We start from the raw sequence: 266561 nt of genomic DNA on the forward strand, positions 1-266561 counted from the left end.
TGAGCAGAGAGGCGGGGCCGGGGCGCCTCAGAGCAGCTCCTGGGTAGTGAAGTCTGGCCTGGGGCCCCGGGGGAGAGGGCTCTGAGGGAGGGGCTCAGCCAAGCAGAGGGTGGGGCAGGGTGTGGGGAGGCTGTCCGGTCCGGGTTCCCCACTGCTGGCTGTTCTGGACCAGCAGGGTCTGTGGGTTTCTGGAGGAAGGCTGATGCCCTCAGCTCTCCCTTTTCATCTTGGGCTCCTTGTCTGTGGGGTCCTGCCCAGGCCTGGGAGGACAGAGCCTCCTCTCGTGGCCTGGGGTTGGGGGGAGAAGCTTCCCTTCCCAGGGAGAGGGGCCCGTGGTGGTCAAGTCTCGGTGTGGCCCAGAAGGCACCAGACACCCCCAGTTGCCCTCGACTGGGCTCTGCTGGACAGACTCAGCCCAGCGTGGCCTGTCCCAGCTGGGAGTCGGGGCTTCCGAGGCCTGGCCCAGAGAGGGACAGTCGGCCCACCAACTCCCACCGTGAAAGGCACAACCTGCCTCTGGGTCCAAGCTCCCTGTGGTTGCCCATCAGGTAGACACCCCGGAACCGAGCCCTCTGGACACCGTGATCCAGGGTGGGTCCACCAGCTGCTTTGGGGATATGCAGGTCAGACACCCCTGACCTGGCCAGGTGCACACCACAACAGGCAGCGCCGCCAGCAGAGAGCACCAGAGGCCTCCAAGGGTGGGGCCCAAGTTCGCTCGTGGCCAGGTGGCTGGGAGCCTGCGTGGTGCGGAGAGCTGCCCACTGTGCGTTCAGGGACCCCTCCGCTCCTGCACGGACCCCGTCCCAGCTGGCCATCTGCCCGGCCCTGCAGGCCCACGCCCTCTTCTGGGGCAACTCCCTCAGCTTGGGCTAAGCTCTCTAAGTCTAGTTTCCGTCTCTCTCCTGTGACTCATGCCCCTTCCCTCCCTGGAGGTTTGGCAGCCCTGCTCCCCACCACTCCCACTCGGGCCTTCCGGACAGACATCAGGCCTGGGAGAGCCCCAGGCACAGAGTGGGCAGGGCCCCCCTCTCAGCCCACAGCTCCCAGGAGCGTCCTCTGGGCCCTCTCGCAAGGGTGTGGAGGGGAGGGTGTCCTGGGCCCCCCACTTGGGTCAGGGCTGAGCAGCCTCACCGGGAAACCCCCCAGCCCGGCCTGGCCGCAGCCTGTCTGTGCTCAGGAGCTCTTCCAAAGGCGCAATCCCGGGGGGCTCCAGGACCCACAGTGACCCCACCCCACCTCCAGGAGACAGACACAGGGCTGCTGGGAGACTTAAGTGGTTTAATGATATGGATTCTGAGCCTCGGTCACCTTTCCTCGCTGGGGTGCGACCCGCAGAGTCCAGGGCTCCAAGACTCACCCCCAGCACACAGCACGCCAGGCAAGGCTGGCCTGAGACTTGCTCAGAAAAGGTTCCCTTCTGGCTCTGCGGAGGGGGAGCGGGCAGGGCTGGGGTGGGGGTGAGGGGTGCCCAAGGCCAGAACTCGGGTGAGTGGTGTTCAGTCCATCCTTGATCCTCCAGGTGGTGAAGGGAGAACGGCATGCACCCCACCCCAGTGGGGCCCGGAGTCCCCCAACCCACCCTGGGGGTGCCGTGTGCTGGGTGGGCGCTGAGGGCAATCTCTGGGGGCAAAGGGCACCAGTCCAACCAGCTCAGAGCCAAGGGCAGCTGGGTGGCTGAGGTCTGCTGCCCTGGTGGCCCGCAGCCGGCCACCCGGAGGTATGGGGATGCAGTGGCTGCAGGGGACCGTGGGGACAGGGGCAGGGCCTGAGTCACCTGCGCTGGGAGGAACCTCTGTGTGGACGGAGGCGGCCAGAGGAAAGGTCCCTGCCCCCTCCCAGGGTATGTATGTGGGTTCTGCGGCCTCAGGGAGAGCTGTGGGGAAGGGCAGGGCTGGGTCTGGGACCGGCACAACTCCGGCCTCAGCGGGCGGGCGGACGAGGGGCTGGCGCCACCTGGTGGCAAGTTTGGCTACGGTGGGCGTCGGGGCAGGTGGGGAGTGTGGGCCGGGGCACCGCTGAGCCGGAGGACAGGCCCCACGTGCCACGAGGCGGGCGAGCCGGTCCCCAGCCGGCACGACTCTCCGTCCGAGTCCACGGTCCGCAATACGTACACGTACAAAAATAATACTCCAGCCACGGGGGCGGGCCCTGCCGCGAGCCGTGGGCCCTGCCGCAGGCCTAGCTGTCTTCCTCCGCCCGCCTCTGGTTCTTGGAATGGAACTTGCTCATGAGCTCCTCCAGCTCCGACCCACCTTGCTGCTTCTGGGGGAGCCGGGGGACCCGCAGGTCAGTGTCCCGCCAGCCCCCCTTCCCGGGGCGCGCGGGGAGCGGAGGGCGGGGCGGCTCACCTCCAGGACGGCCTTCTGCACGGTGAGCTGGCTGTACACGCGGGCGCCCTCCTCCCCGCACACCTTCCGCAGCTCGTCCTTGTTGAGCGAGAAGAGCTGGGGCCCAGTCAGGATGCCGAGGTTCTCCACGATCCTGGGGGCGGGGGGCAGGGGGCGGGGCGGGGCGTGAGGGCGGGGCCCCGGCCGTGGGCGTGGCGGCCGCCGCGCCCGCCCCCTGCCCGCCCTGTGCGCCCTTCGCTCACCGGGCGCTGAAGGCCTTGGCTTCCAGCCAGGCGCGGACCTCGCTGGGGCCGGACTCGTAGGTGAGCGGCAGGTGCACCGGCTGGCTGCGCTCCACGCGGAAGTGCCGCGTCGGCTGTACCTTGATGTGGCTGATCTTCTTGATGAGCTCGTCGTTGACCTCGTCCATGTGCTGCATCAGCTCTGCGGGGCGCCAGGCGGCTCAGGCCTGCCCGCACGTACCCGCGTACCCGGGGCTCCCCTCCCCACCGCCTCCCCCGCTGGCTCTGGGCCCCCCGCCCGTAGGGTCTGGCGGCCCCATCCCTCACCGCCTTTGTTCCCGGCAAAGCCTGGGGGCAGCTTGTGGGTTGGGCTGGCAGGACCCCAGTATTTCATTCCCTGCAGGGTGAACAAGAGGGGGGGTGGGGGCGCCATTAGGTCAGCTTATCACCCCTCCCGGCACCCCTCCCCGCCCCTCCTCCCCCACCTCCCAGGACCTGCCCAGCCCCCCACCTTCCCAGACTCGGCCCGGAGCCAGGGAGCCCCCGCACCAGCCCCTATAGCCGAGGGGTCCAGGCTCCGGGCCCGGTCTTTCTCTGCCCCCACCCCCACAACAAACCCCCAGCCACCCGGCCTGACCCCGCAGCAGGATGGAGCAGACCTCCGCCTCACCTGCTCCAGGAGGGCGTCCTCTGGCCGGGCCTCGGCCAGGATGTTGCCGGGCACGTAGCCTGCCTGGCCGCTGCGATTTCGAAGCTTCCACCACTGGTGGTCGTCTTCCAGCACCTGTGGGCGCCGCATCTCCGCCATCACCCCTGACCCACAGCGCCCGCCCCCCACCCCCCGCCATAGGCACCAGTGCTGGGTGCTGGGACCACCGGTGTGAGCCCCTCTTTACTGATGGGCCAGAGAGAGTTCCGGAGTCCCCCCTGAGCCTGCTCCCCCCTCCCCATTCTACACACCTCCTCCAGGTGCCCCTGGCCCACCTGGCCTCCCACCCATCCATAGGGGCCACCCCCCTCCCCGTCCCTCCCAGCAGCATCTTAAGCCTCTAGCCTGGTTGTGGATATAGATCACCCCCCCCCCCAGCTGCTCCACTTTCTGTCCCCCAGTGGGTGGCCTGGATTCAGGACGGGCACAAAACTCAGAAAGTGCCTTGAGGGGGCTCCCGGGGTGGGCATGAATGACAAGCCCCTGCTGGATTGGGGGGTCCCCCACTCGGCACAGGGAGGGCCCACCCCACCCTTCAGCCTGAGCCCAGCCCAGCCCAGGGGCCCTTGGGCTCCCTCCGAGATCCCCAAGACAGGGAGGCCCCTCAGCCAGGCTGTGCTGGGGCGGGTGCCAGGCTGCGGACCCAGAGTGGAGCCCTGGGGTCAGGCGGACCCCTCCTCTGGACCGCCAGCCGCTCCCCGGCCCCCACTCACCTCCAGGACCTCGTCCTTGAGCACCGACAGCTCGTTCGCGTTGCGGGCTGTGAAGTCGTAGAGGACCTTGACGTACTTGGCCATGGCCGGTGCGGGTTCGTAGCCCCTGTGTGGAATGGGAGGGGCTGAGGCTCAGGGCTGGGCTGGGGTCTCTTCCTGGGCCTGGGGGAGCGCCGGGGGCAGCAGCTTCCCAGGTGAACGGCTGCGTCCTGTCCTGCGGCACAGCGGCTGCGGCTGTCAGCTGGGATGGAAACTGTGACAGCCCCGTTGCGTCTGGGGCCCCCTGCGTGGGGGGGCAGCGGAGGCGGATGGGATGCAAGGGTCTGTGGGCACAGCAAGGCCTGCCCTGCCCTAGCCCCTAGCCCTGGAGGCTTAGGGGTCTCCAGGCCCAGCCCCCCAGGGGATCTAGAGCCAGGCGTGTACCCGAGAAACGACAGGTCGTCCCTGGAAAGTGGCTGACCATGGGGGAGGGCCAGATGCTTTCAGAGCCGTAGTCCCTCCGGCACTGCAGACACGACGCAGGGCCGCCCGTGAGCTGCAGGGTCCCAGGGTGTCCCAGCCCTTGCACGGAGCAGGCCTGTGCCTGCCACCCGTGCTGGGCCATCCCTTCTGGTCAGTCTGGCCCCTGATCACGAGGGCACCCCTCATACAGGTGCAGGGCTCGGGACCCTGGGTAAGTGGGGGCTCTGGGGCTGGGGCAGCCCCTGGGGCCCCGGTGGGGGGCTGTGTCAGGATTGGCCAGGGTGGACCGGTCAGGGGCTGGAGCTAAAAGGATGAAAATGTTTCTTGAAGGTGGCCCTAGGCCAGGGACCAGGGCATCAGGCTGGTGGGGCAAAGGGAGGGGCACACTTATTCAAAACATGGATTCCAGCCCCCTCCCCTCCTGAGACTGAATCCTGGGGTCTGGTGAGTAATGAGCTCCCCAGGCAGGTCCTGGGCCAGGACTGAGAACAGAAAGTAGGAGGGGAGGGGAGGAAGGACGGGGACTCCCCCAGGCCCTGGGGCTGTAAGACATGGTCTGTGGAAATGTGTGCGGCCAGAGGGAGAGAGGCCGTTCCCACCCAGACCATCAGTCTCCTCCTCCGGCTCTGAGGCTGGGCCTAAATCAGCCCCAACAGGGCAACTGGGATCGTTGAGACCATTTAAGTTAAGTGGTTTAGTAAACTTCTAACCATGATTCTAAAGCATAAACGTGGAGAAACAAAAAGAGATGACGTATTAGGTACGTCATCTAAGCACTTTATGGGTGCTTTTGACATTTTCCCCTCAATTGTACACCACAAAGTTGAAAGGAAACCTGGCTCTAGTGTGGAAAGCATTACTTTGACCGTCGTTGAAAAAGGCATTTGCTGCCACCTGGTGGCAGTGTACCCATAGCAGAGCCTCCGTGATTTGAGGGGTGAGCGTCACACTCAGTCACTTTGAGCAGAGCTTACCTGTGAGCACGTGGGGAGCTGACTTGGGGGAGGACGTCTCCCTGGGGTGTGGGCTCAGATGTGAAGCTATGCTTTGGGGAGTTTCTGAAGGACGTGCGGCTCACTGGAGTTGGCTGTGGGGAAGCGGACACCGGGGCTTGGTGTGAAGCAGGGGCTGGGCCAGGAGGTCAGGGCGGTGAGGGCAGTGGGCGGAGGTGGAGTGCAAGCGGGGCTGCGGGCGCTCTGACCTCATCACCGGGGGCTGACGCCAGCCCCTCCACCTCCCAGGGGGCCTCCTGCAGCACGTCCAGGGGTGGCTCCCAGCCGCTCTGGAACTTGGGCACGTAGGGGGGCACCTGCGGCTCCCGAGGCCACTCGGAGCTGGGGTGGGAAGTCCTGGGGTGAGCTGTGCCCACCGACCAGAGCTGGCCCCACCCAGGACCCCCAGCCCACCCGCCAAGGGACCCATCCTGGTGTGCGCCCCGTGCCACCGCCCTACCGGGGTCGTGTCCAGGTCTCCCCCAGGGACTCCCACAGCGCCATCTCCTTGGGGACCAGGTGGCCGCGCAGGAAGCCCACAGTGTCTCGGGAGAGCAGGGGGCTGGAGACGGAGCGAGCAATGTCTGGGCCACCACAGGTGCTGACGATCTGGGGCACAGCGGGGCGTCAGAGGCCCCCCTCCCACCCTGCGCCTGCCTGCAACACCACTGGCCTGCCCACTGCGCCCACCACTCAGAGTGCCGACGCCGGCCCCAGCCCACTGCCCAAGGTGGGCACTTGCTTCCCACCGAGTCAGGGGCAAGCCCCCCAGGCCCGCGCTCCCCCGCCCCAGCCCCTGCCTCCCCCCAGCCCCAGGCACCAGATCCAGGGGCCCGAAGAGGAAGTGCACCAGCTCGGCTGCGCTAGGGTTCTGGATGTGCTTCTGAAGCTTGGCCTGTGGGCAGGGAGCAGGTCGACCTGTGGGGTGGCACCAGGGACAAGGCACCCCCCCCCCCCCCGGTATCAGCTCGGAGGGATGGGGTGGGCTGCTGTACTCACGAGCAGGTTGATGGCCAGCTTGGTCTTCCGGAAACAGTCAACAAACTCGGCCTCGGAGGGGGGCCGTGCTCGCAGCGTGAGGACACCCTCTGGACAGGGGGTTGGGGGGTAAGCCTGGCCGGCGCATCGCTGCCCTGGTGGGTCCGGCCTCAGTCTGATGTCGCCCACCCGCTGAGACTGGACCTTGCTCTGCTCAGTGGCCACTGTGCTCCCCACCTCCACTCCTGCGTCCACCCCGATGCCCCTCCCCTGTCCGGTGCCCCCCGCCCCCGCCCCCGCACCTGCCGGCGCCTTCTTCCCCTTCTTCTTTCCCTTCTTGCGCTGGTTCAGCTGCTTGAAAGCCTCAGCAGCCTTCTGTAGCCGAGCCACGAACCACTCGATGTCGTCCAGGGCGCAGTTGAGGATTTGCTGGGGTCAGAGCAGGGGCAGGGGTCAGCCTCCGGCGCCCCACCCGCTGCAGGGACACCCCCACCTGCTGCCTCTTGGCCCCTGGCCTGGGGGAGGGGGTGGGTGCTGGCTGGGGGTTGGCCCCAGGAGCCCGGAGTGGGTGGGAGGTCCTGCCGGCCCGAGACCCACCGTCTCCTTCTCGATCTTCTGAGCCAGCACGGCCCTCGGCTCCTCGTCCTGCGACTCCCAACGGCGAAAGCCTGGACGGGAGCAGAGCTGCTGCTGACTGAGCCCCCCCACCAACCCTGCTGCCGCCCCCCAGCCCATCCCCCTCGGCCCACCTGGGTCTCCGAGCGGCGTGGGCAGGCCCACTCGGTTCTTGGTGGAAGGCGAGTCCCTGCCGTGGCGCTGGAAGGGGATGGGGGCCGGGCCCTGGGACGGGGGCAGGACGGACTGCCGCTGCCGGATCTTCTCCTGGTGGCCCCTGAAGTGGGACGAAGGGCCGCTGAGCCTGGCCGCAGCCCCAGCCCCAGGCCCGGCCCCTCCCCCCGCCCCTCCTACCCCCCTACTTGAGGGTCTGTGGCCGCATCTTCTTCCCCAGGCGGCAGTCGGCCAGCGCGCTCTCGATGTCCTCATGCACCAGCTCCGCCTGGGGGGACGGGGTGTCAGGCTGGCTCTTCGGGGGGAATCTGCGCTCCCCGCCCCGCCCCCATCCCGCCCCTCACCTCCACCTCGTCGCAGTGGAAGAAGTGGATGTCGGGCTTGCTCTGGTCTGAGTCCTGGCACACAAGCAGCAGCACCGACGGGTAGCGTAGCTGGTTCAGCACGGTCTGGCTGTGCCGCACGGTCGGCAGTGGGAAGTTCTCCAGCTCCTCCTGGGGGACAGGCGGCTGGGACCGGGCTTGCCATGGTGCATGGCGAGAGTCCCAGACACGGATGAGGGCTCACGGCCGTGGGCACGGGGGAGACCCGAGGAGCGGATGCCGGGGACACGGGCTGACTGTGGGCGTGGCCTGTGGCATTCACGCCACGGATACGGCACGGAAAAGGAACGTAGCCTGGACACGGGCATGGACACGGACCCCACGGGGCAGCGTGCACACAACGGGCCCTGCCTCGGTACAGCCGGTGGAGAAGCTCTGGCGAGGTGGACATGTCCCTGTGTGACGTGGCTCCCCTGTACTCTCGGCCCTCGTCCTGCTCCCTCTCCCACAGAGGCCCAGTGTGTCTGGGTCACTGCCTGTGCCTGCCTTGCAGGATGGGCGAACGCCCTCCCTCCTGCTGCCACCATACCTGGGATTCCACGTCCAGCAGCCGCAGCGACTGGTCGTTGACCTGCAGCAGCATCTCCTGTGTCCAGATCTTCTCCTTGGAGCTCAGCTGCACCAGCTTCCGGATGGCATCTTCCACGGACGCAATGGCCTCACTCTTGTCCATGATGAACGTGGCCAAGTGCTGGGTGGGCAGGCAGGGGGTCACTCTGGGTGGAGCCCTCCTGGTGCTAAGAACCAGGGCCAAGGGGCTGCACCCTGGGGCTCTGAGGGGCTAGGGCCAACCTTGGGGGTCTGAGGGGGTCACAGCCAGCCCCGGGGGTCTGAGGGGCCATGGCCAACCTTGGGGGTCTGAGGGGACCACGGCCGACCCTGGGGGCCTGAGGGGGCCACGGCCAACCCTGGGGGGTACAAGGGGGCCACAGACAACCCTGGGGGTCTGAGGGGGCCACCGCCAACCCTGGGGGGGTCCGAGGGGGTCATAGTCAACCCTGGGGGTCTGATGGGGCCACAGCCAACCCTGGGGGGTCCGAGGGGGCCACAGCCAACCCTGGGGGTCTGAGGGGCCACAGCCAACCTTGGGGGTCTGAGGGGGCCACGGCCAACCCTGGGGGTCTGAGGGGGTCACAACTAATCCTGGGGGTCTGAGGGGAACATCCCTGCCCTGGGGGTCTGAAGAGACAAAGCCCCACCTTGGGGGGTCCTCTGCTCTCCTCGGGGGATGTCTGTGGGGGCAATGGATGTGCCCTGGCAAACCCCTTGGCAGCCCTGCACACACAGCCCCCAGCCCACCCACATCTGCCACTGGGCTCCGGGACCAGGCTCCCTGCCCCCTCAGCAGCCCTGGTGCAGGCTCACGACAGGGCCTTGGCATGTGCCACCTCTGCCCGAGTCCGGTCTCGCCCAGCTCGCTCTTCCTTCCGGACTGTGCTCGGACACGACCTCCCTGCCTGCCTGGCCACAGCCTCACCGTCAGCACGTCCCTGACCTGCCCTTGTGTTTATCATCATCCGACTTTATGCTGGACATGACATGCTTCTTTGTTTGCTTTCTGGCTGCTGTCTCCCCGCTGCCTGTGACAGTGCTGGGCCCCCAGCAGGCGCCCAGTGAATGTGACGGGAATGAATGAGCAGCCCATGGGGACTCTTGGCCCGCCCCGCTGCTCCCTCTCCAAGCCTGGCTCAGGCCCCTCCTCCTTCCAGGATCCCCCATGTGTCCTCGCTGACCTTTGCTGAATTCAGTAAACAATACTGGGACAGCTGGGTGAACACTCACAGAAACTCCAAGCAGTTAAGGCTTAACCACAGAACATGGAAGCGTGAAAGTGCTATAAGGAAATACTAGGTAATTTCTGATAATCTCAGGAAGGCCTGCTTCACTGGGGGACTTTGCTAAGCAAGGAAGAAAATCCAGATGCTCAGAAGACAAGACCGGGACTTCCCTGGTGGTCCAGTGGTTAAAACACTGAGCTTAAACTGCAGGGGGCGTGGGTTCGATCCCTGGTTAGGGAACTAGGATTCCACACGCCGCATGGTGGGGCCACGAAAAAAAAAAAAAGGGAATAAAAAGATAAGACCAATAAATCTGACTTAATAAAAAAAAAGTTTCTGCCTGAGAAAAAAATACCACATACAAAATATTTTAAAAACCACACAGATATAATGATAGATACAATGGAGGTGATGTAGGCTAATTTTCTTGATACAGGAAAAGGCCAACATGCATTACAATGATAGTTCTTACTTTGTTAAAGCCTCTATTTTGTTTAATTATTAAGGATACCAACGATAAATGAATAAAGAATGAAAGAATATGTAAACAAGTAAAAGATTAACAGCTCAATAGAAAAATTGACAAAAGGTATGAACAGAGAGTCTATAGGAAAATAAATATAAGTAACCTTTTAATATAGAAAATTATATGCAGGGGAATTCCCTCGTGGTCCAGGGGTTAGGACTCTGGGCTTTCATTGCCGAGGGCCCGGGTTCAATCCCTGGCTGGGGATCTAAGATCCCACAACTAAGATCCCACAGGCTGCACGGTGCGGCCAAAAAGTATATATATATATATATATATATATATATATATATATATATATATATACACACACACGTATATCTGCAGACTCATTCAATACAAGAATTGCAAATTGAAGCTGGAGACTATGACTTTAGGAATGAGTTTTCACCTATTCTGTGGCCCAGTACTAACAAGCCCTTGTGGGTTACACTGGCTGGTTAAAGACGTGGAGAAGGAGGAGCCCTTGCTCCGCACTCGCCTGGCTGCTCTGGGGAGGAGTTGATGACACTGGACCAGCCCACATGCTTCCCTCTTACAATCCCAAGGCAACCTGCACACGTGTAGAATGTGGCACGGGTACAAGGCTGCTCCCTGCACAACTCTTGGAGGCCAACCTACATGTCCATGGGCAGGTTAGAAAGAGACTGGGCAGAGGAATTCCCTGGTGGTCCAGTGGTTAAGAATCCGCCTTCCTATTCAGGGGACACAGGTTCGATCCCTGGTCAGGGAACTAAGATCCCACATGCTGAGAGCCCGAGCACCGCAACTAAGACCCGACGCAGCCAAATAAATAAATGAATAAAATGCTAAAAAAAAAAAGAAAGAGAGCGGGCAGGGGACTTCCCTGGTGATTCAGTGGATAAGACTCTGCGCTCCTAATGCAGGGGACCCAGGTTCGATCACTGTTTGGGGCACTAGATCCCACATGCATGCTGCAACTAAGAGTTAGCATGCTGCAACCATGAGCCTGCATGCTGCAACTAAAAGATCCCGCATGCCGCAACGAAGACCTGGCGCAGCCAAAATAAGTAAGTAAATAAATAGATAAATATTTAAAAAAAAAAAAAAAGGGACTTCCCTGGTGGTCCAGTGGTTGAGAATCCGCCTTCCAATGCAGGGGACGTGGGTTCCATCCCTGGTGGGGGAACTAAGATCCCACATGCCGCAGGCAACTAAGCCCACGTGCTCTAGAGTCTGCACGCCACATCAAGAGAGAAGCCCGTATGCAGCAACTAAGATCCAACGCAGCCATAAATAAATAAATAAATAAATATCTTAAAAAAGAAAAGAAAAGAAAGAGAGTGGGCAGAAACATGCAGTGACTATCAGGCAGCTGGTCTGTCTGCATGAGGCTCATTGTCAGCAAAATACTGCACAGCCAAACCATCCCAGCCATGCTGTCCATACATTCCAAATGACTGAAAACATACAGAGTGTATTCTCTGACCAGAATGGGATTAAATTAGAAATCAATAACAGAATGATAACTACAAAACCCTATTAATTGGAAATTAAGCAACACACTTCTAAATAAATCATGGGTCCATATTTGTAGAAATTAAACAGCACACTTTTAAACAACAAATGAGTGAAAGAGGAAATCACGAGGGAAATAAGGAAATACCTAGAGACAAATGAAAATAGAAACACAACATATCAAAACTTATGGGATGCAGCAAAAGCAGCACTACGGGGAAATTTATACCTATAAATGCTTACATGGTTAAATGCTTAAAAAGAAGAAAAATCTAAACAACGCATGGGTCAAAGAAGTCACAAGGAAATTTAGAAAATATTCTGAGTTGCAGTAACATGGGTGGACCTAGAGATGATCATACTAAGTGAAGTAAGTCAGACAGAGAAAGACAAATATCATATGATATCACTCATATGTGGAATCTAATTTTAAAAAATGCTACAAATGAACTTACTTACAAAACAGAAACAGACTCACAGATTTCGAAAATAAACTTATGGTTACCAAAGGGGAAAGGTGGGGAAGGGATAAATTAGGAGCTTGGGATTAACGTACACACACTACTATATATAAAATAGATAACCAACAAGGACCCACTGTGTAGCATAGGGAATTACATTCAATATCTTGTAATAACCTATAATGGAAAAGAATCTGAAAAAGAAGGAATACATGTATATGTATAATTGAATCACTTTGCTGTACATCTGAAACTAACACATTATAAATCAACTATACTCCAATAAAATATAATTTTAAAAAAGAAAATATTCTGAGCTGAACAATAATAAAAACAAGCACATTGAAACTTGTGGAAGATAGCTAAAGCAGTCCTTTGAGGAGCTTTATAGCTTTAAATGAATGTCAGAAAAGAAGAAAGACTTAATATCAATGGTCTGGGCATTCCTCTTAAGAAACTAGAAAATGACAATCAGATGAAACCCAGAGTAAGTGGAAAGAAGGAAAATAAGAGCAGAAACCAATGAACTAGTAAAATATACAAACAACAGAGAAAAATCAACAAAACCCAAGGTTGGTTCTGAAAAGATTGATGAAATTGATAAACCCTTAGCAAGACTGATCAAGAAAAAAATAGAGAAAACACAAATGATCAATAACCAGAAGGAACGAGGGGACATCACTACAGATCATACAGGTGTAAAAGTGAATTCATAATAAAAGAAAACTTCCCACAAAGGAAACCCTATATTCAGGGCCTCACAGGTGAATCCTAACAAATACTTAAGAGGGAAATCACAACAATCTTCCATAAACTCTTTCTGAAGACTAGAGGAGTAGGAACATTTCTCCACTCATTTTATAAGGCCAACATAACTCTGATACCCAAACCTGCCAAGGGCATTGCAGGAAAAGAAAATTATAGACCAATGTTCTAATAAATATTAATGAAAAAAAATCCTTAACAAAATAGTAGTAAATTAGTCTTGTCAATACATAAAAAGGATAATAAACCATTAGTAAATGAAGTTTATCCTAGAAATGCAAGGTTGGTTCAACATTTTTAAAAATCAGCATGATTCATTACATTAACAATAGTAAATACATTTCAATTGAGAAAGCATTTGATAAAATTCAACAACTTTCATGATAAAAGCTCTCAGCAAATAAAGAATGGAAAGGAACTTCCCCATTCTAGTAAAGGGTATCTACAAAAACATACAGCTTATAAAACGGGGAATTCTGAATACTTTCTTCTAAGATTGGACACAGGCAAGGATGTTCACTATCAGTACTCTTATTGAGCACTGTCCTGGTAGTTCTAGCCAGGGCAATAAAGCAAGAAAAACAAAGTGGCTAAAATTAAGAAATTAAGTACTGTATTTTCAGACAAAATGATTGCGTACATAAAAAAATCCAATGAATCTATAAGCAATTCCTGAAACAAGTAAATGAATTCAGCAAGGTCTCAGAATACTCAATCACTATACAAAAATTCAACTGTATAAAACAAATGCTGGGACATCCCTGGCGGCGCAGTGGTTAAGAATCCACTTGCCAATGCAGGGGACACGAGTTCGAGCCCTGGTCTGGGAAGATTCCACATGCCACGGAGCAACTAAGCCCGTGCGCCACAACTACTGAGCCAGTGCGCCACAACTATTGAAGCCCACACTTCTAGAGCCCGTGCTCCGCAACAAGAGAAGCCACCGCAATGAGAAGCCCGCGTACCTCAACGAAGACCCGACACAGCCAAATAAATAAATAAATAAACCCACAAGGCTTCGGTGCCCCCCCTCCCATTGCCACCACCTCTCACCCTCCCTCTTGGCCTCAGCTTCCTCATCTGGGAGGGGTCAGCAAACCTGCCCACATCCCCAGCCTTGCTGGCTGCTGGGCAGGCAGGAGACGTGGCCCCAGCCTGGGGTCCTTCCACAGGCTAGCTTGGACCAAAGTCTAGGAGAAGGGCTGGGAGGCCCCGCTGGCACAGGTGGCTCCTCACCAAGGAGGGCAAAGTCCCTCCCACAGAGAGGTGGCAGAGCTGCCCTTGGACGCTGAGCCTGCAGCAGTCATGAGCTGACCACACAAGACGGCCCCTGCCTGCCCAGGTTGGCAGGGAGGGCTGATCACCAACACAGCCCAATGCAAGAGCCCTAGGGACTCCCATGTCTCATTGCACCCACTGTATAGATGAGAAAACAGGCTCAGAAAGCAGTGACTCACCTGGCTTCTGTGGGCATGGAGGGCTCTAAGGGGAGGGACGTTCTTACCTTCCTGGTCCAGGCCCCCCACTTTCCTCATCTAGGGCTCCCCACTTCCTGGTCCAGGGCTCCTCACTTTCCTGGTCCAGGGCTCCTCACCTTCCTGGTCCAGGGCCCCCACCTTCCTGGTCCAGGGCCCTCACCTTCCTGGTCCAGGGCCCTCACCTTCCTGGTCCAGGCCCCCCACCTTCCTGGTCCAGGGCCCTCACCTTCCTGGTCCAGGCCCCCCACCTTCCTGGTCCAGGGCCCTCACCTTCCTGGTCCAGGCCCCCCACCTTCCTGGTCCAGGCCCCCCACCTTCCTGGTCCAGGGCCCTCACCTTCCTGGTCCAGGCCCCCCACCTTCCTGGTCCAGGCTCCCCACCTTCCTGGTCCAGGGCCCTCACCTTCCTGGTCCAGGCCCCTCACCTTCCTGGTCCAGGCCCCCCACCTTCCTGATCCTGGGTCCCCCTCCCTCCTCCCACTTCAGCCATTCCCAGCCCTGCTGTCCTGCAAGTTTGGACGATGACCAGGAACCAGGAACTTGGCCGGCTGCCAGGGGCAGGAAGGTCATTTTAAAAACATATTTCCTGAGTTCTAAGTGTGAATTAAAAGTGACCTAAAAGCAAAGGCCTCCGGAGCTGGCGGCTCGTCTAGAGTGCAGTTACCCATCTCGACTGTCCAGGCTTAGTGGGATTAGCCATCGAGGACGTCCCTGCAGGAGCTCAGAAAAGGGCATCTGCTCCACGTCCTCCCTCCTAATCTAGCTCACTGTTGTGAGGCCAGGGTGACAGCTTCCCTCCCACTGGGGCTTCCGGGGGCACCCAGAGCTGTCCTTGCCTTTCTGTGTTGCCCCTGGCATCCCTCTCCCCGATGTAGCTCCAGGGTTCCTGTGCCCCTCAGACCGGGAGCTCCCCAGGACCGGAGGGAGGCTCCCCACCGGGGGTGAGCCCAGAACAGGCCGCCTGCTGTGGGACCACTTCTCCCCGGGCCTCAGTTTCCCCACAGGCCCGGGGACCCCGGAGCACAGAGGACAGGAGTGCCCTGTGGGGTGAGGGGCTCACCTGGACGTGGTACTGGGAGGTCTCATGCATGATGACATTGGAGTTGGAGTACTTCTTCCTCTGCTCTGAATAAGGAGACACGGTCACTCACCCCTGAGGGCAGGACCCCAGGCGGGGCCGCAGGGAGGGCAGAGTGCAGGCGAGGAGGGCTGCTCTGTGGGCCCCTTGTGGCCGCCAGGAAGGACACAAGGGCACGGAATGGAGGGACCGCCCCTCCTGGCAGAACACGGAACTCCCTCGGTCCCCAGGAGGGACCCCCAGCTCAGAGTGGTGATGGCACAACTGTGTCTGGGGTCTGTCCTGGAGCAGATGCAGGAGGCTCAGCCTCCTTTCATGGAGGCCCCCTGCCCACCTTCCTGGGGAGGGGTCTGGTCCAGGGCTTCCCCCAACTCTAAGAGCTGCCAGCTACCATCTCCCTGCCTCTCCCTGCCCCTCCCTGGGGTTCCTTGCATTCCAGAGGCGGCACTGCATGGCTGGGGGAGGGTCAGAGCTGGGGGAGGTGGGGGCCGGCCAGGCCCCGCCCTCCCAGAGCAGACACCTGGCACTCAGTCCAGCAGGAGCCCCCGCCCCTGGAGGATCGGGTGGCGGAGAAGAGCACAGAGAATCAATATTGATGCTCCCTGAATTATTAGTAAGGCCTCTCCCCTTACTGGCTCACTGTGGGGAGGGCTATTCAGTGGCCAGAGTTTGGGGGAGGGACCTGAGCACCTGCTGGTTGATTAGGGTCCAGGGGCCTTCTCTGGGTGCCCAGGGCTGACCCGCGTCTCCCCGGGTGGGGGCCTGGCACAGCCCTGGGGAAGGGAGTAGGCGAGACCCTCCCAGCCGAGCTGGTCCCCGAGGCCTCTTGTCCTCAAACCTCACTCACCAAACAGGTCCTTGGCACTCATCTTGGCCACACCGTCAGACCGGCCCAGGCTGCCACTGCAAGGGAGGGGCTGGTGAGGGTGGGGCCCATGCCGCACCCCTCCCTGGGGACTACGGGTGGGTAGCGGGTGGTGGGTGCCTAGTGGGTGGGGGTGGGGGCTCACTTGGCAGCACCCGGGCAACAGCTCACGGACCCTGATTGGCTCATGGCGTCCTCGACGGTGGCTGGCGGTGAGAGGGCAGACCTCAGAGTGGCCTGGGTCCAGGGCTTAGTGCCTGGCCCACACCTAAGTGCACAGGGGAGCCAAGCTGACACCTTATCGTGACCTGGCCGGGGCCTTGCTACCCCAGCACAGGGCCTGGGTCTCCTCCCCATCCCTCCCTGGATGCAGGGCCTGGGGCCCCGATGGCCTGGGCAGATTCCCCAGGGTGCCTGGGCAGGCAGTCCTCAGGGAGCAGAGCCCTGCCTTCTGGACACACCAGGACCACCCCTGCTCCACATCCCACTTGGTGTTCACTGCAGCCCCATCTCTCCCTGGACCCTCGGTCCTCTACAGGGACCCCCAGGACGTGCCAGCAGAGGGGTCCCACCCCCAGAGGCTGTCTGGAGTGGGGCTGCGAGGAAGATGTCCTGGGGGCTCTGAAGGGGGGTCGGGGGAAGAGGCACCTTCCAAGCAGAGGGAACAGCATGTTTAAAGGCCCTGAGGCAGGTGGGAGCCAGACAAGGGAGAAAGGCAGCAAAAGATGAGGCTGGAGCCCAGGGCGAAGGGTAGGGGGCCTGGGGACCCAGAGCCCAGGGTGAAGTCCAGACGGAGCCCACCATCTGAGGGGTGAGCAGAGCCTGGTACCCCTGGGCCAGGCTGACATGTCCTGTGGGATTCTGTGCTCCGTGGGGACCTCTGGGTCCACACTGTGCCGCATCCGATGTCACCAGTGATGCCATCCATCTGCGGCTTCAGTGTTTAGGGGGCTGCAGGGTTGGGTCGCAAGCCAGGGGTGCTGGTATCCAGGGCAGGCAGTACCCGGTACCTGGTAGCTTGTACAAGCACCTGGTAGCTTGAGCAGGTACTACCTACAGGGAAGGCTCCCCGGAGGTGTGAGGGACCCGGGGGCGTCAGGCTACCCCCTCCCACATGCCACCGAGGGTCCGGGCTTGGCCGGATCCCTCTGTCCGTCTGTCCGTGGAGAGTGTCCGGAAGGCTCACGACCTCAGCGGGTGAGCCCGAGTTTGCTTAATGGGATTCCCGGCGGGCTGAGCCGAGGGTGCTGGGCACGTGCGTCCAGACACACGCGCACCTGGGCGAAACCCAGGCCTGTGAGCACACAGACACCTAGGTCGTGACATTCGGCCTCCCCTAGGGGGCGGGGTGGGGGGCCTCAGGGCCAGCCAGGGAGGTGGGTCCAGGCATCTGGGTTGGGGAGCAGCTGGGGGAGGGGCCGCTTACAGGCCGGCTCCAGCGGGGAGGAAGGGGGCTTCTTCAGCTGACTGGGGTGGGGATGACACTAGCCCTGAGGGCCCCAGGGCCCAGGCTGCACTTCGGTTTCACTGTGGCCATTTTCCGGGAGCAAAGGAAGGCCGAGTATGGTGCCTGGTCAGGCAGGGGAGGGGGAGGAGGCCCAGCAGGGCAGGGAGGGCAGAGGGACCAGCTCCAAGTTCAAATTCCAGCTCGCAGCTGAACGACCTTGGGGAGGAGTCAGCTTAAGGCCCAGGGAGCCAGGTGGGGCCCTGGGATGGGGGAGACGCTGGGGCTCTGGCTGTGCCCAGGTCTGGGCCCTGCGGGTTGGGGGAGGGAAAAGCCTGGGAAGCTGTAGGTGGGGAGCAGGGTGCCGAGCGTGCACTTGGGAGACAGAGGCAGGCAGAGAGCTGGGCGGCGCTGGACCCCTGACTGCACTGGGCAGGGCCAGGAGAGGCCCCGCCACAGGCCGTGGGGGAGGTGCAGAAGCGGCAGGAGAGGCGGCGCCAGCTGGGCTTGGCCTCCCAGCGCAGCTGGGGCTGACCACATCTGGGTGGGGCACAGATGGTCGGTGGCGCACTTCAGAAGCACCGGGAGCCCTGCTTACCCGCCTCCCCTGCCACCAGGACACCTGAGGCACAGGGGCTGCCCCAGGCCAGCCCAGCCCAGCCCAGCCCAGGTTGGAGGCACACAGGCCCCGGCAGCTCGGCCCCCAGCCTCCTCCCTGAAACTCCCACACCCCAACCTTAACCGAGAGCCTGACCCCGGCCTGATGCGTCCCTGGCCCTGCGTTCCCGCCTGCCTCGGACAAACAGGAAGCCGGCTAGCACGCCAAAGGAGCCCCCAGTCCGCCCCGGCAACAGTGGTGCAGATCCTTTGAGGGGCAGGGGCTGAGCCTCCTCAACACCGCTTCACTGGAGGAGGGGGTTCCCCCCACCGAGCCCCAGGGCTGGGAGGCGGCCGGCTGACTCAGAAGCCACTGGCTTACAAACATCGCCAGCGCACGGCGCCGCCCCAGGACCGGACGGGGCAGGCCAGGCCGCAGGAACCCGGCTGCGGCCACCAGCCCAAGGAAAGCCCGCGGGCCCGGCGCGGCCCCTCGCGCCCGATGCCCCATGCGCCCCGGCCCGGCCTGCAGACCCAGGCCAGAGCCCCGCGTCGCGCTGCCACCTGGGGAAACTGAGGCCCGGGCAGCCCGCCCTCCGTGCGCTCGGCTCCCCTGTGGCTCCAGGGCCAAAGCGGGTGCGGGCTCCAGGCGGGGCACTCACCTGCTCCTCTCGCGGCCCCGCGCCTGGCCACCCACTGGTCCTTTAGTACGCGCGTCCGTCCGCCCGTCTGTCGGAGCCTGGCTCCAGAGGAGAGAGGGACGCGCGGAGGAGCCGGGGCGGGGCGCTGGGAGGAACCTGAGCGGCAGGTTAGAGTCACCGTGTGCGGGCGGGCACTGGGCAGGGGCGGGGGTGGGACGCGGATGCCCCGCCCACCCCGCCCCCGCTCAGGACCCCGCCCCCACCGCGGCTCCCCGCGGACGGTCCCCACAGCCACCCGGGTCCCTCTGCGCAAACCCCACCCCTAAAGCGGGGGCGCTGGTGGACGGGTGGGCGGGGCCGGGAGCCCATCCCTCGCTGGGGTGCTCAGGGCGACAGCGCGCCCCGACGCTGCTCTGAGATCTTCCCGGGGCAAGCCCAGCTGCCTGCACCCCAGAGGGGTGGCGTGGAGCCCTGGGGAGGTCAGACCTGCCCCTGCCAGGTTCCCCCAGCCTCAGGTGCCCCAGGACCCGGGGCCGAGTCCCATCCTCTTCCACTGGGGCCCCTCTGGTCTGGAGGGAGCGCTAGGGCCAGGCTTTAGTCTGAGTGAGTCTCAAAGGTAGACCATGGGCCAGAGGCTCTGCAGCCCTGCTCCCTGAGATTGCCAGGTCCGGGGCGGGGGTACCTCCTCCACGATCTAGGAGCTCCTAAAGTCTCTTTCTTTGTGTCGCCCAGCCCAGTGTGGGCACCCCCTGAGGAGTGGGGTTATCCCATGGCCGGGGAGGGGGGGTGTCGGGACGCCTGTGGCCTACGCTGTCCTTGAGTGCCAGGGCAGCGTTGGTGCGAGGGCGCTCTGGGCAGTGACCCCCGCCTTAGGCCAGGCCCCAAGCTCTGCCCGCGGTTCTGTCTTTCCTCCTCCTGAACTGACCCCCAGGATGGCCGTGCCCACCAAACTGGGTGAAGAGGGCAGGCCGGGTGGTGGTGGGCACCCCCAGGCACCCCAAGGCTCCCGCTGTTGTCCTGGGGTGGGGGGAGCAGGAAAGGTGTGCCAGGACGCAGGGTCCCAGGTCCGTGGTCCTAGAAGGGCGCGCAGCTGGTGTTTGCCAGGAGCCCCAGCTAAGGAGACACAGTGTCCTGGAAGGCCAGCGGCATTGTCCCTCCCCACATCGCTAGGACCTTCCTGCCTGTCTGGGGTGTTACAGGTGAGCTCGCACAGGGGTGCAGGGAGTGGCCTTTGTCCTCCAGCCCCGCCCTGCCGCAGAGCCCTGGCGAGGCCTGGCTTCCTGGTTCTGTCTCCCCTCTGCTGACAACGTCAGCAGAGGAGACGGCATGCCAGCCCTTCCAGGAGGCTGAGCCTGAAAGGGCAAAACGTGGGAGGCACGCAGGGAGGGGAGCAGCTGAGGTGGGCACTCTCTGCTTCTGAAATCAACGTGATCGGCATCAGATCGGGAGCACTGACCCCCTCAAGAATGCAGTTGGGGGCCTGGAGTCCCAGGCTGCTTGGTGGCCACCTTGAGTGTGGTATGCCCCGTGGCCAAAGCAATGCGGATGTCAAGGGCCTGGCCCAGACTCTCGGGCAGGCTGTGAACGCGGAGGACACAGGTATCTTGCTGCCTGGGTCTGCAGGGGAGGGGCTGAGGTTCCCAAAGACAGCAGGTGCATCCATCGCGGCCTCCCTGAGCCCATGTGGGCGGGAGAGGGTGGAGCCCTGCGGAGCGCACAGAGGGTAAGCAGCAGGACGCCCCCACTGGCCTTCGGGGCTACAGGCGCACACTGGTCCTGAGCTAGAGGAGTTGGCTGAGCAGACAGCTCTCTGCTCCCACTGGCCCCCTAAGGGTAAGACCCGCGAGGCTGACACCACCAGTGCCCCTCGCTGAGGCCAGCCCCGTGGAGGCCCAGGCTGGGGGAGCGCAGCTCCGGGGCTGCTGCGTGGGGCCTGCAGCGGGCACGCGGCCTGTGCCCTGAGGGATGAAGGGAGAACCCTGGAGGAGACAGGTGGCTGCAGTCAGGAGCGGTTCAGAGAGGCAGAGAAGCTTCTTTATTCAAATACCGTGAAGAGAGAATATCCAGACGCTCAAACACAACATTACTCCAGACGTAGAGAACGTGAAATTGAGGCCAAGGGAAGGCACTAGAAAACATCGGCGCAGACTCCTTCCAGGAGCACTTGCGGAGGGGCTGGGGTCCCCTACTGGGGACTCTCCAGCTCTCCTCCCCGGCTCTGCGCTGGGGCTTCCAGGTCACCTTCGCCGTTCTCCAGAATCCCCCAGGGAAAGGTGTCACGGCTGAGAGGAAACCCCCAGCCCCGAGCTGCCTGGCCCTCGGCAGGCGCCTCCTGTGCGCGGCAGAGCGCACCACCTGCCCGGGGCTCGGCCCGCAGAGCAGGACCCCTGGTCCCGGTGCCGCCCCGAAGCTGCAGGGAGAGCAGAGACGGCCGATCCCGGCCTGAGAGGGAGATGCCATGGACACCGCGAGGGCACTGGCCCGGCTGCCTGCTTTCTGAAGGCCTCGTCCCCCTCTGCACCCCGGATGTCGGTGGCTGCTGAAGCCAGATCCCCGCCAGCCAGAGACGCCCCCGCGATTCCCCGCAGACCGGCCGGGACAGCCCCAACCCTGCTTCCGCCGCACCCAGGCCCTGCCCAGCGCCTCGTTCTGCCCTGGCTCCTGACCCCACCTCCGCCTCATAGACCCTCCACACCATCTGACCCTCTAACAAACACCGAGGCAGGTCAGCACGAAGATGTCCTTCCCGCTCAGCAACCGTCAGCGGGGGAGGTGACGGCTGGGGCACAGTCTGGCTCTGAGGAGGGTCTCCTGCCCAGGGCTGTCCCGCGGGCCGGGCACCGCCCACCTAGCTCTCGAAGGCGGTGATGGCCACGGCTTGCAGGACGGCCTCCAGGCCGTGGAGCGCCAGGAGCACGGCGCTGAGGGCTGAGTCGGCCCACAGCACCAGGGTCTGCCAGAGCAGGAAGTAGACGGACAGCAGGGCACCGCCCACCGTGAGGACCAGGCTGGCAGCCAGCGGTACCTCGGCTTCCATCAGGTTGCCCTTGGTGCCTGGAAAGCAGAACAGACGTGCTGGGTGAGCGCCGGGCTTTGGGACGCACGGGCCCGGGAGGGCCCCGGCATCTCGGCCGTGAGACCAGTGCCAGCTCTGACCACCACGTGATGCTTGAGGACTTGAGTGAAAGATCCCACTGCGACCACGGCAGGGGACTCTTCAAAGTGTCGGAAAGCAAACGCAAAAAGGGGCGTGTCTTCCTTAGTGAGGAAGAAAGCCAACCGAGGCTGTGATGTTCTACTCTTGGTCTTTGGGTCAGTTGTGTGGTTGGGAGAGGGAATTTGGTTTTCTAAAGACAATTCCAACTGCATTCTGACACCTTTTCCTAATTCCACATTGACTGAGAAGATTTTGTTTAAGATTTCCAAAAATAGTTCACTCTGGGCTAAGGTCATTGTGGAAAATTTCACGCATATTTACAAAAAACAAAGCAACTGCACGTTTTACAAACAAATGGGTCAGCATAGAAGACACTGATCTCCAGCTGTCCCGGCCACAGGTGCCCAGGGTGCCCCAGGAGCATGAGGGGCTTGCGGATGCCCAGCGACTCTAGTGCCGTTTGCCACCCTCCCATGGGCACGGGCTCGTCTGTGTTGTGGGCGTGCATGTGCAGGGGCCCGGGACGTGCCAGCTGTCCTATCAGCCATTCCAGAGGCAGGAGCGTTTCTCAGACGTGTCAGCGGAACACGCAGCGTGATCCCGTTCAGAAGAGATGTGCTCGTGTCCATGTGCCTGTGACTGGGAAAGGGGAGGCATGGGCCCTGATGGTGAGCTGTGGAGGGAGCGGGGGAGCTCTCTCGGGGCTCCTATACTGTATGAGCTTCAGGACGTGAGGGGAGTCGGCCGAGCAAGGTTCTGGCTGGGGGCCTCCAGGAGCCGGAGTGGGGAGGCTGGGGAGCCTTCCACCCTCCAGGCCCTGCTGCCCTGGTGGGGACCTGACAGAACTTTCCAGATCTTTCTCCTCCTGACCACTGAGGCCAACAGAAGGGGAGGAAGGAGGTGGGGGCGTTTTAGGGCCCCAGGGTTGATGACTGAGCTGGGTTCTAGCCTCAGTGCTGTTTGTTACCCAGCAGCTTGTGCACGATATGCTTCCAAACAGGGAGCACCCCCGCCAAGGACGTGGCCAACATTCTTCGTCTTGCGGACGAAGCTTCTGGATAAACAAATTAATACTTAATGACATTGTAAGGAGAGGCCTGCAAAACCATGGGTAAGCAGTTTCAATCAAAAGTGTCTCTAAGAACCACGTTACGAGATGACCAACGTGTAAAGGTTCACACGTAAAGCTAGCAACAATCTCAAGTACTATGTGCTTTTCAGTCAACTCACCGAAGTATAACCGAATTGCTTCCAGAATCCCCATCAGAAAGAGCAGAGTCAGGTCGAGGACCAGGTAACTGTGAGGACAAGTGAAAACCTGACCTGGAGAAAAACGGGTGACAAAGCTGAGCTCCTGTTACAGGACACAGGGTACCCACACCTTTGAGCTGCCTTTTCGCACGAGACTTACTTTTATACACGGCCAGCAGGAGCGTAGCTAGGAAATAAAGGGCATAGTACGGTCCACTCAGATAGAGCAGCATCTGAAGAGGGAGTGATGAGAGCTGGCCGGCGGTTAAGGACTCTCAGGCCCAGCAAATGGCCCTGCCCGAGGGCACCCACCTGGGGAGGGAGGACAGGAGGGGCTGCTCCGCCACCTGACCAGAGGCCCTGCAAACACGTGGGTCCAGCCCAGGCACCTGCGGGTGGCCACGGAGACCCGGCCGACGGCCCCCTGCCTGGCTTCCTTTGACACCCCTCCTGGTGTCACCACACCTGGCAGGGCTCCTGTGGGCTCCGGGGTGGGGCTGGGGCTTCCCCCCAGGGGACGTCCTAGCCTGGAGCAAGAGGACCGGGCACATCCTTGGTGACTGCAGGCAGGATGGCCTCGGCACCCCAGGCTTCCTCAGGTGGCATCACCCTGACCTAGGTCCCAGTTATAACATTGAGAGCAAAAAGTGACCTTTTTCACTTTCTTCAAAGAAAATGTCTTTCTCTCTTTTGGGGGGCAGTTAAGTACCCACTTGCAACTTTCCTGAGCTCTGAACACTTCGTATTTGTTTACGCTAAAACAAGTCTGTAAGTTTTCCAAGTGAGGGGTTTTCGTGTTCCTGCCCCCCTGGGCCCGGAGGGAGTCAGGCAGCCACCCCTCGGCGTGGGGCTGAGCAGGAGGCACCAGTGGAGGAGGTTATATCAACTCTCTCCACCTGTTAGTGGATGCCCTTCCCACTCAGGTGGAATGACTACTCAAAACTTATAGGGAAGCTGGGGCTGTGGGCTGGGGGCTTAAAGCAGTAAAAAGCAGGAGCCAAGAGCTGACTTCAGGTGCCTGGGAGGCCTGGGTCTTGGGCTGACGGAGGGCCACAGGGATGCAGCAGCAGGATACCACCGTGGAGGAAGCTCTCCCTGGAAGAGAAGGTACAGTCAGAGAGGCCCCAAGTCCTACCAGGATGCTCCAGAGGCCTGTTCTCCTGTTGCCACGGATTTATGGCCCGCAGCTAGGTTCCTTTCCAGCACCTCTGCACCCACTGTCCCTCCAGGGAGGATCTGACCATCTGCTTTTCTGAACCTGAGGCTGGGAGTCAGGGCGTACCCACAGGCGAAGCCCAGATCCACACCTGAGGCCAGATGCCAGGAGAGAAACCAGACACAGCTTTTCTCATCTCATATGTGCCACACGTACACAGATGAAAACGTTTTTTGATTCAGGTTACAAGTCTCTATCATTGATAATAGATGTTTGCTTTCCTCTGGAATTTTATTCATGGCCCCAAATATCCCTCCCCAAATAAGAATCTCCTAAGCCAGCAATCTAGTCTCTTTCCAACCCTCTCCCGCCACACAGCAGTGACACATTCTGCCCACGTCTTCAGATGACAGTGTATGGCGACGCGCCAATAACGACTCAGAATTTGCCAGCAGCGAGTAGGACGGTGCCCTCTCCTACTCCATTTCCTCCTTAGTCCCCAGGGGGCAAGAGAGAAACTCCCAGCCTGGGTGAGCCTTTGCTTCCTCGGCAGATTCGAGGTCCTCTGGGAGTCTCACTTGGGTGGGGGTCTTACGTGGGTCAGCACAGGACACGGGTGATGGAGAGGCAGCATGTGCCGAGCACGGATCATTAATAAACCTTCATCGCGATATGGGAAGGGTGCTCTCTAAACCCGACCCCTTCTTTTCCAGGCCCAAGCTAGACTAGGCTGCCTCGATACCTGTCATTATTTGGGTGGATTTCACGGTAATCAGGACGTTGCTCCCTTCTGACCCTTCTCTTGACAGTTCGCTTCAGAACTTCAGATCTATTTGCCAGTTGCCCATTGTTATGCTTGAGATGATGGGGCTCAGGGAAAAAATGCTGTTGAAAAACCTTCAGCGCCACAGGATTTAAATAATTGACATGAAGGGTAGCTACAATCAGATATGCTGTTCTAACGATTTCAGACCTACAGAAAGAGGCTCATTCTGACTAAAGATAACCATGGCTTTTTTTTTGTTTTTTTTTAAATAAATTTATTTATTTAGGCTGTGTTGGGTCTTTCTTGCTGTGCGCGGGCTTTCTCTAGTTGCGGTGAGCGGGTGCTACTCTTCATTGCGGTGCCCGGGCTTCTCACTGCGGTGGCTTCTCTTGTTGCGGAGCACGGGCTCTAGGAGCGCAGGCTTCAGTAGTTGTGGCACGCAGGCTCCGTAGTTGTGGCTCACAGGCTCTAGAATGTAGGCTCAGTAGTTGTGGCGCATGGGCTTAGTTGCTCCACGGCATGTGGGATCTTCCCGGACCAGGGCTCGAACCCGTGTCCCCCGCATTGGCAGGCGGATTCTTAACCACTGCGCCACCGGGGAAGTCCAACCGTGGCTTTTAGAACTTCGCATTTTTTGTTAATGATTCACTGTAATAACAATGTGGCCGTCAGAAGTTAAATGTGAAAGCAAAGAGAAAGAATGTTTTTCCTTGGGTGATATATACGAGGGGTGTGAAGCTGATCGCTCTGGTGTAAACGTACTTTTCCACCAAATGAAAACGCGCGAACCTCAGTACCCGTGGCCTTGCACAAAGGTCTGGCGCTTGGGAACCCCCGGTGCCGGGAAAGCTGTCTGAAGCTCAGACCACAGTCTGCTTCTTTGTCAGCTAGCTGCCCAGCCCACCGCTCCCGTCTAGTCCCAGCCTCTCCTCGCACGAGTAATTTCGGAACCTGACAGCTGAGATGTGGAAATTGGCCTTTTCCATCCGGCCGAGTGAGCTCCCCGGGCCGCCCCCGTACCTCGCTCTGGTTCCACGAGCTGTGCGGCGCGGGCTCTTACAGACCCAGCGGCCAGGACTTCGAATGGGCCGCCGACCGGCCGGCGCCCCGCCGCCCCGCGCAGGGTGCCACCGAGACAGGACGAGCCCGTGAGCCGGCAATGCCGGCGAGAATGCAAACCTTCGCTCCAGAAGCCGGTCCCACTGGGCCCACTCCAAACCGGGGTGTCCCCTTCCTGCCGGCTCCGGACGAGCCCGTCCCGCCCGCTGCCGGCCCGCTGGCCCCGCAGGGGTTCTCATCTGGGTCGGGGGGCGCCGAGCGTCCCCTCGGGGGAGCCGTGACCGCACCGCCGTGGCTCCACCGCCCCGCGCGTCCACGGGAAGCGGCGGAGCGGACTCGGGACGGGCTCTCCGGGCCAGGGTCTCACCTTGTGGACACATGAAGTCCACCGGTTAACGACCCCGGCGAGCTGCGCCCGCAGCTCGGCCTTCCCCACACCAGGAGGAACCGAACCAACCGAACCCCTCTCCCGGGGCGACCTCCGAGACGCCCCTAGGCCTCCGCGACACCACACCCGGCCCCTCACCTCGCCGCGAGGCCGCCATCTTTGCGCCCCGCCCCGCGCCCCGCCCCGCGCCCCGCCCCGCGCCCCGCGCCCCGCCCCGCGCCCCGCGCCCCGCCGCGATCCCGCCCGCCGCGATCCCGGCAGCCTCTCGGCGCCGGACGCAAACGGCGTCCCTTCGGCCATTTTCGCTTCTGCTCCCGAAGGGGCTCGACGGTGCCGCGTTTCGGGACTTGATTCCGAACCGTGGCCGAGGCCCGATTAGCCCGTCCGACAGCGCTCGGGCACTTTCGGACAGGAGGAGGCGGCGAGCCGAGGCTCGCTCGTGAGGATCCCTGCTCGGGAGCGTTCGGCTCCGCTCGGCTCCTCCTCGGGCGGGCTCGGCTCCCGCGGGCGGCGGGTGCAGGCGGAGCCTGCAGCGCAAGGTTCTCTAGGCCGGGTCGCGCTGCGTCGGAGGCCGGCGGAGTCGGCCTCACAGTACGGGACCCTGTTGTCTGGGGACCACGGCCGGCGCGGCCTTCTAGGCCCTGAGGAGGGCTAGCGCAGAGCCTCTCGGAAACCCTCGTGCTGCCTCGGACCAATTCGGACCGACTCGGCTCCGCACTTCGGACCACTTCGGCCCCCCCTCGTTTCCGGACTCCAGGCCTCGGCTCGGCTCGACTCGACAGGGCCTCTTCGTGCTGGTTCGGCCCCTGTTCGGGCAGCCCCGGCTCGGCCTGGCGGCCGGCTTCGGGCGGTCTCGGCTCAGCTCGGCTCGGTTCGGGTAGCCCTCCTCGGTCAAGCTCGGCCCGGCTCGGCCCGGCTCGGGCGGCCTCCTCGGGCAGCGCGCTTCGGGCTCCGTCCCGGCCTTCGGGCGGCCCCGGCCGGGGCCTTCGGGCGGGCTCGGCGGAGTCCGGATGGAGGACTCGGACTCGGCCGCCAAGCAGCTGGGCCTGGCCGAGGCGGCGGCGGTGGCGGCCGCGGCCGCTGTGGCGGCGGCGGCCGCGGCCGCGGCGGGAGGCGAGGCGGAGGAGCCGGTGCTCAGCAGGGACGAGGACTCGGAGGAGGACGGAGACTCGGAGGCGGAGCGTGAGACGCGGCGGGTGACGGCCGTGGCGGTGATGGCCGCCGAGCCCGGGCACATGGACATGGGCGCCGAGGCCCTGCCCGGCCCCGACGAGGCCGCCGCGGCCGCCGCCTTCGCAGGCAAGTGCCGCCCGCCCGCGGTTCCCGCGCACCTGTCCGCACCTGCCCCACACCTGCCCTACACCTGCCCTACACCTGCCCTGCGCGCCTGCCCCGCACACTCCCGCACGACCTGCCGGCACCTGCTCCGCGCGCACCTGCTCCTCACACTTGTCCTCCACGCGCACCTGCCCTGCCCACGCCTGGCTGACTGGCACACCCATCCTCCCCCAGCACATGCCTCGCACCTACCTCGTGTGCCGTGTGGTCCCTGCACACCTGCCCCATGGGAGCATCCTGGCCCTGCCCTGCCGCATACTTGCTCCCTGAATTCCTTTCCTTCCTTTCAGTGCTCTGCGCTACTTCCAGAACCTTCTCAGCACCTGCCTCTTGCCTTGCCTGTCCTCTCCTCCTCTGTCCTGGGTGCTGGTGACACAGGGGTCAGACATGGGTCCTGTCCTGGAGGAGCCCGGGGTTGGGTGCATCTGGTCACCCAGAATCCTGAGGGCCTGTTCAGGTGTGACCTTAGCCCTGGGGAGCAAGGCATCTCACTTAGCCTGGGAGGGCCCACAGCCCTTGGGGGCAGTGGCCCTGGAAGCCAGCACCGTGCTCCTCAGTCTCCCCTCTGGCCTGTCCGCGTGGCCCCCATTTCCTTTACGGATCTTCCCTTCTGCGGGCACCACCTGGGCTGCTGGCCCACGCTTTTGTTCTTGTCGCACAGAACATTCTCATTTTCAAGGTTCATGAGCCACGCCCCAAAGCGCCCTTTAGAGGTTATGTCTCCCCAGGGCACCGTCCCGAAGGAGGGAGAGACTTCCCTAAGCGTTGTTCCCTCCCACTTGGGGTCCCGTGTGGCCGGCAGATCTGGGCACTGGAACCCCTGGGGAGCATCCTAAGGCTCTTCTCCCCTAGGGAGTTTCATGGGTTTCAGAACTGGACAGCGGCCTCCCCACCCAGTGCTCGGTTTTTCCGGCCCTGGAGGAGCTGGGTGGGGCCTGCAGCCCATTCCCTCGCTGCCCCAGTGCCTGTGGTCTGTCCGGGATCCTCGCAAGAAGCAGGGAAAGAAGGCTTTGTGGACCTTAAAGGGTTCTATTTTCGTTGCTAAACTCTGGTTTAAAGTTGAGATTTTGGATGGTGAGGTTTTTCTTCAGGTTTGTGTTGTTTTTGCACGTGTTTTTCTGAATGCAGAAAGGGAATGTGATGCTATTCGTGGCAACATTGGAGATGCATATTGACATCAGGTGTTTCTTTCCTGCAGAGTTTTATCCTTGTGTTTTTCCAGTGTGTTAAAACTTGTTGGTTGTGAATTACCGAGGTCAGGTGATTCCTGGGTTTCTGTAACTCAGCAGGACACGTTGCCAGCTTGAGGCTGCCTCCCGAGCTACTGGCGAGCTCTTTAGACCTGAGCGTGTGTTCAGACCCCTCGGCCCCGGGCTCCCTGGGACACGGTGGAGGAGACAGATGGGGAGCAGGTGTTTTTAGAGCAGTTTAGTGAGCTCGGGCTGATGGAATGTGCAGGACTCTCGGTCAATTTGAGCACCTCCCCCAGGTCACAGGCGCTCTAGGCTTGGGACATTCCGGAAGGCAGCGCCACCCCTGGTGGCTGGGGGAGCATCAAGGGAGGGCTGTCCAGGGCAGCCCGTCAGGCGTGGGCCATGGGCAGTGGGGGGAGCACGGGGGCGGCGGGGCGCGGCAGCGCCCCCGTGTACAGACGCTGCTGGGAGGGGCCGGGCTTAGAGTTGGGGGGCGCGTGGGGTGGGCACAGGCAGGTCTGCCGCTTTTCAGGAGGAAGAGGTCCGTGGCAGGTGGAGGTGAAGGAAGGGGAGGGAGGGATAGACGTGAGCCTTTCTGCGCTGACCTGCAGGAGAGGGGCCAGGAGGATCCCCACCCGGAAGGGAGGGAACTCTAGGATTTTAGTGGCCTCTTTGGGGTATGGTTTTAACTAGAAGGGAGCGAGATGCCAGGGCAGAGCCGTGGCCGGCTCAGTGGGTGCGTGAGGGCGGGCGTGCCCTGTGGTCTTCACTGTGTGTGGCAGGCTCTGTGGGGAGGGAGAGGTGGCCTCTTGTCCTTGGAAGGACCAGGTCATTCAGACTGGTCTAGAAACGTTGGTCGGGCGTTTTCTGTACAGCGTGAGGCCTCCCACAGTAGTGCAGGTACCTGACCTGGATCCACCGTGGGCCGCCCCCCACCCCCGCCCTATCCCCGGTGGCCTCTGGCTGGGCCCTGAGTCAGGCTCCTGTGTTGCAGAGGTGACCACCGTGACAGTGGCCAACGTGGGCGCCTCGGCGGACAACGTCTTCACCACGTCGGTGGCAAACGCCGCCTCGCTCTCGGGCCACGTGCTGGTAAGCCACCACGGGAGCGCTTCCAGCCCCAAGAGGGGTGGCCCATCCCCCAGAGACCCTGAGCCTGCCCTGTGCCGACTGCCCACTGCCCGGGGAGGGGAGGGGAGGGGAGGGGAGATCGCACGGTTTCCTTTTAGCCTGGATCACACACCTGGGACGCTGTACACCTGAAAGCAAAGTGGTTGTTATTGAGATAGTGACGGACAGAAAACTCTTGCTCCTGAGTGTAAGGGCAGCAGGTTGGTGAAGGACTCAGGGGTGCAGATTTAAGAGTCTTGGTTTATTTCTTATGGCATCAGGATGCACACAAGCTGATAGCCAGGCAGTGACTTGGTGCCTCTAGCGGGTGTCCTGCCTGACAGCAGACTCTGTCACGTTCTCGTTTTCTAGGAGGGGCTGGAGCCAGAGGGTCAGGGAGTTAGGGGCGGCCCCGAGTCAGCGGGCTCTGAGGACAGGAAGACCCAGAAACTAGTGTGATCCTTCTGGAAACTGACAAGGAGAGGGGGTCTCAAGTATCTACATGTCCCACACGCCTTCATGAGAAAAATACTTTGTGGTTCTCGAATGAACACAAAGCATTGTTTTTCCGGTCGAGAGCTGTACGAATTCAGTGGTTCAGACGCAAGCAGTGTAGACGCCCTTACTGAGGCATCGACCCTGCAGGTCTGTGAGAGCAGGCCAGGCGTGTGCATGTGCACGCCGGGTGGGGGGCCCGCAGCCCCACGATAAACTTCTGCTCACCTCCCCTGGTTTGAAGGCCACGTTTTCAGATGTAAGAAAAGGTCTCTGTCTTAGTTTTATCCTCTCAGCGTGAAAGCATGAGAGTGTCCCAGGCCTTGGTGTGGACGGGGTGCGCCGGGGTCTCTAGTCTACTCCAGGGCTGTCTGGTCTGAGTGAGGCCGTGAGCGTGCGCCTGGGGGCAGTTGGGGTGGGCTCAGCGCCCGCAGGGGTAGGAAAGGGGCATCTGGCTGGCCCAGAGGAGGCAGGCGCAGTCGCGGCAGCACCCAGCCCCAGTGGAGAGGCGCGTAAGCAGCGTGGCTTGGGAGGCCCCGTGTCTGGGTGGGCTCGGGCAGGAGAAGGGGTCCTGCACTGGGCCTTGGCTGTGGTTATGAACTTGGCCTCTCGGAAACCCTCCCCTGAGGCCTGCAACCTCAGAGGCTGCCTAGGCAGACGGGAGGGCATTTCCTGTTCCAGGAACACATTTATCCCTTAACTTGGACAAGCCATGTGAGCATTCGCTCAGAGCCATGCAGACCTAGTGTCACCTCTTCTTGGCCTTGGCTCTGCATCTGAGAAGCTTGAGGCATGGTGGGCCCCCCGCTGGCGGTGTCAGCTGGAACCTCTCTGTAGGACCACATCCCAGTGTGCAGGTGTGCGGCAGCCGCTGTCACTTGAGACTACTGGTGTTCTTTCCTCCAGTCGGGCAGGACAGCCCTTCAGATCGGGGACAGTCTGAACACCGAGAAGGCCACGCTGATCGTCGTGCACACGGACGGGAGCATCGTGGAGACTGCCGGGCTGAAGGCACCCGCTGCCCCTCTCACCCCCGGTACTGCCCTCCTGCTCCAGGCCTCGGGGGCAAAACGCTCCGAGAGCTGGTGGAGTTTATCCTGGGGGTGAACTTTATCTTGTGGTGAATTTCAAATTTCAAATACTATTTAGTTTAAGTATAAAAAGTGGATTTTTTCAGGCAACAGAAGAGTTGCCCAGAGTTGCAGGGGGCGATGCTGCTGAGCTGGGGGAAGAACCTGTTAGAATCAAGCTGTTTGTTGTGCCTTTCTGTTATTCGGGGTGCGTTCAGGGGCTCTCATTTTCATGATGCTTTCTTTGCTCAAGGTCCTCAGTCTCCTCCGACTCCTCTGGCTCCCGGCCAAGAGAAAGGTGGAACTAAGTACAACTGGGACCCATCGGTGTACGACAGCGAGCTGCCTGTGCGCTGTCGGAACATCAGTGGCACCTTGTATAAGAGCAGGCTCGGCTCAGGTGGGCGCACGCGGGGTGGGCCCAGGTGGGCACAGGGTGGGCCCAGGTGGGCTCGCGTGGGGTGGGCCCAGGCTGCTGCTTATTTTGTTTCGAGGATCGTCTTCCTTTTGCATCCCCCACTGTAAGTTGGGGCCAAGGATGGCCGTAATGACGCATAAACTAGTGGAGCGAACGGGCAGGTTGAGGAATGGGGTGGGCCGTGTGGGGGCGGGGCTGGACCATGTTCCCTAAGGTCCCGGGTCGGCTGGGTGGCCCGTAGGCAGAAGGCTCTGCAAGTGGGCAGAGGTCGTGAGCGCCACGTGGGATGTGGCGGAGTGTGCGGTGGCCGTGGGCAGCAGGTCGGGGCTCAGGCATACGGTGGGAAGCGCTGCCTGCAGACGTGGGCTCGCCGTGGGGCACCGAGGGAGCGGCTGAGAGCCGGCAGGCCCGGGACGCCGAGGGGGAGTGGGCGGGAGGGGAGATGGGCCTGGCCCGGCGTCAGCGGGAACTACAGCGGGTGGCTTCGTCCTTTCAGGAGGCCGGGGGCGCTGCATTAAGCAGGGGGAGAACTGGTACAGCCCTACCGAGTTTGAAGCCATGGCAGGAAGGGCCAGCAGCAAAGACTGGAAGAGAAGCATCCGCTATGCGGGGCGGCCGCTGCAGTGCCTCATCCAGGTACCCAGGTGCCGCGCTTCCCCACCCTCCCTGCCCAGAGCCGCAAGCTGCAGGCCCGGCTCCTGGGGCGTCGGCCGCAGGGCTTTCCAGGGCTCACAAGCTGGAATCAGACAGATGGGATTCGAGTCCCCCGCTCACTTGCTGTGTGACCTGGGGCAAGTTACTTCACCTTTCCATCTGCTTCCTGATGTTCCAAATGGGATGTTGAGGGCGTTTGCTCCATACCTTGTTGTGAGGAGTGGATGAGGCAACGTAACAGCTTCCGTTTGAGTGCGTGTGACTTTTGTTTATTTATTAACAGGAGATAATCAAACGGAAGTTTAATAACACGTATACACGGGAGAGACCGAGGAAAACTGAGCAACTCTGCCCGTGACTTTTTTTTTTTTTTTTTAATTTATTTATCTATTTATTTTTGGCCGTGTTGGGTCTCCGTTTCTGTGCGAGGGCTTTCTCTAGTTGCGGCGAGCGGGGGCCGCTCTTCATCGCGGTGCGCGGGCCTCTCACTATCGTGGCCTCTCTTGCGGAGCACAGGCTCCAGACGCGCAGGCTCAGTAGTTGTGGCTCGCGGGCTTAGTTGCTCCACGGCATGTGGGATCTTCCCAGACCAGGGCTAGAACCCGTGTCCCCTGCATTGGCAGGCAGATTCTCAACCACTGCGCCACCAGGGAAGCCCTGCCTGTGACTTTTTAAAAGACACCTAACTTCTCTCTCCTTGAGTTCATCCATGAGAGGCGAGGGCTCCTCATTGCTGTTTCCGGTTTAGCTCTAGGACGTTGATAGAGAAGTCACGCCTACACTCCCTGGCAGGGGAGAGGTAGATGCTGCCACCAGCAGAGATGTGTACAAGAGAGAAGGTTCTGGAAATGGTGGGATTTTACCTTCACAGGGGGATCGGGGTGAAACTGGTTGAGATCTGGGGTTGTTGACTCACTTCAGAGCCGACTTTCTCACATGTCGCGGTACTTTTTAAACTTCAGGACGGGATCCTAAACCCTCATGCCGCCTCCTGCACCTGTGCCGCCTGCTGTGATGACATGACCCTGGTGAGTGGGCCCCTGCTCCCCTCAGCTCCTCTCAGGGCTGCTTCCAGCTTAGCTTCTCCCTCAAATTCTCGTTTTTGAACATTACTCTGATGAGTGAGGCCTCAAGTGGGCCCCGGGGCTGCTCAAAGAACGTTAAGGGAAACTTTCTTAAATAATGGAAAGCTCCTATAATGTCACCGTCTTTTTTTTTTATAAATCTATTCATTTATTTATTTTTGGCTGCGTTGGGTCTTTGTTGCTGCGCGCAGGCTTTCTCTAGTTGCGGCGAGCGGGGGCTACTCTTCATTGCGGTGTGCAAGCTTCTCATGGCGGTGGCTTCTCGTGTTGCGGAGCACGGGCTCTAGGTACGCAGGCTTCAGTAGTTGTGGCTCGTGGGCTCTAGAGCGCAGGCTCAGTAGTTGTGCCGCACGGGCTTAGTTGCTCCGCGGCATGTGGGATCTTCCCAGACCAGGGCTCGAACCCGTGTCCCCTGCATTGGCAGGCGGATTCTTTAACCACTGCGCCACCAGGGGAGTCCCTATAATGTCATTGTCTTAACCGCACTTTTTTTGTGTGTGGTGACAAGTATATATGTGCTGTTTTATGTTTTTCATTTTTAACGTCACGTCGTAAAAAGTACTACACTGAGCTGATTTATACAGAGAACTTTTAATGTCTTCGAAGTATTTTTTTATCCTAAATTCTTAACTGTTTAAAGAAAAGGGATATTTGCATTAGTTTTAACGTATGTTGCTGTATAGCTTTCAAAGTGTGATACTAATTTGTTATGTGTGAACTACCGGTTTTGTTTCAATGTTCCTGTTGTTGAATATTATTTTTAAATGTCTTAAAATTAACTAAGAAGCTGCATGATGAGATTTCTTTCTTTAATTTTGATTACTCACCTGGTTAATTAGCAGCAGCTATGGAAGTAAACTTAATTGGAGAGATGTTGTTGACTGGGAAAACCAAATATTCTAAAATTGTCTAGTTCGTGTGTAGATCACACATGAGTCTAGTAGAATGACCAGTAGGATATTTGTGTGAGAATAAAATACTTTTAAAGTTTGCTTGGGAAGACTGGTAGGTGACATCCTTGGAGATCTTTCAGGGGTAAGAGGAGCAGAGTGGGGGGTCAGCCCCATCGGGAAGCATGGAGTACCTGGTAGGGTTGTTTAGGGTCACTCCAAATGCCGAAATCCTCAGGTGTCACCTGACGGCACATGTATGGAACGTGTGTACTGAAGCTAGAAACTGCCAGCAAGAGAACTCCGAGAAGACGTGGACCTGCGGGCTGGAGGCCTTGATGCAGTGCAGATGTCCTTCTCCCCACACTGGTCTGTGGGTTTAACACGGGTCTCTTCAGAGCCCCGGCAGGACCTTGTAGACATCAACAAATTGATTCTAAGATTCGTATCGAAAGGCAGAGGAAAAGGGGTAGCAACACGGTTTTGAGGACGAAGACTGCAATGGGAGGAATCACAGCACTTGACTTTCAGACTTGCTGTATTGTTTCCGCAGTCAAGACCGTGTTTGGCGGGGGGGACCCATCGATCTAGGAGCAGACCCACCGTCCACACACGGACCTGCAGGTGTGGGGACAGTCAGACACTCACAGGCGTAGAAGTGACCCTTGACCTAAACACCCCACTTTATATACACACGAATTCATACAGCCAAATGTGTCCAAAACTAAACTACAATTTGTAGAAAAAAATCTTTGTGATCTAGGGTTAGACCAGGGATTTCTTAGACATGGAACCAAAGGCACAATCCATGAAATGAAAACTCATAGGTCAGACTTCATCAAATTGAAACATTGTGGCTTCTGCTTCAGGAGTGGTGCTGTGCAGGGCTCCAGGGACCCACTCCCCCCACCCCCCATAAGTCGATAAGTAACCCTAACTGGTGAAAATGATAAAAAGCAACCACTTAAGGTCTCTGGAGATCATCCTGGGGGCATACAACAAAAAAAGAAACATTTATCCAGGAAAATCTTGTGAGTCTGGCGTTTGAGTCAGGCCCTGCTCCCTCCCTGCATCCCTCCAGCTCAGCCTAGGGAAGCTCCATCGTCCTGGCCCCGCTTGCCCCTAGGGTGGAGGGCCACGCAGCCGAGGCCAGCCGAGAAGACCAAGCAGCTCGCGAGCAGGGCTGATGGCCTGAGTGCCGTTGCTGCCCTGCTCCAGGGCAGCCCGTGGGGAGGAGGCCGGCAGTGCCGGAGGGCAGCCAGCTAAACCTCGCACCGGGCCAGTGACCACAGGAGCCTCCTCAAAGGTTTGTCCTAAAAGCCACCCAGTACAGGAGCCTCATGTGACTGGATCTGACATTGCAGCAGTTTGCAAAGGGTAGAGCAGCCGGCTGAGTCCAACAGCCAGTGCGGCAGCTCGGTCACTGCCGCCTGGAGGCCAGCAGGGCCACACTGTGCTGAGAGAGACTTTGTCCAGGACTGCAGCCAGGAAGCCCTGGAGGGAGGGGGAGTCATCTGCACAGCCACTCAGTACAGCACCTAAAATGTCCAGTTTCAACAAAAATCGTGAGACATGTAAAGGGCCAGGGATGTGTGAACCACACAGAAGAAAAGCAGCAGGCGGCAGGCACTGCCCATCATGGGGGCAGCAGACGAGGCTTCCAAGCAGCCTCTGTGTCTTTGGGGCTGAAGGAAACACGTCAAAGGGTTGTCCGCACGGATCTCAGTCTGCGGGGGCTGGGCAGGAGGCCAGGGCACTTCAGGAGCAGGCGTTGACTTTCTCACAGTTGTGGAGGCAGGCAGCCCAGGTCAAGGTGCTGGTTGGTTCCTGGCGGGGCTCCTCCTGGCTTGTAGGCTCTCGCTTACACAGTTGCTCCTACAAGGGCACTAATCCCCGCGGGTCAGGGCCCTGCCCTCAAGACCCCCGCTGCCTCCTTACTCCATATACGGCCACCCTGATGGGCAGGGCCTCACAGGTGGTCCTGAGGACACAGTTCAGCCTAGAAGGTGACGGCAGCGTGTCATCGCGTGGAGGGAATCAGTAAAGGGGGGGCCACCGGGAGAGCCCGGGGGAGATTCTGGGGTTGGCGCGTAGGACGGAAGCTCACTCGCGGGTCCACAGCAGCTTTGAATGGGCAGCAGGAAGGGCCCGCGAGCCCGCAGGGGTCTTGGGCGTGAGCTGGGAGGCTCCCCTGACCTTCACGTTTTCCTGCTGTTTCTGTTCCTTCCAGGTTCTCTCCTCCCGCGTGTCGGGGCCTCGGGGTCTGCGGGGCGCCCCCTGCTCCCCACGGGCCCTCTCCCTTCTCCTTCCTTGGTCCCCACTTGCTTTCTGTCTTCCGGGAATTCCTAAAAATTTGGTGTTGATACCCCTCTCCTGTTTGAGGCGCTCTTACCCACACGTTCTCTCTGAAAGTCCCTTGTCTGTTACTTTAAGCCGTTTGGGGCCTAAAGGGAGCTAAGGGAGCTTCGCGCGGTTCCGGCTAATGGCCGCAGTCTGGGCACCTCTCCAGGCAGGTCGCCTCGGAGAACAGTCCCGGGTGGCCGGGTGGCGTTTCCACGCATCTCACTTTGCCTCCCCCCCCCCCACAGAGCGGGCCCGTCAGGCTCTTCGTCCCCTACAAGAGGCGCAAGAAGGAGAGCGAGCTGCCCGCCACGCCCGTCAAGAAGGACGCCCCCAAGAACATCACCCTGCTTCCCGCCGCAGCCGCCACCACCTGTGAGTCACGGTGAAGCAGCTGTCGTCGCGCGCCGTGCCCTTAGCGTGTCCCGCTCACGCGTGCGGCCGAGGGCTCTGGGTCAGAAGCAGGCGCGGCTCCCGCTCACGGGGGCTCCCTGGCCTCTTCGGCCCCGGCCTGCCCTCGGCGCGGGCTTCACTTCGCGACTGGAGGCCTGGGTCTCAGTCCGCGCGGCCCCCGGGCCCTCCCGGTCTCCCGCCCCGGGGCAGGCGCGGCGGGGGCACGTGTAGGGAGGGGCGGGGGGGGCGCCTGCTTCTGAGACCGCAAGGCGGTGGGGCGGCTGGTGGCGGACGGCCGCGGTGGCGGGAGAGGCCTGGGAGGCGCCCAGTCGCTAGGGGCTCTCAGCAGCCCGACGACTCCTGCGGGTGAGGCGCCCCGTGTCCTTGGTGCCGGTCGGCAGGAGGAGACGGAGCCCCCAGAATGCTGGGGACACCGCTGCGTTTTGTCTTCAGCTTTGACGAAAATCTTTTTCGTAATTCAAACTACAAAGTCCTTCTTACGTTACTTTAAATTTCATTTCCTGCTTTCTGACGAGACAGTACGTCCAGGTGCTCAGGACACACAGCAGGGGTTGCGTCTGGTGGGGGTGGGCGTCTCTGGTCCCCCCCGCGCACCCCGCCCCGGCCCCGGGGTTTTCCTGCGTTGTGCCCGGTGGGCCCAGCACGCAGTGACAGCTCTCCTGCTTTCCCAGTCACCGTGACCCCCTCAGGACAGATCACTACCTCTGGCGCGCTGACCTTCGACCGGGCGTCCACCGTGGAGGCCACGGCGGTCATCTCGGAGAGTCCGGCCCAGGGCGACGTCTTCGCGGGAGCCACAGGCGAGTTGTCGCAGCGCCTGGCGACGCGGCCCCAGCGGGGTCACGGGCAGGAGCTGTGGGGACCCCCGCGGGCAGGGGCGGCGGGACCAGGACCTGAAAAGCTGAGGCTGCTCGCGGAGCCTAGACGGGCGCCGGGGGGCAGGAACGCCCCACGCGCACGCGTAATGCTCCGGTAGCCGCCTCAGGAAAGTGAAAGGGAACGGTGGGAACTGGCTTTCGTGCCGCGTTTTGTTTCACCCAGAACATCCCAGATACTGTCCCTCTGACAGCTCACGTCCTCCACTTCCGCGGCTCAGGAGCTGCCCTGCGGGACGTGCAGCACAGCTGGGTCTCACGCCACCGTGTCCCTCTCCCCTGACAGTACAAGAGGCAGGCGTGCAGCCCCCATGCAGGGTCGGCCACCCGGAGCCCCACTACCCAGGGTATCAGGACAGCTGTCAGATCGCACCGTTCCCGGAGGCCGCGTTGCCAACGTCTCATCCCAAAATAGGTCAGTGTGGAAGAATTCTCCGCGAGCGGCCGTCCTGCACAGATTCACCCTCTGAAAGGCTTCCTAGGTGAAGTGGGGTGTGGGGCTTCGGGCCTGTGTGTGTAAAGCAGGTTCCACTGGAAGCTGCCGCCCGTTTCTGTGTGGGGTGCGGCTGCTCACGTAGCGACCTGTGACCGGCAGAGCCTGAGATGCGGCCAGGCTCTGACCAGGACACCGTGCTTGGGGTCCGTCCCATGGGGACGCTCGTCCGGGCGGCCCCAGGTGAGAGGGTGTGTGCACGTCTGTGACTCGCCCCGCCTGAAGCTTAACGGGGACATCGCCCCGCGTGTGCATTTTGAGCGATTTGTCACTGACGGCACGTTTTGGACACATTTCTACGTCAGGACACTTCTTTACAGGGAGCATCGTTATCCCAGCTGGTGGACCTTTGTGTTTTTTACAGTTTCCGCCAGAGACAAGACAGCAAGATAGAAACTTGTCCCCGAGTTCTAGAAAACGCCCCTTCTCCTTCTCATTTGCTTGTCTCACGCTCTCTCCTCTTGCTGTGACACCCCTCCCACCCTTAAAGCTCGCCTCCGTTCTGCCTCTTCCCCACACCTTGCCTCAGACCCTGGCCCCAGGCCCGGTGAGCCTCCTGGCTGGGCTGCGGCCCTCCTGACTGCGGGGTCTGGGCGGGGCCTGGATGGGGAGTGTCCGCCCCATGTGGTCGGCTGTGCCCTGAGCAGGGCTGCGAGGCCTGGGCTACCTGTCCCCCGTCTGCTTACTTGTTTGTTTGCTTGTTTCAGCGTGGACACGTGGCTTCCTGTTTCATTCAGGGCGTTGCAACCTGTTACTGGGATGATTTGTATTGGGATGGTCCCTGATTTGGCTGGCGGGGGCCCCGAGAGCGGCTGCTGCGTCCTCTGTCCACCCTGTCACGCTGCCCGTTTCCTTATGTCCGGCTCCAGGGCCCTGCCCTTGCGGGGGCGGGGGGCAGGGTTCACAGCAAGGTCTGGCCATGGCCGAGGGGGGCAGGCGTCGCTTGTCCGGCTCCCGAGCGCTGACCGTGTGTCTCCTGCAGCCCGTGTCCAGTGGCCTCTCGCTGGGGGCTGGAAACGGGCCTTGGAGGGGCTTTTACACCAAGGACTTGGCCGACGCTACAGTCAGGGGTTCTCCTCTGGGAGGATGTTAGACATTCAGCAGCACAGCCTGGGTGTCTCTGCCCCCAGGCCCCCCGGGACAGGGGTGGGGAGCCTTTGCGCGTCCGGGTGTGCGAGTCTCCACTTCCCGTCCAGAACAGCGTCCCTTTGAGGTTCCTTCCTGCCTCCATGACTTTCTTCTCCAGCTGAGGGGACCCTGTCTCCTGCATCCCTATCAGCCCCCCCGGGGACCACAGACATCCCCGAAGGCTTTCTGTGTGAGCAGAAACGAAACCAGGAGGTTTTAGTTCTTCCGTCTGCTTTACTTTTTGTGGGATGTAACAGCCCCCGCCCCCACACTGGCTCTGCACAAGCTCCGTGGTCGCCTCACCTGCAGCTGTTGTGTCGTCCATGGACGGGCGGCTTGAAGGGGGGGCCGTGGGTGTGATCTGTTCGCCACCCTACTTTCCCACATTCGATGGGCGTGCGGAGGCACCTCGAAGCCAGGAGATGGGTTAAGTTCTTGTTGTGTTTTGCTTTCCACACGCTAGTGTTGACATCCTTGCCTGCCCTGGCGGTGCCGCCCTCCACCCCCACCAAAACCGTGTCTCCCGCTGTGGTCAGTGGGCTGGAGATGTCGGAACAGCGGAGCTGGCTGTACCTGGAGGAGATGGTCAATTCCTTGCTCAGCACCGCGCAGCAGCTGAAGACGTTGTTTGAACAGGCCAAGCAGGCCAGCTCCTACCGAGAGGCCGCCGCGGCCCAGGCCAGAGTCCAGGCGGATGCAGAGCGGAAAGAGGTACCATTTGCACAGCGGGTCTGTGGCTGCCACCTGCAGAGCCCGCCCACCTTCCTGGGCAGGGGGACCCGGAGGCCCACATACAAGTGAAGCTTCTCTGATACACAAGTGGCCACCGTTACCTGTCGGGTGTTTTTGTCCCTCACACACACCAGCCGTCGTTTTTGAGTGCCCGCCTGTTGTAGATGTCACTCACCCTGTCAGGCCGTCCTCCTCCCGGGGAAACGGGTCTCGTGTGTTATCAAATCTGGAGGAGCGTCCTCGGCTGTGTCTTTGGGGCAGAGGTCGGAGCAGGTGTGTGTCTTGCGGTCACCAGCCCCTCCAGGCACCCAGCTCTGTGCCCGCATCTTGGCCCCGCGGGGACTGGCTTCTCAGCCCCAGAGGCGCCGTCACGGGTATTTCGCTGCCGACGAGGCCCCCGTGGTTCAGGAAGCCTTGCGCCCAGAGCACTTCCTGCAGCACAGGGTCCCTCAGCCCTGTGGCGCCTTTTGGGATGCAGTCTTCCAGGTGACGCGGGGCAGGTGCCCAAGCCGAGAGGAGGTGTGTGTCCTCACTGCCCAGGGCTCATGTGGGGCCGGAGGAGGGCGGGCGGGGCTGCTCGGTGCCCAGAGCCCTCTTGGGGGCGGCTGGAGGCTGGAGGACGGACAGTGACATGTCTTCAGTGTCACTCTGGTTTGTAGGTGAGTCGAATTGGTTTATTTCCACCCAATCTATATAAGAAAAAGAATTTCAGTTAGTACTACTTTTTATAGGTAAGGGGAAAGAAGAGCTTTTCAGGTGCAATTTTCCTTTTTTTTCTTTTTTCTTTTTTGGCCGCGCCACCCGGCTTGCTGGATCTTAAGTAGGGGGGCTTTCATCGCCAAGAGGCAGTGGATTGAGAGTCTACGTGCATCTTTTATGGAGTTTCCTTTACTCTGCTGTGCCCCAGCCAGCCGCTCAGCACGGTCGCCTCTTCCTGCAGTTCACCGACCATCTTCATCATCGCTTCTTTAATACCTTGGCCGATCCTGACCTTCGGGTCAGCTCAGGATCTCCTTCTGTTCGCTCCTTTCCCCTTGACTGTGGAAGCTCTGTTCCTTCCTTCACATTCCAGTCATTTTGATTGTTTGTTGGACCTTTTGGGTTATTCATGGCAGAAGCTCTGAATTCTGTTGGATTCTTTCTCTTCCCCTGAAAAGTGCTGGACTTGGTTCTCAGAAGCAGCTGAGCTCCTGGCTGGTCTCCTGAACTTTGTTGTGTGAGGGTGGGGGTCTGTCTCGGTTACCTCCGCCCGTCACATCTCTAGTCCTGGTCTGGGCGGGGGTGGGGGGGGTGGGGGGGTGGGGGGATGGGGGTGGGCATTGCTGCCCCCTCACGTGCGGGAATGCAGGCCCTTCTGGGGGGAGGGGGGACACCAAGGTCTCTGCTCAGCGCCCGCCTTCTGGGCTGCTATTTCTGTTGGCTCAGCCCCGTGCTGGCTGCCTGGGGGCGGCAAGTGCCTGTGGCCATCTGTGGCCGCACACACCTGGTGGGCAGGGGAGGCCCTGAGGGAAAAGCTGCCCCACCTGCGGGGGGCCTTCCCCTCCCCCCTCCCCCCTCCCCCTCGGGATTGGATCCACCCCACCCCACCCCATTCCTGCCCCACCTGCGAGGACCTCCCCAACCCCAGGGTTGGATCCACCCCCCCCCCCATTCCTGCCCCACTTGCCTGGGCCTTTCTCCCCGCCCCTCCCCGGGGTTCAGTACCCACCCACCCCCATTCCTGCTTGCTTTAGTTGCTTTCAAGCCTTCAGGTCATTGTGTCTTGTGCCCCGTGGTGACTGTCTGGGAGGGTCAGCCCTACAGGCTGCTCTGGTCACCAGAACGGCAACTGTTCCTTCATTCTGTTTGGTTTTGGAGGCTGCACATGCGGAGCAAAAGTGGTCTCTTGCTGCTTGGCAACCAATTTTTTAAAAATTTAATTTCTGCATGTTTCATGTTTGTAAACATTTCACTAGTCCTGTTTTTAAAATACTTAATCGTATCTGGTTTTTGCAGTTACAACCAACGTCTTAATCACAAAATGCACTCATATGTTCACATGTTTCTGATCATATACTTTAGAAAAATCCCCAATATGCATAACGAAAGAGCATTTTTTTCTTCGTTGAAATATGGTTCGCGTACTGGGGAATTCACACCTTTAAGGTGCACAATCCAGTAGTTTGTTCACAAACTTGTACAGCCATCACCACCATCTGACCCCAGATCGTTTCCCCTCCCAAAGAAGCCCCGGACCCGCTGGCCGTCACTCCCCGCCAGCCCCAGGCCCCAGCTGCACCAGCCTGTTTTCTGTCTCTGTGGCTTTGCCGGTTCTGGATGTTTCTTGGAAACAGAATCACACAACATGTGGCCTTTTGTGTCGGCTTCTCTCGCCGAGCAGAGTGTCGTCAAGGCCCTTCGGCGCTGTCGCCTGGGCCAGAGCGTCCTTCCTTTTTATGGCTGAACATTAGTCGTCACACCACGTGTTTCTTCACTCGACCGCTGGTGGACATTTGGGTTGTTTCTACTTTTTGGCTGCTGTGAACAATGCCCTGAACATTTTTGCACAGCTGTTTGTGTGGACGTGTGTTGTCGCTTCTCTTGGGTGTGTCCCTGGGAGCGGAGCCGCTGGGTCCCACGGTGGCTCAAGGTTCACTCTCTGAGGAGCCGCCAGGCTGTTTGCCAGGGCGGCTGCCCGTCCTGCATCCACCACCGTGTGTGCCGTGTGCCGTGCCCACGGCCTCACCACCACCTGTCCCTGCTGAGCACGGCTGGGGGCGACCCTCACTTCCCCCGGGGGTTGGCGAGGATGCCCCCTTGCCGAGACTGTGGGAGTGGGGAGACCGCTGTGTCCCCCCGGTCAGGCCGGCTGGACGGCGGGCGGGCGGGCGGGCGGCTTGGGCCTGGCGTGGCGCCGACAGCACAGAAAGCTGAAACTCATCCCAGCAGGGAAGTGCAACGGGGAAACGGTTTAACTTTCAGTTTTACATTTTTCATTAATTTTTGTGGCCCTTTCTTTCACAGAATAAAATTACAAGTAAATTAGACACATCTCTTCCCCTCTGTGAAAATTCTCCAAAGACAGGTGGCATGAAAAAGACGGAGCGAGGCGTTTCCGCCTGGTCGGTCCCGAGGTTACTTTCAGGGCACCGTGTTGAGTCAGCAGCGTGGGTTTTGTTTTTCACGTAGGAAGAGCCCACAGTCACGGCCAGGCTCACCCCACATTTAAGGGTCCAGAAGCTGAATTCCTGTTGTGCAGAACTTCCCCCTCGACCCACCGTGGGACACGTGCTGACGTGCGTGTCCGTCGGGTCAGCCAGGAGCGTCTGCCGCAGCTGGATCGCTGAGGTCCCCACCGTGAAAGGTTGGGCTTTGCATTTCATTTGTAATTTTATGAGTTTTTAAGAAACACATACAACGTGAAATCCTTTTATCCTTAAGATCCTGTTTGGCGGAAGGATGCTCAGCCTTTAGTGAGGGGCTTGAGCCCACTTCCCCCGCCAAGGCATCCGACACGTTCCTGCATACTGAGCTTTGAAAATGGCTGGAGCTCTTACAGGCGTGTTTGTCCTCTCTCCGGAGCTATAGGTGTGACGTGTCCTCCAGTAGTTTTCCTGTAAGCTGATCACATGGCGGGGGGAAGCTGGGCATCCGTCCTGTCCGGGTACCACCGGTGGGTGGACGCCAGTGTCCTTGCGTGTGTGCTGGCGTCGCGAGGCTCCTCGGGTGACCTGGTTAAGTTGCGTGCAGACGTGGGGTGGCCACCTTGTGCACCCGGTGTGTTCACCCTTCGTAACGGGCGGTGTGTCTGATCCCTGTGGCCCCGTGATGACCGAAGCGCCTGGACGCTGGGTTCTTGGGAACCGGACTCCTCAGAGAGCCTGTTCCCCAGGATCCTCCGGGGGCTTCAGGGGGCTCGGGGGTGCTGAGAGGCCCTGACTTGAGTCACGTGTGAGTGAGGGGACGCAAAACGTGTCCCTGAAGCAGGTGATGGCAGCGAGAAGCGGCCGGCGGGGCCTGGGGGACGATGAGCCAGGAGGCCAGGTGGGGAGCACCGGTGGCTGTTGTGGAGAGGCTGCTGGACACCCTGACGTCGCCAGGGTGAGACAGAGCCCCCCAGCTGGATGGTCGGGGGAGGGCCGCCCTGGAGAACTCTTCTGGAGGATCCTGTCCACAGCATCCTCCTTAGAGCGCTGGGGCTTGGTGGGGAAGACCGGACGAGTGAGGCCTCGGGACCCCGAGGAGGAGGCTGGACCCTCCCTCCCCGGCTGCCTGTGAGGGCGCAGGTGCTCGCGGCCCAGGGAGGGAAGCAGGGCTGCCTGCTTGGACGTTTTATGTGGAATTTCTTGAAAAATCACGTTTTAACCCTGCTGAACTATTAAGGAGATTTTGCCAGTTTTAACCATGGGGCATTTGTGTTGTGTGTATATAGTTAGCTCAGCAGAGATTAAACAGGGCGGAAGACCAGACGCCCTTCCCGTCAAGGGCGCCGTGTCCAGCACAAGCCAGCCACGTGGCTGCAGGGAGCTGGGCCGCCTGCCACGGCCCCTGGCTGGGGGACCGCGTGGACTCTGGGCCCCATCACTCTGCTCTGGCCTGAGTTCATGTCTCCCGGCTCCTTCTCAGGCCTTCGATGATCTTCCCAACTTCCTTTTCAAGAGGGAATTATGGCCCAAAGAGTAGCAGCGGTGGGCGGTCTGGGCAGCGCCTCTGGCTGCACCGCAGACACTGTTCTCAGCGCCGGAAGAGAGCCGGTGCCCGCGGGTCGGTCCGGTGACACCTCTTCCAGGCTGCAGACGTGCCTCCTGGCCGTACCGGGGCGGGGGGGAGGTCTCTGGTTTCTCTCTTCTCATAAGCCCCCCGCCCCCCTCACAGACTCATCTCACCCCAGGGCCCCAGGGCCCAAGGCCCAGCATGTGCATTTGGGGCAGATCGGAGGTTTCCATCTGTGAAGTGATTTCCCCTTTTCCTCCCTTAGTCAGCCTGGGTGGGGGTCCCCCTCCTGGACAGGGGTGATCCAGGAATATTTCCAGAATTCTTCTCCGCGGGGGATCTGTCTCTTGTACGTTTGTTTGTACCTTCGTTTGTATCAAGATGGGCTCATGGCACTTGTGTTACTTGTTTTGCTCATCCGGTTTGGCTTTGGCGGCTGGAGCGCTCAGTCGGCTCCCGCGTCCCTGACCTGCCCCTCAGAGCACCTCCCTCCTTTCTGGTGCTAGAAGACACTCCAGGCCCATCTTGGGGGTTCCCCGCCCCAGCCCTGGAATCGGCCGTTTCTCCAGGGAGCCTGCTTCCTTTATTGGAGAACGAATGCTCTTAGGAACCAAGATCTGGGCGCTCTCGGCTGGCAGCAGGGAAGCAGTGGGTCCTGACCGGTGTGTGCAGACACAGCCCGAGGGCTGTGCCCGTCCGTCTCCGTCTGTACAGTAGCTGGCGTGTCTGACCCGGATCTCCTGCTCCCAGTTATCTTGGGTTAAGAAGTTATTCCCGAGGGGATGTGTTGGGAGCCCGGGGTCGGAAGTACTTGCCACACAGGAGCGGCTCCCGCCCCACGAGGCCTAGTCACGACCCAGGCTTTTGGTGCAGTTAAGAGGTATTTACTGAGTGGTTGCTGTCTTCCAAGACCTGTGCTGGCGCCGGAGCACCGACGTGGCAGGTCCAGGTGAGCGGGGCTCGCGCTTCCCTGAGGACTTCCGAGCCGAGAGGCAGGAGGGTCCGTGGGGCCCCCGAGCCTCACGGGCAGCCGCACCTCTGCTCCCACTACCTGTGAGACCTTTGCTCTCCCTGGAGGAATTGCTATGTGTGGTTACAGACTTCGTTTTTTTTCTGTAAGTATTTTGTTCTTTAAAGTAGAGACAGGGGACAGGCTAACTTAGTAGTACCCCAGCGTCCCCGTAACGCGCGTGTTTCCGGAAGCGAGTGAGGCGGGTGGCGGGGCTTCGGGGTGGAGCGTGTCAGTCGGCACCGGGCAGAGGAGGGAGCTGCAGTCCAGAACCGGAACCAAGAAGCGGTTCGCTGCTTTGCATGCACTCTCGGGAGTGGCGGTGGGGGGCGGCCAGCGGTGTTCTTACCGGCGTCTGGCGTGGCTCGTGGGTGTGCAGGTCACACACGCACCCGCCGGCCGGGAGCAGGGGCCCGGCCTGCAGTCAGTGCAGCCAGGTGCGCCGGGCAGCGCGGGCCACGGCTGCACGCACCAGCGCTAGTGGTGCCACTGGAGTCCCCCTGCCTGGCTGCTTAGAAGGAGCAGCTCCTTCACGTCTTGTGGGGAAGGCGCACGGAAGACCCATCTTACGGAGCCGCGTGGCTGGGCCGGGGGCGCCTGGGCTGTGGATGAGGGTCCGGCTGGGGGGCTGCAGGGCCTGACCGCTCAGGAGACGATCCTGACAACTGAGAATCCTGGCCTTCCTCAGTTTGCTTTCCTACACGTACTTGGTGGCAATGAAATCCCCTGGTATTTGGAGCAAGGTTGGCGCATCGGTGTGATCCGGAACCCTGCTTCCCGCTCAGCAGGTGCCCACCCCGCGTCTGGGCAGCGGGGGGCGGGGACGCGGGTCAATCTGTCCCCGCGACTGACGCCTGTGTCCTCTTGCAGCAGTTCTGTGTCAACTGCGGCCGGGAGGCCCTGAGCGAGTGCACCGGCTGCCACAAGGTCAACTACTGCTCTACCTTCTGCCAGCGCAAGGTAGGCCCCCCCGCATCGCCTGTGCGCTGTCCCTGGGCTCCGGCAAAGCCCCGAGGCAGCCACGCAGGCCGTGGCCACGGCCATGGAGGCCACTGCTCCCCCACGGCCTTGACCTTGTCACGGTCAGTGCTCCCCAGCCCTGGACGCCTCGTCATAGATCCGGAAAGTCAGCGCAACTGTCCATGTAGGCCTCTGATTCTAAGGAGATTAGAGAGTGTTCTGGAGTGGCAGTTGCTAGTTCAGGTTTTTATCACTTTTCTCACCCTTACTCAGAGTGAGGGGCCGAGCCGTTGACTGGGGCCTGTGGGGTTATCCTCTCCTCTTAGAAACTTTCCATGATTAAAAAAGGTAACTTGCCGGGTGGACAAATAGTAAAAAATCCCATCCCTGGTGCCTGTGACTTGGAGCTGCATCTGCGGACACAGCCTCTGCCGCGCGGGGGACCCTGTGCCTGGTGGCTTCCCAAAGCGCCCCGTCCTCAGATGTCCTCGGGTGGGAGGTGGGCAGGAATGACCCCCAAGACCAGGGTGTGTGGGACATGGCGTCTTCCTCCTCTGCGTCTCAGGGCTTCCCGGGGGGCTGCAGGGGTCAGCACAGCGCGGAAAGCGTGTCCAAGGGCTCCCAGCTATGCTCCTGAGCCCTGGCCCGTTCCCGGGGCGGGAGACTTGGGAAAGAGACCCGCAGGTCTGCTTTCCCTGGTGTCACCTATGGCTCGTGTGCTGAGGAGAAGGCCCGCATGCCTGCTGCGCTCGGGGACGCTGGGAGGAGCCCAGGCAGCCAGGGGGAGCCGGCGGGGTGGACGGGCTCCTGCTGGCTCGTGATCCGAGAGGGCGGCTGATCGGTGACTCTTCCCTGACTTTGAACCATCAGAGGAAGATTCGTGGGTTTATTTCTTGATGGAGTCGTTTTAGCCAGATAACATTTTGTCTGAATGCAAGCTGCAGTCTTGGAACCTCTCTCGGTGGATTGGGCAGTTATATTTCAGGTATAACCTTGTTGACAGAGACTCCATTTCTTCTGTTGATTGTGTTAGGTTTGTGCTCCTGTGACACGCTGCCCTGATAAAGGCATAGGCTTTGGTTTTATTGGGTTGGCCACAAAGTTCCTTCGGTTTTGAAGTAAAAAGAAAAGACGCATTTTTCATTTTTCCCAACAACTTTATTGAACAACGTATTCACCGTTTTGTTCCACTACCTTCTGCCGTTTTTCAGCCAACTCCATAATTCCATCTTCCTAAAATTTTTATCTTTTTGAGCAAAGAACTGTTCCAGGTGCCTTTTACAGTCTTCCAGGGAATTGAAATTTTTTCCATTAAGAGAATTTTGTAAAGACCGAAATCAATGGAAATCCGAAGGGGCAATGTGTGGTGAATACGGCGGATGAATCAGAACTTCCCAGCCAAGCTGTAACAGTTTTTGCCTGGTCATCAAAGAAACATGCCGTCTTGCGTTATCCTGATGGAAGATGATGCGTTTCCTGTTGACTCATTCCGGACACGCTTTTTGTCGCGTGCTGCTCTCAGTTGGTCTAATTGGGAGCAGTACTTGTTGGAATTAATCGTTTGGTTTTCTGGAAGGAGCTCATAATAGAGAACTCCCTTCCACTCCCACCCGATACACAACATCACCTTCTTTGGATGAAGACCTGCCTTTAGTGTGGTTGGTGGTGGTTCATTTCCCTTGCCCCACGATCTCTTCCGTTCCACGTTATCGTACAGTATCCACTTTTCATTGCGCCTCACAATTTGTTTTAAAAATGGAACGTTACCGTTACGTTTAAGTAGAGAATCGCGTGCAGAAATACAGTCAAGAAGGTTTTTTTCGCTTAACTTATGTGGAACCCAGACATCAAAGCGGTGAACAGAACCAAGCTGATGCAAATGATTTTCAAGGCTTGATATGGATATTTTGAGTATGTCGGCTATCTCCCGCGTGGTATAACATTGATTGTTCTCAATTAATGTCTCGATTTGATCGCTCTCAACTTCAACTGGTCTACCTGACCGCGGAGCACCGTCCAGCGAGAAATCTCCAGCACGAAACCTCGCAAAGCACTTTTCACACGTTCGACCAGTCACAGCACCGTCTCCATGCACCGCACAAGTCTTTTTTTTGGGGTTTCAGCTGCGTTTTTACCTTTCTTGAAATAGTAAAGCATAATATGCCGAAAATGTTGCTTTTTTTCTTCAATATTAAAATGGCTACACAAAAATTCACCAATTTTGATAACCTTTTTTTAAATGCATGCTGATATGACAGCTGTCACAATACAGTCTAACAAAATTGTTTTGAAGGAAGTTAAAGACAATTAAGCTCTACTAGAGCCACCTTACGGAAAAAAACAAACTCTTTGGCCAACCCAATATTTACAAAAATCAATGTACAGTGAAGTTCAAAAACCGTAGTTTTCACGTGGGATCCATCATGAACACTCGGTAGGACCTGAAAAAACTTAAGCCCTAGGCTCCTTGTAGTAAATGGTGGTGCCGACATTGCAGCTTCTGGGCCTGCCCACTGTGCTCCCCAGAATTCTGTGTGCTCCCCAAAGACCTGGAAAGGTAGTTAATGTTACTCACCTTCTTACAAGTTGGACAAGGGCCATGAATTGTTTTGGCTTTTACGTGCAGACTTTATGTTCTTTCCAAATCCCATGTGAGGTGTGTGTGTGTGTATGTTTTACATCTTCATCGAGGTAGAATTTACATACCATAAAATCCACTAATTTTAAGGGCACGATTCAGTGGGTTTTAGTAAGTTTGCATTTGTGCAAACATGACAATTCAGTTTTAGAACTTTCCATCACCCCCAAAAGCCCCCTCGGGCCCGCACCCCAGCCACTGGCAACCACGAATCTCTTTCTCTGTAGATTTGCCTCTTCTGGACATTTCACGTAGCAGGAGTCGTATAACATGTGGTCTCCCGCATCTGGCTTCCTCTGACCAGCGTGTTTCCAAGGTTCGTCCACGTGGAGGCTGAGTAGCATCCACGGTGTGGCTGGACCTCGTCTTGTCTTCCAGTCCTCAGCCAGCGGACATCTGAGTGGTTCCCGCCATGTGACTGTCGTGAACACTCACGAGCCAGCTCCAGGGTGGAGACAGCTTTTTGTTTGTCTTGGCTACCTGCGTACATGGATTTGCTGAGTCATATGGTAAACTTGTGTTTAACTTTAGTAAGAAACTTCCCAACTTTTCCGAGGTGACTGCACCCCCTCCAGCGGCAGGTCCACCCACGTCCACAGCGCTTGCTCTTGCTTTCTGGTCGTAGCCCTACCGGGTGTGAAGCGACATCAGTGCGTTTAGTCTGCATCTCCCTGATGTCTAAAGATGTTGAGCATCGTTGTGTGTGCTTATTGGGCGTTGTATATCTTTTGGGGGGAAATGTCTATTCAAATCTTTTGCCCGTTTTTAAATGGGATCGTTTCTCTTCTTATCGAGTGTGGAGATGTCTGTGTATATTCTGGATACAAGTCCTTTATCAGATACGTGATTTCCACGTATTTTCCCCCAGTCTGTGACTTGTCTCTTTATTTCTTAATAGTGTCATTTGAAGGGCAAAAGTTTTTTTAATTTTGATGAAGTCCAGTTTACTTTTTAAAAATGTTTATTATCTATTATTTTTTATATTTGGCTGTGCCATAAGGCTTATGGGATCTTAGTTCCCAACCGGGGATCAAACCCAGGCCCCCTGCAGTGGAAGCATGGAGTCCTAACCACTAAGGAAGTCCCAAGAAGTCCAGTTTATTAAAAAAACATTTTTAATGGAGATCACGCTCTTGGTGTCATATCTCAGAACTTTTGCCTGAGTCAAGGTTAGGAAAATCTCCTATTTTCCTCTAAAACATTTATAATTTTAGCTCTTTTTTTTTTTTTCTTCGGCCGCATAGCGTAGCTTGCAGGACCTCAGTTCACCAAGCAGGGATTGAACCTTGGCCACGGCAGTGAAAGCGCCGGATCCTAACCACTGGACCGCCAGGGAACTCCCTTTAAGCTCTTATTTTTAGATTTATGACCCATCTTGAGTTAGTTTTTATGTATGGTATGAAACACTGTGGACTTGAGCCCAGCACACATGAAGTTTTACATACTGTATAGACTTACAGAGTCAGGTAATCTAGTCAGGTAATTTACAAATTAAAAATGTATTCTTTTGAGTCTAAAAATAACAGGTGCTGGAGAGGGTGTGGAGAAAAGGGAACCCTCTTACACTGTTGGTGGGAATGTAAATTGGTGCAGCCACTATGGAGAGCAGTATGGAGGTTCCTTACTAAACTAAAAATAGAGTTGCCATTTGATCCAACAATCCCACTCCTGGGCATTTATCCAGAGAAAACTCTAATTCGAAAAGATACATGCACCCCAGTGTTCATAGCAGCACTGTTTACAATTGGCAAGACATGGAAGCAACCTAAATGTCCATCAACAGAGGAATGGATAAAGAAGATGTGGTACATACATACAATGGAATACTACTCGGCCATAAAAGAGAATGAAATAATGCCATTTGCAGCAACATGGATGGACCTAGAGATTAGCATTCTCAGTGAAGTAAGTCAGAAAGAGAAAGACAAATACCATATATCACTTATATGTGGAATCTAAAAATATGACACAAATGAAATTATTTACAAAACAGAAACAGACTCACAGACATAAAGAACAGACTTGTGGTTGCCAAGAGGGAGCGGGGTAGGGGAGGGATGGACTGGGATTAGCAGATGCAAACTATTATACGTAGGATGGATAAACAGCAAGCTCCTAATGTATAGCATGGGGAACTATATTCAATATCCTGTGATAAACCATGATGGAAAATGATGTGAAAAACAAAAAAATATATGTATATAACTGAATCACGTTGCTGTACAGCAGAAATTAACACAACACTGTAAATCAACTAAACTTCAATAAAAAATAAATTAAAAAAATTTATTCCTTTGATATACAGGCAGACCTCGTTTTATTGCACTTCTCAGATGTTGCGTTTTTACAAATTAAAGGTGTGCGGCAATCCTGCCTTGTCAGGTGATGGTTAGCGTTTTTAGGAATAGAGTGTCTTTGAATTAGGTTCGTACAGTCACACACTTAATAGACTACAGTGTAGTGTAAACGTGATCCGTATAAGCCCCAGGAAACCTGAAATCTTGTGTGCCTCGCTTTATTGCTACATTCGCTTTATTCTGGAACTGAACCCGCAATGTCTCCGAGGTATGCCTGTAATGATTTGAAATTTTACTTTTTTATTATAAAAATAAGGCAACACTTGTAGAAAATTTGGAAGACATAGGACAGCACGAAAATAGGCAGCTGGAACCCTGCCCTCCGGGGGTCACCGCTGGTCTCTGTTCTTCCGAGTGTGTGTGATGTTCATTCAAGTCTTGTCGTGGCTCACCAAACCCTAACCTCTCCATGCGTCTTGGGGTCCGTGTCTCCACTAACCACGCCCCGTCGGGCCCCCAGAGCGAGCCCTGCTCCAGGCCAAGTTCGGCTCCATTTCCCGCCCGTGAACAGGCGACGGCAGCTCCCGCCCTGACTGGGGGCGTTGGGGGGGCGGGTGGACGTCCTGCCCGACCGCCCTGGGGGCCACGGCCTCCCAGCCCCTCTGTGGACACGTGGCTGGCTCCCGCTCGGTGTTTTCACTTTTGCGATGATAAGTAACACGGTGGGCAGCAACATCAGAGACAAGTATTCCTCTGCAGGTGTGAGTGTCTTTGTTTAGGTCCCAGGGATGAAGCAGCAGGATCAGAGCGTGGACGTGACTCAAGGGTCATCCTGGGTATTTGCCTTTGGAGCGGGTCCCTAAACAGGAGGGTGGGCGAGGCTGGGAGCCCCCTGCCCCGGAGGGCTGGCCGCTCAGCACGTGCGGACCCACTCGCGGGCACGGCTTCTCACTCGGAACCGTAACGCGGCGTCTGTCCTTCCTTTCAGGACTGGAAGGACCACCAGCACGTGTGTGGCCGGTCGGCGGCCGTCACCGCGCAGGGGGACGACGTCCACGTCGCCGAGGCTGTGATCGAGAAGGTCACCGTGTGAGCGCCCGCGGGGCCTGTGTGGCCAGGAAGGACCCTCGAGGACGGGGGCGCTGAGGACAAGGAGGAACTTGCCGGCCAAGTTATGAGTGGACGTCGCGTGAGCGGCGCCCTTGGCGGTGCGCTCCTGCCGCCAAGCCCCGAAGCAGGGCGGGGGGTGCGGGCCTCTCCGGGGCGGCCGGTGGACGCGGCCTGGGCCCTCGATGCCTGCTCACGGTGCTTTTTTTATCCCTTGGATCATGAGCGTCCGGTCTTCCCTACGGGTGTGTCGTGTTCTGTAACACGCGTGTACATACATGTGTCTGTCAGTAAAGTTGGCGCCCCTGCCCCACGCGGACTGGTGACTCCAAGCTCCGACCTCCCCGAGGCCCGGGGGCCCGGTCGTGCAGTTCGGAAGCCGAGACCAGATGGGGCCCAGCCCGGCGGGACGGGAGGCCGGCACCTGCTGCCCAGGAGCTGGGGCGCCAGAGCTGCCAGCCGGGAAGGCCGAGCCACCGTCCAGTCTCGGGGACGGCTCGGCGTCCGGACGTGCCACCTTCCCTTTTGCACAGAGCGCGCCCGGGACCCCTGGGGACCCGCCCAGGGTGGCTCCTGCCTGCGCCCGGCTATGCTAGCCCAGCTCCCGCGGGCTGGGGGCCTCGTCCCTGCCCTTCCCGGCGCCCTGCCCAGCCTGTCTCCAAGCCTGGGTTCCAGGAAAGCCTGCGGTGCCCCGTCTTCTGTGCACTGAGAGGTGGACTTTGACCCCGACGCTCGCCTCACTGTTCCGTCTCGTTCACACCTCCGGCCCCGCACCTCCCGGCTCCTGCTTCCAGAAGGTTCTTCATAGCACACGGAGACTTGCCTTTTGGGCCACGGGCTCCCCGGTGAGCCGAGGGGGTGGCACCCACGCCCATCCCCCCGCGCCCAGCCTGGCTCCAGGTGGGGGAGGACCTGCCCCCCAGAAGCCCCTCTGCCTCCGTTCCATCGGCCTCTGCGGACTAAGCGGGTTTATTTGGGTTTTATTTGTTTTGTCGTCCCGCCTCTCCACCACCTTGGGGAAGTCCAGGCCCGGCCCCTGGGGTTTGCACAGCATGAAGGTGGTGGGAAGTGAGGACCGGGGATGGGGGCCACGTCGGCCTCAGCAGAAGGGGCTGCACCCCCAGAAGGAACCCCCCAAACCTGAAAAGGCTAAAATGGCGACTTAGGTGGGCAGCGCCCACAGGGAAAGGCTTCCAGGTCCCTCCCTGGCGTCCAGCTCCAGGCAGCGGCGTCCTTGTGAGCAGATTCGGCGGCCTCGGGACCAGGCCCTGCAGGGAAGCCATCCTGGGTGAGGGTTTCCTGGGATCGGGGGTGGCTTCTCCTCCCCTTCTCCTTAAAGTAGAAGCCTGGGGGCCGCACGTGTTGGGGGCAGTTTTCCAAAGTGTATCGTTTCTAAGCCTTTGAAGCTATCTCTGCATCACCCTGGACATCAGGAGGCTTCTGGAAATTGCCATCCAGGCGCCAAGGGTGCGTTGACACCCTCAGTTCTGTGTCAGCACTTCCGATGGCATCTTCTGCCAGACGCAGCCGCGGGGGCCAGGCCAAGGCTTCTGACAGTGTGCGGTGTGGCAGCCGTCCGGGTGCCGCCGGTCCTCTGAGCTGAGGCTGCGGTGACGCTTGGCATCAGTGGGCCTGGGACCCTCGAGGCACCTACTGAGCCCCCGGGTCAGCCAGGCTCTGTATATCTGCCCCTGTTCCCCCAGTGCCCACCTTGTCCCTGTGCCCACCTTGTCACTCCCCCGTGTCCACCTGTCCCCCCGTGCCCGCCTTGTCCCCCTCTTGGGGGACACAGGAGTCTGCCCACAGGGCCAGCGGGGACGGCGCAGGACACCAGCAGATCCCAGCCCATCTGCAGCCCCACCTCCGAGAGAGGTGCACTTACTGGCCTGGCCTGTCAGGGGCACGGTCACCCCATCCCTAGTATAGGAGATGAGAAGGGTACATGGATGGGGACGTGGCCTTGCTCCACACAGACCGCTGGGTTGGGTGGGCATGGCGGCTGGTGCCCATGGTTGGCAGGCAGGGGTGCTGCTAGTTGAGACCCTCTTGGCAGTGGCAGACACCAGCTCTGACCACCTGGAATGACCATGGAAGGCCCAGCAGGCGCATGTCGGGGCACATCAGAGATGGGTGGCAGGGCACAGGCATGGGGTGTGGACCTGAGGGACGAGCCAGGTGGCAGGGCCAGCGGCCGCAGTCAGGGGCCCTTTGCTCCGACCCTGACCCTGACCCTGCCGTCCTGATGGTCCCTTCAAGTCTGAGGTTCCCTTCAAGTCTGAGGTTCCCAGGAGGGACCACCAGCCCAGCTCTGAAGCAAGTGTCTTGCCCGGGTGAGGCTGTGCCATCTGGGGCTCCTCCCGGGAGGAGACACAGGGTATCCGCTGCAGCCATCCTCATGCTTCACAGGCAAGAAGGTGCTGGAAGCTGAAGCAGCCAACAGACCTGGGGTCCGGCCCTGGGCCCCCTCCCCCACTCCCATTTTGTGTTGGTCCCTGTGTGGTGCAGGGACACAGCACCCCATACTGGCCCCCAGTCCGTCAATACTCGGTTCCTCGAGGGCAAGTCTCTCCCAGGATGATAGGGGCAGGCTGGTCCTGGGGGGTGGTCAGGGGAGGCTTCTCAGAGGAGGCGGCAGCTGAGACTCTGAGCAGGAAACGGTGCTCACCCAGAGAGGGGAACAGGGCGGCCCCTCTCTCCACGGAATATTTTAGCACGCTGAGGTTGGGCCTGATGCCGTGGCCCTCACAGCCCATAGTTTCTCATGTTCAGAGGAGAACTTGGCACCCGGCAGTGGCCGGCTTGGTCACAGTTCCTGACAGGCGCGCTCGGCCACAGTACTGGGAACAGCGGGTGCCCATGGCGGGGGACGGGAGGGTCCAGGTGACGTCCACGTGGGGCCGTCTCGGGTTGGGGGGGGGCCACGCTGTGGGCGGGAGGGGGGTAGCCCCTCCCTGCTCTGCCCACTTGCTCCCAGCCAAGTGGGCAGAGGACGGCTGAGTGCCTTGTGGGCCTGCGCTGGCCCTCCCTGGAGGGAGGCTGCCCCCGTGAGCCCACCCAGCACCCAGGCCCCCTGTTCCTCCAGGCTTTGGGCATCTATCGGCAGGTTGGGAGCTGTGCTCTGACCTTGAGGCAGCTGCCAAAGCAGTGGCAGGGCAGCTCAGCTGCATTTTGCAGGGACAGTGGGTGGGGCCACCAGGACGAGGGGAGGAGGCTGCTGGCCTGGGAACAGCTGTCGGGTCGCGGTGGGTTGCAGCTGGCCGGGTGTGGGGGGGAAGGAACCTGTTAGGGGAGGGTGTGAGTCGGGGCAGTCTTCGCAGGCACCGGCTGCCCCTGTTCCTAAGGCTTCTGGGGCGGGGCGGAGCTGAACACACCTCCCTGCAGCCTCCCCGCCCACCCCAGGGGCAGAGCCAGGACCTGGCTTGGTGGGGTCTCTTCTCTGGGCTTCCTCCGAAGGAAGGAAGGGGTTAACTGGCCGGATGAGGGTCAGTGGAGGCCTGGGCTCCTCCTTGCCCCCTCCCCCGCCTCCAAGAGCCTTCCCAGCAGGTGTTGGGGAGCTGTTTAATTACTCCTACAAACCCCCAGGCGAGGCGGGGTGCTGACGAGGGGCTGCGGTGCCAGCGGTCTGCTCAGCAGCAGAGGCGCAGAGCCTTGCGGAAGACGGTCCGGAACTCGGCGTTGAAGATGGTGTAGATGACGGGGTTGAGGGCGCTGTTGACGTAGCCCAGCCAGGTGACCGCGCTCACCAGCCGCGGGGGCACGGCGCACGTGGGACACAGCGCTCGGGAGATGTGCACGACAAAGAAGGGCGTCCAGCACAGCAGAAAGGCCCCTGGGGGCGGGGTTGGGGCTGCCGTGAGCGGCTCCCTGCCACGCCCCCCGCCCCGGGTGCCGCCTCACACCCCGGGCGCTGCAGTCTTCCCCTCCGCCCAGGTCCCCCGGCCGGTACCCACCGACCACCACAGGCAGGACTCTCATAGCTTTGCGCTCCCGGCCCGTGATCTTGGCGCGTCTCCTCCTGCGGGCCCGCAGCGGGGGTTCGGCCGGCATGGCGTCCGAGGGCACGACGGCATCCGAGGCTGGGGTGGCGTCGGGGGGCACGGCGGCATCGGGGGCTGGGATGCCGTCGGGGGGCGGGGTGGCGTCGGGGGCCGGGATGCAGTCTGGGGCCGGGATGGCGTCCGGGGCCACGGCGGCATCGGGGGCCGGGATGCCGTCGGGGGGCGGGGTGGCGTCGGGGGCCGGGATGCAGTCTGGGGCCGGGATGGCGTCCGGGGGCACGGCGGCATCGGGGGCCGGGATGCCGTCGGGGGGCGGCGGGCCGGGGCCGCTGGGGCGGCGGGGCGCACGGCCGTGCAGCTTGGCGCGGCGGGCTGCCTCCCAGCGCCGAAGGCCCCGGAACGTGGCCCAGTAGAGCAGCAGCATGAGCGGGCAGGGCAGGAAGAAGGAGCACACGGACGAGTAGACCACGTAGTCGCGGTCCTCCAGGCGGCACACGGAGGGATCGCGGCTGCGCGCGTCGTTGAGGCCGCACAACACGGGTGCCGCCACCGCTGCCGACAGCAGCCACGTGGCGCCGATGAGCAGCAGCTGCCTGCCGCCGCGGCTTTGGCGGTTGTAGCGCAGCGGCACGGCCACCGCCACGAACCTGCGGGGAGCGTGGTGAGGGCGGCGGGGCCGGGGCGGCCCTACAGGGGACGGGGCGGCGGGGGCGGCCTACCTGTCCACGCTGATGGCGCACAAGTTGAAGATGGAGGCCGTGCACAGCATGACGTCCATGGCCATGAGCGTGTCGCAGAGGCCCGGGCTCAGCAGCCACACGCCGCCCTGGACCTGGGCGCAGGGAGGGGCCCCGTAGCAACAACAGACACAGGACGCTACCCTCCCCCAGCCGCCTGTCCAAGCTGTCTTTCTGACCCCCAATGGTCCCGGAGCGGAGGGGGCTGAATATGAGAGGGGAGGGGAGGGGAGTGAGCCGGAGGCAGCTGGGCAGTCCTGTCCGCCCCTCAAGCTGGGCGCCAAGAGATGCCCCCCCTTCCTTTCTCTTAGAGCTGAGAAAGGCCTGGGGGGGATCCTGGGGGGCATAGTCACCTGAGGACTGTGGTCTCTGATGCTGTGGGGCTCAGGGTACCGTGGGGCCCCTCCCTGCGCAGGTGGGGACCCTGCGACCCTAGGGTGTGAGCCCAGCACCCCTATCCCGCCCCCCCGCCCCCGCAGACAGCTAAGAGTTGGCGTCTGCGGAAACTCACTCTCTGGGCCTCTGGACGGGTCATTTCACTCCTGTCCCCTCACCCGTAAGAGAGGGCGAGGATGGCACCCACAGCATTGTTACAAAGTAAAGTCCCTGGCACCGTGCCCGGCGGTCCCACCAAGGGCAAAGGAGCAGACAGCCGCCCCCCTCTAAATCCCCTCCTGCTGATTTGGGGCGATTAGGAGCTTAAGAGCTGTCATTGTGACGTCTCGGGGGGAGCGGCAGGTCATGTCTGTCCTTGTCCTGCTAGCCTCTGCCCCAGCCCTGCCCAGACTCACTGTGTCCACCTTAGAAAAACCAAGCCTCCCCTCCCCCATAGCCCAGGACGCTGTGTCCCCAACTCAGCCCTAAGCAGCTTTTCTCTGCCCAAACTGCAGAGTGGACATGGCTGGCACCAAGGGGGACCGACCCAAGGGCCAGACCTGCTCTGGGGCCGGAGGCTCCTGGACCCAGGTTCTGGCAGGGGCTCTGGACCCCACCCCTGCACCTTCCCTTGGTTCCACTGTCAGGCCCGGGTGTCCCCTCGCTCCAGCTGTGCCCACTGCCCTGCAGCTCCTGGCAGCTGTCCCTCCTGCTGGGAGCCCAGTCGGTGCGTGAGTGAGGGTCTCCTGCCCTGGAGTGTGCTGGTGTGTGCACACCTGTGGTCCTGCCTGGCTATGGTGTAGCCTCGTGCAGTGGCGTGTGTGTCTCTGTGCCCCAGGGGGAGCCGGCATGGTGGTAAGCCTGAATCTGCCTGTCTGTCCAGCAGGCTCCCCTGGGGGAGTGGAACCCGGCTGAGGGGGCTGAGTGGGGGGCTGGACTGCCAAAGTCGCCTGTTTCTGGGGTCTCTGCTTGAAGGACAGAGGCATTTCTTGGGTAACAGACACCAAGACAGAAAGGGAGAAGAGGAGAGAGGGGCAGAAGAGGGAGGACGGACAGACAGCAAAGCGGGCAGCTGGACAGCGAGATGGGGGAGGGAAGTGAGGCTCGGAGGTGCTGGTGGCTCCGGTCGTCCTGGGACCAGGCGCGGCGCCCAGCTCGAGGCTCAGAGGCCAAGCGGCAGGGTCACGCTGGGTCCTCGGTGTGGCTCGGCACAGGGAACAGGGAGCAGGTGAGGGTGCGCGTGCGGTCGCGACGCGGGCTCACCTCGGAGTAGACGAAGAGAGGCAGCACGAGCAGGGCGAGCAGGAGGTCGGCGGCCGCCAGGCTCACGATGAAGTAGTTGGTGGGCGTCTGCAGGGCGCGCTCGGCCGCCACGCTCACGCACACGAGCGAGTTCCCTGCGAGCACCGCGCCGATGAGCAGCACGCCCCCCGCCAGCGCCGCCGCCGCCCCGGGGCCCCCCGCGCCGCCGCCCGTGCCGGGCCCGCGCCCAGCCAGCAGCCCGTCCGCGTCCGCGGCGCTGCGGTTCCCCATGGCGCACGGCCCCGCGCGCCCCGGCGGGCGCTCCGCACCGCGGACAGTGCCCAGGTCGGGAGCCGGAGCCCCGCCCCTCCGGCCCGCCCAGCCTGGTCTTAGTCCCGCCCTGTCCGCCCGGCTCGATGGACCCCGGGGCGCTCTAAGTTGCATCCAGTCTTTGCCCACCTTGGACTTCTGCGCGCCGAGAGACGGGCAGGTGGACAAATGCAACGGCCCAAAGCGACCCGAATGAAGCGATGTGATTGGCACGGGCGGGCCCAGCATCGCTCTGCGCCTGGAAGGGTTGGGAGGCGACGCGCTGGTCTGAGCCCCGAGAAACCGACGGGAATGGAAGGTCGGCCCGACCATTCCTCGAGACTCGCGGTCGCCCATGCCAGCGCCATCCCGCCCGGCCCCAGAGAGCCCCCGCGTCCCTACATGGACCCAAGCTGGGCATCGCCTCCCCAGGGATCCTGCTGGAGGCCCTCGAGGCGGAGGTGGAGCCACTTCTCACTCCATCCGGTTCAAGCGTCTGGGGAGGACAACCTTTTCAGGCCACCAAGCCCAGCCTCCCCCCTGGGGCCCCCTGATGATCGGCGGTGCCAGCTCCATGCTCACCCTTCCACCCTCTACACCCCACCCGACCCAGCCTCTTGGGCCCCTTTGCGTCCCCCCGCAATGATTGCAGACCCCAACCAGGGGCCCTGCACTTCCCCCACCCAAAGCAGCCTCTCCACCAGTCTGGACCACACTCAGTCACTCTCCACCCACATCCACTGCCTGACACTTCACCTTCCCCCCAGCAGCTGAGTGGTCAACCTCAATTCCGGCTCCATCACCTCCGAGCCTGTGACCCTGAGCAAGCTGTGCACCCCTCTGAGCCTGGAAAATGAGCTCACCCCACAGAGCCTGAAAGGCCATAACAGGAGGAAAGGCCACGATAAGCCCACAGGGGGCTTAGCAGTCGCCAGAGTTCTGCGTGCTCTTCAGACATGTTTTACCTGAGTCGCTTCCTTCTTCACAGAGAAAAGCCCCAAATGAGAACCCTCTCAACCTGCACCCTCCACTCCTACAAACTCACTAGACCCCGGGCCTCCCTGGAGCACTGGGGGTGGTTCTCCCTCCCTCCCTGCCAAGGATGAGCCTGGGGCCCCATGTGCCCATCACCCTCCACCTGCCAACATAGGACTGTAGGAGCTTGAGGGGCTCTGGGTACAGGGTCCCAGACCCATGCAGGTAAGACTGCATTGTATCCATGGGACACAGAGTTGGCAGAGATGGCTGTGCATGACAGAGAGGTCAGCCCAGACCATCTCTCTCAGATTATAAAAGTGAACAGAAAGAACGTGCAAGGAAAATGTACAGTGAGAATTTTCATTATGGACTTACTGTGACCCGTAGCCTGGTCACTAACGGAGCCAAGAAGTGGGCTATGTAGCTGCATCACTCGGTGGGACCATCTAATGCACATCCTGGCCCCTCGTTTGCATCTGTGACTCCCTCCACCCTGGGAGGGCCAGAAAACTCAGGATGCACCCGAAGCGCAGAGGTGCTGCCAGGAATCAAGGATCCTGATTTCAAAGACATCAGGAGACACAGGGGCCAGCTTGATGGACTGGCAGTGTGTGTATTAAAGAGAAAACAAGGACTCTGAAGAGACAGATGTCATGATATACTCATAAGGGGCAAAATCACTTGAGGTCTGATAAAGGAAAGGTGTGTGCAGGACGTGGTGTAGATGGGCATCCAGGTCTGAGTTGCATTCAACACCTCCATCCCTTTCATGTGGATCAGTAAAGGGACAGTCAGGCTTCCTTACCTTCTGAAGCCTTGAGCAAGAGAACTCACAATACTAGTGACTAGGGCAGGAAGTTTCTTTTCTCACAAGACAAAAATCCAAGGCAGGGTTGGCTCTGTGATCTTGGGTTGGGTGCCAAGTGGTGAGTCCAGCCTAGCCTCCTATCTGCTTTGGGTCCCTCCTGGTCCTCAGACATCTGCCACCATTAAGAGTGAAAAGGTAGTCCAGACTGGGAAAGGATATAATATAGTTGCAATATAGATCTCTGATAAAGGATGCAGATCCAGAATATATAAAGAGCCCTGTCAAATCAACAAGAAAAGAAAGACAATCCCATTTTAACAAAGGTAAAAGTCTTGTACCCACATTACAAAAGAGGGTATCCTAATGGTCAATAAGCAAATAAGCACATGAGAAAGTGCTTAACGTCCTTAGCCATCGGGGACATGACAATAAAAATCACAACGAGGGAGTTCCCTGGCGGTCCAGTGGGTGAGACTCCACATTTCCACTGCAGGCGGCACGGGTTTGATCTCTGGTCAGGGAACTAAGATCCCACATGCCGTGCGGCACAGGCACCCCACCCCAAAAAATCACAAAGACATGTCATTGCACACTAAAATGGGGGGAAAATGTCAGATATGTAATTTGAAAATATTTCCTCCCAGACTGTAGCTTGTCTCTTCATTCTCCTAACAGTGTATTTGAGTTAGTTTTTTTTTATGTGTAAGGTATGAGCTGAGGTGATCGATTGATTGATTGATTGATTTTTCTTGCCTATGGATGTCCAGTTATCCCAGCACCACTTGTTGAAAATATTGTTTTCTCTCCATAGAATTGCCTTTGAACTTTTGTCCAAAAGCACTTGATCATATTTGTGTGGGGCTATTTCTTGACTCTCTATTCAGTTCCATTATCCAAATGTCTTTCCTTTCAACAATAGTACAGTCTTGATTATTGTGGCTTTATAGTAAGTCATAATATCAGGTAGTGTGCGTCCTCTAAATTTGTTCTTTCACAAAATTGTTTTGACTATTCTAGTTCCTTTGTATGTATGAATTTTAGAATCAGCTTGTCTATATCTACAAAAAAGTCCTGCTGGGAATTTGACTGGGGGAAATTGACATCTTAACAATATTGAGTCTTCCAATTCATGAATATAGTATATCTCTTCATTTATTTAGATATTCTTTGATTCCTTTCATCAGTATTTTGTACTTTTCAGCATACAGATCCTGCACATATTTTATAAGATTTGTACCTAAGTATTTTATGTTTTCTGGTACGATTGTAAATGGTACTTAAAAAATGTTTGGTTTCCAGTTGTTCATTGCCAATGAGCAGAAACAGAGTTTTGTATATTGACCTTGTATCTTTTGATGTTGCTAAACTCACTATTAGTTCAAGGATTTTTTTTTTTCCTTTGGTTTTCTTCAGGATTTCTACATAGATAATGATCTTGTTCATGAATAGAGACAATTTTATTTCTTCTTTTCTTATCTGGATGACTTTTCTTTCTTTTTCTTTCTTTCTTTCTTCTTCTTTCTTTCTTTCACTGTAGTTGATTTACAATACTGTGTTATTTTCAGGTTTACAGCAAAGTGATATATATATAATCATAGATTTAAATGTTAAACCTAAAACTATAAAAAATTTGGAAGGAAAGATGGGAGAAAATCTTTGTGACCAGGGATTAGGCAAAGAGTTTTAGACATGACACCAAAAGCATGGATCTACAAATGAAAAAATAGATAAACTGGACTTCACTAAAATTAAAAACTTTCAGTCATAGGATGGAAGAAAATATCACCAAATTGCATTTCTAGCAAATGACTTGTATACAAAATACATAAAGAACTTTCAAAACTCAACAGTAATGATACTACAGGAAAGAAAACTGCAGATAAGTATCCCTTATAAATATACATATAAAACTCTTCGACAAAATATGATTAAGCCAAATCCAGCAGCACTTTTTAAAGGATTATACACTATGACCAAATGGGGATTTATCCCAGGAATGCAAGGGTGATTCAACAGACAAAACTCAATCAATGTAATACATCACATTAATAGAATGGAGGAATAAATTTAATCATCTCAATTGATGCAGAAAAATGCATTTGATGAAATCCAACACACTTTCATGATAAAAAGATTCAATAAACTAGGAATAGAAAGAAATTTCCTCAACACAATCAAGGCCATATATGAAAAACACAAAACATCATACTCAGTGATGAGAGACTGAAACCTTTCCCTTGAGATCAGGAAAAAGACAAGGATACCCACCTTTGTTGCTTCTATTCAACATGTCCTGGAAGTTCTGGCCAGAGCAACCGGGCAAGAAAAAGAAATAAAAGTCACCCAAAATTGGAGAGAAAAAAGTAAAACTATTTCTATTTGCAGATAGCATGATCTTATGTATAGAAAATACTGAAGAAAAAAACAAAACCTGTTAAGAGCTAACAAACAAATTCAACGAAGTTTCAGGATATAAGACTGACATATAAATATCAGTTATATTTCTATATATTAGCAATGAACAATCCAAAAATGAAATTAAGAAAGTAATTCATTTGAAATAGCATCAAAAAGAATAAAATACTTAGTAAAAAATTTAACCAAGAAGGTGAAAGACTTGTACACTGAAAACCAGAAAACATTGCTGGAAGAGATTAAAGAAGGCATAAATAAGTCAATCTAATGTTCATGGATTGGAAGATTTAATACTGTTAAGATGCCTTTTCTCACCAAATGATCCCCAGATTCAATACGCTCCCAATTGAAACTCCAGTGACTTTTTTTTTAAGAAATGGAAAATCCAACCCTAAAATTCATATGGAATTGCAAGGAAACCCAAATAACCAAAACATTCTTGAAAAGGAAAAAAACAAAGTTGGCACAGTTGTTGATTCCAAAACTTGCTACAAAACTACAGGAATCAAAACAATATGGTACTGGTGTTAAGGACAGACATAAAGATCAATGGAATAGAATTGAGGGTTCAGATATAAACCCATACATCTGTGATCAATTGATTTTCTTTTTTAAAAATATTTATTTATTTATTTTTGGCTGCGTCGGGTCTTAGTTGCGGCACGCAGGATCTTTTGTTATGGCGCACAGGCTTCTCTCTAGTTGTGGCGTGTTGGTGTGATCAACTGATTTTTAACAGGGGTGTCAAGACTATTTAATGGGGAAAGAAGAGTTTCTTCAATACATGGCATTGGAACAACTGGACATCCACATGCAAAACAATGAAGTTCAATCCTTACCTCACATCATATACAAAAATTAACTCAAAATGAATCAAAGTCTAAAATATTTGATCTAAAACTATAAAATTGGGAATTTCCTGGTGGTCCAGTGGTTAGGACTCTGTGCTGTCACTGCCGGGGGCCTGGGCTCGATCCTGGTTGGGATCATAAGATCCCACAAGCTGCATGGTATGGTGGAAAAAAAAGAGTCTTACAAGAAAAATAATAAAAATTAAAATAAACCTATAAAACTCTTAGAAGAAAATATAGGGGCAAATCTTCATGACCTTGGATTTGCAATGGTTTCCAAAGAAGGTACACAAATGACCAAGAAGCACGTGAAAGATGGCCTACGTCACTCGTCATTGGGGAATCACGATTCAGAAGCACAATTTCATAGAATTCTAAAATTGATCTAACAATTTGATGAAGTTTTCATTAGTCTCCTAACAGTATCTTTTTGTAAACCTTGACAAGTAGATCCTAGAATTTATATGGAAATGCAGAGGGTCAAAAATAGCTAAAACACTCTTGAAGAAAAACAAGGTGAACAGATTTGATCTGTCAGCTATGAAGACTTATAAAAGTACCGTAACTAAGATAGTGAAGTAATTGAGGCATTGTAGCTAAGACAGTATGAAGGATGACAATCAGGCTGATGGCCTATAACAGGGAGCGTGGACTTAGACCTAAGTGCACATAGATGGTTGGTTCACAATTACAATGACATTGAAGAGCAGTGGAGAAATATGGTCTTTCAGTAACTAATGCTGGACAACTGGACAGCCGCATAGAAAAAACGAAACTCAGTCACTACCTAACACCATGTGCAACATAAATTCCAGATCTATATCTGGAACATAAAATAATGATGCTTTGGGAAGTAATATATGGGGTTATCTCCCATATATTATGTTGTTATCTTAATTAAGCAGGAGACAAGAAATAGGAAAACACTGTAAGTTTCACCATATTACTATTAAGAATGTTGTCTCCCTGTGTTCACCAGCCCTAAACTATTTACAACCTTTTCTCAATCCTGGCCAGTTTCCTGCTTTGAAGGACCCTTCTTAGAGCAATTGCGCCCTTATCCCAAAGCCTGATAACGACACCCCTTGAGCCATTCTCAGACCATACTCTTTCTGGCTTGGGTTTGTTAACTCAGGTTCGTTTGATCAACGGGCTCCCTTGGCGATCTTTGTGGGGTCGTCGACAATTGACAGTCCTTAACCTTTTGAGATATATGCTGAAATCCTTACAGGTAAAATGATACAAGTTCTGAAATCTGCTCCAAAATTAATTTGAAAAAAATGGAGAAAATCAACAGGGATAGATAAGATTTATCATAAATTGTTGAAGCTGAGTAATGGTACATGGGCGTTTGTCTACTTTTGTATGTTTTTAATTCTCTATAATAAGAAAAGTTATTTTTCTTTTTCCGGTCCTTAAGAGGGGATGTTCATTAAGGCCACAGAAAGGCTGCACTCTATTACCGTGGGTCCCAGGCTGACACTGTGAAGGCATCCAGCCAAACGTAACTTGAGTCACACTGGAGTGTGCAGTTCTGTGGAAGGCGGGGAAGAGCAGAGTGGTCGTAGATTTGAGAGAAATAATTCTTTTCAATACCCTCCTACGACACTCCTAACGTAGAACTAAGAGTAGATACAATTAACTTAAACTTGACATTTAAATCGTGGTTAAAACAAACAAACAAAAAAAGAGTAGAGAATATTTTCTGTGCTTTAGTATTCAGAGAATAAAACTGTGTCACAGTGAGAGAAATTCTTCTGCTACGAAAATACTCCCTCCTATGTTCTACTGTGAAAAAATAAAGCTGCATATTCTTCCTCAGAACCCTGAATCCTGAAATTGGCCATTATTAGGATCCCACACACAGAGTGATGTCCGATTAGAGGCTTCAAATAGCTATTCGCATACGTTGACTGTTTTCTGTGCGTTTGTAACGAGGACCCAGCCAGGGTTGATGTCCTGGAAACCCCTGGGGCTCTCCCTGAAATCTGTGGGTTGAACGTGGCGTTTTGTCATGTAGCTTGTGTTGTGTGTTTCAAAGTAGGGTCCAAACCAGGCAAGGTGTGAGCGGACCCGTCCATTCCTGTTCCAGTTCCCATCAGGGTCCGGTCCTCGTTACCTGTCGCATTTCAGCATGAAACGCTGAGGCGGCCACACGTGGGTGTGGAGGACACAGGCCAGGACCGTCTCTGGAGAGATTCTGAGCAGCAGAGACAACTGGGGACAGCCATTCAGACGTGATGGAGGCAGCTAGTTACAAAATCCTCTGTGCCGTGCACATGCAGGACACAGCCCGCCTCTCCTTGCCTCGGCTCCACCCGGGTCTGTCCTTCTATGCTAGTGACTGCTGGGGACCTCGAGCAGGTGTGACTGAAGTCACTCAGGGCAGTGGATGTGACCACAAAGGGCAGCAGGAGGGAGTTCTTTGGGGTGATGGACTTGCTCTGTATCCTGATTATGGTGGTGGTTACACGGATCCGTACATGTGTTGAAATTCAATTTTTACAGCATGTTAATTTTTTAGAAGTCAATTTTACTGCATGCAAAAAATTTTTTTAATAGGAAGATCTTTCCTGTGAAGATCTGCCTGGTCACTTAAGTGTTTGAGGTGCTAAGACATCTGACTGGTTAAACGACTACTCAGAATTTTGAGTGTTCTCATGAATGTCATTAATTGGTCAATGTTGTTAAAGTTTAGGGGTTTTGGGGCTTCCCTGGTGGCGCAGTGGTTGAGAATCCGCCTGCCAATGCAGGGGACACGGGTTCGAGCCCTGGTCTGGGAAGATCCCACATGCCGCGGAGCAACTGGGTCGGTGAGCCACAACTACCGAGTCTGCGTGTCTGGAGCCTGTGCTCCGCAACAAGAGAGGCCACGACAGTGAGAGGCCCGCGCACCGCGATGAAGAGTGGCCCCCGCTCGCCACAACTAGAGAAAGCCCTCGCACAGAAACGAAGACCCAACACATCCAAAAATAAATAAATAAATAAATAAAAATTAAAAAAAAAAAAAAAAGTTTAGGGGTTTTAATTTGCCAAATTTGTGCAAGAAGAGGCCACAGCAGCTGTTGCAAATACATGTACAGAAAACAACGATATACCACTACACACGCCCTGGTGTGAATGCAAAATGGTGCAGCCACTTTGGAAGACAGTCTGCTGCTTTCCTATAAAGCAAACCATAATCTTACCATGGGATCCAGCAATCATGGTCCTTGGTGTTTACCCAAAGGAGCTGAAAACTTATGTCCACACAGAAACCTGCACACAGATGTTTACAACAGCTTTATTCATAATTGTCAAAACTTGGAAGCAACAAAGATGTCCTTTAATAGGTGAGTGGATAAATAAACTGTGGTCCATCGGACAATGAAATATTATTCAGCACTAAAAAGGAATGAGCCATCAGGCCATGACAAGGCATGGAGGAACCTTAAATGCATATAACTAAGTGAAAGGAGCCAATAGGAAAAGGCCACAGACTGTATGCTTCCAACCCTATGACATTCTGGAAAAGGTAAAACTGTGGAGACAGTGAAAAGATCAGGGGCTGATGAAGGAGGGGTGAACAGCTGGCGAGCAGGGGATTTTTAGGGCAGGGCCCTGGGTGGTACTATCTACAATAGCAGACTCGTGTCATCGTACATTTGTCAAAACCCACAGAATGTACAACACCAAGATGAACCATACTGTAAATCATGGGTTTAGTTAATAATAATGTACAATACTGGTTCATCAATTGTAACGAATGTCCCAAACTAATGCCTGGTGCTGGGGAGGCTGGGCACGTGCGTGTGTGAGCTCCTGTACTTTCAGCTCCATTCTTCCGTAACCCTAAAACTGCTCTAAAGAAAGTCTACTAATTATCTTTAAAATGCATGTAAAGTTTAACACAAGAACTACTGGTTTATAAGAAGTCCCCTTACTCGATTTGTAATTTATGTGTAAGGATATCATGGGTGCTGGTTGTAAAAGGCCGGAAGCAGGCTCAGGTCTCCCGCCTCCAAAAATGCACCCAAAGGCCAAGGCGCCCCAGGCCCGGGTCTTGCGCGGCATCAGCCCCGCCCCCCCGCCCCACCTGCCCGCCGCTCCCGCGACCCCCGCGCCCGGCGACTGGGAAAGGTCACTGCACGGGCCGACCCCCCGCAGGTCCCGCCCGCCGCCCCAGCGGGGGTCCCCTTGTCCCCGGGCGCCCAACCCCAGCGGGCCCGCCGAGGGGCGCCACCGCGGCGGTGGGGGCGGGCGGCCGGCCGGGGCGACAGCTGGGGGGGCGGCCCTGACCTTCCCGCGCGATCGATGGGGCGCGGCTCGGGCGGCGCGGAGCCGGGGCGGCGCTGACCCCCGCCCGCGCCGCTCCCGCTCCCGGGCGCCGCTATAAAGGGGCCGCGGCCCGACGGCCGCTCAGCCCCCGCCCGGCGCCCACCATGGCCACGCGGGCCCTGCTGCTGCTGCTGCTAATGCTGCTGCCGCCGCCGCCGCCGCTCCGGGGCTGCGCCGCGCGCCCCGCGCCCCCCAGGTGAGCCCGCGGCCCCGGGGCCCGCGCCCGCCCGCCCCCACCCCGCCCCGGCCCTGACCCCCCGCGGCCCCCTCTGCGTCCCCTCCGCAGGGCCCCGCGACACTCGGACGGAACTTTCACCAGCGAGCTCAGCCGCCTGCGGGAGAGCGCGCGGCTGCAGCGGCTGCTGCAGGGCCTGGTGGGGAAGCGCAGGTGAGGGGCGGCGGGATGGGGGGGGACCTGCCGGGGGGGCTCCGCAACTCCAGACTAATTCAGACTTGGGGTGGGGAGCAGCGAGCAGGACACAGAGAACAGCACAGCCTGGACCAACTCTGCGGAGGGCCACCTCTGCCTGCTGTGGTCGGACGCGCCCACCCTGCAGGCCTGGTGAGCACCAGCCCCATCCCCCCATCCCCCATTCCCTGCCCCATAGCCTCCCTCCCTGGGGCACCCTGGGTCCCGGGCACAACTGGACACAGCAATGGCCCAGGGGTCTGGGAGGGTGAAACTGTCAGCGCTGGTGACCAGAGAAGGCCCAGTTTCGCCAGGTGGGCAGTGGTCTCCAGCACCAAGCCCCCGACCCCTAACCTGGCTGTCTCTGCAGGATGCCCCTGAGGCCCCCCGAGGATCAGGCCTGGTCTCCCCAGATGCCTCTTGGACTGAGGGCTGGGGTCATGCTGTCAGAGCCGGCCATCCCTGCTGCTGAGGGGATGCAGATGAGGCCCTGAGGAAGAAGGAACCTCCCAAGGGGAGCCTGGACAGGGGAGGGGGTGGGAGGAGGGGGGGTTGCAGTTGGCACCAATAAAGGAGGAATTCAGACCCTGGCCCTGTGAGCCTGCTCTGTGCGCCGTCTGGGTACCATCGAGGAAGCCGCTGCAGGGCAGGGCTGCCAGAGGGAAGGAGAGACCCGTCCTCAGGATTCTAGGACCGTGGCCACGCCCAGCTGCCCTTTCAACCTGGGAAGCCAGCGGGGAGCCTCATCGTTCCGCTTCCTTATCTCCTGCCCCATCCACTGAGCTCCCTGCAAGCCGCCCAGCACCTCTGGCATCCACACAGCAAACATTCAGGGGCTCTGGGGGGGCTCAGATGTCTCCCAGCTCCTGCCCCGGGGGGCAGCGGTGAGGGGGCAAGGAGGCTCGGCCAAGCAGGAAGAGGCGACAGGCAGGACCCAGGAGGCCACTCCCCAGTGAAAGGACCTGAGCATGAGTCTCGGCTCCCGGTCCAGGCATGCAGTCTGGATGGGCGGCTTGACCTCCCGGGGCCTGTGGAGCAGGGCCGGTGATGACACCCTAAGTGCCAGGCTGCAGGAGGCCTTGTAGGACCACGGGCTCAGGGTTGCTCCGCGAAGGTGTTTCAGGCACCCACGGCCTGGGGCCTGGAGGTGCGAAGGGCTCCGCCCGACCCGGCACAGCAGCCCCTCCCCCACCCAGTGTCCTCTCCCAGCTGCTGGGCTTAGGGGGCTGAGGAAAGATGGAGGTGGGGCAGTTGGGGGCCTGCGCCATGGGCCCCTCACCAGGATGCCCCTCTGTCGGGACCCAGGGTCCCCCCCCACCAGCTGCCAGCTGCCCCGAAGCACTGCCATCCTTGTCACTGTGACCCCGCCCAGCCCCCTGGAAGAAGCCGGCTTGTTTCTGGGACAGGCAGGGGAGTCCCTAGGACACATATAGCCTTTCCCTTCCAGACCTAGAGGGTTAACTCGGGGAGAGGAGGTGGGCCCGGAGGGGAACACCTGTGGCCTGAACCTCCCGGACCGCCTTAGGAGCTGCGTCCACGAGGGTTCTGGCAGAGGGGCCCAGCAGAGGGGCATCCCGGGTTGGGGGGCAGGTACAGCAAACACAGAAGCCCACCCCAAGCCCCAGCCCCAGCCCGCCCAGGCCCTCGGTGCCCGCCCACCAGCTCTGGGTTCCTCTGTCTTGGGGTCTGTGGGTTGAGCCTGTCAGCCCCTGCATGTGGCCCGGTTCCAGCCGGGTAACCACCTGGTCTGCCCCTCCTGGCAGTCAGCGAGGCCTGGCCGGCGGCCGGCGGGAGCCCCCTTGGTGGAGGCCAGTCCTGTGGTTGGTCAGCGGCAGTGGTTGTAAAGGATCATAAAGTGGGGCGGCGCCTGGCAGGGGCGAAGGTCGCCCAGGCAGAGACTGCGCCAGCAACACAGCCGCTCAGAGGGTCCCAGACGCCAGCCGGGCTCGGACCCTCCCCCGGGGCCGCCTGCCTGCTGAGATGGGGGCTCGGGCCCTGCTGCTCCCTCTGCTTGTGGCCGCGGCCCAGGCCCAGGGTACTGGGGGCAGTGCGAGGGGGGCAGGGCGGCAGGCAGCGGGCTAGCCGGCACCAACCCTTCCTCTCCAACTTCCAGTCTGCTCTGTGAACAAGACCTTCTTCCAAGTCAAGGAGAACACGAGTCCCGGGCAGCTCCTCCTCGACATCTACGTCCCTGAGGGCCAGCAGGTGACCCTCGGACCCTCGTCCACCCGTTTCGCATTTCGGATCCAGGGGACTCAGCTGTTTCTCAATGTGACCCCGGACTACGAGGTGTGGATGGCGGGCCCAGGGCTGGCTGTGCCCATGGGGTCAGCGGGGGTGGCCGACCCTCCATGGGACCCAGGCGGCCACCCACACTCCTCCCCAGAGAAGGGCTCTCTGGGGATCTTTGGGTCTCAGTTTGCCCAGGGGGCCTCTCGGGCCCCCAGGCTTGGCTGAGGGCTGGCCCTGAGGGGGTGGGGCCCTCGGGGGACGAAGCTGCCTGGGCCCCGACGCGCTCTGGACTCAGCACGGATAACAGGGACCCTGGGCCAGCACCTGCTGCTCTCGCCCTCCCTCTCCTCACCTGTGGAATGGGGCGGGGGCTGGGCCAGCTGGCCAGATGATTCCCACACCGGCCCGCCCCCTCCCACACCTGCCTGCCCCCCGCAGGAGAACTCAAGGCTGGAAGCAGTCCTGGAGTGCAAGAGGGATGACACTGTGGTGAGTCCGCCCCCCAGACCCCCTCCCGGCACCCCCACGTCCCCACCCTCCCCGTGATGTCAGAGGGCTCCGGCTTGGACCTCTGTGCCCTGCTCTGCCTGGCCCACGGTCACTCCCTGGCGACCTCACCCAGTGGTGTGTTTCAAGTGTCACCTCTGTGCCAGCAACGCCCACACTTCCTCCAGCCCAGACTGTGCCTTGAGCCGCAGACTCACAAAGCCGGCCCCGGACGGACATCACACCCCACAGACACCCCCACCCCGAGATCCAAGGCCCCCCCAGAGGCACCTCGCCCTGCCAGCTCAGTCCTCACCTCCCCCTCCCCACACCGGTCCTCCAGCAAATCTGCCGGCTGACTGGGCCTCAGACACCAGCATCTTCCGGCTGGCCCATCTGTTCCCCTCTTGGCCCCGCCCACCCCAGTCCACTCTCCGAATGGCAGGAGAACGATCCTATCCGGTAAAGCAAGCAGCGGCCCCTGCCCTCCCAAATAAAGCGAATAAAGGCCCAGCGGCACGCCGTGCCCCCCAGCCCCCCACCCCGGCTGCTCCCTGTCACCTCCTCAGAGAGGCGCCCGCCTCCCTAGCCCCTCGCACCAGCCAGCTCCGTGGTCTCCCTGAGCCCCGTGGGTGCCCCCCGCCCGACGTCACAGCACACCACCCACAAATATCTCAGGAAGAGCCTCTAGCAGACAAGGCCACTTCTTCTTAACGCGGTAGTGTTGTCACGTCCGGAAAAGGCAGGGGCTCCTCAGCAGCGCAACATCCAACGTCCCCACCCCCAGCTCCAGAACAGTCTTTTACAGTTTCCGGCCAGCAAGGTCCACCCGATGCAGCTGGTTGATGTTTTTCTCACGTCTCTTTCAACATATGGGTGTCCTGATCTTCCGTGAGACTTAATGCTTGTAGAAATTCGATTGTTTTGCCGTTTTCCTCATTTGGGGTTTTGCTGGTCACGCCCCCAGTGCCTGCGTTATTTTTCTCCAGGGCATTCGCACCTTCTGTGCTTTTAAAAAATTACTTTCTGTTCCTTGTCTGTAACGCCTGAGCCCCAGGCAGAGAGCTGTCTTGGGAACTGCACCCCAGCGCCTACAATGAGCTCACGCCGCTGGGCTGGGGACCCTCCTCCCTCCCCCAGGTGACCCAGCTGAGGGTGTTCGTCTCAGTGCTGGATGCCAACGACAACCCGCCCAGGTTCCCCTTTGTAGTCAAGGTCCAAAGGGTGCCAGAGGTGAGTGGAAGGGAGCAGCGGTGCATGCCATCTGGGGCATCTGGCGCCCGGGATGGGGGCCAGAGGGCAGAGGGCTAGTGGCCGGGGGTCTCACCCTGTGGGTCACGGGCGTGGCCAGACCGACCCCCCTCCGTCCCCCAGGACGCTAAAGTGAATGCCGTCGTCATCCCCGAGACAGAGCTGAAGGCCCAGGACCTCGACAGAAATGACATCCTGTTCTACACCCTCCAGGAAGTGACCCCGGTCAGTGCCCCCAGCCCTTCCCTTTGGGCATCCCCACCTCTGTGCGTCCTCCCGGGGTCCCAGGCTGAGTCCCCCACCTCCCCAGGGTGCCAGCGGCTTCTTCTCTTTGGTGGGTGCGAACCGCCCAGAGCTGCGGCTGGACCGGTCACTGGACTTCGACAGGTTGCCGAACATGACCTTCCAGCTGCTGGTCCGGGTGAGCAGGCCACTCCCGCCCTCGTCCCGGACGCCCACGGCCCCACCCGAGCCGCTCCAGCCCCAGGCCCCCGGGCCTGACGGCAGGGCTGCGCTGTTGCAGGACACGCGAGAGGAGAACGTGGAGCCCAGCCACACGGCCACGGCCACCTTGGTCCTGGAGGTGCAGCCCGCCGACCTGCGGCCCCCCTGGTTCCTGCCCTGCACATACTCTGACGGTTTTGTCTGCATCCACGCCCAGTACCACGGGGCTGTGCCCACAGGCCACACACTGGTACAGGGGGCGCGGAGGAACAGGGCAGCATGAGCACGGGCCTGGCTGCCACGGGGCCAGAGTCGGTTGTGATTTTCAAGCAAATGTGAACGATGTTTCGTAAACCAATCTTGCCCCACCCCATGGTGACAAGTGGGACACAGGGCCTCTGAAATTCAAATGAGGAAACAGGATCCAGCTGTCCTCAGGGCAGAGCCAGCCAGGCCCCTGGGACCCAGTGAGGGACCCCAGGGACCGAGCTGGGTCCCTGACTGCCCCCTGGGGCTACTCCAGATCTCCTTGAGGGGAGCAGGAGGGGCTGAGTGGAGGCCACGGCTCCAGTTCCACGGCGTACCCTCCCCTCCCTGTTCCCGCAGTCAGGACCCCTCATCCTGCATCCTGGGCCCATCTACGCCGTGGACGGGGACCGGGGCATCAATCAACCCATCGTGTACAGCATCATCAGGGGTGAGTGGGCACCAGCCCCCAACTTCTCTCTCCATGCAACACCCTGCCCCCGTCCCCACATGGGCAGAACCAGCTGGGACCCTGGGACCTCAGGCCTCCAGAGGGGACTGCAGCCAAACCCTCCCGCCGTCTTCCCAGGAAACGAGAATGGCTCGTTCTCCATTGATGCCAACACAGGCAACCTCACCGTGACCAAGAGCATCCCCAGCCCCAAGACCTTCTTTCTGCTGGTCAAGGTGGGTGCCCGCACAGGGCCAGGTCTCCACGGGCCCTTCCTGGGCCCCTGGCTACAGGGCTCACCCTTCAAGGACCTGCTGGTCATGCTGCCTCTCCAACCCCCAGGGCGAGCAGGCAGATCGCGCCAGCTACTCGGTGACCCAGGTCACGGTGGAGGCCCGGGCCGCCAGTGGGAGCCCGCCCCGCTTCCCCCAGAGCCTGTACCGCGGCACTGTGGCGCTCGGCTCCGGGGTGGGCGTGGCCATCAGGGATGCAGCTGCCCCCTCCCAGCCTCTGAGGATCCGGGCCCAGGATCCTGAGTTCCCAGTAGGCACCGCCTGGTCCCTGGGTCTGCCCGGCCTCCTGCTGTGGGGGGGTTGGAGCAGTCTGGGGAGCAGCCTGGGCTCAGGACTCACTGGGGCCACGTCCAGGACCTCAACTCGGCCATCACGTATCGGATCACCAACGACTCTAACTTCACAATGGACGGGGAGGCCGTGCTGACTGGCGCTTCACCGGTGCAAGCCGGGGTCTTCTATGCAGAGGTGAGAGGCGGGCGGTATCTCCGAGGGCCAGGGGTCAAGCTGGAGCCCAGGAGGGACAAGCCCCCTTCCTGCCCAGGTTGAGGCCAAGAACACGGTGACCTCAGGCACAGCGACCACGGTCGTGGAGGTTCGAGTCTCAGAACAGGAACCCACCCCCGCAGGTGAGCCTCCCAGGGACCCCGGGTCGGCTCGGGGAGGGCTTCTTGCTAGGGGGAGTGGCGAGCCTGAGCCCTGGCCCTGGCCCCAGGCCCCCCCACGTCCCCAGAGACAGCAGGAACAACCAGAGCCTCGAGCGGCACCACGTCGGAAGCCCCCCGGCCCCCTGAGCCCTCTCAGGGGTCCTCCGCGACCAGCCCTGGGGGAGACAGCGGCCCACACCCCTCCTCAGGTACAACTCTGAGGCCGCAGGCCTCCTCGAAGCCTGGGGGTCTCCCCAGTGTGGGAACCAGCCCCTCCCCCCCATCAGCCTCACCCAGCGGGGGCTCAGTGACCAGACCCTCGAGCGGCACCACGTCGGAAGCCCCCCGGCCCCCTGAGCCCTCTCAGGGGTCCTCCACGACCAGCTCTGGGGGGGACAGCGGCCCACACCCCTCCTCAGGCACAACTCTGAGGCCGCAGTCCTCCTCGAAGCCTGGGGGTCTCCCCAGTGTGGGAACCAGCCCCTCCCCCCCATCAGCCTCACCCAGCGGAGGCTCAGCACAGACCTCGAAGCCAGGAACCTCTCTGCCAACGTCCCCTGGGCCCAGCAGCACCCTCCCACCCACAGGTAGCACAACCATTTACCCTACTTACCCTCATGCTCTCTGACTCAGGACTCTGGGCGGTCGCTGTGGGGTAGGGTCCACCCCAGGTCGGCCCAGCACGACCATGGGGACCACGAAACCCCAAGGAGGGTCTGTTCTGGTCTGGCGAAGAGACAGGTCCCGGGGGGCCCCAGGAGGTAAGCTAGGGAAGGTGTGTGGAGGGTGGGGCAGAGGCCAGACTTAGGATCCAGCGACCCCCCCAATTCCCAGGGCCATTCAGCCCACGGGCCCCGTGCTACCCTCAGCTCCCTGCCTGGCATGTTGGCCCCCTGCCTCCCACCTGGAACTGGCGGGCACTGACCCCCTCCCCGCTCCCAGCAGCCCGGCCTATCGGGGCTCCCTGGCGGGGGTCAGTGGTGCCCACTCCTGCAAACTTCACCTCCGGTGGCCAGGCCTAGCTTGCTCTTGGGGTGTCCCGAGCTTGCCCCGGGCTGGCCTGGGAGCGCTTGGGGTGAGACAGTGAGTGGGCAGTGGCGTTGCCAGCAGGGACGCCCGGGACCGGAGGAGGCAGCACGACAGTGGACGGCAGTCCACCTGTAAGCCGCGCTGAGGACCAGCACTTCTCGGTGGTGGACATGGCGGCGCTGGGCGGGGCGCTGGGCGCGCTGCTGCTTCTGGCGCTGATCGCCCTCACGGTGCTCGTCCACAAGCACTATGGCCACCGACTCAAGTGCTGCTGCGGCAAAGCGCTGGTGAGGCCTCGGGGTGGGGGAACGGACAGGAGAGGGAGCGCTGGAGAAGCAGAACAGGAGAGAGGGCGGGGAGCAGCAGAGGGACGGCGGGGCTGGTGGAGAAGCGGCAGGATGGAGAGAGAGGCCGCGCGGAGGCCAGGAGTCCCTCCGGGAGATGGAGGGCAGAGGGGAGGAGAGACGGGGCGTGCACACCGTAGTCCCAAGATGGGCAGGAGGGCAGAGAGAGGCAGAGCATCTAGCCGCCTGTCTCTGGGGGAACAGGGGTGGTCTGAGCCCAGGCCTGGTCTGGTTGACTGCTGGTTCCCGCCCGCCCCCCAGGAGCCCCAAGGCTTTGACAACCAGGTCTTCCTCAACAACCCCGACGAGGCCAACTGGGCGCCGGCTCCTAGCCCCTCATCCAGTCCCGCCCCGCCGGCTCCCCCAGAGCCTGCACCCCCAGAACCCAAGCCCCCCAGCCCGGAGACCCTCCGCCGAGTCCCCGAGTCCCCTGCGGTGGCCCTGGATGAGGACGGCCCGGCAGCTGTGAGGTCCATCCTGACCAAGGAGCGGCGGCCTGAGGGTGGCTACAAGGCGGTGTGGTTCGGCGAGGACATCGGGGCCGAGGCCGACGTGGTGGTCCTCAACACGCCTGCCTCGGAAGTGGACGGTGCTGGCGACGAGGGCAGCGAGGGCAGCGGCGACGAGGGCGCAGAGGCGGGCCTGCGCGGGGGTGCCCAGCACGCGCCTGGCTCCGACTCCATCTACCTCTAGTGTAGCCGCCCCTCCTCTCCCGGCGAGTCTGGATCACCAGAGTCGGCTTGGTCGCTCTCCCCCCACTCCATTGCACAGAATAAAGTGACATTTTCGGATCTGCGGGGACGCGTGGGGTCTGCCCCAAGGGGCTGCCAGTGGGGGTGGTCAGGACGTGGTCCATTCGCTCCCGCCCTGCACTGAGTCCTCCTCAGAGGGACCGCCGGGGGCGCCGTGGGGGCGGAGAGGGGTGGGCGGGGTCGTTCCCTGCCCAGAGCGCTGGGTGCTGTTTCCCGTAAACCACCTGCTGCGCCCGCGGGGCTTCCCAGGCTCGGTGCCAGCTGGTGGCCAGGAAGTTCCTCTCCTTGTCTAACCACGGCTGACCCAACACAGAGATTCTTCCCCTGGGGGAGACTGAGGAGCCACGTGGCCAGGAGCCACCCTCAAGGACACTCATTGGGGAGAGCATGGGCCCGGGGACCTTCCAGGGAGTCACACTCCTGCGTCTGTGGCCTACAGTGCGGGCAGTAAACACGCTGGGGCGCCTTCGGAGGCAGGTGGTCCAGGTGGCTGGTCTGTGACGGGCGGTGCGGGGTGGAGGGGGGAGGTTTGGCCCAGTGCGACAGTGGCCTGCAGGCCCTGGGCCCCAGGCAGCAGGTGGGGCCAGTGGGTGCACAGGACAGAGTCTGTGGACGCAACCCAGAGCCACGGAGTTGGGGACCGAGCCCCCTCCACTGGCTTCCTCAGGGGCAGCCCTCAGTCAGGACTTCAGCCCCGACCACCGCCACTGTCCCTTATGCATCACTGGCGTTTTTTCCTCACGAAAAGGCATTTCCGATTCCCTTCCAAATATTTTAATCTCGACAGTGTTTGAGTATTCTTGCCTGGACAACTGTCACTGGTAAGAATCCGAAGAGCACAGCTGCATCTCCTCCCACGCACCCCCCTCACCCGCTCGTCTGCTCAGGGACCTGCTGGGTTTTGTTTCTGACCCTGGGGTCCCCAGCTTATCCCACTGCTTCTCCCACCACGTTGGTTGCTGGCGCCCCAGCCCCTCGCAGCGCTGGGCGAGGGAGGGGAGCGGCTGGACCCCGCAGGGGCTGTGCCCTGCGGCAGCCAGGACCCCAGTGCCGCCCCCGCCCCCGCCCGCGGGAGCACGTGACTTCCCCGGCCCCGGCCCCGCCTCCGGCCCCCGCCACCATAAAAGCGCTTGCTCCGGAGCCCCAGCGGAGCCGACATTTCCCGGCCCGGCGGTGCCAGTAGCAGGTACTCGGGACTCCCAACCCACGCGGAGCGAGAAAGGCAGTGACGGCCGCGTCGGACCCCGGGTTTGCTCCGCGGAGCAGTGACCAGGAGGGGGCGGGCAGCGCGGGTGACGGCGCAGGGCACGGGTCCAGAACTGGGGGACCTGGAGGCGGGGGTCGCGGTGACGCGCGGGGCGGGGCGGGGCGGGTTAGGTTTCGTTTTCCCGCAGCGCGCGGTTTCGTTTTCCTACGGCCGTTCCCGTCGCGCCCCCGCAGGGCCCAGCCCGGACGCCGGCTCGACACCTGTGGCCCCTCGTGTGCCCGAGGCCCCGCCGCATCTGTAGCCACACCCATCGCCTCCTTGGCTAGGACTCACCTGGGCAACGCCTTGGCCAGAAGCCCTCAACTTCCATCTGTGACCCCAACACTTGGGACCCCAACACCCGGGACTACCTGCGGAGACTCACGCGGAACCCTCCTCTCACCTACGCCATCCCCCGACTGCCCCCGCGACCCCAGCCCTCGCCGCGGAGGGAGCGCCGCTCTCTCCACGCCCAGCCCTTGCCGAAGGAGCAATGGCCGTGGCTCCCGACGGGTGAGCCCGCCGCCCTGCCCGCTGCCGACCCCACGCCCCCGGCGGCCCGCGCGCGCCCTGACGCCCGGCTGCTCCGCCCGCAGGGGGACCCCGCGCGTGCTCTTCGGAGACTGGCTTCTGGGCGAGGTCAGCAGCGGCCGCTACGAGGGACTACGGTGGCTGGACGCGGCCCGAACGCGCTTCCGCGTGCCCTGGAAGCACTTCGCGCGGAAGGACCTGGGAGAGGCCGACTCGCGCATCTTCAAGGTGGGACCCCAGCCCCGCCCGGGGCGGGGGAGGGCCGGTCCAGGCCCAGGCCCGAGTGTCCGGGTCGCGTAATCCACTCAGTCTCTCTCCCCAGGCCTGGGCCGTGGCCCGCGGCAGGTGGCCTCTCCGCAGCAGCGGAGGTGCCCGGCCGACCGCCGAGAGTGCGCTCCGAGCTTCCTGGAAAACCAACTTCCGCTGCGCGCTGCGCTGTACGCGGCGCTTCGTGATGTTGCAAGACAACTCGGGGGACCCTACCGACCCTCATAAGGTGTACATGGTCACCCCCAAGCCGGCGTGCGGAGGTGAGGAGGCCACGGCAGGGCTGCCGGCAGGGAGACTTTGCTCTGTCCTGGGAGCAGCCGCTGGGTCGGATTTTCGGTTTTAGAAAACTGGCACGGGAGAGGCTGGTGCCAGATTGCTGGGGGATGGCGGGGCCGGGGTGAGGGCGTGTGGCGCGGCTAGGTGGGGGACTGGGGATCGCTGGGAGGAAGCTCATGGGCCTGTTGGGACCAGTGAAGGGGAAGTGCGGTTCAGCTTTGAGGAGCTGCCCAGGGATTCCCACCTAGGTGTCCCACTCCAGAGTCTCAGGTCCAGTGTTCCCCCCAACCCTAATTCTCCCTCAGAAAGCCCAGGCATTAGCCAGGGGGAGGACGAGGCCCTTGAAGATACCCCACCTACAAGGGTAAGGTCACTCTGCCCTCCTGGATCTCACCTTGGGGCTGCCCCCTCACTGGGGCTGGGGAGCTGCTTATTTATGCTGGGACTGTCCTCTCCTGCAGGATGGGCTTCGGGGGCCACACCTGGCAGCAGATGCTGGCGAGAGGCTGGGGCATGGGCTGGCCGGACTGAGCCCCGAGCCCTGTGCCCCGAGCCCAGCTGGAGATGCTGGGGACCTATTGCTGCAGGCTCTGCAGCAGAGCTGCCTGGAGGACCATCTGCTGAAAGCTGCGTGTGGGGTGGCGCCGATAGCCCCCGAGGCTCCTGGTGAGGGGCTGTTGGAGGGGGATGCTCTGCTCTGCAGGGTTCTGTGTGCCAAGGGGAGGGACAGGCAGGACAGCAGAGTCCCTGGAGAGAGAGGGCCCGGGGGAGGGGGGGGGGTGCCCAGCAGGGATGGTGCTGGCCAGAGGTGGGCCACCATCCCTGTTGGGTACAGCTGAGCCTCCTCAGGTCCAGAGCTCCCTGCTTGGGAGTTGTGTCTGCCACAGTGAATGTGGTGCCACAGCCCCAGGCCCAGGTAACAGGAGCTAGGGGACATGTGGAAGGAAAAGGGAGGAGCTGGCGGCTCCAGTGCCAGCTCAGGCCTGCCTTCCTCTCCAGACACAGGCCCACCTCCAGCCCCCTGGCAGCCCCGAGAGGCGGAGCCCTGCACCGCAGCCTCCCCCAGTGCCTGCACCCTGATGGCAGGGCCTCTGCACGTGGCTGGTCCCACCTGCTCACACCTCCGTCTGCACACACTGCCCAGCTTGGGGGCCCTGGACTTGACCATCACGTACAAGGGCCGAACAGTGCTGCAGGAGGTGGTGGGGCGCCCGAGCTGTGTGCTCCTGTACGGCCCCCCCGGTGTAGGTGGTGGGGCTTCAGAGCCCCAGCAAGTAGCCTTTCCTAGCCCCGCCGAGCTGCCTGACCAGAAGCAGCTCCACTACACAGAGAAGCTGCTGCAGCACGTGGCCCCCGGCCTGCAGCTGGAACTCCGGGGTCTCAGGCTGTGGGCCCGGCGCCTGGGCAAGTGCAAGGTCTATTGGGAGGTGGGAGGGCCCCTGGGCTCGGCCAGCCCCTCCACCCCCGCCCGCCTGCTGCCCCGGAACTGCGACACCCCCATCTTTGACTTGGGCACCTTCTTCCAAGGTCAGTGATGCACCTGCCCTGGGGCTGAGGGCCTCCCCGCCTCCCCCCACCGCCCCCCTCACCAAAGCCCTGTTTTGCAGAACTGGGGGAGTTTCAGGCCTGCCGGCGCCGGGGCTCCCCTCACTACACCATCTACCTGGGCTTTGGGCAGGACCTGTCAGTGGGGAGGCCCAAGGAGAAGAGCCTGGTCCTGGTGAAGGTGAGGTGGAGGGTCCCTGGGGTGGGGGGGGCGGGGAGGGAGGCTGCACACAGCCCTCCCCCCGCCTGACCGCGCCCTCCCCGCAGCTGGAGCCATGGCTGTGCCGGGCATACCTGGAGGGCGTGCAGCGCGAAGGCGCGTCCTCTCTGGACAGCGGCAGCCTCAGCCTCTGCCTGTCCAGCTCCAACAGCCTCTATGATGATCTGGAGCACTTCCTGGAGCACTTCCTGATGGAGGTGGAGCAGCCCGGCTAGGCTGGTCCCCCAACCCCTCCCGGTCTAATAAAAAGGTCCCAAGAACCAGTGCTGGTGTCCTGACCAGGGGCAGGCTTGGGAGGGGCACTGTGGATGCGAGGCTCACCCCACTTCACGGGAAGCCCGTGACCTGTGGGCCCAGGAAGGGAGCCCCCTGCCCCCCCCCCACCCGCCACGTAGGCCTCCTGTGCACCCCCACTCTCCTGACTTCACAGTGAAGAAACTCAGGCCACGCTTTAGAGCCAACAAACTCTGCTCCAAGAGCACAAGGGCCCCTCAGGACACATGTTCCCCCCTGCCCCCAGAGGGGGCAGCACCTGGGGCCCCTCCGCCGTGAACAGGGCTCCATCTGTGCTGCGCCCAAGGCCTGTCCCTGGCCTTCGAGACCCGCCAACACTGCTCTGCCTGGGAGGTGGTGGACCTAAGTGTAAACCCGAGTGATTACTTACAAAACACAAGGAGCAGACAAGGGAATCCTGGGACCAGATGGTTGCCTGTGGGAGAAGCACCACCCGCCCCGCCGTTTCTCATCACCAAAGGCTTCGCCTTTCAAGTACTGAGCCAATCAAGACATTTCTAAAGATAATCCATTTTTGATAAATTAGAACACAATGGGAACAGTGTGTCTCTATAATAATATACATATAAAAAAGTCCAGTTTTAAACTGTGAGCAAGACAAGTGCACAGACCACGTGCGATCACAGGAACCCCGAAAACGGGAGGGCGGGTGTGCCCGGAGTTTGCTGCTCCGGCTGCCCCAGCCAGAAGGGCCCCGGGCGGGCCTCAGCCCTCGGCACCCTGGGCAGGCGGCTCCTCACCGGCCTCGGCCCGCCGGTGTCTGCGCATGTGCCTGTACTTGTCCACGTAGGCCTTCACCAGGTTGCCCACCTTCACGGGGTTGATCTCCCCACTCTTGCTGTGGCAGATCTGGGGGAGGGGGGCACAGTTACCCGGACGTCCCTTCCCATCCACATGGTCAGGGATCGTGGGGATGGGGCCCTGGGGACCACACTGTGAGGGACAGCAGGCAGCCTGACGTGCGCCTGCCTGCTCTGCCCACCTCAAGGGCTGCTGAGGGTCCCACTGAGATCAGCTGGCATGTCCATCTCTCAGGGTCTCACTTCCTACCCGTGAGCTAGGTTAAACATCTTGTGTCATTTAGCCTCTTTAACTAAAGTCACGAGGACACAGTCGTAAGCCCCTCACAAACACCAGCATTTACACCCCCCAAGCATCAATGAGGCGTGGCTACAACTGGCCTGAAGCTGCGGCCAGGATGTGGCCGAGCGACCCCGGGGCCGGAGCCCCTCTCTCTGGGCTCACGGACCCCACGCCCACCTTCTGCACGGCCTTGCGCAGAATGTCCTTGTACTCGTCCTTTGTCACCTCCCTCTTCTGGTAGAAGGGCTTGATGGCCAGCTTCACCTCCTCCACGGCCCGCTCCTGCACGTGCAGCTTCTTCATGTACTAGGCGGGAGGACACTTGTGAGACCACTGGCCCCTGGCTTCCCACCCACCCGCCTGCACCAGTCCCTGGAGGAAGGAGGGGCGGGACTCACCTCCTCATTCTTGGCCTTCTCCGAGGCTGGCCTGGGAGCAGCTGTCCTCTCCTCGGAGCTGTTGGCAGCGGCAGTGGTCACGGTGGCAGCATGACCCGCCAGCTCTGAGGCTGCAGTCAGGACGGTGGGCACCGGGGCCGGGCTCTGGGCCACCCCGCAGCCCATCAGGGGCAGGCTCCCCTGCAAGAGGAACTGGACCGCGGGCTGGCTGACAGGTGCGTATGGTAGGACGCTCGAAGGCAGAGCCGGGGTGGGGGGCAGGTTCGGGCTCCGTACCTGGGCGAGAGCACAGCCCGCTCAGCCTCCGCAGAGCTCGGTGCCCCAGTGCCCCTGGCAACGCGCTCCCAACCCCCACTCCCGAACCACTAAGAGCCCCGGCAGAAAGGGGCTGGTGCATGAGGCCCGCAGCCCCAACCCGGCCCAGCTCTCGTGGCCTGAGCCCAAGGCCACAACCCTCCAGCCCAGGCGCCCACCTGAGAAGGGTCAGCATCAGGAAAGCCAGGCTCTGGAAGCACATAACCAGGGGGAGGGGGCTCAGAGAAGGGAGCCTGCTGGAACGCAGCCACGGGGCCCGCGTCCTCGGTTTCCCAGGGCTTCTGCGGCCTGTGAAGCGGCGTCCCTGAGGGCCAACACAGGGGGGTGGGTGCTCTGTGGCCACGCCAGAAGGCTGTTTCCTGGCTGGAAAATTCCAGAAAAGCATCCCAGCAGCAAGGACCACAGGTCAGGCCGTAGCCATCTCCCTGCATGACCAAGGAGGCCCGTGAGCCATCCAGGGAAAAGACTCCGTGGTGGTCGCTCTGAGCCATCCTTGTACCCCGCCCCGTTGCCCCACCCCGCCCAAGCGCCTACTCACGCAGGCCTCTGTCCTCAGCCGGGGCACCGCTCTCCACCTCCTGGAGGTCCCAGGTGACTCTCTTCACCAGCGCCTTAGCCCGCAGCAGGGGGTTCTGAGAGGGGCCCTCCTCCTTCCCCGCTGGCCCCCCACCCATGGCTTGGCCTCCCAGAGCGCAGGAAGCTGTGGCTGCCTCGGCCGCATCCTGCTGGAGCGAGTGCTTCTCTTGAGGGCACTCCATCCTGGGCAGGGGCTGCGCCACATCTTCACCGTGGATCCTAGACACCTCCCTGCGGATGATGGCCACGGCCAGGCCAGCGTCGTGCTGCTGGCCAGCCGGGGGCCCAGTGGGCCTGGGCAGGAGGCCTCGCTCTGGGGAGGAGTCCGTGCTCTCCGGGGAAGGCGGGGAGCTCATGTCATCAAGCTGCATGAAGATGGCTTCACTTGAAAAGTCCTCGAAGAGGTGCCCAGCCTCCACGGAGTCACCGTAATCCAGATCCTCGTGGGGGTACTCGGCTGGCACCTCCAGGACTGGGGGGACCTCTGCGGGTGGCTTGTTGGCCTCGGGCCCCTCCAGCAAGGCATCTGTTCCTGCCAAGGCCAGGGGCCTGGCCGGGGGCTCCCTGTCCAGCCTGGGCTCCCCCTGGGGAAGGGGTGCCGGAGAAGCGTCTTTCGGGGCCAACTTCCTCTCCGGGGAGCGGGGGCGGGGCCGTGGGCGCTTCTCGCGGGACCGAGGCCGCCGGTGCTCCCGGGGCCTGTGCTCAGGGCTGGGTGACCTGGACCTACGCCGCCTCCTCTCCCGGGAGCCTCGCCTGTCTCGGAGCCGCACGGCACTCTCCCTGTCGGGCCGCTCCCTCCTCTCCCGGGGGTGCCTGGGCCTCCGGGCTCTCTCCAGGCTGCTGGGGGGCGAGCACTCCCTCCCCCGAGACCGGGACCCCGATCTCTGCCTCTTCTTCCTCCTGCCCTCGCGATGCTCGTGGGAGGAGCTGCCCGGGCTGCCGGAGCGGGAGCGGGACCTCCGCCGGCCTCGGCCCCAGGAGCCCCTCCTCCTCTCCCTGCTCTTGTCCTTGGCCTTCCTCCGCTTGGTGCGCTCGCGGCTGCTGGAGCGGTCGCTGGAAGACCTCCGATCCCGGGCCTTGGGCTGGTGCCTCTTGGCCTGGCCCTCACCTGCTGGTGGCGACGCGGACCGCGAGCTCCTGTCCCCCGAGTGGGATGAGCGGGACCCCGAGCGGGCCCTCCGGTGCTCCCTGGTGGCGGCCCTCGGCCTCTGGGCTTTCTTCCCGCCGCGGGAGCTGGACCTGGAGCGGGAACGGGTGGGGGACCGCAGCTCCACGACCCTGTGGGTGGTCGCGGGCAGGGCATCCAGACTGGGTGGGGCGTCCGGCTCCACCGCAGTCACGCAAGTCACCGTCCGCCCCTCTGAGCCAAAGAAGGAGCTCCGGGGTGGTGGGTCCTCGTCCCCCCAGGGCTCCAGCGGGGACGGCCTCTGCGCCTGTGCCGCGGGCTCCTCCTCGCCCTGGAGCTCGAGCAGGCCGCAGGGCCCCTGGGGGGGCTCGGGCTCCTTCCCCATGCCGGTCTGCACTGTGTAGGAGGTGACGCAGCGCACGGGCGGCAGCGCTGGGGCCTTGGGGCTGTCGACGGAGATGGTGCGCGTGATCTCAGAGGGCAGGAGGCCGGAGCCTGGGTGCTCGGGGCTGCTGCTGGCCGAGCTGGAGTCAGAGCCCGTGGGGTTGAAGGGGTCATAGATCTCGCTCTTGAGCTGCTTTGTCTTCCTGACGGAAAAGAGGGGCGCCGGGCTCTCTCTTCTCTGCACCTTGCTGTCCACGGGCCGGAACGTGTTACAGAAGCCGGGGCTGAGGACTCTGCCGGAATGGGCTGTGTTCCCAGGAATGTTGATCCTGAAGCTCTCGAAGGTGGAGCCGACACCCTTACCCCGGGAGGGGCCCAGCGGGGCAGGGGGCTGGGGGCCGCCCCCCGAGCGCGTGCTGGGCTCCTGAGCACCCCTGCTGCTGGGCTCACCCTCCGCCCTGGTGCCACAGCCAGGCTGCCCGGGGCCCTCCCTGCCCGTCAGCCGGCTGATGCAGGAGCTGGGAATCTCGACTCTCTGCCCGCCGGCAGGGACCTCGCCCCCCCGCCTGTCGTCTCTCCTGATCTTTGGTATCCTGGGGAGCTCGGAGATGTCCTTCCTCCTGGGAGCTGGTCTTGGGGCCTGTCCCAGCACCGTGCTCTCGGAAGGTGAATTAGAGCTACCATTCGAGGTCTTCAATGCTGCAGACCTAAGAGGCGGAGGGTGCTTGCTGTCGCCGTTAAATCGGGGGCCGTCACTTTGTTTTAAGCTGGGTCTGCTCACGCCGGACAAGGTCTGAGCCTGGCCTGACTGAGGGGTCACCAAGGAGTCCAGTCTCACAGCTGCCCCCAACGTGAGTGCAGGGACATGGGCGGGGGTGGGTGGGGCCGGGGGTGTGCCCGGGGCGGCCCTGCCTGGACAGCTGGACCCCAAGTTCTCTGGCCCGCTTCCTGACTGAGTCCCTCTGGGCTGCAGGCAGGCCCCAGACCCGGCGCCTTCTGCCCCTCTGGACGGACCAACTGAGTTTCGCTGAAAAGAAACTGGCGCTAAAAGACAAAAGGCAAACAGCCATCAGTCCCCACCCCCGTCCTTAAAAAGCTCCACCTTTCTCAGAACGCCCTCCCAACGGTGCGCGGTTTCCACCCCCGCTGGCGCGGCGCTGGGCGCGGGGAGGGGCCCGAGGCTCGCACTGTCGCTGCCCACCAGCCCCTTGTGCTGCACACGCTGTCTTCACGCTGCCTGTGGATCAGAAGGGGCCTGAGCCCGTGGTGGACACATGAAAACAGGGTAGCACCCCACTCTACCACTGACCGCGCCCATGCAGCCTACCCTGCCCTCCACGGCCAGACCCCCCCAGGCCCGAATCCCGCTGGGGCCCAGATCCGTGGAGAGGGCTCCACGCTGGTTCCCAGGGCTGTGAGAACAGACGGCGGCTGCTGACAGCAAGGAGGGCCTGTGGGCTGCCTGGAAACTCCCCCAACAGATGTGTTATCAGAAAGCGATGGGACAGGCATCTTCAGTCCCTCAGCACCCTCACCCGCCACTCGGAAGCAAACCCTAGAGCCGCTGGGTCACACCACACGCGTCCCTGGAGGAACGCGTGTCCTAATCTCCAGGCGCGCAGAGGTGGGGATGGCGGGCCGTGCGCAGAGGCTCCTCACCTGCCCTCTTGGCGCTGAGGGAGCCATCGCGGTGGATGACGATGTCGGCGCCATTCATCATCAGGAAGCTCTGGCCCGACAGGATGCTCCCCAGCAGGTCAGGGCCGGGGTCCGCGTCCACTTCCGGCTGGGGCGCCATGGCGGGAGCGCTCCTCCTGCAGGGCAGACCCGGGGCAGGCCCAGCCGTCACGGCCCTCCCGCCCAGGCGCCTCCACACCCAGGCAGCAGGCAGGGGCCCCGAGGGGAGGGGTGAGACCCACCCGGCAGCTCCGACTAAAGGAAGATGGGGTGGGGGGGTGGAGTCGTCTGAGGCTTTGGCCCCGGCTCCACTCACTGACAGGAGCTCGTGAGCAACGCCGACTGGTTGAGTTGGTTAAGTCTTTCTTTTGGAGGGTCAAACAGAGAAAAGGCTTGGCTCCCTGCCCGGCCCCTCCCTGCTGTGGGCTCCGCAGCAGCGCGAGGCACACGGAGGCAGCCTCTGGGGCTGTCACCCCGTCCCCGCGCCCTTGGCTCGGGACTGGCTGCAGCACTTCCTCACCCAAGAGCCAGAGGACAGGCCACAGGAGAGGCCGTGGGTGCCGCGTGGCAGAGCGCCAGCCCAACACGGAGCCCGCGGCCCTTGCACGCCTGGGGCCCCACCCCGCACCACCGCCCCGCCGTCCTGTCCCCCAGGACACACCTGGAGAGCCCCACGGAGACAGGCCTGGCCACGGGCTGGTGCGACCGCAGGGCTGACCGGGACAGAATCCTCCTCTTGGCGCTCAGAGGGGAAGCAGGGCTCGCAGATGCCTCTTCACTGCTGGAGAAGGACACAGGCCAAAGGGCACGGGTGAGCCTGCACGTCAAGGCCCAGGGAGCCACCCCCCAACCTCTCAGCAGCGCGTGGCACAGGCGGGCTAAGCACTGCCCCCACGGCAGCCCTCGTGACTCAGCACTGAACCCAGGCCCCGGGCAGCGGTTTTCTGTCGGCAGCTGCCCGAGTCTCTGAGCGGGGACGGGGTGGGGGGCAGGCGTGCGAGTTAGATCTTTCTCCCAATTAGGGGACGCGTAGGTACAGAAGCCTGAGAACAACTCGGAAGCAGGAATTTCACAAATGCGAATTCTGAGGGTGAGCCAGGCCTCCACCAGGGGCAACATGCCCACGGGCCTAGGAAAAGAGTGAGCCCCCCCAACTCCCCCTTCTGCAGTCACCTGTCGAAGGGGTCCAGCTCATAGGGGTCTCCAAACAGGGAGAGAGAAGCTGCCCCGATGTCTGCACGCATCAGCCCCAGAGAGGGGTCTGCAGGCTTGTACACCGAGGGGATGCAGGCTCCATGGGCTGGCCTGCGGAGGCCCAGCGTCCGTGCGATGCGGGAACGAGCTGTGGCTTCATTCTGAACCCAGGGGACACAGGGAGAAACACTGATCCACAGGGCTGAAATCTACAGCCTCCATTCCAACTAGGAATCCGCAGCACCAAACAGTGGGCCGAGTGGCCACAACCCTGCAGCCTGAGGGTCACGTGTACTCATCACACGTGAGGACCCCGCCTGGGCCTCACCCCCACCCGGCTCACACCGGGTGCCGGCACCCCAGGGAGCAAGCGCCTTGATGGGTTGTAGCCCAGCCCCCTGCGCCCCCCGCGGTCCCAGGAGCCGCTCTGCGGGACCCAGAACACATCTCGTCTCAGCCCTATCTTCAATCCGTGCTGCAGAAACGTGCATATTTATCGGTGAACCTCTAAGTAATTAGAAGAAAAGGGTCCTTCTATGACTCCCACTATCTACCTACACACAGGATTGAAGCTCGCCCAGTGTGACCCCCCCATCCGACGCTACCTTTATCTTCTTCCCTTTTCTCTTCTTCACGCGACCCTGGCGTTTCCTGGACCTCGTCCCCGAGCTCCTGCTCTTCACAGACGATCTGGACAGGGTTTTCTTTCTTCCCGACACTTTCTTCCGTCTTCCTACAAAGAACACATTGATAGCACGCACTTCACTGTGCGCCCCACCCCAGGTGTCCCCCGCCAAGAGCCAGCGGATGACAACTGTCCATCCCGGCCTGGGGCCTTCCTCTTTTTATTTTTTTTGTTATAGGGTTTTACATACTTCGCCACAGAGGAGGGGAGGGGGAAGGCAGCGCAAAGCAAGGACAGAGCGAGTCTGAGCCTACTTTGATCTGTAGACCTGATTATTAGAACCAGCAGATTATTTTACACAATTATGAAACAAAATTAAATTAGAAAACACAAACCCTAATAATCAAAAGTAAAAGGAAATACTGGCTCCCAGCTCTGTATCCACTTGGTGGTCTCACCCTGGAGAAGCACTCTCCCAGAGGCTTGGAAACAGACGACCTCACGGTACGTGTCCAGTAAAACGTATCCTGAGGATTACATTGCAAAACCCGCAGCGTTCCGTCCCCCTCAGCCACCGTGGGGCGCTACAGGCTGACTGGGGACGAGCCATGGCAGCCACAGGGTGCCCTAGTTCTGTGATGCTCCAGCACCCCCGAACTCTCAGGAACCCCAGCACAGAAACAGCAGGTTCCGAGAAGACGTGTGCTGTTAAAGCACTTCTGCTACACTTGAATCTGTGACCTCGCGATGAAGCTAAAAGCCCTACCTGATCTCCACTGAAGGATGCTACAAGCAGCTCGGGGGTTCTGAGAACTGCTCAACAAAGGAAACAGACGGAGGCGCCAGCGAGCCCGTGCTGTCCACGGAAACTGCACTCCTGGAAGCAGCCCGTCAGGAGGAAGCCTCTCCTTCACCTCCTCCGTGACTTCATGGATCTGAGACCTGAGCCCCGGGGCTGCCTGACTGTGAACAGAGAGTCTGGCGGAGCTGCCCGCTGGGAGGACCCCCAACCCCACCCCAAGCAACCCTGCAAACACCCAACCAACCCAACGAAACGCCCACCTGCACCTGAGCCAGCCTCGGGGCTCCAGCCGCCCGGTCGGAGCAGGTGAGACCTGCCCACGAGGGATGCGCCGGGACAGGAGACCCTGCATCACCCCCAGTCAAGAGGACACAGAGACACTTAACAGGCAGCCACTAGCGCAACACAGATGTCCTTTGGCTCGAGATTCAAGTAAACTATTTTTTTTTAATTCCATCACAATTTGTGACACAATTAGAACTTTCAACACCCGCCAACTATCTCACCGTGCTACGGAATTATTGCTCATGTCCTTGGGTGTAACAACGACCTCGTGGTTAAATCAAAAGAAAGACTTCCTCTTCCAGAAACATACTGTGAGACACTTACAGGTAAAATGAGGATCTGCTTCAAAATTACAGAGGAGGAGGGGGGTGGAGAGAGACGAAGCAGCCCCGGCCAGGAGTTGCCAGGCCACGGCAAGACGGTCACGGGGTGCTGTTCCTGTCTCCCTGCGCTTCCACAGTGTGACTACGTCTGTAAAAAGTACGAAACATTGGGCTTCTCTGGTGGTGCAGTGGTTAAGAATCCGCCTGCCAATGCAGGGAACCCGGGTTCGAGCCCTGGTCTGGGAAGATCCCACATGCTGTGGAGCAACTAAGCCTGTGCGCCACAACTACTGAGCCTGCGCTCTAGAGCCCGCAAGCCACAACCACTGAAGCCCACACGCCACAACTACTGAAGCCCGCGCGCCTAGAGCCCGTGCTCCGCAACAAGAGAAGCCACCGCAACGAGAAGCCCGCGCACCGCAACAAGGAGTAACCTCTGCTCGCCACAACTAGAGAAAGCCCGTTCACAGCAACGAAGACCCAACGCAGCCAATAAATTAATTAAATAAATTAATTTTTTTAAAAAAGTGCGAAATATTCACAGCAAAGATGTAACAGCCAAACGTGGGGGCCACTCGGGACAAAGGGAGAAGTGAGCCCGTCTCTCCAGGAGCTGCAGCACCTCCGGCTCTTATCCTAGGACGGGTCTGTGAAATGCAAGGGAGCAACTGCTGGGACTGAGAAGTGAGACCCTGGACACGAGAGGAGATTCAGACGGAAAATACGAGAAGCAAAACCTCCCTCATCCTGAACTTCAAGGCAGTGATCAGCGTGACCTCGGGGTACAGCTCCTGGCTCCATCCACTACACGGGGATGCGAACCAGGACCGCCCACCGGCGGCCCTCGGGTGTCTTCTCTGTGCTCAGCTCTCCGGGGGCGAGGGCTCTCCGGGAACACACGTGCGCTCGGCACCCGGTGGGGCCACGCAGGGCAGCGGAACCTGACACACACACACGCCTGCTGGGGGTGGGGACGATGAGTGTGGGCAAGAACGCGGCGCAGCTACAACGTGCACGTTGCTGACGGGAGCGCAAGGGGTGCGTCACCTCCAACACACGTTCACTGGTTTGCGCCAACTGGTCTACTGCTCTCTACCGACCCAGAGCAGCGGAAACACCTGCCTGCAGGAAAGATACTCACAGCAGCTTTATTACAGAACCAACCCAAATGCCCGGCACAGGCAGGTGGACAAGCTGGGGTGGTCCGTGCCGTGGCATGTTTCTCACCAATGAACAGAAATTAACCCCAGACACCCACTACACAGGCCCCGAAATCACTCTGCTGAGCGACAAACCAGAGCACACACTCAAGACCTCACGAGTGAGAACCGAGGATGGCACGGCTAGCACCAACGACAGGACGGCAGGTGCCTGGAGGGGCTGCCTGGGGAGTGGGGGCACCGGCTGGAAGCCTCGTCGGTCTCACCGGGAACCATATGCCCAGAGTGGATGTGCTCATCACAGAAAACGTATGTCTCAATAATGCTGATTTTTAAAAGACCACAGATTGCAACCCACTGAATGAAACAGGAAACCACATCTACTGGTTTAAATGAATAGTCAAGGAGAAAAAGGAAAGCTCTTCTTTGGAGAATTCCAACCCATGAATATAAATCGAGCACAGACCCAGAAATCGCCGAGGATGTTAAACTGGGGTGAAAGCTTCTCCCCAGGCAGGGATGTCGACTACCAAAGAAAAATGGAACTGGGACAAAATTACCGAGACTAACACAGAAAAGGACTAGAAAACGTGAACAGCGTCAAAACCAGCGAAGACACTGAATTAATCATTTTAGCTGTTCCCACCCAGAAAAGCCAGGCATGGGGCTTCACCTGTGTGTTGCCCAATTTAGAGAAAACATCGCGAATCTTCCACAAGGTCCTTGGGGACTCTTCCCGATCAACTTCGGGGAGGCTGTGTCACCCCGATGCACATGCAGGGCGCTGCTGCATAAACAGCACCCCGGGGGGTTCAGAGGGAAGGACCAGACCCAGACCCCTGGGCCTGCAGGGTCTTCTGCGCGATGGTCTGCGGAAACCAGGCTACAGGGATGGTAGTGACCACAGGAAGCCAGAGCCCGAGCCAGGCCTACCTGCTTTCCTCCTCCGACGGGCAGGGGCTCGCGGCCCGGGGCGCTGGTACACGGCTGTGCTCAGCCCAGTGGCCACGGCTTCGATGGTCTCGTCCAGCAGAGGAGACATGAGGTACCTTGGGACGTGCTGCACAGCACGGGACGGCGCTGGTCAGGGGGGCCGGAGCCGCCTCAGACCCCTCGAGGGAGCCCCGAGGAGCCCCCTGAGCCCCCGGGAGGCTGGACGCCTCAGCTTGGCAGCAGCAGACATCAGGCAGGCTGCTGGGGGCTCCCCAAGGGCCCAGTGGGAAGTGGGGTCTGGGAAGGCCTCCCGAGGAGCAGGCCGGGCAAGGATGCAGAACAAGGAGGGCTCGCGGGCCTCAGAGTGGAGGCGGAGGTGCCAGGAGGGACTGTGGGCATCTGTGGTGGGTCCCGGGGCCACGTTCCCCACGAAGTCCTCTCAGCCCCTCTCAGTTCAGTACTATGGCCTTGGCAGGTGACAGCTGCAAGGCAGGGGACCCCCAGCAGCTTCCACGATGCACCCATGGGCCGGGCCACCGACCACTGGCTGGACCCGACTGCCCGGCACCCCCAGGGCCAGCTCTCCACTGCTGCCGCCGCCTCAGGCCCACTTGGCTTTGTTCCCTGCACGCGGCCAGGATGCGAGGCCACCAGCACCCACCTGGATCCTCCTGGCAGTGGAGATCCGGTTCCGGTTCACGGTCGCTCGGACCCTCTCGCTCTGCTGTGTCCTGGCAATGGCCCGGGTCCTCCCCGCGTGTGGCCGAAGCCGGCTGGTGGTGGGCACTACGTCGGCCAAGAGCAGGGAGACCTCCTCCTCGCTCACGGGACCCACGTCTTGGAAGAAAACACCCTGGGCTGACGTGCACTCTGCTGAGCCCTGGCCCTGGTAGGAGGGCTCCGGGAAACGGGGCACAGGGGGTGTCTCCCTGGAGCTTGGGCCCCTAGACCCCCATCAGCCAACCCCCCGTCTCCAGCCTGTGCCCCCCCAAGGAGTGCAACCGAAAGCCGCCCCTGCTGGAGAGCCGGACGCGATCTCCCCGGGACGAGGGGCCAGCCCCACAGGAAGGGTCTGGGCTGCTTGAGGGGGGGCAGCGCGTTACCAGCAGCAGGGACGGCCCCGGGGGCAGCACATTCCGGACAGAACCACTCGTCCACTGGCACCTCCTGGAGAGGGGGGTCCAAACACTCCATGTGGTACCTAGGAAATGAGACGGTGTCCCCAGCCTCACTGTCCCAACCAAGCGAGCCCTATGACAGGCCTCCCGACAACACACCCTGCTGTGGATCTCGTGGCCCCCAGTCCACATGTGGAAGCCCTAACCCCGCAATGCGACGGTACCTGGAGACGGCCTGTGGGGGTGACGAAGGTTAAGTGAGGTCATGAGGGCGGGGTCCTGACCAGGGACACAGCGCCCCCTCCCTGACACCGAGGGCACCGTGGGCTCCGCCAGGACTGACTTGGATGCCCCCACCCGAGGCCGCGGGGGAGGCCGCCTGCTCAGAAGCCTGCGCGCTTGGAGCTGCAGACACCTGTCTTCTCACTCTCCCACCGGCATTCTGGGTGGACGGACCCCCACCGCAGGTCTGGGCATCTCTACCCTCCAAGGGGACCCTGACGGCTGCCAAACTCTCCCCGGGGGACGTACCATCTGGAAGGACAGAGCTAAGAGAGCAGCAGCTGGACCCTGATGCCGGCGGGGTGGCAGCCACCATCCCTGGGAGGCCAGTCTCCGAGGAACTAACACCGTGCACGGCAGCGCCGCCCAACAGCATCTGCTTTTCAGTTGCTTCTAACTAGTCCTCAAGGGAAGCAGTTGGGGAGGAGCCACCGCTGGCATGGGCCGCCGCTGCTGGAACCCTCCAAACTCCATCCCAATGTCCCAGATGGCGCCGAGCCAGGTGGAAACCAGCGCCGAGCCCACACTGAACACCCGACCCCAGGCTGGACTCGGCTTCGAAGCCACGTGCCGCTCACAGCCCTGCCCTGCGTGAGGGTCCAAGACAGACCCACAGAGCGAAGCTTGCCCCGACCCCCTGGCTGGACCTCACCCGAGCGCCCCAGGGACGGACGGCGGGAGGCCGCTCCTCCTGGGACACGGCAGGCTGGCACCAAGGACCGGGGAGCGCCCAGAACCCCAACTAGGTTTCAGCCTGAGAAGATCCTCCAGGATATGGTCTCAGGAACAACATCCAAGAACTGAGTGGTAGCTTCTAACAGAGTGTCCCCAGGATCGAGCGTGGTTCAACCCTGTTCTCGCCACCAAGCCCCAGGGCCTGGGAGCGGAGGCTGGCGGGGGTGACAGGCACCCCGCGCGGCCAGTCGGCACCCACTAGTCCCTCCACGGAGGAGATGGCTGAGGGCTCAAACCCGGGAGAGCCCCATGATCGCCCAGCAGGACCGGCCTGCAGCGCTCACTTGGGCACAAGGATGACCTCCTCCCACCGGGAGAGCCACAGCCATGCGGCGGAGAGGTCCTCCCTCGAGAATAAATACCGCTACATAAAACACAAATCGGGGAACTCCCGGGCAGTCCAGTGGTTAGGACTTGGCGATTTCACTGCCAAGGTCCGGGTTCAATCCCTGGTCGGGGAACTAAGATCCCAAAAGCCACGGAGCACGGCCAAAAAAAAAAACCAAGCCAAAAACCCCCACAAATAATCTGTACCTTGCTTCATATAACAGTGAAAGAATCTGGCATATTCATGTATCTATAGACAGGCTCGTGATTTACTCATTTAAAAATGAGTAACAGGGCTTCCCTGGTGGCGCAGTGGTTAAGAATCCGCCTGCCAATGCAGGGGACATGGGTTCGAGCCCTGGTCCGGGAAGATCCCACATGCTGCGGAGCAACTAAGCCTGTGTGCCACAACTACTGAGCTCGCATGCCACAACTACTGAAGCCTGCGTGCCTAGAGCCCCTGCTCCGCAACAAGAGAAGCCACCACAATGAGAAGCCCGCACACTGCAACGAAGAGTAGCCCCCGCTCGCCGCAACTAGAGAAAACCCACACGCAGCAACGAAGACCCAACACAGCCAAAAATAAAAACAAATAAATTTATATTAAAAACAAATTTCAGTTGCATCTCCCATTATTAAAGAAAAATGAGTAACAGAGTGATCTTAGACTTGGAGACTTGTGACTTTAGTTGAAAGACTTAACTGTAAGAAAATTTAGCCAATGGCAAATATTAGCAGTGAGGATATTCAGAAGCATACGAATCACTATATTTTTTATCAGTTTTAATGTTTTAGATTTATCACAATTTTTATGTACTTGCTTTATCTATTAAATTCAAGCACATAAAAAAAAATAGGTTTATAAATATACTTTACAACAAAAAATATTTTTGATGAAGTTGCAAAAATCCCCAAGAGTCACCGTTAAAACTACTAAAATTGAAACAATTTTTTTTTTTGGCCACACCACGCGGCATGTGGGATCTTAGATCCCTGACTAGGGATTGAACCTGACCCCCTGCATTGCAAATGCGGAGTCTTAACCACTGGACCACCAGGGAACTCACTGAAACAGAACGTGATATAAAGAATTAACATAATCAAGGATTGTAGGCTCAGACAAGGCAATCCCAAGAAAGAACTGAGCTGGAGGTATCACCCTCCCTGACTTCAGACTATGCTACAAAGCTACCGTAATCGAAACAGTACAATACTGGCTCAAAAACAGACACACAGAACAATGAAACAGAAAAGAGAGCCCAGGAATAAACCTACACTTACATGGTCAATTAATCTACAACAAAGGAGGCAAGAGTAGACAATTGAAGAAAGACAGTCTCTCCAATAAATGGTGCTGGGAAAGCTGGACAGCTTCATGTAAAAGAATGAAATTAGGACACTTTCTCACACTACATACAAAAATAAACTCAAAATGGATTAAAGACCTAAACGTAAGACTGGAAACTTAAAACTCCTAAAAGAAAACACTACAGAACACTCTTTGACATAAATCACAGCAATATTTTTGGGGATCTGTCTCTCAAAACAAAGGAAATAAAAGCAAAAATAAACAAATGGGACCTAATTAAGCTTTAAATCTTAACTTTTGCACAGCAAAGGAAACACTGACAAAACAAAAAGACGACTTCCTGAACGGAAGAAAATATTTGCAAATGACATGACCAACAAGGGATTAATATCCAAAATACATAAACAGCTCACACAACTAAAAATATTCAAAAAAAGTGATTAAAACATGGGCAGAAGACAGCAGACATTTTTCCAAAGAAGACATACAGATGGCCAAAAGGCACATGAAGATGTTCAACATTGCTAATCATCAGAGAAATGCAAATCAAAACCACAATGAGACAACACGTCACACCTGTCTGAATGGCTCTCATCAAAAAGACCACAAATAACAAATGCTGGTGAGGATGTGGAGAAAATGGAGCTCTCTTGCACTGTTGGTGGGACTGTAAATTGGTGCAGCTGCCATGGAGAGCAGTATGGAGGTTCCTCAAGAAACTAAAAATAGAACTACCATATGATCCAGCACTTCCACTCCTGGGTACTTAAGAAAATGAAAACACTAGTTCAAAATGATACATGCACTCCAATGTTCACAGCAGCATTATTCACAAAAGCCAAGATATGGAAGTAACCCAAGTGCCCATGAACAGACAAATGGATAAAGAAGATGTGGTGTACACACACACACACCCTCAGCCATAAAAAAGACTGCAATTCTGCCATTTGCAAAAACATGAATGGACCTGGAAAGTGTTACGCTTAGTGAAATAAGTCAAAACAGAAAAACAAATACTCTATGTTCTCACTTATACGTGTAACGTAGAAATGAAACAAACCACCGTATATAACAAAACAGAAGCAGACTCACAGATATAGAGAACAAAGTAGTGATTAACAGTCAGGAGAGGGGAGTCGGGGAGCAAGACAGGGGTATGGGATTAAGAGATACAAGCTACTCTGTATATAATACGGTACAAGGATACACTGCACAGCACAGACAAGTAGAGCCAATATTTTATAATAACTTTAAATAGAGCACAACCGATAAAAATTTTGAATCACTGTGTTGTATACCTGAAACTAATATAACTCTATAAACCAACTATACCTCAATTACAATAAAAAATGCATGCTATGTTCCACTCAATTTTGTTATGAACCTAAAATTGCTCTAAAAAATAAAATCTATTTTTAAAAAAAAGAACTGTAGGCGCCATTTAAAAGCTTAAGGGGGGAACTCCCTGGCGGTCCAGTGGTTAGGACTTGGTGCTTTCACTGCTGAGGGCCTGGGTTCAATCCCTGGTCAGGGAACTAAGATCCCACAAGCCATGCAGCAAGGCAAAAAGGGAAAAAAAAAAAAAAAGGGATAAAAGCTTAAGGGAAAATCGAGGCTTTATGAGTGAAAGCTCCGACAGCCTCATCCAGGGCTCCCCAGCGTCCTCAAGGCCACTGGAAGGCACACAGGCTCGTCTGGCACAGGGAACCCAGGCCAAGAAAGCAAGGCTGGTGACGAGGGCCAGGCCAGGCCAAGGGGTGTGGCGGCCAGTACCAGGCCTCTCCTTCCCACCACGTGTGGGCTCTCAGGCAGCATCCAGCTGTCCCAGGCCCTTCCTTCTCAGGCCCCGAGCAGCCACCATCACTGGGGAAAAGGGTGCAGTCTGCGTGCGAGCAGCGTTCTGAATGCTGCCACCCCCGCAGCCCCGTGTCCCCACTCGGTCATGGAGTGTGACAGCAAGAGCCGTGAGCTGGACACACGGGTCTGCAGGACACCCAAGGCTCCGCTTCTGCCCTCCAGCCCCAGATCGACAACAGGCTAGAGGGGACCCGCTCAGACACGGCCAACTTCCGGGACTCCAAAGGGGCAAGGAGCACCAAGGTCAAGCAACCGTGTCACCGAACACGGATGCAGGTGGAGACCGGCGAGAAAGGAGGGAGGAACGCATTCTCAGCTGCGTGAGCCCCGAGGGCGGGGCTCGGAGGAAGGTGGGAGATGCTGCCAGGCCCAGGGAGGGTGACCTGCTGTCTCAGTGCAGGGAGGTGGCAGGTAGTGGGCCCCGGTGGGCAGCCCAGGCAGTGTCGGCACTGGGACAAGCGCAGGCCCCACAGGTGCCCGTCCTCCAGGGCTTGTGCTGCTCCAGGACAAGGAAAGGGCCTGACGAGAAGCAGGGGACCCAACGGTGTTGAGGAATGACAATGAAAGGGGCTCCACGGACACAGGGGTGGCTGGCAGCCGGGCTGGAAGCGCGTCCCGCTGTCCTGCCGTGTGAGGCTGCCCCGGCCCCTGGCCTCTCACAAAGGGTGGGTCCCGCTCGTGTCCGCCCCCGGCCCAGCCAGCCCACACCCCCATTTCTTGCCTCTCCCCCTCGTCCTGAGGTATTAGGTACATCTCTGCAAGCGGCCTCAGGATATCGTCTGGAAACAGGTGGAGAGTATAAACAGCGATGGGGGGGGGGGACGACGAAGCATGCGGAGCCCAGGACGCAGGGGTTCAGAGGACCCTCGGGGGGCAGGCGGCGCTGAGCACAAGCACAGCTGGGCAGGCCCCTCTAGCAGGTCAACAGGACCAGCTCTGAGCCGAGCTCAGGGCGCCCGACGGGAGGGGCTCACCCAGCGTCGCAGCCGTCGCAGAGCAGCAGACGGTCCTCCCGGTCGCTCCTGCCGCACACCCCACAGAAGGTCGGGTCTTCATCCTCGTCCTCCCCAAGCCTGGCGCTCTCCACTGGGATCTGGGGACAGGACAGCGTGCTCAGCACATGGCAAGCGGGACCCAAATCCCAGAGCCGTTTATATCACAGTTTGCAATGGACCCAAAGCAGATTCACACGGGCTCCATGGGCCCAGAGGTTCCGAATTAACACACACCAGTGACTTTTACGTTTTCTAACCATCTCAGGGTAGTTAGCCCTGAGAAAAAAAATGATTCAACAGAAAAAGTCTGACCCACGGAAGGGCCCCAGAGTGGAGTGACAGGCAAGACAGCCAAACATGAGGGCTACGCTGCACGGACCACGCGGGTGGAGAACAGGGAAGCGCCGGGCTCTCGTCCCTCGAGAACTGTCCCAGGACCAAGCAAAGACATAGAAACGTGACTGCCAACGAATGACACTCCAACATGTGCTGCCCCATGACGATCACAGCTATTCCTCATCGCTGCCGCCAGCCCGAGCCACCTCCGCAGGCTGCCTCGGTCTCCTGCCCATGAGTCCCACCGAGAAACAGCCTCTGCAGCTCACTTCCCCACGGGTGACACGCCTGAGCCACACTCTCTGCCTTTGTTCCTGCACCAGCCAGGGACTCGGGACCCTCCCGCGGCCTCCTGGACTCTGTGCTGGGTCTGAGCCGCTCTCGGATCTCCTCCAACTGGACCTGCTGGCATGTAAGTGGGCCCTCTGCCCACCTCCCCTTCCCACACAGGAGGCGCTCGGGGCCAAGGACTCAAGAGGCAGGCACTCAAGGAAACAGAGCTTGCCTGCGGGGAAACTGCCAGCGCTCCCCAGAGACCTCCGGGCAGAAGAGCAAAGCGCCCGGGGCAGGCCACAGGAGGCTCCACCAGCAGGACGGGACGGGAGCTGCCGACCCCGGCAAAGACTCCAGGAGAAGTCTGCTCACCCAGAGCCGGAGTCCTCGCACATCCCTGGCTCCGCAAATAAAAAAGCACATCTGCGGCTATAAGACTCGCTAAGAAGATGTAAGGCAAGTCTCTACAAGTCTTTCTTTTTCTTCTTTTTGGCCAAGCCGTGCGGCTTGCAGGAACTTCCCCGACCAGGGACTGAGCCCAGGCCATGGCAGTGAAAGCGAGGAAGCCTAACCACTAGGCCACCAGGGAACTCCCTCAACGAGTCTTTCTAATGCTGCTCCTCAACAGAAGACGATGTACGGAGGCCTCCCAGTCCCCAAACAGCAGGTGAGCAAAAGCACGCTTTTAAGAGCAAGGAAAACACCTTGTCCCCAGCCCTCATGCTCCTGCCGTGCGCCTTCCGAAGTCTGGTCCGAGAGAGCTGGCCCCCTCTCCCAGGTCTGGGGTCCACACCCTGACCTTCCCTGCCTGCTGTGGCTGCCGTGGCTCAAGAGGAGAGAAGCTCGGAGATGCAGAAAAGGCGTGTGGGAGTGGAGAGGAGGAAGTCTGGGAAACCGCTCCCATGCAGAGCCCAGGCTGGCCGGGCACACAGCACCACCTCCAAGCACCGGGTTTCACGTTCATGGCCGCAAACGGCCTTTTAGTCGATTTCTAAAACACACGTAACCAATACTTCAGGAAAGCAACTTGCCTTTTGAAGGCATGTTTTCCCATGAGATGGGGACCAATGTAATACACAAAAGGGGGCGCCTACACTTACCTTCTTCAAGATTTTACCGCCAAATTGAGCTCGAATACAAATACATTTGAATATAGTTCGATCAACTGGACAGGAAATGGCATTCTGTAAGAAAGAAAAATCATACTGCAACCTTATAGAATCACTTTCACTATTAATACCATCTGAAAATAATTTCATTTAGAAGTCAAGACATCCTTTTACATTAAAAATATAGTTTACAGAATGTCTGTGTAGGCTAGGCCCTGTGCTAGGCGGCTGGGGATACAGCGGTGAAGAAAACAGACAGAAATCAAATCCCTGCCATGTGGAGTGGCTCTCTTGGAGGGCCAGTCAGTGCTAAGAAGACAAGAGGAGGGCAAGGGGTGGGCGGGACAGCTGGGTTACTGGCCAGCAAGCAGGGGGCAGAGGAGAAGAGGCTGGGTGCTTGAGGCGATGCCGTTACTGTCACCCTCGCTGGGTAAGGGCAGGCGCGGTGCGGCGAGACCTGCCGCCTTCCCGGGGTCCGAGTTGGTGAGGGTGGGAATAGAAAAGCAGCAGGCAGGGCCGCTGGTCCTCGAGGACGGTGAAGGGCACGGGGCTGCGGGCCACGCGTCCTTGGACTCATTACTTCTTTGAGGTTTTTCACAAAGTTCAGAAGGCAGGGAGGGGGCAGTGCTTCCAAAGCTCACCCTGCAACACTGCACCACCTGGTGAACCCCATGTGCTTTCACTGCTGGCCACATGCCTCAGGCTTTCCTGGGTCTATGAGATGACCTCTCAGCACGTGAGCACCAGCCAACTCGGCCTGCGCAGGCTGTCCCTGGGCCACTCAGGATTTCTGGTCCCCGAGAGGCAATGGCCCATAAACAGCCCTCCTGATCCAGCGCTCCACGAGCATATCACCCCACAGTGAGCTTCACCGGGCACCCCAAGGGCCTAGAGCTCGAACGAAGCAGAGATCAAGCTCGGACGCCACCCGGGGCTCCAACTCCTGCTGTAGAGCAGAGACCCAGACCCTTGAGAGGCCGGCCACGGGCTGGGTCACACACACAGAGAGGCCAGCCCGAAGGGAGGAAGTACCCGAAGAGAAGCCACGCACCTTGGACCACTCCACGATGCAATCGAGGCAGAAGTAGTGGGCACAGTTCTCCGGTGTCCCCACAGCCTGGTCCCTGAAAGCATTAAGACAGATCGGGCAGCTCTCCGAATCATTGTCAGAGTTAAATGCACCGCTGGCTTCCAGTGCCCCCCGAGTAGCCGCTGCTGCCGCTAACGTGTCCACGTCATCGCCGTCTTCTTCGGAATCCTCGGAGCCTTGACAAAGAGGCAAGGTTACAAGTCCACAAACCAGAGTCCAGGAGGCATGCAGGCCGCAGCCACACTCGGGTGAGCAGTGTCCTGAATCCCACACACGAGGGACAGACCCGCTCCTGCAGCCCCACCAGGACAGATGTCACCGGGCATTTTAACCCGAAGCTGCTTCCAAGCTCGGGGGACACCAGCCCCACCCCCCCAACTTGGAGCCGAATCAGAACCCTCACGAGGCAGGCAGCCTCCAGGGGCCAGCCCGCCTCCCGGCTCAGCGCAGCGGCCTCCAGAGGGCGCCATGTGCCGCCAACACCCTTCTCAAAACAGTGTCAGTGAGCCACGGCCCTCAGGGAAGGCCTCTCCTACAGGTCTTTCATTTTTCTTGCTTCGGGGATTAGAGAGCATAAATTCCTAACCCAGCAAGCTGGCCACAACAGTCCTGACCAATTTCTGAAAGCTTCTGAGGCTCAGGTTAGGCCAGCAGAAAAGAAAGGAGACACTTTCAGTTCACCAAGGCAGATCAACATGTGCATTAATTTTCTCTCCCCGCTGAACTCCACTGAAATAACGCTACTTCACATGGACAGGAGAAGCAGGCTAGGGGTGTGGCAGGCAGGGTTCTTACACGCCCCCGAGACCCTGCTGTCGCAGGGCAAAGGGAAACTAGAACAAAACCAAATGAGCTCTTTAAAAGCACTTTTCTCTGGCTGGTTGTAGAACGTTGCGGCCTGTCCACTGAGGGGTGGCTCCCAGGAGCTGAGTGATGAGGGCCTCCCCTGGCAGCCGGCCAGAGACAGGACCGGAGCCCCATGCCCGCAGGGATCTGAAATCTGCCGACAAGCCGTGACCTTGGGGAGCACCCTGAGCCTCAGATGGGGACGGCAGCCCTGTGACCCCTTGATGTCAGTCGGGTGAGACCCAAGCAAAGGACCGGCCACCGGTGTCTGGACCACAGACCCATGGAACCACTGAGACACTGAGCACGCGGTCTCAGCGGCTGTATTCGTGACAAGCTGTTACAAACCAAGAGAAAACTAACAAAACTGGTGTCCGCCAAATCCTGGAGCGTGGCTGTGCTCAGCCTCCTGCCTGGCTGCGGGCAAGGGGGCAGCAGCGGGTGGAGGCTGCAGGGTCTGCTTCTTCCTCCGGGATTCCAGAAGGCTCAGGAACCGAAGGGAAGGCAGAGAGCGGGCCGTCTGAGGGCCACCTGACCCCTCTGCGGTGTCCCACCCACGGAGGACGCCTTTCAAGTGCCTGAGGGGCAGCGACCACCAACGGAGAGGCGGCTAAAGACACAGGCAGGTGCCAAGACCCTGGGCCACCCGCCTCCCCACCCCGTCTCAGGGGCTGCCGGACCAGGCCCCAACCAGACTAAGGACCAGGCGAAGGGAGGTGCAGACACGGGTGCCAGCCCGGCGTGGCAGCTGGCGGCACGGCACGCCTGGGAATCCAGCGCAGGTGAGGGCACAGCTCACACGAGGAGGGCAGGGCCACACTGGAAAGAGCTGGGAGTGAACCGAGATGAGGCCGAGCAGCGAGGGGCTGCGAGCTGAGCAGACCAGGACGCGTGTGCACCGCCTGGAGAGCGGGCTGAGGCAGCGGGTCAGAGTCCCAAGTCCTCATATTTCATCCTAAGACTTGAACAGATAACACGTATCTAAAGTTGAAAACTGAGCAAACAGCGACACAAGCAAGTGACTTTCAGGAAATCAACACTAGTGCAGGAAAAGCAAAAAGATAAGTAGAAAGAGCTGCCGAGGGAAGGGGGACGTGGCAGATACCAGGCCCGTAAGGATGCAAGTAAACTCCCTTTGAAGACACTACCTTTGAGACCTCTTAAGTTCTCACCAGCCACAGAGATACGCTCCTTGCCCGTGAGTTTCACAGACCAGCGCGGAAAACTAGGGGTGTCCGGTGGAGTTTTACTGCCCCTCAGCTATGGCCGTAGCCTCCAGGTGCCTGCCCGCCACCGGGCACCTCCTCACCACCCGCGGGCCTGCTGGGCACTGGGCTCTGCGCCAGCTGTCCCTGCACGGCACTCCCCACCAGCCCATGTCCCCCATTACCCGGCTAACCCTCCTGCCCTTCGGATCACAGCTTCGATGTGTCCTTCTGGAAGCTTCCCCTCACCAGCCCAGGCCCACAGGGGCCGAGGCCTCCCCATTCCCATGACGTCCCCGTAAACACACTCTTGGCATCTATCACCTGACCTAACTGTTCCTTTACACCGTTGTCTCTGCTGCTAGGCAGTTAGCTTGGGCAGAGAGACCCGGCTGGGCTCCCGCCCGCCCTCCAGCCTGCAGCCCCCGTCCTCTGGCCTCCAGTAGAGCCTCAAACCTCTGCTCGAGGGATGAAGTGACAAAGACCTGATGTCCTCTGCCTCCAGCCCGGTCAAGGCCACATGCCTGTGCCCAAGCCCCAAGCCCCAAGCCCATCTGCAGAAACAAGCGAAGAGCCACAACGTGACCTGCAAACTCAGCACAGAACTTCACGTGCCTGCACAGAAGTCAAAATCTAACTCTGGAAGAATATGTCACCAACACACGCGCGGTAGCAAACTCACATTGATGTGCTGTGTCAATGCTCTTCCTTCACAAGCACTGTCCCACACATGAGGGGTTACCTTTCTGGAACATTCTAATGTTCATAAACACAGGAGTCCAAGGACTGTAATAAAAAGACTAGGCAGATGCTTCAGGACCACACACGTCCTGAGTGGACGGCTGTTGTCAGAAGGAAAGCAGCCGTAAGCCAAGCTTCCAAAGCCCAGTGCCATGTGGGGACGGGGCCGAGCGCGCCTCCCTCTGAGGGGCTGGGACAGGGCAGTCCAGCCTGGGGACCCCGCAGGACACGTACCAGCCAGGGTGCCCGGGCAGGCCAGGGAAGGAGGTGCCGCGAGGCCCTCAGGCGGCACTATCTCCCCTTAAAGCAAAGCTCCCCGTGCAGGAGTTCAGAAGCACAAACATCAAGCAATGTAAACAGCCTGGGAATTTCTTAATAAAGTCATTCCGTGCATCTGCCAGTTCTCTCAGGGGCTCCATCAAGAGCGAGAGAAAGAGCCACAGGAGGCACCGCCATCCCGCCCAGGTGGTCCCTGGGGTCAGGTGGCTCCCTGGTCAGGTGGCCCTAGGTCCCGGCAAACCTCGGCTCATGCTACCCCTGCCCTGCAGCAGGGGCTGGGGGACCACTCTGCCCGCAGGTCCAGTCCGGCTGCGCTCTCCCTGGCAACGCCCTTCGCCCTGCTCCCTGTTCTCAGGCATTTTAACCTCCTGCCGCCACCAGGGAAGAGACCTATCCACTGTGCCATCAGCCCAACTACATCAAAGCGAGCCAGCTTCCCAGCTGAAGACGAGACCCGCTGCAGGGGACTGCCAGACAAGGTCGCCGTGCTAGGGAGTTTCACCCCCAGGGTTCACAGCCCCAGGTGGCCAGCGCGGTTAAGACAGCAACTTCAACAAGGCCATTTTATAACAGCAATCCCTGTCACGAGAGAGGCGACACGAGGGGCCGCTCGAACGTCAGCGTTCTCACCAGATCCGTCTTCCAGGTCACCCTCCTCGTCCTCGCCGTCACTGTGCTCACTGCACGTGTCGTCCTCAGAGCCCCCACTGTGGGCATCGCTGCTTTCTTCTAGATGGACAGGTAAACACAGGCCCGGGGGGCAGCGTCACGGCCGAGGCAGGTTGGAAGATGCACAGAGGTGTTCAGAGGACACCTGCCCCCAGGGCGCCCAGCGCTGCCCCCAGGGATGGGGGGGGTGGGGCCGCATGGGGACATGGGGAGGGAAAAGTAGCATCTTTTGCTCGATTTACATCTGTATTGATTGCACTAAAAATAAACACCAAACAACGTGCCGCTTGTGCACTTGAAGAGCAAAGCATGAACACTTGCTCCCCAGCTCCGTGTGGAGAGGCGGGAGGGCAGCTCACCAGCATCGCTGGTCAGGGCGGCAGGACGGAGTCTCCGGTGGCCATCGGGCCCCGGGCTTCGGTCCACAAGCTCGTCCAGGCTGTCGTCATCCATTGCTGGACATTGGAGTTCAGCTCTGAAAGAAACCAGGGTCAAGTAATTCCCCTCTGTCCCAAGCTTTACGTAAAGCTCCCTGCCGAGAGAGCGACGGTCACTCTCTACACGTCACGTCCTGGTGACACGTGTCCACCCGTAGCACAGGAGATACGATACGCTCAAAACTGTGCATACACACAAAAAAGACTGGCTCCTACCTACAGAGCCACGTTCAAAATCAGATCCCAATTTATAACGAACCTAATTGAGCCTCAGACTGGCCACCTTCTTGTTCAGTCAGGCACCTACCACACCTCAACACTCCCCAGGTACCCCGAGGCCAGGCTTGAAGGAAAAGGCTTATCACAAGCTGAGGCAAAGCAACGCTTTCAGTGGGGGATGGTCACCAGAAGGCCCCGCTGCCAAGCAGGGCCCTCTCCCTGCACTCCCCTGGCACCTCCCTCTCAGCCCTGCCTGGCCAGCCCAGGCTCCGCGCACCTGACTATGGCTGGGAGGCCACAGGTACCAGCTGAGGCTCCTCTGACCTCGCCCCAGTGCATCCACGGGGCACCGCCAAGTCACCTGACTGCCCAGGAGCAGCACGGGGCCACGAGGAGCAGAGGCCAGGTTCTGCCTCTTGGCTGCCATGTCCACCTGCTCTTGGGCTCCTGACCTCCAAGTGGGGATGCCTGTCCTGCCTACTCTGCAAGGCCACTGCCAGGGTAACACAGAAGATCTAGACCAATGACCTCACAGACACAGTGGGACACAACTACCCTCTCACACCAGGGCCTCTGACTTCGGTCTCCAAATAAGGGTTTTTTTCCCATCAGTGCTACTCACTTCCCAAGTGACCCCGAGAGGAAACACCTCAGTGACACACAGTGAGGAAACACCGCCCCCATCCAGGTGGCACAGTGTGCTTCCGACCAAGTCCAGTCTGCATGGTCAAAGGAAAGGGGTCACAGGAAAGACCGGAAGGCAGAGGGGCAAAGCAAGAACCAGAGGCAGGGGGTAAGGCTGACAGCAGCGTGCCCAGAAGCCAGGAAAGGCTCTCATTCCTGGATCCCACATGCAGGCTTCTCTCCCGTGGGTTGTGGGCCACACACTGTGTATTTCACATGCATCACAAAAACAAGTGGAGGGGCCGTCACTACCACCATTGTACAGATGCTCCCAAAGAATGATCCCCTGATGGGGCTGAAGCCAGGTTCAGACCCCGGAATGCCTCACTTCCCATACGAAGCCCAATTCTGGAACGATGTTTCCTAAAATAGTGAGGGCATGTTAATGTCATGAAACTGCCAACTGCCATATGATGCTTCTACCTGGAAGTAGTCAACTGAAATTTCTAACCCCCGAAAGCCACCACCTTTCTTCTACCTAACATCCTAAGATTAAGAAAATCAGCAACAGTCCTACTCAATTTAAGGGTCTGCACCCCACTTCCTGGTGAGTCAGCAACACAGCAGGGACCTTCCCTGTGCTGTACCCACGTCCTGACCACGTCTTCTGCTGGAGACGCACAGACCATCCGACGAGATGGTGCCGCTGTCCGTCCAAAGGGATGACACCTTTCCCCTGAGCATGATGGCTGCAGCCCATTGCAGGTAAGAAGACCTATTATTCTCTGGCTATAGCTGTCATTCTGGGACACCTGCTCTCATACTTACCCTGCCCCTACTGTGTGCAGCACGGGTCCTGCCCTGGAGAAGCACAGCCTATGAGAGAGGTAAATACTCACACCCAGGAACCTACCAGGGAAAAAAATCAGAAAATGTAACCCCCCAAGGAGACGACAGAGCACAGCCAGGGACAGTTCACACGCAAAAGGTCAAAAGCACAAACAAATAACCCCTGGCCTCTCCCTTGGTGACTGAGACCTAGCCCTGCCTGCCAGGGGCAGTGGCAGGGCCTGGCTCAGAGAGCTGTAAGAGGTCAGTGCGGCCTCGATGGGGTCTGGCTTGCCTGAGACACCAACTCCGGAATCAGGATGACTGACTCCCCGTGTCCCTGCACCTGTGGGGATCAGTCCCGAGAGCCCCGTGCTTCTCCATCACAGCTGCGAGGAGAACCTCCAGGCCTCCCGACAGCCCTCCCTTCCTTTATCATCACACACAGTAACTTCTGGCAGCACCCAAGGAAAAGAGCCGGCTAGCCTCTGAAGGTGCTTTCCAGAGCAAGCGCTGTGCGACCACAAAGGAAGAGACCACCGTTAGCAACCCCCGGCCCCCCTTCCTCTGTAAGGAACCCTGCACTCAGAACACTGGGCGAATGGGACCCTGGCTTAGCACCTACTGGCCCCACCGGCAGCCCCAGCTCAGACACGCCTGCCCAGACCCACCATCCCCACCTCTGCTCATATGTCCCAGACTAACGGCCAGGAAGCCTTTTCTGCAGGCAAGCCCACAGCCTCCCGGCCGCTGGCCACCTTCGGCAGCACCGGCAGGGCTCTGTGGAGCTCCTGCTCAGCCTTCAGATTTAAGGAAACTAGGGGAAACATTTAAACCACAAAGAGTATTTCCCTCTTTTCAAATTCAGGGACTCAAAGCACCTGCGATCCCAACCATCACTAAGGAACCAAAAGACCTCCCAGTGTGGTCACCGGCAGCTGTGCCAGGACCAGAACCTGACTGCCCATCGCCAGGCCCTGAGCAAGCCTGCCTGGTCCAACGTCTCACACGGGGCCAATTCTCAATTTTCATTCATCGCCTGCCACAGAGGCTACAAGACCTCGAAACTGTAAACTGCAACGAAGTCAAAAAGCTAGGGCCCAGCAAGGTCTTGGCAGGGTTGAGACAGACACCAAGAGTCCATGCTGGGAGGCTGCTAAGAGAACCAAAGCCAGGATGGCCCTGTCACGGCCTTGCCACCAGCCTGGTGCAAAAAAAGGAACCAGCTGTTGTCATTCTGACTCAACATTCTTCTCCTAGGAAAAAATACCGAGTGGTCCAGGGAGCGGGAAGGTGTGCTAAGTCCCAAGTCAAACCTCACTTCAGCCTCAGGTTCTGTCCAAGTGACCACTGGCCAAAATGTGGCTCACAGGCTGACTACCATCTTGCTGCTGCAGAAGCAAGATGAGTATATAAACGCGAAAGTTGACAAGAATGTAAAACAATCCTTGTTATTAAAAAAGAAAAAAAAAAAAGCATGGGCCAGGAATCAGGGCTAGGGTTAACACAGGGCCCTGGCTCCGCACCCAGGAGCTGTGTGACGTTGGCAAGTTACTTAACCTCTCTGGGCTCCAATCTATGTACGTAAAACAGGAAGGCCAATACCTAGTCCCGAGAGACTGCTGTGAAGACTACGTGAGTTAAAGAACGGGAAACCATCCCGTCAACCAAACGGGCCTGTCGAAACACAGGCGAAGCCAATGAAAGCAAAGCCGACCAGGAGCTGGAAACGAGTTAGCAAAAGGTCACACTTCGCTCTAGGAAGGCGCCCCCCCGGAAACCCGCCTGCAAGCCCGGGGCCTCCCAGCCTCTGCGCGAGGGCTCCCGCGCCCGCAGGCGGTCACCGCCGCCCGCCAGCCCGCGGCCAGTGCGGCGCAGGCCTCGCTCCGCTGGGCAGGCCGCAGACAAAGCGCGAGGCGCCCGGGTCGGCCCTCCGGCCGGGGCGCAACAGACACCAGGGAAGCTGCGGCCCAGCACGTACCCGGAACCTCGTGCCCCGCCGGCCGCTACCGGGCGCTCGCCGCCACTGCCGCAGCCGCCGCCCCAGCGAGAACCACGACTAGGCCCGAACGCCGCCGCCGCCGCCGCCACGGCCACCACCACAGCCACCACCGCCGCGCGCGCTCCTCGACCCGGAAGTGCATGGAGCCAGCTTCCGGGGTCCTCCCACCCCGCCCGTTGGCGGGAACCACTGGGACCAGGGAGGGGAAGAAAGGCCTGAGGTGGAAGAGAGAGCCGCTCCCTGAGCTTGGGGATCTCGCGGCTTTGGAAACACTGTTTAATGCGTTATCACCGTCCAAAGAGACAAGCTGCTTGGAAGAACTTGAGGTGTCTAAGTTCCCGCCTTTGGGCTGTTCTGGGACTGCCCCCCCGTCGGGGAGCTGGTACAGTCCGACCCTCCGCCCGTCGCCCAGGGCGTATGGGAGCGGAAGCCTGGCAACCTAGGGTCCCGCCCCCAGCCAGGGTCCCGCCCCGTGCGATGGCCCCGCCCCCAGCCCGGGTCCCGCTCGACGCGGCGCCCCCGCCCCGTCCCCGCACCACTCCCCTCCCATCCCTCAGACCCCAAGCGCGAGCTGCGGAGAGGCGGGCCGGGACGGCCTGGTGGCGCTCCAGGGACGAGCAGCTTTGTGCCGTCCGTTCACTCCGACCAAACACTGATGGACCCTCTGCGCGGGCTCCGCCAGGCGCTGGGCACAGCGAGGACGATTCCCCAGTCCCGTGTCCCATCTTGTCCAGACACAGTAAACAATGAACGCTGCGAATCACTGCGCCGCATGGTGTGTGAGAAGCTGATTCGTGCTCTGATAAAAAGAGCAGAGTCCGGGGCTCCGGAGGCAGGAGGACTGGCCAGTGGTAGTTAGCGGGTGAGGATGGACCCGGCCGAGACGTGATGGCGGAGGGAGCAGCCGTGGGGAGAGCTCGGAGAAGCTGCCGGGATCACAGAAGGGAGGCCCGCGAAGTGGGCCCGGGCGGAGAGCGGCACGGAAGGGTCCTGAGCAGGGTGACAGGCGCTGGCTGATAGGATCCCCCGGGCGGCAGCGGGTGAACAGACTGGAGCAGCGGGGGCGGGCCCGGGGGACCAGTGGGGAGGCCTCTTTGGCCAACCCCCCTTCAGGGACCACCGTGGTGCCGGCTGGGGTGGGGCAGCGCAGGTGCGGGAAGCGATCCGCTCCTGGTAGATTCTGAAGACAGAACCGAGGGGTGGGGGTTGTTGAGGAGTTGGATGTGAGATGCCAGGTAAAAGGGGAAACCAGGAAGGGTTCCTGGAAGCCAGGGGAAGAAGGCGCATCCAGGAGGACGCCTGTGTGGAGCGAGGTGGGAGTCACCGGTGACCCGGAGGATAGCAGCTCTGGGGGGCGGGGCAGCTGGAGGCGGTTTAACGAGAAGGCGAGAAGAGTGATGGCCGGCGAGCACCAAGCGGGAAACAAAAGTGGAGGCAGCTGGGAAGGAGCCCACCGAGAGAAGGTTGTTTTGTTTTTTCTGTTTACGAGGGGAGAAATAACCCGCGTGCTTACAGGCTCCAGAAAGGACTTTGCAGAAAGGAAGAATGGATGGTGCCAGAGAGGTGAGGGACTCTGGAGGGAATCTTCTCTGTGGGCGTGTGTGTGTGTGTGTGTGTGTGTGTGTGTGGCGCTGGCACAGCATAGTACCTCTTGGGTGTCACCCAGGCCAGGTACCCAAACCCGGACACTTTGGCTCTCAGCGTAAGTATGGATCTTGTGACCTCGGAAGAGTTTCTCAATCCCTCTGTGCCTAGTTGGCTATAAAGTAGTGATGTTGAGGGCTGGATGGGTGGGGTCCAGCATGGTAAACACCCTGCACCAGACACCTCCCCCTCCCTCTCAGCTTGGTCTCAGCAAGTGTCGGCCCTTCTGCACACACATGCCTACCTGCCAAAGACCACTAGATATGAGGACACCGCCCAGCAGAGGATCCCAAATCTGGGTGGGTGGGAGCACGCCACTAAAGCTCCTGGGAAGGAGTTGGACAAGCAGCTTGGAGCCCCCTTGGAGCGGGATCAGCCCCTCCCACCCTCATCTGCAGCTACTCTTGGGGCCTGCTGGAAGATTGTCATAATAAACACATGCAGGGCTTCCCTGGTGGCGCAGTGGTTAAGAATCCACCTGCTAATGCAGGGGACACGGGTTCGAGCCCTGGTCCGGGAAGATCCCAGATGCCGCGGAGCAACTAAGCCCATGCACCACAACTACTGAGCCCGCGTGCCACAACTACTGAAGCCTGCGCGCCTAGAGGCCATGCTCCACAACAAGAGAAGCCACCGCAATGAGAAGCCCACACACCGCAACGAAGAGTAACCCCCACTCGCCACAACTACAGAAAGCCCGCGCACAGCAACGAAGACCCAACGCAGCCAAAAACAAATAAATAAAAAAAAAGAGAGAGAGAGAAAAAAAAAAAACCTGTACCCTGCAGCCCTCACTGGGTCCTGGCTCATGCTGGCACACCCTGCTCCCGCCCCTTGCAGGCCCAGGCAGGCCCAGACACAGGATGCATGCTCCTCTCCTCGTGTGCACAGGAGGGTGGAGCTGGACAGGGAGCTCCCTTGGTTCTGTCCAGCCCAGGTCGGCCCTGTCCCCTGCCATCAGTCCTGCACAAACACACAGGGCCAGAGCCGGGGAAAGGAGACAGGCAGGGCTGTGATCCCTGACTTAGGAAGGCAGGTGTGCCAGTGTCCTAGGGCAGCCATAACAAATGACCACAGACTGGGGGGCTTAAAACCACAAATTTCTTCTCTCACAGTCCAGGAGGCCAGAAGTCCCAAATCTAGGTTGACAGCTGTGCTTTCTCTGAAATCTGTAGAGGGAATCCTTTGTTTCCGCTTCTGGTTTTTGGTGCTTCAGTCTTCCATGGCTTATGGCAGCATTACCCCAATCTCTGCCTCGGTCTTCGTATGGCCTTCCTCCCTGTGTGTCTGTACCTTTCTTAAAAGCACACTTGTCATTGGATTTAGGACCCACTCAGATAATCCAGGATGACCTCATCAAGCTGCAAAGACCCTTTTTCCAAGTAAGGTAACATTCACAGGGTCTAGGCATTTGGATATAACATATCTTTTTGAGGGACCACCATTCAGTACACTTCAGAGGGTGATAAAGGGTGCATTTGGAACCAGCAGGACTGAGGGGGCACTGCTGGAGGTTGTTCCAGCAGGGCAAGGCAGGAACTGGGAGTCACCCTGACTTCTGGCCTGTCCCTGTCCCCGAATCCCAGACTTCTCCCCTCCAAACCTCTGTCTGTCTGCCCGCCCCCAATCACGCCCAGTCCTGAAGGTGCAGGCCCTGCCCACAGGGGGCCACACCCAACACCCTGCACTTGAACTTCTATACTCAGGCTTCATGCTCCTGAGGTCCCAGGCAGGGTCAGATGCCTCCCTGGAGGCCCACACTTAGCCACCTGGGCAACAGTTTTGAAGGAAGACATGAAATGACCAAGATGGTGGGAAGGGTGCAGGAGGGGCCCACACTGGTTTTGTGGCAACTGGTGGGCTCCAGCCCAGGCTTATGTGGGCTCCGGGGAGGACAAGGAGTGGGGTAGTGCGTTGGGGGGCAGGAGGGCTGCAGGAGAGCAGCCGGGGTGGCTGATGCTGAGGAGGTACTGTCCCTGGGCCAAGTCGGGGCCAGAGGGGCCCTCTGTAGCTGCCTGGAGCCTGGAGAATGGAGTCCTCCAGGGAGGGCCAGGCTCTGAGGCAGGTGCCAGAGACTCTGGTTGACTTGAGGGAGGTGGGCAAACGGGGGAGTTCTTGCTTACTTTGGAGGGGACACAAAGGTCTTAAGAGGACCTTAACCCTAACCCTAACTCTCCAGACTGGATGGTGGAGAACAGAAGGGGCTCGGGCACCTCTCTGCCTGATTAGGGGTTCGGATGACCCATGATTCTGCCTCAGGGAGGCTGCGAGGGGAGTGTGAAGAGAAGGGGCCAGGGCCACGACTCCCCTGGCTGCCACCTTGGGGCTACACCAGGAGTGGATGACTCCAGGTCTGAAACGCTCCGTTCCCTTGGTTTCTACATTTTCAATGTCCGGACAGGACAGGGCAGAGGACGGGGGCAAGCTGCCGAGGGCCCTGCGCCCCGTGCCGTGGCCCCTCCGGACAGGAGTGACCAGGAGTCCCCAGGGCCGGCCCGCGGGCGTCGCGGGTCAAACCAGGCAGAAGCGGAGCCCCCTCAACGCCAGCCAAACCGCCCCGGAGTGCGTGCAGGAGACGCGAGCAGTAGGCGGTCGCGAGGGCGCGGGCCGGCTTACGTGTGCCAGAGCCCGGCGTTCCCGGGGAGGGGCGCGGCTTGCGCGGGCAGTAGGTGCTGAAGCGCCCGGGCTGTTCCACCGCCCGGGCCGGCGCGGGTAGCGCCTCGGGTCGTACCACCCGCCCCGGCCGGCGGGGGAGCCGCCCCGGGCGCCAGGCGGCGACGCGGCGCCCGCAGGCCCCGCCCGGCAGGTGGCGGCCCCGCCCAGAGGCCGACGTGCGGAGAGGAACGCGCCGGCCGCGCCCGCGAGGGGCCGCGCGACGGTGGGCGTGGCGTCCCGTCCCCGGCTCGCACACAGTGGCTGCGGCGCGGCAGGGCGGGCCCGGCTCGGCCGACCATTGGCTGCGGGACCTGTTCATTTGCATACGGGCCGGGCGCGGAGCGCGGAGCCGGCGGGGGCGCGAGGGGGCCGCGGCCGCCGCCGAAGTTGGGCAGAGAGCCGGCGACGGCCCCGTGCCGGGGTCGCAGGTGACGCGCGAGGGGTCCTAGGCCGGCGGGCGGGAGCTCGGACCGGGCAAGGGCAGCGGGATCGGACAGCCAAGTTGGAGGGGAGGGAAGGGTCGGGGGCGCGGGACGACCCCTCCGCCCGCACGGCGGTCCCTCCAGGCGCAGGGCAGCCACTGCCCACCGCACACTGCGCTGCTCCGGACCCACTGTGCGTGTGACAGCGGCTGATCTGTCTCTGGGCTGCGCGACCGCCCCGTCCCCTCTGTGACCCTGCGGGGCAGGGGACGGCCACATCGGGTCAGAGGGCGCGCGCCAAGGCGGGTGGTGGGCAAAGGCGCCCCATGGACTGGGTGTGCTTTTCTGCGCCCAGCAGTGGGCTGAGGGAAAACGGGGGACATTCAGGGAACTTCGCTGTCCTCCGCACGAGGGGGCTCAGGTTGGACCAGATGCCCTCTTGGAGGGAACTCTCTTTCCCTTGTGTGTCTCAGGGTGTCAGGATGTGCAGGGTTCTTGGGACCGCCTTCCCGATGTCGCCAAGCTTAAGGCAGTCCTGGGCAGGCACGGATGCCGGGGTTCGACCCTTGGACGTCGGGACAAGGACCTCCAGAACCAGCCTCTTGAGGGCTACCTCTGGGGACTTCCTTGAGGACAGTGGTGACAGATTTGACTTTTCTGTGCACTCTGCCACTTCAGCGAGGCTGCTAAGGGAGTCGGGGCTCTGAAGACCCTTTTGTGGTGCCCCCGACACACCCTCCCAGGGGCGGGGGCTCCTGGAGGCCCGCCTTTGCTGTTAGGGATTCTCGAGTTCACCGTGAAAATCCTGTGGTTGTGGAGCCGGCCCAGAGCAGCCTCTGGGCCTGCAGACGCCAGGAGGCCAGCAGCAGGCTCTGTCCCCTCTCCCAGGTGGTGGGGGCTGATGGCTGGAGCAGCCTGGTGGGGAGGGAGGCTTAGATGGGGCCTTGTGTGGACTCGGACTCCCCTTTGGAGGGACCCTGTCCTAACTGATGGTCGATGTGGTGTGCTGAGTGTCACACCCAGCAGGCTTGGCAGGGCCAGGTTCTCAGGTGGCAGGGAGGCTGTTGGTGGCTTTGGGGTTGAGAACCAGCAGAGCTGATTTGCTGCCACTGGGCAATGACTTACTGTGGGCAGCCGTCTGTGAACCCTGGTGTTCTCAGCCAGCCCTGGAGGGCCCTGCTGTGCGGGGCGGGGGGCAAGCAGGAACTCTGAGGCCAGTTGGGGCACCAGTGCCTTCCCCCCAACACAGTCTGGCCCTGCAGAGCGACAGTGAGGATGGCTGCCCGGTACTCACAGCAGGCAGGGTCCTGCCCTGCCATCCACTGGTTTGATGGGAGCTGGGCCTTTCCTCACCTCAGCACATTTCACATCATTGTTTTCAAAGTACAGTTTAAAACTCAAAAGTAAACTTTTCAGCAACTCAAGGATTTGCTTAGTGATCTGAAGCACTTCTGGCAACTTTCGGGGGGTGTGGAATTTTGTTCACCTGGAACAGCCTCAGAGGAAGGTTCTGCCTGAGGACCCTCTCTGAGCTGAAGAAGAGGGCTGTCAGCGTCCTCAGAGCCAGCCTCAGGCCAGGGGCGGGTCCCTGCCAGTGACTTCAGAAGGAACGGGTGTTCCTTGAAAACAGACACAGGAGACCAGGGGGCATAAGTCCGCCCAGTTCTGTGTCTGCCGCCCTTTGGGGAGTGGGGAAGCCCACGACACTGGGAAGGGCATGGGCTGGTCCTCCCCTTTCCCCTGTGTGTGTAGGGTGGTCCCTGGATGGCACCTGGTCTTGCCCCCTGCTGGCCTACGTGCTCAGCTTGGGAGATGACGCCGTGCTAAGGCTCAGGGCTGGTGCCCAGAGGTCCATCCAACCCTCTGGAGCACAGGTGGGGGCTACAGGTGAAGGGAGCAGGCCCCTCAGACAGTCCCCAGTCCTCCCACCCAGGGCAAGGCCTGACTAGCCCGTGCACTCCGGGCTGCACCCTGTGTGGCCTGTGCTTGGCCCTATCTGGAGTCACAGGTCAGGCAGGAGTGCGGACAGGTGAGGGGATGGGCTGGGGGCTCCACAGAGGAAGCCGGGGCCAGATCCCTTTCGCCACCAGCCCTGTGCAGCCACTCCCATCCCTGCTGCAGCTCAGGCAGGAAGTACCGGCTCCTGGTTACTCCCATAAGCCGTGCGCTTGGTGGTTTCCTTGCTCCTTGCACTCAGGACTTCACGTCCCCTACTGTCGGCCCCAAAGGAAGTGGGGCATGCCAGGCCCGGCTCAGGGGCCACCCCAGAAGAAGGCTGAGTCCATCCCAAAGTTGCCCGCCCCCAAACAAAGCACGAAGACCCCTGTGATCTAGGCTGTCCCGTCCCCTGTTCCTCAATACGCATGGCTGCACCCAAGCCTCAGAGCCCCCCAGGTTCTGACCGGCAGAGCTCTCCCATCCCAGCCACAGCTCTCGGAGCTGGGAGCCTGTGGCCCACGCCAGGACAAGGGCTGTGATTTGGACCTCGCCCTGCCCCAATTCCAAGGCTGCAGGCATGCAGCTGAGGCTTCATGCCCACCCGGGGAGCGGAGGTGGGCAGCACACCCTCCGGGGGCCAGCAAAGCTCCCTGGGCCTCGCAGACCCAGGAGTCCCCGCAAGCTCTCAGACTCAGGAAACCTGATGGACGGGTCTGGCGTGTCCTTGAGTCCTCATATCCAGGAGCCACCCCAGAGGGAGCAGCGCTTTCTGCTGCTGGTGGGGAGCAGGCCAGAGAGGGAAGCCAGGTGGGGGAGGGGCCCAGACAGAAACCCAGGTCAGTGCTGAGGCTGCTTCAGGCGCCCAGCACCACTCCAACCCCAGGCTCAGGTTGCCAAGGAGAGAACCCCCCCTCCCCGCACACCAACAGGGAAGGGCCACCCCCCCAGGGGGTGGGTGGACACAGCAGCCTGAAATGTGAGCCCCTGGGAGCTCCAGCTTTAGACCAACTGATGACTGGTCCCTGGGAAACCCCCATCTCAGGATCTTAGGCTGCTGCCAGCCCCAGGCAGCTCCGGGGACTACCCAGGGACCCCACAGACCCTGCCCAGTGCAGCCTCGGGACACGCTTAAGCCACATGAGGCAGTTTATTGAGGTTTTAGTGTCGGGGTAGGAAGGCAGCACACACACGTGTGTGCACGCACCTGCACACACATGGACGTGGGGAAGGATACCGCCCGCACGCAAGCACATACCTACAGGCTGAACACAGGGTGGTCCGTGCACCTCCTTTCCCCAGCACGGAGCTGTGGCCTTTGGGGCCTAGTGATTTCTGGGCTGGCCACGCCCCGTGCTTCTCCAGGGGTCCGGGCAGATTTGACAAGGACTAGAGCGACAGTCCTCAGCCTTCCCCTGCCCCCTGCAGCAGAAACCCTAGGGCTCCGAGGCGTCCCATCTCAGACCCAGGGTACCAGGGCTTCCCACTGCATGGTGGAAGGAGTCCTCTGTGATCCCGAGCTCGCCTTCTGTCGTCCAGGCTGGGCTGGCCTTGGCTGCCCTTGCTCGTGTCATCAGAGCCCAGGGCTGGGCTGGCACTGGACGTCCACTCTGGGGCGAGAGCTGCTACCTCCAGGAGTTCTGCCTCATGGGGGCGACTGTGGGGAAGGCATGGGCTGAGAGGGCTGCGGGGGCCACAAAAGGACCTCATCCCACCCAGAGTGGGGGAGACAGACATACTCTCTGGGCTCAGGCTGGACACTAGGGCTGGACTCTGGGGGGCTCCCGGGAGGGGCTCTTCTCTGGCCGGAGGCAGAAGATCCTGTGGGAAGAGCGGGTCAGCTTGGAGCTGGGCTGGGCCCCCCGCCGACCTGGCCACCCTCCAGAACCGCTCTGACCTGCGTGCCAGGGGGGGCCCCGTCCGGCCGTGGGGGTGGGGACAGTGCAGCCCCCGTCTGCTGGATGAACTGCTGCAGGTTACACTGACGCAGCTCCCGGTTCAGCTCTTCCAGCTCCTGGGCCTGGGCCTAGGGCACACGGGACCCTCAGAGGCGCACGGCCGTGGAGCTGCACGGCCTTGTGCTCTCCCTCGTCTGATCCTGAGACTGACACCCAAATCCACCCTGCGATGGGGGAACTGGCAGGGGTGCGGGGTCCAGCGGGCTCACCTGCAGGGCGTGCTCAGCAGCCTCCAGAGCCCTGCCCACCAGGGCAAGGCTGCCCTGCACCTCCACACTCTGCCGCTCCTGGGCGGCCAGGTCCTGGCGCAGGCGTTCTGCGACAGACGCTGTGGGCGAGGGGGGCCCAGGGGCCTCTGCGGCCAGAAGCAACTCGGCCTCCAGGGCGCGGGTCTGGGTGTCCAGGGCCTGCAGCCGAGCGGCATGCTCAGCCGTGGCCGCGCTCAGCGCCTGCAGGCGGGCCTGCCCCTCGCGCTCCCGGGCCTGCTCCCGCCGCAGCTCCTGCTCCCAGAAGGCCTCCTGGCCCAGCTCCGCTGCGTTCCTGCGCACCCTTCGCTCCAAGCCCTGCAGGTCTGCGCAGCAGCCCGGCACTGGTGCTATGGGACCCACAGGCTCGGGTGGCACAGGGCCGGGGGCCAGCCCAGGGAACCCCAGGCTGAAGGTCAGTGCTTTGCAGGGCTCACGGTCCAGTGCTGGTCGAGGCTTTGGGGGAAGGCTAGCTCGGATTGGGCAGCGCTCAGGGGGAGGGCAGCTGTCCGAGGAGGGCCTCCCAGCGAGGCTGGGTCCTGTCCGCCTCAGGACAAACTGGACATCGCTGGCAAACTGTCCACAGGTCGCCTGGGCACCCACTGGACACTCCTGGGGTAGCAGCTGCCGTTCCTTCTCTCTGAGACGCTGCACAAGCACAAAGCGGCCTGTCTGGCCTGGAGTAGGGGAGAGGGGTCAGTCAGCCCACATCCCTTACCCTCTGTCCACCTGGCTTGTGCAGTTGGGGGAAGGCAAGAGGGATCAGCAACAGCCCCACCCTCCTTGGGGCACCCCAGGTGCACCTGCTGGGCCCATCCGTGCTTCAGGGGACTCACCTATCGCTTGGGCCAGTGCGATGACCACTTCCTGACAGGTGGTCTGCTCTGAAACCCCACAGACCACACGCTGGATGCCATCCACCCACACCTTCAGCTCCATGGCCGCCAGCCCTGAGAGCATCCCTGTCCTGCAGGGAGGGTGAAGGCCACAGGGTCAGGCCCTGCCTGGCCCCAACACAGCCTGGCCTCGCTCTTCCTCCTTGAGGCCTGCCCCTCACCCCCTGAACTGGCTCAGGACTGCTGCCCCTCAGCGTCTGCTGCCCAGCCCCACCTGCAGGCCGCGCATTCCTGGGGTTGGGGTAGCAAAGACCACTGCCCCCCAAAGGGGGAACCAGTGTGCCCTCCCGCAGCGCTCGGAGGCTTCCCCACTTCCCAGCCTGCTCTCGCCCCGCCCCACTCCCGGAACAAGGCAAATCATTAACCAGACCCAGCCACCTGGCTCGGAGGGTACAGCCCCTCCCGCTGGGCGTCCGCGCGCAGACCTCGGCCCTCCGGACCCACCGCACCCGGCATGGGCGGCCCCTCCTCACTCCCGCCCGTCCCCGCGATCGCCGCGAGGCCGCTGTCCCCGCCCGGGGCGGGTGCAGGTGCGGCGCGGCCCCCACGCCGGCCCGGCTTGCGCCCCTCCGTCGGAGTCGCCGTCCGGGGCCGCGCCCTGCGCTCTGGAAGCTCCGGGGCCCGGCGCGGCTCACCTGGACGCTCGCCTACCTCCGGAATCCGGACGCGAACTGGCTGCTGCCAGGCGCCCGGCGCCGCCGCAACCTGCCGCCTACAGCGCCGCGGGAGCGCCCCGGCCCGCCACCCCATTGGCCCACGGCCGGCGCGCCCCGCCCCGCACACTTCCATTGGCTCCGCGGCGCGCACTGCCCGCCCCGTGCCGACACCCATTAGCCACCTACTCTGAGCCTCGCCTCTGGCCCTCCCCATTGGCTCCCCGCCCGCCCCGCCCCCGGCGGCGCCCAGGTGTGGGCGGGGCTCCGGGGAGCTGAGGGGCGGACAGAACCCGGGTCCACGCACGCCCCAAGTCGGAAAACAACACGGAAGCGCGTCCCAGACCGCGGTCGCAGGCGGCGCGTGGGGCAGGTGCCTGGCCGCGCTCCACGACTGACTTCCGCAGAAGCCGCCCAGTCTGATGAGTCTCCCGCCTAGGGAGGGGGCGCCGGCCTGGGACCCCGCGAGCCCGGCCTGCGCCCAGAGGAGCCGCGGGGCCAGAACCGCCCCTCCCCCGGCCTGATGGGCCCGCGTCGGAACGCACAGGGGTCGGGGGCTCTTAGCGGGAGGGAGTGGAGCTGGTTGGCCGCTGCTCCTCTCTGGCTGCTGCCAGGCTGACAATCCTGGTGGGTGAGGGGGCCGCCCAGAGGTTGCCTGGGACAAAGGCCCTGAACTCTTTGTCTGAGGTTCCTTCCCCCCACCCTTTCCTGCCCTCAGTGGGGCCCAATGCCTGCCCAAGCTGTGGACACGCTCCTGCACCAGGCCAGTCCTGCTCTCCTGCCAGGAGACCCCAAGCCAGCGCGGCAGCCAGGGCCCCTCGTAGCCTCAATGCTATCTGTGTGGCCCAGCAGCAAGGGCATCCAGAGCCTGTACTCGCCCAATCAGACTGGGCCATGGGCGGGGTGGGGGTGGGGGTGGGGGTGGGGGGGTCCTCCCTCCCGCCACAAGCCCTACCAAGAGCAAAAGCTGAAAGTCTGAATGAATGAATGGTGAAGGAATGAAGGTGGGGTGGGGGTGGGGCAACTACTGGAGGGCATGAGTCTTACGGGTCAGGTCTGGGGCCTCACTTTTGTCCAGGGGCGCGGGTGAGGGGACCATTGTCATTGTTATATAAGTGTCCCCAGGCCTCCCTGCAGTGGCTCAAGTGGTGGAGGTGGATGCGGGGAGGGGAAGGGGAGGCTTCTCTCTTGGTCAGGTAAATGGGCACCAGCCGCTATGGGCACAGAGGCCGTAGGAAGAACTCAGGAGGGGCTCCACTGCTGGTTAGAGCTCAGCAAGCCCCTCCGCCAGGTTCTCGGAGCTCTCACCTGCCTCCTTTCCCTCCTCCCCAGTCAGCTCAGGCCCCACTGAGGGCCACATTCTCACGAAGGCCGTCCTGTTGGCCTGTGGACACACTCACAGGGCAGCAATGCCCCCAATACCCACTGATCACCATGGTCAGGCTGGGGAGGGACGGTGGGAACCTGCCCCAGGGTCGGTTGGAGGTGTTGGGCTGAGCTGGGGACCATGGCAGGCCCTGCTGGTCACTCTGTGTCCCCTGGGCCTGCGGAGGTTAGCTGGGCAGTAGCTCAGCCTCTCACAGCTTCTCCTTCAGGCTGGACAAGGAGGGGGCCCAGGGTCCACTCAGGGCCCCGGTCTGGGGTCTCCCTGGAGGCTCCTGGTAACAAACGGCCCCTCCCCTTCTGGGTGCTGGTATCCATGGCAACACTGTAGAGCCTTTCTCTCCCCAGGCCTGCTTGGATTTCAGGCCTCAGGTGAGTGTTGGCAGGAGGGCCCTGGGTCTGAGGGGGACAGGGACATCACCGGCAAAGGACTAGCACCTTTGGGGACACTTGCACTAGGCTGGGGGGCAGAACTGCAGGTCCTGGAGGGCGAGGGTGACAGGGGGGAGATGACAGAGAATGTGTGAACACCCAAGTGACATGGTGCCAGGGGTGGGGGTGACCTGCTGCCCTGGCCTGGTCAGAAACACGCAGGTGTGGACACCCACGTGACTGGCAGTGTGCTGTCCTGTGGGGCAGACACACACACACACACCCCTTCTTGGAGAGTGACGCCCTGTGAACCAGTGGTGCCATCTTGGGGCTGCCATACACACGCACGTGCGCTGGTCATGTAAGGAGAGCCCTGCAGGGGTGCCCACACACGGGACCCAGGGCAGCCCTACCATCCCTCCTCTCAGCTCCCTCAACAACATCAAGAATGGCCCCTGAGTCTTGTCAGGAGGCTGAAGATGCCGAGGAAGAGGCTTTCCCATCCCTGGTGGACCGAGAACTGTTCAGTGGCCACGTGGGGCCTCCAGCCAGCACCTCTGCCGACCCTGGGGCTCCCGCGTGCCCTCAGGACACCAAGCCCAGCTCCACCAGGATGGTCTCCTCCGTCAGCCCGCAGTAAGGAGGGGAGCGGGGAGGTCAGCCGCTTGGACCAGGCCAGCCAGAGAGCAGGGCCTGATCAAGCGGCAGGAGCACTGGCCTTTCAGGTCTGCCCCGGAGTCCCTGGACCCCCGCACCCTGCGGCTGCTGTGGAGGCAGCGAGAACTGGAGATCCAGGCCCTGCGGTGGGCGATCGAGAACCACCGGGAGGCCCGACACTGCCGTATCCTGCAGGAAGTGGCTGGGCTTCCAGCCGAGAGGTCAGCGGCATACTGCTGGTCCCCCGCCAGCCCAGTCCCCGTCCCGACCCTAACTCCGAGTTTATGTCTGACTCCAAAGTCCACTGCCAAGACCGCAGCCCTGACCCTGGCCCTGACCTTTGCCTCTAGCCCCAGTCCTTACCTGGCCCTGATCCCCCACCCCAGCCCTGAAGAGGTTAATATACTGTAAAGCCACCCAGACCCTAATCCCCAACATGTCCGTGGTTGCTGAACCCAACCTAGACGCCACCTCCAGCCCAGACCTCTTCAGGGCCTGACCTGGCCTGGCCCAGTTGCACTCTGTGCCCTCAGGCCCCTAATGACAGTGAAGAGGAGCCCCTCCTTCTCTCCATGGCTGCCGACCCAGAGGTGGGGGCTGCTGAGATTGCCCTTTCCCCCAGGAGCTCGCGCAGTCGGAAGTTCTTGCAAAACCAGGTCCAAAGGCTGACTCTGGAGTTGGAAGGGCAGAAGGAACAGGCCCAGCTGGTGAGGGGCAGGTGGGGGCAGGGAGCGGGGTGCGGGACCCAAGCCGGGGTGAGGATGGGGGGCCAGGCAGGGGTGTCTGCAGAAGGCCCCGCCCACCTCTGGGCCCTCCCCGAGCAGGAGAAGGCACACCTGGAGGAGCGGCTGCTGCAGACCGGAAACACGCTGCGGCAGCTGGAGGCCGAGTTGCAGGCCTTCCAGAGGTCCTGCCTCCTGCAGCTGGCCCGCTCCTCCTGGGTGGGCCGCATGCTGCGGTCTTCCACGGGCAGTGTGGAGGTGAGCCTGGCCCCTGGGCCCCGGCCCCCACAAGCCCGCCCTCCTTGGTCTTCCCTCCGACAGCTAGCATGTCCCCTTGAGACTGGCGCTTCTGCTGGGGGTCCCTGGGCTGCCTGGGAGGCCTGCCCCCCTCAGGCTGCCTCTGGAACCAGGACCGAGGCCTGGGACAGGGAGGAGCTACAAGCCCTGTAGTCCCGCCACCTGATACTTAGCAAGTGTGTGCCTCAGGTACTGGGGAGGTCAGAGGGGAGAGTGACCTTGGGCAGAGAGGAGTGCTTCCCCCAGCCTGCTGCCCCTTTTGCAGGTGGTGACGGCAGAGACCCTGATGGACCCCAGTGACCTCTCTGAGAACGATCGGTCCCCCACTGCTGGGGAGGTAAGCGAGGCCCTCCAGGTGTGTTCTTGGCTCTGCGGTCCTGCGGGAGGGTCAGGTCATGTGCTTGTTGCCCCCTGGCCAGGGTTTCCGGCTGGAGGATGTGGACTGGAACAGCATCGCCCACCGGTACCCCAGCCTCTTCACCGACCTCGAGTCCAGCTCGGATCAAAAGTAACTGCGCTGGGTGGGGACTCCCTAGGGGTGACGGGAGGGGAGGGCTTGCCTTGGTTGGTATGGACCAAACTCCAAGTTCCACCCCTTAGTGTCCCTGGACAGGTCACTTAGAAGGGAAAGGGCTCTGGGGCCATCTCTGTCCAGCCATGAGCCCTTTGTCCAGGCTGGATCCCAGGGACTGGGGCCACAACTTGGTGTGCCCTGCCCTCCTTATGGAGGTTGGATGGGGGCAGGGCTGGGGTCCAGGAGCGGAAGCCACGGGCAGCGCGCAGATCTTGACCTGCAGGCACCCCCGGGCCCCGCCGCTCCCGGAGCTCCCACCGGCCACACAGCCTGACCAGTGGAACTCAGAGCCGTACTGCTGGCAGAGGGAGCATCGTCTCAAGAGCGTCGAGTGGAGCTCCCTGCCCCTGGCGGGCGCCAGCAGCTCCGGGGGCACCGACTCCGAGTCCAGCAGCTGCCTGCTGGCTGCACGCTATCACATGCAGAAAGTGACAGGGGACCCTCTCCAGGCGCCAGGCCACACTGCTGAGCAGACGGGGGCACAGGCGCAGAGCCTCAGCGGGGACAGTCGAGCAACATGGGAAGGTGGAGTGGGGCGGGTCTCCCCTGGTTTCTCCCCCCTCCCAGCCCCGCAGGACTGTGACCTCTGCCCAAAGTCCTAAAGGATGTCCCCCACCCTCTGGGCTTTCACAGTAGCCCAGTTGGAGGCAGCTGGGGCCTTTCCAGCCACATCCCTAGGGGTTAAGGTGGTCTTAGAGGACTGCTGCCACTGCCTTTGTGCTCTGGCTTGAATCCACTTCCCCCCACCCCCCAGCAAGTGCTGCCAGGCACTCCTCTGCTTCCCTCAGCCACCTGGGTCCAGCCACCTCTCCTGTCTGGGATCTGACCCTTGCCTGGTGCTGCTCCTCTCCCACGTGGAACCGCAGGGCGCTGTGGGCCAGGTCTGGCCTCACAGGAGATGTCCCCAGTGGACGCTGCATATTGGGGTTCCCCTCCTGGACAGGCCGCCTCTCCCTGGATCTCCGGAAAACCCACTCGGACAGGCAGGGCAGCAATGGCCAGGAGGCTGAGTCCTGTGCGGATCCCCACCCCCGGCATTCCGGGCGCTGTCCAAGGTGAGGAGGGGAGCCAGCCCCGAGCGCAGGGGCAGGAGCAGGTCTCCTAGCGGGACCACGGTGGGAGGGGCCCGAACGTCTCGGCACAGCGCCCCTGCCCGCGCTCCCGCCCCAGCCCCGCGGGCTCCTGCCTGAAGATCGTGGCGGTGAGCCGCCGCCGGAGGTTCGTGCGCATCCTCAACCAGTCGCTGGAGGAGACGGCCGACCTGGGTGGCTTCGTGCTGCAGCAGCTGGTGCGCGACTTCCCCGTGTGCATGTACCGCTTCCCGCCCAGCACGCTGCTGGAGCCAAGGCACCACATCACGGTGCGCCCTGCTCCCCGCGCCCCTCGCGGCCCCGCCCCGGCCCCGCCCCGCCGCCGGCCCCTCACCCCTCACCCGCCGCCGACGCCGTCCCCAGGTGTGGGGCGAGGCGCCCGGCAGCACCAAGCGGCAGCCACCCTCCTCCTTGGGCCAGGAGCCCGTCCACTTCCACTCCAGCCGGGGCTGCGTGACCCTCCTCCTGAACCCCCAAGGCGAGGTCAGTGCGGGTCCCAGCGGGGGTGGTGGGAAGGGCTGGCTTTGCGGGGTGGAGGTGACCACCGTGTCCCCCACGGCCCCGCAGGTCCTCAGCGAGCACCAGGCCGCGCACTGCGTGACCCCCGTGTGTAGCATCTTCTCCGACAACACCGACTTGTCCATCGACCGTTTCCCGCTCTCAGAGGCCCGGCCCGGTGCCGACCTCGCGGAGCAGCAGCCCCTGCCTCGACTCCCGCGCAAGGGTCGGGTGCAGGAGGCCCGGGCCGGGCGCCGGAGGCCGGGGTGGGGACCTCGGCTCCCTCAGTCCGTACCTCCTCCCCAGGCCCAGACTCGACAAAGACCCCAGACCCCCTGCTAGGACTGTCCCCCACCTCCCCAGGGCCCGCCCTTGCCAGGACCACCCTCCAGCTATTCAGGACTCCCCTCAGGTCCTCCACCTCCCCTGGCCCCGTCCCCTCCGGAACCACCCCTTCCCGCGGACAGGCTCTGTCTCTCACGACCCCCCTCACCGCCCTTCCCCCCAGGACGCGGGTCCAGTTGCCCCGCCTGAGCACCACCAGCAAGCTCCTCCGCCAGCGAGAGGTGCCAGCGCGGCCCGAGGGCGCCGCCGAGACCCACCCAGAGCTCCTGCCCGCCAGCCCCATCCCCATCCCCGGTGAGTGCGCAGCAGGGAGGGACGTGGAGGGAGGGGCGGACAGCGAGAAGGAGGCGGCCGGCCGACCCCACCCCCTCACTGTCCCGCGCAGAGGCAGGGCTGGGCCTCGAGGACTGCCACGCTAGGAAGGAACTCAAGGTCCGGGTGAGTGCTGGCGCGGGCGTCCGGGCAGCCCCCGCCCCCGCCCCCGCCCTGCGGCCTCTCAGGCTCCGCCCCCCCAGGTGCGCCGGAAGAGCGTGGACCGCGGCTGTCCGATGGTGGCGCTGTCGGTGCAGAGCACGGCCGAGAGCAGGTTCGGCTTCCGCTTCCTCAGCTGCCCGCCCATCACTGCGGACTCGCGCTGGCCGGTGTAGGGCCGGGCAGGGCGGCGGCACCGGCGCCTGTGCTCCCGCGTCCCCACGACTGTGGCTGCGGGGCGGGGCGGGGAGAAAGCGCCGGAGGCAGGCGGTGCCAGCTGCATAGTTTATTGAACCAACGCCGCCTACCAAGTAAACCGCATTTCTGTACACCTGACAGTCGAAAATGATTCGCGAAAATGATTCGCTTGGTTTCCGGGTATCCGGCCCCAAGAGGAGGGAGCTGGCCACCCCATCCCCGCGCGGGGAACCCCACAAGTCCACCAGGGATGGGAGGCGTGGTCGCACCCTGGTTGGCCTAGGGCAAGCGCCTCTGCTCGGGACCCGGCAGCCCAAGGGTGGCTCAGAGCCCGGGGGCAGCTGGAGGGCTGGCCAGGGGATGGACAGGGCCCAGCTCCAGCCTGGGCGCAGTCCGCTCTCTTCCAGGCCTGCTCCTCCTGGGAAGGCCAGGCCACACGGAAGAGGTGGGCAGCTGGGCCAGCGGGGGCGAGTTGGACCATCCTATCCTGGGCTCTCCCTCTTCCCACCCTTGGTGGTCCCAACTCCTAACTTCCCTCTACCAAGAGGGTCCTCTCCTGTACCGGGCTCACTTCCCACCCCCCAACACACCCGCCCAGGTGCTCTGGGTTCTGTGAGGCCAGAGTTCACACGGGGGCTCCCACGATCGCCCTGGGGCCCTTGCCTACTGCCCAGGCCAGCCTGGCAGTGGGTAGTGGTGTACACTAGGGGTGGGGTTGGGCTGGGGTCATGAGGTTCAGGTGCGGCATGCACCGGAGGCTGGGGGTCTGGCTGCTGGATCTGGTGCTGGCTTTGGGCCTGGACAGCCTTCGGCTCGAGGGCTGGGGCCTGAGGCCACCTCTAGGGCTCTCAGAGCAGTCACTGCAGCCAGCCCCTGACCCAGGCCAGGCCCCAGACTACCCAGGGCTCTGAGGCGACGCCCCCGGAACTGCAGATCTGTGGACCCCCAGGAGCTGCTGCCCCTGTCAGATGGCATGAGGGACTTGGGAGGAGAGGGGGTCAGGTTGTAGCCCAAGGTCCTGGAAGGCTCTGGAAAAGAAGGAAAGAGACAGCACGTCAGACAAGGGCCCCCAAGGAGTCACTTGGGGCGGTCACCATGGGCAGGGCTGCAGTGTCCACTGTGGCTCCTCCCCTTAGCCCTTCACCCCCCCCCAAGGCAGCACCCCACTGCCCCACTTCCTGTGCTCCCCAGGGAAGCTGTGGCCCCTCGGCCCTGTGACCTCTGACCTTTGCTTGAGCTGGACCCACCTCTGGGGAAATCTGGGCTCTGGCTTTGGGTCACTGGGTCCCGTCCCCCAGGGCATGCTCACAGGCTGGTGGCCCTGGGGCAGTTCCCAAATCTCCCCTATAGAGCGAGGCCCTGGCACCCACCTGAGGGCAGGCTGGGTGGGTGTGTCCGTGGTCACCCAGAGCCCACCCGGACCCGGACTGGAGTAGGAGGTCCTGGCACCCCTTTGTCCCTCACTGGCTGTCACCCCTCCAGCCACTCCTCCTGGCTGCCTGCCTGCTCCCCCTCCACCTTTCCACCCCTCCTGGCTGTCTCATGGCCCACCTTCCCCAGCCCCTCCCCACAGGCCGCAGCCGGCACAGGAAGTGCAGAGCTTTGACCTGCCCTGTCCCTGCTCCATCCTGGCTTCCTTGATGCGCACCCGTCCCCAATGCCACGCCACCCCGGAGGGTCATTGGGCCAATCTTGCAGCCTACACTCCTGTGGCCCCTGCTTACAACGCCCCCTCCCCAGGTTTGCCCACCCAGCTGTCCTGCCAGTCGGTTCAGACCCTTCCTCCAGGAAGCCTCCCTGGGGCCTGCTGGGTGAGGGGTCTCTCTGCCTCACAGGCCCTGCATTTGCTCCTCTCAGCCATGGTCACTCTGAAGCCAGTGTCCCTGAGGGAGGGCCTCGCCTGGCTTAATTCTGTGTCGCGAGCCCAGCATAGGCCCTGTCTGCAGAGGAAGGGCAGTCCCCCTCCCCACCTTGGTCTCCTGCCCATCTGGTGGCCTTGCTCCCTTTGCTGGCCTTGTGCCATGCTCCCCTCGGGACTTCTGGTGGGCCTGTCCTGCTTGTTGCTCCTGGCCCCTCATCGCCCCCACCCTGGGGCCACTTGCTCTTTCATTCAGGACCCCCTGGCCTGTGCTCACACTGCCCTTCTCCGGAGGGCCTTCGCTCTCTCTCTCATCCAGCCCTGGTGGCCACACGGTCCCATGGGCTCAGGGGAGGGGGACTTGGGGTTGGAACCCCTTGGTTGTGAGACCCCACCCCCAAGAGAGGACCTCCCTGTCCCACCCATCTCAGAGCCTGGCTGAGGAGGGGGCAGAGCCGGTCTGAGCCGGTGTGCGCGGTCACGCCGGTACCTGGGGCCAGGCTCGGGGGGCTGGGGCGAGTCTTGGGCCCAGCCTTGTCCTGCTCTTCTTCAGGGCCCCCCTGTGGGCCCCCAGGGGCGGCAGCCCCCTCCTCCCGGGACTCCAGGCACCTACTGGGGAGGGGACTGGGGTGCGGGGAAGGGGAGAGGCTGCAGCCCTGCCCCTCCTTTGGAGCCAATCCCAAATGAGTGTGACTCTGGGCTGGTCCCCCAGCCTTGGGCTCCCATGACCAGCCCCTCCAGCCACCCAGAGGACCAGCGACCACTCAGCCAAGGCAGGTCCCAGCCATAAGCCCCCGCCGGTCGGGACACACAGGGTGGCAGGGCCAGGGTGGGGGGCATGGAGCACCCACCGCAGGCGCAGCTCCCTCAAGGCCGGAAGCCCGGCCGAGGCCAGGAGGTGGCGGCTGTCTGCAGGGTCAGGCCCTGGGGCGGAGGCCCGGGTGGCCAGGTCTTCCGGCCCGGGAGGCGGCAGCCTCTCTGGGTGTGCCCCAGCCTGGGGAGGGAGGGGCTGGTTCAGGGGCACGGTCTTCGGGGGGGTGCTGGGGCAGGCGCGTCAGGCCGGGGCACGGCCTGCTGGGGGGAGCAGGCTGTACCTGGCACTGGTGCCGACGCTCCTGCAGGCCTTTGGTGGGGTTTCCACAGAGGACCCGGCCGGCACCTGAAGAAGAGGGTGCGGCTGGGCCTAGTTTGGGACTGAGGGGCTACAGGGCAGCTTCACGCCGAGGTGGGTCGCCTACCGTGGGTGAGGCTGCTGGCGTCGTCCTCTGGGGCTGGGCCCTGGGGAAGAAGGCCTTCAGGCAGGGGGCCCCCGGGGACCAGCAGGGAGCGGGGCCAGGGCCTGGGGGCCCTGCGCTGGGTCTCAGGTGAGCATAGCTCGGGGCTGAGTCTCCAAACGGGGGATCCGTGGGGACGACCTGCACAACAGTCAAAATCAGAGGTCATCACGGCCCACGCCAGCCGGCCACCCAGGAGCCCCCCAGCTGAAGCCTGTCCACGGAGCAGGGCCCCCCACCACCCAGCATCTGTGTGCCCGAGGCCCAGCGCCACCAGGGGGCAGGTTTGGCCCTCCTTTCCCCTTGAGGATGGTTGGGGAGGCCCCCACCAGGGTTGCTCACAGGGAGGGTGTCCTGGCCTGGGGGTGGGTGTGCAGGGCTCTGGGGACGGGGCAGGCGGGGGTGGGGTGGGGTGGGGTGGTGGTTCGAGGCTGAGAAGCGACACGAGGCAGCTCTCCGTCTCTGAGAGACTTGTGGGCGGGGCCAGGGGTGGGGGGGTGGAGCCCTCTCCTGGGGCAGCCCCAGCCCGAGGCCCCTGGACGGCTTCCGTCTGTACCCAGCCCGGGGAGCAGACTGTCCAGGACGCTGCCCTCCTTGATGGCCTCCTTCACCATGAGCCAGTCGTGGTCCAGCTTCCGGGAGGTCGGCAGGCGTGTGTGTGTGGCCGGCAACTCATCCAAGACCTGCAGCTGGGGGATGAGCTTCCTGACCTCTGCCCGGTAGTTGTAGCCCTGGGGCACCTGCGGTGGGGGTGGCAGGCCTGCGTCCGGTGGGCCCGTCAGGCCAGCATCGCCCTGTAGCCGCTGCCCCCAGACCTGCTGGGGGGCAGTGCAGGGGAGCTGGGGGTCGGGGATGCCATCTCTCTCTGCCCAGGCTGCCAGGCCAGCCAGGGTCACTCTGGGACAGCAGGGACTGCAGGGGCCCTGGGCTCTTACCCACGCATGATCTCACTCTCTGGGCTCACTGCCAGGGTCCAGGGGTGCCCTCTGGCCTGCGGAGCTGCCCTGAACTCAGAGCTCCGGCCCAGTGGGCAGCCGCTGTGCACGGGCACCATGAGTAGCTGGGCAGGCGTGTGAGCTCTGGGTGTTCACGGGCAGTGCGGGGGTGTGTGCAGCTGCGGGCGGTGTGCACAGGCCCCCGGCTTACGAGCAGCGCTGCAGGGGGTGGGGCTGCCTCTGAACGGGGCCTGCACGGGTGTGTGTATGTGAGCGTGTGTGCTTGTGTACACGACTCTTAAGTGGAGACTGTACAGAACACACGTGGTTCCCCATGGCGTGTGCACAGACCTCTTGGGGTGTACGCGTGGCCCTTCGGAGTCCGGTCCTGGCCCAGGAGGACGAGCTGGCAGCCGCCGGGCCTCCAGCAACATGGGAATGAGCTCCCAGTGAAGAAGCCCCCGGCAACAAGCGGGCGTGCCCTAGGCCTGTGCCCTAGGATACCCTGCGACCCGGCCGGCATTCAGGTGGGCAAAGCAGTGCCTGGGCCGAGAGGCTGGAGCTACAGAGCGCCTCCCCGCCCGGTGCCCACCTGGTGGGCGGGGCCGGGGCCGGGCCGCAGGCATAGCGGGTTGCCCTCCAGGGTGAGCGAGGCCAGCCGCGGGCACAGCTGCAGGTAGCACAGCTGCCCCGGGTCCTCCACGCAGTTGCTCTCCAGGTCCAGCACCTCCAGCTGCTCAAGCAGGCACAGCGGGCTCAGGTCCGAGACGTCGTTGTAGGAAAGGTAGAGTTCCTGGGGGGCACGAGGGGGCTCAGTCAGGGCCCCTGGGCCCCCTGCACTCCCCAGAGCGCCGCAGACCCACCTTCAGGGCTGGGAAGGAGCCGATGCCATCCAGGTCAGCCAGGCCGCAGCGAGCCAGCCACAGCACCTGCAGGCGGCCCAGGGAGGTGCCCAGGTCCCTGCAGAGGGTAGGGTTGGCTGGTCAGTGCTGTCCTGGGGCGGAGGGTCGTGTCTCGGTGGCCGTGAAGGCCCTGTGCCACGCCTCCTGCCCAGCCGCCACCCACATCTGGCTGTCTCCAGGGGCAGGGACAGTTGTGACTGGCTTGGGTGGCCTCCAGGCTGAGGAAGGGGCTCCAGAGCCCCCGGCCCCCTGTCTTCCCTCCTGGCTGCAGCCACCTGTCTTGGGCACCTTATCCAACCCCTGCAGGGTCCGGGCCTGGCCACGGGAGCTGCCCTCGTGCTAGACGGCCGCTGCCCGCTGCAGTGGGTGTGGGCGAGATGTCCCCTCCCCAGCGGGGTCAGCCGGGGTGTCCTCCCTCCTTCTTTCCCCCCGGCCTCTTTTGTGGATGATTTCCCTGTGTCACAGCCCCTCCCCTTGCCCCCACCTGGGACTTGTTTGTGCCACCCTCCCTTGGCGGCCGCTCCCCTGCCAGTGGGCAGGCCGGGGCTCTCCCATCTGCCCCCAACCTCAGTGGGCCCCACCTCTGCCCGCGGGGTCCTCTCAGCCTGGGTGACCCTCGTCTCCTGTCCGGGCACCGGCCCACTGTTGCACATCCTTTCCATCAGCTTCTGGGATGTTCCCTTTTGTATTTTCTCTCCTCGCGGTCTCTGCTCTCATATCTGGAGCTCAGCCTCTCACGTGTGGTCTCAGAAGGAGCTTGTTCTCATCCCTTCTCTCTCCCATTTCCATCTCTTTGCCTTTCCTCTGCTTTCTGGGAGATTCTCTTGTCTTCCAACAATGCTGGTAACATTTTTTGTCAGCCCTCATGCATTTAATTCCCAAGCGCCCTTCGTTGTTCTCTGATCTTATTTCATGGCATTCTGTTCTTGTTTTGAGGGTGCAAAGAAGCCACGTCTTCTTCTGTGTCTCTCAGAACATTCACTGAAGGTGCCTGGACGTTTTACTCCCCTCCTGGCATTGTCTGCTTCCTCTGGGGTCCTGTGGGTTTGTCCTGACTTTTCCCTTTCATGCTGGGGGTATTGCTATATTCCTAATTATACTATTAATAGCTTCTTGGGCATTCAGATTGGGAGTGAGGGTCTGAAATGCTGCCTGGAAGTGCTGACTCACTGGAGACGCTGAGGTGAGGGGCTTCCCTGCGGTGATGAGGTGGTGCACGTTGGTCCTTGCTGGCCGCCCTGCCCTCCCTGCCCCGGCTCCAGCAGCTCTGGTCTCCCCATGGTCCTGAATCGCACCTGCACTGTGGCACCCCGGGTCTTGGCATCTGCTCTTCCTCCTGCTTTGGGGGCTCTGCCTGCTCCCCTGGTCCACGTGAAGCCGCCTCCTCACCTCTGAGGTGTTCCTGGCCTGCCTCACCTTTCTGCATCGCTGGGGCCCATCTTCCGGTTCACAAATTCCCCTTCGGTTACGTCTCATCCACCGATTAACCTGTGTGTTGCGTTTTTTGTTTTTTTTTTTAAAAGGTTAGAGTTTATTTTGTTGCCTAGATTCTATTTTTTTTAAATTAATTAATTTATTTTTGGCTGTGTTGGGTCTTCGTTTCTGTGCGAGGGCTTTCTCTAGTTGCGGCAAGTTGGGGCCACTCTTCATCGCGGTGCGCGGGCCTCTCACTATTGCGGCCTCTCTTGTTGCGGAGCACAGGCTCCAGACGCGCAGGCTCAGTAGTTGTGGCTCACGGGCCTAGTTGCTCCGCGGCATGTGGGATCTTCCCAGACCAGGGCTCGAACCCGTGTCCCCTGCATTGACAGGCAGATTCTCAACCACTGCGCCACCAGGGAAGCCCTGTATGTTGCGTTTTTTAAGTTTTGGTCTGTTACCGTAATCTCCACCTTTAGTTACAGAGATTCCATGTTTCTCCCCCGTCTATTGCCTTCAATGCATTTTCCAATCATCTTTTAATTGGCTGAAATTTGCGTCTCATGATTCCTTCAAGAGGGGCTAATCAAACTATTTTCCTTAATCTCTTACTCATTCCAAAAATGTTGGCTGGGTATGAAATTCTTGATTCATACCGTCTTTCTGCTGGGCTGTGTAGACATCATTCTACTCTCTTCTGGCTTTGAGTGTTTCTATGGAGAAGTCTGAGGAAAACTTCCCTTTTTTTCTCTTCTTAAAGGAAGACTTGATCTCTTTCCTTGGCTGCCCCCAGTATGATCTGTGTCTTGAAGTCCAGGAACTTTATTAGGATATGTCTCAGGGTTGGCAATTCAGTTTCAGTTTTTTATTTCAATCTGTAGATGAAAGTTTTCTTTTATGTCTGACAAGTTTTCTTTATTCTTTAAACATCTGTTAGGTTCTACTGTTTCTCTTCACTTCTGCAAAGATTACAATTCTGCATATGCCAAGCCTCTGCTAGCTGCCCTCCAGGATTTTTTTATTTTTTATTTTATTTTTAAAATTAATTAATTAATTTATTTATTTTTGGCTGCATTGGGTCTTCGTTGCTGCGTGCGGGCTTTTCTCTAGTTGCGGTGAGCGGGGGCTTCTCTGTTGCGGTGCATGGGCTTCTCATTGCGGTGGTTTCTCTTGTTGTGGAGCACGGGTTTTAGGCGCATGAGCTTCAGTAGTTGCAGCATGTGGGCTCAGTAGTTGTGGCTCGCGGCTCTAGAGTGCAGGCTTAGTAGTTGTGGTGCACGGGCTTAGTTGCTCCGCGCCACGTGGGATCTTCCCGGACCAGGGCTCGAACCCGTGTCTCCTGCATTGGCAGGCGGATTCTTAACCACTGCACCACCAGAGAAGCCCTAGAAAGTTAGATCTTTAAATATATTTATCAAAAAACTGGAAGGAGTAGAATAATTAAGCTAAGCATTCAGCTCAAGGAGCCGGAAAAAGAACAACAGCAAATAACAAAAGAACACGAAGGAAAGATGTAATCAAGATTAGAATAGAACCAGTAATAACTAGAAAAACCATAGAGAAGATTAACAGAGCCCAGTGCTGATTCTTTAAAAACTTAATAGACAATCCTCTGGCAGGACTGATCAAGGATGAACAGAGGGACAATGCAAATAAATGTATGGAACTTAAAAAGAGGAATAATTATGGCTCTAGCAGCAATTTAAAACAACAAAAACCATTATGAACAAACTATATACCAACATTCTTGAAAACTAGACAAAGCTGGTGCCAAAAGAAAGAAAACTAGACTAATAACCACTAAAGAAATTAAACAGTGATTAACACCCCTCCCCCCACCCCCGCCAAGTCCCTGGATCTGGATCAGCTTTAAAAGTAAGATCTATCATGGAATAGACAATCTCTATCTTCCACAATAATTTCTTGTACAGGAAGTTTCAAAAAATTAAGCAGTTGAAGAGAACAATAAAAGGGAGGGCCCCGTCTGAGTCAGTCCTTGATTCCAGGACCAGAGAAGTACAAACTGGGGAATTAAAGCACTATCACTCATGAAGACTATGTGAAAATTGCAAAGCAAATATTATTTTAACGTTACAGTGATTTAAAAATAACTCATCAAGTAGTGTTACTGCAGGAATGTAAGGATGAACTACCATCACAAAATCTGTCAGTGGAATCCAGGGCATAAATAGACTAAAGGAGAAATATCATTTTATGATCATGTCAATAGATGCAGAGGAACCCAGACACATACCCGTTAAGATCGGGAACAAACCAAGGATGCCTGCTACTGTCATTGCCGCTGTCTAACATCGTACTGGCTGGTAGATCCTGGCCAAAGCAATAAGACAAGAAAAAGGAGCAGGAGGATTTGAGTGAAAGATAGCACTCGTAACTTGCTGATAACATCACCATCAATACAGAAACCCATCTGAATTAACAAATTATTTGAATTAATAGGAGAGTTTGGCAATAATGTTAAATACAAAACAAAGGTACACTATTGCCAGAGGTAATAGACCCATTTATAAAAATCAATTGTTTTATTGATTTAAAAAACCTATTCTAGGAAATCCAAAAAAGAGGGCATTTATGTATACATATAGCTGATTCACTTTGCTGTACAGTAGAAACTAACACAATATTGTAAAGCAACTATACTCCAATAAAAGTTAATAAAATAAAAATTTTAAAAATCTATTCTAAATCAGCATAGTGTTTCTCTAAATTTGCAACAATCAAACAGAATACAGCAGAATCAGGACCTCATCCATGATTATAAAAATACTATAAGTATGTGGGAATTAATTCAGTTCTGGTTTCAGGGAGCCCTGCCTTCAGAGGAGGCTGGTGTCCTGCCCTGTCCCAAGTGGCAGCGGGGTGCACAGGTGGGGGTCCTGGTTAGCCCACTCCAATCATAATTCCAATGCCTTGCTAGTGGTTAGTGTAAGAGAGTGTATACATGATACAGTTCTGGCCAAAGAAACACAGAAGAATGCTGGGAACCTTCTTGTTCTTACTGATGGACACAGGAGGGCACATTTCCTGTTATGGGATGAATTGCATCCTCCCCCCACCCCCAAATTCATATGTTGGAGTCCTAACCTCCAGGACCTCAGAATGTGACCTGATACGGAAACAGGGTCTCTGAAGATGTAATTGGTGGAGATGAGGTGGGCCCTAATCCAATATGACTGGTGTCCTTACAAAAAGGGGAAATTTGGATCTGGACACAGGGAGAAGAAGGCCACGTGAGCTGAAGGCAGAGACTGGGGTGATGAGTCTACAAGCCAAGGAACGTCAAAGGTGGCCAGCAAACCCCCAGGAGTGAGGAGTGAGCTGGGTTCTCCCTCTGCCTCAGAAGGAGATACACCTTGATCTTGACTCATGGCCTCCAGACCTGAGGGGGTCAGTTTCTGCTGTTCAAGACACCTGGTTCGTGGTGCTTTGTTCAGCAACCCTAGAAGACTAGCTACCACACTCCCTCAGCCCACCAACGTGGCTGCAGCAGCCCCAGGCATGGGGATGGGGGCCACATCCTGAGGGGCCACCGGCTGAGTGAGCCACCACTGGGCTCCTTGTGTGCCCTCAGAGACAGGGATTCTCACCTGTTCTGTTCCCTGACATATCCTCTGTGCTTAGAACAGGGTTTGGCCCGTGGTCCTTAGGCACTTAAGGGATAAACAATTTCTCACTGCTCAGGCCGGTTGGATGCAGGTTTCTGTAACTTGCAGCTGAAAGCGTTCTAACCTATAAACTTTACAGAAGAAGTTTAAAGACTCTATTAAAAACATTAAAGCACACATGAATGGAGAGCTATACCATATTCATGGATGTATATAACGTAAAAATTAACCCAAATGAGCATGTGACTTTTTAAAATTCCAAAACAAAACAAAACAAAATCCTGAACGATTAGGGTGTGTGAAACCCAGCAAACTGATCGTAAAACTCAAATGCAAGAATAAGTGTTTAGGAATAGCTAGGTCAGTTTGGAAAAAGGAAAACTAAGATGAGGGTAACATGTTACAGATTAACACAAAGCCGCGCCAATAAAGACTGTGACGATGGAGTGCTCCTCACTCCGCCAGCGTGTCTGCGTGGGCCTGGGGTAGACGATGCTGGGAAAATCGACTCACCAGGTGGTGCTAAACAGAACTGGGTCCCCATCTCATACCAGCAGTGGAAGCAACCTCGCAGATAAGTAGCATTAAAGACCCGAAAGTGAAAAGTGAGACCATAAGTGAATAGAAGAAAAAGTAGAATATCTCCAAGACCTTGGGGTGTGGACAAACCTCCTAAAAAACACCCACAACACCAGCCAGAACTGATGAACTGGAACAAATCAAAATGAGGGGTTTCTGCTTAAGTGAAAGCCACCATGGTCTGAGTTCACGGGAGGAGGAAGGGTGGAGAGTCTTCAGGGGACACACACACGATTAAGGTGTAGCGAGAACTGTCCCTTCAATCATTTTAATGATCTCCAAGTTAGTTGTTGAGTTTCAGAGATTGTTACTGTGGTTTCCCCACACAGTGGTCCTGGTGAAGGATGCTCTTGTCGGATGCTGGCTGGCCTGGAAATCAGCCCCATCTGTCCTCACGTCAGTGACACTTTCAGGGGCTGAATTCTCTCTCAGCTTCGGATGAAGTGACAGCCATCACATGAAAATTACTTTCCAGTCCTCATAACACTGCCTGAGCTTTTAATGTCTTGACTATCTCTGTCATCAGCTAAGCTGTAATACTACTTCACTGCACTGTCATATTGAATTAGTTTCCTTTTACAAATATTTGTTTACTATCACTCCGTGGAGATTTGCAAACAACATTTGGCCAGGTTTCAGGATTCGCTAACAGACAACTTAAAAATTCCTTACATTTTTCACTGTCGTTTTCAAGGAACAGAACACATGTTTTATATAAATCATGATTTAATTTTTTCTTGGAATTGATTTTTTTTTTGAAATCAAATATTTTGTTTTGTTACAAATGGTAACAAATATTTAATTTTATACCTTCCACTTCTCTTTGTAGTTTCCATCCTTTATTTCATGTTTTCTATATATTTTATTGTTCTTTGAGCTAATTTGTAAGCCTTAATAATGAAGGAGTAAATATGATTTTTTTTGTCTTTGTTAACTTAAAGTATTGACGTCGCTGTCAGAATATTGCTGAACCATGTATCAGTACTAAAGGCAATTCCGAGAGCCCGCTTTCCGGACCCTTCCTTGCAGGCCCAGGAGCCACGCAGGAGCCATGGAAGCTGGCATCTGCCTGCTTGTCCCTGCCCACAGGGGCCACGCGGCCTCTGATCTTCTTTGCTTCCACTTCTAGGATTTCAGGTGTTTTTCAAATTCTTTTTGATGTTTATTTGACAAACAGCAGTACAAATAGGAAAAATCGTGCAAGGCTGCTTAATGAATACCTTTATCATCTTCCCTGGAAATGACTGGATACTTACAGCCCATTTAAAACATCAGGAGAACTTTCTAGAATTGGGACTGGCCTCCCGCTGCCCCAGGACGGCTGTCTGGCCGCATAAAACCAGCAGGGTTGGGCTTCCCTTGTGGGGCAGTGGTTAGGAATCCGCCTGCCAATGCAGGGGACGCGGGTTCGAGCCCTGGTCCGGGAGAATCCCACATGCCGCAGAGCAACTAAGCCCGTGCGCCACAACTACTGAGCCTGCGCTCTAGAGCCTGCGAGCCACAGCTGCTGAGCCCGCGTGCCACAACTACTGAGGCCCACGCGCCTAGAGCCCATGCTCCGAAACACGAGAAGCCACCGCAATGAGAAGCCCGCGCACCGCAATGAAAAGTAGCCCCCACTCGCCACAACTAGAGAAAGCCCGCGCACAGCAACGAAGACCCAACACAGCCAAAATTAAATAAATAAATAAATTTATAAAAAAAAAAAGACCCAAAAAAAAATCCCAGCAGGGTTTTCCTGACACCCATTTTGTTCAAACACCCAATAAACTCTGATATTACTTCAGCTTTGTTCTTTCCAGCCCGACGAAGTAAGCAAAAACCTTAATCTGTCCTGAGTTTTGCATTTTGTCTTTTAAGCTATTAAGATGCTGCTGTGTTTCACGTGGGGCCTGAGGCCCGGCTGGTCAGCAGCGGCCGTGCTCCTCTGCTCGTCTCGCTGGGCTGATGGGGGCCGGCTCAACCCCCAGCTACGGCCCCACCAGCACGGGGACACAGCCCTGGGCTGTGGTGAAGGGTGTGGGGACGCCCCAAATCCAGAGGCTGGTTGGTGATGAGCCGCCCAGGCTCGCGGGTTGGGGGTCCTCTGCCAAAGGTCAGTGGGCGCCTTACGGGCACCACAGGGAGGTCCCTGGAGACCTCGTCAGCCACAAAACCTGGCGTGGCCAGCCCGACCCTGACTGCAGGCTCCGGGTGGCTGGCGTCACCCTCAGCGGGGCCTCCCGCTGACCAGGGGTGGGCGACGTGACCAGGGGTGGGCGTTAGGGCCGGGAGCCGGAGATAGTGGGATGCCCAGGACCCCACCCAGGCCGGCAGCACGCCCTCCCCTGTGACCACTGCGGGGGGTGGACACTCACCTCAGGGAGCCCAGGCAGCTGCCGTTCAGCTTCAGCTGGCTGAGGTTGGGCAGGTGCAGCCCTGTGGGGCCGCAGGAAGAGAGGTCAGCGCAGGCCCTGCCACCCTTTGCACCTTCAGAGGCGTCAGCGCCCCTCGGCCCCTGCTGCCCGACGGCTGCTCTGAGGCCCAGGGGCAGCCTTGGGGCCACATGCTGATGTCTGAGGCCCGGCTCGAATGACACAGGCCAGCAGGGGAGGGTGCAGGAGGCACCCCGTGGGGGCAGAGGCACACGGAAGGCCACGGGGCCACGGGACTCTGTGGGGAGGGGAGCCTGGCTGGCGCGGGTCTCGCCCACAGGCCGCCTCCCACGGGGAACTGTGTGCACGCCCAGACCACACACTGGGCTCCAGAGCACGGCCCCCCCAGCCAGTGTCCCGTGCTCTCAGGGCCCCGGGAGAGGGTTCTCAGTCCCTGGAGAGTGAGGTGCAGGGCAGGTCTGTGGGTGCAGTGGTCCAAAGACCAGAGCCTGGTGGGCAAGGCCCGAGCAGGCCGAGCCTTCAAGCACGGCCTGGCCGTGATGGTGGCGGGTGTGCATGGGGAGGGGCTCTCACCAAAGTTCCCCAGGCTGTTCTCGTGGGTGTTGACACACAGCTCCAGCACGCTCACCAGTCGGAGGTCATCCACCTGGGCCAGGGCCTGCTGCAGGGGTCGGTGGGGAGTCAGCCCTGAGAGCTGGACAGTAGTCACACACACCCCGCCCCGCCCCCCAGTGAAACTCCTGCTTTTGGCTGCAAGGCTGGAGCAGGTGGCAGGCATTTCCCTGCCTCATCCATGTTGACTGCGGCCACGATTGGCTCCAGCTGGACGATAAGTGTGATGTGACAGGAGTGGAGATTGTGATCCTGTGTGGCTAGAGAAGGGCGTGCCCTGAGGTGCGCTGGTGTCCTAACGAGACCCATGGAACAGATCCAGTGCAGCTCGGGGCCTGAAGCCCAGCTCTGCTCAGCACGGCCGAGCCCCAGCCTCCTTCAAACCCATGGACGGTACACTTGCACTGTAAGCTGTTGAGTTTGGTGGTTGTTTGTTACGTAGCATCACTATAGCAATAGCTGACTCATACAAAACTTGGGACTGAGGTGCAGCTCCAATAGTTACCATAACAAAGATGATGAAACGATGTGACACTGGATGGGAACTGGTGGGGGGCGGGTGACGTGAGTGTTACTGAAGCTGGAAAGATGGAGACCCAGGTCATGTGACAATGGAATTTTTGGTAAAAGGGTCTCCTGTAGTAACCTGGATGGCAGAAGACGCGCACAATGAACCTGTGACGGGGGTGGAGAGGTGCCAGGCAATTGTGGGCAGAGTAAGGTGGCCACAGTTCACTGCATTTGATGAGGTTTTACAGAAGGCAGAGTTCAGAGCTGGTGGAGAGAGCCCAGGGGTCCTGGAACTCGTGGCTTGGAAAATAAAATGGCTTCTCAGCTCAAACCAGTAAAAGAAAAAACGAAGAAGGGCTTGGAGTTAGGATGACTCAGTAAGACTCAGCCTCAGGGAGAAAGCAGTTGCCACATGCTGGCGACACGCAGGAGGGTCTGGGAGGACAGAGGCCTGAGACCCCCGGTTCCAGCGACCAAGGGAAATGCTTCAGCAGCCATGCTTTGGCACGGTGGGCACTGGACTCAAATACGTTAGGAAGCAAGGGTGGTCCTGGGGTGCTTGGGCCGCGCTCACGCAGGCAGGCTCTCTCCCCAGCCAGGAGCTGGGTGGGGGAGGGGGAGGTCCCAGGGTGGACGGAGTGGCTCTTATCAAGGCGTGTCCCCAGCACCCAGCCCATGCAGCAGCGGGGGCCGGCGGCCTGACCTGACGGGTCCACGCTGGACCAGGACCCTGGGTGCTGCGGGCGCCGCAGGCCTGGCTGGAGGGCGGACACACAGGGGCTGCTGGGGGGTGTGGGGAGGGGGCCGGCGGGAGTGTCCTGTCCACCTGCAGTGACCAGACCTCGTGGACCCTTCTCCGAGTTGGTCAGGAAAGTGCGTGGGGGCCTCAGGCAGCCAGGCTTCCTTCTGCTGAGTGTTGGTGGGTGCGTCACCCCAGGGTCTCCAAGGGTCCCTCACCTGGGTGCAAGTGTTTGTGCGGGCCGGAGGGGTGCTGCGGAGCGCCTGGCCCTTAGCGTGGCCAATGATGGGCGAGGCGCATGGCCAGCAAGGGAAGGGGTCCGGTCACCAGGAGGTGCAGGGCTGCTCTCTGGGGTCACTGGGCAGGAACCTGCAGTCGAGAGGGCTCTGCAGAACCTGCTGGGCCCCAGGGTGGGAGTGGGGGAGCGGCTGCCACCGCACCCCAGGTTTGGGAGAAAGGCTTCAACAACTGCGCCAGATGAGGTCAGTGGGACCCCAGGATGCCCCGCCCTGCAGTCGCCTGCGCCCTCCTCTGCCCGCGGTTCCCTAAGTCTGTGCGCCACACGTTTGGATGGGCTGTCACCCTGTTTCCCACAGGAAAGAGGGGCCTTCTCTCTGGTTCACGGAGGGGTCCCTGGAGCCCAGAGCACTGTAGGGGCTCAGCAAAGCTGTGGATGGGCCTGGCTCGGGCCCTTCTGCGGCCTGAATGCCTGGGGGACGTCTGTGTCACCAAGCACCTGGGGTCGGCCCAAGGGTAGAGCAGGCGCAGGGGCCCCAGCGGGCCGAGGGACTCTGTCAGCCACGCGGGCCCCTGTCAGCCACGCGGGCCCCTGCGGCCGAGCCCAGCCCCCCGGCACTCACCAGTCGGGCAGGTGACAGGTGCTCCTCCACCAGCCGCTCGCTGCGGCTGCCCCCTCGGCTGCCCGGGGCCTTGCTCTGGGGGCGGGGGTTGTGCTGGCTCTGCCAGCTCAGCTCCCGCACTCGGACACTGGCTCTGCTTGGCCAAGGCCCATGGGCTCTGTCCCAGGCCTGGTCCATTCACATCCAACCTGCTGGGTGTAGGCAGAGGGCAAAGCTGATCAGCCTCTGCCCTTCCTCTGATCCACAACCCAGCCGAGACCCTGTGCAGCCCTTGATGTATCCACGCACACAGCAAGCCCCCGGAGCCCACCTCTGGCCCGGAGAAGGCTGTCGTGGTGAAGCCCCAGCCTGCCCGGGGGCCTTGCCGTCTCCTCCCTCAGCCTGGGCTCACACCCCCGGCCTGGGCAGGCCGCCCTCCCTGTGTTTCTGCCCATGCTTCAGGGTCCATGCGGGGTGCCAGCTCCGGCCTACCCTCTGAGGCCCCATGTAGGCCAGGGAGCGGGGCTGCCTCCAGGTCCCGTTCACCCATTTGCTGCTGTAATCAGCAGCAAGCCTCTGCCTCAGGGCCTGTGCTGTGTGTCCTTCTCCACCTGATGGTCTCTGACCCTGGGGGGCTCAGGACCAGGGTCTCAGGCACTCCCCCCCACCCCTGTGCCCACTGAGACCCCCTCACCTGGAGGCAGATGCTTTTTCCCACCGTGGGTCAAACATCTGGGCAAGAGGGCAGCATGTGGCCCCAGGCAGCACCTGCGAGAGAGACAGTCAGGTTGGCCTCCTGGTCAGGTCACCATGCTCGAGGGACCTGGGACAGGCTGGGCCAAGGTCACAGGGCCCAGAAGCGAGCAGGTGCAGAGGTGTGGGGCTGTCAGCCTGGGGCCTGGCCCTTAGGTCCTTTCAACCATCCTGATGGGGCACCTGGCCCGGCTGACTGGGAAGACAGCCATATGGGTGACCGACGCTAGGGTCTCTCTGGGTCCATCCAATGCAAATGCTTGGTCTTCATTCAAATCCCCACTTACCTCCATCCCCAACTCCACCCTCTCCAAAAGGGGTCCCCGGCCTGTTGCTCTGGACCATCCCCTGTGGGCTGGCCTCCCAGGCACCCTGTCCCTCTTGGGTGTTACCCCCAGGCCCACAGGAGGTGGTCCACCTGCACCAGGCTCACCTGGCATTGCTCCTTAAAGACACAGATGCCTGTGCCTGGTCCCAGACCCTGGAATCATCTCTGAGGGTAGAGCCAGAAGTCTGTATGGAAATCCTGGCTTCTTCCCTCCACCTTGGATCAGGGCCTCGCCGACCTCCACCCCTGTGCTCCCTCCCGACCTTCTCGGACTTACTACCTGATAAGACCGACCCCCTTCTACAGCCCTCGGTTCAGCTGAGTGAGTGCCTTGCCTGAGACAGCGTGAGCTCTGTGTGGGCAGGACACTCACCTGCCATGTCCAGTGTGCAGAACAGGGGCTCAAGAATATCCCCCCCAAAATCAGTGAATGTGGCAGATGCAGCTTCTGGCCAGTGTTCTTGTCTATCACCTCCTGTGGATGGTCAAGATTCATCCTCCCCGGGGCGGGGGTGGTCAGCTAGCCTTTGACAGAGAGGGTGGGAGGGAGTGCTGGGCCTTGGGACAAGCTGCCCGGGCTCCACATGCCCTCGTCTGGAAAGTGACCACACACCAAGGACCCAAGGAGGTGAAGGCCATGCAGGGGAGCCTCAGGAAGAGCCTCATGGAATTTCTGGCCAGGATTTCTTTCCAAAAGTTCCACTACTGCCTGCCTTTCTCCAGCTGGTGAAAGGCCCTAAGCCTCAAAGGAGGACCCCAGCACCAGGCCCCCTAGGAAGACGCTGCCCCTGCCTACCCCAGGGCTGCCAGCCTTGGGCTCTGGGAAAGGGATAGGCTGGCCAGGCTGTGGCCTGGGACGCCAGTGGGACACCCTCTTCCCTCGGTGCTTGAGAACAGCTGACCTGAGGTCCTGCCCATGGCTAGGCCCAGAGTATGGGTCCAGATTAGCCAAAGGTCTTGGGGTCCAAGGAGCAGGGCCTGGGTTGGAGGCTGAGGTTCCCATTGAGACACTATCTCTTCTCATCTACTCACTGGCCTGGACCCGTCCACACTGTTCATGGCCCTGATCCCATCCTGCCCTGCCACTCTGTGAGCCCCCGAAGTTGGAAATGTGGTGGCTTTTCTCTCTCCACGGCCCAGACTAACACCAGCTCCTGGCCGGGCTCATCACCTCTCTGGGTCCCCTCCACCTGCTATCCCTTCTGAGGATAGGGCCTCTCCCCTCCTAGGTCCCTATCATGGAAACTCCCAGAGTGGGTCCCTAAGCAGGGCTTGGGGTCCCTCCTGTCCCGGTGACCGCGAGACCCTCAGCAGGGCCAGGGGTTGTGGGATGGGTCCCCAGGGGACCAGATCTGACAATTGGGGCATCACTGGGACCTCACTGTCTTTCTGCTCCATCCCCGGCCTCAGTTTCCCCCCCGACACGGGAGGAGACAGCGAGGCCTGCGGCCCCGGACCCAAAGGCGCTCTCGGCTCTCACCTGAGGGGTCGGCCCCGGTGCCCCAGCCCCGGGGGCTTGGTCCCGGGCGCCCTCCTTCGCCGGGCGCTCTCTTCGACTTGGGGTTGTTCTTCCGGCCGCGGGGTTGAGGGGCCTGGGCGCCAAGGCAACGGGGGCGGGGCCTCCGCTGAATCTGCAAATATTCATGAGCCGCGGGAATCTTCCGGCTCCACGAGGCCGAGTCACGCCCCTCAGCAACGGTTGCTAGGGCCGGCGGGAGGGCGGGCGGGGTGGCGGCCAACCAGGTTGGGGGGTTCGCGCGTGTCCCGCCCCGCACGCGCGGGAGCGCCCCTCGGGCTGGGAGGGAAGCTGGGGAGGTGAGACGCGGTCGAGACGGCGGGGCGCAGGCAGGCCAGGTGTCGGCTTCCGCAAAGGTGGTCTGGGGTGGAGACTCGCGCCCACCTTTCTCAGGTGGTAGGCGCCCGTGTCGGGTCGTCCCTGAGGCCAAGGCCCTGCGGGATTTAAAGGAAGCGACTTGGGAAAGGACCCTCTGAAGACGAGGGAAATGCAGACCTGGACTCCTGGAGGGGAGTCCAGAGTGTCCGCGCCGGCGAGAGGCGCCGTCACCCGTTTTCACTTATCCGCCTTTACTTCGCGTCTACGCGCGTCAGGCGCGAGCCGGGCTCCGTCGTGGCCGCGGCGCAGTGCGCGGGACGGCCAACCGGACACAGCCACGGCACGTGGGGTCGGCGCCGTGCCTGGGGCGGGGGCGGCCCCCCAGGGGCTTGCCGAGGTCAAGGCTTGCAGTGGGGTGAGCTCCTGGGCAACAGCAAGGAGCCGGCACGGGAGGGGGCCGAACGGCGCGGAAGGGGTAGGAATGGAAGGGGGTGCCGGCTGAGCAGAGGGGGAGGTTTGGCCTTACGTGTAATGCACCATTCTTTCTTATAAACAAGGAGAATGTGTTTATGCGTTACTTTGAAATTTTTTAAAATGTTAAATCATGTACTTCTGAGAGTCTCTAAAGGAGATACAATGTGCGCATTTATGCTTGGGGTGGGTGAGTCTTCAATTCAACCCCTTATGGCAACTTTTGGGTTGGATTTCCTGGGTACCGTTTGGGCCTCAGGGTGAGCTTCTGCAGGGCTGGGCTCCGGGCTTTGGGGAAGCTGGGTGGGCGGGTAGTCTGCAGGGCCTGCCGAAGTTGGGGGAAGCTGGAGATTAGGGAGCGCGGGACAGGGGCCCTCTGCGGAGCCCGGGGCGGGGCTGCGCACTACGTAAGTGAAAAACAAGAGCCCCCGCACTGGGTAAAAAGATTGAGCCGGACTCGCTGCTCCGCGGGCTCAGACGTCCCCGCCCAGCCGAGGCGCCCTGCGCCGCCTGGCCCTGGGCGCATGGCTGAGCCGCGCCCAAGGACCCCGCCGAACCTGCCAGGCGTCCTGGGAGCCGGGAGGAGCCCCTTCCGAAGCCACCTGCACCTGACCCTCGTCCCGGCAGCCCCTCCGCTTTTCCCCGGCCTCGGGTCCGGGGGAGTCTGCGGTGCTGACCCCGCGGGCTCCACCCTCCCTGAGGCTCCGCCCTCGGGCTGTCCCCTCCGCTCCGGAACCCCTACGGTGTGCTGCGCGGCACGGCGAAGGGACAGTCTAGGGGGGCGTGGGCGCAGCTGTGCGCGCCGTGAAGGTGCCCAGGGGCCCGGCGCTGGGCTCCAAGAGCGGCGCAGGGGCTCGAATCGGACATCGGCGACCCCGCCCCAGTCCACACCCGGCCGCGGATCCGCTTCGCCGCGGGGTCTCTATCTCCCCGCGAGTCCCGCCTGTTCCCGGGAGAGTCCGGGCAGTCTCCGGAGAAGTTGTCTCCCCCAGACCCCATCCCCAGCGGAGACAACCCCGCAGGCCGCAGCCCACGAGGCCCAGGCGGGCGGGAACCGCCCTCCGCGCAGCTCCCGGAAGCCCCGCCCGGCCGAGGCCTCTGACGGGCGGGCCTCTCGGCCAACCGGGGTGGGGCAGGGCGGGGCCCGGCGCGCGCGGCCAATGGCAGGCTGTGCCGGGCTGACGGACGGGCGCGGGGCGGGGCGTGCGCGGCCCGGTCGGGTGTCCGCCGCCCGCAGCCCGAACCGCACCCGCCGCGGACGGAGCCCATGCGCCGGGCGAGCCAAGTGCCCCGACCCCCGCCGCCGCCCCCGCCCCGGCCCCGGGGGCAGTCGTGCCAGTGAGCGGTGAGTGCGGCGGGGGCGGCGAGGGCCGGGCCGGGCGGGTGGCCTGCTGTCCTCGCAGGGCGCGCGGGGGCGCAGGTGAGCCGCGGGCGGCGGCGGGCGGGGCGCTGCGGCGGGGGTTGCGGGCGGCGGCTGGTCCGCTCTGCCTCACCCAGGCCAGCCCCTTCGGCTCCGTGTCCCGGGCCCTGTCTTCCGGGGCCCCACAAGTGCGCTGGGTGTCCCCGAGCGGAGGCCCGCCCGTGACCATGGCGCTAGGCGGGGTCTCCCACCCGCCAGAGACGCAAGGACTCCTGCGAAGAGCTCGGGCACCGGGCGGCCATCACATACACCAGACGAATCTGAGGTTTAGGAAGTCACTGTCCACTGTCCCCACAAGGGCATCCCTTCTTTAAGCATCACAAATTGGGGGCACCCCAGCTAGGGGCCTTGGCCCCAGGCCCTTTTCCTTTTTCATCTGTCTCCTTATTTCCACACCTCCTTTGGGTCTTTTCCTGTGATCAGCTTCTGCTTCCTGGAGCCCTGGCCCCCTGCCCGCCTCCTCACCTTCCTTATGCTCTCCAAAGTTCTTCTGGCAGTGGGACCCCGTGGGTTTCCCTTTATTTTTCCTTTATGTGGATTTTGTGTTTGGAGCATAGCCCGAACCTGCCAAGGCAGGGGTACTTTCTGTCTGCTCGTCATCCTGTGCCTGAAGCAGTACCTGGCATGCAGTAGCTGCTCAGTGAATACTTGTCAAATGCACCAGCATGCCCGGGGGTGGGGGGGCCTGGAGCCGGTTGTCGGCTGCCACCAGCCTGTCCGGGCACGCTGCTGTGCCCGCCACTGTGGCAAGGCCTGTTCTCATGGGGGCGCTGGTAACCTCAGCCCACGGCGCTTCCAGTTCAGGCTTCTTGCCTACCCAGCAGCTTCTAATTCGGGTGCATGCTTGGGAGACGCTGTCAGCTGTCAGCCCTGCCTCTGGGGGGCCGGCTCCCTGCTTCTCTCACACAGTCATTAAATGCAGCTGAAGGCAGGACCCCCCCTCCCACCTCTGGGCTGGAGGTGCCACAGGTGAGTGGCTGGGCCACCATTCTGGCTGCCGCCCCTGTTACCTGGATGTCTGGGCCCAGAGGGCAGGCCGGGCCTGGGCAGGCTGGCCCAGGGAGCTCAGCGGGCCTGCCCTGCGTGGTCTGGCTGTGCTGAGTGCCGCTTCCTTGGCAGGTGGGACAGGCGACCACTGCAGTGCCTTGTGCTGCGGTCCTTTGAGGAGCAATGACGGAGTATAAGCTCGTGGTGGTGGGCGCCGGAGGCGTGGGGAAGAGCGCCCTGACCATCCAGCTCATCCAGAACCACTTTGTGGATGAGTACGACCCCACCATAGAGGTGAGCTGGCCTGGCCCCTGTCCGCAGCCTGGCTTCTGACACGGGCTTGTCTTCTACCCACTCTGCAGGAGGGAGTCTCTTCGTCATAGGTCCTGGGGGGCACGAGAGGAGTGAGGGAGGGTCCCATCCCTGGAGGGCCGGCTGTCTCTAAGCAGTGTCCTCCCCAGGACTCCTACCGGAAGCAAGTGGTCATTGATGGGGAGACTTGCCTGCTGGACATCCTGGACACGGCGGGCCAGGAGGAGTACAGCGCCATGCGGGACCAGTACATGCGCACCGGGGAGGGCTTCCTTTGTGTGTTTGCCATCAACAACGCCAAGTCCTTCGAGGACATCCACCAGTACAGGTGAGCTGCCCGCCAGCCCTCAGGGGCCTCCTGTCCTCCCTCAGGGGCCACAGGCAGCCTGCCCGCCGGCTCACGCCTTCCCCCTTGCAGGGAGCAGATCAAACGGGTGAAGGACTCAGACGATGTGCCCATGGTGCTGGTGGGGAACAAGTGTGACCTGGCCGCGCGCACCGTGGAGTCTCGGCAGGCCCAGGACCTCGCCCGCAGCTACGGCATCCCCTACATCGAGACCTCGGCCAAGACGCGCCAGGTGAGCGGGCCCCCTGCCCCCGCAGCCAGCCAGGGCCCCGCCCCGCCCCGCCCGGGAGCCGCACTCACTGCCCCCTCTCCCTTGACGCAGGGCAGCCGCTCTGGCTCTGGCTCCAGCTCCGGGACCCTCTGGGACCCTCCGGGACCCCCGTGACCCAGCAGCCCCTCTCGCTGTAAGTCTCCCCGGATGGCAGGGCAGCGAGGGAGGCCAGGGCCGCCCGGGTCTGGGCCGACACAGCTCCCGGGGGAGGTGGAGGTCCCTGGAGAGAGCTGCCCTGAGCCAGACCGGAGCGGTGACCCTGGGGCCCCCACCCCTGTGCCCCCAGATTGCCCCACGGGTCCTGGTCGGCCCCAGCCCTCAGCGGGCCGTCGGGGAGCTGCTGAGGACAGGCCTCTCAACGGGGTGGCCCTGGGGCCAGAGGGGAGCAGGGTCCAGCTCCCCGTTTGCGGGGTGGGGTGGAGAAGGGGCTGGGCTTCTGCTCGAGGCCGAGGCAGCGGTCCCCCGCCTGAGCTAGCCTCCTCTCCCCAGGGCGTGGAGGATGCCTTCTACACGCTGGTGCGCGAGATCCGGCAGCACAAGGCGCGCAAGCTGAGCCCACCTGACGAGGGCGGCCCGGGCTGCCTGAGCTGCAGGTGCCTGCTCTCCTGACGGCGGCGTGGCGTGGGCTGTGGAGGTGCCGGATGAGACGCGGGCTAAGGGTGCAGGGAAGGAAGGGAGTGCCGCCAGAGCCTGGCCCGCCCAGGTCGGTGGACAGAGTGACCGCGGGCCTCCCGGGACGCTTTGCACAGACTGTCATGAACTGACGCCGGCGGCCCCCAGTTGTCACTCTCCTCCAGCCCCGTCCTGGCCCACTGGGCACAGGCTGAGTTGCAGTAAATTATTTCATGTCTTGACCCTGGCATTTGGCTGAGGCCGGGAGGCTGCGGTGCGAGTGGCCCCCCAGGAGGCATGCGGGAACCTCAGCTTCGTGCATCCGGCAGCTTCTCTGCCTCTGGGGGCCCCGGGTGCGTCCTCCGGAGACCTCTGGGTGCTGCGAGAGCCAGCCCGTCTACCACTTAGCACGTGAAACTTTATTCACCTTTAACCGGCAAGGGGGGAAACTGAGACCAAAGACTGTCCCTTCCCTGGTAGGGAGGCCTTCATGGGGAATGGCTGGGGGCCGGGGAGCTTCTTCGGACTCCGGGTGGGGTCGTATCTCCTGAGTTTTGGGGACCCTGGAAGGCAGTAACTGACTTTGGCAGAGGGAGGGACACAGCCTGTCGGGTCCAGCGGCGCCCTCTGCTCTGCCCCGTGGGGACCAGGTGGCTGCGTGGGGTCTGGCGTCTGGCTGGCCGTGCCCCCTATGTGTGTGAGGGTGGCCCGCTGGCCCCTGCCATCCCCTCGTTGGAGGTGGCCTGTTGCTCCCAGGGCCACCTCAGGTCACCAAAGCGGCCTGTGGGGCCCATCCAGGCCCCAGGTGGCCACATGCAGCTCCGAGAGGGCTCACCTTGCCTTGGGCAGAACTCTGGACTGGCCAGGGTGGCCCCTTTAGTCATCACCCCAACTGTCGGGGTGCTCACAGCACCCCTGCCTTCCCGGGTCCCAAATTCAGGCCAGGCCAGGCGCTTCTGGGTCAGGGCCTTGTGCCGTGTGAGGGGTCCTGTCCTCAGGGAAGGCCAGCGTGAAGCAGCAGGGCGTGTCGCTGGCTCCCCAGGGCCTCGGGGCCACTGTGCTCACAGTCACCTTGTTCTCTGGAGGCCCCTGAGCGTCCAGCTTCCTCGTGGACGCAGAGGTTGGGGGTTGTGGGGACGTGCGGGGCTTGCTCTTGGGGCACTGCCCTGGCTCCATCGTGGCCGTGCTGGTCACTGCCCCAGGAGGGGTGCTGGCTGGGTGCTGGGAGGGAATTCCATCACTGTGGCCGCAGCCGACCCTGAGGACTGTTCTGGGCTGGGGACCAGCAGGCCAGACTCGGAGCCTCCGGGGCCCCCAGCGGGAGGCCTGCGGCCGGGGCCCCCTCGTGCTGCGGCTCCTTGGCCTTCAGGATGGCCGGGCCGGGCGAGGGGCCGGGCTGCTCGTGCTGGGCAGGTGGGCCAGGGAGGGCCAGCCCGTCTTCTCCGGGGAGCGTCTTGATGCTGGGAGGGGTAAGGAGAGGCCTGGGGGCTGGGGCAGGTCGCTCCAGGCCCAGGGGCCTCGTGGGGAACTCTTCAGGTTTTGCTGGAAATGAACAGACCAGGCCAGCTTCTCGACCAGGCCGTTCGGCCTGCGCAGGATGGGCCCGTGGGACCCTGCATGGCTGCTCCGGCCCAACGCTGAGAACAGCTCTCCAGGCTGCTGACCCCTGGCTGTCCTGACGCCCAGCCCTGGCCTGCTCAGCCGCGTCTTAGAGCAGAAGAGCAGGTGGATGGGGGTGAGGAGGAAGGCCTGGGGCTCGCCCACCGCTCACTGCCCCGGAGGGTGACCCCGGAGGAGACAGCTGCCGAGTGCACCTGGGGGAAGCAGGTCCCGCTTCACCCCGCGTAGCTTGGCCATCGAGGCCTGCAGCTGCCTGAGCACCGCGCCGTCCTCCAGGGCCCAGGCCCGGGACCGCGTGTCCTGCACGAACTCCTGCAGGCCTTCCGGGGCAGCTTCAGGAGGCGCTCTGGGGGTGCGGATGCCATCAGGCCAGCGGGGGCCCCACCGGGAAGACTCAGCCCCCCACCCTGGGGTGCCTCCCGTGGGCGGCGGCTGTGTTCCGCTGGGCACCACACCTGGGGGTCTGCCGTGCCCGGGAGAGCCGTGGGCAGGGCCACCGCCAAGGGCGCGCTCCGGAGGGCGACCTCTGGGCCCCCGTGCTGGCCGGCCTGCCTCCTCTGCGGCCTGCACTCCACGCTCGGGAGCCTTGCGGACAGTGTACACCATGGCCGTCAGCATGTGCTCGCTCTCCAGGATGTAGGCATCCCAGAGCTTCAGGATGAGCGAAAAGGGGGTCTGTGGGGACAGCAGGCCCAGGAGGGGCAGCTTGAGCAGGGCACGGTGGTGGTCCCAGCACAGGGTAAGAACCCGCCACCGGCCACCGGCCTCCGGCCCCTGCAGTCCGCCTGGGCTGCATCAGACAAGCTCCTGCAGCTCCTCACCTGGCTGGGCTCGTCCCGGTGGGGTCGTGGCTCCTGGACTCAAGGTCCTGAGGGCCTGGCCAGCACGACCCCTAATCTGGGGGCAACAGAGCCTGTCCCACGCTCGGTGGGAACACCTCAGTGGAGCAGAACACTGGCTTGCCCACCCCCAGGCTGACCCAGCCTTCTGAAGGGAGCCAAAGCAGAAACGGCTGGGACTTCGAGATGCCCTGCGCCCACCAGGAGGGCTCTGGGCTGCCCCCCGGACGCCCCTCGGGAGGGTCATGGCATGTCTGGGGGGTGGGGCTCAGCCTCCCGGGCAGCCTTACCCGGTGGATGAAGCCCTGCAGGAACCACTGGACTGTGTCAGTCCCCAGGGACATCTGCTCCTCGTCCCGATGGAGGGCACAGGGGCTCAGGGCCTGCGTGCTGGGCCGGAAACCTCCCTATTTCAGAACGCCGTGCGGCCGCCCCCAGGGCCCAGGTGGCCCGAGCTCACCGCTGATCCGCCCCAGGAAAAGGAGAGTGAAGCCTGCAGGAGGCCAAGCCCCCGCGGTGGCCGTGGGACAGGGCCTCTGGGGGGGGGGCGGGGGGCGGGGGGCGACGCATCTACTCACCAGGTGTCGCTGCAGCTGGGGGAGGCTCTGCCTAGAATGTGCTCTTCGTGGGGCTGGAGTCTCAGCCGTTCTGGGAACCCCCGGGATGAAGAAGCCCGAGGAGCCCCCGGACCTCCACAAGTCAGAGCCGTGTCCAGCGAGGGTTGAGTACCGCAGGTGCCCCCGGCGGTGACCCCAGCGTGCGGGGCCCTCCTGAGCCCTGGCTGGACACGCTCTTCCCAGGCAGGACAGCCTGTGAGGCCGGGGCCGCCAGGGCAAAGGCCCTGCTCCCGGAGGCCCAGCTCGGCTGGCGCCCTGGGCTGAGGGGCGGGCAGGCGTCCGGCCCTGGCACTTGCCCTGGCCACAGTGGGGGGTGGGGGACCCGGTACAGAGGGGCAGGGAGTGCGGCCCACGGGGTGGGTGGCGGGGGTGGGCCTGGCCCTCTCCTAGGCTTGGCAGCCAGGCTGCGGGCACGGGAGGGGGTGTTGCTGCCGCTGGGGCTTCCTCTGGCCGTGGGCTCAGAGGGCGCTGGGGGGTGGCAGGTGTGAGGCAGAAGGACCAGCAGGGAAGGGAGAGTTGCCCGGACGAGGCCGGGACTGAGGGCTGTGGCTCTAGGACCCAGAGGGCAGCACGGGGAGCCAGTGCCCTTCGCTGATGGGGAGATGGACTGGGCCCAGGTCCCCGCCAGCCCACAGCCGGGGGAGCTCTGCAGGGAGACCCCTGGCCCTGAGGCACTCCCAGCTGTCCCCGGCGGTCACCTACCATGCATGGCGTGTTTCTTGTCATCAGCTGGACCAGCGCCCAGAAGGCGTCCTCCTCAGGAACATCAGCAGGATGGCCATGACCTGGTTCATGCCCTGGCAGTAGCCCACCTCTTGCAAGAGCCAGATGTGCATGGAGGACCCACCCGGAGGCCTCTTCTGCCCCCCTCCACACTACCACCTCAGCTCCTGGATGGGCTCCCGCCTGGCCGAGCCCACACTGCCGTGGAGGGGCCACCTGAGATGCCCTCTGGGCCGGAGAGCCCCTGAGCCAGCTCAGGCGCCAGCACCACAGCAGCCCCGTGCCTGAGGCTCTGGGCGCCGTCCTGGGTCCCCTTTCCCAGACGAGGCGAGGGGGGCGATGGGGCCCAGCACGGGCTGGAGGTCCTGCCGTGAGGGCAGGCTTGGGGGGCCTGACCTGGGAGAGCACAAGGCCAGGGGGCTGGCCCAAGACCCCACTGTGGGCAGCCCGTGGGGTCCTCTCAGCTGGTGGTCCTCGAGGGAGTGTTCTGGAAAGAGCCGGTGGAGCAGGAGCTGCCTCCCGGGGGCCCCACAAGAGCTTTGGTCCGTGGGAACCTTCATCCCTGCCAAGTTTCTGATTAATAGTACAGCATTTTCAGGATCAAAACTCAAGTTTCAGGGGTAAAGTCTACATGCAATGAAATATAAATATCCCAGGTATACAGTTTGACAAGTTTTTATTTTCTTTATTTTTTCAGTTTGCACACATGACAGTTCAGTCTCTGGGATGTACAGCCCCGTGGGTTTTCACACACGGGCGGGGCCGCCGCATCCACGCTGCAGCCTAAGCCCCCACCCCATTAGCCCCGGCAGCCGCTGATGCTCGCCCTCCCGGGGCTGTGCTTGTTCCAGAACGCCCTGTGAGAGGAAGCATATGTGGGTCTGGATTCCTTCACTTAGCAAAATATGTCTAAGGCTCATCCACGCTGCTGAGTCAATCAATAGCTTGTTCCTTTGTGTCCCTGAATCATAGTCCGTTTCATGGAATCCCACGGTTTATCCATTCCCTCAATGAAGATGATCTTGGTTGCTTCCAGTTTTTAATGATCACGAACAGAGCAGTGAATATTGCATGCAGGTTTTATGTGGGTTTAAGTTTTCAGTTCATTTGGGTAAATACCAAGGAGCATCATTGCTGATCACATGGTGAGAGTATATGTAGTTTTTTTTTTTTTTGGCTGCATTGGGTCTTCACTGCTGCAGCACGTGGGCCCTAGAGCACACAGGCTTCAGTAGTTGTGGCTCGCGGGCTCTAGAGCGCAGGCTCAGTAGTTGTGGCGCACGGGCTTAGTTGCTCCGCGGCATGTGGGATCTTCCCGGGCCAGGGATGGAACCGGTGTCCCCTGCATTGGCAGGTGGATTCTTAACAACTGCGCCACCAGGGAAGTCCCAGTATGTGTAGTTTTGTAAGAAACCGCCCAGCTGTCCCCCACAGTGGCTGCACCATTTGCATCCCCACCAGTGCTGGACGAGAGTTCCTGTTGCTCCACATCCTTGCCAGCACTTTGGTTCTTATTCTGCATGAGTCCTTTATTAGATATATGATTGGCAAATACCTTCTCCCACTCTGTAGCTTTTTCATTCCTTTAACAGTGTCTTTTGCAGAATGAAAGTTTTACATTTAGATACAGTTCATTCTCTCATAGGTGTCCTCTCTCTCATCTGACCGGCCTCTTTCCCAGTGTCCATGGCCTCACCCCATCCTGGCGTTCTGGTTTTCTAATGCCACAAGTGGGTTGCCCTGCAAACAAGCCAGAGGTTTAAGATGGAACCAGAAGTTGGGACACAGCCATGTTTACTCATTTGTGTATCCAACAGGCTGTGTTCTCAGACAACAGTGGCTGGGCCTGAAGTCTAAGATATTTACCATCTGGCGCATTACAGGAAACCTCCCTGATTTTGTGCCCAGGCCTGCAGATGGGCAGGGGTGGTGGGACGGCGGGGCCCACCAGGCTTATCCTCACACCCTGGGCTCCTGTCTGCGTGAGGCCTGCAGCCTGGTGGCTGTGGGGTGATGGAGGTTCTGAGGGCCAGCAGCGGCTGACTCGCCCTGGGCCCGGCCTCGGAGGTCAGCAGAGACACAGCCACACTCCGGGCCAAGGCAGGCATGGGGCCTCCCAGCTTCGGGCCCGTGGAGTCCCCCCGGTAGAGGCATCTCATCATGAGAGGAGTGTGGGAGGTCCAGGGCGACCACTTGGGCAGCACAGCCCACGCCTGCCTTGATGCTCCCAGCGCCATCTTGGCCAGACCCCTCTTCTCTCCAGGGTCAGGGCTCTGAAGAGCATCTCTTGGTCCAGAGTGAGCTTGATCTGTTGGCTATTCATGTGCGCCCCGAACCTGTCACGGCAGAACCTGCTCTCCTGCCCACCCACAAGGTCTCCCCGGCCGGCAGGGTTTTTGCCCCATACCCAGTTACCCAGATTGGAACAGGTTGTTCAGAAAGCAGTGAGGCGTTGGGAGACCCGATACTAGGGCTCCCATTAGGGCTGGATATTAGGGGATTACAGTAAATGCTTCAGGTGTAGCAACAGGGTGAAGGTCACGCATAAGAAAAGAATCCCTGTGTCGTCGTGTCCCGTCCCCCCCCGCCCCGCCCCAAGATCCCACTCGGCTTTGGGATCTTAGTTCCCCAACCAGGGATCAAACCCTGGTGCTCGGCAGTGAAAGTGCCGAGTCCTAACCACTGGACCGCCAGGGAGTTCCCAAGAATCCCTCTTTTTAAATTTATTTATTTATTTATTTATTTTTGGCTGTGTTGGGTCTTCGTTTCTGTGCGAGGGCTTTCTCTAGTTGGCGGCGAGCAGGTGCCACTCTTCATCGTGGTGCGCGGGCCTCTCACTATCGCGGCCTCTCTTGTTGCGGAGCACAGGCTCCAGACACGCAGGCTCAGTAGTTGTGGCTCATGGGCCTAGTTGCTCCGCGGCATGTGGGATCTTCCCAGACCAGGGCTTGAACCCGTGTCCCCTGCATTGGCAGGCAGATTCTCAACCACTGCGCCACCAGGGAAGCCCAAGAATCCCTGTTTTTAAAATGCATACTGAGAACCTAGGGACGGGGTGAGGCCAGACGTCTTGGGTTCTCTGTAAAACACCTGTGCTGGTCAAGTGTGTGGTGAACGCAGGAAACAGGACAGGACAGTGTCGCTAGTGTTGGACCTGGGTGATGGAATTTGGGGGTTCGTCACACTTTTAAAAAATAAATGATGGAAATTGTCTAAAAGAGCAGAAATATATAACTAAAAAACATCAAGATGGGGCGTCATTTCGACCCCGCCGACCCGCATTCGTTCCATCTGGGCTCGGGTCGAGCCTGGTCTCTGCTGCCTGGAGCCCCTCCCCTCCCGCGGGGCCCTCTGGGGCCTGTTGAGCCAGTCCAGACCGGTCCCCACTCTCCCCTCGCGCCCCCCGCCCCCGTGCCCCACACCGCCGCCCTCGCTCCTCACGTGCCCACTCGCGCCCCCTCGAGGCTCAGCCGGCACCGCCAGGCCGGGGGTCGGGCACCCGCCATCCCAGCTTCAGACCCAGGTCCACGGCCTCCCCCCGCGGGGCCCCGGGGACCCACTTGATGCCGTAGCGCTCCCGGAACATGATGTGGTTTCGGAAGGCACGGTTCCCATCCAGGTCGATCTGCTTTATGTCCTGGGAGTACAGACGGGCCTGCTGCTTCGGGCTCTGTGGGCGGGGCCAAGGGGCGGGGCGGGCGTCAGGCGGAACCTGGACCCACGGCCACCACCGCCGGACAGAGCGGGCGCTGCGAGGCCAGCGGGAACTGAGCTGTTTCTGCAGAAGCCTCATTGTGCGCGTTTCTGAAGCCAGGGCGGGTCACGAGTGACCCCTGTCAGGATGAAGGTGACCTGACGATTGCCTGTGCTCCTAGCCTGGCAGTCTGCTCCAACAGAAGATAATATCATCAGTGTGTCATCCAATCATCAAGTTCTTTATAATTTCTTAAATATAAAATGTGCAACACTCAATGAAAAGTAACCAGGCATTATCAGGAAATAAGATGTGATGAAAAAGAACGGGCAATAGGAACAAACCCAACAGAGGTGCAGATAACGGAGCTATTAGACAAGTACTTTAAACGAAATACACTTGGACTTCCCTGGTGGCGCAGTGGTTAAGAATCCTCCTGACAATGCAGGGGACACGGGTTCGAGCCCTGGTCTGGGAAGATTCCACATGCCGCGGAGCAACTAAGCCCATGCGCCAAAACTACTGAGCCTGCAAGCCACAACTACTGAGCCTGCAAGCCACAACTACTGAGGCTGCATGCCACAACTACTGAAGCTTGCGTGCCTAGAGCCTGTGCTCTGCAACGAGAAGCCACCTCAATGAAAAGTAGCCCTCGCTCGCCGCAACTAGAGAAAAGCCCGCACACAGCAACAAAGACCCAACGCAGCCAAAAATAAATAAATAAATAAATAAATTTATTAAAAAAAAAAAAAAAGAAATACACTTAATGTACTCAAGGAGCGAAAGGCAAGATTAACAGATGTGGGGAGGGGGAGACCTGGAAACAAAAACAAACAAATGAAAATTCTAAAAGAAATAAATAGAATAACTAAATTTAAGGACTCAATGGATAGTTTTGACAGCAGATCTAAAGATAAAGAGAGAATCGGTGAACCAGAAGGCAGGTCAAAAGAAATTATGTAGACCGAAACAGAGTCAAAGGATATAAAATCTAATAAAAAGAATAAGAGACATGTGGGTACAGTGGAAAGATCAAGCATATTTATTTATTTATTTTCAGCTGCATTGGGTCTTCGTTGCTGCGTGCGGGCTTTCTGTAGTTGCGGCGAGTGGGGGCTACTCTTCGTTGCGGTGCGCGGGCTTCTCATCGCGGTGGCTTCTCTTGTTGCGGAGCACGGGCTCTAGGTGCACGGGCTTCAGTAGTTGTGACATATGGGCTCAGTAGTTGTGGCTCGCGGGCTGCAGAGTGCAGGCTCAGTAGTTGTGGCGCATGGGCTTAGTTGCTCCGCCGCTTGTGGGATCTTCCCGGACCAGGGCTTGAACCCGTGTCCCCTTCATTGGCAGGCGGATTCTTAACCACTGTGCCACCAGGGAAATCCCAAGCATATTTTTTTAAAATAAATTTATTCATTTATTTATTTATTTATTTATTTATTTATTTTTGGCTGCATTGGGTCCTCGTTGCTGTAGGCGGGCTTTCTCTAGTTGTAGTGAGCGGAGACTACTCTTCGTTGCGGTGCGTGGGCTTCTCATCGTGGTGGCTTCTCTTGTTGTGGAGCACGGGCTCTAGGCGCGTGGGCTTCAGTAGTTGTGACATATGGGCTCAGTAGTTGTGGCTCGCGGGCTCTAGAGCGCAGGCTCAGTAGTTGTGGCGCACGGGCTTAGTTGCTCCGCAGCATGTGGGATCTTCCCAGACCAGGGCTTGAACCCGTGTCCCCTGCATTGGCAGGCGGATTCTTAACCACTGCGCCTCCAGGGAAACCCTCAAGCATATTTTTAATTGATTCTAGATGAAGAGCGGAGAGTGAGGCATCCAAAATATCTGAAGAAATAAGAGCTGAGACGTTCCCGAAACTGATGAAAGATATCAAGCTACAGATTCTAGAAGCACAGTGAGCAACAAAAAGGATAAATACAGGGAGAAACACATCCAAGCACAGTATAGTAAACCTGGTGACTGAGAATAAAGAGGAAAGCTTTAAAGTACCCAGGAAGACATGTCATCTTCAAAGGAGTGACAGTAAGAGTGACAGAAAGTATGGAAACCAGAAGACAATGGAATAACATCCCCAGAATGCTAACAGAAATAAATGCCAACCTACACATCTATACCCAGTGAAAATGTCCCTGAAAAATAAAGAATGCACAGAAAAATTTTCAGAGAAACAAAACCTGGCAGAATCTAGTTTCCTGGTTTCACCAGGAAACCCACATCAAATGAAATACTAGAAGGTGTTCTCCATGGAGAAAAAAAAAAAAGTGACCCCAGATAGAAGTTTGAAAATGCTAGGATTGAAGAGGGCCCGAGTTTGATCCCTGGTTGCAGAACTAAGATCCCGCAGCCACGCAGGAAAGAAAGAAAGAAAGGAAGGAAGGAAGGAAGAAAAGGACTCAACCAGGTGAATCAGGTAAGTTCAAAAATAACAAGAATGACATAACTTCCAGTGAATCCCAAAGGGCCCCCCACTGTGGCCAGCACATGTATGGTGGTAACCTGCACCCTCAACTTTGTGGAGTGTCTCAAAATTGACAAGTACGGGTGAGAAAATGAGGGGAAAGGCACTTCCAGACCTTCCTTCCCCTCCTCAGGAGTTTTACTCAGCTTTCAATTTTATGTCCTTTGCCTGGGCACCACTTGTTTCATTCAGTGTGTGGACACCTGGCCACACCCCTCACCAGCTCCAGTCCCCGCAGGTAACCCTCTCAGGCCTGGCCTTCCCCTCCCGAGTTTCCCTCCATCAGGGATTTCTGTTTGTTCTACTCAATGTTGAATCCTCAGCACCTAGAACACAGCCAGGCACACAGGAGTTAATAAATATTTACGAAGAAATGCATTTAGGTGAGGCACGAATTGTTAACATTCATTGACAATATTAGATGAATGTAACATCACCCACAGATTACAAACGTTGCCTTAATTAACAAAGTTGCCACTTTGTTCCGAAACCAACTGTCTATGTCTGACTCTCCAGCTCTAGTTGTCGGTGCTCGCAGAATCCCGACACCCAGACTTTGCTCCAAGTCAGAGAACCGACCCGCTGCCCGCCACGTTAATGTCACGGCCCGGGCCCTGCGAGGCCTCATCCTCACAGGGCCCGACTTTCGAAGCCCACCTACGGCACGCGCGGGTCCGCCCATCAGTTCCAGCCAGGCTGGAAGCGGTGAGGGCGCCTTGGGTACCACCGCCGGCCCCGCCCCACCCGCAGCCCCCGCCCCCTCTCCGCCAGCAGGCCCGCCCTAAACCCCGCCCCTGTCCGCCCGCCCACAGGCCCCACCCCTAGAGGCCCCGCCCCACCGCTGGTCCTGACACCGCCCCCCGGTCGGAAGTAGGCCGTCTCCCTCCCGGTCAACAGGCCAGGGACAGTTCGTTGTCGTGTCTAGGTCAGTCACTCCCTAGGTCCGTCAGCGGGTGGGCCAAACAGACGGCCGACCGGTCCGGGGTCAGTCCTTACCGGCGCCGGTCTTGGTCGGGCCGCGCGTGGACGCACGCCGGACGCCACTGAGGCCACGCAGCCCGGGGATACGCGCGCTCGCCAACGTGGGGCGAGGGGTCCTCTGGGCCGGGGGCACCTCCGCTCCGCGGGCCTGGGGGGCGGGTCCTGTCGGGGGCGGGTTCGGTGAGGCGGGGCCGCGCGGGCCGAGGCCGCGGCACCGCCCAGGGAACGTCGGCGCGCTCCGATGACGTCAGGGCGTCCGAGTTCGCCTCTGCGCGTGCGCGCCGCCGCCGGCCGTCCTCCCGGGGCACGCTGGGACTTCCGGCGCGGGGCGCTGGGTCTGCGCCTGCGTGATCTGCGTCTTGGTGGTCCGCCCTTTGGCGCCCAGCAATCTACATCAGCAAGGGCTGGCTCAGCCAGACTTTCCTTCTCAGATTGAGTAACCCCCGACCTTATTCCCCCAAAGAACCGATCCCCAGGAAGGACAGACAGCCCTGGCAGAGAGCACTCGCCCGGGTGGCGCCCACAGGGTGTTGGGCCTTGGGATGGCCATGTGTCCGCCCTGCAGTTCTGTCCCGTTAGGTCACCCGAGTGCCCCGGGGGAGCTGGGTGGGCAGCTCCTGTGGGAAAGAGAAAGACATAAGTGGGACAGCACCTCGGGGGCCGCGAGGTCGGGTTGTCACAAGGTCTGGCTGAGACAGTCTAAATGTCAGCTTGTGGAGGTTGGTTGAGTAGATTGAATACACTCGAACAGAGACACACAGTGTGCCCACTAAAAGTTAGCTTCCATACGTATCTATTCACGTACGTGTATATTCGTGTATACATTGTATACATATCTATTCTTAGGTGAGAAATATAGCAGCTCCCTAATGCATTAGTTTCTTACTGCTACTGTAGTGAGTTGCTACAGACTAGATATTTTACAATTCTGGAGGTCAGAAGTCAGAAATGGGCCTTAGGGGGTTAAAAATCAAGGTATCCACAGAATGGTTCCTTCCAGAGGCTCCAGGGGAGGATCTAGTTCTTGGCCTTTTCTAGCTTCTAGAGGCTGCCTGTCTCCATCTTCAAAGCGCAGCCACTCCAACCTCTGCTTCCATTGTCACTTTTCCTCTCTGATTTTGACCCTTTTGCCTCTCTTTTAAGGACCCTCAGGATTACATTGGGCCTATCCAAGTAATCAAGGACAGTACCCCCATCTCAAGATTCTTAACTTTGTCATATCTGCAGAGACCCCTTTGCCATCTATGGTAACTATTGACAGGTTTGGGGATTAGGATGTGACCATCTTCGGGGGCCATTATTCTGCCTACTATTGCTTATATCTCATTTTTATTTTTAAGACTGTATTGTGTGTACAGGAGGAGTAGGAGCAGATACACAGATGTCAGATCATTTGTCTCTGGAAGATGGGCATTCTTGGGCCTTTCATTTTTTTAATCTCTTCTGGTTTTTCTACAAAAAGCACATACTGCCCCTGTGGTAAAAACCACGTTAAAGTTGGTTGGCATGCCAGTGCACCCAGAGGCCTCTTTCTGCCCCCTGCCCTCTCCCTGCTCCATCCTCACCCACCCCAGCCTGCAGGAGCTTCTGCCAGAAACCCAGCACCACGCTCATTTTCCTGCATCAGGGTGGGAGAGAGCTGCTCACTGTCTTCACTTGTCAACTTGCACTTGCTCTGGGGGAGCTCATGGCGTGGGGCGGGGGTGGGTGTCTGTGCCTTGGGGGCCCAAACCTGCGAAGCCACTAGGCTCTCCAGGACCCCTGGCCCCACATTGGTGGCCCTGACCCCCTTACAAACTACACAAGCAAGGACTGGCCCCCACCGGATATTCTCCCCAAGTTGAGTAACCCTTCCTTTATTCCCACAACAAACCAACCCCCAGGCAACTCGTCAGCTCCCTGAGGCTCCTTTGTTAAATTTAGAGATCTTGGTTGGTTTCAATAACTGACCATCTGGGCCACATGTGCTTTTCTCTTCTCCTGCTGTAAATTCCCGCTCTGATGTTTTAAATTTACCAATAGTGAGCCTGTGAAACCCTAGGCCGCCAACCGTGACCCCAGTAAAAGCAGAACCCTAGCTGCCTGCCCCCAACCCCCCACCCCATCCCCACCTCGCTCTGTGGCCCCAGGTATGCCATGTGCATTCCAACACATGTGAGTAATAAACCTTTTTTTTTTCCCCCAAAGTTTCCTAATGGTCTTTGTTGAAGGCCACCTTGCAATCACAAGGGCAAGTCCAGCCACGACACTGGTTATGGCTAGGCCAAGAGGGGCGCAAAACAGGTGTGTTATGAAGCCTTTAACCATCTTCCTACTGGTAGACATTTAGATTGTTTCCAGGTTTGGACAGTTGCAAAATGCTGCAAAAAGACATTTTGACCATGTCTCCTAAGCTCATGCATGAATATTCCTCTTGATCGATACACAGAAATGCAGGGGTGTGTAGTGTTTTACATAAGCCAAATGCCACGCTTGTTACCCGAAAAACGTTTCGCCTTGTGGTGCGTGTTGAGTCAAAAGACACAGCCAAGCCAAAGATCCGGAGAAGGAAGGATTTATTACCTGCTGCAAATAAGGGGAACACTGGGGATCTTCTCCAAAGCAGTGTCTCCCCGCAGAGTCCAGGGTTTATTTGATTGAAGTCAGGAGGGTCAGAAAAGGTCATCTTCACCCCTTAGATTCAGGTAGGTCTGGTGGTTGCGGCTTCAGGCTAATCGTCACCATTGAAACAGAACCGGGAGTCTTTACAACTGGTACATTATTTTTGCTGTTGTTACTTCTCTTGTCTGATTACAGTCGTTTGTTTCTGCGTTCTTTTGTTCCCTTAAGACCATCAATTACTGAGACCTGTTCAAGGGCAAGCATTGTGGCCCACCTTAGATCACAAAACGGCTTAGGCCAAAAAATGGCCTCTCTTCTGTTAAGAAAGCCACGCCTGGTTCTCTCTCCCAGGAAACCTACCGTATCTGCTTACACACTGACGCATTTCATCACGGCCAGGACAGATAATTTCCATCTTTTCCTGTGTGGCAGCAAAAAGAAGTGTCTCAGATATTCGATTTCTGTACTTTGGGAAACTCCCACGTCCTGCCTGCTGGTGGGAGGGCGCAGAGGAAGCCCCGACGGCCTCTGTCTCCTTGGGGGTGGTCGGGGCTCCCTGCGCCTGCGGCCGCATGTCCGCCTGGCGCCCCCTCCCCGCAAGGTGGCCTGCCCCCGTTCTGGGTGACAAAGTGGAAAATCAAACAGGGACGTCAAGTTTTACGCCGGAGTTCAGCGGAAAGCGGCGAAGGTTTAACTGGGGGCGCAGGCTCGGCGCGCGTCTCAGAAAAAGACCCGGGGCCAAGCCGGGGAGGGATGGAGGGATGGAGGGATGGAGGGATGGAGGGATGGAGGGATGGAGGGATGGAGGGATGGAGGGATGGAGGGATGGAGGGATGGAGGGATGGAGGGATGGAGGGCGGGCCCCTCCCGGGCCCCTCCCGGGCCCCTCCCGGGGTCTAATGTTCTCCCGCCGGGGTTCGGTGGGCGATGGCGAGCTGGCGCGTGACCCTGGGCCCGCCCGGCCCGCACTCTCCAAGGCCCCGCCCCAGGACGTGACCCCACCCCCTGCCCGGGCGGAAGTCGCAGCTCGGTCCTCTGGTCTGCGGTGGAGGCCCCGGAGGTGAGGTTGGGGGTCCGGGGCAGAGCGGGAGCGGGCCGGGGAGGGGGGCGCGGCGACCCCGCGGTGTGTTTGGGGTTCCCCCAGCCGCTGACCGCGTGGCGGACGGTTCCTGGGCCCGAGAAAGCACGGGGGCCGGGGGCGCGGGGAGCCCTCTCCGCGCGGCATCTGAGCGGCCCGCCTCTCCATGGAGAGGCCCCGGCCCGACTCCGCGCTGACCTCCGACCCTCGACCCCCGGGCACATGCGGAGCCTCGGGCGGGCGTGGGGGGCGGCGGCGGCCCCGCGCGGACTCCGGCGCGCCCCTGCTCCCTGCCCCGCCCCGTGCCTCGCAGAGGTAACCAAGCTGCGCCGGGAGAGGAAGGCGGGCCGCGGGCGCCGCTCCAGGGAAGGCCCGGGCCGGACCCTGAGGCGAAGACGCACTTCCTGTCTTCCGGCACGGTCTTGCGCAGCGGCCTGTCCCCGCACTTGGAAGCGTTAATTAGGGGCCGTTGTTGAGATCCTGGACCCGCGACTTGGGGCCTGGGGAGCAGCCCAGCTGGTGGGGGTCCTGATTGCCAGGGAGGCCGTGGGCCGGACATGTGCTTGTTCCTGTCCGGATCAGGCACCCTGACTGGGGGCTTGTGAGGAAGGCTGTACACGCGGCGTCTTTGCGGGATGTTAACACTTTTTCATGGGTTCTCAAAGCGATCCGTGTTCTCTGGAGGCTAAGACGCCCACAGGCCAACCAAAGGGATACTCTGGGTCTAGTCAAGTCTGGGGGCTTGGGGGGCGCAGCTGCCGGGTATCAGTTTCCTACTCTGGAGAGGCGAGTTCCCTAATGTCACACTGCATTCAGGGAGGGAGCAGCCGGGGGAGCAGTGTTCGGGCTAGAGCTCCTCAGTGGCCCCTCCTCCTCATCCCTCTCCCGCGATGACTGAGGATTCTGAGTCAGGGTTTGGGTGGCCACACCCTGGGCTGGGGGGTGGGTGGCAGGTCTGGTTTTGCTCACGTGCTCTGGCCAGTGGGCTGGGCGGCCTCTCCCTGGGATGGTCCCTCCCTGTGATGGTACGTGAAGTGGCCAGTTACCCATGCCCTCGCCTCAGTTTCTTGGCAGGCCCCCTTGCTGGGACGTGCACACGTGAATCTGAATCTTACCTGATCATTGGCACCAGGGGCCTCCCAGGAAGAATGTAACTAGAGCCTTTGCCTGGGCTGGCCCTCCTTCCCGCTGTGGGCTCGAAGCCGAACCAGCCGGGGCCGAACCAGCCGGGGCCGGCAGGGGGCATGCCCTCTTCAGCAAGGCCGGGGCTGTGTCAGGCACGGACACAACACGAGTGAAGCATTGTTCTCAGGAATCTGGGGGTTTCGGGGAACCGGGAACCTCACATGGCTCTGAGTCATCCTGCCTCCAGAGACCTGGAAAGGCATGGCTTCCAGGCGCGGGTGTTTACTGAACTTTCTGTGGCTCTTGACTGAAAGCCCGCTCCCTGCCCCGCTCCCGGGCACCCCCCAGCTCATGGCTGCCGCTGGGTTCCTCTCCTGCTGGCTCCCCCTTCAGGGCCACAGTCGGCACCCGCCCGGGGCTCTGGTTCCTCATTTGTTCAGGCTCTGTGTGTGGCCCTGGTGAGGTTTCAGGGCCTGTGACCTCCCATCCCAGACCTGCTGGCCAGAGGCCTTCCTCTTTTCTCAGCCTGCTTGGTGAGCTGGCTTCTTTGTGGGCTGGTCCCTGGGCTGAGCCAGGGTCGGGCAGAGGACGTGCCCTCTCCAGAGTCCCAGCTCCCAGAAGGGGCTCATGGAAGCAGGCACCCCGGGTGGCCACCCATGAATGCACCATCCAGAGCGTAGGTCACTGGACCTGGGGTCCCCACCCCACCTGCTGTGTCCTGGCCAGGGCACTTGTGGCTGGCACCCCTCAGGAACTGTCAGCTGACCACCTGACAGGGCTGCTTCAGGGCAGTGAGGCCTCAGGTGCTGGCATCCTGGGCGGGTCTGGCTTTGTGGATGCCGGCCAGGTGGGGCTGTGCGCTGCCTTCCTGTTCGCGGAGGGGAGGAGGAGGCTGAGTTGGCAGGGGCAGTTACTGCAGCACGTCACAGATTGGGGCCCCTGCACTCCCCTGGCTGGGGTCTGCACACCGTCCGGGCCCACAGGCCACCCCCTCCCCACCTGTCCTTGCTGGCAAGGCAGAGGCAGGGCTTTGGGCGGTGAGCGCTGGTCTCCCCTTCCTCGGGCGGGAGGTGCCTGGGCGGCTGGGGGATGAGAGCAGCCTCTGTCCCCGCGGCCATGTCCCCCAGCTCTGCGGTCCGTGGCGGTCTTTGCCCGGGAGCCCTCTTCCATTTCTGCTCCTGGAGGCTGAGGTGGATAAAGGTGTTGAAGAAGGGAAACGAAGCAGGCGGGGAGGCTGTGGCTTCTCCTGGAGCGTCCCCTGGGGTCCTGTTTGGACGTCTTCCGTCCACTGGATCTCTGGCCTGTCAGACCTTGAGAGTTTGGCTGAAATCCTCTCCTTCTCCCCTGCCTGTGTCTAGGTGACACCTCGCCTCCCACCATGAAGCTCGACATCCAGTGTGAGCAGCTGAGTGACGCCCGCTGGACGGAGCTCCTGCCTCTGATCCAGCAGTACGAGGTGGTCAGGTGGGACCGGCCGCGCCTACGTCCCCGGGGCCACCACCCTGCAGGGGGTGAGGGGTGCTCCCAGGTCGCTTCACTTACAGAAGCGTGATGTAAATTTTGTATGATTTTCACGTGGCATAAAATGTGACTCTTTTTGTATTTTGTTCCAACCATTCGAATGTAAACCCATTCTGGCCCAGGCCTGGTGGGCAGAGCAGCCTGGCCCAGGGTCTCGTCCGCTCGTCCCCCTCCCCGGGCGTGCGGTCGCCACAGCCGGCTCGTGTGGGCACTGCCTGTCCTGAGCCCCTGCCGGGCAGCGGGCTGGGGATCCAAGTCCAGGCTGACTCCTGCTGTCGAGGCCCTCAAACCCGCAGGTTCCTCAGGGCTCACGAGCAAGAGATGAGTGCCTGCCTGCTTATCTTTTTTTTTTTTTGTATTTAAAAATATTTTATTTTTGAATAGGTAAGACATATGGCACAAAATTCAAAAAGACACAAAAGGGAATACAGTGAAAAGCCTCTCAGTCCTGTGCCCATCCACTCTGTTGCCCTCCGCACCAACTACCCTTGTTTCTAAGAATTTAGCCCACAGGTGTAATTCCGTAGATATAATGTGAAATAACATATGCACAAGAATGTTCATTACAGCATTATTTTTAATAGCAAAAGACAGAAAACAGTGGAAATGTCCACGAATAGGGGACTGATTAAATAAGTTATGATTTATCCGTTCAATGGAGAAGTACACAGTTATAAAATAGAATGAGACAGCCCTTTATGTGCAAGTATGTATGAAGTAAAAAAAGTGCAGAACAGCATGCCCAGGATGCCATTTGTGTTTCTAATACAAGGAAGTATGTGGTTATGCATGACATATCTTGGGAAGGGCGAACAGGAAGGTGAGGGGTGGGAGGAGGGGCAGTGGGAACGGCATTTAAGAAAGTGTGGTGCCCGAAGGGTGTACTGAGGAGCGGTGAGTCCTCTGAAACATGGCGTGTGAGGTGGAGTGGCAAGGATGAGGTTAGCAGATATCCAATTCTTTTCCCCCCGTTTTAGACAAATAGCAATAGCAGCGTAGGCTTCAACTTAGTTGTATAACCTTCCTTTTTCCCTTAATCTATTTCGGAAATCTTACCCAGGCATTTAGAGCCACTTTTTTTTTCTTATTAGGGCTCCATAGCAATTAATTGCTTCTAACCTTTTGCTGTTACAAACAATGCTATAATAAATAACCTCTTACATGTGTCATTTTACTTTTTTTTTTTAACATCTTCATTGGAGTATAATTGCTTTACAATGGTGTGTTAGTTTCTGCTTTATAACAAAGTGAATCAGTTATACATATACGTATGTCCCCATATCTCTTTCCTCTTGCGTCTCCCTCACTCCCACCCTCCCTATCCCACCCCTCTAGGTGCTCACAAAGCACCGAGCTGATCTCCCTGTGCTGTGCAGCTGCTTCCCACTAGCTAGCTATTTTACGTTTGGTAGTGTATATATGTCCATGCCACTCACTGTGTCCCAGCTTACCCTTCCCCCGCCCCGTATCCTCAAGTCCCTGCTTATCTTTCTTCTTTTGAACTTATTTGAAATAGTTTTATGGAGTAGTTTTATGGAAGGTTTACGGAAGAGTCACAAAGACGGTGCAGGGTTCCCTGTGCCCTGTCGCCTGGGGCGCTGGTCAAAGCGAAGAGCCCGACACAGCCGCCTTGACTCACGTCACCGGCTTTTCCGTGCGTGTCCTCTCCTGTTCCCGGGTCGTGCGGGACCCCTCTCGGCATCATCGCCACGTCTCCACGGCCCCTCCTGTCTGTGATGGTCCCTCCGTCCCTCCTTGTCCTTGGCCGCCTGACTCTGGGGTCCGCTCACTCGGGCTCAGGTGACAGTGCCTCTGACGCCTTCTCAGGGTTGAGTCACACGTTTTGGCCAGACAACACAGAAATGACATTGTGTCCTGCCCGGCGTATCGTATCGTGGGAGGTGGTGTCACAGCGGTGCCACGTGGTCACCCCTAATGGTCGCCGTGACCACCCGATGCAGGGTGCCTGCCGCCTCTCGGGGTGACACCCCTTCAGACTCTGCTCACGTCCTGTTTCTGCTCGGACTTTTGCCTGTTGATCTTCGCAGCTGTTGGTGGGTTTTGCCTGAAGTGTTCCTGGGTCTCTGCCTCACTGGGGTTTTTAATTTTTTCATTCCTTCCACATTTATCACTTGTCATTCTCTGAGGAAGAGCTGGCTTTCCTTCCACCTGTATTGACTCAATGGTTCACTTAATCGGTGGACGTGATCCTGGGTGTCAGGGTCTGGCACGTTCCACGCTGGCCTCTCCGAGCCTCTTCAGCCGGGCTCCGCCCTCGAGCTGCCGCCTCCAGGTTTGGTTTCTCTCCTGGGGGTGGACGGGCACTTGTGCCCGCTGACCGTGTCCCGGGGAAGATGCGGAGATACGCGTCCGTATAGGTGCCAGTATCTTAACAGTTTTCACGAGACGATCCACGCGTTTTCTTTCATTTTAAGATGCGTTGGTTGTGACCCACCTCGTCGAGTTCTTGGCCCAAGAACGGGTCACAACCTGCTGTGTGAAGTGACTGAGTGTCTGTCTGCAGGCTGGAAGACTGTGGCCTCACGGAGGTGCGGTGCAAGGACATCGGGTCCGCGCTCCGGGCCAACCCCTCCCTGACAGAGCTCAGCCTCCGCACCAATGAGCTGGGCGACGGCGGTGTGCACCTGGTGCTCCAGGGCCTGCAGAGCCCCACCTGCAAGATCCAGAAGCTCAGGTGAGCCGTGCCGGTCACTCCTGGGCTCTGGGCCCTGAGGCACACCTGAGCCCTCCCGCGGCCCCCGCCCCGCGTCCCCTCCTGCAAGGCCGGCTGCCTGGCCTCCCTGTGGGTGTGTGTGTGGTGGCGGCGGTTCTGTGTCCGCCTTGCTTGGGCTTCAGCAGACGGAGGGGTGGCTCGTCTTGCATGGGAGCGGCAGTCGGCTCGTGGGGCCCGCTGACGGCCACGTGTCTCCAGCCTCCAGAACTGCTGCCTGACGGAGGCCGGCTGCGGGGTCCTGCCTGGCGTGCTGCACTCCCTGCCCACCCTGCAGGAGCTGCACCTCAGCGACAACCCGCTGGGCGACGCCGGCCTGCAGCTGCTCTGCGAGGGGCTCCTGGACCCGCAATGCCACCTGGAGAAGCTGCAGTGAGTGTGCACCCCACCCGGGGCCCCGAGGTGCCCGCGCCCACCCGTCCCCTGGGTTTCGGCTGTCTGCCCTGGGCAAGCCCCCTCCCCAGCTCATCGGCTACAGGGAGCTTTGAGGAGGGGCTCTTCCCTGAGGCCGGGGCTGTGGCCTCTGAAAGCAGCTGGCAGCTGGCCTGCGACCCCGAGTGAGCACACAGATGGGGTCAGCCACAGAGGGAGGAAGCCGAGCCGGAAAGCCCCAGCTCGGGCCGGGTGTCTTTCTCCTGGGTCTCTGGGCACCCACCACCCGGGGAGATGGCCCCTCGGCCACTGCCGTGCTGTCACCGCCTGGCAGCCCTCCGGTCTCTGCAGGCCTCATGGCCGGGGTGGGAAAGGAGACCCAGACAGGTGCCCCCTGGGCCAGGCCGCGTTCCTGCGGCCGCGGGGCTGACTGCCCGCCCGCCCGCCCCCAGGCTGGAGTACTGCAACCTGACGGCCGCGGCCTGCGAGCCCCTGGCCGCGGTGCTCAGGGCCACACAGGACCTGACGGAGCTCGTGGTGAGCAACAACGACATGGGCGAGGCCGGCGTCCGGGCGCTGTGCCGGGGCCTGGCGGACTCCGCCTGCCAGCTGGAGACACTCAAGTAAGCTCCGGGCTGGGGCTGGGGGGCAGGGCGGGGGCTAGGGGGGCGCCCCAGCTCCCAGCGCCTCTCGTGCCCCCAGGCTGGAGAACTGCGGCCTCACGCCGGCCAACTGTAAGGACCTGTGTGGGATCGTGGCCTCCCAGGCCTCGCTGCATGAGCTGGACCTGGGCAGCAACCCGCTGGGCGACGCAGGCATCGCGGAGCTGTGCCCGGGGCTGCTGAGCCCCGGCTCCCAGCTCAAGACCCTGTGGTGAGTCGGCCTCCGGCCGGGCAGACAAAAACCTGGGGGCGGCAGGACGCGTTGGGAGCCTCTCTGTGCTGACGGGGGACTCACCTCCGCAGGCTCTGGGAGTGTGACATCACCGCCAGTGGCTGCAGAGACCTCTGCCGCGTCCTCCAGGCCAAGGAGACCCTGAAGGAGCTGAGTCTGGTGGGCAACAGTCTGGGTGACGAGAGCGCCCGGCTGCTGTGCGAGAGCCTGCTGCAGCCGGGCTGCCAGCTGGAGTCCCTGTGGTGAGGGGGCCGCGCAGAGGACCCTGGGTGGCCCGGGGGGGGGGGGTGGGGACGGCGCCGGGGGCTGGCGAGGTGCGGGTGCCCTCGGGGGGCGGGGGAGGGGGTGCCGAGGTGGAGCCACTGAAGAGGGGCAGAGACTCAGCGGGGGCTGGCGCTCAGATCCCCAGGGGCCTCCCGGGGCACCCCAGAGGCGTGGGCCGCGGTGGCCCCAGTTCCCGTCTGCCGCCCGCAGGGTGAAGTCCTGCAGCCTCACGGCCGCCTGCTGCCACCACTTCGGCTCGATGCTGACCCAGAACAAGCATCTCCGGGAACTGCAGCTGAGCAGCAACCAGCTGGGCGACTCGGGCGTCCAGGCACTGTGCCAGGCCCTGGGCCAGCCCGGCGGCACGCTGAGGGTGCTCTGGTGAGCCTGCTGGGGGGCGCCCCGTCCGCCTGGGCCGAGGGCGGGGACAGCTGAGACTCAGACCCGCCCCCCTCGCGCTCCACCATCTGGCGGCGGCCTGGGCCCTGGTCGCACGGCCACCTGGGGGCGCAGCCTCCGCCTGACCTCGGCCCTGCCCCCCGCCCAGGCTGGGGGACTGTGACGTCACGGACGGCGCCTGTGGAGGCCTGGCCTCGCTCCTGCTGACCAGCCGCAGCCTGCGCGAGCTGGACCTGAGCAACAACGGCCTGGGTGACCCCGGCGTCCTGCAGCTGCTGGGCAGCCTGGAGCAGTCCGACTGCGCCCTGGAGCAGCTGGTGTGAGTGGCCCTGGGGTGCGGGGGGCAGGCGAGGCACACGGGGTGGGGCTGGGGGCCGTGGCCGCTACCTCACCTCCTCCCTCCCTGCAGCCTGTACGACATCTACTGGACGGAGGCGGTGGAGGAGCGCCTGCGGGCCCTGGAGGGGAGCAAGCCCGGCCTACGGATCGTCTTCTGACGCCCCTCCCCGGACGGCCCTCCTCCCCCGAGGAGTCCTGGCTTTAACCGAGAGAAGAGCTTAAATCAGCTCATTTTTGGGAGAGCATTTTAGCCACTTTATTAAAACGCTTTTCTGGCAGGAGGGTCTTTGTCTGTCCTCTTGGTCCGGGCCTGGTGGCGGGTGTGCCCAGCGGGGCCCTCCGTGGGGGTCTGGTCTGAGCTCCCCAGGTGCTGGTGGGGTCCTGCTCCGTGCGGCCTCGGAAGCCACCCATCCTACAGGCCTTCACTGCCTCATGTCTGCGAGGACGGCGTCCCGCCTGCACTACGGGGCACCAGAACGTGGCCCCTGCCCTCGGGGCCTGGCTCACCTTGGCCAGCAGTGTCGGTCATTGGTTGGCAGCGTGCTCGGACCTCCTGTGTGCGCGCCGGAAACCCCAGCTGGGAGCTGCTCCCAGGGCCGGGCCGGGCCGAGCCTGCCGACGGCTGGCTCCCGAGCGCTCTCCTGGTGGAGGCCGGAGCCCTGTGGACATAAGGGCAGGGTCCACCCCGTCTAGCTGGCCTCGTCTGGCCGTGGGTGGACAGCGTAGGGGTGGCCTGCCCTGAGCAGCACATCAAAGGTGTAGACACTGGGCAGCTTTCAAAGGGTCTGGCGCCTGGGCAGTAGCTTCCTGCCATCACTACAAAGCCCTCAAGGTACCCAGGACCCTGGCTTTGTAACACCTTCCCCGGGAAGGGAGCAGGATCTGTGGAGAAGTGGGTGGACCCACCCAGGTCTGGGTGGGAGACGCTCCAGGGGAACCTGCACCCACCTTGGGCCAGAAACCGCTCCCGGGGGCCACGCCTGGGACTGGTGAGCAACGCGGGCCTCCAGTCCTGCAGGGAGAGCACAGGCCACAGGAGGGAGGTGGTCTGGGACCAGAGCGACTGTGAACCCCGCGACGCCGAGAACCCCGGGTGGAGGTGGGCGGACGGGACGCTTGGTGCCTTCGCACTGGTGGGACGGGCGTCGGCCCTAAACCCAGATCAAAGGTGACACTGGGACGGCAGCAGGTGGGGTGGGGCACACTGAGGAAGCCCACGGAAGGCAGAGGCTGAGAAACTCAGCTCAACGGCACAACGCAAGAGCAGCGGGTGGGGCGGGGGGGCACACGTCTGTCCTCACAACCGTCCTAGGTTTGAAATTCTCCCCAGAAATAGTTACGGGAAAATAAACTAAGCAAACGAGTCCACCGAGGCCCTGGCGCTCTGAGAAGCCCTGCCCTTGGGAAGGTCGGGAGTGTCGCCCTTGCCCGGAAATCAGGGCGCTTCCCTTCACCTGTGCGAGTGAAGCCTGAGGACGGTGCGCCATCACCCGTACCCCACCCAGAACTAGCTCCCTCAGGCCGGCCCGAGGGGCAGAGGCAGCAGGAGGCGCCCGGGAGGCCGGCGACCCTCGTGCCCACTGGTCGTCTGCCGGGACAGGCGTCCAGCCCGAGTGGCTCCCATCTGCCCTCTGGGCAGCACCCGAGGCAGCACAGGGTAGGGCGGGGGTGAGGGGTAGCGAGGAGCCGCGGAGCCGCAGGCCTGCACCGTGGCTTTTATTTGTTCTGTTTGCTCGTGGGGATGGCCTCAACCCTGGGCCACAGAGACCCTCCCTCACGACCCGCCCTCCTGACGGCGGGCACCAGGCCTGGTCGAGTCTCTGACTCGATGTGCGCGCAGCCCTGTCCACGCACCCCCCAGGTTGGAGGGTCAGATGGAGGCTCCCGAGGAAGTGGATCTGCCCTTTCCCAGCCACGTCAGGGCGTCCCTGGACGACTGTCCTTCACATGTGCCGCCAGAAGGTCGTGGGGGACCGGCGGGGCCCAGGGAGTGGAGAGGGGCACCGAGACGCTGCTGCCTGGGCCGGGCCGTCTGGGCACCAAGGCTCGGGGTGGCCAAGGCGGCGGGCTGACTGCGCAGAAGGGGGACCAGCCGGCCCAGGGCGAGCCCCAGAGCCTCAGGAGCACACGTGCGCACACACACGCACCCACACGTGTGCACACACCACACACACACGCGCCCCACCCCACTGTGCACGCGGGAGAAAAGGGAGATAGAACCTTGAGGGCTGAGGCCTGCTGGAAGGCTCCTGGCGGGAATCCCAGAGGGTGGAGGGCGCCAGGCCTGGGCTCTGCAGGCCCAGCCGCAGCGTCAGTGCGGTGCTGGCACCCCCTCCCTCTCGGCCTCCTCGGGCCCCGAGGGGTCGTCGGGCCCTGGTGGGCGCCCGTCCACGCTGCCGTCCGCCCTGCCCTGGTCGTCCCTGCCCTGCTGCTTCTGCCGCCGCGTCTCCTTGTACCTCAGGGTGATGTCCCTGGGGACAGCGGGGGCTGCGTCACCACCGGCCGGCCCACGGAGGTCCCTGGACGCTGCCCCGCAGGGGAGCTCAGAGCCTGGGGTGGGCAGGCAGGACCACCGGGGCCACGGCGCTCACCGCAGGAAGAAGCGCCAGACGGTCCAGGTGAGGGCGAGCACGGAGCCGAGCGTCCAGCACTGGGCGATGTAGAAGGGCAGGGACAGCGCGAGCGTGTGCGGGTCGTACTTCACCACGATGAGCAGCTCCGTGACGGTGATGGCCGCCACCAGCCAGGCCTGCTGGCCCAGCTTCTTGTGGAGCTTCCTGCAGAGGGAGGCGGGTGCAGGGGTGAGGCCCGAGAGCGCCCGCCCCCGCCCTCTCCGCAGCCCAGGCCCCGCCCTGGCCCTCACGGGTCGTCCATGAAGTCGTAGATCTCCCGCATGGCCACGCCGCCCACGTTGACGAAGAAGACTAGCCGCAGGAGGACCAGGTAGTGCTCGGGGGGCATCCACAGCACGAACTTCAGGTAGAAAGTGTTCAGCTCTGCCAACAGAAACTGGGGGCAGAGGAGGGTGGAGGGCGCCCGGGGCCGGGGGGGGGGCGGGGGGGAGGGGCGGGGCGTGCAGGAGGCCACAGGCCTTACCACCAGGATGATGCCGCACACGGCCAGCCAGCGGCGCAGGCTGGAGGCCGGCTTCCACTCGAAGCGGACCCAGCTGTAGGGCGTGAACTGGAAGACGATCCTCTTCATCTTGCCCCTGGAACCGCGGCCGTCAGCCCAGGGCAACGCCCGCGGGGCACACTCGCCCCCGGCCCGCGCTGCCCGCGCCGCCCCCCCCCCCCCGCCCCCCAGGTCTCTTCCTGGACTGTTTCTCTACTTCTTCACAGAGGGAGGCGGCTGGGAAGGGATGATCCCGAGAAGGGCCAGCAGGGAGGAAGAGGAGCTGGCTGGATGGGGACGGGCTGACGTCCCGGCCGCCACGAGGGCAGCACCCAGGGTCACATCCTGGGTGGAGTTTACAGAGGCGAGATCCTCGCCTGTAGCACCTTACGAAAGGACCTCGGGGGGCGGGGGGGGGGGCCCTGCAGGCCCCACACTGGGGTCAAGGCCTGCGCGGAGCAGGGCGGCTCTCCAGACGTACTTGTAGGTCGGAATGTTCCAGAGGCCCTGCCACTTGTATGTCTTCAGGGACAGCCACTCGAGGGTCTTCATGCCGCAGTAGATGCCCAGCCCGTTGCAGACGAGCACGTCCATGATCCACTGGGGGCGGGAGCCAGGCGGGAGGGAGGTGGGTGCCACGGAGCCCCAGGTCGAAAGGCCCTGGCTGAGGGGACCCCGTGCCGCCCGCTGCCCCCACGTGGTGGCCGGCCGGGACGCAGAGGGCGGCACTTACGTGGTCCCACCAGCACTCGCTGAAGTTGGGCAGCTGATGCTCCAGGCTGTATTCCAGGAACTCAAACATCACACTCACGATGGTGCACATCCACCAGTCACGGATCATCAGGGTCTGCGGGCCGCCAGGGCGTCAGCCCCCTGCGCGGGATCCCCCAAGGACAGCCCGCCCCTACCCCCACCCCACTGCCCTCCGGTGAGGCGCGGCGGCAGGGCAGCTGTGGCTCCGGCCGCCCCAAGTTAAGACTTTGAGGGTTTCCCTGGTGGCGCAGTGGTTAAGAATCCGCCTGCCAACGCAGGGGACACGGGTTCGAGCCCTGGTCCCGGAAGATCCCACATGCTGTGGAGCAACTAAGCCCGTGCGCCACAGCTACTGAGCCTGCGCTCTAGAGCCCGCTCGCCACAACTACTGAGCCCGCTCGCCACAACTACTGAAGCCTGCGCGCCTAGAGCCCGTGCTCCGCAACAAGAGAAGCCACCGCAACGAGAAGCCCGCGCACGCAACGAAGAGTAGCCCCCGCTCGCCACAACTAGAGAAAGCCCGCGTGCAGCAACGAAGACCCAACGCGGCCAAAAATAAATAAATAAAATAAATAAATTTATTTAAAAAAAAAAAAGACTTTGCGGCAACTTGCAGGTATGTCGACAACTCGTGTGTCCAGGCCTGAGGGTGCCCAGGGCTGGGTGGGATGGGGGCCGGGGGCCCCCCGTGGGTCTCTCCCTTTTGCTCTCCGGCGGCCACCGCAACGCCCAGGACACGCAAGGTCGGGTCAGGCCCCCCAGCTCGGCAGCCTGCCTGTCCTGCACCGCGGCCGCAACCCACTGCACGGCTGGAAAACGGCCCAGAGTTCAGGGCGGCTCCGAACCAGGTGCCCCGCCCAACGAGGAGGTGCCTACCTTCAGGTACCAGCCGATGAAGTGTGCGGGCACGAAGCCGTCCAGCTTGTCCTGTGGGGCACAGAGGCAGGCCTCGCGCTCGGTCCACCGTCGTGAGCTGGGAAGGGGCCCCGCCGCAGCCAGAGGCATCCCCGCGTGTGGGCGGCACGGCCCCTGGTACCCTCACCCCCTCCAGTCCAGAGTGACTCGGGTCCCAGAAACATCCACGCCTGGGGCAGCGCCGAGCTTCACGCGTGGGAGGTGGTGCGGCCCCGCCGGGAGGGGCCCCCACGTCACGAGGCCGGCCGTCCCCCTCCGGGCACCTACCCAGACGTTGTGGAAGGGGTCGGTCTTGTTGTCTGCATCATAGATGAGGCAGTTTCCCCCGTAGTCCCTCTCCGGCAGCGGGACCCCCAACCTGGGGTCGACGTACTTCAGAAACTGGCGGCCGTCCTGGACGGTCTGCAAGGGCGGCGGCATGTCAGTGGGGCGGGGTTTGGGGTGCGCAGACAGCACCCACCAACCGCGAGGGGAAGCACTGTCTCAGCATCGCCCCCACTTCGGGCCGGGCAGAGCGGGGCTGTCCCAAGTCCGAGGACGTCCTCACGCCCCCATGGGACCCCAGGACCATGCCACGTGGCGTCACAGGGGCACCTCCCGTGGGAGGGCGCTCCGATCACCAGTCTCCCCACCTCTCCTCCCTACGTCCGGTTCGGGGTCCAGACCCCACACCGAGGAACAGCGCTGTGGGACACGCTTCTTCACGCGGCGCCCGGACAGCCTCTCCCAGACGCCAACGTTGGCCAAACAGGCCTCCAGCTTCGGCACAAAGTGGGCTTTTGGGGGCGCACCCTGGCAGAAGAGGGCCCCCTCATTCCTCCCTCCAGGCCCCCGCTGGCCGCCAGCTGGGGCCTGTGGTCCACAGGAGGCACCCTGGGATACCCGTCATGAGGACCCTGTCCCCTCGCTCCTGCCCCGAGTACCAGCGAAAGGGCACAGCGGGGAAGAGGCTCCAGGCTGGGGCGACGAGACGCGGTCTGTGGTGTGTGTGGACAGATGACACTCAGACCTGCATCTTGTCACATGACTGAGGTGACACCACGAACAACTGAAACCCCACCACCACCACGTGTGCCCTGGTAACACAGGATCTGAGGGCCAGACAGCAGGGCAGCACCCGACACCGCTGTGTTCCTGAGTCAGGGTGGCCCCACGGGCTCTGCTCCGGAGCCAGGTCATTAGGGGCTCAGATCCCTGGACACTCAACCCTCAGAGAAGTGAAACACAGCACTGTGTCTCCGTCTCAGGGCATCTGAGGGCTGATGGGACCCAAGGAAGTCAGCTCCGGTCCCAGCTGAGAGCTTGTCACCCAAGCCCAGAGGGCCAGACCATGAACCTCCACTCCAGCAAAGGCCAGGGAAGCCGACTGACCCCTCGTGACACGGCTCTGGGAGAGGACAGCAGCCTGGGCAGGAGGGCCTCCCAGAACCAGCCATTTATAAATCTGCAGACTCACTAGTCAGGACCCACAGGGCTCTGCGCTGCTGGCCGAGAGAGCCCAGATCTTGGTTCCTAAGAGCATTTGTTCTCCAGTAAAGGAACCAGGCTCCCTGGAGAAATGGCAGATTCCAGGGCTGGGCAGGGAACCCCCAAGATGGGCCTGGAATGTCTTCTAGCACCAGAAAGGAGGGAGGTGCTCAGAAACCCAAAACAAAACACCAAGAACCCACCACGTACGTGGGGTATGGGAAAGCTCCCAGCAGCCAACTGGAACAATTTGAGCAACGAATCAAGTATTGAATTGTAACCCAAAGTATAACGTAGATACCTACCCACGAGTCTGCGCTGATTTAAGAAATGACCGGACACATTAGTGAGTCAGGGAGAAGCGACAAACCTCCCACACAGAAGGTTTCCCATCGGATTATGGAGCTGCTCTCCGGCCGCTGCGCAGGGGGACCTCCCTCCCGAGGGCGAGGCGTGGAGGGGACCCGACAGACACACCTCTGCCAGGGGGTCGGGGTCAGCACCGACGGTCAGAATCATGTGTCAAATCACGACAGAAACACCAGACAAACCCCCAGCAACCCTGATACCAAAATCAGAAAAAGACATGCCAGGCAAACTACAGAGAATGTCTCTTATGAATATGGATGCAACAATCCTCAACAGAATACTAGCAAAGTGAATCCAGCAGTATATACCAAAGGTCATACACCACGACCAAGTGGGCTTTATCCCAGGAATGCTAAGCTGGTTCAAAATGAGAAAATGAATCAACACAAAACATCATGTTAATAAAGGGAAAAAAACCACACGATCATCTCATTTGATGCAGAAAAAGCATCCAACCAACAAAATCTAATACCCTCTCATGAAAAAACACTCAGCAAATTAGGAAGAGCGGAACTTCCTCCATTGACAAGGGGCATCTGGTGAGGGCTGAGGGCTCCTCGCTAAGAAGTGGGGGACAGTGTGAGGCCAGAGATGGACGGACGGACAGACAGACACTCAGGCTGGAAAGGAAGAAGTGAACTCCCCCTATGCCTGCACAGAGACCCCCTCAGGAACCCCCCCGAACAGCAGCAGAGCCGTGGGGACGAATGAGCAGGCACAGAGGGCCCAGACCGACAGAGCAAGCAGGCTGCGTTTCCAGACGCCAGGGGCCAGCAGACCAACATGAAGTCAAGACGGCCCCACTCAGGACGGCATCAGGAAGAGCGAGACACTTAGGAATACATTTAACAAAGGAAGTGCAAGACACATACTCCGAAAACCACAAAACGTTGCTGAGAGAAATGAAAGACCCACGTAAGGGGAGGGTCCTGTGCTGCAGAGGAGGGGAAAATCTGAAAGAAAGTGTGGGTTTTAGTTAATAATGATTAATTGTAACAAATGCGTCATATTAGTGTAAGACGTTCATAACAGGAAAAACTGGGTGAAGAAACTCTCTGCACTAACTTCACAATCCTGTAAATCTGTCTTAAAATAAAGTTTATTTTAAATAAATAAAACAAAACATGAACCATTAAAAAAAATCAATCAGAACAAAAGCTGGTCTCCCAAAAAGATATACAAACACCCAACAAGCACATGAAACGATGTTCAGCATCACTAGCAATCAGGGAAATGCAAATCAAAACCACATGAGAGGACCTCCCTGGTGGTGCAGCAGTTAAGAATCCGCCTGCCAACGCAGGGGACACGGGTTCGAGCCCTGGTCCAGGAAGATCCCACATGCCGTGGAGTAACTAGGCCCGTGCACCACAACTACTGAGCCTGCGCTCTAGAGCCCGCGAGCCACAACTACTGAGCCCGTGTGTCACAACTACTGAGCCTGCGTGCCTACAGCCCGTGCTCCGCAGCAAGAGAAGCCGCCGCAATGAGAAGCCCGCGCACCGCAACTAAGAGTAGCCCCCGCTCGCCACAACCAGAGAAAGCCCGCTCGCAACAACAAAGACCCAACGCAGCCAAAAATAAATAAATAAATTTATTAAAAAAAAAAAAAAAAGAAAAACCACGAGATATTTTACCACTTCACCACCCCGCCCCCCCCAAAAAAGGAAAATAACAAGTGTTGGTGAGAATATGGAGAAATTGGAAGCCTGTGCACTGTTGGAGGGACTGTAAAATGAGTACAGCCGCTGTGGAGAATAGTCTGGCAGCTCCTCTAAAGGTTAAACAGAATTATTCAGCAATCCCACTTGTAGGCGTGTCCTCAAAGGAATGGAAAGCAGCGACTGGAACAGATACTCATACACCCACGTTCACAGTCACCAAAGGGTGGAGGCAACCCGAGTGTCCATCCATTTGAGTGGATACACAAAATGTGGTTTAAACACACAACGGAACATTACGCAGCCTTAAAAAGGAAGGAAACTGTGACACAGGCTACACAGGGTGAACCTTGAGGACATTACACTCAGTGAAATAATCCAGTCACTGGAGGACAAATGCTGTCTGATTCCACTCCCAGGAGGTCCCTGGAGGAGTCGGATCCATAGAGACAGAAAGTAGACGGTGGGGCCCGGGGTGGGGGAGGGGAGGGGAGTGAGTGTTCATGGGGACAGAGCGTCCGTTTGGGAGGACGGAACGTTCCGGGGATGATGGTGGGGAAGGTAACACGACCATGTGCATGTGCTTCGTGCCCTGCCCCGTGCACCTAGAAGTGGCTGAGACGGTAAATTTTATGTTACGTGTTTTTTACCGTAGTTAAAAAATACTTTTAATTAAATACACTGCAATAAAACCAAAACAACTGCACAGAATTCTACATACACACGTGTGTGTGCACACATGCGTGTAAAACTGAACTGTGACAAACTCTATGGAGTGCATTGATATCAATTTCCTGGTTTGATCCTGTCTTATATATACATACATACATATTTTTTAATTAAAGTATAGTTGACTTGCAATATTGTGTTAGTTTCAGGTACACATACTGTCCTACATTTGTGCAAAATATTGAGGACCTGGGTGAAGGAACACAGGACCTACCTGTACAATTTGTTCACAACTTCCTGTGAATCTACAATCATTCCAAAACAAAATGTAAAAAGAAATTCAACATGAATAAGCAATCTCAGTGTAAAATATAAAACCAGGTAGGTTTTAAAAGAAAGTATAGGAGAAAATCTTAATAAATTGGTGTTGGACAAAGAAGTCTTAGACATGACATCAAAAACACAAAAAGAAAAGACACAAGGACCGCCACTGTTAAAGAACGAAGGCCCAGCACATCCAGCAAAGGACCTTGTAACCAGGACTACATAAAAAGCTGTCATAACTCAACACTACAAAAACAAACCACTCGATTTTTAAAAAGGGCAAAAAATAAACACTTCACCGAGGAGGATGTGTGTTTCATGGCTCATAAATGCAGGAGAAGTTGGTCAACATCATCAGCCACTCTAGCAATGCAGTGAAATCCGTAAGACACTGGCTAAAATAAAAGATCCTGGTGATGGCCAGTACTGCCAAGGATGAGAGAGGGTGCTGGCGGGACACAGTTGCCCTGGGACTGAGACAGCTATAACCTATGACGCAGGAGTCCCCTCCTGAGTGTTCACCCTCAAGAAATGAAAGCTCAGGTCCACACAAGAGCCTGTACCTGAGGCTCAGAGCAGCTCCACGCACATGTGCCTCAAACCAGACACAACCCCAGTGACTGGACAGATGGCGGTCCCTCCACCAGGAGCCCCATCCACGATAAAGAGGACCGGCTGTAGGTGCGCACGGCTCGGGTGAGTTTCAGAGGCAGTGAAGGCCACGCTCTGCACAACTCCACTCACACGAGACTTTCCAAGAGACAAATGGCGGGGATGCAGGGACAGATGGTGGCTGCGAGGCCACTGCGAGGCCAGGGTCACAGAGGTGGCACCTAAGGGGGCCTGGGGCTCTGTGCCTAACTGTGGTGTCCACACAAACACAAACAGGTGTTACAGCTCCCAGCCCTGCACACCTACCCGAAATGCAAACCTTCCCACGTGATGATAAATCACTCAGCTATCGCTGACTGCTTTGAGATTGTGAATACTGAAGACCACCCTCAAAGGCGAGCTCGGTAAGTCCAGCAGAACAGGAGTATTAGTCAGACAGACGTTAGCGGCAACAAATCCTGATCCAAGATTTACTGAGGAGCTAAGTTTCCAACCTCCAACCCAACCCGCTTGCAGAACGTGTGCCAGAAGGGAGAAAAGCACACAAAGCCACAGCTGGTCACCCGCAGAACCAGAAACGAGGCCCATGGCGACTGGTCCCGGGCCCACTGCCCACACTCAGAGCGCCTGTGCTGCGGGGTCAGGTGTGCCCCCTGCGAGGGCTCAGCCCTGCTCAGATCTGGAGTGTCCGCCAGGCGTCCACGTCTGAACCCATCGTCCCCCGGCCACGCGGCAGCTGCGCCCAGAGGTCCAGGCCCGCTGAGAACGGAGACTCTGCCGCAGGCGATGGCTGGCGCCTTCCCACCCCTACAGCTCCTGCCCACTTCGGGTGGGGTCCAGCCTCCTACCAGAGCCCTGGGGGCCAATGTGCAGAGCGTTCTGTGCCACCTCCACTTTCACAGTTCACCCAACCAAGAGACCCGCTTACCTGGAAGAGTATAAAGATGAGAACCAGCTCGTAGACCACACTGACGCAGAGCCAAAACCTCCAGTAGGCTGTACAGACATGGAGAACACAGAGGCATCAGGGGGCGCCGCCCTGCGGCCCGCGGCCCCGCCCCACACAGCTCCCGCATGCGCGGCCTCTGCTCGGGGACCCTCAGGTCCCTGGTAGAGACTTCAGAAGCAAGATCTAACTCAGGGCTGAGCACAGTTTCCCTCTGACTGTTCTTCCTCCTTCTCTTCCGTTCCCGTCCCTAATCTTTCCCGCAGCACAGAAGGCCCGCAAACCACCAGACACGAGCAGTGACAGCAAACATCCTTGTCTTGTGTTTCCTAGGGATGCTTCTAACCTTCGTCATTAAGAAAGTTTGCAGGGTTTTGGTGGATACCTTTCGTCACATTAAGAGAACCTTTTAATTCCAGTATGCTGTGTTTCTATCATGAATGAGTACAAAACTTTATTCTTCTGCATTTACGAGGATCAATTTTTTTCTTTAGTGTTAATGTGATGAATGAAATTAACACATTTCCCAACATTAAACCATCTCTGAATTCCTGGGATGACGATTTGTTTCAGGAAACTGTCTTAAGTTTCAGTCAGCACTTTTGTCCCTCCGGTGACTACACGTGGCGGTTCTATATTACATACTTTAAAGTTGCTGACAGAGTTGATCTTAAATGTTCTCACCAAAAAAAAAAAAAAAAGTTGAGATTACATGAGATGACAGAGAGGTTAACTAACCATACTGGAGTACGCAATACACATATATCAAATCATCACACAGTACACCTTAAACTTATGTTACGTGTCAATCCTATCTCAATAAAGCTGGAAAAAAGAACGAACGTGTCCCTCAGAACCCCTTTCACTGGCCGGGACTCCTCTCTCTCACCATCTGCTATCCACACTCTCAAGTCCCTGGGGGATGAGATGACAGGAAGGGGAAGGTCTAGAATTGTCCTAAAAGCCAACGGTAACGTCTATCTTCCAAGAATCTTCAGAATCCTGTTTAATAAATGCCTAAGGGGACTTCCCTGGTGGCGCAGTGGTAAAGAATCTGCCTGCCAATGCAGGGGACATGGGTTCGATCCCTGGTCCGGAAAGATCCCACATGCCGCGGAGCAACTAAGCCCGTGCGCCACAACTACTGAGCCTGCGCTCTAGAGCCCGCGAGCCACAACTACTGAAGCCCGCCCGCCCCAGAGCCCACGCACCACAAATACTGAGCCCACGTGCTGCAACTACTGAAGCCCGCGGACCACAACTACTAAAGCCCGCGTGCCTAGAGCCCGTGCTCTGCAACGAGAAGCCCGCGCGCCGCAACGAAGAGTAGCCCCCGCTCGCCGCAACTAGAGAAAGCCCGTGCGCAGCAACGAAGACCCAACGCAGCTAAAAAACAAATAAATAAATAATAAATAAAATAATAAAATAAACAAATAATAAGATATCTGCTTCCCCTATGCTTATGCCTAAAGAAAAAAAAACCACCAGCCTACTTTTAAAAGCTAATTCACCTTGAATTAAAAAAAATAAGCCGTGCTCACAAACTGGAGACACAAGGTTTGGCCACGGCTATTCCACAGCTATTCCAGGTCATCTGTGACAGCGCCACGCGCTCTCCCGCCCCCGCTTCAGTGGGGACCCAGGGTACAGGCAGCCGGGCAGGTGAGAGGGAGGGGTGCGGGGCCTGCTGTGCCGGAAGAGCGTGAGAACTGTGCAGACGCCCGGCTCTGGGGCCGCCCAGCACCCTCAGGGCTTGGGCCTAGCCCACTTGCCGGGGGAAAACCGCCCCGGAGACTGACGAGAATCCAACCTCGCACGGGCAGGAAATACAAACGTGGTGAATTCTTGGGAAGGCGGGCTAACGTGTTCTGAGACAACGGACGTAAACAGCTGAGGTGACAGACTTATTCTTCGTGCCCTTGAAGATAGGAAAAACCTGGAAAATTCTCCCTGGTTCGAGGCTGCAGCAGCAGGTCGAGGGCTGTGGAGCAGGGACTTGGGGCGGCCGAGTGTGGCTGCCCGGCTGCGGGGACGGCCACCTCCTCCCATGAAGGCTGCACTGTCCCTCCCCCGGCCACCCCCACTCGGCTCAGAAAGGCAGCCAGCTCAGACTCCCCACCACGAGCACCCCGTAGAGCCCACCAGGACCCAGGCCTGCCCCCCCCAAGTGGCCAGCGGGCCCTCGTCCCTGCCCACGGCCAGGGTCCCCACACCCCAGCCCGGCCCCGGCTCTCCGCGAGCCACCCCAGAGGCTCCTGATAACAGGCTGCCCCGCTCCCAGACCCACGCTCGGAGCTCCTTCCTGAGCGTCCACTCCGGGCAGCTCAGCAGCACCTGCAACGTCCTCGTCTACTCCAGCTTCTGCAGGGAGCCGCGCACGAAGGCAAGGGGCCTCTTTAGTGGCAGCCCCAGCTGGAGCTGCAGCCAACTCGTTTCCAAATAAAGCAACGCCCCACACAGGTCGGCTGTCTGCTCCCCGAGTGGCTGCCTGAGCCAGGCCCAGAGGAGGGCGGGAGGCACGCGGAGACCCCAGGGCGCCTCCTCTGTGGCGTCCGTTCCTGCCAGCGTGCACACGTAACCTGATTTGAGAGGCTGAGGACTTGCTGCCAACTACCAGGTGAACAAGCCATCTGGACGGTGCTCCAGGGCAAGTCCCCACGTGAACTAAGCCAAGACTGGCAGGGAAACAGGGTGTGCGCACAGCAGGTAAACTAAGGAAAGGCAGAGCCGCGCTCAGAACGTCAACTCAGAAACCAGGGCGCTGCCCTCTGCAGCGGGGGAGCCGGCCTAACGCTCACACGGCGCAGAGCCGCAGAGGGAGCTTTCCGGAAGCTGAAGCCCCGGGATGACGCGGGCAGGGCCCCGTCCAGTGCCGGGTGCGCACGAGAACTTGGCTGCGCCCTCACCCACTGACAGCCTCTGGGGAGTTTCTGGCAGCTCCTGTTCTCCCTTCCAAGTCCGCCTGACGAGCACTGAACACACCTGGTTTCTCACTGTGATTCCGACACTTCAGCTCGCTTTTCCGTTGCTCCGGTTAAGAGACCACACCCTTCTGAGGCAAGACTGGACGGGCCCACACCAGTGGAGACGGTGGAGAAGGTCCTGCAGCCCCTCCCCAACCCCCAGTGGGGGCCGTGCCCTGCGCCTCAGGAAGCTCACGCTGCCCCGGGGGCGGGGACCACACAGGCTGCACCCAGCACCAACGTCCCCACCAGGCGTTGAGGGGGCCGAGCCCCCGGGGGCCTCGCTCACAACCCCCGGCTCGCTGGCCCCTGGGCAGATACGCCCCTTCTAGGGGGCAACTGGGTAGCACCCATCAGGAGCCCCAAATGTTCATGCCCTTCATCTGCTACCTCCCCTGGACCTTTGGTCCCATGGATAATCAGACAGGTACACAAAGGTGTACATGTGGAAATTCACTACAGCCTGGTTTATTGCCACGAAATTGGAAACCTCCAAGTATACAATCATATAGGACCGGTTGAGTAAACTGTAGTACATTCAAATGATGACTAAACAAGGAGCCATCAAAAATCCAGTTCTCAAATGAAAAATTAACAAGGATATGCACGTGTTAAGCCTGAGGTGAATACTGCATGATACAAAACCTCACATACAGCATGATGCCAACTTCTTGTTTTTACAGCTGTGTACGTATACACGTATACACACGCATTAAAACTTAACGGTGGTTATTTTCGTGAGTGGTTTTTATTTTTATTTAAATATACTTTTTGTATTTTCCAAATTTTCTACAATACACACCCTTACTGAGACAGAAACTCGTTACTAAATTGAGACCCTTCAGGAAAACTGACCACCCCTGCCCTGGAGCCGGCCCCTAGGGGAGGCTGGAGTCCGGACAGGCTGGGGCCCCTCCAGCTGTGAGGGGACGTCCCAGGGGTTGCCAGAAGGCCCCACGACTCTGGCGGGGGGGGGCTGCGGATGGCGCCCTGTGAGCCCCCCAACAGCGGCGGGGCACAACCACCGGCTCGAGGCTACGCCAAGCGCACTGCACGGCCCCGGGCGCCTCCGCCTGCAGGGAGACCCCCCTGACTAGCACAGAGAGGGCAGGGACGGGGGAGGAGCGGGGGCAGGGGAGGGTCCCCGGGGGGCTAGCGCCCAAAGAGGAGGGGCTTCGAGGTGGCAGTGAAGCCGGCCAGCCAGGAGGGGCCCGAGGGGGGACGGGACACTCACACGCAGCAGCACAGACACAGAGCGACCCTCAGAACAGCACAGCTGCGCGGACACACACGGAGAAAGAAATGGCAAGTTACCTGGATGAGGTCTGGAAAATGGCCCGTCTTTAGCTTGTGTGACTCCAAAACATAAGAAAACCAAAATACTGGCCACAATACCTCTGCAAATAAAGAACAAACAGCCCTCAGTGTGCGGAAGCGCCAAGCTCCGGGTCGGCTCCTCCCTGGCGGGAGGTGGGAGGGACCCCCGGGTGCCCACCATGGGGACGGCCCCGACCCCGGGTTGGGGCAGAGCCGAGGCTCGGCCGCAGAGAGGCTGGCGGCCCAGCACTGCCGCCCTGGCCCCAGAGGCAGCACCACCCCGGGGAGAAGGCCCTGCCACTGGGCTGGGTCATGTGTACCGTCAAGAGCCACGCCACTAAGACGTGTGGCACGTTAAAAACACACAAACAAAACCCCCCTAAAATTCCATACAGGATGATCCAGAGCTCACTAAAGCCCTAAGAAGGAAAGGTATTATTAGGATCAAATGGCTTCCCGCTCCAACAAGGCTGGGGCCCTGCTGGTAGCTCTTTCGTCCTGTGGGGCCACCGTACCCAGTCCCAGCAGGAACCCACCAGGAGACAGAGTGAAAGCCACACGGACGCACACGGCACCCCTGCCCACGACAGAGGAGCCAGGTGGGCCCAGCTCACCCCGCCCATGGGGGACTGTCACGCCACGAGGGTTCACAGTCTCGCGTTCGCAGGCCTGGCTGACTGCACGTGAAGCTGCTGTGCACAGACGCACTTCTCACGGGACGCCCGAGGCCGCTGTCCCCAGGAGCAGGTCTGAGCACGCAAAGCCCTGTCCCTGGCACTCAGCGGTGGGGTGGGGTGCAGGCGAGGCTGCCCTGGGGGCGACGGCCACCCTTCCAGGGTCTGGTGAAAGGGCCGCTAGATACCCTCCCGCCCCAAAGAGATGATGTGGGAAAATCTGTCGCCCAGAAAGACTTTGAGAGGAAAGCAAATAAATTACACTTTAAAATAATGTTTTAATTTTAGAACAGAAAAGTTACAAAGATAGTACAGAATTTCCCACACTCCGTGAGCGTGGGACAGCTGTCACAGTCAGTGAACCAACACTGATACAGTAACTGAAGTCCACAGTTTTTTCTTTCAGATTTCTTTACTTTCTACCTAAAGTCCTTTTCCTATTCCAGGACCCCATCCAGGGCCCCACATGACAGTCCTCAGGTCTCCTTAGGCTCCTCTGGCCTGTGACAGGTTCTCAGACTGGCCCTGTTTTGATGACCTGGACAGTTTTGAGGAACACTGGCCACGTATTTTGTGGAATGCCCCTTAATGAAGGCTGTCTTTTTTATTAGATCAGGGCTGTTTATGATTAGATCAGGGCTATAGGATTTTTGGAAGTGAGATCACAGATGTTAAGGACCACCTTCACCTCTTATCAAGGGTACACGCCATCGACACAATTCTGATTGTCGGTGCTGACCCTGAGCCCCTGGCAGAGGTGTGTCTGTCGGGTCCCCTCCACGCCTCGCCTTCGGGAGGGAGGCCCCCCCTGCACAGCTGGCAGGGAGCAGCTCCGCAACCTGATGGGTAACCTTCTGTGCAGGAGGTTTGTCTCTGCTCCCCGATTCACTAATGTGTTCGGTCATTTCTTACATCAGCCCAGATTTATGGGTACCTACGTTACACGCTGGGTTATAATTCAATACTTGATTGATTTCGTTGCTCAAATCGTTCCAGCTTTGGCCGCAAAGAGCTTTCATTTGGCTCCTGTACGGCTTTGACACGCCCCAGCTTTGTGGAGGTTTGTATTGTTGTTTCTGAGCACCTCCCTACTTTCTGGTGCTAGAAGATGCTCCAGGCCCATCTTGGGGGTTCCCTGTCCCAGCCCTGCAATTGGCCATTTGTCCAGGGAGCCTGGTTCCTTTACTGGAGAACGAATGCTCTTAGGAACCAAGATTTGGGGGCCCGTGTGCTCCTTGCCTCTGGGCCCTCTCGGCTGACAGAGCAACAAGATACGTGTGTGCCAACCTTCCATACACACACGTTACAAATATTCCTGTGTGTAACCACTTGTCTCTACATTAAACGAACGTGAGTTCTCACTGATGTCTCCAACCAGCATCTGTTATCCACGGATCATTCTCCCCTTGGTCGCCTGTAACCTCCCACTCCTCCGGGGTGAGACTCCCGGCCCCCACCATCCGTGTACTTTCCTGTTCAATCCCAGCGCACGTGTACAGCAAGGACACGGTTGTTAACCCATGCCCCATGGGAAACTTCACCACTAGAGCCCAGTGCTGTGTGCACGTCCCTTGCCTTCAGGCCTACAGACCCCACTCGTTTCCAAAGTGACTCAGGTCAGCACCTTTCGTATGTTCTCCTGTCACAGTCTGCAATCCTTCCTGGGGTCCTCTACCTCTTAAACGACTTTTTTTTTTTTTTTTTTAATTTATTTATTTTTGGCTGCGTTGGGTCTTCGTTGCTGCACGAACGCTTTCTCTAGTTGCGGCGAGCAGGGGCTACTCTTCATTGTGGTGCGCAGGCTTCTCATTGCGGTGGCTTCTCTTGCTGCAGGGCACGAGTTCTAGGCACGCGGGCTTCAGTAGTTGTGGCTCGCGGGCTCTAGAGCGCAGGCTCAGAAGTTGTGGCACACGGGCTTAGTTGTTCCGCGGCATGTGGGATCTTCCCGGACCAGGGCTCGAACCCGTGTCCCCTGCATTGGCAGGAGGATTCTTAACCACTGTACCACCAGGGAAGCCCCTAAATGATTTTTAAAATTTGCATACTTAGGCTTACTCTTTGTGTTGTTCAGTCCCATGGGTTTTGACAAACACACAGGGTCACGCATTCACCATTACAGTATCAACAGAACAGTTTCAAGACCCTAAAAAAATCTCACACTCCACCTATTCATTCTCCCCCTGCCCCGAGAAACCACTGATCTTTCTACCATCACATAGTTTTGCCTTTTCCAGAATGTCACAGCGTTGGACTCATACAGTATGTAGCCTTTTCAGGCTGGCTTCTTTCCCTCAACAATATTCATTTAAGCTTCGTCTCTGTCTCCATGGCTTGAAAGCTCATTTCTGTTTATTACCTAATGATATTCCATTGCATGAAGGTACCAGTTTGTTCACCCATTCACTCACTAAGGACATTTTGGTGGCTTCCAAGTTTTGGTGATTGTGAACAAAGCTGCTACAAATGTCCACGTTTTGCTGTGGACTTAAGTTTTCCGCTCCTCTGAGTAAATACCAAGGCGCACAGCTGCTGGATTATGTTTAGTTCTCTGAGAGAGTCTCCAACCGTCTTCCAAAGCGGCTGCCCCATTCACGTTCCTGCCGGCGACGGATAAGAGTTCCTGTTCCTCAGATCGTCGCCAGCGCCCGGTGTTGCCGTGTTTTCAACCCTGGCCACTCGAGCAGGTGTGTAGCAGCGTCTCCAAGCTGATGCATGGTGCTGAGCGTCCTTTCACGCACTTGTGTCCTCTTTGGTGTCCGTCCAGACCTTCTGCCCGGTTTGTGACTCTGCTGCTTGTTTTCCTACCGCTGAGCTTCAGGAGTTCTTTGCACAGTGAATACAGATACTTCATCAGATGTGTATTTGGCAAATATTTCCCACCAGCCTGTGGCTTGGCTTGTCTTTGTCTCAGCAGTGTATGTTGCAGAGCAGAAGTTTTTCATTTTAATCAAGTCCGACTTATCAGTTTTTTCTTCTGTAGATCATGCCTTTGGTGTTCTATCTAAAAAGTCACTGGGACTTCCCTGGCGGTCCAGTGGTTAAGACTCCACACTTCCACTGCAGGGAGTGCGGGTTCGATCCCTGGTCAGGGAACTAAGCTCCCACATGCCTCATGGCGAGGCCAAAAAAAAAAAAGGCATCATCAAACTCAAGGTCACCAGATTTTCTCTCATGTTTTCTTCAAGAAGTTTTATAGTTTTCTATTTTATATTTAGGTCTATAATCCATTTCAAATTCATTATTGTGAAAAGTGTAAGGTCTGTACCTAGGTTATTTTGTTGAAAATTCTCCTTTCTCCACTGACTTGCCTTTGCTCCTCTTTGTGTGGGGCTACTTCTGGGCTCTCTACTCGTCCAGCCTTCAGCCAGCACCACTGTCCTGACCACCACTGCACAGCTTTACGGTCAGGCCTGAAGCCAGGCAGCGGCAGTCCTCTGCCTCTGTTCTTCAGTACTGTGAATACGTTATATTTCTACACATTACAAGTATGCAAAATATGTTTATACTGTACATGTATTGATTTATTTACACATTTACACATGCATATGTGTTTATATACGTAAACATCCCAATGTCACCAACAGATAATGGATCAAGGAACTGTGGCGTGTCCACACGGTGGACCACCCCTTGCCAATGGACCAGGATGACAGCTGACAGACACGGCAACGTGGGCGTCACAAAACCATCATGCCGAGCGGGAGGGGCCAGACACAGGGCGCATGCTGGATGAGACTGTACAACAGGCAAGAAGGGCCTGTGGGGACAGATTGGTGGTGGCCTGTGGCCAGCAGTGCAGACTGACCGCGGCCCTCAGAGGAAACTCAGCGTGTACCTCCACCGAGTTGTGGCATGTAGATGAGCCGTACGTTTTAATTACGTGCATGTTATATTAAATGACACAACAATAAAGTTGGCCTAGGAAGAAAAATCTACTCCCTTAAAGTGACAGAACTTGTTAGATCCACAACGACACACAAGGTGAAACTGAAAGCTTTAGGGAAACAAACCAATTTCCTAGATTTTTAACAATGTAAATATTAATTTAAAAAAAAATAACCGTAACCTTTGGGAAGTATTTTACATATACAAAACCTTCCCCTGACAGCGTCAAAAGCTCTGACATAATAAAAATCAGCAGCCCCAGCGGCCTCCAGAGACCGGGGGGGACCTCATCACAGCCCAGGCAGACGTGCTGACGTGGGGGGCAGGCTGTGGGCCCCTCCGGGGTCCACGAGGGTGAGAGTGGACTCAGCAGAAATGAATGAACCCACACGCGCATGTGACTGTCCCTGGAAGAAGCCGCAGAGCCTCAGACAGGTGAGGGCGGGGCTCCAGGCGCCACCAGCAGCCGTACAGGGCCAGGAAGGCAGCTCCTCTGTGCCCCTGAAGTGGGCCGAGAGGGCCAGGGACGGTGGCTACGATGTCCTGTGTCCCCAGAGCACAGAACTTCAGGGCAGAGCAGTGCCTGGGGCCCTCGAATTCCCACCCACCTGCCCTCGCCCGGCCCCGCCTTCAATGAAATCACACAGGGGACCCCAGGGAGAGGACCCAGGTGTCCCTCTTGATGGCACCTTCTGGGCTCACTGTGCCAACCTCTCTCGGGCAGGAACAGCTCGGGAGAAAGGCCAGTGCAGGAAGAAGAGATGGGGAAGCACCCAACCGGGTCCACAGCTGCTGTCCCGGACGAGGCCAACAAGCCCCCTCGACGCTGGGGGTCTGAGCCCCTGGGCCCCCGGGCGCGGGGCAGGGCCCAGGGTAGCAGGCTTTGTGACTCGCCTGGCAGGCGTCTGGTGAGTGAAACCCCGCCCCTGCTTTGGGAGGCGTCCCGGGACACGCTCTCCCTTGTGACTAGTCTTGCCCTGTGACGTCATGTCATAACTGCTCATCTCCAGCCCAACTTCACAGCCACATGGGGACACCTCTTCAGTGTGACCAAGCTCTACTTTTTGGTCCTCCCTGCCTGGCTGTGCCCAGCAGACGCTGCAAACCCTCCATAACCACGTGCTGGCAAACAAATGCACAGGAAAGGCCAAGTTCCAGCTGGAAGCCCCCTCGAGGCAGACGTGGGGCTCCGTCTCCAGGTCCACGGGCCCGGCGTCCCCCTCACAGACCCACCCAGAGGGGCCCAAAGAGCAGCCCAGCTCCCTCCTCTGCTCTGGGCTCCGCGACCCCTGCTGCCAGGCCTGCGGTGTGATCACACGGGGCTGGGGAGGGCTGGGGAGCCCGGGCGGGAGGCCTGCGCCTTACAGGGGAGGGTGACACACACCTCCTGGTGTCCTGGACCCTGGCGTCTACACCACAGTCCAGGCGGAGGGTTAGACCCCAAGGGTGAAGGTGCACGAGCCCAGCCCACCACCCAAAGCTGACCAACGGTCTCCTGCCACCTCTGGGCTCTGGATGCCGCCCTCCCCCTCTGTCCCTGCCTGGCCTCCTCCAGCTGTCCCACCAGAGCAGGTGGGGCCTGGGCCCCAGGATCAGAACAGCAACGGGGGCTTCACGGTACCAGAGAGGGAGAGGTGAGTCCGTCCAGCGTAGAAAATGCACAGAAACGAGTTCTGAAACCAGCTAATCTTCCCCACGCACTTCTGAGACTGGCCCCAGAATCCATGGGGTTCAGGCAAAGGACACAAACCTACCAGCTAGTCTATTTCTGGAGATAATGATGGAAAGACAGTCTACCCACTTCCTGCCCTGCAGGACGAGATGGACCACCAGACTCCTAAAGCCAGTTTAAAACTTTCAAAAAGTCTTCTTATCAACAGAGTGTAGAAGAATGGTGCTAGCTGATGGGAACCACCCCTGGCCTCACAAAAAGCCCAGACACCCAAATCACGGTCACTGTGATACTGTGATTTATAGCAAGAAATACGTTATTTGGTCTTCATCTGTTTCTGGCCAGAGCTCCTAAAACCTCTGGTATTGCCCAAGTGCTGAGGGCTACAAAGGTATCTTTTGTTATGTTAATGAGGTGACTTTTGGAGCCCACCTCCGGATGAGAGCTGGTTGCAAGGGGAACCAACCAGATGATTGAAGGGCTGGAACTCTCCGTCCTACCCCCAGACCTCTGGGGAGGAACAAAGATTAAGTCATTCGCCAGTGGCCAGTGATTTAATCCATCACGCTGTGTGAGGAAGCCTCCCTAAACCCCAGAGGCACGGGGCTTCAGAGCCTCCAGGCTGGTGGCCCTGTGGCTGCTCTGCGTCCCACCCCCACACCTCGCCCTGTGCGTCTCTCCCATCTGGCTGTTCCTCCATCTTTCTATGATAAACCTTTGATCATAAGTAAGTAAAATGCTTCTCTGAGTTCTGTGAGCCGCCCTAGCAAATTAATTGCACCCAAGGAGGAGGCGGTGGGAACCTATGGTTTACAGCCCGTCAGGTGATGACCGCTCTTGTGACTGGGGTCTAAGTGGGGAGGGGATGCAGTCTGGCCGGACCGAGCCCGGGACCGTGAAGCCTGGCGCTGCCTGGGACGGTGTCAGAACTGAGCTGACCGTCAGGACACTCAGGTGGGGCCTGGGGTGCTGAGGGTGGGATGTGTGGGGAAGCCGCCCCATCGGAACTGACCTGAACCCCTTTAGACCCCTCCCTGGAGCCGCCGCAGCACCTTCCGGTTTCTCGCGCACATGCAGCGTGAGCAGCGGGTCCCAGGGGAGCCGTGCTGTCGGTCCCAGGGACGGGGACGGGCAGAGGAGGGGCGGAAAGTGCCACACAGCACCCAGAGACCCCGCCAGCCGCGTGGAGCGAGGCCGGGCCGGGCCGGTACCTCTTGGTGTTGTAGGCCGTGTCCCGCGGTGTCTCCTCCAGCAGCGTCACGTAGCCCAGCACGCAGGTGAGGATGAAGAGCACGCTCAGGGTGTGGGCCCGCCTGCAACGCAAAGAGCCCGCGTCGGTGCACGCAAAGCACGCACGGGACCGCGGCGCGACGTGCCGCCAGAGGAGCGAGCTCGGCCCTCGACCTCCAGCTCAAAATCCCCCGAGCGCCAGCTACGGCTGCGTGACTCCCAGACGGTCCCGTGCCGGCGCGGCGGCCCGTTCGGGCGGGGAGAGCGGACGGCGCGTTGGGTCGAGGCGTCCCGGGCAGGCGGCTCTGGTTCAGAGGGACCAGGCAGCCGGTAGAGTGGGCTCCGGGCACCGAGCAAGATCGCCCCGAGACCAACCTCGTGATTCATGCAGTGACCACGGCTGAGAGGTTCGCCGGGATGACAGCGGAGCGCTGGCGGCGGAGAGAGTGGCCCAGGGCCGGAGCGAGAAGGGCGCGGGGCCGGCCACGGCCGCCTGCCCAGAAGACCGGGCAGAGGGACGGCTGCCCGGTGGGGGTGAGACGTGGGCTTCCCCGCTTCCGCCTGCCCACCCTGGCTGGGCCTCCAGAGCCCCGGTGTGGGACAGGGGCGGCGCTCGGCAGGCAGCGGGCAGCCTCTCCTGGAACCAGGGCCCACGACAAGTCCAGCACCAGCCCGCACGCCGCCCAGTCACATACCCGCCCGGGCCCCTCTGCCCTGAACAACTGCCTGCAGAGGGGGCAGAGGCCCAGCTGCCGTGTCTGTGGAGAGACGATGCAGCCCTCCATTTCTAAACGAGGGCACCTCCAGCCTTGAAGGGCACCCTGAAGACGAGTGAACAAACACACGAAAAGCATCGAGCCCAGTACTGGCCTCCCGTCAAAACTCCGTGAAACACACAGTGAAGACACGAAAAAGCCAGCCACCAGCCGAGAGAAAACACTGATGACACATACACCCGACAAAGGCCTTTGTACCCAGAACACATAAAGAGCTCTTACAACTCAACGATAAAGACAATCTCCTGAAACACGAACAAAAGACTGAACACACACGTCAAAGAAAAAGATCAACAAATGGCCAGTACCACACGAAAAGATGTGCAGCATCACTGGGCGCCGTGGGAGCGGACATGCAGCATGGCAGGCAGCAGCGCCCGCCCCCTGGGACGGGACCACTGACGCACGAGTGCCTCCGAGGAAGGGTCCTCGCGAGGACGCGGAGCCACCAACACTCACACGTTCCAGGTGGGGCTGCAAAAGGGTGCAGCCGCTTTGAAAAAGCTTCCCAGTTTCTTACACAGTTAAACAGAGTCTACCACCCAAGCCAGCCATTCCTTCCAAGTGTTTATTTGAGAAAAATGAAAGCACGTGTCCATTCAAAGACTTGTATGTGGACGTTAACCCCATGCTGACAGCCAGGCATGAAAGCAACCTGCTGTCTGTTTCCACCGACAAGACTCACAAGAGGCGGCGACAGAGCATGGATGGCAGATTGGCGGGGGAGGTGCTAGGGCAGCAGCTTCCAAGATGATGGAATGTCCTGCATCCCGACCCCGGTGGTGGGCACCATGTGTAAGGCGCTGGAGTGTGGATACAGACCCTCAAGTGAGTATGTGTCATGGAAAGTAATCGTACCTTGATTCAAGTAATTTTCTAAAAAGCAAGAGTGGGGCTGCATGAGATTAGGCTGGCGCTAGAGACCTGGACCATAGCTAGACCCCATCCTGACGTCCGGCAGACCAGCCCTCTTCCCCATCCTGATTATTCTTGCATATTTACTCTCCCATCTTAACTTTGACATCAGTCTGACAGCTGCCACAAACAATTCTATTAGAATTCTAATTGGAACTGCACTGAATTTATAAATTAGCCCAGGAAGAATTGATGAGTAACGACTAGTTGAGAGTCCCCCATCCACAAGACAAGGAGTATCTCTCCATCTATTCAGGTGTTACGCCCTTCACTTAAATTTTATTTTCTTTGTGAAAACAAAAACAAAAACAGTCATGTTCAGATAAGTTAGCTCCAAGTAAAGAAAGCAGAGAGCACATTCTTTTGCCATATTTCACAATACTGGCATTTAAAACTGTTAGAAGTGAACAAAACTCTTATTTTAACTATTTTCATACAATTCAATATTAATATATTCACATTTGAGTCCTAGGCCATGAGGGAACTTCAGGAAAATCTCAGCCTTTCAGCTGAACTCTGTATAGTAAACATTTCAGTGCCCGAGAGATCTGCGGAATAATTACAGCACAGAGACTACATTATAAGGTCCTACTTTAGACCTTCACTCCTAAGGTTCTCTGGATGTGGTGACCCAGAAACTGATCCTCTGCTGGACATTAGCCAACACCTACACACAGAGGGACTCAGCTGCCTCTCCTGGGTCTAGGACATGGCCCACCCTTCCCGTCCCAGAGGGGACATCAGATTTTAGCAGGGAGAACAAGAGTCACTGAGAACCCACCAGGGACCGAGGGCATCTGGATTACGAGGGTGACAATGATAAGTCATGGGCCTCTCCGTCACCTTGGCCCCTGAGGCCGGTCAGAGCTGTAAACGGCAGTGTCAGGGTCACGCAGCTCGGTGGTGAGGGTCTGGGGTCTGAGCCCTGCTCAGGATGCCTCTAGCACACATGTATCACCTCATAAACCCTCGCCGTGAGGTGATGAGACCCAGGGCCAGTGGGCCTAAGTGACACAGACACTAAGCGGCGCAGAGCAGCTACCAGGTGCCAACAAACCCCAACCCTGTCTCCCCGAGTTGTCGTTCCAACACAGCAAGACACACAGAGGGCTGGGTATGGGGACAACGAAACGGGGTGGGGTGGGGTGCAGAATTAGGGAGGGCCTCACGCAGGACACCTGGGGACGCAGGTCCAGGCCAGCAACGCGAGAGCAAAGGGCTGAGGGGCCACCGTGGCTGGAGGAGGGGGTCCTGCCCTGGGAGGCCCGGACTCACGTCGGTGGAGCAGGAGCCGCTGCAGAGCCGAGAGCAGACGCGGCCGCCTCGCGACCCTCCAGGGCGGGCAGGAGATGCCGGGAGGGGCTGGTCTGGCTCTGCCCAGAAGGCGCAGCTGACACGCTGGACGGGATGTGGAGCCCAAGCCGGCCGAGCGTGACTGAGCAGAACCGCTCAGGGCCGGCGGGGTTCAGCTCCAGGCCTGTGTAGACGTGCCTGCTGGGCCGTGGGCGGAGCCACGGGACAGCACCCTCGGCAGGCAGGCAGGCAGGCAGGCAGGCCCGGTCCCCGCGGGGTCAGCGGCCTGCACCACGAGGGGCGGCACCGGACGGGCCCTGAGCTCCAGAATGCCCACTGCCTGCCCCAAGAGGCAGGGTCACGCCTACCCTGGTGAGCATTTTCAGAGGAAAAAAGGAAAAAACAGGAATAAAGTCAGAAATCAAGATGTTAGAATCGGTCCCAAAGGTCCTTGCTTTTCAGCCACCGCAGCATAGACTCCGCACCAGGCTTCTTTTCAGCTCAAACACCAAGTCTGAGCTCAGATTTCTCCTCAGAAACCATGGAGGCCAGAGGAAGTGGGACAAAATTTGTAAAGCAGTGAAAGAAAAGAAATGTTGAACCAGGATCCCATGTCCAGCGAAAACATCCTTGAGGAACGAAGATGAACTAAACATTCGCGGATGGAGGAAGAAGTAGAGAATCCGGTGCCGGCAGACCTGCTCTAAACGAATCACTCACCCCAGGAAGGTCTCCAGACAGAAGGGAAGTGAGACTAGAAGGAAACTAGGTGGCCAGGAAGGAAGACGGAGCCGCCGAGATGGGAAGGCTGGGCAGATCAGGTACTGTCCTCACGAACACTGTGTGACGGGCGCCACCAGAGCCCAAGGGGAGAGGCCAGACGGACTGAGATGGACTTGACGTGGCAAAGCGAGGATGCTGGGGCTGGAAAAGCTCTGCATGTTCACTGTGGCCACAGAGACGTGATAAAAACAACACGTCAGTGGCGCAGGACAGCAGGGAAGACTCCGTGTCCCTCTCGGATGCCAAAGCTGGGCAACGACCTCTTGCTCCTGGTTCCCGGTGCCCAGGAAGACAAATGCACCGTTTGGTTGAGTGACTAATAGATGACGTGGGGGATCCAGGCACAGGGAGAGATCGGCCGTAAATCCTGTGACTCCGGCCACTGGGCCAGGGTGAGGGCATGAAGACAGCAGGCTCCCTGCCACGGCGAGCGGAAAATACCCAGTTGTCAGCCCCTGTCTAGAGATGACCATACTCATATGCCGAGCGGGCAGGGAGGCAGCCTGCCAAACCAATCAGAGAAGGTATGAAGATGCAGCTGTGAGACTGAGTGCACAGCGGCGACTCGGCCAGGGAACGTCAAGACCAGAAGGCCTGTCCCAGGCCTGCGAGAGGCACCTGGGGCCACCGACCCTCCTGGCCTGCCGACCAGCAGGACCAAAAAGGCACCAGCTGGCAAGTCATGCTGCCCTGATGTGGGCGAAGCTGGCAAACCCCAACCCACACTGACTGAGGAACGTGGGGCGTCTAAGATCTGCCCCACAGATTCTCACAGCTACTGTGAGACGTGTTGCTGACAGCAGAGCCCGCGCTCACCAAACGCTCAATGTTGTAAGATGTGAGCATGCAGTGAGCATTTCCAAAATGTCACAACCATCCATCTTGTCCCTGACTCAAAGCGCGGTGACCCAACGGCGATTCACCTATCTTCCACCTACAGGTGGCTACATTCAGAAGCACCAGTCGGGGCACTGGGTCTCCAAGAGCGTCCAGAACAATTTTCAGAGAAATCGAGCTGCCGTATCTTTGCACTGTGTCTACTGTCCTGAACGTTTCCACCAGGTGTTCCCCAGTGAAGACAACCACGACTGGCAGAAGAGGTGGTGTCTGTGCCACCGGAGACCCCAGCGGTCCTCTTGCCCCTTCCCCGAGGTCCAGTTTGGGGCAGCCCAGCCTCGGGCTCCACGGCTGAATCCTAATTCCATACTCTGTGGCTGACAAGTAATAACAAAGAAACTCACAATCCTCATACATGGCCCCCAAGAAGCCCAAGCTCCTTTGGAAACGAAAACTGTAAAAACAAGGTTTTGAACATGCAAGAGTTCTTCCGAGTAATTTTGGAACATATAGTCGTTTCCACAAATACATACTTTTTAGTCTTTATGTTAATTTTTTGGTAACATCCATTAATAAAATTCCCTAAAACTCAAAATAAAGAGTTTTTAAAATCCCAGCACAGCACGTCAATGATGAGAGACTCAGAAGAAGGTAAGTGGCTGGGCCCTGCAAGTAAAACTAAGTCATTCTCGCCAGGTGAGCAACTGGTTACCTGCCTTGAGGAAACGTGAAGCTTCTTCCCCTGCAGAGGTGAGGGCAGAGGCCCGGGACGCAGCAACAACCCCACACACCTGCGGTGCGGAGGCTGCAGAAACCCGCCCAGGAGGCCCAGGAGGCCGGTACCCGGGAACTGGCAGCCCCGCGGCGCGCCCTCCTCGGAGCCTTCCTGGCTCCATCAGGCCTCCCCACAAGTGAGCGCAGCTACGGCAGGCCTTTCTGTGTCCCCGTGGGCAGGGACCCGCGGGCCGCTGCTCTGTGCTTCTAAAGAAGCCCGCACGTGCCCTCGTAACCCTCCGACTTCTGTGAGCACTGCCCAGCACCCCCTCGGCCAGCGTGCTGAGCCTTCTGAGGCTCCAGTCTTGTGCCAGAACCTAAGTTTCTTGTTTAGTTCTCTGTTGTATCCCCTAGAACAGCAACTGGCACCCCCAAAGTATGCACTGAATGAATGGGAAAGCAAAGCAAGCCCGGCACCACTCCAGAACCTCAGTCTCCCTCCTGTGGTCACCAGCCGGGCTGTCGGAGGACGGTGCCCTCTGTCCTGAAGTCTGAAGGGGCCCTGTCCCCCGAGCAGGAGACGCCTGGTCCACTCACAGAATGTCTCTAGCTCTGGGGCCACACCCCCGCCGAGGAGGGCACCCCACCCCTCTCCCCCTCCCCCTGGCTCCAGGCCACTGGAGCACAGTATCTCCCCAGAACAGGGCTGGGTGGTCACCCCCAGCAGCAGCTGCCCACACCCACAGGGAAGATCCCGACCTCGTCAGATGCAGGGATGCCTCCCCCACCACATCCGCTTCCCTGTCTCTCCCGAGTCAGATACAAGCAAGACACCAGTGGCCCCACGTGCACCTCCCCTGAGGTTTCCAGCTGTGTGGCACCTCGCCGACTGTCCAGTGGCTCCGTCAGGCTCTCCTCCTTTCCTGATCGCATCTTCTCTGCGGTCCCAGGCTCCCTCTCTGAGGAGCTGCTTCCACATGGCATCCTTGCTGTCTACACGTCTGTCTCTCCCATGAGCCCTCTTGGCACCAAAGCCACAAATGTCCCCCGGGCCTACCACGGGATACAACTTCAGGTGGCCGTGAAAGGAGCAGCATAGAACCACAGCCCTCCTCTCAAGAAGCACACTTTCTAGCGCATAGGGTTTGTGTCTCTAAGAAGCCAGGAAAGAGAAGCTCAGACTGGTGAAGGGTAGCCCAAGGTCACTGAGCCGTCAGGTGCACGAGCCACACCTGGGACCTGTTGGTCCAAGACTGCTTTCCTGGATCCTCAAACGCAAAAGTGCCCAACTCGGCCTAAAGCAACATCATGAACACTTCCAACTCTGCTCCTGGCGGCCCCTCCCTCCCTGACCCCCGCGAAGGTAGACTAGAGGACAGCCTGACCCCGAGGCTTGGCCGGAACCGAGCTGCACAGGGGTCAAAGGGCTGGCCTGGTGAGGGGCCACTAAAGAGAGGAAGAGCCTTCCTCCACACTCGTTCGCTCAGCTGCTGGCGCGGAGTAAGGTGTCGATATTACCGCCACGTGCCGGGGGAGGAGCCGATCATTTCACACGGCATCAGCACCGTCAGCGAAAGGGATCACGATGGAGGGCAGCGGGGGACTGCGGCCAGGGAGGGCAGGAAAAGCCTTTCTGAGGTGACTTCGGAGCCAAGTCCTCCCAGGATAGGGGGCAGGGGTCAGAGATGAGGGGCTGGACCACCGGGGAGGCCGGGTCGGGGTTGCAGCAGCAAGGGGCCGGTCCCGGGGTCCTGCGGGCACCCCCAACCCGCACGACGTGGCCACGCCCCTCGCGACCCCAGCCGGCACTGAAGCGAACCACCGTCCCTCACCAGAAGAAGGTGTTGGTGCCGTCGTCGTAGACCTCTGACTCGGTGCTGCGGCGGCCAGCGGCCGGCCCGCTCGCTCGGCCCGCGGCCGCGCCGTCCAGCGGCTCCTCCAGCGAGGCCTTGCCCACGGGCACAGGGGACCCCGGCCGCGGCCCCTCGGCGCCCTTGCGCTCACCCCTCCGCATGACGCCCCGACCCAGCAGCTCTGCCCCGCGCCTTGACCCCACGCACCAGAGTCCGCGAGACCGCGCGAAGAGCGCCGGGAAGGGGTCGCGGCGCTCGCTCCGCAGGGTCTCCGGAGAGTAGAGGCGGGGGGCGGCAAGAAAAGGGCGGGCGGTGCATTGTGGGACTTGTAGTCCGAGCGCCTGGGCGCGAGGCATACTGGGATTCGTAGTCCCCAATGTCGTGCGTTAGAAGCAGTGCTTGCTGGGAGGGATGCCGCCTGGTTGCTAGGTAACCGGCGCGGCAAAGTTGCGGGAAGAGCGGGGGTCTCCCTATACTGCTGGGGCGCCCGGGCTGCCCCAGACCCTCCTCCCCCGCGGTCTGCCCCGAGCTCCGCCCCAGACCCTCCTCCCCAGGCGGCCTGCCCCCCCCCTCCCCCGGTGCGCCACCAGCACTCCCCCTTTCCCAACACCCTGGGCCCAGGCGTGTTCTCCCCAGTCTCCATTGGGAGCTCCAGACTCTAGCCTGTAGAGTCCTCTTCATGGCCGGAGAGTAGGTCTTAAGTGTAGACATGCTGATCTTGGTTGACTCAAATTATTAATGTAGACAGAGCCCCCTGCAAAAACGTTTAGCTCTGACCCATTTGAAAAAGTCCGGCAGGACTTCCCTGGTGGCACAGTGGTTAAGAATCCGCCTGCCAATGCAGGGGACACGTGTTCAAGCCCTGGTCTGGGACGATCCCACATGCCGCAGAGCAACTAAGCCCATGTGCCACAACTACTGAGGCTGCGCTCTAGAGCCCGCGAGCTACAACTACTGAAGCCCGCGCGCCTAGAGCTTGTGCTCCGCAACAAGAGAAGCCACCACAAGGAGAATCCTGCTCACCGCAATGAAGAGTAGCCACCACTTGCCGCTACTAGAGAAAGCCTGCGCGCAGCAACGAAGACCCAACACAGCCAAAAATAAAAAATAAATAAATTTAAAAAAAAAAGTCCGGCAGCTGCTCAAAGGGTGAAACATAGTTACCATGTGACCCAGCAATTCGTATATACTCAAGAAATGAAAACATATGTCCATGCAGAACTGTACATGGATATTGTCACCTTTAATAATAAAATAGCCAGTTATTTCACCAGCAAAGGCAGACTTATTCAGGAATAGCAAAGGAATTGCAGCTCAGCATCTCTGAACCACGGTGGACCACTGGCAAATCCAGAGAACAAGGAGGGGCAACGTGCTATTATAGGGAAAAAAGGGAGCTGGGCGGGGCTGTGATAACCAGAGCCCATTGGAGGAGCTGGGGGTCCAAAGTAAGGAGGCTTCCCATGGGCTGGGCCACTGCAGTCTCTGATTGGCTGGGCTGCCGTGGGAGGAGAGAAGTTTCCTTCCTCCGGCTGGGTGGTCCGTAGAGATGCCTTCCTGTCGGAGGTGTAAGGGGAGGTCTTTTTCTGCTTGCATTACCAATGACAATAAATATACCATTCGTTTTGTTTAATTTTAGAACTGCAGCCCTCCAATTTAATCTTAAGAAAAACGAGTTTGGGGAGATCAAAAGTTTCCCATAATGGCCATTGTAATTCTGGATTACTTTGGCCCACTTAGTTAAGAAATAGTCATGTAGAGCGGTCCCTAGATTTTAAACATGAAACCAGCTGGAGTCCCCAAAGGAGACCTGCCCCCAGAGCATTTAGATGGCCAGGATCCCATTTCCCTAAGTTCTCCTGAATACCCCAAAAAGTTGCTAGAGTCCTAACCCAGATTCCAAAGGGAATAAAACAGAACTCTTAGATCCCAATTTGCTCAGTCCCCAAAAGAGAACCTTGCTACTGTGCACTTCAGAAAACAGCTGAGTACTCACCAAGGATGAAACCACACCCCTGAAAGGACAAAGCCTTCTGTCCTGAATAAAGTTGGAGAGCTCAAAACGCAAAAAGAGCAGAGCTCAGAATCCGAGAGGAGACTCACCAAACCAAAAGCTGGTGGCGACTCACAGAAGCAATAAGCACAAAGGGCTTGGTGCAATGCCTCAGTCAATTTCATTCCTTGGGGTTTGCCTCCAGACCCCACTACTGACACCACATGTGTCCACTTCAATAATATAAATAGCTAGTTATTTTACCAGCAAAAGTGAGTTTATTCAGGAATAGCAGAGAAATTGCAATTCGAGATACGTGAACCATGGTGGACCACAGGCAAATACAGAGAACAAGGAGAGGGAACTTGCTTTCATAGGGAAAAGGGGGATTGGAAGGGGCTTTGATAGAGTCCACTGGAGGAGCTGGGGGTCCAAAGTAAGGAGGCTTCCCATAGGTTGGGCCACTGCAGTCTCTGATTGGCTGCAATCAGAGTGAAGCAGAGAGAAGTTTTCTTCTTTCTGCTAGATAGTTAATAGAGATGCCTTCCTGTCAGAGGTGTAGGGGGACATCTCTTACTGTTTGGGGGTCATTGACAATGCATTGAGGGCATGAGAGCTTCCCCTACAGGCCTATCCCAACTCCAGCTTTAGCTGGTTTCTTTAATTAATTCCACAATGTTCATAGCAGCATAACTCATAATAACCAAAGGGGAAGCAACTTAATGTCCACCAACTGATGAATGCATGCAAAAAAATGTGATATATCCATACAATGGAAAATTATTCAACTGTAAAAAGGAATGAAGTTTTGACACATGCTACAACATGGGTTGTACATTATGCTTGAAAACTTTGTGCTAAGTGAAAGAAGTCAGTGACAAAAGACTATATACTATATGGTCCACTTATATGAGATGTCAGTAGGCCAGAATAGGCAAATCATGGACACAGAATAGTGGTCACCACAGGCTGGGAAGGGAATGTGGAGTGACTGCTCAAGGGTACTGGGTTTCTTTTCAGGGACATGAAAATATTCTAAAATCAACTGTGGTGATGGTTGCATGTATCTGTAAGTATACTAAAAACTACTGAACTGTTCACTCTAAATGCAGAGAGTTCCCAACAGCTTCACAAATGTTACCTGTTGTGATCTTTACACCCCAGGTTCTATTTTTATCTCTGGTTTAAAGAGGAGAAACTGAGGCACAGAAAGGTTGGTAACCCACTGGCCCAGCCTCTTCTTCCCCCTGGAGCCTCTCCCCTGAACCCCTGCACTCTGCAGAGACCCCTGCACCTGCAGCTTTGCTCCTCCCACTGCAAGACTTGGAGACAGGCCAGAGGGGGAGGGGCAGGGCATCTGCAAGGCCCACCACACTTTGTGGCCCAGGTGGCCAGGTGGCAGGTGTGAAAATTAGCAAAGGGAAACCTCATTTCAAATGGAGTCGGGAAACCCTGAAGGGGGAGCTCTCACTCACGTACCTTACTTTACATTCCTGGGCAGGAAGAAGCTTACTTTACTACCCAGCAGAAGGAAGGAAGTTTTTCTCCTTGCCCAGCAATAGCCAGCCAGAGAGAAGCTACCACCACTCAGCACATGAGAACCCATCACCACCCAGCACACGAGGACCCATCACCACCCTGCTCTTTTCTCCATGGACTTCCGGTTCAAAGCAGCCCCTCCCAATAAAGTAACAGTTCCTCTCCTTTGTTCTCCAGACTTGCCTGTGGTTGGCCATAGTCTGTGTTTCCTGAACAGCAGTTCCTCTGCCATTCCCAAATAAACTCATTTTGCTAGTGAAATAACTGGCTATTTCGTTTTAAGGTTGACACAGGTGTGAGGAGTTAGCAGAACAGCTTTGAGGACGTGGCCCGCTGCGGTTCTGAGCCTGCAGAACCATTGAGGGGCTGCCCCTGGGACCCCGTGTGGGGCGGGTGCAGAGGCCGTGACCTTCCTCAGCCATGGCGGTGACTGTGGGAAGCCCCAGCGCACTGGAGCAATTCAGGGGCTTTAACCGTGGCCGATTCTGGCCTTGCTCAGGGATTGCTGGTGTCCCGAGACCACACCTCAAAGAACCAGGTCAAAGGTTACATGGGAGTGGCCTGGTCTCAGATCCCAAGGTTTCCTTAGGCCTGCAGGACACGTTTATGGTGGTAAATGGTGAAAATATTGGCAGAAATGCTTTCCAAAAACATTCTTGCAAGGAAGGCAGAGAAAAAGTTGCGAATCTGTAAAAGAACCATGACTATTATTTTCGACTGGAGTGCTAAACCTGCAAAGGTGAAGGGTTGCATAGAACTCTGCCCGCCACTCGCACACCTGCCGCCTGGGAGTTTTCTCAGGGTTGATGGAAGGATTTGGGACAGCAGGGCTGTAAACTCAGCCAAGAACGGCTCTCTGCTCCCTGAGAAAGAAAACAGAGGGCTTCCCTGGTGGCGCAGTGGTTAAGACTCCGCGCTCCCAATGCAGGGGGCCCGGGTTGGATCCCTGGTCAGGGTACTAGGTCCCACATGCATGCCGCAACTAAGGAGTCCACAAGCCTCAACTAAGGAGCCTGCAAGGCGCAACTAAGGAGCATGCCTGCCGCAACCAAGACCCGGCGTAACCAAATAAAAATAAATGAATAAGTAAATAAATAAATGGCATTCACTATTTTTTTTAAAAAAGAAAGAAAACAGGAACTGCTGAAATTTAAGGCCCAGAGGCATTGGTGGGGAGCAGCAGGGAGTCAGAAGTGTTCCTGGGGTGAGGACATCAGGGGCCTGGGTCCCCACCCCAATACCATCCTGGTGTGACAGGCACGGGCCAGCTTCCCGCAGACCGGAGGAGCAGAGGCCCAACCTGGGGGAGGGGTCTCTCCTGCAGGGGCCTGAGGCCAGCGAGGTCTATGACCCAAGAGAGGCTCTGTCAGCCAGAGAAGCCAGAGGGGGGTGGGGTGCCTGGGACCAGCCTGGAGAGGACTCGGGAGACCCCAACTTCAGCCGCCCTGCCTGTGCTGCCTCCGAGGAGCATCCTCAGAAAGACCCCAGAGGGTCTTCGGCCACATCCAGGCCACTGGGGTTGGGAGGACAGATTCCCCCGGTGAGGATGAGCCTGGGGCACTCTTGGTAGACTTGTCATTCTGACCTCCTCCTGGGGGAGGCGCCCTAGAGACAGAGGGAATGGGGGGCCTGTGTCCTGCTGCACTTTGGCCCTCAGAGGGAGACGACAGCTGTGCAAGGTTCTCTGGAGGTGGAGGAGGAAGGAAAGGAGAGCAGGGTCCAGGGTTCACAGGGGAGGAGCCGGAGGCCCATGAGCACCTCGACTGGAGTTCTCCGCCCAAAACAGGGCAGGGTCAGCCTGCCAACAGCCGGGGTGGCCAGGCCACACTGCCTGAAGGGGTGCGGCTTCTTCACAAGATGTACTCAAAACCAAGGCAGAGAGTGAGGCTGAGTCTGAACAAAGTTCCTAATAATAGACTTTAATATGACAACAAAGTGCATTTAATAATATAAAGTTTATAAAAGTGATGTGTGTCAAAGAAAGCAAACTATAGGAAGAAAAGCACAATTCCACCATCTACATGCAAATATAAATATCAAATATAAAAACGACTCTCCTGGTATTTTAATGCATTTTAACTTAGTTGAGATAAAAAAATGTATATATGTTTACAATCTATGTTTTTTTCACTTAACAGTATATCATAAGCATTTTCCTATGCTGTCATAAACTCTTTGAAAGCATCATTTTTAATGGCTGCTTAATCAGCATATGAATATACCGTGTTTGCTCAGACATTTCCCTATTATTGATCATCTAGGTGGTTTATAATTTTTGCCTCAAAGGACATAGTAATACATATTTTCAATATTTTGGAGTTTTTCTTAGGATAGTTTAGAAAAAGTTAATTAATGGACCAAAGTATAAACAATTTTTAAGGCTTTAGATTCTTATTGCTGGACTGCTTTCCGAAAGGGCCGCACCCATTTCCTCTCCAGATAGGACTAGATGAGATCTGCCCGTTCCATCCTTCATTGAGAGTAGGGGAGCTTCCACTGTGGGGCGAGGCCGGGGCTCCTCTTCCTGCGCCCCCCTGCCCCCAGGCTGGAGATGCTATGCTGCCTTTGCCCAAGGGGCCACAGGTGCAGGCTCTTGCGCAGCAAGGCTGCTGGATATAATTTAGGTTCCCTCAGACCCTCGGAAGGTGGGAAAGAGAAGAAGCAGTGTTTCTGTGGCATTAAAATTGGGAACGTCAAATAAAGACATTGAAAAAGGGAGCAGCTGTGTAGACACTTGGGGGGAACTAGTGGACTCTTTTAACAGAATGAAAGTGTAAATGCACACTGTCCTGAGCAGGTTGAGCTGGAGACCGGGGGGAGATGGAGAGTCCAGGAGATGGCTGGTAATAGGGATCTTGAGTTTGGATTACTCGTGCTCAAAATCTCTTGCTACTCTGTTTCCTGAGCTCTAACACAGCATTTGAGGCCCTCTCACCTGTGGCAGAGGCTGCTGGGTGCCCCCAGGGTCCATCTACCTTCTCCCTTAGGAAAAATGATCATACTTCCCATGCTTCCTTGCAGTAAGGTGTGGCCAGGTGACTGGCCAGGTGACTAACCACATGCAGGATGGAATACCCCTCCTTCATCCTTTGCTCTTCCTGCTGTCTGGAATGTGGACGTGACGCCTGGAGCTTGAGCAGCCATTTTGAACCATGTGATGGGTCCGTGTGCTTTCGGTGACAGAGCAACAAGTTAATAACCAGGCGTCTGGTAGGACCGCCTCCAGACATCATTTATGGGAGAGAGAAGTAAGCAGGCTTGTTTAAGCTGCTACTGTTTGGGGTTTTCCGTCACACCAACCTCAGTGCATTTGTCCAGATTTGCTCCGTCAGAGTTGCACAGGTTTTGTGCTGCCAGTTCACTCTCTTGTCTTTGCCACTTCATAGTTCAGTCCCCGCTGCTGTCACAGCCTGCCATGGAGTCCTGCAAACAGAAATGTGGGCGGGGCCATGTTATCCCTGGGGGAACCTAGAGCAAACATGTCAACCATGGGTCTACACTGCAGGGTTGCCTGGCCTGCACAATGCTGTATCGTGACATCGTGGGTGCTCCCTGCCCCCCATGACATCGGGGTGCCCCCTGTGACACTATGGGTGCTCTGCCTGTCTTCCCTCCTGAGCTCCTGCCCTGTGTCCTCAGCTTCCCAGCAGCTGTCAGAGCCTGGATACCCCACCTTCCTATCCCACAGGACAGTCTCTCCCAGGCGGCCCAGAGCCTCCTCCAGCTGCTGCCCCCCTGGACCACAGGATGTGGTAGAGCTGCCCTCTCAGTCCTTCATTCTCCACCCAGCCCAGCCAGCCACCTGTCCTCAGGACCCCAAGGGCTCCCCCTCCCCCAGCTGGGGTCCACAGAGCAGGGGCTCAGGGAGCTGACTGTTTCTTGCTGGGGTCTGCCTCATCTTCAGTCCTCTGGGCCCCAGTTTCTTCTCTAAAGGAATCAACACTAGACTTGAAAGGGTCGGAGGTTGGGCGCTCTGGAAGGGCCTGGGGTCAGGAAGAGTGAAGGCGAGCAGGGAGCTGCGGTCATCGGTCATCGGAGAGGGCTCCCCTCCGCCTACCGGATGCCAGTCTAACCCCGCAGCGCAGGGGACACGCCCCTCTGCAGGTGAGGCCGAGAGCCTCAGGGCGGGGGCGGGGGCGGGGGCGCCGTCCCCAGGAAGGTGTCCCAGGCCCGGGGGACTGGGGGGAGGGGTGTGCCTTCTGGCCCGCGGGCCACTAGCTCCTCCCCGACGGCGCCGGGCGGCACAGGGACCTGAGGAGGAGGAAGAGGAGGGAGGAGAGGAGGGAGGAGAGGAGGGAGGGGAGGAGGGAGGGGAGGAGGGAGGGGTGAGTCCCGCACGGAAGTCGGGTAAGAGCGCTGGGCGGCTTCGCAGCCGCACTCGGGTTCCCACCGGCGCTGGGACTGCCGGTCGCTCCGACCCCTCCGAGCCCGGCGCCCAGCACCGCCACCGGCATGCGGGTGAGTCCGCTCCGAGGCCACGCCCACCCGGACGGGGTCCGAGCCGAGGCCCCTCCGGCCGGTCCTGCCCCTCACCTGGTGGGTGCCTGGGGCGGCCGCGGGTGGGATTCTGTCCAGCCCAGGCCGCGGGGAGGCTGGCCGGGCTGGGATTGGGGCGGGACAGAGGAGGGCGGCCCTTCGAGAGTGAAGGGCTTACACGGGGAGGGCAAGTCCACCCCCTGGGCCCCGAGCCGGGGTTCTTGGGTCCCTCCAGCCCGGCTCTCAGAGTGTGCGGGGAAGGCATATCCACCCCTGGACCCTGAGCCAGGAGGAAGACCCCAGACCTGCCGCTCTGCCCTGAGGGGAGGGGGCTGTGGTCTCTAGGGTGGGCTGACCTGGGGTTGGGGAGGCCCAGGGGGGCCAGCTGGGCCCTTGGCTCCCTGGGGGTTCTGCCTAGGCAGGGGTGGGAGCCCGCCGAGGGCTACTGGATTCTGATTCTAGGGGCAGAGCAGGAGGCTGTGGGGGCCCTGGGGAGGTAGGCGGGGGAACATCCTGGAAAGACTTTCTTTCTTCCCTCCGCCAGGGAAGAGGTCGGTCTCTGGGGCTGGGGCCAGCCCTTGGGCAGCTGGGGGGGAGACCCATGCTGAAGTGGAGAAGGAAACCAGCCGCCCACTCAGCCTCCTCAGGGCGCTCCCAGGTGCGGGCCAAGCAGGCGGCCTCTCACTCTGCCCCTGCCCTTCCAGAGCCAGCTCTGGAGCCCCGGCTGCTAAGGCTGGCATGTGGGCATACGCTGGCCTGACCGCGAGCTCCCCTGGCTGCCCCTTCCTCCCATGCCAGCCCTGTGCTGGGGTGGAAGGGAGGCGGGGCTGGCAAGGGTGGGTGGGGAGGAAGCCCCTGGTTTGATTGAGGAAGGAGAATCAACCCTTGGAAAAAGACTGAGGCACACAGCAGAGAACTCTGTGGCCCCAGCTGGATCTGAGCACACCCTTCCCCTGCTCCAGTCCCTTCCATGGCTCCCTGCTGCCCCCAGCTGAAGTCCAGGCTCCCCAGCTGCTGAGAGGCCCTCTGTGGTCTGGCTTCTGCTAACCCCCAGTCTCACCTCCCGGCAGCTCCCTTCTTGCCCTTTATGCTTCTGCAGAGCTGAAGTGCTGAGTACTGAGTCCCTGGGAGGTAGCACCGAGCCCCTGGACACCAGTTGCCCGCTGCCCCTCAGGGCCTGTCCACACCACAAGGGCAAGCTCCCCTGCCAAGTAGGCACCTGCTCTCTGGGCCCGTGTCCACTTACTTACACTATGCACTCCCCGTGAGGGCTGCACACAGAGCAAGCTGTGCCTGGGGGTGGATGACCGGACACATGAGACAGAGGGACGGCAGAAGGGAGGGGGGAGGCAGATGACAGGATTCAGAAGATGAGGAAGAGGAGGAAGCAGGGGCTTCCCCGGTGGCGTCCAGTGGCTAGGACTCCTCGCTTCCACTGCAGGGGGTGCGGGTTCGATCCCTGGTTGGGGAACTAAGATCCCACGTGCGAGGGGGCACGGCCAGGGGAAGGGGGCTGGGAGGGGAAGATGAGGAAGCAGAGCCAGCAGGTGGGGCATCCGCTGGGGGGGTGGGGTCGGAGGCAGTGGGGCAGGAGGGTGCAGAGGGCCGGCAGGGCTGTGGTGTGACCCTTGGCGTGAGACAGGCCGTGGAGAGTGAGGGAGGCCCACGTGTGCCGCATGCAGCTGGGGTGATGTCACACGGGTGCTCCCCGTAGCCTGTTGGGAGCTGGGTGGCAGTCGCATTCGCCCCTCCGGTGATCTGGAGGCTGGCCTGGGAAGGGACAGACAGGGGCAGCACTCGCCCAGCTCTGGCTCCCAAGGCTGCGAAGGTCTCCCGGGAGCTGCAGCGTCTTAAGAAGTTTCCTCTTGCGGAGCCAGCTGGTGAGCCCGCGGGGACTCCAGTCTGTACCAAGCCCTGGGTGCACGGCCTGCAGGGGTGGGGGCTGGAAGGCCGAAGGGAGGACCACAGAGAGCCGGGTGCCCAGAGCCTGCCCCCCGTCCAAGTGCAGGGACTCGCCGGGGGTCTGCACATGGCAGGGCTGGGGTCCCCGAGGCCAAGAGTGCCAGGGTAGCCCCTGTAGGAACCCTGCAGGAGCAGGGGAGTTGGAAGCAGGAGCCCTGGGGATTGGGAGCCTGATGGGCACACATGGCTTCCTGGAGGTGGGGTCTCATAGACAGGGACGCAGGGGCCCCAGACACCTCGCTTCGGGTGCGCCAAGCAGTCTGGTTGGCTGGAGGTGGAGGTGACTTCAGGTGAACCTGGTTCTCATCCGTGAAGGCCTCTTTCCCTGGAGGACAGGTGGACAGATGGACAGCCTGATGCTGGAGGCTGTGGCTGTGACCACGGCCCAGCGAGGCACCTTGCATGTAGCAGGTGGCCTGGGGGTGGGGCTGGTGAGCCCAGAGTGTACAGGAAGCTGATGCTCAGGACCTGGTCCCTTTGTGGCTGTGGGGTGTGGGGTGGCTAGACCAGGGCTGGGCAGGGGGGACCAGACCTGGCCGCTCCTGTGACTGCTCGCCCATTGCCCAGGGGGGACCAGGGCAACCCTGAGGGGGTGCATGTACCTTTGCCCTCGGTGGGGGGGTGTCTCCCTGTCTAGTAGCCCGAATCAATGGTGGGGGTCAGTGCCTGTAGGACACCTCTGGTCCAGATCACACACCATCCTCCAGGGAAGGTTGAGTTTCCCTTTTCCAAGAGGCTCTGGGTAATGTCCCAAAGCTGTGTGATGTCTCTGGGGAGGGAGGGGTGTCTGGGACCCCAGAGCTGCACCAAGTCCAGCAGCCTCATTTCTGGGGCCGCCTGGGGGCCAGTCTCCTGCTGCCGTCTTGGCGGGTCCCTCACAGGCAGTCTTCCCCAGGCTCCCTCCTGCTGCCTGGATCCCAAAGTCCCGCCAGTGTGGCTTCCCTGTGCCGTCCCTCCCCGCCCTGGGGTCCCGTCTTCCCGCTGCTTGTCCTGCCCATTCCTCAGCCTCAGGCCGGTGCTCACGTGAGGGAGTCTCTCCTTTCAGCCTTTGTGGGACTGTCCACCAGGGACCCTCGAAGGGTCCTCCTGCGGGAGGTTCCGGGCCTGGGGAGAGATGGGGCGAGCCCTCCTCTTGGGTCTGAAGTCAAGCACGTGAGGATCCGTTTCACTTACGAATTTGTCCAACATGACACTTAGCCCCTAAGGCGGGCAAGTCACAGAACCGGCTACTGGTGACACAAATGTCCCTGGTCCCCATCTACTTGAGACTTTCCTCTCTTCCCTGAGACAGAGGCTCCTCAGCCCAGGGCAACCCCCTCCCTGCAAATCTGTCTGAGAACTGAGAATGGCAGCTTTCTCCTCCGGCCCCAAGCCTGAGTACAGATCTGAGGGCTGAGGGTAGCGGGGGTTAGGAGGAGGCGGGGCTGCCAGAGGAAGGGTGACCACTCTCCAGGAAAGTGGGGGCAGTGGGCCTGGTGAGCCCTGCGACCGACAGCGGCAGAATCGCAGTGCCCAGCGTGGGGCTGCACCGTGGCATTGGGCCACGAAGACGATGTCTACACTAGCCCCGTCTCACTGTGACCTTAGCGTCTGATGCCCTAGAGCCTGCTGTTCTGTGGTTGCATTTGATGCATTTCTTTTTGATTGAGACAATCAAAAGCTTTTGTGATTGAGACAGAGGGGAGAGAGAGGGGGCAGACCCAGGCCTGGTCCTGGACCCAGCAGTTCCTGGTGTGTATGCGGGTGGGGGGTTGGAGTCGAGTTCCGGATTTATCAAAACAAAATAAAAAACAGGCACCTAGTAAATTGAATTTCACATAAACAACAATTTTTTTTTTTTTAGTATAAGTATGTCCCATGCAATAATTGGGACGTACTTATACTAAAAAGTATCTGTTGTTTTTCTGAAATTCAAATGTGACTGGGTGGCCTATATTTTAGCTGGCAGTCTTCAAGTGCAGCCTGGCTGGAGCAGTCCAGTGAGGCTTTCCTGAGGAGGCAGGAATGCAGCTGGGGAAGAGGAGGGGGAGCCAGTGGGGGGAGAAGCAGGGGCAAAGGCCCGGCAGTGGGCAGGACGGCGAAAACCCGGGTCGGGTGAGGTGCAGTGGGAGACTGAAGGCTTGTGAGCCGGTAGAGGGGCTGGGCCACCCTGGGGCGGTAGTGAGTGGGTGGTGTGCTGGCAGTGAGGGCCATGGTGGGGTGGGTAGCACCCAAACCATTCAGGGCAAGGCAGGTGCGCCAATGGACACAGGTCTCAGAGTGCTCCCCACACCCTTATCCCAGGGATGATGCAGGGTCCCTGTACCTCTGGGGTCCCTGTCACCGAGCACACAGGCTGGCCAGCCCTGTGCTGGGGCTACAGGGTGCTTCCTGCATGGCCTCAAGGCCCCCAAGGCTGGGGGATGTGGGATCTTGCCTGAGGTCACGCAGCCTTGGTACCCGCTGGGCTCTCGGCTCCAAAGCCAGCGTCTTCCCCCTCACGTCGGCCGCAGGGCTCCCCCTGCATGACCTGCGTTGACTGTCGGCCCTGGGCCCCCACCTCCTGCATCTCCCACCTGCTTCAGCCCAGTGGCTCTTCCAGAGAAGGGGCCCTGGGTCACTTTGTCTCAAGCCCTCAGAGCCTGCTGTTTGCTCACTGGGAGTAAATGAAGCCTAAAGACCCCCCTCCACTCCCCGCCCCCCGTCGCCAACCTGGATGCCAATCCCAGCACCCTCCACTCCACTTGTGCAGTTTTTACAGGTCTGTGAGTTTCCCTAAAGAGTCACAAAGACGGTGCAGTGTCCCCCGTGCCCCGTCGCCTGGGGCGCTGGTCAAAGCAAAGAGCCCGACACGGCCGCCTTGACTCACGTCACCGGCTTTTCCGTGTGTGTCCTCTCCTGTTCCCGGGTCATGCGGGACCACTCACGGCATCATCGCCACGTCTCCACGGCCCCTCCTGTCTGTGATGGTCCCTCGGTCCCTCCTTGTCCTTGGCCGCCTGACTCTGGGGTCCGCTCACTCGGGCTCAGGTGAAAGTGCCTCTGACGCCTTCTGCTGAGATGGGAGTAGGGGCTTTAGGGTGGGGATCACGTACTATCGCATCACATCCTGTCAGGGGGTCCCCGACATCTCAGTGACATCACCGTGACCTTGACCTTCATCACCTGGTGGGGGGCGTCTGCCAGGTTTCTCCTCTGTAGGGTGACTCTTTTTCCCTTTCACGCTTTCTTCATTAGTCACTGAGTCCAGCCCACCCTCAACAGGGAGGATTTTGCACCCCCCCCCCCCGGAGGCAGGAGCATAGAAGGATGTGTGAGGTTTGTTAATGCTGCCGCAACAGTTAACAAAGAATCGGGGAGACTCAGGGGCTCGGCACCATCCGCTTCCTCCTTAAGGTTCTGCCCGCTGGTTTTAGTGTCCGTCCGTCTGTCCAGGACGTGGCTGCAGCATTCCCTCCTGCACGGTTCTCACTGGACTTACTTTTAGGAAACTCAGTACCGTGTCACATTGGTCCCCAACGCCCTGCGTGCAGTGGCAGCCCTCATGCTCCTGTTGCGTGTGGTCATAGCACAGTGTTTTCATTGATCTGCCTACCGATGGGAATTTGGGTTATTTCCACAATTCTGATGTGAAATATGCTACTGTGAGCAGCCTTGTCTGTCTCCAAAGGTGGCCGGCGCGGGGTGTAGTGTCTGGGGTGGTCAACTGAGCTTCCCAAGTTCCCGCACCAGTGTGTGAGCCACAGCAACACGTGGGGATTCTGCTGAGTCACCCGGGCTTTTTTTTTTTTGACGTATAGTTGCTTTACAACATTATATTAGTTTCAGGTGATTTACAATATTATAGTACATTCAATATTTTTATAGATCACCCGGGCTTTTTTTTAAAATATTTATTTATTTATTATTTATTTTGGCTGTGCCGGGTCTTAGTTGCAGCAGATGGGATCTTCATTGCGGCATGTGGGATTTAGTTGCGGCATGCATGTGGCATCTAGTTCCTGGAGCAGGGATCGGACCCAGGCCCCCTGCACTGGGAGCGTGGAGTCTTAGCCACTGGACCACCAGGGAAGTCCCACCCAGGCTTTTTATTTTCTGGGGGGCTGCACCAAGCGGCATTTGGGATCTCAGTTCCCCGACCAGGGATTGAACCTGGGCCACGGCTGTGAAAGCACTGCATCCTAAACACTAGACAGCCAGGGAACTCCCACACCTGTGTTTTTAGAGCTGTCTGACTGTAAAATGTTTGCTACCAAATGGTGGAAGGTGGTGCCTCCTTGGTCACCTGGCCTGCGTTTTCCAGATGGTTCCCTAGCTCCATGTTTTCACCTTCTGAGTGCCCCTCTTCTGTGAAGTGCGCATGTGCATCTCTGGCCCATTTTAAATTGGGCTGTCTGCCTTTTCTTATGAATTCTGGGAGCTCTTTGTATATGTTTCCAAACAAACCTCTGCTGGCCATTTGTGCTGTAGCCTCAGTGCAGGCACTTAGCCCCACCCGGAACTACCCCCTTGGTGCCAGAGCACCCAGCCCAGGAGGTGCTTGTTTGCTGCAATGAGCCCCATCCTCTGTCTGCCCTTCACCCCCAGGGAGAAGAGAGCCTCCGGATCCTGGTGGGGACCGAAGGGGACAGCCTCCTGCTGATGGACATCAATACCACTGAGGTGAGTCTCTGCTCGAATCTCTGCTGGGCTTGGTCCCGCCTACTGCCCCATGCCCCGCACCTGGCCCGCCCTGGTCCGCAGCCCCAGTCCCCACACCTCCTTCTTCTAGACCGAGGCCTCTGAGCCGTGGGACTATGTCCTCGTGGCTGGTCGCTGCACCCAGAGAAGCCCCAGGCAGGTCCAGCGACAGCAGCAGTTCCTGGGAGAGCTCGAGAGGAAGGGCTTCTGCTACAAGGTGGGCGGGCTGAGGCCTCGCCTGGGCGCAGGCGTCACGGGGGACTGGGCGGATCCCGGGGAGGTGTCTGGGGAGGTGGGCTGAGGCCTCGTGCAGGACTTGGAGGGGATAGGCCATTGGCTTTGGATGAAGGGGGAGGGCCCCAATGTGGAGCAGAGGGTCCCATGCTGCCCAACACCCTCAGGCGAGGGAGGACCAGGAGAAGGTGTTCTTTGGGATCCGAGCTGACAACCGGGTCTTTGACCGGTACCGCAGACTTCTCATGGAGCCCGAGGCTACCGCCCCCAGAGGGGAGCTGGCCAGGCCAACTTCCATCCCAGCCACCACCAGGTGAGAGGCTGGCCCAGAGTGGGGCCAGGAGGACCCCTGCCCACCCACATGCCGGTCCAGACAGGCAGCAAGGCTCCCAGGAGTGGTCCCAGGGTGGAGGGCCCAGGGGGCAAGGGTCTGTGAGTCAGTTTCCATGTCTGTAATACGGGAAAATGACAGTTCTCACCTCTTGGAGTGTTTGAAGGTTACATGTGACTATGTCCCCCGGATGCAGAATAGAAACCAGCCTTAAAGGGTGGGCAGAATTTGGAGAGGCTGAGAGGATCCTCCCGGCTGTCCCTCCTAGGCTCTGAGGTCATCTCCTTGGATTCACGTCCTGACTTCTTTCCTCCAGACCAAATGGCCCTCCCTGGACATCTATCCCCTGCTTCCCAGGCACCCAACACCTCCTCTCTCTCTAAGCACCTGCTTGTCCCCACCCCGATCCTCTAGGCCTCCAAGCCAGCCCACCTGCCCTCCCCACAGCCCTCCTCCATCATCTTCCTGGCCCCAGCCCCGGCCCCCTGAACTCATCTGGGGCCCGATCAGGGAGACTAGCGAAGAACACTCCTGGAATTTGGATACGAGGCAGTGGAGGGGGGCTTCCTGTGAACACAGAAGGACTGGCTGGTCTTGGGAGGACACATGAATAGAGGCATCTTGATGGGGCCTGAGAGGAGCAGGCTGTGGGGAGTGCCCTGGGACACTCAGGGGGCCGTGTCTCAGGAGGATGTTCCAGAGGAGCAGGACTGTATAGTCAGATGCCCGAATGTGCCACTTCCTGGCTGTGTGGCCTTGACCAAATTACTCACCCTCTCTGAGCTTCAGTCACCCCATAGGCAAAATGGCTCACAGGGGTGCAAAGAGGATTCGTGCACATAAAGAGTGTGCTCTCGACGTGTGGGGGCTCCAGGTGGGACGGGTGATTGGAGGTGGGAGGTCTGGGAGCGACCTGGGAGAGACTATTGCAGGGCTGAGCATCAGGGCCCTGGGAAGAGAGAGACCACGCTGAGGGAGGCCCACCTTGGAACCATGGCACAGCTAGACCCTGGGAGGATTTAAGGAGGTGGGCTCCCAGATGAGTCCTGGATTCTGGGCTCTGGTCAGGTGGTGAGGGCAGGTGGTCTGGGGGCTCTGCTAGGACACAGAGGGGCCTGGGACCTGGCCAGATAAGGGCCATCCTGAGCCAGCTCTTGTGTTCCAGAATCCGAATTGTCAACTTTGTGCTGAACAGCAAGATGGCAGCTGGTGGTAAGGAGTGGATGGGCAGGTGGCCTGTGCAGCAGCGCACCAGGAGGGGCAGTCACACGGGGAGAACGGGACAGGGTCCTCCCTCACCCCTCACTCCCTTCTGACCTGAGAATCCCTGTGACCACCAGACACGCTCCAGGATTTGGTGAAGGATGGGGTCTTTGAGGCCGGGTTTCCCCTACACAAGGTGAGGGGTGGGCCGGCTGGGAGAGGACCTGAGGGCAGGACCTGGGGCAAGAAGCTCTCACTGTCTGTCGCCTGTGCTCAGGGGGAGGAAGACCTAAAGAAGAAATGGGCCCGGTGGAGAAACATGTTCCAGCAGCAGCCAATTGGTGACATCAGGTACTACTGCCCCCCCCCCCCCCCGCGGACACACCCGCGCCCCCGCAGGCAGGCTGCGCCCCCCGCGGTTACACCCACGCCTCCAGCAAACTGCTGTGCGGGCTCCCATTTAGACACACATTTAGATGCCCTCAGTACAGACGCTCCTTGCCCGCTCCCGCATGTGGCATGCCCCACCCCGGCGTTGGCGCTGGACGGTCACCCCTGGTGGGAGTGGCCCTGACGGGGCGGCTATGCCCCTAGGAACTACTTCGGCGAGAAGGTGGCCCTGTACTTCGCCTGGCTTGGCTGGTACACCTACATGCTGGTGCCCGCCGCGGTGGTGGGCCTCATCATCTTCCTGAGCGGGTTTGCCCATTTCGAAGCCAGCCAGATCAGGTGGGGCGGAGTCAGGCAAGGGACGGGACTGGGGGGGGGGGTCAGGGAAGGGGCGGGGTCAGGGAAGGGGCAGGACCGGGGTCGGGGAGGTCACGGAAGGGGCGGGGTTAGGGCGGGGTCGTGAAAGGGAGGGACTGAGGGTGGGGAGGAGTCAGGGAATGAGCGGGACTGGGGTGTGTAGGGTCATGGAGGGGGCGGGGTTGGGGCGGAGTCAGGGAAGGGGGTGGGACTGAGGGGCTGGGTGGAGTCAGAAAGGGGCGTGGCTGGGGTGGGGTCGTGGAGGGGCGGGGTCGTGAAAGGGCGGGACTGGGGTGTGGTGGGTCACGGAAGGGGCGGGACTGAGGTGTGTAGAGTCACGGAAGGGGCAGGGTTGGGGCGGGATCGTGGAGGGGGTGGGACAGGGTGGGTGGAGTCAGGGAAGGGGCGGGACTGGGGTGGGGTCATGGAGGGGCGGCGGGGTTGGGGCGGGGTCGTGAAGGGGCGGGACTGAGGGTGGGGCGGAGTCAGGGAAGGGGCGGCCTGGGGCGGGGTCCCCCAGGGGCCACAGGAGGGGCCACAGGAAAGCGCCGCCGACAACCCGGTCACTGCATCGCCAGCAGGGAGATCTGTGAGGCCCACGACGTCTACATGTGCCCTCGCGGTGACCACAACCCCAGGTACCAGCGGCTCTCAGAAACCTGCGCCTTCGCCAAGGTTTGCGCCTGGGGGGCACTGCGGCCGCTCGCCCGGTGGGAGGAGGGCCGAAGGGGTCCTCCCAGGGAAGGGAAGGCCGCCCCAGCCCCACGCGCCGCTCTCCCCAGCTCACCCACCTCTTCGACAACGAGGGCACCGTGCTGTTCGCCATGTTCATGGCGCTGTGGGGTGAGTCGCTGCGGCACCTGGGGGGCAGCCGAGCTCCACACGCAGCGGGGACACACCGTGAAGGCCTCTGCTTTCTCCCGGCTGCAGCCACCGTGTTCCTGGAGTTGTGGAAGCGGGAGCGAGCCCGTGTGGTCCTGCAGTGGGACCTGTACGGGTGGGACGAGGACCAGGTGAGGCTGAGCCAGGTGACCAGGTCCAGGGTCCACACGAGTCTGCTGTGTCTGAGGGGGTCCCCATGTAGGAGGCGCGGTTCCCGTGGGTGAGGGATCCCGTGTCTCAGGCGTGTCCGGTGCCGTCCACAGGAGGAAATGGTGCTGGGGCTCACTGCCTGCCCTGACTACCAGCCCCGGCTGCACCAGCACTCCTACATGCGGAGTACTGTCATCCTGCTGCTGTCTCTGTTGATGGTACTCCTGGGGCGCCCCTGGTGGGGCTGGAGAGCAGGTGGGGCAGCCCCCTGAGGCCTACCCATCCTGGCCTCCCCGACCCCCGCCAGATCTGCCTGATGATAGGCATGGCCCACGTCCTGGTGGTCTACCGCGTCCTGGCCGCTGCCCTTTTCAGCTCCGCCTTCCCCTTCCTGGGGGAGCAGGTGACCACGGCCGTGGTGGTGACCGGGGCCCTGGTTCACTATGTGAGCATCCTCGTCATGACCAAGGTAGGGGTCGGGGCAGGGCGAGGGTGCCGGTGGGGGTGAGGCTCTGCTGAGGTCCGAGGTGAGCCCTCCGTCTCCCCTCCCACAGATCAACAAATATGTGGCACTGAAGCTTTGTGACTTTGGTGAGAGGAGGGCCCCCCTGAGCCCCTCTCTGGCTACTGGAGGGAGGATTCAGGGTGGGGATCTTGGAGCCCTGGGGTGGGGGAAGGGGGCCCATGAGAGGGCAGGGGCTCGCACCTGGGAGACAGGTGGGGGTCGCAGGTGTCCCTGAGTTGTCAGGACAGGGACAGGCTGGGCGTGGGCTGTCATCGGGGTGAAGGATGGGGGAGGGACGGCCCCACATCTCATTCCAGAGAAGCCCAGGACCTTCTCAGAGCGAGAGAGCAAGTTCACCATCAAGTTCTTCACTCTGCAGTTCTTTGCTCACTTCTCCTCCCTTATCTACATCGCCTTCATCCTGGGCAGGTAAGGGGCACCTGCTCCGACATGCCTCCCTCTAACTCCTTTCTCCCCACCTTGAAAATGGAAATACCTATTCTTTTTCATTTTTAAAATAAATCATGCTCAGAACACGTGGAAACCCAGTATAGAAATATGTGAAGGAAGCCCACAGCGAACCCGCAACTGTCCAATCCTTGTCCTCAGAGATGACACTGTAACTGTTTGTTGGGTCTTCCCAAACTTTTTTACACATTTAAGTCCACACACACGCACCTATTGACATGCGCGATTTTGTTGTGTAAATAACTGTATCTGCCTTACCCTGAAAACGTATTATGGGCATTTTCCATGTCTGCATGGGTGGTGAGGCTTTGTTTTTAAAACCATACTATGAGCATTCTTTTGTGGGATGTCCTTGAATTTATTTAACCACTTCAGTTGGTGGACATTTGGGTTAATTCCAGTTTTGAGGTTTATAAATAAAGCTGCAGTGGGCATCCCATGTAACACACATGCACACACTTCCCCTCACCTTCCTAATTAATGAAATGAACATTTTTGGTTCAATCAACATATCTTTTCTTGTCTTTTCTGAAGAAAATAATTCCTCTCTGTGTTCTCTGTGTTTGTTCAAATGTTGTAAGTTACACACATACTGCCAATTAATCCCAAACTCTCTAGCAGAACTTCATTTATTTATTTATTTGCAAAATTTATTTATTCATTTATTTATTTATTTTTGGCTGCGTTGGGTCTTCAATGCTGCGTGCGGGCTTTCTCTAGTTGTGGCGAGTGGGGGCTACTCTTCGTTGAGGTGCGCGGGCTTCTCATTTCTCATTGCGGTGGCTTCTCTTGTTGCTGAGCACGGGCTCTAGGCGCGCGGGCTTCAGTAGTTCCGGCACACGGGCTCGCTAGTTGTGGCTCGCGGGCTCTAGAGCGCAAGCTCAGTAGTCGTGGCGCATGGGCTTAGTTGCTCCACGGCATGTGGGATCTTCCCGGACCAGGGCTCGAACCCACATCCCCGGCACTGGCAGGCCGATTTTTAACCACTGCGCCACCAGGGAAGTCCCTCTAGAAGAACTTTAGAAGAAACCAACTCCTGCCAGTATGTTCAAAGACATCATGAGGTCCTTGGAGATGCCCTCGTGGCATCTGTCCCCTTCTCTTGGGGCTGTGCTTGGCCCTTTCATCCTGGGAAGCCCCTTACTCTCTGCCATGTAGGATCCCAAGTTTTCCAGTGGCTTCCTGTGATAGGGTACATGGGAAATCATATGTGCTGAGTTTCCTCTTTATTGGGGGCCTGACTGAGCATCTACTGGGGAAAGAATTCTAAGTTGGATATGGTTTTCCTCAGACTTCCGGAGGATATTTTGGTTTCCGGCTTCCAGTGTTCTGTCCGCAAGTCTGGCGTTAATGTTCTTCCAACTCTCTGTTCGTCTTCTCACTGTCCCCCATCTTCTGAAATTTCTCAGCCGTGTGACTTGGTGGGTCTTTTTCATTCGACATGCTTCGGTAATTCACATCTCTCTCCTCCACACGCCAACTTTCCTCTCTCTGCTGGATGATTCCCACCGTCACACAAACATGCTGTCACAGTTCTTTCCGCAAGTCTTCTCACCGGCGTATCCGGTCTCTGGTTCTCCCGCCTCGCGCCTTTCCCTCCCCGGTACTCTCGCTGCCTCCTGGCGCTGACCTTTGCTCTCCCGCTGACCTCGGAACGTCGCCTGGCCCAGAGCCCTGGTCCCTCAGACTCCGCTCTTCCCTTGCTCCCCCTGCGTAGCCGGCGCCACCCAGGACGTGCCGCACATTGATTTGTTCACTGTCTCCCTCCGAAATGGCAGCTCCCCAGCGCGGAGAGTAGGGCGCTTGTCCTTTGCTGAATGCTCAGCTCCTGCAGCCGGCCAGGCAGAATCAATGCTGGTCAAATGGAAAGAGATTACCGGGTACTCACTGGGCCTGGAGCCTCAGGGCCTTCGGTTCTGAGAGATTTTCTCAAGTATCTGATAGCCTCCTGCTTCGGCTCCCTCTCCTCCCTTCTGAGGAATTCTTTTTGTTTGGAAATTGGACCTTCTGAATTGATCATCTACTTTTCTTCGCTTTTTTTCTCTCATTCTTGTTCCGGTTTCTTGGAGTTTTTCTCAGCTGTTTTCCAACCCTTGTACTGAGCAGTCCGCTTCTGCTTCTGTCTTAATTTCCGAGCACTCCTGTTGACATTTGCAGATTCTTCACAGCCTCCTCTTCATGTCACCTGGGCACCAGGGCTTTTCTTGTCTGAGGATGTGGCCTCTTTTTTCCCATTCTACTCTGGCATTTTTTCTGTTCCTTTCGAGTTTCTTCTATGCTCTTTCTTTGATTGGTCTCTGATTCTGGTGTTAGAGACCACCCCCCCTTAGATGTGTTTTGTTCTTGGCCACCTGTCTGTAATTGAGGAAGGCATGTGCCAGTGGCTTTGCTCTGGACCATGGGTCTCCTGTCGGGACCTCTTGCTGTGTCGGTTCCTGAAGGGGAATCCCTGGTCTCCTGCCTGGAGGCAGAAGGATGCCCGTCAGTATGCTGGGAGCCCAGCTGGGGAAGGGACAGTGTGGGGTCTCAGTGTCCATTGGCCCAACCCTGCGATCTGAATCTTTGGTTGTTCAACCCCCTAGAAATGTCTTTGTCTTCTTGTGTGTGTGTGTGTGTTGTGGGGGGGGATTAGGGGTTGGATAGGAGGCCCAGGGGTTCAGCCGGGCCTGCATCCCATCCAGTGGGTGCCCCCAAGCTACCAGAGGTGCCTAAGTCCTGAGGTGTTCCAGGCCCTTGGGCAGGGTTGCGTTGCTGTTCAGACGTCTGCCCTGCAGGCTTAGATCCAGCTTGATGTCTCGAGTGGGCTGCAGGCCTCTCCAGTTCCCTTCCATCTCCGAGGTGATGCCTGGCAGTGGGTGTGAGCAGCCAGCCATTTTATCTGGGAGTCGGCAGTGCACATATAAATTGAGAGACATTGCTAAAGCACCCTCCAAAAATGCTGTGCTGACTCACAAAGCCACACCTGTGTATGTGACTGCACACTCCATGCTGGTCTGATGAACAAAGACTTTTCATCCTTAAAGGTGCGTTATTAAAACCTATTAGTGAGAATCCAGCATCTTTCCAGATATTTTTTGGCCATTAAATTTCTTTTCCTATAAGTTGTTCATATCATCTGAGCATTTTTATAACATCAAGGTCAAGTGGATTCTCTTCTGACTCTATCAGTTTCTTAAAATCATGTCATATTTTACTTTGTTTCTTATTTGACCATTTCTTTGTTGTACAGCTCTTTATTTTTCCTGTTGTTTTTAATTGCCTTTTTTTCCCCCTTGCATGTCTTTATCTTGTCAAGGTTATCCAGCCTCTCCATGTCAAACTGTCTATTGCATGGAGTCTCTTTTCTCCCAGAGACCCTCTATTCTCCCCACACTGGGCTGGTGGCTGTCCGTGCCTCCTGCATACCTGTCTTCCTGGGACTTCAATCTGCTGCTTTCCTGGGTTAGGACCATCATTTCCTGGACTCCCAAGCCTCCTTCTTTCTTGATTTTTGCTTTCATTTATTCTCAGAAGGTATATCAGAGAGGTAAACTCTCTGAATTCATGTATGTCTAAAGGTGTCATGTTCTACTGTTGCACAAGATTGACATGGCTGGGTATAGAAATCTAACTTCAAAACAATTTTCCTTTCTAGAACTTTAAAGACATTGCTCCGTTGTCTTTGAACATGCAAAATGGATGATAAGAAGTGTGCAGAAAATCTGATTTTTGTTTCTTCCTAGTTGACCTAGAAGCTTTAGGATCTTCTCTTTAAACAGGGGAACAATCTAGGGTGGGTCTTTTCTTCATGCACTGTGCTGGGTAATTGCTGGCACCTGCCAGTGAAAAAACCCATGTCTTGCTTAGGCTCACTACATCTTCTTCTTTTTTTCCTTAGGTTTTTTTTTTTTTTTTTTAATTTTTATTGGAGTCTGGTTGCTTTACAATGTTGTGTCAGCCTCCACTGCACAACAGAATGAATCAGCCACACACAGACAGATACCCCTTCCCTTTTGGACTTCCCTCACATTTAGGTCACCACAGTGCATTAGGTAGAGTTCCCTGTGCTACACAGTATGTTCCCATCAGCTGTCTATTTTATACATAGTGTCAGTAATGTATATGTGTCAGTCCCAGTCTCCCAATTCCTCCCACCCCACCCCTTTCCCCCTTGGTATCCACACATTTGTTCTCTACGTCTGTGTCTCTGTTTCTGCTTTGCATATAAGATCATCTATACCATTTTTCTAGATTCCACATATATGCATTATTATATGATATTTTTCTCTTTCTGACTTACTTCACTCTGTATGCCACTCTCTAGGTCCATCCACGTCTCCACAAATGACCGCATTTCATTCCTTTTTATGGCTGAGTACTTTTCCATTGTATATATGTACCACATCTTCTTTATCTATTCCTCTGTTGATGGACATTTAGGTTGCTTCCGTGTCCTGGCTATTGTAAATAGTGCTGCTGTGAACATTGGGGTGCATGTGTCTTTTTGAATGATGGTTTTCTCTGGGTCTATGCCCAGGAATGGGATTGCTGGTTCAGGTGGTAGTTCTATTTTTAGTTTTTTGGGTTTTTTTTCCTTAGGTTTTTAAAAATATTTTTTTCCCCTCTGCTCTCTATGGAACGCCTGGTCCTCTTGGGTTTCTTATCTTTTTCTCTCATATATTCCATCTCTGTGTCTTTACATTCCATATCTGGAGAGATTTCCTTCACTTTGTCTTTTTGCCTTTTTAAAAAAAATGTTTATTTATTTATTTATTTGGCTGCACCAGGTCTTAGTTGTGGCACGTGGGATCTTTAGTTGCGGCATGTGAACTCTTAGTTGTGGCATGTGGGATCTAGTTCCCTGACCAGGGATCGAACCCAGGCCCCCTGCATTGGGAATGCGGAGTCTTAGCCACTGGACCACCAGGGAAGTCCCTGTTTTCTTTTTTTAAGTTTAACAGTTAAAGTCTTAATTTCCAAGAGGGTTTTTATTTTCTTTATCCTTTTTTTTTTTTTATAGTGTCCTTTTCTTGTTTCCATAGATACAGTACTTTCTTGAGGATATCAATGTTCTTTTTTCCCCTTAAGTTCTCATCTGTTTCCTCATTATCTCATTTCCTAAAGGGTCCATCTTCCTGCTCCTTTATCGTAGTCCTTCTCTTTTGTACAGCTGGTTTTCCTCGTGACTGAAGATTTGTAGCTGTCCGTTCATACTGAAGAACGAAGGACTGAGTTGGTTTTCCCTGGCAGGATGGGATATGTCTTTATAATAACTCACGTCTGCTGACATTCACCCATTCTATCCTAAGGGCCTCACATTCATCAGCTCTAATCTGCACAACAGCCCTATGGGGTAGGGACTCTCTAAACCCCATTTCACAGATGAGTAGACCGAGGCACAGAAAGGTTAAGAAACTAGCTCAGGGTCGTACAGTCAGCAGTTGGTGGGGCAGATAGAAGCCTGAGTCTGGCGCCTTCTGTGTACTGCCCCTGCATGTGGCATCCCTGGGAAAAGAAGGCAAAAGCCTATGCAGTCACTCGTGTTTCTCTGGAGGCAGTTTCTTTTTTGTCACGAAGGTTATCAGTGTGTCTCTTTATAGTTCCTGTTTTTCATGCCGTGCTCAAAAAGGCCTCCCCTCCTCAACATTAAAAACATGTTCAGCTGTGATTTCCCTTAGAAGCTTATGGTTTCAACATTTTAAACATTTAAATCTTTGATTCACAAGGAATTTGTTTTGCTGCAGGCGGCATAGGAGGGAAGACTGTTCTGTTGTTTTCCAAGTGACAGCCAGTTGTCCCCAAACCATTTGTTGACTGTTCCATCACCACCACCACCCTTCTGTCACACACCAAGTTCCATCATTCACTTGAATATTTTGGTGTTTCGTGGATTCTGATAATTTTAGTCTAGTACCTTGCTGTGTAATTATTACTGTTATGCTTTCCTGTCAGATAGGTCTAGCATTAATTTTCTCTTCTTTTTCACTTTTCCTTTTTTGTAGTTATTTACATGTTTATTCTTCTAGGTGAACTTTAAAATAATGTTTGCCAAACTCCATCAAAATTCTGTGGGATTTAGCTTAAGATTGCAGTGAAATTATACATTCTTTTAGGGAGAATTGACATAGATACTGTATTAATTTTCTATTGCTGACCACAACTTAGTGGCTTTAAACAACACACATTATATACAGTTCTCGAGGCCAAGAGTCCAAAATGGGTCTCACTGGGCTAAAATCAAGGGGTCAGCAGGGCTGTGTTCTGTCTGCAGGCCCTCGGGGAGAGTCCATACTCTTGCTTTTTTCAGCTTCTAGAGGTTGCCTGGCCCCCTTCCTCCTGTGTCTGCAAAGCCAGTGGTGTCAGGCTGAGTCCTTCTCATCCTGCCATCTCTCTGGCTCTCCCTCTTACTCATTTAAGGACTCTGGTGATTACAATGGGCACACCCAGATAATCCAGGATTATCTCATTTTAAGGTCAGCTGATTAGCAACCTTAATACCAGCTGCCATGTCAGATAGCATATTCACAGGTTCCAGGAAGTAGGATGTGGTATCTTTGGGGGCCTGTCATTCTGTCTGTCACAAAAATACAAGCCTAAGTTTTTCTATTGAAGAACAAGGTCTCTCTATTCCAGTCTTGTTTTAATGTTCTTTAGCTGTGTTATAGTTTTTTTCTTATGGGTCCCCCAGATTTCCTGTGAATTTCACTCTATTTTATAGTTTTTGCTGCTATCTGCGACAGATATTTCCTCCTGCTACATTTCTCAGTGGTTTTGTTGCACCTAGGAAAGCAAAAGGGAGTTGAGCTTGATATCAATTTTATATCCACTCTGAGCATTTTTCAGTAGATTTATCTGCCCAATCGTTCAGTTGATTTATTTTGGCTTCCCAGATATATCATCGTGTTTTCTACGACAAGTTTTTCCTTTGCAGAGTTACACTATTCTGGAATAGCAGCGGTCATGAACCGTAACAGGAGCGCTTGCAGGATTTCACCATTGAGCATGAGCCCAGCGTTTGGTTTAATATACCTTTTTAATCATGGAAATCAGGCGATTTAAGCACAAAGTAGCCCTGTGTGCACAGTTACCATGGGGAGAAACTGAGGCCCCTCCTCACGGCCTTTTCTGAGCCTGTGAACAGCTGAGAGGTCCCCTGCGGTTCTGCGCGCCCGCAGGCCTGTCTGGGTGCAAACGGTGCGTCCAGCACCCAGCCTCTGCTCACCTGCGGGGCGGGTCTCCTTCCTTCCCCTCCAGGCCCCACTGCTCCCCGACTCCCACTCCTGTCCTGCCCCCTCTCTCAGCCTCGCTGCCCTTCCCAGGATCAACGGTAACCCCGGGAAGTCCGTGCGCCTGGCAGGGCTGTGGAAGCTGGAGGAGGTCAGTCTGTCCGGAGGCCTTACTGCCCTCTTCCTGAACTGCCCCAACCCCCTGGTCAGCCCCAGGCCCCGTGCCTGACCTCCCGCCCTTGCCCCCGCAGTGCCATCTCAGCGGCTGCATGATGGACCTGTTCGTGCAGATGGCCATCATCATGGGTCTGAAACAAACGCTCAGCAACTGCATGGAGTACCTGGGCCCGTGAGGACCACCCTCCCTCCCGGGGCGCCACCCTCACCGCAGGACCCCACCTCCCAGAGCCAGCGGTCCCGAGGGGCCGTCAGCCCCCCTCCCCGTGCCCCACCCGGTCCTCCTTGCCCGCAGGTGGTTGGCCCACAAGTGTCGCTCGATGCGAGCCACGTCCCAGGACCCCGAGCTGAGGCACTGGCAGTGCAACTACTGCCTGAACCCGGTCGACACCTTCAGCCTGTTCGGGGAGTTCATGGAGATGAGTACGCGGGGCGGGGCCGGGGGCTGCTGGGCGGAGGGGCGGCGCCGCGCGGGGGCCCACGGTGACGACCCCCACCCCCAGTGATCCAGTACGGCTTCACCACCGTCTTCGTGGCCGCCTTCCCGCTCGCCCCGCTGCTGGCGCTCTTCAGCAACCTCGCGGAGATCCGCCTGGACGCCATCAAGATGGTCCGGCTGCAGCGGCGCCTGGTGCCCCGCAAGGCCAAGGACATCGGTCAGGGGCCCGACGGGGCGGCCGGAGGGCGGGCGCTCCAGCCAGGGGACGGGAGCGGCGAGGCGCGCTGGGGCCACGCCAGTCCCCTTGAAACCACCGCTCTAAGCCATGGGGGCAGGGCTCAGGCCCCAGGCCCCAGGAAGAGGCGGGGCTGGCAGGCACCTCGCTGGCCGCTCCGCCCCCAGGGGTCCCACTGAAGGGCCAGCAGCCGCCCTGCGGGGGCCGTGCACAACGGCTTGACTCTCAGGGAGCTGAGGGAGAGGGGTCCGGCAGCTGGGGGCAGGCACTGAGAGCCAGCGGCCTTAGTCACCTAGACTGGCCTTGCTGAGGTGCACAGGTGTCACGGATGCAGCGAGGAGATGCGGTGTTGGACACAGGCAGTGGGAGAGAGAAGTGTGAGGGAGGCCTGTCTTGGGACCAGGTTAAGGGGGTCTGCCCTGGGGAGGGGACCCAGGAGGTGGAGCAGGCCCGGGGGCAGCTCAAAGGTTCAGGCGTAAGATGGGGGGCGGAGACCTGAGCCCCTCCCTGTCCATGTCAAGAAGAGGGGTGCAGGAGAGCGGAGGCCGCTGTCTGTTGGCCTTGGCCCAGGTCTTCCTCATCAGGGACCTGGCCCTGCGGCTGCCACAAGCAGAGGCATGATGAGGCCCTTGACCATCCAGGCTCCCAGCTTCGGGGGATCAACAGAGGCGGGGGGGGGCGGGGAGACAGTGCAGGCCTCACCCCCTGCCGTGGCCCAGGGACCTGGCTGCAGGTGCTGCAGATAATCGGCGTGCTGGCGGTCATTGCCAACGGGATGGTCATCGCCTTCACATCTGAGTTCATCCCCCGAGTGGTGTACAAGTACCGCTATGGCCCGTGCCGACAGGGGGCCCACCCTGCAGTCGAGTAAGGGGACACCACCACACAGCCCCTGGGGGAGCCTCAAACTGTCCAGAGACCCCTGGGAAACTGGCCCAACTATGGCCCAGCCCCAGGGGACCGCAGGGAAGGGCTCGATGCTAACAGTATTGCCTGGGGTGGGCTGCCCTTCCACAGCAACTTGCAGACCCTGGGTGGACCCCGGGAGTGCTGACTGGGACCCCAGTAGGGGATTAACGTCCCAGAACCAGCTGTTTTCTGAGCAAGTGATACTGGAATGGCTCCCCTTCCAAAGGCAGACCCTTAGTGGTTTGCATGCTGTCCTCATCCAGTTCCTCCAGCCCTGCAGGGGGGTAGGTCTCCAGGGGTCTCCCCCAGGAAGGCTGGCAAGGAAGCCTCGGCCCCTGGCAAGGAAGACAGGTGGTGGCACCTGCAAGTCCCTTCAGCCTCCCCCAGGGGCCCCTCTCCCATGTACAGAGATGAAGGAGGGGGTCTGCACTGTGGCCCACCCTGATGGCCCCCACCAGGCAGGGGTCGGTTCCAAGCCAGCACCCCAGAAGCCTGAAGGGACCACACCAAACTCCTCTCCCCCTCCCCCCAGCTGCCTCACGGGCTACGTCAACCACAGCCTGTCCGTGTTCTACACCAAGGACTTCCAGAATCCTGTCGAAATAGAGGGCTCAGAGAATGTGACCGAGTGCAGGTTTGGACCCCCATCCCCTGTGAGCGCCCTCTGAACTCCTGACCCCTGACCTCAGGTGCTCCCCACCCCAGGTACCGGGACTATGGCGCCGCTCAGAACTCCAGCTTCACTGAGCAGTCCTGGTTCCTCCTGGCCATCCGCCTGGCCTTCCTCATCCTCTTCGAGGTGAGCCAACACTGGGGACAGGGCCCAGGGCGGGGCAGCTCTCTCCAGCCCTCCCTGGGGCCCTGCCCCCTAAAGTCCCTGCTCAGCGCATCCTGACCTCCCCACTCTGCCCCTCCTCCCAGCACGTGGCCTTATGCGTCAAGCTCATTGCTGCCTGGTTTGTGCCTGATGTGCCTCAGTCGGTGAAGAATGAAGTCCTGAAGAAGAAGCACCAGAGACTTGGGGAGGCGGGGCTGCCGGGGCCTGGGGTGGGGCCTGGCCCTGAGTCCCGAAGTACCAGAGACTCCGGCCCGAGAGCACAGACGTGGAGCGGGCCCACAGCCGGTCAAGAGGCCAAGACGCAGAGCTGCTGCCACCACCGCCCACCCCAGCCCTGGCTGTGTGTGTGGGGGGGCGGGCTTTAAGAAGACCCGCGTATATGTGGGGGTCCTGGGAGCCCCTGTATGTTTGGGGTGTCTGTGAGCTGCACATCTGCCCATGGTCTGTGAGGCCTGTTCCACCTGTGACGGCTCAGGCTTGGTACTGCCTGACTTGAACTCTGAGTGACCCCTGCCACCCAGAGAACTGGGGCGGGGGTGGGGGGGGAGGGGGTCTTCTCATGCCGTCTCGACAGGAAAACTGGCCCAGTTTCCTGCCCCACCCCACTGGCTCCCCTCAACCAGCAGAGTTTTCTCTAATAAAATAAAACTGCTTTGTGTTAATTTCTGGGCTTCTGGCCGATTACGTCTGCCCTCAGGGCTGGCTGGGAAACTGAGGCCGTGATGGGGAAAGGCCCGGAATGTGGTAGCCTCCGCCCTCCTCTGGTTTTCCGTGGGCTTCCAAGTGAGGGGTGCCTTACAGAGGTCTTACCCTCCCTGCACCTATAGGGTTTAGGAGCGGGAGTCAAGGCAGGCTTCCTAGAGGAAGACAAAGAGCTTGGGAGGAGGGGCAGAACAGCACCAGGTGCTCCTGGGGACGGTGGAATTTCCGAGGAGTTCCTGGGGCACCGAGACTCTCCGGGCTGGTCGGGCCGGTTTGGCCTCTGCCCCCAGGCGCGGCGGCCGCGGCTCCAGGGGGCCGAGCGCAGGACCGTCTTGAACACCAGCCTGAGGCTCGAAGCAGGACAGTTGGGTCCGCCCTCGCCCCGGCTGCTGGGCGGGGCTGCACCTGCCACCGTCGCTGGGGCTGTCGCCGCTGCGCACCTGGCCCAGGTGAGCCGCTCCACCCTCGCGGCCGCGCAAGCCCCGGGTCTTGGCAGCAGGTGAGTGGCGATCGCGGCTTCTACCTGCGGAGGTGAGCGGAGGTCGCCGGCTCCCGGGAGCCAGAACCGGGCCTGGAGCTTGGGGGGCCGAGGCGCCCTTTGCCCCGGGGAGCCTCTGGGCCGTGGCGGGTGCGGCTCCGCAGGAAGCGCCTCGGAGCCGAGCCCACTGCCCGCGTCGCCCGAGCTCACCCTCGTTCCGGCCCCTCCGGCCTTGCGGGGGCGAGGGCCGCTCTTCCCGCTCCGCCCGACTTGGCCCTCGGCCAGAAGAGGGAAGCGGAGCGCCCAGGCGCGGAGGGATCCCGCCTCCGCCCCAAAGTCGGAGCCCAGGCCCGAGGCCTCCCAGGGCGCCGGGGGCGGACGGAGAAACCTGCTGCAGCCGCCGCGCACCTGTGTCCGGGCGGAGCTACAGCCGTCCGCGCGCCCCGCCCTTCCGTGCGCGCCCCCGACCTGCCCGCCCCCGCGCCCCCCAAACGTGCGCGCCCTGCCCGGCTCACCCCACCCGGAGGGCGGGGGTACTAACGCCCCTCCGGAAAGGCGGAGCGCGGGTGTGGGGTGTGTGGCGGGCCCGGGGGTGCAGGAGGGGGCCTCTCGGCTCGCGGGGCCACAGCGCTTTGTGCAAGTTCTTTCCTTCGGGACAGACGTCCGGGGATGAAGCACGCGCCAGGCGCAGAGGGGCCGCCGGTCCCAGATGAGGGAGAGTCGCTCAGAGACGGGTGCTGAGCTGCAAATCAGACGGCTGGGCGCCTGGGGACAAGGCGCGGGCGCGCGCCCGGCGGCCAGGCCGACGCCGAGGCTCCGGGGAGGCGGGGGGCCCGCGTGAGGCCGCGGGGTGGGCGGGGCTAGGGCTTTCTAGGAACCGCGCGGGTGCGGCCGAGCGCGGTGGGCGGTGCGGGGGGCGGGCTCGGATTCGGAAGGGCTGTTCTCAGGAGTGCCTGAGGCGACGTGGGGTTTTCTGCTCACTTTGGGGAGTGGGCCTGGGGCACAAGGGAGGGTGAGGGTGGACGTTAGCAAAGGGGCGGGGCGCCCAGCAGCGGCTGCGAGGTGGTGGTGCGGGTGGGCTTGCAGAGCGGCAGGCAGTCTGGCGGGAGCTGTGAGAGGCAGCAAAGCAGCTGGGGACACCAGCGAGAACCGGCTCTTTGCCTCCCGCCTGGGCGCTCCCGGGCAGGTCACTGAGTGCTGGCGGCCACTAGCCTGTCCCTCAGGTGCATTTGCTGCTCACTTAGCCTCACGGCCCACTGGGGCACCTCGGAGGAGCTGCGGCTCGGTGGGGAAGCGGTGCAGTCAGGACTTCTTCCAGTTCTGTTGGACCCTGAGCCCAAGATGCACCATCGTCCAAGGGTGTTGGCGGCCACGGGGTGGGGGTGGGGGGGCGTTGAGCAGGGGGCTTGGACAGGGTCAGATTAAGGATGTAGGAAAGCTGATGCTGCAGTGAGGGTGCTCTGCCCCTGGGGGGTGAGGGCAGCGACAGGGACCACAGGGGACGCTGCCTGATTGCTGTGAGCAGCGCCATCAGCCACCAGTGCTGGGCCCCGAGTTCCAGGTCAGTCCGGGATGGGCGTGCGGGGCAGTCTGTCGTGAGCACAGGAGATGTCGGCTCTCCCCCACCTGGGCTCAGAGCTGGGAGCCTTGCGGAGGCCTCCTGTTTGCTTCCTTATCTAGAAGAGGGCGCTTAAGGTCCGTGTGATACCCCAGCCCCTGGTAACTGCTCACCATTTGGGGGCTACACCTGGGAGGTGGACAGGGAGGGGGCCAGAGAGCCCTGCTCAAGGGCCCGTTATTGGTGAGAGTTTCCACAGGAGCCCCACCCATCACCCTGGCAGGTCAGAGGTCAGAGATACATCGGGGCTGCTCACTGGGGCCAGGGGAGCTACGTGGAGACCCCCCCCTTCTCCTGGGTGTTGGGACCGTAGGGAGTGTCCGGGAAGCAGGCTGTACTGCCCAGCTCCTCATGCGTGTGCAGGACGGCCCTGACTGGGGGTCCGCTGGCCAGGACCCCCACATATCACCGTGGCCCCCAGCCCTTCTGCCACCTCCCCGCTCGCCCAGGCCTAGCCTTGGGAAGGGAAGGACGGTGCCGGTGCCGGTGCCGGGGTGGGCTGGGGCGGGCCCTAGAGGAAGGAGCCGCTTGACTCAGAGTTACAGGAAGAGTGGGGCAGGCGGGGCTGGCGGGGAGAACCACCAACTGCCCGCCAGCCCGCTGGGGAGGAGGGTGGGTGCCTGGGTGGGGTTTAGGTTGAGGAGAGGATGTGACTGCAAAGCCAGGAAGCTACGGGGAAAGTTCTTATTAAAACGCACAAACAAAAGCCAGGGCCTCGCCGTGCTTGGCGATGCGTCTGGGGCAGCCGTGGTGATTTGGACTGGGCCGGGGGCCCAGCCGAGCAAAGAGTTTGCTCCCAAGCACACGTGAATGACCTCAGTGACGGACATCCCCTCCTCAGGAGGAAAGCGCTGGAACCAGGTGACTTCGTGTCCTCGCTGCTCAGCGTGAGCCTGTGTTCTTGTCCTCGGACGCCTTTTCCGGCCTGAGCCCTGCCCTCGAAATCAGGCCTGGCTGAGGGGAGGCCAGCAAAGCACGCGGCTTGTGTTAGCACGTGTGTGCGTGGTGCGTGTGTGCCAGTGAGAGAGCGAGGGGTGATGGGAGGCTGAGGGTGGGTGTGAGGTGCGGGGTGCGGGGTGTGGGGTGTGCACAGATGCTCGTGGTTGTGTGCCAGGTGTGTGGACTGCCAGAGTGTCGGAGGTGTGGGGAGTGTGCACGTGTGCACGGGGACCAAGAGCTTAGTGCAGGCCTGTGTGGGGCGTGCAGGGGGCGGGTGTACACCACAGAGACCATACAGAGCACAGGGAGGGTTGCAGCGGAGGGTGTGCAGGGGGACACCTGTCACCTGGCCATGTGGTTTGGCCTGAATTTCCAGGAGGGTCTGAGGTTGCCCTTCCAGGGGTAGGAGGTCTTCCGAGGTTACAGAGGCCAAGGGGCCACTGCAGGAGTTGCCCTGGGACCCGCTGGGCTGGGGGAGGGGGTGTGAGCCGCCCAGCCTCCCATAGCCCTCAGTGGGCTTGTCCTCCTGCTTCAAGGGCCTTCCCAGGACTGCCCTCCACTCCAGAGGACTTCCGGAAGGACCCTCTGTACCAGGCCCCCGGGAACGAGCCTGATGCTCCACCGATTTCCGAGGAAATTCCAGCCCAGCCAAACCAGGGGCTTCCAGCTGATCACGGGTCCACATCGGGTCACCCGTGCCGAAGGAATGGGGGGCAGGCTAAGACTCGTCCCTGCAAAGCCTCAGGGGCCCCACGGGTGGGGGGAGGGCCTGAAGGAGCCGGGGCCCTGGTGTGTCCACTTAGCAGGGAGGAGGGGGAGGACTAGATGCCCAGTAAATACCCGCTGGGCGCCAGGGAGGAGATGCCCAAGGCCCGGCTGCCAAGGAGTCTTCCTCGAAGGCTCTGACACTGGGGCTTCACGCCCCGCCTTTCAGCCCAGGTCACTGGAGAGCTTTTTGGGTCAAGAGGCGTGTGGCTGCTGCCAGTCTGGCTGGGAGTGGTCCCGGACCCCGCGTAGGAGAAAAAGGTCACCTGTGGGCGGGTGGGGGCTTCCCCTGGAGAACTAGATGGGCAGTGTGGACGAAAGTGTCTGGGTCTGAAGATGACAAACGGGTGGCGGCGCCAGCACAGGACCCAGAAGGAGGGCTGCCCCGTGAGACCAGCCTGACCCCCCCGCTCGCCCCTCCTGCCTCGACACCTTGGCCCAGTGCAGCCTCCAGTGCTGGGTTCACGCGTGCGTGGTGCACCCAGGACGGCGTCCAGAACAAAACCCCATGGCTGGGAGTGAGGCTCGGTCAGGCAGCCCAGCACTCGAGAACCCCGAGCCCCCCAGAGCCTCGGTACAGGCTGAGTGCGGCTGTACTGCAGCCCCCCTGCCTGTACGTGGCAGCCCTGTCCCAGGCGACCTGGGAACGAGGCCAACTCCCGGGCTCACGAGGGGTGCCAGGAGTGCTGTCCCACCCTGGGCTGTCACGGTGTCCCTGGGGCAGATGACGTGCAGTCTAGGCTGTGCCTGGTGCTCTGCGGCCTCCACGCGGCAGCTGGGGCAGAGACAGTGCTTCGGTGGCCAGAGTTACACGTTAACTTATCCTGTTCTTGTTTAACTTGCTCCCGGGGATGGTGGCAGCCTCTGACCCGTCCCGGTGCCCTGACTGACTGGCCACAAGGACAGAGATTGAATCCTGCCCAGCCCTTGAGGGATCAGTCTGCTCGGCCAAGGAGCCCCGGGGAGCCGTGGGTGGCACCAGTGTCCAGCCTGCCTCGAGGAGGCCCCGGCCAGACCATGGCAGGTAGACGGTCAGAGAGGGATGGGCACGGGCTCCACTCCCACCTCCTGCCCCTCAGGCTGGCTCCACGCTGCAGTGTGGCCTGGCCTCTCTGCTTGGCCTCAAGCCAGGGGTACAAAGACCTCTGTTTGCCCCTCCCCTATGGCCCGGGGTCCTGACCCCATGGTTAGGATGGGCCCTCACCCTCTCCTGCCCAAGGCCTCTAGACCAGGCTCGTGGGGGTCAGTAAAGCCCAGGGATACTGGGAGTGGGCGCTGGTGGGGGGCCATGGGGGGCGGGCTGCTGGGAGACCACACTACCAAGATGATGGCGGTCTTCTATGCCTACCGGCTCTGGCTCATCACCCCAATTTAAAGATGAGAAAGTTCAGATCTTGGGGAGGTGAGAAGGCTTGCCTGTGGCCAGGAGTAGAGGGTCCTGCAACCCCCAGCTCCCATACCAGGTGGAAGGTGCTGACACGCAACCCCTGACTCCCCCACACCACCGGTGTCCAGCAGAGGGGCCGGGGCCTGGCATCAGAGCAGTGGGCGACAGGTGCACACAGGAAATGTGTGCTGGCTCACGTCCTGGGTAGACAGGCAGCTAGGCGGGCCCTGCTGAGCTGGGGGGCGGTGCTGGGTCAGCTCAGCCATGACTCCATGCTAACATCTTCTCTGAGGACTGGCGGCCACATCCAGGGCAGGCAGAACACAGAAGAACCAGCTGCTGCTGGGGTAAGACGTGCCAGATGCCAGGCCCTGTCCCCCAAGGGACTTGTGGACAGACATGGTGTGGTTACCAAGCAGCACATGCCACTGGCCACCTTGGTTTTTTTCCTGGCCCACAGACCATCTGTGGACAGTGGGAGGCTGGCATCGTGGGCAGAGCTAACCCACTGGGTCCTCTCTCTGCAGGACCCTGCGACAGGGCCCCTGACTTCCTCTCCCCATCTGGAAACCAGGTCCTGTGGCCTGCCCTGGGCAGTGTGGTCACTGTGAACTGCACGGCCTCGGTGGTGTCTGGGCCCCACTGCCCCTTGCCCTCGGTCCAGTGGCTGAAAGATGGGCTGCTGCTGGGCAATGGAAGCCACTATGACCTCCATGAGGACTCCTGGTAAGAGATGAGGGTGTCTGGGGTCAGGTGACCATGCTGGATATACCCACCCCCAGTGGCCTCTCTGACCTACACCCTGGTCTGTAATCACCTGGACATGGGCTGGGGAGTGACTGGCCAGACATGACATGGGCAGAGTGCCACTCTGGATGCACACTAAGAGTCAGTGACTGCAGGGACAGATGGCCCCTCTAGACACTCACCTTGTAGACCGCCCAGGGCCATGGGTGCCAGCAGAGTCCTACAGCCTGAATTACTCATTGACCGTTGGGCCAAGCCTAGGATCTGAGGACCCCCAGGACCCAGACCCAGGATTAGGGTGACTGTCCCAAAAGGGATCCACACCCCCTTCATGTTCTGGCCATTTCTCTTAGCTTATGGCCCAAGGACTGCCCAGGAGGCCCAAATCTGCAGCCTCTCTGGGTGAGTCCCGGACAAGTGGGGCTCTGGGGCATCCAGTGATGCTGTCGGGCCCCAGGTGAGGGGGTGGGGCCTGGTCTCCCCAGGGTCAAGGCCAACTGGTCAGAGGTGCTTGTGTCCAGTGTCCTGCGGATCAACCTGACCAGTACTGAGGACTTCAGGACCTTCACCTGCTCCGTCCAGAACACCAGCTCCTCTTCCTTCACTCTTGGGAGAGCTGGTGAGTGGGGTCCAGTGGGGTAGAAGCTAGGAGGGAGGCCTGGGGAGCCTTTAGGCTTGGAGGGTGCTGGGGCGGCTCAGTCAGTGGCTCTGTCCCCAGGCCTGGCTGGACATGTGGCCGCGGTGTTGGCCTCACTCCTGGTCCTGCTGGTCCTGCTCCTGGCAGCGCTGCTATACGTGAAGTGTCGACTCAGTGTACTGCTCTGGTACCAAGACACGTATGGGGAGGTGGAGATGAACGGTGCGTGGGGCGCGGATGGATGGGGAGGCGGAGTCAGCCACGGGGCCTCCCTAGGCTCAGCTCTGGGTGGGGGGGATTGGCTCTGGAGGTGGGGGCGAGGAGGCATCCGTCCCTGGAGGGCACTGGCGAGATCCCAGTCCAGGAAACGGGGGTGTCTGTGCGGCCCAGGAGGACACAGGGCCGGCAGAAGGGGGCCACGGTAGCCTGGTTCCAGGGCTCCACTCGGAATCCTGTGCTGAGGAGGGGTCTAAGCGGGGTCCGGGGCCGAGATCTGCTGGGTCTGCGTCTGGGGGGCTGGCCTGGCCCCTGGGGCACAAGGGGGTAGGTTTAGGGGGCCCCGAGGGTGGCAGGCCTAGCCCTGGAAAGCGGCCGCGCTGACCCGCCGCCGTCCGCAGACGGGAAGCTCTACGACGCCTACGTCTCCTACAGCGACAGCCCCGAGGACCGGAAGTTCGTGAACTTCATCCTGAAGCCGCAGCTGGAGCGGCGTCGGGGTTACAAGCTCTTTCTGGACGACCGCGACCTCCTGCCGCGCGCGGGTACCGCGGCGCCCCGCCCCTTTCCGCTCGGGCCCAGTCCCGATCCGGGGCGCAGGCCCCACCCCTGTTCCGGCCCAGACCCCGCCTTTCCAGGGCCACGCCCCTCAAGCCCGCCTCCTCCCCGTCCAGGCCCCAGCCCCATCTCTCCTCGGGCCCCGCCCCTGTTCCGGCCCAGATCCCGCCTTCCCAGGGCCACGCCCCCTCGGGTCCTCCTCAGGCCCAGGCTAGGGCCCCGCCCCTTCTAGGGCCCAGTCCGCACCGCCCACGCCGATGCCCGGGTTCCCGCAGAGCCGTCGGCCGACCTCCTGGTGAACCTGAGCCGCTGCCGGCGCCTCGTCGTGGTGTTGTCCGACGCCTTCCTCGGCCGGGCCTGGTGCAGTCACAGCTTCCGGTGGGTCCCGCGCGGGGCTGGGTGGGCCCCAACTGCGCCCCCCCCTGACGGTGCCGCCCTCGCAGGGAGGGCCTGTGCCGGCTGCTGGAGCTCACGCGCAGACCCATCTTCATCACTTTCGAGGGCCAGCGGCGCGACCCCGCACACCCTGCGCTCCGCCTGCTGCGCCAGCATCGCCACCTGGTGACCCTGCTGCTCTGGAGGCCCGGTTCCGTGGTGCGGAGGGGCAGGGGGCGGGGAGGGAGGGGGCTTGTGGATGGGAGCCCGTGGGTGGAGGCGCCATGGTCAGCCGCCCAGAGGAGTGGGCTCTTTGGGGCCAAGGGGACCAGGGTCTTTCCGTGTTGGCACCCCTCACCCCCCCTCAATTGTTCACGCCTGCTAACTGCCCCACCTTGGCCTCCAGACACCTTCCTCCGATTTTTGGAAAGAGCTACAGTTGGCGTTGCCACGGAAGGTGCAGTACAGAGCGATGGAGGGAGACCCCCAGACCCGGCTGCAGGATGACAAGGACCCCATGCTGATTGTGCGAGGCCGGGTCCCAGAGGGTCGGACCCTGGACCCGGAGCTGGACCCTGACCCTGAGGGGGACCTGGGTATGCCCACCGGCCCCACCCCTGACCCTGAGAAGCTCAGCCTGAGTTGGAGGGGGGCTGCATAAGGTGGAGCCCCAAAAAGGGTCCAGGCGGCAGGGCCTGCTCCCTGCAGCCCGTGGATGGGCTTAATTCCCGGCACCTCCCACTGCCTCTTTCCATGAAGGTGGTCGGGTCCGGGGCCTGACTGGGAACCTCCAGGACCTCAAATGCCACCATGCAGGAGGGGCAGCAGGGAGTGACCCTGGCAGAAGGCAGGCTGTGGGCAGCCCAGCCTCAGGCCTGGCGGTACCCCTCCCCAGGTGTACGAGGGCCTGTCTTTGGGGAGCCAGCAGCTCCACCGCATGCAAGTGGGGTCTCGCTTGGAGAGGGCCAAGGCAGCGAAGTGGATGTGTCGGACCTTGGCTCCCGAAACTACAGTGCCCGCACGGACTTCTATTGCCTGGTGGCGGAGGATGACGTGTAGCCCCTGCCCCCTGGAGCAGCACGATCACCAGGGACAGCTGGGGGCAGGGCTGCGGTGTTTTTTTCCCCACTCAGCAGGACCACGAGCCCTGTCTACCTGCAGCCCTGGGACCTCGGGGAAAGAGAGTGGGCCCAGCGACCCTCCTTGTGCCAGAAATAAAGTCCTTTGGAATCCTGCCCAGGTCTCGGCCTCTCCTCTCCTGGGGCAGGAAGGGGGTATGCAGTGCCCTGAGGAGAACACCGCCCCCCCTCACTTCCGTCTCGGGCACTCCGGGGCCCTGGATCCCTCCCTTTTCTCCATGGCCACCTGCTCACCACATCTGGGTGTCCACTCAAGCCCACCCTCTCCCCATCCTCCGTCCTGAGCCAGCTCAGGCACGTCTCTTGCGGTGGCCTCCTCGGGTCTCCCTGCGTGGGGCCGTGACTGTTCCCAGGCCCACTCTCATCCAGACAGTTCCTGGGGGCAGGCACCTCAGAGACTTCAGGTTCTGAGCTTTGCAGAAAAAGCCTGTTGTAAAAATATATCAGTGGGAACTTCACAACCAAAGGGCCTGGCTTGGTGAGCTGGAGAGAGGTCCCAGAACCTACTGGACCCCAAGCCTCAGACAGCATGAGTATCCCTGTCAGGGCACCTCCAGGCCCAGGAAGGCAGGGCGGGGAGAGGTGTTGGATGCGTCTGCCACGTGAGCACAGCCCGGCAGGGCAGCACCGAGGCCAGCGGGAGTCACAGCTGCCCCAGAGGTGTGACTGCCCCAGAGCTCTGCCCCAGAGCTCGTTCCTCGGCACACACGGTCCCCAGCTCTGCTGCTTCTGCGCCGCACTTGGCTTGAGGCTGCCTCTGCTGTCTGCCCCATCTCCTCCGTTCTCTCCGCCAGCTCTCCCGCTGCCGGACACGCCCTCCTCCCTGTCCTGGGTCCCCTGACCTGGAGAGGTCTGTGTATGGGCCCAGGGGGAAGTGTCCTAAGGGGCGGGCATGGTTGCGCTTGGGGACATTGCTGAGTCCTTGGGTCCGACCCCCAAGGCTGACCAACCAGAGAAGCATGAGGGCCCGTGGCTGCTGAGTTCACGGCCACCTTTATTCCCATTGCTGGCTGTCCCGAGGCGCTGCTGGGCCGCAGCCAGTGCCACCTCTGCCAGTGTGACCTGGCCACCACCCCACGCATCAGAGCAGCCTCAAGCCCTGCCCCACCCCCTGCCCTGCAGAAGCCGATTCCCCAGCCGCAAGCCCCTGTCCCCTCCCCCGTGGCCCAGGCCTTCAGGTTGCATGTGGACGGGGCTCCAGCGAGAGCCCCTGGGCCATCATCGACCCTGTCCTCCAGGCTGGCTGGCGAGCAGCCCTGAGCTGAGCCCTTCCCTCGGAGGTGGGTCACATCGCACGCTCCTTCAAGGAAGGCTTCGCCTACGGGCCCAGGAAGTCTTCCTTTCGGTAGCCCTTCTGCGGTGGAGAGGGGCCTGGGGTCAGGGCGCTGCTGCTCCACATCCCGTCCCCCCGGGTGTGCTGGGAGCGGGCCCCTGGTCTTATGGGTGCCCTGGGCCACATGGGTTTCCGTGTCCTTCCCTGCCGTCCTGGGCCCACGTCCCACACGCACAGCCCCGCCTGCCCTGGACCGCGGGAACATACCGCCCGGAAGTCTCGGTGGAGCTTGTTGTACTGCCACAGGTTGGCCAAGAGGCTGGCGGCTGCCCGGGAGGACTTCTCATTGTCAGGGCTGGGGGGGTAGGGGGCAGGGGTCAGTGGGGTGACAGGCTTGGCCAGAAGGCAGGGCAAGCTGGGGGGGAAGGGTGGGCACGGGGCTCGGGCCCTGACCTGTCCCGCTTATTCTTGATGAAGAACAGCTTGCGGAGCCCTTCGAAGTAGAGCAGGTCTCGGGCGGCCACGGGACTGGACACCACCAGGTTGTTGAGGACGGCTATGATGTTCACCAGCACGTCGGCCGGGGGCGAGTTTTCGCCCAGGCTGCCAGGCAGCTTCTCAATCAGGTGACTCACCACCTTGGTGGCTGCCAGGAGGTCGGGGCGGTCAGTCTCCGTTGCCCGCCCCCTGCCCCGCCCCCTTGGCACCGGCCATCCCCTGCTCCCCCAGGGAGCTGGTGCGCCTGTCTGCCCACCAGCTCTGGCTTCCCAGAAGCCGGCCAGAGGAGCAGTGCAGACGCGTCCCGGCGTGCGCCCAGCCCCGGGGAGGCAGAGCCCGGGCTTCGGGCGGCTGGACTCACACAGCTCGTCCTTGTTCCTGGCGTTCCGAGCCAGGTTTCGGATGAGGCCGGTCAGTGAGCGCAGCTGGTGGTGGTCAGCGGTCCGAACTCGGTCCAGCAGCGGGTTCAGGATGCGCTCCTGCTCCAGAGCCAGCCGGCTCAGCACGCCTGCCCACTGCCGGCGGGAAAGGGGCTGGTGAGAATGGGTGCTGGCGCCCCGTGGAGGCCCCGGGTCTGCTCCCTCCTGGCCCAACCCTCCCGGCACCTTCCTGAAACTCAGTGCAGCCCCGGGGGCCGGAGGTGGCCTCCTCCAGCCGCATCCTGCCTGCCTTCCTCTCTCGCTCTGAAGTTCTGGCCCCCCGATGCACCGTGAAGTCCGGGAGAGCAGGCTCCTATCCCCCGTCCACCCCTTGCGTCCCCAGTGCCTCGCGTCCCCAGCGCGTGGCCAGGTGTGGTCCCAGGCCACCTCACCCTGCGGTCGCCTGCGGTGATGTTCTGCAGTGCCCCGGCAGCCGCTTCCGTCGTGTGCCGGTTGAGCTCACAGCGCTGTAGCAGCCGGTTGTACAGCGCCACGACCTGGGGGCTCCACAGCCACTCCAGGCCTTTGGGGTCCTTAGACACCTCGGCGAAGGTGAGCGCGTCGGTCGTGAGGGGCAGCTGGGCAGGAGGGCGTGGAGGGTCAGCCGAGGTCACCCGGGATCCCTGCTTCCGCCCGCCCGCCTGCCCAGGCCCGCACCCACCTCTCGGAGCCGCCGGCTCTGTGGCGTGAAGCAGCCCACTGCCTCGCCTGGCGGCGCCCCTGCCGCATCCCGGCGGCCTCGGCCCTCCAGCCGCTGCAGGGCCGACGGTGGCATCTCGTCGTACAGGCGGTAGGACAGGTTCCTGAGCACGCACACGGCGTTCTCCACGCTCTGTGGACAGAGGGCGGACCTCGGTCAGAGCAGGCTGGAGCCCCGCGGGCCCCGGGGCACTGGCTGACCCTCACCTTGTCCTCGCACTTGCCCGCGTCCAGGGCGTGGTTGATATAGGTGACCAGGGAGTCCACCAGCCCGTGGCACTCACGCATCTTCTGGCGAGTGGCCTGGGAGGCCGAGCTGAGGTTCCTTTGGATGGAGGCAGATCAGAGACCCCCGTTGGGACCGCAGGCAGAGCCCACCCCACAGGGACCCACCCAAGGCTGAGGTCCTGAGCACCAATCCCCGCCTCCCCCGAGCTGGGCTCTGCCCCTCGGCACCTCCGTGTGCCTGCCCATCCCCCATCCACTTCTCAAAGTGTCCGGGGCTCCGGGGAGGTTATAAATATCAGACAAATCCCTGATTGAAAGAAATCTGAGCCTGGAGCCCCCAGTCTGTTGACATGTGGCCGGGGGCCACACCTGGCGGCCCGTTCCACTCTTGCGTCAGCGCCTCTGCCTCGCCGTCCACTTCTCCCAGCGCCAGCCCCCCCCGTGGCCCCGCCTTGTCATTCAGATCTCAGATCCTAACGCCCCTTCCCTGGGCCTCCCCTGCCTGCTGCCCGTCGCACCTGAGAAAGCCTGTGGCATTGTAGAAGATCTCCGCTTCGGAGGCGTTCTGCTGGGTGAGGGGCGTTCCCCCGGCCCCTGAGAAGGGGCTCAGCACCAGGTCTGTGAGCTGCTCCAGCGTGTCTCGGGCCAGGCGGTCCTTCAGGTGGTCACTGGAGGACAGGTTCCACAGGATCCCTGTGGCAGGCGGGCCAAGGCCGTGGTCAGGGACGGCCCTCCAGCCCCTCCGCCTCTCCCGGGGATGGCAGGGCGGAGGCCCCTAACCTCTCCCAGGGCCCCGCCTGGCACTTCGAGCCTCGCTGGGGAGAGCCCGAGTGTGACGTGTAGGGTCACGGGGCTGCAATGGCGCAGAGAGGAGGACGCTCGGGGACGCGGGGCCTGGGGCTGGAGTCCAGCTCCAGAGACGTGCCCCAGGGATGGCCGTGGGGACCGAGGGAAGGGCGGCAGAGCGGCGGGCGGGGAGCAGGGCCACCTGTGACGTTCTTGCGCAGCTCGTCGTCCTGCTCGCGCAGCGTCCGCAGCAGCTCGAAGATGCCGTTCTCCTCCACCAGGGCCAGCTTGTTGTCCGCGTTGTCGTAGACAAGGTTGCGCATGGCGCCCGTGGCGTGGCGCTGCACCTCCTGGTTGGCGTGGTTGAAGAGCTTCACCAGCCTAGCCACCGCCTGCAGGCTGCGGGCCTGTGGGCATAGCCACACGGGTGTTAGCATGGGTGCGCACGCTACATAGGTATGTGCAAACGTATGCAGGTGTATACGGATGTGTGAGTACATATGCAGGTGTATGGAGATGTGTGCAGGTGTGTGCAGAGGTGTGCAGAAACATGCAAATGTGTGCAAGTGTGTGCAGGTATGTGCAGGTATATAGAGACGTGTGCATACACATACAGGTGTATGGAGATGTACGCAGGTGTGTGCAGATGTGTGCAAATGTGTGCAGAAGCGTGCAGGTGTATAGAGATGTGTGCATACTCATGCAGGTGTATGGAGATGTGTGCAGAGGTGTGCAGATGCATGCAAATGTGTGCAAAGGTGTGCAGGTGTGTGCAGGTATATAGAGACGTGTGCATCCACATGCAGGTGTATGGAGATGTACGCAGGTGTGTGTAGGTGTATTCAGATTTGTGCAAGTCAGTCCCTCCTGCCCCTCCTCTGCTGAGGAGGCTCTGGGCAGGTGGGGTCTGCCCAGGCAGCTTGGGGATCAGTGAGGGGTGGTCAGGGACCAGAGGACAGTGAGTGAAGGGGGGCCCATGAGGGTGGTAAGCAGGGGCGGTCACCTGCTTCTTGGCTGCTGTGTCGCTGTAGCACTTGTGCTGAATGTAGGCTGCTCCCAGCACCTGCAGGTTGGGATCTGAGGCCATGAGGTACTTGACTGCCGAGGGCAGGTCAATGTCATCAAAGCTGCAGAGACAAGAGACGGGTCAGGCTGAGCCTGGGGACAGACCAGGGTCATGGCAGAAGCCCCCTCCCCGAGCCAGGCCCAGCTCACCCGCTGCTGAGCCTCTGCACAGTGCGGTGGCCACCGTAGCTGTCCAGCCCACGCATGTCCGGCAGGTGGCCCGAGTCGCCCAGGCTGAGGCTGAGGCTGCGCACAGGTGGCGCCTGGATCACGGGCTCCAGGACGCCCCCTGGCACTCCCCCAGCCCCCACACGGCTGCGGTGGCCGCTCTGGAACCGCTGCAGGGTCCGCATGGCGGGGGCACGGATGGTCCGGCTGGGCGGCCCCTCGGCAGCCTCCGGCCAGTCCAGGCCCCCAGCCCCGCCACAGCTGGAGCCGGCCTGGCGCTCAGAGGCAAAGGCCCTGTAGGTGGAGGTGGCCGCCGGCTGCAGCTGCTCCTCCGCCACTCTGTAGCATTCATCCGGGTCCCCGGCCCCCAGCCTGAGCGAGTGCAGGGACAAGGTGTCGTGATCCGCCCAGCTCCCCACCCTGCCACGCTCGTGGAAGGACATGGGCCGGGTGGGTGGGGGCGCGGCGGGCCGGGCACCCCTATACCCTGCGGCCCCAAGGGCACTGCCTCCGCTCTGGGCTGAGCTCAGCCTTCGACCGGAGCTCAGGTCCACGGCCGAGCGGGAGGACCAGGAGACAGGGTTGCAGGCGGGCCTGGCGATGGGCCGGAAGGTCTGTGGGGCAGGGAGGGGAGGGCAGTGAGGGGCGCTGGGCTTCCTGACGCTGGAGCCCCCAGAGCCCCCAGAACCTCCCTCACGGGGCTCCGGGCTGTCACTCACCGAGGTGTCCCTGCTCCGGCCCTGGGAGCGGGAGCTGAAACCGGCCTGCAAGGTGTGGTACTGAGCCCGGCACGCGCCTGTGGAAGGGACAGTGCAGCCTGGCTGGGCTGATGGCAAGGCACTGGCCTCCTGCCTCCCCTCCTGCCCTGAGCCCTGGTGGGGAGGTCAGTGGACTCTGGGGCAGGTGCCTTGGCTTCTGGTCCCTGCCGTTGCCTTGTCATCCCTCCCACAGCCCTCGTCCCTTCCAGCTGTGCCCCTCAGCGGGGGACGGATGTGCTCACGCTGCTGACCTCCCGGCTACCTGGGGAGTGTGCCAGGGCCTCCTTCCTCAGCTCCCCGATCCCTGCCAGGGCACAACGCCTGGCCACCCCCCCCAGGAAGCCACACTGACCTCCCAGGAGCCCATCCTGTGCTGTTGGACACACAGTCTCCCTGGACCAGTGCCCTGAGGCGCAGTCCCCTGACCCACCTGGCCGAGCCACACCCACCCGTAGCCACACACAAACCGGGGGCACCGGCGCCAGCCCGCCTGCATGGCGAGTGGACAGACGGGCAGGTGGATGGAGGGCGGAGGGTGGAGAGATGGGGGGAGGGCGGGTTGGACCATCGGAAGGATGGGTGGTTGGATGAACAGACTGACTGGTGTGTGAAGGGGTGTCTAAGCCGGGAGGATGGAGGGACGGGTGGATGCTGAAGAGACAACTGAATGAATGTGTGGATGACAGGTGGCGCGGTGTGGTTGATCGGGTGTATAGGAAGAGCTGAGAACGCCCGGAGAAGAGTTGGGCAAAGGTCAAACCAAGGCAGAGCAGTGGGAACGGACTGGGGTGGCATCACCTGGGCAATGCCAAGGGCGGGGTCTTTGGATGGGGAGGGTGTTCCTGGGGTGGGCTGCCTCTGCTAGAGTCCCTGCTGTGGCCACACCTGGAGGGGGAAGAGTCCCATCCCCCAAAGGCCAGGGTAGAGTGACTTGGCTGAAGGGATTCAGGGTGAGGGTGAAGGGAAGGGGGCGCCTGGGACCCTCCCCCAACCTCTGCCTCAGTTAGGTCTGGGGGGACTCCCCCACCCAGCATGCTCCCCAGACAGGCCCTGGTTAATGAGGCTTCTGGGCAGGGGCTATTAACCCTTTGATGCTAGTGAGGCTCAGCCTTGGGGGGATACGGCCCCGAGCCTGGGGGCCTTACCCCCACCCCCAAATTATAATCCTCTTTCCCCTAATTGCCAGGGTAGCCAGGGTGGTAATTAACCCCTCCCTGCTCCCTCGTCTACCCCATGACCCCTGGGCACCCAACTTGGCCACCAGCAAGGCTGAGGCCCGGGTAGGGGAGGACGCAGGAATCCAGGCAGCCCTGGCGGCCCCTGTGCTGGCTGACCCGCTTATCCCCCGACCAGCAGCTGGCGGCCAGTACTGGGAAGGGCTCTCTGGAGATCACGCGAGCCACTGTGAAGCGGGGTCTTGGCCCCTGACATCCTGGAGGCTCCTCTTACTATCTAACCTTGGTCCCTGTTGCTGCAGCCTGGCAAGGGAGGAAATGGCATTTCTAGAAGTGCCCTGAACTTGCTGCACACACTCATGCACACGCACACACACACGTACACCCGTGCACGTGCCCCATGCACGAACTGGGGTTCCTACACAGGGGGCTGCCTGGCCCTGAGGGGCATTCCCCCACCCGCTGCTCTCATGGAGAGTATCCGGGTCACCCCAGCAGGGCCCCCCCCCCGCAATTCCGCAGGGAGACCCTGGCCCAGACAGGCCGTGGCTCTCCTCCAGGAGTCCCAGACCCCGCCCCTCACCTTTCTGTCTGCTCATTCCCGTGGGGCATGGGGGGTGGACGCTAGAGTCTGGGCATCCGTGTCTCTGTGTTTGTGTCTCCAGAGGAGTGACGTGTGTGTCTGCGTGTCTCTGAGACCGTGTGTGAGCCCGTGGGATGTGGGACCGCACGCATGTGCGTTCCGGGTTTGCCGACAGAGACGGACCCGGCCGGCCACGTGCCACTTCTCCCGTGCCCCACCTGGGGGGGCGGGAGGCTCAGGGCCCAGTGGGCAGGTGAGGCCCAACCCGGCTCGCAGGGAGGACCCCCGGGGTCCCTGCCAGGAGGTGGAGGCCTCACCTCTGGCTTCTCCCACGCCTGGAGGGGTAGGGCGGTGACTCAAGGCGGGCCTGAGTGAGTCAGGGAGCTGAATCCGGAGTGGCCCCACCGCGGCCTCTGGCCCTCACACCACCATGCCCGCCGGGGCCACCTCCACCCGCCACCTACCGTGGGCACCCGGCCAGCGTCTGCCTACCTCTGGCCGCCTCGGCCACCCCGTCGGGCTGGGCCGGCCCGTTCTGCCAAGGCTGCTGACCCAGCTGCAGGAGGCGAGCGCGGACCTGCTCCTGGACGCGAGCTGCACGCAGCCTCTCGGCCTCCGGCCCTTCAGTGCCCCGGCGGTCCAGCTGCAGGTCCAAGGGCAGCGCCAGGGAGTACACACCCATCTCGGGCTGCAGGGCCGACAGCAGGAAGTTACCGTCCTGCATGGCGGCGGGCGCGGGCGCCGGGTCTGCCTGGCCTGGGCCCAGTCGCCACCTCCAGCCCGATTCGTCTCCGCTGTCTCTTCCGGCGCGGCCCTGTCCCCGAAGTCCCCTCCCCGCTGGCCTCGCCCAGGGCTGGCCCGGAGACTGCCGCCGCCCAGCCCTGAGCTCAGCTAGGGGCGGGGACACCTGGGCCAGGTGGGAGGGAGGGGCTACCGCCCGCTTAAGGTGGAATTTGGGCGGAAGAACAGGCCCTGCGCGTTCCCCCTCCTTCTGCCCATCCCAGGACAGGGCAGAAGGGGTCCGGGCCCTTCTTTGTTCCCAGCCTGTCCTTTGGGATAGGCCACAGCCGGTCCTTTGGGCTTACTGTTCTGAGCATTAGGGAAGGGCGGAGGGAGGCCAGCTCGGGGAGTCTGAGGGCGGGGGCTCCCCCTCCCTGGGGAGCTCGGGGCTCCAGGTCACTCCAAGGACCAGGCACCGCAGCAGTGAGGTTGGAGTGAGGCCTAGCAGGGGTCAAGTGTTAAGGGACAGAGTTGAGGATAAAAGGCTTGGAGTGGAGCTTTAGGGTGGAAGGGGGCTCTATGGGGCCCTCGTCCTGGTCCTTGGTGCCCAAGAGACCCCAGAAGCAAGAGGTGAGACGGGCCCACCCCAGGCTCATGACCCTCCAGACCTCCATCCTGCAGACTCCGGAAGTGCCCCCAGCCCCCCGCCTCTGCAGAGGCCTCCAAAGGGCTGGCTAGCCCTCCCGGGATCCCGCCCCCCCAGGCTGTGGAGGTGGGAGGCCTCTCCCAACCCATGAGTCAAGGCTCAGCTCAGCAGGGGCAGGCGGGGCTGCCCCAGGGGGTTGACTCAGAGGGGCCCTCCTGCCCTGGCTGGGGGCGCAGGATCTGGCGTGCACCGGGGAGAACCCGGGAGTGCAGGCGAGCAGGGACTTTGAGGGGTCGGAGTTGTGTGTGGGGGGGAGGCCCAGCAGTCAGAGGTGGGAGCGGGAGGGCCAGGCTTAGCAGCGCTCGGCCCAGGAAGGTCTCCCTGGAGCGCCACCGCCAGCGGGACCAGCAGGCTCCAAGGCCTCCCGTGCAGGCCTGGCTTGGATCCAGGACAGGCCCCTGGCGGACTGAGTTGGGGCTGAGCCCAGGGGGGCTGGAGGGGTGCGGGCTGAGTGGCCTCATGTACCTCCTGGGTTCCCCTGGAAAAGTCGCCCTGGGGCCACCCTCACAGGCCTTCCCTCCCATGGGAGGCCCTGACCCTGGGCCCTGGCCCCCTGAAGGCAGGGGACGTGAGCCCAGGTGGGAATGGTGGCTGGGGGCAGTGGCCTGGGGGCGAGGCGGGGTCGGGGTCAGAAGGCAGCCCTAGGGGTGAGGTCAGTGCTGGGGAGGGGACTGGGGGTGGGAGTCAGAGGTCAGCGTGGGGGGTGAGAGAAGGAGGGGAGGGTCCCCGGAAAGGACAAGGTGAACCCTGGGGTGGAGTCTCCCGGCTCAGGGGATGTGCACAGTGGGCGACCTACCCTGCTGGTGGTCCAGATACTGCCGGCCCCCGGGTTCATCCCAGAGGCCTCCGCTGCCGGCTGAGGAGTCCTGGGCTGCATCCCGGGCCCAGCACTGCCGTCGGGGCCTCAGTGTGGGACAGGACTGCCGGGGCACCGGGAGGGCGGGGTGGGAACGCCCGCACGCCCAGCGAGCTCATCAGACCGGTTGCTTCCCTGGGAGACGTGTTTTGTGTGGAAAAATCCCAGGATACAAGTTTGTACAGCGCTGAGTGCGCCTGGAGGCCCGCCCTTCACTCGAGTCCACCTGGGCTCCCCCTGGCAGGGCAGCAGGCCTCGAGGGGCAGACTGCAGGTGGGGTCCAGAGGCCCTGGGTGGTGGGACAGGGCCGCAGAGGGATGGAAGGGGCTTTGGTGGGGTCGGAGCCACGGGATGGAGAGGAGGTGCCAGGCAGACACCCCCTAGGTCCGGTTTTCCACAGCTTGCGGGGGCCTCAGGGCCAGTTCTCTGGGGCTTCCCCCTCCTCTTGGCAGGGAGGGCTGCGGGTGCCCCCAGGCTGTGCCGAGCCTCCCTGAGGACCTGTGGACCCCTCCACCTCCCCACCTCGGATCTCCTGCCTCTGTGGCCCAGGGTCCAGGGAAACCCTGGGGATCCCGGGCGAGATTTCTCTAACCACTGCAGGGCCTGAGGGACTGGCTGTGGCTTGAAACCTGTTCCACCCGAAGCTCAGAGGCCGGCCCAAGCCCTGCGACCAGCTTCTGCTCCGTCCTCCCTGAGCGCCCCCTCTTCCTGGAGCTGGTGTGTAGGGAGAGGGCACGAGGAGGAGGATTCTGTGCCGGCTTGAGGGTGAACTTCCTGGGGGAGGGGACTCTGTGGCAGATGGGGGAAGATTCACCCAGGGAGCTTAGAAAACAGGCGGTAGGTCCTGGGGGTCTGCGTTGGTGCACTTTCGGGTTTGAGATCCGGGGACCTGAGGGCCTGCAAGGGTGAGGGATGCTCTTACTTGGGAGGTGGGGGGATGGGGGAGCCTGGACTCTGCCCTGGGGCGTGGGAAGGAAGGGCTATGGGAGCCCAAGAGGGGCAGGTTAGCATTTACAACCCCGACAGCTTAGAGGTCGGGCTGGGGTATTTACTGGAGGAGGGGGACCCCAGGCAGTTGTTACAAAAGTCTCTGGAGGAGGGGTAGGGGATGGGGGGCGATATGGGGTGGTTTTCAGGGACGAGGGCCAGAGTAGGGGGCGGGTGGAAGGACGGACGCCCCCCTAGTGCTGGCTTTGGTGACCTGGGAGGCACTCACTGTGAAGGGGCTAGGGGCTGCCCGGTGTGTGAGGGCGGAGCTGGAGGAGGGGTACAGAGGGCGCCCCACCCCACCTCGGTGGGGAGTCTGGAGGGGAGCTATTAGGGGGCAGGAATGGAGAAGAAAAGCTTGAAGATGTAGACAGCAAAATAATATTCAAAACAAGATTCGGGAGCGCGCTGGAGCACAGAGAAGTTAGGTAGATCGCCCGGGGCCACAGAGCCTGCAGGGGTCGGGATGGATCAGCGCGAGGTGGCGCACCAGGCGTGAGGGCGCGGCGCGCCGGCGGGGGCCGGGGAGATGCGCGTCTTGCTGCTCGGGCTCCAGCCGTGCTTGTCCCGGCGCTTCCTGTCGGCAAACTCGCGAACCTTCCAACATCCCGAGGGCGGGGCTCCCGCCAAACCCAGCCCAGCCCAGCCCAGCCCAGCCCAGGGTTAGGGTTAGGGTTAGGGTTAGGGTCCCTCCTCCATGAAGCCTACCTGGACTTGCGCATCGGGCGCTGCCGCGGATCCCCCTGGGGCGGGGGGCATCCTCTGCGCCCCCTGGCACCCCGCCCCTTTGGCGGGGAAGGTCGCCAAGGGTTACAGCCCCACCGCCACCCGTCCACCCCCTCCCCTCAGGTCGTCCGTCCACCTTGCCGGTTGTGCGCTTTGCGTGCGCTGGCGCTGCTCCGGGGCAGGTGTGTGACCAAGACAGACGCAGCTTCTCGCGGGAGCGCTCCTTCTGGGGTCGGGGGGGGGACACAGACACAGCGGTCCACACGCAATGATGCTGGTCTGGATGGCGGAGCAGCTGAGAGCCTCTGGGACAGAGGGGGCGCCTTGCAGAGGCCCCAGAGAGGACCCTAAAGGGAACGGGGTGGCCGGAGCCCATGGTTGGGGGGCGCTCCAGCAGGGGAGGAGGATGAATTGACTAAGGGGGACTGGGGAGGTGGTGGCGGGTCCCCGGGGTGGCCTGGACCAGGAGGGCCCCAGGGCAGGGAGGGTGGAGAGAATGCTGCGTCCCGTCCCTGGAGTGGTGCAAGCTGGTGCTTCCTCCCTCCGGAGGCCTGTCTCGGGTCCTGGAGAAACTCGTCACCACTCGCGGGCACCGTTTGCGAGGGCTCGGCGGTGGAGGCTGGGTGGTGGGTGCTTTGTTCACATTCTGTCCTTAATCTTGACAGGAGCACCAGGAGGCGGAGCTGTGATGTGACTCCATTTTACAGACCGGGAAACAGGTTCCCCAGGCTAAATAAGTTTCCAGAAGTTACGAAGCAAGTGAGGGTGTGTAGGGAAAGGTCTCCCTGAGCGCGACAGGGCTGAGCTTGGGGACTGGCGCTGGCTGGTGGGTGGGCGTCTTGGTAGTCCCCCAGCTAGGTCTGGGCCGCTTTCTCCACTGAGGTTAAGAGGGGGATTTGTTTGCCTTCTCCCAGTGGTTTAGCTTCAGTCTTGTTCTCAAAGGGGTTCCCGCTCCCCTGGGCCCTTTCCCATCGCTGCCCCAGGAGCCCTTTGCTCTCACCACCTGCTCGGCTCCGAGACCTGCCGTTGCCTTTTTGGTTGAACAGCATCAGAGCTGGGTAACCCTTCAGGCTCCAGCTTCCTTTCCCGAAGGACCTCCGCCCCCTGGGGCTGTCAGAGCCGGCCCAACCCGGGGGCCGGGGGTGGGGTGGGGGGCGACCAGGGATCTTGTCAGTGTCTGGATTTTGGCCATTCTTATAGGTGTGTAGAGGTATCTCTTTGTTTTATCATGTGCATTTCTCCGATGACATAGGACGTGGAGCATCTTTTCATGTGCTCATTTGCCATCTGTATATCATCTCTGGTGAGGGGTCTATTAAGGTCATTTGACCATTTTTCAGTTGGGTTACTCATGTTATTGTTGAGTTTTAAGAGTTCTTTCTATATTTTGGATAACAGTCATTTCTCAGATGTGTCTTTTGCAAATATTTTCTCCTAGTCTGTGATTTATCTTCTCATTCTTTTGACATTGTCTTTTGCAGAGAAGAAGTTTTTCATTTGAATGAAGTTCTGCTTATCAGTTCTTTCTGTCACGGATCAGCCTTTGGTGTTGTGTCCACAGAGTCATCACCACACCCAAGGTCATCTAGGTTTTCTCCTGTGCTATCTTTTAGGAATTTTATAGTTTTGTGTTTTACATTTAGGTCTATGATTGATCTTGAGTTATTTTTTGTAAAGGGTGTAAGGTCTGGGTCTAGATTCATTTTTTGCATGTGGATGTCCAGTTGTACCAGCACCATTTGTTGAAAAGACCATCTTTGCTCCATTGTATTGCCTTTGCATCTTTGTCAAAGATCAGTTGACTGCATTTATGTGGGTCTATTTCTGAGCTCTCTATTCTGCCCCACTGATCTATTTTGTCTAATCTTTTGCCCGTACCACACTATCTTGATTGCTGTAGCTCTATAGTAAGCCTTGAAGTTGGATACTATCAGTCTTCCAAGTTTATTCTTCTTGAATATTATGCTGGCTATTCTGGGTCTTTTGCCTCTCCAGAAAAGAATCAGTTAGTTGATTGGTGGGGTATTGATTAGGATTGCATTGAATCTATAGATCAAGTTGGGAAAAACTGACATCGTGACAATATTGAGTCTTCCCATCCATCAACATGGACTATCTCGCCATTGATTTAGGTCTTTGATTTCTTTCATCACAGTTTTGTAGTTTTCCTCATATAGATCTTATACATATTTTGTTAGATTTTTACCTAAGTATTTATTTATTTATTTTGGTGCTAATGTAAATGGTATTGTGTTTTAAATTTCAAATTCTAATAGTTCATTGCTAGTGTATAGGAAAGCAATTGACTTCTGTATATTAACCTTGTATCCTGCAACCTTGCTATAACTGATTATTATTATTTTTAAATATTTATTTATTTTGGCTGCGCCAGGTCTTAGCTGCGGCATGCGGACTCTTAGTTGCAGCATGCGTGCGGGATCTAGTTCCCTGACCAGGGATCGAACCCGGGCCCCCTGCATTGGGAGCACAGAATCTTACCCACTGGACCACCAGGGAAGTCCTTATAATTGATTATTAGTTCCAGAAGTTTTTTTTTTTCTTTTCTTTCCTTTTTTTTTTTTTTTTGGCTAATTCTTTTGGATTTTCTCCATAGATGATTATGTCATCTGCAAACTAAAACAATGTTATTTCTTCCTCCTCAATCTGTATACTTTTTATTTCCTTTTCTTGTCTTGTTGCATTAACTAGTACTTCCAGTATAATATGGAAAAGAAGTGATGAGAAGGGTTTATCATTGATTTCTAAAAATGTCTTCAAATGTCACCTCGGACCTCCTCCCCTTCCCCATCTGTGTCCTTGGCAGCCTCATCAGCACCTCAGGGCTTTGCTGGGATGTCACCTTCTCAGGTCAGGCTTTTTCTTTTTTTTTAATAAAAATTTTGCCCATATTTTCTTCTAGAATTTTTTTTTTTTTAAATTTTTGGCTGCGTTGGGTCTTCGTTGCTGCACGTGGGCTTTCTCTAGTTGTGGCGAGCAGGGCCTACTCTTTGTTGTGGTGCGCGGGCTTCTCATTGTGGTGGCTTCTCTTGTTGTGGAGCACGGGCTCTAGATGCACAGGCTTCAGTAGTTGTGGCATGCGGGCTCAGTAGTTGTGGCTCGCAGGCTCTAGAGCACAGGCTCAGTAGTTGTGGCGCATGGGCTTAGTTGCTCCGCAGCACGTGGGATCTTCCCGAACCAGGGCTCAAACCCGTGTCCCCTGCACTGGCAGGCGGATTCTTTAACCACCGCACCACCAGGGAAGCCTGGCCGGGCTTTTTCTGATCACTGTTTACAATGGCAGCCACACTCAGACTCACTATTCTTTCCGGCTTTATTTTTCTTGACAAGAGCTGCCACCAGCTAATATACTGGAGATGTCTTTACTGTGTCTGTTGTCTGCTCCTCCTCACCCTTCACTAGAATGTAAGTTCTACGAGGCAGGGATTCTTGTCTGTTTTGTTCACCACTTCTTCCACAGTGCCTGGCACATAGTGGGTGCTCAATAAATAGTTGTTAAAATAGATTAATAAATTATGGTATACGTATAGTCCAGATTAGATGAAATGTTGTCTGAAATTTTTTTCTGCTTCCAGAGGTAATTCTTTTTCTGATGTGCATGCTTCCCCTGTTACATTCCCCCTGCCCCACTTTCTTGGCGTATATATTCTTAATTCCAGGGCTGGTTCTTTTCTTGTCACTAACATCTATATCTGGGGATCATTTCTTCTGAACTGGATACTTCGGGAGGAGTGGGCAGTATGAGCTGGGGCATCTGGTAACTTCTGAGTAGGTGTGTGGCAGGTTAGCTGTGTCCTCCACCCTGTGGGCACCAGCAGGACTCACGTCACAAGTGACTTAGCGTTCACAGACACCCGCTGGCTGCCCTGGTCAGCAGCCACAGAGCTGAATGCCCTGGGCCATCTCTAGGGTCTTCTCAGGGCCCGACTGGAGTGCCATCTGGTTCCTCTTTCCCTGAAATCCTCCCTGCTGCCCTGTGTTCATGGCGAGGTAAATCTTGCGAGGATTGTTTGGAGTGCTGGGCGGACGTGCTGCCTTCCCACAGAATGAGGCAGTACAGAGTAACAGCCCCAAAAATGTCCATGCCCCAATCCCCAGAACCTGTGGCTGTCACCTCCATGGCAAGAGGGACTTCGCAGATTAAGTAAAGGATGTTGCTTGGGATGGAGCGATTATCCTCGGTTATGTGGGTGGGTCCAGTGTCATCCCAGGGGTCCTTATAAGAGGGAGGCAGGAGGGTCAGAGCCAGAGAAGGAGATGTGATGATGGTAGTAGAGGTGTGAGAGAGACAGGGAGAGTGATATGAAAATGGTAAGCTGCTGGCTTTGAGGATGGAGGAAGAGGCCATGAGCCAGGAAATCCAGGTGGCCTCTAGGAGCTGGGAAAGGAGGGAAGCAGATTCAGCCCTAAAGCCCCCAGAAGGGGTGCAGGCCTGTGGAAACCTCGATTTAGGACTTCCGACCTCCAGAGCTGTAAGACAGGAAATTCCATTTTGTTTGTGGAAATCTGTTACAGCAGCTACAAGGAACTCATATGGGCAGGCGCGCCCGGTGCCAGGCAGAGCACCCGCCTCCCTGCCACGACTGGGACCCCAGGGAAGGGCGGGCCCTCGACAGCATCATCCAGCCCGTCTGACTCTCCAGGGGGCTCCTGACCCTGAACTTCCACGAGACAAGTCAAGCAAACCCCCCATTATGTTTAAACCAGCGTGCATTGGGTTTTCCATTTATGGCAACTGAGTCCTAACTATACCCGCAACCTGGTCGTAGGATGTCACCCGCCACCCCGGGGTGCCCAGTGCTCCCACCTCTTTGAGAAGGATGGGGCAGGACTGACATCCAAGGTCTGTTTTCACAACGGAGGGGACTAAGCAGACGGTCGAATGTTCTTTGCTCGCAGGGGGAAAGGCCTCATGCCACGCCCGTGACCGGCTGCTCCACACAGGGTGCTGAGGGAGGGTCCAAACCCCCTTTGCCTTCAGGGCCCGACACAGAAGCTCAGAGGGAACGTGCGGGCAGAGGTGAGTGGTCTCGAGGGTGGAGAAAGGTGCGGTCAGCATGGCGGCTGCAGCTCAAGTCAGGAAAGGGAGTCAGGAGCGGGCACAGTGCCCAGGGCCACCGTGGGTGCAGGGTCTCTTGCCGCCGCCCAGGCCCACCTCTGCCCTCCCAAGAGAACCAGGCCCAGAGGATGAGTCAGAACTAAAAAAAATATTTCATTTCATTCTGAATAAAAAACGGAACAGACAGAACTCTTGGAAATCCTGAAACAATGTCATTGCTATGGCAAAATTTCACAGAAATCATCGCACAGGGCGTGGGGGCCAAGCCCAGGCCCCGCCGGCTACGACGGCCGCCTCTCTGGGGGGGGGGGCACAGAGGGGGCAGCAGCCTGGGGGGCCAGAGAGGGGCAGGCACGGGTGGTGGCTGTGCCCCGGGATGAGCCCCGCTGGGTCCCCAGGGTCCAGGCTCAGAGCCTGGCCTCCAGCTGCCACGGCAGGACGGCAGCCGGGGCTGGGAGGGGTCGCTGGTCCTCAAGGGGCCTCCTTGCGGGCGGCCTTGCGGCTGCGCACGCCCCACATCCCCCGCTTGGAGTGGAAGTGGTGGTAGAAGTTCCGCACTCGGAGCCGCTCCACCTCCAGCCCTGCCTGCAGGACCCTGGGTGGGGAGGGGGAGTCAGGGCTGCCTCTCAGCCCAGAGGATCTCTGGGGGGTGATCAAGACTGGGGGTATGGGGGTGAATGGGGCTGCCCTGATTCTTCAGGACCCTGCAGGGGGAGGGCATGCATGTCAGGGCTGCCCCTGAGCCTACAGAACCCTGGGGGTGGGATGGAATGGAAGAGGTCACGCCCCTGGTCCAGGGGCTGGGGTGTCAGGGCTTCCACTACTGTCCAAGCCCAGTAGGAGCAGAGGGACCCAGGAGAGGCCTGTAAGGTCTGGGGGCAGAACTGGTTCAAGGGCTTCCCTGAGTCTGCAGGATCCTGGAGCTGGGAAGGGGTTTTGGGGAGTGGGGTGGGGTCCAAGGATCTCTCTAGGCCTAGATCTGGGGGTCGGAGGAGGAGGAAAGCAGAGTCCTGTCAGCATGTGAGGCCCCTCCCACCCAGAGGAGGAGGATGTGGAAGTCTCAGTCTCCACTAGGGGGAGCTGGTCACCTGTCCAAAAGCTCCCAGTCCTCGCCGCCCCACTGGTCCCGGAACTCCTCAGTGTTCATGCCTCCAACGCGGTCGAAGTCGGACTTGTAGATCCCAAAGAGGCCGAAGCCGTTCACCTCCCAGTAACCTGGCGGGGATGGGGTGCCCTTCAGACACCAGGTCCTGCAAGCCCTTCCTCAGGAGGGCTCTCGGGGTCACTCCAACGTGTCGGTGATAACCTGGGAGGCCTGTGCATGACTTGGGTGTTGGAGAAGGTTCTTAGGGGCCGAGCATGACCCTGGGGTTACTGGGGGGAGGACTTGGGGTCCTGGGCACTCTGGGGGTCCTAGAGGCCACAAGGAGTCCCAGGCGTTATACAGGGCATTGATGGGGCCCTAGGCCTGCCTTGCGGGTTGGGAGGCCCCCGGGGGCCTGGGTTTTGCCCTGGCATGGGTGGGACCCCTGACGTTACCGAGGGGCATTCAGGGCGTTACCGTGAGGGTCCCCTGGCGAGCTCCCGCAGCCCAGCCGCATGACCACAGGCGCAAAGGCCAGCCTGCCCTCCACGCAGTGCTTGCGGATGCCATCCAGGATGCTGGGGGGGAAGTGGATGTGCAGGTCGCAGAGGAAAACGATGCTGCTGGCATCCTGGAGACAGCGGGCAGGTCTGAGCCTCGCCCTCTCCTCCGGAAGGGCACCCCCCCGCCCCCAGCCCATCTCATTCTCTCCACCCGCACCATCTTGCCCACGCACCTCCACCGCGGCCACTCCAGCTTGCAACCCCGCGGAGCGCTCAAAGTTCCCGGTTCGCCTTAGGTATTGGTATCTGGGGGAGGAAGGGGACATGCGGTGGGAAATCACAGCCACCCATCTCTGGGGGAGGGGGCGGGGGCAGGAAAACCCACGCCTGTCCGGGAGGAGGGAAGATGTGCTTGACCCTCCCCGGTAGGTGGGGGGCGCCGTTACCTGGGCAGTGGCGCCGCGCGGAGGGCCCGCTCCACATCCATGTCCTCGCTCTCAAAGTCCACCAGGATGACACTGAAGCGAGAGTCCCCTGTACGGGCGTGCAGCGCGGCCATGTCTGCCAGGAACTGTACCACCCAGCGCGCCTGGTTCTTCACTGGAAGAGGATGGGGATACTGAACCCACCTGGACCCGACCTGGCGGTACCCTGCCCAGGACCAGTGGCACTCCCCCCCTCCCCATAAGGCCTGCTGGACAAGGCCCCCCCCCCACCCGCCCACCACCCCGCAATCCCAGGTGGCTGGCCGGCCAGCCCCACTCCTGCGCACCTGGCACGATGAAGTGCACCATCACATCCTGGCGCCAGGCCAGGCGCAGTGGCCGGCACAGCTCCGGGCGGCCGTCGGGGTGCACGGAGGCGGCTGGAGCGGGCTCGGGACTATCCCCGTCTCCATCAGTGTCGCCGGCACGCGCCCCGGGCAGGCGCAGGAAGACGTACTCAGACAGGCGCAGCCGGCGCCCGCCGCGCTCCTGGAGCTCCAGCTCCAGGAGGAAACGGCTTCCCCGCGCGGAGTCCCGGCGCTTCTCCACGTTCACGATGCGCAGAAGAGTGTACCGCCTGCGGGGGCGGGGGCGGGCCCAGTCAGCCCCCTCGGGCTCCGAAGCTGCGTCCACGACTCCAACCCCATTCTTCTCACAAGCCGCCCCCAGCCGCAGAAATGAGGTGGCCATTCAGGTGACTTGGGGGGCGGTGCTGCACGTCCCCTGTCCCCCATCACACCTCAAGGCCTGCTGGGGAGCTCCCTTCTCAGAAGGCAGGCCCACATTCCGGGGCTCCCTCTCCGTGGGGCAGCCCACAAGGGAGGCGTCCCCAGGCCCAGGCCAGTCCTCTCCTCGGTGCCACCACTCCTGTCCACAGCTGCACGCTCAGAAACCTTTAGGGGCGCCCACTGCCCACAGGCCGAGGTTCAGACGTCTGAATTCTAAGCCAGTAAACGGTGTCTACCTTGTGGCCTCAATACGCCCTCAGGTTAGATGAGCAAGCTTCCTCTTCCTGTGGGGTCTTTGCCCTAGGTGTCCCCTGCCTGGATGCTCGCCCCATGCTCCCTGCCCTCCTCTCCAAGGTCCTGGGTGCCTCCTCTGAGAAGCCTCCTTTTTGCCCCCCCAGCACCAGCGCAGGGGCTGCCCTGATCTCTGGGGAAGAAGCCTCCGGGCCTTCAGCTGCTGACCCTTCCCCAGCCCTGGCCTGGGAAGATAGGGCCCCGCCCTTGACTAGGTCACTCTCCCTTCTACCGCATGTCCCCCCCCCGCCTTACCTTTTGCAGCCAGTATCCCTCACCCTCGGAGCCTACCGGTGTGACCTCCCAGGGGTCTAGATTCCTCCCTTCACCCCCTGCCCATCCCCACCATGCTCTCCTCAAGTACCAGGGACTTTCTGCCCCAAACGCTCTGGGTCTGTGCTCTCGCTCCTTGGGCCACCCACACCCTTGCACGGCTTAGGGAAGGTGGGGCTGCAGCCATGACCTTACTGCTGGACAGACCCCCTCATGCCCATGGGACAAGGAGCTGCTCCCAGGAAGCTCAGAACCAAGTGCAGGCTCGCTTTCTCAGGGCCAAGTGCAGGCTCGCTTTCTCAGCCACCTAGAAATCAATCTACCCCAGCCCCTGCCAAGGGTCCAGGCCATCCCATCGCCGCCCTGGACCAAGCCTGTCAGTCATGGGCTCCCCCTTCCACCCCCTCCTCTCCAACACAGCCACATGCTTGTCTATGATCCAGATGGGCCAAACCTGTGTCCCGCTCTAAACTGTGTATCGGAGGCAAGAAGAATGACTCCTGCACCTGGCCTTCAAGGACCATGAGGCCTGTCCTCTGCCCACCAGCCTCCTGGCCAGCCTTTGCCTGTCTCTGCAGGTCCTGCCCCTACTTAAGGGCTCAGCACAGCTCTGAGAACCCCTCAGGGCCTCCCCTCAGGTCAAATTGGGGCCCCCACTCTCCAACCCCCATACCTACTTGGGGTGGAGACAAGACTGGATTCCTGGGGCCTGGGGGAGACCAGAAGGGCCAGTGGGACAGGAACCCTGAGCCCTCCCCTGAGGACCAAGACCCCAGCCAGCAAGGTGCCAGTGGGGAGAGGGATCCAGGGGTTCTTAGCTTGACCTTCGTGTGTGTCTCTATCTGGAAGAGAGACCTGGGTGGCTCAGATCCATCCTCAGGTCCAGGTCCAAGGTGATAGGTGTGGGGTTTGGAGGTGCAGGACAGGGGAGCCAGCCCTGGGTGTTGGGGGAAAGGCTCCTAACACAAGACAGGGGCCCTGGGCAGTAAGGGGCCCCAGAAGGGTGAGAAGACACTTCCGGGGAGGGGGGGGGCATGTACCATTCCCAGAGCAGTGCCCCGTTAAACCCTGGGGAAGTCTGAGGGTCCCATGGAGGCCAAGGGCGTCCCTTCCCATGCGCGCCCCTCCCTCGTACCCTCCATGGCGCGCGTTGAGCCGCTCCATGTACTGAGCCACCACGTCCACGGCCTCGGCCTCCGGCAGCTGCAGGTTCCCCGACACGTTGCAGCGCAGGTCGTTCCAGTCCGAGCGCAGCATCTCGAAGTCCACGTTGCCCACGCTGAACGTGCGCTGCCAGTTGATAGCGTCCTCGCGCCAGCGGCCGCGCACCGGGCCGGCCTTCTCTTCGCTGTCCTCCGACGCAGCCTCTTCGCCCTGCGCCCCTTCCTCGTCGTCCCCTTCCTCCTCTTCCTCATTCTCCCTGGGCAGCTGTGGCCTGGACACCTGGGACAAGCTCAGGAAGGAGGTCACGGGCTGCGCTTCGGACGAAGAGTTCGAGTCCGCGTCCGCGGTGGGGGCCGTGAGTCCCGGCTCGCGTGCCTGGCCCTCTCGGCTCCCCTGGGTGGCCGGCGCCGGGGCCGGGGGCCTCAGCTTTGCGGCCTGGGGGCCGCCGGTCCTGCGGCCTCGAGCCCGGGGTGGGCGTGGGCGCGCGCGCAGCTGCACCCGGGGTTGGGGTCTGGGGCGCAGGAAGACGCCAGGGAAAGGTGGCCGGGGAGGGCCGCGTGGGCTGAGCGGCGCCGGGGCCCGGGGCAGGGCCCGCAGTCCCGGCCGCACCCGCGTGACATACACCTTCGGGGGCCGCTCGGCCGCGGCTGCTGGGCGGGGCGGAGGGGCACGGCCCCAGAAGAGGGGAAGGGGGCGGGCGGCCCAGCTCAGCGCCCGCGAGCGCCGGGGGGTCGGCCGGCCCAGGGGGGCGGGAGGCGCTGGCAGGGCGGGAGTGGCCGGGGCCTCGGTGGGGGCCGCAGGGGCGGGGAGCCGGCGGCCGCCCTGCGTTCGGGGCGCCTCGGTGGGCTCCAGACCGTCGAGCAGCTCCCCGTCGTCCTCGTCGTCCAGGAAGTCTGTGGGCAGCGCGGGTGAGCTGCCGCGCCAGGGCGGGCCCAGCTGAGGGGGTGGGGGGGCGCTGGGGGCACTCACCGTCTGGGTTGAGGAAGAGAAAGGCTCGGCGCTGCACCTCCTCCTCTTCGTCTTCTTCCCCCTCCTCCCGGTCCATCTTCATGTATTTGTAGAACCCAAACCTGGGGCCGGGGCGGGGCGTCAGAGACCAGGCTCGGCCGAGGCCCCGCCCATTCTTCCTTGGGCACCACCCACCCACCTTTCCAGATACAGCGGCGACTCGCGGTAGAAGCACTTGTTGTCCGTCTCCATGTGAGTCAGGCGTGTGTGGTCATTGGGATAAACGAAGGACAGGTACACCTGGGGCGGGCAGAGGGCTCAGGCTGGGGCGTCTTCCAGAGGGTCTGGAGGAGGCTCCGGGGACCCTGGGAAGAGGGAGGCCTGGGTCTCAGGGAAGACCTTGGTGAGGGGCACTTACAAACTGCAGTCCCTGGTATCTTGCGATGGGAAAGTCCTTGACGACGTAGGTGGGGGCGTAGGCGCAGGGCTCCAGCACATTCTCCAGACTCCAGGGCTCCACCCGAGGCGCTACGGGAGGCGTGGTCACATTGTGACCTGAAACCCCTGCCCCGCCCCCCACCCCACCCCACCCCGGGGGGCCTCCTCTCACTGAGGAAGAAGGTGTCTCGGGGATCGGGCCGCAGCATGTCGGCTCTGGGCTCCGCCTGCAGCAGGCGCCCCCCAACGTGGCTGGCTGGAGACTGGGGCACGTGGGCCACGTGGTCCATCTTCAGGGCTGACTCATCTAGGGGCAGAGGATGTGTGGGGACCCCAGGAGTTCCTAGAGACCCCTCCTCTCCCATATCCAGACACCACCCCAAAGAGACCGCCCATCAGGAGCCCTCCCCCTTCCCCATAGAGGCACTGGGCTCCGCACCTGTATACAGGGAGATGTGAGCAGAGCCTATGACCTCGAACTTCAGACCCGGCAGGAAGGCTCGCCACTGGGGGTTGGAGAGGGTGGTCAGGACCAAAGGATGGGGGTCAAGGTGGGAACACAGCTGGGTCAGGGAGGAGTGAATCTCCCCTGACGTGGGGCTGGGGAACTAGTAGGGGCAACCCCTTCACGGACGCAGGAAGCTTGCGGTGGGGGGGTGGATGGGAGAGCGGTCCTGAGAAGGTACAGCAGGGAAGCTGGAGATTCCCAGAAGGCTGGGGTCCCTGGAGGCAGGTGAGGATGCCTTTCCTGACCTTCTGGTTATGGCCTCTGCCCCCACCTCCTCCCAGTTCTGCAGCCACTGCCCTTCTGGAGGTCAGAGCTGGCCCCCCAGCTCCCCGCTGGACCTCCCCATCCCCACTTCCCCCACTTCTGTGGCTGTGCCTTCCCAGTCTCCCTTGCAGACTCTCCCTCCCCCAGCGCTCTCATGTTGGGGTTCCTGGGGGCTGTCCCAGGCCCTCTTCCCTTCCCAGCTCATCCTGGGCCCTTAGTCACCCCCTCGGCTTCCACAAGATCACCCCACATCTGCATCTGCAGTCTGGACCCTCTGCTAAGCTGAGCTGGGGTGATGCCCACCACACACGAACCAGACACCTGCAACCTCCCACCACCCCCTAGCCCACCCTGGTCACCACCCCACACCCAGCCAGGCTCAGACTCTCAGTCGCTGGGCATCTCCCTCCGCCCCCCCCGCCCCCCCCAACCTTCCACTTCTTCCATTCCCACCTCCCTGGTTCAGGGACCGATGGATGGCCACCCACGAAAATCCCTCCCAACAGGCAGTGGCCAGAGGGTTTTCCCTGAAATGCAAATCCCGTTGCCTCATCCTCAGGAGGAAGCCCTGCCGGATCTGGCCACCAGACTGCTTGGAGTTCCAGAAGACTCCAGGTGGTTCCATTCCTCTGCTGTTCTCGAGACCTGGAATTCATCTTTGCACCCCAGATTCTCTCCCCACTGGTCTCCCTGTGAATGTCTCTCATCTCTCAAGAATCTGCTCAAGGGCCACTTCCTCTGTGAGCACGAGCCCCGTCCCTGAGCATCTGCTTTGTCAGCTAGATGGGAAGCTTCTCTGGGGGGGCGGGCGGGGTCCACACCATTGTCCTGCGGGGAGTGGCCGGAAAGAGGAGGGCAGGGCAGGGGAGGTGGGGTCTCCAGAAGCCCTCAGAGGGCAGCCGCACTCACGCCCACTTCCACGTGGTCCGAGCCGCGGTCGTCCTGCTTGTGCAGTAGCTCAAAGTAGTACCTCCGGGAGGCCATGAGCCTGGGGACGGGAGGAGTGAGGGGGCGGGCCCGCCATGCCCCAGAAGCCCCAGACAGATGGGGAGCCCACAGGAGGTGGGGCTTGAGGGGGCAGCATAGCAGCAGTGGCTTCACGCATGCACGTGTCACCCACTCCTCACGCACAGACACACACACGGGTACACACTCATGCACACACTCCCACAGTCACTCACCGCCTGGGCTTGGACACCTGGGAGCTGAACTTGGTGAATTCTCCGGGCGCCGTCCACTCCGAACCAGTCTGGAGGGTAACAGAGAAGGGGCAGGGGGCTCACCCTCTCACTGGGGCACCAGCCCCATCCAGCCCCCACTCCTGAGAAGCTGGAGGGGACAGGTGACCAAGGCGCCGGAGGCTCACGAAGACAAGGGGTGTGGACGGAGGGGCTGGGCTGCGCGTGGGGGTACCTTGCCCACAAAGGCCACCAGCTGGGCGCCCGCCGGGCTCTCGGTTGGGCTCAGCCAGAACTCAGAGTTGTCATCCGAAGCCACGGAGAACTGGACATCTCCTAGGCCACAGGACAGGGCTCAGAGGTCGGTGGGGGCTTCGTGACACCCTGCCCCCCACACCCCTGTCCCCGCACCATCTCTCGCCGGGTGGATGAAGCCGAAAATCCGGAGGCCGTAGTTCTTCCACTTGGGGGACACAGCCAGCTTCTTCACGGTGGTGCGAGTCTGGGGGGGCAGCGGCCTCTGACGTCAAGGCCCCCGCCCACCTGCGGGCCGGCCGCCCCCCACCCCAGCACTCACATGAGGGAAGAGCGGGAAGTGCAGGTTCCTCCTGAGATGGCCCACGGCGCCCCCGCACCAGTCCTCGAACACGTGCAGGTTCACCTGCCCCTTGTACTGGGGGTGGGAGGAGGGCTTACCTTCTGCACAGCTGCCCCCGGCCCTCCCCAAGCCCGAGCCGCTGGGCAGAGCTCACCTCCTCCCGCCACGAGGGCGCCTGACGGGTGAGGTTGAGCGACAGTGGCCTTCCAGCCCCCCCGGGAAACAGCGCTTCTGGGTCCCGACCTTCGGGCTACGGGAGAGAAAGGGCA

General features: G+C 59.8%; 18 protein-coding genes and 1 long non-coding RNA gene across 85 annotated transcripts in view; 9 read left to right on the forward strand and 10 right to left on the reverse strand.

The window, feature by feature from the left end:
- Positions 1–1264: 1264 nt before the first annotated feature.
- EPS8L2 (EPS8 signaling adaptor L2) lies at positions 1265–18898 on the reverse strand. 4 transcript variants are annotated; one of them, XM_061202331.1, is made up of 21 exons: positions 18731–18898; positions 16173–16295; positions 16010–16065; positions 15145–15209; positions 8128–8289; positions 7560–7709; positions 7404–7483; positions 7176–7318; positions 7024–7094; positions 6729–6855; positions 6448–6536; positions 6269–6343; positions 5909–6057; positions 5658–5790; positions 5431–5543; positions 3995–4100; positions 3243–3356; positions 2900–2969; positions 2594–2774; positions 2352–2484; positions 1265–2265 (listed from the first exon to the last, which is right to left on the reverse strand). In XM_061202331.1, the coding sequence occupies exons 2-21, from the start codon at positions 16214–16216 to the stop codon at positions 2182–2184; spliced, it is 2145 nt and encodes a 714-aa protein (XP_061058314.1). In that variant the 5' UTR covers positions 16217–16295; positions 18731–18898; the 3' UTR covers positions 1265–2181. The 4 variants fall into 4 exon arrangements, with proteins under 4 accessions (XP_061058314.1, XP_061058311.1, XP_061058313.1 ...); XM_061202328.1 differs by having other exon boundaries at positions 16173–16233; positions 18731–18801; XM_061202330.1 differs by lacking the exon at positions 16173–16295 and having other exon boundaries at positions 18731–18812.
- A 2659-nt stretch (positions 18899–21557) lies between these two features.
- Positions 21558–26655, reverse strand: TMEM80 (transmembrane protein 80). 4 transcript variants are annotated; one of them, XM_061202332.1, is made up of 5 exons: positions 26625–26655; positions 24193–24212; positions 23278–23371; positions 23097–23189; positions 21558–21763 (listed from the first exon to the last, which is right to left on the reverse strand). In XM_061202332.1, exons 1-5 carry the CDS (start codon positions 26641–26643, stop codon positions 21558–21560), a joined length of 432 nt encoding a protein of 143 aa, XP_061058315.1. In that variant the 5' UTR covers positions 26644–26655. The 4 variants fall into 4 exon arrangements, with proteins under 4 accessions (XP_061058315.1, XP_061058316.1, XP_061058317.1 ...); XM_061202333.1 differs by lacking the exon at positions 26625–26655 and adding an exon at positions 26466–26604; XM_061202334.1 differs by lacking the exon at positions 26625–26655 and having other exon boundaries at positions 23278–23350; positions 23430–24212.
- A 154-nt stretch (positions 26656–26809) lies between these two features.
- Positions 26810–53737, forward strand: DEAF1 (DEAF1 transcription factor). Of its 10 annotated transcripts, XR_009702268.1 has the most exons (14): positions 26810–27785; positions 30012–30109; positions 31529–31658; positions 31946–32092; positions 32607–32746; positions 33727–33792; positions 37328–37454; positions 38165–38293; positions 38655–38783; positions 40453–40700; positions 47111–47210; positions 47293–47382; positions 50248–50529; positions 53306–53382. XR_009702268.1 is itself a non-coding variant. In XM_061202337.1 (13 exons), the coding sequence occupies exons 1-13, from the start codon at positions 27497–27499 to the stop codon at positions 53461–53463; spliced, it is 1851 nt and encodes a 616-aa protein (XP_061058320.1). In that variant the 5' UTR covers positions 26810–27496; the 3' UTR covers positions 53464–53737. The 10 variants fall into 10 exon arrangements, 7 of the variants coding, with proteins under 7 accessions (XP_061058320.1, XP_061058319.1, XP_061058321.1 ...); XR_009702270.1 differs by lacking the exon at positions 47111–47210; XM_061202337.1 differs by lacking the exon at positions 50248–50529 and having other exon boundaries at positions 53306–53737.
- A 3313-nt stretch (positions 53738–57050) lies between these two features.
- On the reverse strand, positions 57051–60067 carry DRD4 (dopamine receptor D4). Its single transcript, XM_061203933.1, has 4 exons — positions 59798–60067; positions 58142–58254; positions 57375–58069; positions 57051–57253 (listed from the first exon to the last, which is right to left on the reverse strand). Exons 1-4 carry the CDS (start codon positions 60065–60067, stop codon positions 57051–57053), a joined length of 1281 nt encoding a protein of 426 aa, XP_061059916.1.
- Positions 60068–69490: 9423 nt separating this feature from the next.
- On the forward strand, positions 69491–70386 carry SCT (secretin). Its single transcript, XM_061203934.1, has 4 exons — positions 69491–69650; positions 69741–69842; positions 69924–70016; positions 70234–70386. The coding sequence occupies exons 1-4, from the start codon at positions 69559–69561 to the stop codon at positions 70355–70357; spliced, it is 411 nt and encodes a 136-aa protein (XP_061059917.1). The 5' UTR covers positions 69491–69558; the 3' UTR covers positions 70358–70386.
- A 1345-nt stretch (positions 70387–71731) lies between these two features.
- Positions 71732–78077, forward strand: CDHR5 (cadherin related family member 5). Of its 3 annotated transcripts, none has more exons than XM_061202344.1 (15): positions 71732–71898; positions 71977–72152; positions 72534–72584; positions 73722–73814; positions 73956–74057; positions 74143–74253; positions 74356–74526; positions 74883–74973; positions 75112–75209; positions 75316–75516; positions 75621–75734; positions 75811–75895; positions 75982–76500; positions 77021–77229; positions 77548–78077. In XM_061202344.1, the coding sequence occupies exons 1-15, from the start codon at positions 71844–71846 to the stop codon at positions 77977–77979; spliced, it is 2508 nt and encodes an 835-aa protein (XP_061058327.1). In that variant the 5' UTR covers positions 71732–71843; the 3' UTR covers positions 77980–78077. The 3 variants fall into 3 exon arrangements, with proteins under 3 accessions (XP_061058327.1, XP_061058328.1, XP_061058329.1); XM_061202345.1 differs by having other exon boundaries at positions 77024–77229; XM_061202346.1 differs by having other exon boundaries at positions 76000–76500.
- Positions 78078–79017: 940 nt separating this feature from the next.
- Positions 79018–82389, forward strand: IRF7 (interferon regulatory factor 7). Of its 2 annotated transcripts, XM_061203935.1 has the most exons (9): positions 79018–79224; positions 79479–79797; positions 79881–80043; positions 80138–80345; positions 80667–80725; positions 80823–81027; positions 81361–81888; positions 81969–82087; positions 82174–82389. In XM_061203935.1, exons 2-9 carry the CDS (start codon positions 79778–79780, stop codon positions 82339–82341), a joined length of 1470 nt encoding a protein of 489 aa, XP_061059918.1. In that variant the 5' UTR covers positions 79018–79224; positions 79479–79777; the 3' UTR covers positions 82342–82389. The 2 variants fall into 2 exon arrangements, with proteins under 2 accessions (XP_061059918.1, XP_061059919.1); XM_061203936.1 differs by lacking the exon at positions 79018–79224 and having other exon boundaries at positions 79398–79797.
- A 507-nt stretch (positions 82390–82896) lies between these two features.
- On the reverse strand, positions 82897–110704 carry PHRF1 (PHD and ring finger domains 1). Of its 4 annotated transcripts, XM_061202349.1 has the most exons (19): positions 110562–110704; positions 108581–108661; positions 106832–106947; positions 106434–106532; positions 102694–102908; positions 101634–101717; positions 99904–100022; positions 94405–94502; positions 93963–94138; positions 93302–93428; positions 89779–89906; positions 89153–89334; positions 88641–88760; positions 87962–88116; positions 84755–87346; positions 84375–84520; positions 83902–84177; positions 83681–83809; positions 82897–83269 (listed from the first exon to the last, which is right to left on the reverse strand). In XM_061202349.1, the coding sequence occupies exons 3-19, from the start codon at positions 106923–106925 to the stop codon at positions 83126–83128; spliced, it is 4884 nt and encodes a 1627-aa protein (XP_061058332.1). In that variant the 5' UTR covers positions 106926–106947; positions 108581–108661; positions 110562–110704; the 3' UTR covers positions 82897–83125. The 4 variants fall into 4 exon arrangements, with proteins under 4 accessions (XP_061058332.1, XP_061058330.1, XP_061058331.1 ...); XM_061202347.1 differs by lacking the exon at positions 108581–108661 and having other exon boundaries at positions 110562–110642; XM_061202348.1 differs by lacking the exon at positions 110562–110704 and having other exon boundaries at positions 106434–106529; positions 108581–108640.
- Positions 88909–173129, forward strand: RNH1 (ribonuclease/angiogenin inhibitor 1). 5 transcript variants are annotated; one of them, XM_061202378.1, is made up of 11 exons: positions 165013–165188; positions 167431–167531; positions 167690–167795; positions 170377–170547; positions 170785–170955; positions 171408–171578; positions 171658–171828; positions 171921–172091; positions 172324–172494; positions 172661–172831; positions 172922–173129. In XM_061202378.1, the coding sequence occupies exons 1-11, from the start codon at positions 165028–165030 to the stop codon at positions 173007–173009; spliced, it is 1653 nt and encodes a 550-aa protein (XP_061058361.1). In that variant the 5' UTR covers positions 165013–165027; the 3' UTR covers positions 173010–173129. The 5 variants fall into 5 exon arrangements, with proteins under 5 accessions (XP_061058359.1, XP_061058358.1, XP_061058361.1 ...); XM_061202376.1 differs by lacking the exons at positions 165013–165188; positions 167431–167531 and adding an exon at positions 88909–88912 and having other exon boundaries at positions 167688–167795; XM_061202375.1 differs by lacking the exons at positions 165013–165188; positions 167431–167531 and adding an exon at positions 161451–161471.
- Positions 118370–121045, reverse strand: RASSF7 (Ras association domain family member 7). Of its 2 annotated transcripts, none has more exons than XM_061203938.1 (6): positions 120973–121045; positions 120278–120408; positions 119406–120118; positions 119136–119264; positions 118978–119059; positions 118370–118895 (listed from the first exon to the last, which is right to left on the reverse strand). In XM_061203938.1, exons 2-6 carry the CDS (start codon positions 120399–120401, stop codon positions 118864–118866), a joined length of 1080 nt encoding a protein of 359 aa, XP_061059921.1. In that variant the 5' UTR covers positions 120402–120408; positions 120973–121045; the 3' UTR covers positions 118370–118863. The 2 variants fall into 2 exon arrangements, with proteins under 2 accessions (XP_061059921.1, XP_061059920.1); XM_061203937.1 differs by lacking the exon at positions 120973–121045 and adding an exon at positions 120716–120962.
- On the forward strand, positions 121289–127731 carry LMNTD2 (lamin tail domain containing 2). 9 transcript variants are annotated; one of them, XM_061202352.1, is made up of 15 exons: positions 121289–121617; positions 122722–122745; positions 123174–123381; positions 123471–123623; positions 124025–124109; positions 124227–124382; positions 124687–124758; positions 124841–124929; positions 125219–125520; positions 125939–126050; positions 126166–126355; positions 126450–126569; positions 126654–126850; positions 127093–127223; positions 127315–127731. In XM_061202352.1, the coding sequence occupies exons 3-15, from the start codon at positions 123194–123196 to the stop codon at positions 127683–127685; spliced, it is 2166 nt and encodes a 721-aa protein (XP_061058335.1). In that variant the 5' UTR covers positions 121289–121617; positions 122722–122745; positions 123174–123193; the 3' UTR covers positions 127686–127731. The 9 variants fall into 9 exon arrangements, with proteins under 9 accessions (XP_061058335.1, XP_061058339.1, XP_061058340.1 ...); XM_061202356.1 differs by lacking the exon at positions 121289–121617 and having other exon boundaries at positions 122088–122745; positions 127315–127367; positions 127445–127731; XM_061202357.1 differs by lacking the exon at positions 121289–121617 and having other exon boundaries at positions 122088–122745; positions 127315–127361; positions 127445–127731.
- On the reverse strand, positions 127594–145919 carry LRRC56 (leucine rich repeat containing 56). 2 transcript variants are annotated; one of them, XM_061202373.1, is made up of 14 exons: positions 145825–145919; positions 144718–144869; positions 143958–144031; positions 143285–143475; positions 141137–141221; positions 140546–140606; positions 132529–132625; positions 132258–132458; positions 131287–131470; positions 130695–130871; positions 130551–130615; positions 130308–130450; positions 129947–130080; positions 127594–128626 (listed from the first exon to the last, which is right to left on the reverse strand). In XM_061202373.1, exons 4-14 carry the CDS (start codon positions 143459–143461, stop codon positions 128334–128336), a joined length of 1617 nt encoding a protein of 538 aa, XP_061058356.1. In that variant the 5' UTR covers positions 143462–143475; positions 143958–144031; positions 144718–144869; positions 145825–145919; the 3' UTR covers positions 127594–128333. The 2 variants fall into 2 exon arrangements, with proteins under 2 accessions (XP_061058356.1, XP_061058355.1); XM_061202372.1 differs by having other exon boundaries at positions 127595–128626; positions 141137–141224.
- HRAS (HRas proto-oncogene, GTPase) lies at positions 146392–150839 on the forward strand. 3 transcript variants are annotated; one of them, XM_061202382.1, is made up of 6 exons: positions 147850–147994; positions 149189–149350; positions 149518–149696; positions 149787–149946; positions 150037–150118; positions 150475–150565. In XM_061202382.1, the coding sequence occupies exons 2-5, from the start codon at positions 149240–149242 to the stop codon at positions 150097–150099; spliced, it is 513 nt and encodes a 170-aa protein (XP_061058365.1). In that variant the 5' UTR covers positions 147850–147994; positions 149189–149239; the 3' UTR covers positions 150100–150118; positions 150475–150565. The 3 variants fall into 3 exon arrangements, with proteins under 3 accessions (XP_061058364.1, XP_061058365.1, XP_061058363.1); XM_061202381.1 differs by lacking the exons at positions 147850–147994; positions 150037–150118 and adding an exon at positions 146392–146593 and having other exon boundaries at positions 150475–150839; XM_061202380.1 differs by lacking the exon at positions 150037–150118 and having other exon boundaries at positions 150475–150839.
- LOC133098957 (uncharacterized) lies at positions 157391–161737 on the reverse strand. Of its 2 annotated transcripts, none has more exons than XR_009702274.1 (3): positions 161543–161737; positions 157957–158066; positions 157391–157550 (listed from the first exon to the last, which is right to left on the reverse strand). It is a non-coding gene; the product is annotated as an uncharacterized LOC133098957 (long non-coding RNA). The 2 variants fall into 2 exon arrangements; XR_009702273.1 differs by having other exon boundaries at positions 157957–158280.
- PTDSS2 (phosphatidylserine synthase 2) lies at positions 172922–202955 on the reverse strand. 12 transcript variants are annotated; one of them, XR_009702272.1, is made up of 13 exons: positions 202573–202932; positions 195404–195505; positions 187959–188041; positions 183664–183731; positions 177901–178035; positions 177595–177645; positions 176699–176812; positions 176447–176565; positions 175715–176062; positions 175443–175628; positions 174706–175322; positions 173800–173863; positions 172922–173510 (listed from the first exon to the last, which is right to left on the reverse strand). XR_009702272.1 is itself a non-coding variant. In XM_061202363.1 (12 exons), the coding sequence occupies exons 1-12, from the start codon at positions 202947–202949 to the stop codon at positions 175163–175165; spliced, it is 1428 nt and encodes a 475-aa protein (XP_061058346.1). In that variant the 5' UTR covers positions 202950–202955; the 3' UTR covers positions 174553–175162. The 12 variants fall into 12 exon arrangements, 10 of the variants coding, with proteins under 10 accessions (XP_061058346.1, XP_061058345.1, XP_061058347.1 ...); XR_009702271.1 differs by having other exon boundaries at positions 172922–173863; XM_061202363.1 differs by lacking the exons at positions 172922–173510; positions 173800–173863 and having other exon boundaries at positions 174553–175322; positions 175715–175860; positions 175948–176062; positions 202801–202955.
- A 7520-nt stretch (positions 202956–210475) lies between these two features.
- Positions 210476–232207, forward strand: ANO9 (anoctamin 9). Of its 6 annotated transcripts, none has more exons than XM_061202383.1 (24): positions 210476–210583; positions 211146–211259; positions 217130–217204; positions 217314–217439; positions 217624–217769; positions 218953–218999; positions 219128–219186; positions 219268–219341; positions 219585–219719; positions 220316–220412; positions 220520–220580; positions 220668–220750; positions 220883–220987; positions 221077–221238; positions 221324–221360; positions 221592–221703; positions 229041–229098; positions 229199–229296; positions 229420–229547; positions 229628–229780; positions 230518–230665; positions 231240–231341; positions 231413–231506; positions 231629–232207. In XM_061202383.1, the coding sequence occupies exons 1-24, from the start codon at positions 210578–210580 to the stop codon at positions 231908–231910; spliced, it is 2502 nt and encodes an 833-aa protein (XP_061058366.1). In that variant the 5' UTR covers positions 210476–210577; the 3' UTR covers positions 231911–232207. The 6 variants fall into 6 exon arrangements, with proteins under 6 accessions (XP_061058366.1, XP_061058367.1, XP_061058368.1 ...); XM_061202384.1 differs by having other exon boundaries at positions 220319–220412; XM_061202385.1 differs by lacking the exon at positions 211146–211259 and having other exon boundaries at positions 210476–210661.
- A 230-nt stretch (positions 232208–232437) lies between these two features.
- SIGIRR (single Ig and TIR domain containing) lies at positions 232438–241202 on the forward strand. 11 transcript variants are annotated; one of them, XM_061202394.1, is made up of 10 exons: positions 232438–232746; positions 236909–237071; positions 237962–238160; positions 238667–238800; positions 238900–239040; positions 239436–239579; positions 239868–239970; positions 240036–240186; positions 240374–240563; positions 240863–241202. In XM_061202394.1, exons 2-10 carry the CDS (start codon positions 237065–237067, stop codon positions 241024–241026), a joined length of 1233 nt encoding a protein of 410 aa, XP_061058377.1. In that variant the 5' UTR covers positions 232438–232746; positions 236909–237064; the 3' UTR covers positions 241027–241202. The 11 variants fall into 11 exon arrangements, with proteins under 11 accessions (XP_061058377.1, XP_061058378.1, XP_061058384.1 ...); XM_061202395.1 differs by having other exon boundaries at positions 232438–232696; XM_061202401.1 differs by lacking the exon at positions 232438–232746 and adding an exon at positions 234204–234286.
- A 1064-nt stretch (positions 241203–242266) lies between these two features.
- Positions 242267–249588, reverse strand: PKP3 (plakophilin 3). 3 transcript variants are annotated; one of them, XM_061203944.1, is made up of 13 exons: positions 249251–249588; positions 246962–247038; positions 246225–246856; positions 246013–246136; positions 245212–245416; positions 244742–244916; positions 244203–244320; positions 243958–244128; positions 243689–243829; positions 243239–243392; positions 242833–243025; positions 242647–242734; positions 242267–242460 (listed from the first exon to the last, which is right to left on the reverse strand). In XM_061203944.1, exons 1-13 carry the CDS (start codon positions 249480–249482, stop codon positions 242425–242427), a joined length of 2346 nt encoding a protein of 781 aa, XP_061059927.1. In that variant the 5' UTR covers positions 249483–249588; the 3' UTR covers positions 242267–242424. The 3 variants fall into 3 exon arrangements, with proteins under 3 accessions (XP_061059927.1, XP_061059926.1, XP_061059928.1); XM_061203943.1 differs by having other exon boundaries at positions 243689–243874; XM_061203945.1 differs by lacking the exon at positions 249251–249588 and adding an exon at positions 248759–248777 and having other exon boundaries at positions 243689–243874.
- An 8382-nt stretch (positions 249589–257970) lies between these two features.
- B4GALNT4 (beta-1,4-N-acetyl-galactosaminyltransferase 4) overlaps positions 257971–266561 on the reverse strand; it is a 12209-nt gene continuing 3618 nt past the window's right edge. Inside the window, exons 3-20 of the mRNA XM_061202402.1 lie at positions 266447–266542; positions 266272–266367; positions 266106–266196; positions 265930–266030; positions 265698–265765; positions 265426–265504; positions 264184–264250; positions 263917–264051; positions 263725–263834; positions 263506–263606; positions 263328–263428; positions 262330–263251; positions 260190–260479; positions 259864–260017; positions 259651–259723; positions 259392–259545; positions 258919–259045; positions 257971–258425 (exon numbers count right to left, since the gene is read on the reverse strand). Of these exons, the coding sequence (XP_061058385.1) occupies positions 258302–258425; positions 258919–259045; positions 259392–259545; positions 259651–259723; positions 259864–260017; positions 260190–260479; positions 262330–263251; positions 263328–263428; positions 263506–263606; positions 263725–263834; positions 263917–264051; positions 264184–264250; positions 265426–265504; positions 265698–265765; positions 265930–266030; positions 266106–266196; positions 266272–266367; positions 266447–266542 (2889 nt within the window). The 3' untranslated portion in view covers positions 257971–258301. The remainder of the gene's footprint in view (positions 258426–258918; positions 259046–259391; positions 259546–259650; positions 259724–259863; positions 260018–260189; positions 260480–262329; positions 263252–263327; positions 263429–263505; positions 263607–263724; positions 263835–263916; positions 264052–264183; positions 264251–265425; positions 265505–265697; positions 265766–265929; positions 266031–266105; positions 266197–266271; positions 266368–266446; positions 266543–266561) is intronic.

Source organism: Eubalaena glacialis, chromosome 10 (genome assembly GCF_028564815.1).
Source record: "Eubalaena glacialis isolate mEubGla1 chromosome 10, mEubGla1.1.hap2.+ XY, whole genome shotgun sequence".
In the NCBI taxonomy this organism is placed as follows: domain Eukaryota; kingdom Metazoa; phylum Chordata; class Mammalia; order Artiodactyla; family Balaenidae; genus Eubalaena; species Eubalaena glacialis.

Bases quoted from the DNA above. Each gene is read 5' to 3' on its own strand.
- SCT (XM_061203934.1), top strand. From the start codon at position 69,559: ATGGCCACGCGGGCCCTGCTGCTGCTGCTGCTAATGCTGCTGCCGCCG. The intron at 69,651-69,740 runs GTGAGCCCGCGG...TCCCCTCCGCAG, and splicing joins GCGCGCCCCGCGCCCCCCAG to GGCCCCGCGACACTCGGACG. The intron at 69,843-69,923 runs GTGAGGGGCGGC...GGTGGGGAGCAG, and splicing joins GGCCTGGTGGGGAAGCGCAG to CGAGCAGGACACAGAGAACA.
- EPS8L2 (XM_061202331.1), bottom strand. From the start codon at position 16,216: ATGAGCCAATCAGGGTCCGTGAGCTGTTGCCCGGGTGCTGCCAA. The intron at 15,210-16,009 runs GTGAGTGAGGTT...CTCCTTATTCAG, and splicing joins GAGTGCCAAGGACCTGTTTG to AGCAGAGGAAGAAGTACTCC. The intron at 7,095-7,175 runs GTGGGCCGAGGG...GCTCCCGTCCAG, and splicing joins CACGCCGCTCGGAGACCCAG to GCTTTCGCCGTTGGGAGTCG.
- LMNTD2 (XM_061202352.1), top strand. From the start codon at position 123,194: ATGGCCCCTGAGTCTTGTCAGGAGGCTGAAGATGCCGAGGAAGAGGCT. The intron at 123,382-123,470 runs GTAAGGAGGGGA...CTGGCCTTTCAG, and splicing joins GTCTCCTCCGTCAGCCCGCA to GTCTGCCCCGGAGTCCCTGG. The intron at 126,051-126,165 runs GTGAGGAGGGGA...CTCCCGCCCCAG, and splicing joins CATTCCGGGCGCTGTCCAAG to CCCCGCGGGCTCCTGCCTGA.
- LRRC56 (XM_061202372.1), bottom strand. From the start codon at position 143,461: ATGGACCAGGCCTGGGACAGAGCCCATGGGCCTTGGCCAAGCAGAGCC. The intron at 132,459-132,528 runs GTGGGTCTGCGG...CGTGCCCCCCAG, and splicing joins GCTCCTTCCCAGCCCTGAAG to GAACTCTACCTTTCCTACAA. The intron at 130,872-131,286 runs GTACAGACGGAA...ACTGTTGTGCAG, and splicing joins CAGTCTGCTCCCCGGGCTGG to GTCGTCCCCACGGATCCCCC.
- SIGIRR (XM_061202390.1), top strand. From the start codon at position 235,154: ATGACCTCAGTGACGGACATCCCCTCCTCAGGAGGAAAGCGCTGGAAC. The intron at 235,205-236,908 runs GTGACTTCGTGT...GGATGGTGGCAG, and splicing joins GAGGAAAGCGCTGGAACCAG to CCTCTGACCCGTCCCGGTGC. The intron at 238,801-238,899 runs GTGAGTGGGGTC...CTCTGTCCCCAG, and splicing joins CTTCACTCTTGGGAGAGCTG to GCCTGGCTGGACATGTGGCC.
- CDHR5 (XM_061202344.1), top strand. From the start codon at position 71,844: ATGGGGGCTCGGGCCCTGCTGCTCCCTCTGCTTGTGGCCGCGGCCCAG. The intron at 75,210-75,315 runs GTGGGTGCCCGC...TCCAACCCCCAG, and splicing joins CCTTCTTTCTGCTGGTCAAG to GGCGAGCAGGCAGATCGCGC. The intron at 75,735-75,810 runs GTGAGAGGCGGG...CTTCCTGCCCAG, and splicing joins CCGGGGTCTTCTATGCAGAG to GTTGAGGCCAAGAACACGGT.
- HRAS (XM_061202381.1), top strand. From the start codon at position 149,240: ATGACGGAGTATAAGCTCGTGGTGGTGGGCGCCGGAGGCGTGGGGAAG. The intron at 149,351-149,517 runs GTGAGCTGGCCT...TGTCCTCCCCAG, and splicing joins AGTACGACCCCACCATAGAG to GACTCCTACCGGAAGCAAGT. The intron at 149,947-150,474 runs GTGAGCGGGCCC...TCCTCTCCCCAG, and splicing joins CCTCGGCCAAGACGCGCCAG to GGCGTGGAGGATGCCTTCTA.
- IRF7 (XM_061203935.1), top strand. From the start codon at position 79,778: ATGGCCGTGGCTCCCGACGG. The intron at 80,726-80,822 runs GTAAGGTCACTC...CCTCTCCTGCAG, and splicing joins AAGATACCCCACCTACAAGG to GATGGGCTTCGGGGGCCACA. The intron at 81,028-81,360 runs GTGAGGGGCTGT...CTTCCTCTCCAG, and splicing joins GATAGCCCCCGAGGCTCCTG to ACACAGGCCCACCTCCAGCC.
- DEAF1 (XM_061202336.1), top strand. From the start codon at position 27,497: ATGGAGGACTCGGACTCGGCCGCCAAGCAGCTGGGCCTGGCCGAGGCG. The intron at 33,793-37,327 runs GTGAGTGGGCCC...CCCCCCCCACAG, and splicing joins GCTGTGATGACATGACCCTG to AGCGGGCCCGTCAGGCTCTT. The intron at 47,211-47,292 runs GTGCCCACCCCG...GTCCTCTTGCAG, and splicing joins CCCTGCTTCCCGCTCAGCAG to CAGTTCTGTGTCAACTGCGG.
- PTDSS2 (XM_061202361.1), bottom strand. From the start codon at position 202,754: ATGCGGAGGGGTGAGCGCAAGGGCGCCGAGGGGCCGCGGCCGGGGTCC. The intron at 183,732-187,958 runs GTAACTTGCCAT...ATGTCTGTACAG, and splicing joins ATTTTCCAGACCTCATCCAG to CCTACTGGAGGTTTTGGCTC. The intron at 177,646-177,900 runs GTAGGTGCCCGG...TGTGCCCCACAG, and splicing joins ACCCCTTCCACAACGTCTGG to GACAAGCTGGACGGCTTCGT.
- DRD4 (XM_061203933.1), bottom strand. From the start codon at position 60,067: ATGGGGAACCGCAGCGCCGCGGACGCGGACGGGCTGCTGGCTGGGCGC. The intron at 58,255-59,797 runs GTGAGCCCGCGT...CCCTGCGCCCAG, and splicing joins CTCTCTTCGTCTACTCCGAG to GTCCAGGGCGGCGTGTGGCT. The intron at 57,254-57,374 runs GTGGGTACCGGC...CCCCGCCCCCAG, and splicing joins AGTCCTGCCTGTGGTGGTCG to GGGCCTTTCTGCTGTGCTGG.
- RASSF7 (XM_061203938.1), bottom strand. From the start codon at position 120,401: ATGCTCTCAGGGCTGGCGGCCATGGAGCTGAAGGTGTGGGTGGATGGC. The intron at 119,265-119,405 runs GTGAGCCCGCTG...CGTGTGCCCTAG, and splicing joins CTGCTGAGCACGCCCTGCAG to GCCCAGGCCCAGGAGCTGGA. The intron at 118,896-118,977 runs GTATGTCTGTCT...CCTTCCCCACAG, and splicing joins GTCCAGCCTGAGCCCAGAGA to TCGCCCCCATGAGGCAGAAC.
- RNH1 (XM_061202378.1), top strand. From the start codon at position 165,028: ATGTTCTCCCGCCGGGGTTCGGTGGGCGATGGCGAGCTGGCGCGTGAC. The intron at 170,956-171,407 runs GTGAGTGTGCAC...GCCCGCCCCCAG, and splicing joins TGCCACCTGGAGAAGCTGCA to GCTGGAGTACTGCAACCTGA. The intron at 171,829-171,920 runs GTGAGTCGGCCT...TCACCTCCGCAG, and splicing joins TCCCAGCTCAAGACCCTGTG to GCTCTGGGAGTGTGACATCA.
- PKP3 (XM_061203943.1), bottom strand. From the start codon at position 249,482: ATGCAGGACGGTAACTTCCTGCTGTCGGCCCTGCAGCCCGAGATGGGT. The intron at 244,917-245,211 runs GTGGCCCTGCTC...CGCCTGCCACAG, and splicing joins GCTGCGCAAGAACGTCACAG to GGATCCTGTGGAACCTGTCC. The intron at 244,129-244,202 runs GTGAGGGTCAGC...CTCTGTCCACAG, and splicing joins CGGGCAAGTGCGAGGACAAG to AGCGTGGAGAACGCCGTGTG.
- TMEM80 (XM_061202335.1), bottom strand. From the start codon at position 26,478: ATGTGTCCACAAGGTGAGACCCTGGCCCGGAGAGCCCGTCCCGAGTCC. The intron at 24,213-26,059 runs GTACGGGGGCGG...CTTCTCTTCCAG, and splicing joins GCTCGTGGAACCAGAGCGAG to GGAGAGCTTCCTCCACGGTG.
- ANO9 (XM_061202383.1), top strand. The intron at 219,000-219,127 runs GTAAGGAGTGGA...TGTGACCACCAG, and splicing joins CAGCAAGATGGCAGCTGGTG to ACACGCTCCAGGATTTGGTG. The intron at 231,507-231,628 runs GTGAGCCAACAC...CCCTCCTCCCAG, and splicing joins CCTTCCTCATCCTCTTCGAG to CACGTGGCCTTATGCGTCAA.
- PHRF1 (XM_061202349.1), bottom strand. From the start codon at position 106,925: ATGGATGACGACAGCCTGGACGAGCTTGTGGACCGAAGCCCGGGGCCC. The intron at 102,909-106,433 runs GTGAGAACGCTG...CTCTTTGTCAAG, and splicing joins TGACCTGGAAGACGGATCTG to GCTCCGAGGATTCCGAAGAA. The intron at 94,139-94,404 runs GTAACGCGCTGC...TTTTCTTCCAAG, and splicing joins CGGGGCCGTCCCTGCTGCTG to ACGTGGGTCCCGTGAGCGAG.